We start from the raw sequence: 228,860 nt of genomic DNA, 5'->3' as shown, positions 1-228,860 counted from the left end.
AACAGCCAGTACCGCTTCCTTGCAAGAATTACAAAAAGTAAACTTTTAACATGATGAAAGTACGACGAATTCTGGTTTACATCTGTGTTATTACAAAAAAAGAGAGTATTTTTCGCCCTTTAAATGGGCATTTTCAAACGAGGATATCTTATAGAATAATAAAAATAATAAATTACAGCTACAATTGTACTCTGAAAACCAGCAAAACACAGCTCGAAGTAGTTACTTGCTAAATGTTACTGGACTGTGGAAAGACAGAAAAAGGGTCCTATGGCGAGATAAATCACATTGAACACATTTAAGTTTAAGATCGGTTTGATAGGACAACAATGAAGTTTTGATGAGGAGGAAATATAGTGTAAGGCCGATTTCGTGTTTTGGGCTGGGACTATTATTAGTAGTGCGAAGAACATTCAAAGCAGCAAAGCTTTTAGGTAGCACTGTGGATATGGAACAGTATTAGTATTAGTATTAAGGCCGCAAGATGCCAAGAAAATAAGCTTTTGCTGCATCAGTGCGAAAAAAAATCTCTTAAACCGCACCTAACTGTCACCATCGACCATCCAGGAAGGTAGTTTATTCCAGTGGTCAACAACACTTTGATCAAACGTAAACTTCTTGAGGACCAATCTATTACTCTTCCCCAACAGCTTATTGTTATGTCCTCTGGTTTTTATAACCCATTTCAGTATAAAAATTTCGTCATTCAGTTTTCTCCTTCCACTTTTCCTTAAACATCTCAATCAGATCCCCTCAAAGACGTTCTGTTTCCAAGTTCATGAACCTACACCAAACTTTCGTAATCTCTCATATGGACGCCCCCTTTGCCCTCCTCGCTAGACAGTCGCACGACTTTGGACTCTTTCGAGAAGCTCAATGTCTTTTCTCAAATGTTACCTCCAAACCTGAACAACATTCCAAATGTGGTCTCGCTATCGATTTTTATGATGGAATTGTAATGATTTACGCTAAATGATTGATAAAACACCGTGCGCCTTCATGGCCACCTGCTCACATTGTATACTGAACTTGATATTCTTGGGAAACGAGAATTTTCTCCAAATATCTTTGGGATGTGCTGATACGACTACGGTGTCCTTCTTTAACTGTGCAATTGCCAAACTCTTTGAAAGAACTGGAGCAAAATACATTAAAGACAAAGGTTAGCCCACAATAAATAAATACCGAATTTTTTAAAAGTATCATTGAAATATGATGAACTTCCACCTATAATGTGCCCGATATCTGTGATCTGAATAAGTGCATCAACACACTAAGACATGGGAATTACTATATTACGAAACAAATTCAGAGATATGGCATCCATGCCGCCTACAGAAATTCTTGCAATTGCTACACAGTAGTCGATGGTAAATCCACAACCAGTACCAGCCGTTCGACCTCGTCCTGCAACTAGGGATGCCTTGGTAAATCATGGAAGCGAGCGAAGCATACTATTTTGATTGTCCTTCAAGCTATACCTGCACGCGTCTGGTCCGATCGTATGGTCTGTCGAAATATGCTATGGCCGTTGGGGACAAAAAGACATATTGAAAGGTGTATCTGAATCGATGTTTAAAAAGTCCACAGACCTCAGATGTTGAACTTGTATAAGATAATCCAAAAAATATGAGCTACTTAATAAATGTACTATAAGATGTTTATAATATTTATAATATAAATAAATTACTTAATAAACTATGAGTTTTATTGCTTGCTACCTCATGCAGAAAAATTCTCCTTATCTACAAATGATAAATTGTAGACATTGAATAACCAAAGGAGTTTTATAATTGTCTAAACGAGCTGTTTAAGCCGGAATAACTTCCTAAACAAAATTCTTACTGCAAATTAGGTCTCCGTCGCCTTTTCTTCTGAATTAAATTTAATATCTGAGCAGATCTTGTTACTTTTGTGATCCTGTTTGGTCGTCTCCAAGCTTAAACTCAAAATGTATTTTATTTTCATAAGGATTTTAGACATTTATCGTCTGATTGTGCTAATCCTGTAGATCCTATAAAGAAAGCCACTGATCAGCACACCCAAGGACAGTGGGACAGAAAACGCTGCCTAGAATTCCTCTGCAGACAACTGTTTCGGAAAGCACAATGGTTATAATGAACTGGTCATCCTCCCACCCTAATGGAAATAACCCAATTCGATGTCACTGATGCGGTCGAGAGGAATTTTAATGGTCTTTTCTAACAACGTGGCTGAGTTAGTCGGTCTCAGGCGATGGCTGCGTGATTCTTCACCCAGCAAACATCAAACAACAGAAGAATATGCGCACTTACAAACAATATATTGACGCCTCACAGCCACAGTTTCTTTGGCGCTTAATACACAAACACACGGGAGGAAACCCTCGCTGTTCACACCTAAGACCAATTAACTCAGCCACGGAGTGAAAATAGCCCACAAAAATGCCTCACGTCATTGAGGGGATTCGAACCCGGCCTTTCGTATCCATTGTTGGGAAGATGGCGATCATAATAACTGTGCTACTGTGCGATTTCCTCATCTCGACAAAACCAAACCAAACTAAACTACACTGGTGTGCAAAATTTAAGGACCAGTAGGTTTTCACCTGTAGCCTCTCATAGGAGTGGCCTGGATATGGGAAAAGCATACCAAAGGAACCTCGTGAGGTACAGAAATGATGAAGGAAACAACTCCGACACAACATCAGAAACAAAATGGTACAGAGGGACTTTATTCAAAAATGGCAACATAGCACTGGCTGCCATGATACAGATGCATCACTGCCAAAGATGGAACAAAGGGAAGAGGTGGTCTTCGGTAGGAGATATGGCCACACCTGATGTCGATGCAGGCTTTGTACTGCCTGTCCATACTCAAAACAATGTTGTTCATAAGTTCTTGCGGTAACTTCGTCCATTCCTCCGTCAGCGCCGTCTTAAGCTGGTGAACATTTTCTGATGGGTGTGTACGTGCCGCTAGCCGTCTCCCCAGAGAGTCCCATATGTGTTCGATGGGATTTAGATCGCCAGAACGGGCAGGCCAATCCATACTAACAAGCACTTTCCTAAAGCACATCAACAGCTGCAGTGCGATGGGGTGTGGCGTTATCATACATAAACACGAACTCGGGGTCAATGGCACCTCGGAACAGACGCACATGGGGAAGGATTACCTCAGTACAGTAGCGTGCACCGGTTACAGTACCGGCTTCCAGTTCTGAAGTTGTGTACGTCCATCCAAGACAACGTGAGATTGAACTCAGGCTTCTTTCATACGGACCTTCAAGCTGTAGCCGAGTTAGTCGGTCTCGAAATTGCCGACTAACTAGTAGACAAATAAATCATAGAATACACACTATTTAAAAAAAAAAACAGATGATGCCTCTTGCAGGGCCGGATTTCCCATTAGGCACCATAAGCACAGTGCCTAGGGCCTAAGAAATTTTTGGACCTACGAAATAAGGCAAAAATTAAAAAAAAAAAAAAAATAGCAGTTCACTCTTTTCACTATGACTAACGAAAAACGAGCTGAGAAAACATGTGCGAAATTGGCTTTAAGAGCTTCAATTCAATACGCATATGCTACTAGTGACTGCTCTCAAAACTAGAAAAATCGAAGTGATGATCGCTCCATCAGTTGAGGTGGTTTATCATTTATTATACAAAGGGTACTAGGAAAGTTTTGCAATATGACGCAACAATGAATCACAGGAAGCTGCTTGTTGCTGCATGTTGAGACATGTTCATACGTGCATAGTAGCCGCCGCGCCAAGTCGATGGGCTCAGTTATTCATTAGTAGTGAGAGTGTAAAGTGCTTGCGATGGCATCGTGGTCACGAAATGAGATAAGGACAGTTTTGCGGTATAATTTCGTGCGTGGTTTAACCATAGACCAGTGCTTAGAAGAAATGACTCTTGCACTAGATGATGATTATCCACATCGTACAACGATATTCAGGTGGTATAGAGAATTCCAAAGGGGAAATTTCACTCTGGAGGATTCTGAGAGGCCGGGAAGGCCACGAACGTCAGTTACGGAGGAAAACGTTACTGCTGTGAGGAAAATGCTTGACGAAAACAGGCGAGTGACCTACCAACAGATAGAGGATACTTTGGGCCTAAATGCACCAGCAATTCGTTCGATTCTGCAAGATCATTTGCACGTGAAGAAACTTTGTTCTCTCTGGGTGCCGCATCAACTGACTGAAGAGCAGATGACACGACGTGTGACTTGGTGCCGGGAGATGTTAAAAAAGTTTGATAAGGGACAATCTCGGTATGTGAACAACATCATGACAGGTGACGAGACTTGGCTGTACTATTACGATCTGCCGACCAAGGCTCAAAACAAAGTTTGGGTCTTTGATGATGACGACACACCCGTAATTGTCAGAAAATCCCGATCTGTAAAGAAGAAAATGATAGCTGTATTTTTCAAATCGAGTGGAATTGTGGAACGTGTCGTTTTGGACACGCAGAAGACAGTCACAGCTAAGTGGTATACTGAACAATGCCTGCCTAAAGTCATTGGATCTATGAAGAACCTGTGGCCAAAGTCAAGAATGGACACCTGGTACCTCCATCACGATATGCTCCAGCTCACCGCGCCAAAGCCTGCACCGAATATTTGACCACGACAGGACTGAAACTTCTCGAGCACCCTCCCTACAGTCCAGACCTTGCTCCCTGTGACTTTGCACTGTTCCCGCATGTGAAAATGAAGCTAAAAGGGAGGCGGTTTTCCAGTGATGAGGACCTTCTACGGGATTGGGACAACGAGTGTGCTTTACTCCCTAGTGAAACTTGGCAGAACTGGTTTAAAGATTGGTTTCGGAGGATGGAGAGGTGTATTGAATGTAGAGGAAATTACTTTGAAAAAATTAAATAAACAAAGCTGTATTGCAAAACTTTCCTAGTACCCTTTGTAGTTTAAACTTGAGTCGCATTAATTGACATGATTCGCAGTCAAAGTGCTAAAATAGAAGAAACATTTTACCCCCCTCCCCTTAGCACATTTCGGAATACGAAATGTGCTAAAAGGGCCTACGAACACCAAAATCCAGCCCAGTCCTGGCCTCGTGGCCATGTTTGCTTTGGTATAAGCGCATTTCCTTTCCCCAAGTGAAGTCAGGTAATGCAAACAGTTTTGGCGCCTCCGTAGCCAGGTGGGCAGGAGCAGCAGTGCGTAGCATACGCTTCTTGATTAGACTGGGGTTCGACCCCGTCACCACCAAATACGGAGGATGCGGAAAGGTCAGGGAATGACCACGGCATATCCCGGAGCAATATGGCATTAGTTGATAATGCTCCTAAAAAAAAAAACAAAAAAAAAAAACAAATAATAATAATAGCAAACAGTTTTAAGATAATACCTAGAATCACAGGTTTGGCTGTTTAGAATTTATACAACTGTACAACAATTAACTCGGCTGTGCTGTGAAGATCCCCCCAAAAAAGTTTCGTCAGATGGAAGTATGCGCAATCGGTATAAATGTAACAAAAAATTAAAACGTCACCTAAAGCGTAACTGAAGATGAAGCCATAGTTTTAATTAAAAAAAAAATCGTTCTCCCTGTTCCCAAGCACACCTGTCATTTAAAGCACTTCAATTTAATTAAGTAAACGAAAACACAGATTCTATTTCTGGAATAAAAGATCTCGCATGATGAACTCGATCAATAAAACCTTCTGCACCTTTTATCCCATACAATTTGCTGGAGCGGTGTCTGATTACTCTTTGTTGATTCTGGGACAATGGAAAGAAATCTTTTGGACTGACCAGCTGCATTATACAATGTTTTGTCCTTCCAGTGGAGTTTGTTTCCGAGAACGTTACTTTCCATAGCTGTAGCGGATTGTCTCAGAAGGGAAGTTCGAAGTTAGGCACGTCATGGTACAGTACTGCCTCTCGAGGATCGGACTAGGGCCATTGATTGTATCTCCAAAAACATCCAATGCCGCTTCATATTTGACACACTGGATATTTGAATTACTATTTTCAGCTTTTATTCGAAATAGTTGTAATTGTAATAGCATAACGAATTACTATAATATTTATATTCCGCAACAAGGTTGGTTGCAGAAGCAGAAATGATCTGGATATTGCGTAAAATATTTAAAAATGTTTTCCTCGTGAAAATTCGGTGACTCTTTTTGGTGAGTTCAAACAGGCAATCAGCAATTTTAAAGTCTAACTGGAGACCGCTTATTCCACCGGAAAATCGAGTTGAGGTCTAAAAAGCGTGTGCACGATATTCAATATTTTCAATTCGATCGGTTTCACAGATGGCAGCACCTATGAAACCAACGATGCGAGTCCCCACTCGTGATTTCGAATAACAGATTTTTTTATTTGCAGTAATGCCACCGCAATATCCGTGTTATCTCTCGTTAATGGGACTCTTCTCCCCTCAGCCATTTTTCACCTGCTGACAACAGCAACTCCCGACCACGATAATTGGTTGCACAGTCGGTATGTATAAAATTACGAACAGAAAACGCCACGGAAGCGTTGGAGTTTCATTCATTCATAAATTCGCTGCTTCGCTAGCGAATCGCATCGCTGATAGAAACCATTCAAATAAATCGCATTCTTCCAACTGTTACAGATTCCCAACACGTTCGATTCATCCCCCACCACACACACACACAGACGAAAGGGGTCGATGATGGTGCGAGGGGGGGAAGTAATCGGTGAAGCGGCAAATTAGAGTGCATGGACCATAAACTTGGAGCCATGTGGGAGACTAAAAGAGAAAGGGTGGGGGTGAGGGGGTGGTGAGAAAGAACGGAAAGCAGGGGATGTGATCGGACTAAGATTTCTCATTATTCTTTGAAGTTGGCAAATGTGACAGGCCACCCGGCAACAGACTGTGTGAAACAGGTCGTTATGCGGTGTATCGAGTTTCGCTCCCGCTATTCAGATGACGTGTACGGGGGGTGAACTTAAGTGTGATGCGGAACTGACGGAAAGGAAGCATACAGTGGGGAGCAGTGTTTGGAAAACTCAATACAGACCTCATCTGCTCAATGTTTACTTTCATTTTTTCGCAATTTTTGACTTCTGTTTTCGAAATGATTTTCACATAAACTTTTGAAATAAACTGCGCAAGCAGCAGTTCAAAGAAATCGCAGAGATTGGCTTCTAAAGTAGTTCAGAAAAATACTGGAAGTTGGTTCTGGTTTTTAAAATTTTTCTCGGATTTTAGAGAGAGATGTAGCTAGTGGTTGAGCAGTTTTGGGGAAGAATATTTCAACGAATATTAAGCACCACCAACTGAACTTATTTACATCTGTAAATATTTATAATGACTGAGGTTGTGCTAGTGGTTACGAATGCAAATAACAGCGTAGTTTATTAAACGTAAACAAATAACAGTGAACAAAGTCACAGCAAATATTGTCACAGCATCCATTTTAAATGCATGCCCAGAACAGTATTAAACAGAATATCAATGAAAGTGCTTCGGATCAAAAATGCTTTTACATTGGAAGATAAAAAAAAAAAAAAAAAAAAAAAAAGTGTTCTTCTTAAGGAATAATTATAACGAGGTATGTGCAGTATTTATTACGCGGATGACTAGTTATAATGGTGGCAAAAACTTTTGTTGTGTGGAATTAAATTGTTGTTTGTGCGAGTCAATAAGTCTCTGTAAGATAACCATCGCTTTAATGCAGACCACATATTTTCAGCTTTACTCACACTGGGCGTTTTCTGTCTTTCTTCGCTCTCAACTGTTCTAAGGTGATGTCAAACTGGTCATCAGCTCACAGGAGTGCTGTATGACCAGCCACACAGCTGAAATTTGCAAGAGCAGTTTGCGCTAAGTTTAAGTTTACTTAATAAGCAATAGCACGAAAAGAGAGAAATGCAGCTATTTTTTTGGACGGATTCCTGAAAACAGATGCGATCTTTTATACGAGTGTCGGATTGCTCTCATTGATATTTTTGGATTGTAAGATGATGATGGTTGATTTTGAAGTACCAGATTTTACAGTTTCCTGTATTTCCTTATCTGTTTCAGGCAGTTATTACACGCAACTGTACATTAAGCAAGCACATCTGAAACAAGTTTCAGGAATCCAAGCTCAGACACTTTCCGATAAGAGGGGAAAGCGTTTTCTTTTCATTTTCTAGTGATCTGAATTAATGAAATTAGTGCGGCTAGGAATTTTCTACATACGTCAGATTTACATCTCATTTTATCTTATTAATCGGTTCTTTATCACTACATGTGTTAATATTTATAATCAAATACGCGAAATAGTCAAACTGCAACTATTTACCTGTTTAATTTGGGCAAATAGTTTCAATATTCTGACTGTATTGGGTCGTACTGTATTGGGTCAGAATACAGTACGTATTCTGACCCAAGCACAAAGTGTTTTCGTTCACAAAATATTTCGGATTATTTTAAATTGTTATATTAAATATCTCTTTCTACTACTAATGCGGCAAGACCACTGTCTTTCCTAATGCGCTGTAGACCTTAAATAATTCTTAAGGAATTTTGAAAAAGACCTTTCTCTTGTTGCAACAGAAACAGGAGGAAAAAATCTCAATGCAGTTACAATATTGTAAATATTGTAACTGCATATTGTAATGTAATGCATAACAAACACATATTTGGTACTGCATTTATTAAATTATTTTCACACATTGGTTTTAACAATTCTTTAAGATCAAAATGGCTACTCTCTGACGTTTTTAATCATTTCAACTCTTCGAAAAATATAAATTATAGAAAAGTACTTTTACTGTTGATAAGAATAAGAAAAGTTAGACATTAGCACGCGTCAAACTAATGATGAAATACAAGAAGCAGATTGTGAAAGATACTGTGGCGCCATCTCTTAAACGATAGTAGAAGCTCTATATGCAAGTATATATATTTAATGCAATTTAATATAAATTTTATTTTATTTAAAGCAAGTACATATATTTGCATTAAATATTAATATTAACGAAGGAAAAAATACATTTAAAATACACATTTCATTCATCATTAGATAGATTTCGGTTAAGTCAATTAAATGCATTTAAATTCAACTTAAAAAAAAAATAAAAATTTACACTATAATAACGAAAGTGTTATTTCTTTTTATTTATGTATTTCCACAGATTGTCATTCAACGGTACATTAAATGTTATTCAGATTCGCTTTCATTATTCCTAGAGAAAAACAGTATACAAAACTGAAAAAAGACTTCGGTAAAAGTTATTAAAATTATATTTAATATTTAATCTTTTTGTTTTGCACTTTACGCATACTGAATATTTCTCCCGATGACTTCAATAAAAATAACAGATCTCTCCAACAGAACTGCTACTGCAACAACAACAAAAACTTGTTTCGTAGTTTATGGTAAACGAAAAGGCACCTAAGGCTAGGAGACATCGGTATGCTGATGAACGAGGGGATCTGCAATGCTTCAGCCTCTCTCAACGCGACTCGATCAAAACGAAAAAAAATCTGAGTAATTTTCTTAACGTCAGAGCAGCTTCAAGATTTGGATTGTGTAAGTGGAAAGGAAGCTATAAATACGTTAAACCTGTCTGTCCAATTTACTGGACAATGATCTGATAAGGAATAGGATTTGATGATTGAACAATAAAGAAGAACTGGGTGAATTAAAGAGTAAACTAATGACTAGCATTTGCTGTATTAATATCTAGAACGAGGAAGAATAACATTCTCTTCTGAATTCATATTAATTCGCAGAGTGTCGAAATACAGAGGTAAAGAGGTTTTCAAGGATTAATAGTCAAGTTGAAAGAAAGAGGAAGAAGTCAAGGACTTTCATAGGGAATATTTAAAACTGTCCTATTTAAAAATGGGTAGAGAAGAAGAGGGAAAAGAGTCAGGGAAGGACCGCAGCTGTATGTCATCCGCATAGGGTAAACAGTTTGGAAGAGATTCTAGTGGAGTAGGTTGGAAGAAAACAGACTAGAAAAGTTTAGCGAAGAGAATGTCACTCTCTGAGACATCAACATTTCTTATAAGGGAGGAGGGAAAGGGTGGTAGTGTAGGTAAGTGTCTCCTGTGGATGTCACTATTTTCGATCATGTTATTGCAACATTAAGTTGTCCCATTAAGGGGACAACTTAATGTTGCAATACATCCAGGGGCTCAAATGCCCAAGAAGGCCCACTAGGTAACGAAAAAAAAAAGAACTTTAAGAGACATTGTTTTATTGGAACGATAGTCAAAGGAAATTGTGTGTCAGGAAATGCATCGAAATTCGGAATAACTGTCATATAGCACTTGTGTATGACAGTGATGACCAGTTTGGCGTTACTTTAGAAGAGTTGAGAGCGAAGACAGAAGGAAAATGAACAGTGTATATACAGCTGGAAAGACGGTTGCTCCATTAAATCTATAGTTGATATCTTCCATAAACAGTGAGTGAGCTGATGATTGTTGAAGGTTTGTGTTCTGTGGCAGGTTTGCTAGACGAAAAACCCGAGTTTCCGGGAGTAAAACCATAATACTCTCGCCTGAGAGAGGGACTAACTCAGCCACGCTAAAAATTTCTCTCGTCATCGACGGGATTCGAACCCAGGTCTTGTGGGTTCGTATCAATCATTTGGATTCGCATCCCGTACTAACGCTATGGAAGAGAATGTCCTCGGGTGTCCTCCCGTCCCTTTTTCTCCCTGTTATAGCCACGCTACTTTGTCAGCTGCATGATAATGTATAAATGCGGAAAAAAACAACCAGCGATCTTTGTTATTATGTGCGAGAAATTAAATTCATTTCATATCTCCAAAGTTCATTATTAAAATGATAAGCAAATTTAAAAAGATGTCTGGTTATAATTATTCCCTAAGAAGAATCTGTAGTTAATTTTTTATCCTGCAATGGAAAGTATTTTTTCTCTGATGCACATCTATTCATATTCTATTTATAATATACTATGCATGCATTTAAAATTTACACTACAGCACATAACATTTGCTTACTGTCGTTTGTTTACATTAAAAAAAATCAAACTGTTATTTGAATTTGAAACCACCTGCATACCTTTTAGTCATTATAAATGTTTACTCTCAGTCCCTTAAGGGGGCGGGATTTTAAAGCGTTCATCGTATTTATAGTTTTGAACTTTTTTTCAGTATGGTTAAATGAATAATCATTACGGTTTGGGGGATGGACAAGGGAATTTAAATCTTGAAAAGAATTTTGATTAAACGTTGTTTATTTATTTATTTTTGTAGATTTTAGATTAATTGATTATCATGTATCAATATAGAAATTTCAGTTCCTGTAATAAAATTTAATTACCCTACTGAACGTTTTCTACAAACTATGGTGGCGCCATCTCTTGATCAATATGAGAAGTATTATAAATTTAATCATCAACATCGCATTTCAGTCAAAAAAATTGGCTTTTGTGTCTTTTGTTTTCATAAACGTAATTCTGAAACTAATTATAATATAAAATTATTAATAATTTTATAATTATTAATAATTTTTACCCTTATAAAAATGATACTTTTTATATAAAGGCGAATACTTTTTATAATTGATTACAGAATTAATTATCATTGACAATCATTCTTATTAACGATTGTCATGTTTTATAAATAAATTAGAGATTCAGTAATTATCTTTAAACTTCGGCTCCTGTGGCCAGGCCACCCTCGACTATAGCTTAGTCGTACCCAAGGATTTCCCACTATTTATCTCTTTTGATACTTGGTGTTTCTTAATTACTTCTGTTGGAGAGAAATAATGCGTTTTTCCAAAAGATTCTGATAAAATGACATTTTGTTTAAACACTATCCATAATCATTAATAATTAAGAGATTACCGATTCTGGAGATCCTGCCAACCCTTCTAATCCTCTCTGGATGAAGAAGGGCGACATTTTTCCGTCTTCTTGCTCTCTGGTGGAATGGAGAATGAGGAAAAAGAGTTTGTCACTGATGGTGGTGTATCCCCAGTTCCTGGCTCTTTTAAAAAAATCCCCATTATAGATGACTGTAGGTTTGTGAAAACTATATTTTCGATGGACCTTAATTATTTTTTATTTAGTAATTTTAAAAATGAACAACGACTTCTAAACTACCCTGCATATATTATTAGAGTACTTGAGAGAGAGTCTTTGTGCACTTCTTATGGAAATTGGTGGGTCTTGCAAAAGTCTTTCACTGCATAAGGCCAGAGGATTACAAATATGGTGCTCACAATAGCGTAACACAAATTGTGTATTACTGTATAGATTGTTAAAATAAGACTTAAACTCAACAGAACATTTAAAATGACAGCGGGATTAAAAATCAAAAAAAAAAAAAATTATAACCCTTTCATATATAATTGGAAAAATACTGAAAATGGATACAAGGAGTTATCTACGCAGAACAGGAAAAAGACATCCGAGGGGAGCTGAACATGAAGATAAATCGCTCCTATAGAAAGAGTGGAATCGTAGCCGGAGTTTACGACATGTAGACACCGAAACTAAGAAAACCATCTCTAGGTTTGCATAGTAGTTTAGATCTTCGGTGATGCTATCCACATCGTTAGACAATCATGGTTTTGGCAGGACTTAGTAATCCATGTTGAAACATGGATTACTAAGTTCTACTTAGGTTCAGCCAGTCATGGTTAGAGTAGATGCATTCATCCACTGCCATTAATGAGTGACGTAGGGATCTGTGAGTCTGAAAATATTCTTTCTGTAAAGACGGTTAGTGGGAAATTTCCAGAAGTCAGCATTGATTTCTTGGACTCATTTCAGCAGCCGATGAGGGAAAACGTGGTCTAAAATGTGCAAGCAGGATTGGAGAGAGCAAATTGTTAATTTCTCTGAGCCGAGAAATGATTTCCTCCAATAGCAGAGATCCCAGCAAGGGATTACACTTGAGGAGCCAGTACTCCACTGGAAAAATTCCTTCTAATAATCGTCTCAGCAGCGTGAAGTAGCAGGAATACACAACGGTGATTACATATGGTGGCCTTGTAAGAGATAAAAAGAAGGCGCTGTTTTGCTTTCCATTTAGACGTGCATCGTGCTTGAGAAGTCTCTCAATATGATGGCTGAATCTCAGCTTGATATCGAAGACAGCCTCTAAGTCTGAGTGTATGCATACATTAGAATTGAGCTTCTATGAGCATGGGTGAGGTGGTTGTTGGAATAGACCATGCACTCTGATTTTGCTAGATTGATGTTGAGGTTGAACTGTTAGAGGTAAAGAGTTATAGGTAAGTAGTACAGCGTTCATTTCCTCTGTAGTTTTATTGGCGTTTGTGGTTTTGCAGGCGCCAACAAAACCACCGGATTTTCAAACCATCAGCAAACTAGCAGATCTCGCTTTTGTGTTACGAATGAGGCAATTATGCTGTGAAAAGGAAGTCGAGAGAATCTGTCTCCCCTTGTGGGACTCCTGTAGATATCGGGTTGGCATATAGTTTGCCATTGGCGTAGACTGAAATAGAATGGTAACGAAGGAGGGACAAAAAGAAGTACAGAGAATCTCAACAAATGTAGAAATGGTTTTCGTGCAGACATTGGAGAGTAAGTACTCAAACGGCACTGAATGTAACTTGAATATCGATGTAGCATATGGCGAGTTTTTTTTTATTTTTCTTTCTTTCTTTATGCTCAAATTATGCTGCGGGTGGTGGCCAGAAAGTTTGTGACAGTTGATCTGTTTTGGTGAGAAGTAAATTTAGGATGGAACTTTTGGGAGTATCTGCCTAGTTAACACAGGAAGGAGAATTCTCACGAATAATGTTAAAAGGCACGACAAATTGAATATTGGTTCCAACTACTTTTGTACTGTCAGTATTCGCACGCTCACCGATAAATCTTTAACTGGTAAAGTTAGGTCTATGTTAAGTGTCAAAGCAAATAAGTCTATGAGTCGTCAGTATATTTTCTCCGGGAATCTTGATTTTTCCAGGTTTTTAGGAGAAAACACCATGAATACCTCGCCTGAAAATGACTAACTCAGTCAAGTTGTGAATAAAACCATAAAAATTTCTGGCGTCACTGACGGATTCGAACTCTGACCTTTGTACCAGATGTAGGAGGACGGTGATTATAACCACTGGCTACTAGGCAGTCAGGGTTCCATTTTCAATGATGTATGGTCCAATGAATCTCCAACGTAAACTGAGATATTCAGTCGGCGCCAGCTGTTATAGTTGCTGGATTGAGTTCAAGGCTCTTATACTGTGTGACGTAATTTATCCATCTCTGTAGATCAAAGTGATCAGAGAATCTAGGGCACCCCTCAAAAATATCTTAATTTCCAGGGACTTCTCTCGTTTAAAATTAGCACGGGGCTATCTAAAAGGAAATTCGTTCACTGATGTTTCCAGATTTTTACCGTTTTAATTGAAAATGCTTGTTACAATGGCAGGGGATTTCACCATGTTTTGGAATGGTAGGTGACTGTGATCGAGACTGCACAATTGTGTAATTGTGAATATCTATTTTGTTAACAGGTTGACTGCTTTATGTACATGTTTAAAAATTCCTTATTTCATTCATCCAATTTTTTTACAGAAACGGCAAACAGCATTTGAACGATTGTTTTTTTTTTTTTTAAATTGAATTGTAATTGAATCTTCTTATAATATTCAAAATAAATTGTATTTAAAGTGACTTACATACACACGCTGCTCAAGTTTTTGAAAGACGACCTTTGTCTCTCCATATATATCAGTTCACAGCGTAGACCTAACGTATCTTCATTTCTTTTTTAAAGTACATATTTTGATTACAAAGGATGGACACCGTCTGCAGATATCTTCGTCAAATTCTCGGTCACTGTCGCTGATTTGGGATCCTAAGAGGTTAAAACGAGAACCGGGGCAATTTTACGTGCAATGTTATTTTATTTATCCCCGCATAGTGACTACACCGACATTTAATCTGGCAAATATTGCAACGGGGTACTAATTTTATTCTGCTTAGGGATTATACAGCGTAAAGTGACATTCGCAAATTAAAACCACGCTAAGCGCATCGCATAACATTGATTTAGGTTGCACACACGCGCAGATCAATTCAAAACTAGACTTTCTTCAGAACTGTTTATTTTGGCAAATGACTTCAATCGATTTCAAACCGAAATCAAGATAAGCATTCCGACCACAATAATGAACTCCAGTTTATGTTTGCCCGCAATTGTTATTTATTAATCTTTGTCTTATCTCGGGACGTGGTGCAGCCTATGAATGACAATCCACTAAACCACCTTTTTTCAAAGCGACTACATTAACATACAGATGAAACGCAACGCAGTAGGTAGCTGTGGCACCACCACCACTTACCCTGATAAATCGTCGTGTCATAGCTGGGAGAGCGGACAGGGAATTGATATATGGGATTCAATAGACACATTACACCACCCTGAATATCGCTTCGGTAGCTACTGGAAAAGTCAAATATTTGCACTCGGCGTCCGTTTTGTTTCTCGTAGCGACAGCGGGAGAAGGTGATGGATAGTGCGAGCCATGTGTGCCGACTACAGGTAGCCGCTAGTAATTGACGGATCGGACTATCGGAGATAAACAGAAGTGTGGCGTCTACGGCACTTTATTACTTAGACCACAAAGCCTACGAGGAGATACCGCAAGTAATATACGACACGCGCAGAAGGGAGGAAACGTCATAAACATCTACTGGAAAACAGAATGCAAGAAGGGACTGGATCTTCGATTTTAATCTTGCCACAATCAAAGAGATAAAAGATGTTTAATGTACTCAGAGAGAGGCTGACAAAAACTCTCGTAAGTGTACCATATTATAACAAATTTCAAGAATTCAATTATAGGTTTAGTAATTCTTAACGTAACGTTAATAATTACTAAACGTACACTCCCCACCATGACTTATGGAAGTGAAACTTGGGCACTCACCAAAAGAATGGAAGAGAAACTGAGAACTACACAGCGAAGAATGGAACGAATTATATTGGGAATCAGACTGTTAGATAAGAAGAGAAACACATGGATTAGTCAGCAAACTCAAGTAAAAGACATTCTTATCAAAACTAAAGAACTAAAATGGTCTTGGGCAGGACACATAGCTCGAAGACATGATGACAGATGGACTAAGAAAATAACAGAATGGTACCCAAGAGGAGCTAGAAGAAAACCTGGAAGACAACAACGGAGATGGACAGATGAAATTCATGAGTTTATGGGAGTAAATGGATGGCCATTGAACTAAACAGAAGGAACTGGAAAGTTGCTGGAGAGGCCTTCATCCTGCAGTGGATCGAAAATGGCTGATGATGATAACGGTCTGTTTCAAGGTCTCTCCACCACCAGTTTTGTTTCAAGTTCAGAAATTGCATTAAGTCTACTACACTAATAATAAAGTTCGTAAAAAAAAGTAATTTCATCCTAAACGCCATTCTTCTGAATAATTTTAAAGTAGTGTCAAATCAGAAAAAAAAGGAAGCAGGAAGAGAGTTCATGAAATGAAGTGTAGATGGTAGTCAGCACAGACAAATAATACTGTAAATGAATTTATTAAAATAAAAAACGCTCCTTTCGAAAAACAATGTTTTGTTTTTGATGTTCATTGATATTTATGATTCGGACGCATTTCGGCTGTTACTGGAGCCCCTTAGAGGCGAATTTTAGAATTCGACTTGGCATTTCAGCAAAGTTATGTGTAGAGGCCAGGTAGGGTAATGCGACAGGCAGCGCCTTCAGGGGCATTGATTTATTCACCACGTAGCAGACAGGCGCTACCGAAGGGAAATCGAATTTCCAGCAGAAAAACTTGGACCGAAAATAGAAAAGAAGGAGGTCAAACACTTGACCAATGCTTCTTACATGCACATCGTGATCGTAATTGCCGCTCTGCTGCAGGATGTTGTGTGTCACGTGCGAGAGGTACTCATTGTCCCATTTTCTGTAATGTCCTATTCCGTATCATTATCCGTTACTTAGAATCGGGGATTTCGCTTCAGACACACGAAGTATCCCCTCGTGCTGCGTTTCGCCGTCTCATTTACTCGCTTCCTTCCTTCGCGCACATGGTGACACGCTCGCAGAATGGTAGGCAAAGTGATCTGTCGCGTGAAGAACAATACGGCAGCAGTAAATGACACGGGAAGGACGGAGGCGCTGTCACCTGAGATACGACACAGTTACACTGAATCATTAGTCGGAGTTGGGCTTCCACCCAAGCCCCCCAACCCCGCTTAACTATGCTGAAGTGACACGTGAATTATTCACCTAATTTCTCACGCGGCATTCCCAACAGAAAATGGATCCACATTATCTGCAGACATTAATGACAGTCTCCAGTGCAGGATTTGTACAGTAATCTTCTCTTGCACTCTCTTTTTCTTTATCTATTTAAGACTTTTTTTTTTATCTTTTCTTTGTTTCCTCCCGATCTCTCTCTGTCTGTTATGTTTCGTTTTATCTTTCATTCTAACTGCCGCCTTCTTTCCTTTATTCTGTCTCTCTTTTCTATCTTGAAATATTAGCTATAACTAAGTTACACGAATATGTTGTTGGTAACTTATAGAAACATGGCATGGAGATAATAGGTCCACGAGCAATAATTTTATTTTTATTTCTGTTTCGTGTAGGATATAATGGAGCTGACGTTTGAGAAACAGAAATGATTATTAAGGACGTACTGGAAAACAAGAAATGTCAAGGTGATTTCAGGAGAATGGAGAACCGTGTTCGATACGACTGTAGCTATTAACAATTTATCACCTCTGTAATGACTTTGAGAAGGATGGCTCGATTGCAAATTCTGCTAAGAGTGGCAGACGAGTGAACTGCCACTCTTAATAGAATTCTTATGATCAAGGATCTAAACTATACTCACTGCTCGGCAAAATTAACAGAAAAATGTTTTTTATGAATATTTTATTGTGAGCAGTATCGTCGAAGGCGAGTATTTGATACAATAGGCATCCTCGCATGCAAATTCCGAGCATCCAATAGAAATCGATCTACCACCCTACAGAGCCGCACATTATGCAAATTATTCATGCCTATAAAAATACGGGTTGCGACCACATCACTCCATTCCCGTTTTTTGGCCAACTCAGTAGGATAGCCACATCACCAGTCCTCAGAATGGCAAGTCATCGTCGTTTAGACGATTCTTTGAGATGGCGGAACATTCGACGACTTGAAGCCGAGCAGTCGGAGACGGAGGTAGCACGTTGGCTTAATATGTCACTCAGTGTCATCTCGGCACGATGGTAGCAGTTTAGCAGAGATGGGGGAAACCCTTGGTGCCGTTAGACATCATTACACTATGGTAGCAGTTTCAGGAGACAGGAATCATTACAAGAAGAGCTGGCCGAGGGGGCTACGTCAACCACAACAGGTCGCCTTCTCGCTCTAACAGCTAGACCCTACGATGTCCTGTCATCAACACTCTCTCTCTCCTCTCTCTTGAGGTTACTGCTGCCACAGGTAAAAACCTTTCCAACCGGACTGTGTTAAGAAGCTCAATTCAAGTGGACTCTATGCAAGGAAGCCAGTGCTTTGTATCCCATTAACCCCAAACCACCATAGAGCTCGTCGTAACTAGTGCCATGAACATCTGACTTGAAGCCCTACAAATGGGGTACAGTTCTGTTCTCTGACGAGTCCCGTTTTAGCCTACAAACAAATTCTAGACGTTACTTTATCTGAAGGCGACTTCATCTGACGACAATGAGGAATGCGGTACCAACATCAGAGAAAGGGACACTTATGGTGGAGTCAGTGTTCTCGTGTTGGGAAGAATAATGATCAACAGCCGCACCCATCTTCATGTTTTTCATAGGGGTACCGTAACTGCGCAGAGGTACCGAGAACAGATCCTCAAAGCCTATGTGTGGCACTTTAAGGGGTGAGGTTGGTCCAGATTTTCTTTTCATGCACGACAATGCCACTGCACATAGAGCTCAAGTGGTGGAAGAATATCTTGAAGCTGAAGATATCCAACGACTGCCGTGGCCAGCACGATCACCTTGACTTAAATCTGATCGAACATGTGCGGGACGCCCTTGGGCGACGCACTGCACGCCGACAGCCATATCCTCGGTCACTTAGTGAGCTAAGTTCCGGGCTGGTGGAAGAATGAGATTTGTTGACACAGAATCTTATAGAGTCTGCGGCCACAAACTTAATCTTAATGCTATATGGTTAACCGCTGTCAAGCCTGTTTTGCCGTAGGAGGGAATCATACGCCGTACTGATGCCATGTGACCATATTTTTGAGCATCTTCTATAGACTTCTGTAATGTGACTTTTTGGTAATTCTTATACAACCCCTACAAATGTCCCTTATACCTATCCGAAATTTTTTCAGTCTCCTCATTTCGTCGTTATTCTGTGGTACACCACTATACCAAATTTTGTCCCGCTTCATCTCAAACTGCACAAGATACACCACGTTTTCTATGTGTTCTGTTAATTTTGTCGAGCAGTGTAATTCTTCTTCAGCTTTCACCTGAATGCACCTTTGTGTTCAGTGTCGTCATTTGTTTGAAACTGATTGAGCGGCACAACTACTCGGGCCGACCGGGCTAGTCGGGTGGGTAAAGTGCCTGCCTGGGAACCCAAAGGTCGCAGGTTCGAATCCCGCCTCGGGCTTGGATCAGAGTAGAAAATGCAAAAAAAAACCTTGGGAGGTGCAATATGGCCACAGAAGCCGATGCGCCAACAACTAACAAAGATAAAAAAAAAACTACTCGGATCTCTGAGTAACCCAGGCTAACGCATGGGCTACTCAGAGATAGGCTGTTCCAGGACTGCAGCGATTGGTCTGGACATCCTCTATAGACTGGAGTAGAGGATGTGAAAAGTCTGAATATGCTCTTTAAGCTTTCATCAAATCTAACAGTTTCAAATATTGGATGCCTTGATCACTGTTGTAAAACCAAGTCTGTTCTTCTTAATGAAGGACGCCTATATCTGTTTTCCGAGATGTCAAGGGATTCAGCTCAAAGAAGAACGGCATATTCAGCCCTGATAGTGTATTTCATAATACAGGTGCTCTGTTCTAGAGGTGATGCAGACGAGTTGAGGCTGCACAGGATCGACCATGGTCTAGCAAACATTGGAAGGTATTCGAAGTTATAGTTTTCACAACAAATAACTCTCAATTGTATGATGAGTGTATAAAGTTTTCATATAAACGAATTTCTTGTTTATTTGTCTGTACATTTGAGAAGGTACGCAGTTGTGTAATTTAAAGTGATTATTTAAGAATTTAACCTCACAATTGGGGTATATGAATGAAAGTTAAAAAAGTTTACATTATTATTCTAAACTAAATAAAATAAATTTCCTATTTTTATATATAAGAAGACTTTGACAGAATACCTGAAAGTAAACTTATTATAAGGAATCCTCGATCTACTCCATGACCCTAATGGAATTCTTTTCAATCTCTCCTCCACTTACTGCAACGCACCCTTTCCATATTTCTTCCTTTTTCTCATATTCTTCAAGAAGACCATTTCCTCCTTTTCTCATGTATTCGCGAAGACTATTTTCTCCTTACAGTAAGAGACATGTGGCTCGAAATATGTAATGACAGCAGTGTGAACCACAACATTATTATATTGCAAAATCCACCTGTCTGAGGTGTCGGGAATTTCTCCAGAATGAGTTATCGAAGAGAATTCATTCAGGCATGAATACCCAATGCTCAGTACTGTATGAGAATAATGGGCATGAATGAATTCATACTCAGTATTCCCATACATCATTGAGCATTAACAGTAGTTCCACAAGGGTCAGCATGCTGATAAATAGTTCCTTTTCAAAGATAAATAATTTCTCATCGAAGAAAATGATCAGAATAATCTTCCCGGATAATAGATGTCAGTCCTTTTTACAATTAATATCTGGGATTAATTAACTCTTTGGCCTCGGCAGTCTAAAAGATTGAAAGTAATCTTTCAATCTTTCCATAATCAGCTATTGACCAATATTTTCAGTTCATTCCATAGTTTTTTAACGTACATGAAAAATCTTAATTAGATATTAGGTTGAGATTAAAAAGATATATAAAGTTACAAAATAATAATTTCATTAAATTAAAAAAATAAACAGAGACGCTTCCTGCTCCTGGTCACTTCGGCATTTTGCCATCCTTCTCCTAGGTAATAGCAATTTTCCAGCTCTGGATTAAATAATCTTTAACCTTCAAACAAGCCTTCGTAAGACAGAACACCATCAGATCAGCAAGGGTTATCCCCCCCCCCCCCACTTCCAAGATTAAATTTACCCACCTTTCTTCTAAAAACAAATCTAATAGATTTTTCCATTCGAGCTGAAAAAAAAATTAAGAGAATTAAACTCAAGTATCTGAAAATTATGGGCATGTGTATGACGTCATCTATCACAGTTTATAGCCTGTCAGACACACCCATAAGCATATGGACAGAAGTGAAGGAAAATTTTCCTTCTTAGGAAATGACTTTTGAAAGAAGGGATGGAAATATAAGATGAGGAACGAGTAGTTGATCATTTTTATTGCCATTCCCCTGCACGGTAAAAAATGCGTCAAATGAAAGTCTGCTTCACCATTTCCATTTGTGAAAAGCAGAAATCTCCAGCCATACATATTTTATTCCGTTCTCCATGCAGTTGCTGGCCCACTAGTGGGTCATAAACGTGAAATAGGCTTTTTCAGGAATCGCACGGCAGGAGAAAATGTGGGATTTTCTTTCGTCTTTTAGTGATCTGCGAGGAAAATAAGTTCGAAGAATAAATGATTTTATGCAAGTATTTTTTACGACTTCTGGCACGGTAAGTGAGGCCAACGCACAATGATCTGTGGCGGCAAAAGTGTTCGTAAAATATCGGATAATGTGGAGCGATCCAGAGAGTTGTTTTCCTCTTTCTCATCGAAAATAAGAATGGTAATCAAATGAAAAATCCCAGGTTGCGCAGAGTGCCGAAATAACTTGATTCAGTATTCATTCATTCTACCCGATCCATCTTTGATGAATAGGGTAGAAGTTATAATATTTTGAGGAGTGTATGCTATTAGGAACTTAAAAGTATACCTTAAAGAAGGTCTTGCAAAAAAGACAGATCGAGCTCCTAGAGTGTCCTCATATCATTTTAATCCAACAGTATGATGATACTCCGTTACCAATCTGGTGAAAACAAATAGTTTCAGCGTAATTATGGCTTCTTAACTGAAATTATTAAAGCTTATTTTAAGATCGTACCATCTTCAATTATTTTACCACATTTTACCATCTTCAGTTATTAAAACTCTCCGCTCTTTTCCATGGTAGCCAAATTTTGTGAAAATGTTAAGTATTTGAAGTAACTGAGTCCTCACGACTAGAACACTGATTATAATCTCTGTCTTGTTGCCAATTCGGGAAAATAAAGTCTAGATTCGAATCCCATCTAAACTGGAGGAACTTTGGTGGACCCTTTCGTATCGTAGCCGAGTTAGTCGATATCAGACCCAATTTTCATAGTTCTCCACTGAAACTGGAACAACCCAACCACGGCATATACGCAGTTTACAGTCACAACGTACTGACCCCATTTGGCTTATTTGCCCACTTGTAACAAGCTGCACATACTCAACACTCAATTTCCGCTGTTGAATTACAATACTGAATGAAGAATAATTTAAATATTATTTAGTTAGGTCATACGATTTAATAAACTAATCCAAATCCTGCAAATTGATTTAACCTGATAAAATAAGGTTACTGAGTTATATTTTACCACTTGCTAAAACTTTTAAAAAATTTCTCTATTAAAGTCTAGTAATGCTAGATAACTTTAAATTAGAGTAGGAGGATGCCTTGTTGAAATGCTCAATGATGCAGTCGGTTAACATGCAATACCAGTTGCTGTGAAGCCTGGCATAGTTTAGGCTCGCTTCAGCTTAATATATACGCTCACGTTTGGCTGTTCATCACGTTTATCTTGAGACGTAAACACCTCACTCCACGCTCCATCACTTCTTAGTCCTCGTGCTATTTATAGGCTTTCCGTCCTTGTCCTCCGAGTCGATTAAGTTCGGGATTACTACCGACAGAGCCTGTTACTTTAGGCAGGATTACTTCGGCTGTAGCCATCGACAAGAGGTCGGGTTACAGAACTTATGCTTTCTTGTTCGTAACAAGTTAAGTGCAATTTCACACGTGGCATCAGCGACGGAACGAAGGAATTAGTCTAGAAGTGATTTGTTACCATCGGGTGTTCCTTATGGTTAATCTCCCACCAGATATTTATTGGATGCATGTTACCACGGATACAATGTAATCATCGTAATACGGGAGGAACATTTAGCCATGTTTTACTTGTAGCAGTCTCAAAGAGCCAAAAATATCACATTCTGCTTCTGAAAAAGGTCCAATGTTTAAAAGTTGCTCATCGTGTAATTTTTTAAAGATATTGTATGCTCACGATATTATATTGAATTAAGTTGAATAAAACTGGATTAAATTTAATTTATTAAGTTGAATTAAATAGAATAAAGTGCTCTCAAAAAGCATAAAAATGTCGTCGGAAAAATTTATGGAAAAGCGCGTGAACGTGAAATTTCTGGTTAAAATGAGGGAACTCCCATTTAAATTTATAAATTGTTATAAGAAGTTTATGGGCAGTGTGCAATGACTATAAAGGAAGAGAATTCAAGTGGCACAAGCGATTTTCTGAAGGAAGGAAAAAAGTCCACGGTGTTCTTGATAATATTGTAAATTGAGGGATTTGCACTAATCGAAGAATGTCCAACAGAATGGTAGAAGAACAATTGAGAATGAATTAACGAGTGGTTGTCAAATTTTAAATATCGGTCTTGAAATAAAGAAGACTATTCGAAGATTTTGCTAAAAGCTTGACTCGGAACCAACGACTGAGACGAGAACAGGTTTGCACTTTTCGACAAAATTCAAGAAGAACCAAACTTCCAGGCGATGAAACATCAGTATTACAGTATGAACCACAGACGAAAAGATAAAGCAAACTATTGAATACAGTGGCTTTTCCAAGACTGGAAGAAGCAAGGATGAGCAAATCAAAATTCCAAACTAAGGTCATCGTTTCTTAAATTTGTATTCGTTTTTTGATGATAAAAGGAATTGTACATTCAGGATTCGTTTTACAAGAACAAACTGTCAAACATTTTACATCCAAGTTCTGAAACGACTGAGAGAAAAGGCATGCCAAAAAAAAAAAAAAAAAAAAGAGCGAACTTCTATTGATTAAGTGGAAAGTACAAAAATGCGCCTGCTCGTATTTTGTTACTGGTGAAGTAATTTCTCAGAGAAACATGGATCCTTCGGGCGAAACATCTTCCCTGCCTGCCAGAACTGTCTTTATCTGACTTCTTTCTATTTCCAACTTTAAAACTTTGTGGTAAGTTTTGAAACTTGGGTATTGAAAATCATGAGGAAAATGAGAATGAAGTCTAACGCGTTACGTTGAGGGCACTAAATTCAATATCAGTAAACGATTTTGCTAAATGCTTTCAATTGTGGCAGAAGCGAATGGCTTCATGTAGTAGCCCTTTGTACTGGGCAAAGGCAGACTTACTGTTCTGCTCCAGTCATTTTTGGAACTTTCTAACCACCCATCGTAAATTTCTAGTTAATCACTCAGATGGCATAAGCCATCACAGGGCAACCTAAAATTTGTGTGGGGGACGACTTTCGCTTCTGTTCCCTTTGTCTAAACAACTTTTTTTTTTTTTTTTTGTTATAATAAGCTATTGTCCATAAAAATATTAACATTGTTTTGGACACGATAAAAGAATATAAATAACATTTTTTTAGCGAAATTTTAGTCCGAAATGTGATGAAATGGTTTCTGCAAGATCCAAAGTCCGGAAAAGAAATTTTGTTTAAAGACGTTTATTTTTAAACTTAGAATTAATATATGTTAATTAAAACAAGTTAATAGTTCCAAATAATCGAAATAATCTATACGGGAAGCTCTGCGCCCTCTTCTCAAGTAAATTAATTTTAAATTAATAAATAAAAATTTACAAAGCGTATTTCAAAACAAATTATTTCAGGTGAACCAAGAAAAGTAGTAGCGTTAACAGTACCATCTATTGACAAGGAATTGAACTTGTTATGGAAATCATTTTAGAATGCGTATGAAGTTTGGTAACCTGTGAAATCTCATTTTAAATCCTTAAAATATTTAATATACAATCACTTCTGGTGAAAAACCATTTCTGATGATATCGCAGACATCTGTATCGAATTTCAAGAAAAATGTTCACCTTATTGCTAAAGATAAATGATGTAAATTGAATTTTATCGAATGACATCTGGCTCTTTTTAACTCTTTCTTTTTCTGGAGAGCAGAAAACATTGTCCAGCACAAAGCGAATATTTTGAACATTGCATTGATTGGCTTAAAATCGGTTTTCTTCTACACTGAAGATTCTCCGAGGGTCGCTGTACTAGACAAATACTGAGGATTCTTCACACGACAGAAGATATAGAAACGTTTTAATTAACTTAATGATAGCTTGAGACACTTAATTTAAATTAACACCTTAAATTTAATTAGCCCAAGAGATCCATTTGCTAGACTGCAAAAAAAAAAAAAAAAAAATGTCAGATAGGAGCTTAAAGGTTTTAATTTGCTTCGAAACGTAAGAGTCAGGCCGAGACCCTTTTTTTTTTAGATTTAAATTTGTTTATTAATTTTTATAGCTCTGCCTTAAGATTCTTTAATGTACATTTTTTTCGATTCCTTTTTTTTTCTTTACGAACTCAGAATTTTCACATATGTACACGTGGGTACAACAGCGAAATATTTAACACACGTGTAATTAAACGCAAGTGTATTTTAATTCGTATTGTAATTTTTTATTCTCACTTTTTAATGTATTTGCTATTTGTCAATTGTGTTTTGTTTTATTATTTTTTAATAATAAAACACGCTTCTTTGCATCATTTAGCATTATAATATATTAATAATAATAATAATAATTTTTAATATGTGTATAATTTACAATTAGAATAATAATGTGTAGGTAGTAAATATTGTTTCGGTTACTGTATTCGATTTTCTGGAGACAAAATGTCCTCATACTCTCTGCCAAAGCTTTCATTTCTGTGGCTTCTTCCTCGCAGAGCTTACCGCTCTAATCTTGATGCGCTTGCGCATTAAAGTTGATCCTATTTTGAATTTTCCACAGAACAAACTTTCTGACTTTTCATCCGTTAAACGAAGAAGCATTATAAATCTTTGTTACAGCTATATTGAGACTTAAAGATAAAGAATAATTTTTATGAAAAACCTTATTTTAAAAAAATTAGAATCTCAAATAAGTATTTATGGGTATTTATTTCATTTATTATCGCCATATAATTTTTTTATCGACTATTTTTACTTTAATTGGTGAAAGTTATTTGCAGTTTTCTATTGATGATATTCCATTAAAGAGTTTTTTTTTTTTTTAACTTCTAATATAAAGAATAATCATGAAATCGTAAGTTATTTGATAATACTGTTAACAGTTCGCGTCACATCATTAGCGTATCTTGTAAAATGTTGCTATATTATCAGTTGAGGAGAAAATTTTAGCATTTGATGCGAAAAGTTTGACAGTGAAATATTTGCAAAGTTTGCCACAATATCTGATTTTGGAGAGACTTCTTTCGCTGCTGCTATGAACGACATCAAATCTGACATCCGGAACAGACAGTCCGACGACAGAAATGCGCCAATCATAGCCTTGAAGATAACTTAATATGAAGGAGAGGTGACATTGGAAATGGAAGTCACTTTAAGCGTAACCTTTGAAATTTCTGTTAGCAATCTCCTACCATTTTTATTGCTTTTAAATTATATGCAGATCAGCAAATTTTGGTAGCAAACGCAGGACCAGTTGAATATTTCCGAGACATTTTTTTACAATTTTGATGGATGCACTTAGAGTGTACACTAACATAAAGGACCTCTTCGGAAACGTTAAAATGTGATTACAATTAAAAACGAAATGAATTTATGTTAACAGCATCATTTTTCCTTTATTTTTGTTTAGAAAATTATACCCGAATTTTGAGAATTGATCTGAATTGTAGTAACAATAAAGCTTTTTCTGATAACACTTAAAAAACAGAATAAATTTAAAGAAAATTCGAAATGCGCATGACGTTCACAATTTTTTTTATTAATATATTGGGCTGCATTCCGGTGATTTTAAGAAGTGTGTATGCGCGCGTTAAGTGCCAAAGCAACTAAGGCTACGAGGCTTAAGTATATTTTGTTTATAAATTGTGTATATTCTGTGGCCGACTGCCTGTTTTCTGGACGAAATAATAGTAGTAGTAGTAGTAGTAGTGGCATGTGATGCAAGAAAGCAAGTGTATGAGCTTATGCAGCATCAGTCAAAAAAAAAAAAAAAAAATCACACCATTCCTTCCAAATGCCTGTCCAGTTCCTCCTTAAATTTATTCAACCTATCAACTTCCACAACGACAGATGGAAGTTTGTTCCAGCAATTAACCACCCGCTGGCTAAAGGCAAATTTCCGCACATCTATTCTACATCTGTCTTTTCTTAATTTGAATTTATGTCCCCTTAGGTTCGTAATCTGAACAAGTGGAAGGATCCCATCAGAATTCAGCGTGCTCAACCCATTCAAGGCCTTATACACCTCAATCAGATCACCGCGCAGGTGCCTAGTCTCCAGCCACTGCAATTTGCAGAACTTAAGCCTCTCTTGGTAAGAGGATCCCTTCATTCCCCTCACCAATCGTGTTGCTCTTCTCTGTACACGCTCAAGCAAATCTACATCCTTCCTAAAATGAGGCCTCCAGACCTGTACGCAGTACTCAAGGCGTGGCATAACCATTGTCTTATACAGAGGGATAATCACCTCCTTCTCCCCGCTAGCAAAATTCCTATATATTATTGACAAAACCGCATGACCTGCCCTGGCAGCCTGTCTGCATTGCTCAGAAAACTTCATATCTGACTGCACAATTACTCCCAGGTCTTTTTCATTTTCTACCACCTTAAGTGTAGTACCACACAGTTGGTACGTTTCTCTGGGGTTACTTCTACCCATATGCAGTACTTTGCATTTGTCAAGGTTAAACTTCAGTTGCCACTTCTTAGCCCATCTGCCCATATTTTCTAGATCCTGTTGCAGTAACACACTGCCATTACTGTCATTAACAACCTTGCCAACCTTTGTACCATCTGCAAACTTCAATACTAAGCCTGATATACCTTCATCAATATCATTGATAAATATACAAAACAGCAGTGGACCCAACACCGAACCCTGTTGGACTCCACTAATAACATTAATCCACGAAGAGCAGCACCCATTGATTACCACCCTCTGTCTTCTCACACTCAACCATCCTTTTATCCATTGTAGCAACTTACCCTTAATACCATTCTGCTCCAATTTGCACAACAGTCTTCCATGCACAACCGTGTCAAAAGCTTTCCTGAAATCCAAATATATGATATCAAAATTATTTTTTGCATCCAATTCCTTTGTAACCACATCATAATATCCTATCAAATTTGTCAGACAAGACTTTCCCTTAACAAACCCATGCTGTGTCTGAATTATTGCTGCAGTCTTGTCTAGATGATCCTGCAATGCATCTTTAACCAGCGACTCCATTATTTTACCCGGAACAGAAGTTAAATTAACTGCTCGGAACAGAAGTTAAACTAAATGCTCGGGTTTCCAGAAAATAAAACCATGCAGCCATCGCCAAAGCCGACTAAATTGGCCATGTTGAGAAAACAAAACTATAAGGACTGTGCTATCACTGAGAGCTCGTAAATTTGAGAAGGAAGAAAGTAAAATTCAAAATCTCAGATTCAGGCAGTCAAAATTGAAAAAAATCTTTTCGTTAATGTTTTGTAGTAGAGTTTTCGGAGCATCAGCGACTGAGCTCATATTTCTCAGTGTAGATTGTCTGTAAATTTCGATTTTCTGTTTGCTGGACGAAAAATCATAGTTTCCGGGAGAAAAAGCCATGCTGCCCTCGCCTGAGATCGACTAATTCAGCCACGTTGTGAAAAAGGCCCGTAAAAATTCCTCCCGGGACTAGGACTCAGGTCTTTTCCACCCAGCGTCCGAAGGACGGCGATCCTACTAACTGTGCTACGCAAGAGGGCTCTTTTCGTTAAGAAATTTTCAAAGATTCAAATATGTGGGGTGTGGTGGGGAGGGGGTCTGCGCGGTAGCACAGTGGTATCGTCACTGTCCTCCCCACACCGGTTGGAAAAGGCCCGGGTTCAAATCCCGTCGATGACGCGAGGAACTTTAATGGGCTTTTTTCACTCAGTGGCTGAGTTAGTCGGTCTCAGGCGTAGACAGCAAGGTTTTTCTCCAGAAACGGAGTTTTTCGTCCCGCAAACAGGCAAATCGACCAGAGAACACACGCAATTTACAGACAAAATACATATATGGGTATATATTAGAAATAATGGGTGGCCCTAATATAATAATTTGAATACCACTTCTAGAAGACACTAAAATTTATGCATATATTCGTACATTGTTCGGCATTGAAATTTCACTATCTGAGCAATCTTGAAAATATGCATAAATGTTGGTCAGTGATGTCTTTCTTATCTCGTTAGGTATTAGTTCTCGTCTTGCAGACGTTTGTGCAAAGAAAGGGAATGTGTGTGTTTCTTACAAAGATAATGCAATATCTTTGGCGCTGATTCGGAGAACCTGAGGAACTGGTGCGAGGATAGGATTATTAAGATGGTTGTGATGCTACAAGATTCAATCCGAATTTCTTTCACATTGTGGAATAGCTTTTATCAATAAGCATCACCCATAAATGACAAAAAATCACTTAAATTTCTAACAGTCCATTGCTCCTTGTGTGTGTGTCTCTCTCTCCATACTGCTGTGGACGGCTTCTGCAATTGTGTCAGGAAAGAGCCGGTTTATTTAAATAGTGTTATATTGTATTCCTCCACCGAGAAACAGGCCACCCCTTTTCCAAATTGTGGGGAAGAACAACACTCTTAGATAAAGTGCTAGTTCCGAAAGAAAGGATAAATGGAACTGGTGGTCTTTTCATCTGTAAATCAATGCATCTGGCAGCAGACCTGTAATCAGATTCCCATCACCTTTGGACGACCCTGGTACATGCTGTTTGGGTCGTAAGGGTAATTATGACGATTTTCTAGTTATTTAGAATTAGCAACAAGACTGTGAAGAGTCAATGTATTGTGCCTGTAACTTCTGTACATAAGGGCACTGCTTCTTTGGTGGGATGAAAAATCGGAGTTCCCAAAGGGAAGATGTAACACGCAACCGCCACTAGAGACCGACTAATTCAGCCACGGTATGTAAAAAGCCCATAAAAGTTTCTCCTTTAGTGAATATATTTAAACATAATCTTTTTCCACACGGTGTGGAAGAACAGTGATTGTAACTACTCGCTAACTGCTTGCGCTAATTATGAGGGATTGTATTATTAGTTCTCTAAAGATTTCACCCTCGACAGTCAGACGATCGCTGTCTTCCTTCCTCGCTTTGTGAAAAAGCCACGGTTCGAATCCCGTAAAGGAGGAATTTATACAGGCTTTTTTCACACTGTGACTGAGTTAATCGATGTCGGGTGACGTTGCATGATTTATATCATCTCCTGAAATTCGGGTTTTCCTTCCAGTCAAACCGATCGAAACGTTACCGACACAATTTCCTCACAATTGCGGTTGACTACAAGCTTCAGTTGCATTATTGGTTGCTTTTATGCATAAAACACTAGAGATTTCCAGATTTTCGGCTAAAATATAACTGTTCAGTAGTACCCGTACAGGGTGATTTTATTCATCATTCTATTTCTTTTCTTTGCAGTTTTACACGTTTCAAATTTTTCTTAGCAGCAACATTATTCCTCTGGAGAGAAAGTTTTGCAGATTTTGTTGGCAATATTGAATACTGCAGGAGTTATCTTGGAGTATATCCGAATGAAATATTTGACAACTGTGTGGTTTCTAACCACTTTCCTAAGGTGTATGCTAAAGGACTGGTCTGATCTCCAAAGTCACTGATTTAAACCCATCTTTAAATTAGTTGATATTGGATGTATATTCGGAAGAATCCGCGAACCATTTTATTTACTTTTATTTGTTTATTTTATTATTTTCTCTTATCTTTTGAGGGGACAGGGGAAATGAACAGGACAAATGAAATGAAAAACGATCACCTGGAAGTCGGCAAGCCTTCCAGGTGATCGCTTGCCTGGTGGCAAAGTAGCCAGAAACAACTAACCAACACACACACACACACACACACACACACTGCACAAACTTAACGAATGAATACATTCGTTTAATACATGTGTAATTGCCAATCTCTTAAAGGCCACTCTTTTTTTCTCAAAAGTGTGTCAGTGGAACTAACAGGACTTTTGGGGGAGGGGAAGAGGTCAAGATGCTACACGAAACACTGCGATATTTCTGGTAATTTTTATCGAGTTCAACAATCATTATTGGACCTCTCTAATCGTTGGTTGGTTGTTGGAGGGTTTTAGGCGCATCAGCAACTTAGGCAATATTGTACCGTGTATAATATGTCTCCAAATTGTGCGTTTTCTATAGTCGATTTTCTATTTGCTGAACGAAAAATCTGAGTTTCCGAAATAAAAAAACCGTACTATCTGCACCTCAAGACCAACCAACTGAACCATGTCGTGAAAAAGACACAAAATTCCTCGCATCATTGACGGGATTCGAACTCAAATCTTTTCCACCCAGTGTAGGGAGGACGGTGAGTATACTCATTGTGATACTCACACGACGAGGTCTCTCGGATCGTATATTCATGCTAGTTGCAATTTAAAGGAAAATAACTAAAATTTGTACCCATATTTGAAGCTGCTTCATCTGAGCCGCGAAAGACATAGGGATCCGAATTAATCAAGTCCTCTTGATTGTGATAGTCAATTAGGAAAATTCAGGGAGAGATTCTTTGTATAATTTGCGACAATTAGATATGAATGAATAAATAATTCATTCATATCTAATTGTTCTTTCGATCGTTATATATCATGCTTAGCTATTGAATAAGTACAACCTCTCCTCTCCATTGCTTGAATGTGGGCGTGCATTATCCTCTTCACCCACGAGGATAATGATCAATAGAATGGCCAATATGATACATTCTCATAATGTTTCATTTCGATGTAAACATTTGTGTTGTAATTGCCCCAAGCGCGTTTTCTGTTTGAGCGTACTGTTTTGACCACGAAGTTCGTTAGAGATATCTGATGGTATGGGCTGTTTCAGTTAGTTCTGTCTTTGTTCTCTGCTGCTAATCGCTGAAACCACAAACTGCATGATTTACTTGGACGTTTCGGGCAATTATTCACTGCCTACATCATGGCGTTTTAATGGAAACGGGCCTTGTCAGCATCAGCATAAAAGAGGTACATACCAACCGGAAGGAATCATACACAGTAGGAGTGGTTGGTTGGGAAATAACGTCTAAAACTTGGACTCGTTGAACATCTGTGCGACAAATTGGAACGCTGAGCTATGCTCCAACCAAATTGACTCTGGAAGCTACTTGCACGTGAAAAACCGAAGGCCGAATCCCTGCTGACCCTATCGGAAACTGGTAGAAAGTAAGCCCAAGAGGAGTGGGATGGCCATACTGGCCTGGACTTATTACGAACATTAGATTTTTAATTAACGTCCTTTTGAAACAACCTTTGTGCCCGTGTGTCCAAATACTTTTGATCAGAAAGTGCATTTTTAGATATTATGGCCTTGAAACAATTCTACGATTTTCATATTTTTTTACTATTTATAGCTTTACTTTCTCGTGCATAAACTAAAGTTGTTTTTGGAAGTCGGTTATATCATTGGCGAGTTTTGATTATTTAAGGAGTCACGGTTGGAATGGCAATCATAGGAGGGACCCACGATATGAAAAATTTCATTCATTCGTGAGTCACTCATTTGAATGCATATCCTTTGCACCATATCATTGTAAATAAGTTAGAGCTGTTAATATTTTGGCCGGGCAGCGTATATAAACTTTTGTCACTGTGTTTTATATGATACAGTCTCAACCTTGCTGTCTATCAAACCTGCTAATCGAGAGCAGACTGAAAATTTTAAAATAAACACACAGGACACAGTTGTGAAAACAAAGTATCACTGAACATTTATTGTACACTTATCAAAACAGATAAACAAAATATTTACTTCAAAATATTAACAAAACAGTTATCCAAAAGGTGGCGCTAACACAAAGTTACAAATGGCGAAAAGTCTTCGAAGGTTGACTGGCGGAACACCATTATGTGGGGCCACATTTACATTTAGTAGAGTCCTTGTGATGTCTGTTAGTCACTCGAAGAGTTTTATCCTCCTGCCAAATTCTTTACAAACTAAGGATGTCACATGACCTTAAGGAACAACGTTAACGTATTTAATTAAAAATAATTATGGGCGAGTGCGGTGGACTTACAACCGATGTCAAATACTGCTTCAAGTATTAATAATAAGGAAAACAAAATGAATTACAAGTCATTTTTTACCGGCAAACCTCCCATTTGCATAAAATTAATTTAATGTTTATTTATTAAATAAAAATTTAACAAAATTAAAAATTTCGTTTATAAACTAATGTTATAAGAGCTGGAAAATAATCCATTAAAAAAAACATTTTCGTAACGATTTAGAAAAGATAACAATTTCGATACTTTTGAGCAAAATGGCATGAGTTTACTATCGGGAAACCAGCACAGAATATTAATGGGCATTCATTATTACCCTTTTGCATTTTTGATTAGCTTTTTGATATTCATACAGCACCTAATAAAAAATGAAACAGTTCACGCAGACTTAAGCTCTTTCATTTCCATTATATAAAACTGAAGCTGTGTATTTCTAATTAATTTTAATGGAAATTAAGCTCTAAATATGTTAAAATAAAATTATAGTGTACTTGCAATAATGAATATTGCGACATCAAAAGTTTAAGTTTTAAAACAGCAGCACAGGGAAAAAAATAAAAAATAAAATAAACATCATTATAACTGGCTGACAAATGATTCTATATTAGAAAGCTCTAACAATGCCTAAACTCGTTTCCCGACAGTAAATACTGGATAATCAAAATAAAGAATACCGAAATTTTCAACTTCATTAACTCTTTAAATGCAAACCGAGAAAAAAATAAAATAATCGAGTACAATTTTTGGAATAGCGAGAAACTGAAAACTTAATGTGATTGCTCAAGAGGTAAACGCATGAGCAGTTATAGTCGCATTATGTGATTAACTCAATAAGCAAAAAGACATCCAGAAGAAAGCAAGTGCGCCATCTGGTGCGCATACAGAGAAGCTCCCACTGAGAAAGCAACAGACAGCGTTTTAAGTTTCTTTAGACAGATACTAAAATGCGCTAGAAATTGTTTTTCGATTGGAGGGGCACAGCCACATTTCAGTTATCAGGACCCTGAATGCTAGGCTTTCATACTCCAAAGTTTTGATGTCCTACCACTGGAATTTTTTCTTGTTGGGATACGCGAGAATCATTTCTACAACTGTAGCAATAATCAATCCAGACATGTTCCATTGTGTATACGTGGAATTTGATTGCCACCAATTTGATTGACTGCAGGGATAAAAGAGTTCATATTGAGGTCATTAACCTTCAAGAATTTCCCAGACGTTTAGCAAAATAGTAGTTTATCGCTTTGGATTTAAAGAGTTAATGAAGTCTGAATTTCCAGCAACTTTCAATCGTTCTGAATATTCCAACAAAAATAAAAAAACACTCTAGTGTTAAAAAAAAAAAGGAAACAGATCTTCACACGACTCTTGCAACAGAACAACATTTTAAGACAACTGATTATGGCCGTTTCTGGCATTTATACCCGTCCAACAAATTTTACTGAAAAATTTGTTGAAAAATCACTGTTATTTGGAGCATTGCAATTCGTGCAGAACATTCCACGCAGCTATAGCTAGATGACGACTGCTAGAAATTTACGTTAACAAAGGCGCCACCTACTGGGAGGATTATTCATACCGGTAATATCGAAAACTATCGTTAGCACAATTCTGACTTCTTGCTTCGATAACTACCAGTAGCAAAGTTGTTAGTACGCGTAATACCGGTATCAAATAACTGCTTCACAACATACGTTTCATTTGTAAAAAGAAACTTCTTTTTCTGGCTAATATAGCAAAAATGGACATTACATCGATTTTATCTTTTCTCAAAATATACAAAGCTCGCAGAAGTTAAGAATGTTAATTGAAACGAAACGGGAGATACTTTGGGATGAAAAATTGTTTTAGGCGCTACTAATCAAATACGCCTGCTGTACTAAATGGTTTTTGAGATTCTTCTAAACGATATACACAATTATCATTATTTTTATACGCTTGAAACAAGAAGTTGCCAAATGGGGAAAATCATTATCAGTTCGTGAATTATTATTTATTTATTATTTCTTATAACAAATACGATTTGATCATGTTTTTACTGCATTTCAAATCAATAATCTATTAGTCAAAAACTGTTGCCGAATTGAATGAAAATAAGGGGCATGAGGAAACTTAAGACGCTACGCTAACAAAGGGATTATCTGTATTTTGGTTCCTGGAGCTAAAATCCGAAGGACAGTAATGAATATTTGTGGATAGCAGAAGTAGTGATGACTTCTTACTAAGCCTAACCATTATATGATTGAATGCTAATAAGCAAGCTTTTCGGTGGACAGTTGGTGAGCATCCACACACACATACACATCTAATATTGTATTTCTACCAAGACAATGGTGTATTTTACGTGTGCACTCGTACAAACAAGTAGTGTGGCGCTACAGGTACCGCTCAATTCCTTAAAAGGACCCGTTTATTATTCATTTATTCTACACGAGTACCGGTTGACTGCAAAGCGTATTTGCCAAAGGAGTTGCCCCTCCCTTGGGGGAGGGTGGTTGTGTGGACAAAAAACACACCTAGGAAAGTTCTACTGAAGATGCATTCAAATAGGGAGTGGTAAGGAAGTGCACATAAGCCCATTCTACCTACGGACAATTTAAGAATTTGTACTTATCGAAAGATAGCAGACGCGCCACCTAGTCACTTGGTGTCCACACACAGATTACCTACGTTTAGTGGCTTGTAGGGTGGTGTTGTTAGAGCGTCGCTTGGCTAGTTTCATCCTCTGCTAGTAGCAGGATACGTAAATATATGTTCCCATAGGAAATCAACTGAAAATAAGACAGGATACAGTACGTTAGTGTTCATTCTTCCACAACATATGGAAAATAAGGGGTCATATACAGTTCTGGGAACATTTTTTTTTCTTCTTTTATATGATGAGGAGATACCAAAAAGTTCCTCTTATGAATTAAATAGCGGGATGTCACAGATTTTCTACAACATAACGCATTTTTATCTTTTCTTCATTGTATATTGCCGAACCATTCTTCCAGGCTTTGAGTCGCATTCCATTTTGGCAATGAAATAGTCCACCGGTCCATCTGGATGACTCACTTTTCCGTTCGCATTTAGCAAACACAGAGTTCATGCACTGAAGAAACACGCACGGATACAGGGATGTTTTTTATATTCATTATCACTGAAGTCTTCCAGAAGTTGGGGGGAAAAAAGCGTCTTCTACAGACCACAGCTAATTCCATCTAGTGGCAGATTCAATTACTATCCGCTGGCGAAATGAACCATACATTGACATACAGGTCTAGGAAGCGAAAAGAAAAAAATAAAATAAAAACAGAAACACGGTCACCGTGTACAACTGTCAACACTTCTGTACGCATTTACACTTTCGGATCACTTCCAACTGTGTCGTATATTTAGAACCATCTTGACAGATCATCCGGACACTTCTTCTTTTGATTCGTTGAGGGCGGCAACAATGATCTCCACAAGAACCAATGCAGTTGGCCATTTTTACCATCTTGTTAGATCGACAGCCATCCTCTTCGTAGTACTCCCGGTATTGCTCCTTCTGACACGTTGGCGCTGCTGAGACAAAGAAAATCAGGTTAGAGAGAGTGATTTAAAATGAATTTGGCGCGCGCCCGTGTGTGTTGTTTAAGTTCACTTGTCTATTCCGGAAAGGACTGTCTGAAAGTGAGCCGTTTTTAAACAGTTACTTCTGCGCATTAAAGTCAAAATGAAACGCCATTCACTTAAGTATTATAAGCATAATTTGCAGTAATAGGGCATAGTTTAAATCATTACCTTCATCACAATAGGTTCCAGTCCAACCTTTCCGACACTGACATTCGTAGCTCTGGCGATCCAACGGTACACATCGGCCTTTTTGGCACAAGTTTTCTTTACACGGTTTAGGATCGTCGAAGTCAGCGCATCCTGGTGTCACCCGTTGTTGTTTCCTGGCGATCATTATGTCCAACGATTTCCCATTGAGATAAATATTTTTCACGCAACCTAATGGGACGAACAAATAGTAAATCTTCTATTAGTTCAGTATAACTGCATGAGCGTTGGTAGCAGTGTTTTATGAACCGAAAATAAGCAAATAAATAACAGGTCAAGAAGAAATTAAGTTTAAAACAAGGTAAGATAGGGTGAGTAAGAGAGAGAGGATTCACTTCTATAGCGCAAGAAATCGGCGCATTCATCTCCCTTACCATCTACGAGAATAAATTTATAAATATTAGACAATATTTAACTGTTTATGTATTTAGTAATGGACCCAGCAGTGGAATTGCGCGGTGACAAATAAGCAGATTGCAGGTCAAATCCCATACACTGCCACAAAAAATGCAGGGCCATTTGACTGTGGGCAATAATCCGGTTGCAATTTATAATTCAATATTTACCCTATTAAATATTTAAAATAAATTTATTTATTTTAATTATTACTATGGTATCATATTTTACTTGAGTTTTTACTTTTATGTATATATAATAAATCTCATTCGGTTACATTCCACTTACAAGTAAGCACACGTTCACCCACTCACAGACCCCTTAAAAACTTACCATCAAAACTCGAGGAATTACGAAGGTGCCACTGCCTTAATGCGCTGCTCGCTACATCTTCTGGTATCCCACCTATAAACAGAGGATTCGATACCTCTAGATATTCTTTGCCGCCTTCATTCACAATAGTTCTAGGAGGCCCTGTGTCCACCCTCATTGTGAAATTCTTCTTCACGAGTACCAGTTCCACGGTGTGATAATCGCCGTCACTCACGGTCTCGTAACTGAACATGTTCGACACGGGATAGTTGCCGACGTCATAACTGACTCGAATTCTACCCCGAAAAAGTTCCACCGCTAAATGTTGAGACTCGCCGTTATAAGCAATCACTCCATAGTCCTGCTTGGTCGCAAAAGTCATTGTAACGTTAACGTATGGCTTTGTTTGTAATGGGTCAAGTTCCATGAATGACCCATCGCGGAAGCTGACACTCGATAGGCTTTCGCACCTCTTTCCAGAGAACCCGGGAGAACACTTGCAGATGTAGTCTTTGGATCCGCTGGGAAGGAAGCACACTCCATGTTTACAGTCGTGTTGTTGACAGGGGCTCGTTTGTGGGTACAATATGTCCACCATATTTTCCAGTTCACAGAAGGTCCCCGAGAAACCATCATCACACTTGCAACGGTAGCTGTTGATTCCATCCACACAGGTTCCCCCGTTCTGACACAGATGTTCGGCGCAGTCATCGATGTTGCTGGTGCAATTTTCTCCAGAAAACCCAAGTGAACAAGAGCAGCTAAAAAAGACCAAAGAGTTGTGCAGTGTTATTTGTAAAAGAATAGAAAATCATGCTTTTGATTCGTGTCAATGCTAAAAGACGAATTCAGTTATTCAAGTCATGCCTTTCACTATTGAATAATTTTTATCATTGACGTGCATGAAAAGCATGTCTGAGTCATGCTATTCATGCACGTCAACGCTAGAAAGTAAATTTTGAATAACTTTTTGTCTCTTAAGTTTTTTAGCAAAATATTTCTTTCATGAAATTCGTTTTCAACTTTGTCATGCCCATTTTAGAGTTTAGCGTATTCCATGTAAACTGACGTGTCTAGAAAAAAATGGATTTTAAAAGAAATCAATGAATGAAATTAGGGCAGACTTTATATGTCCAAGAGTTGCGCAAAATAAAAAAAAAAATCATTGCTCGAAAGGACCATTGAATTGTTTAAGAAATCATTGCGGTTGGTTAGCTATATTAACAAATCTTACCTATATGAGTAGGTGTGGTCAATACAGGTAGCACCATTTTTGCAAGGATTGAACTCCTTAGAACAAAAGTTGATCTTCTTCTCACAGTAGTCACCTATGAAGGTTACGAAAATTATTTTAGACATAATAATTTCAGATGAGTAATTATTGTCACTGAAAATAGCTGTAACCTTTCTAAATTGATGATTTTACAGGAAACAAGTTAGTTATTGTATGCAGCGCGTCAGCAAATAAGAATAACTCATATTTATGTATAAAAAAGCAAAAGGAGAAGAGTCTCATTATGCCTTTTCGATAAAGCTCCTGACAATGCACAATCCGTACAGCCAATAAGCAGCAATTAAAACTAGTCCATCTTCAAAATTTTGACAAATTCCAAATTGTTCCAATCCATGGTTGCTTCATTAGCAAGCAATGCATTTCTAACATCACACCGAGATTTTAATATCATGGCTGTTGAATCTTTAATTTCAATATGGTGTGAAGTTATTTAGAGAGAAAAAAAGGCACTATACATAAAAATAATTATATAAGGGCTAATTTAAAATACATTACAACATTACCACTCGGAACCAGATGGCTTATTGAAAATAGGTGGAAGCCATGCCCATCTCTCCAACTGATCAAAAAAAAAAAAAAATATGATGGTAACGTTAACTTTAGTTCACAGAAGTTGAGCACCTTTGGTATAAAACGCTCTCAATAAATTTAGTATTATTATGCTTTTTTAATATTTATTTTATTTTTTATTCTTTTTCTTTTATAGATTTATTTAGTGTAATGATCAAGCAGTGGATTTGTGACAAAGTACCCCGAGTTTGTTTGGATTCAAAGTTTATTTTAATGCCAGAATATTGGGCATTATAATAAACTTGGTTCACCACAAAAACACTTCTCTTTATGCTGCTATCGATGCAGTTGTTTCAAACTTTTATAGTAAATTGTAACAAAACAATGTAAATCAAAAACAAATTTTGTGTGGCACAGTTCAACGATATCAACTCAGGAATACCCAATTATATTTAATAAAATGTGGCGAGAGATATAATAATTATATTTAATTATTTAAAATTACATTTAATATAATTAAATATTTAATTAAAATAATTGAAAAATATATACCATAATTAAAACAATTTTTTTATTAAATCTGATTATTTTAGTTAAAGTTAATAATAAACTGGATATTAAAAGTAAAATATGTTTAAAAAACATAACTGTTGAACTACATATAGAATAGCATCTGCCATTAGGAGTAAAGAATAAATAGATAAAATCAAAGGATGCTTTACAAAATAAAAATATACCATGTAGGAGGAAACGCAATGAACGAAGAGGCCAATACTCGTAATTAAAGTAAATGATATGCAATTAATAGCTAAATAAATTTTACTTCTTTCAGTAATTGCATTGGTACAGGACACTGCTACCTTGGGACTCACTCGGAGCAACTTGGTAAATCTAGCCTTGACAAATACGCTATAGGACCGCTGGATGCTATGCAGTATATCGAGGAGATCGAGCCCATGGCATGGCTGGTTTTGGGCTTCCCTTTCTTTTGTTATGGCTATAACATAACCATTTAAGGAACGTTTTAGGGAACTCTTCTCTGTCGGAGCCCAATGCATTGCATCCAGCGCACCCTGTATTTTCACGGCCCTGTTATCTACTACTATTAGAATTAAATGCTCCTGGACTGTGATATAAGTAAGAAAGGTCCAAATTTAGTAGGAGGAACACGATGAGTGATAGAATTCAGTAGAAGCAGAATTTAATCCAGATGTAACACTGAACGAGGGTGATTCAAAACGTTCGTATTCTAAACACATACCATTATTGATTCCCTTTTTATTTTTCGATATATTCCCCTGCAATGCACGTCCACCACCGAATCTCTAGTGCCTTGACCTCATTGGGAAAAAAATAAATAAATGAAAAATTCTTGGTCCTCCAACCACGCACTCTTAGGTACGATCACCTCTGAGTCGGGGGCATGCCTCTTCACACAGATGTAATCTTTCAGCTTGGGGAACAATTAAACATCACTAGGGACAAGATCTGAAGAATACGGTTGGGTGCTGAAGCAACTGAAATCTTGCAGTCTCTATGGTAATGTGGGATGTGTGACTGGGTGCATTGTGTGAAACAGCAAGACACCTTTTCCAAACCGCTTTTCCTTGATAGCTTCACGAAGTTGCCCCATGAGGTTGACGTACTATTGCACCAGTGACAGAGGTGCCCTTTTCCAGCTGGTCAATCATGATGATGCCTTCTACATCCCCCAAAACTGATACCATCACCTTGCCAGCCGAGGGGAGCAACACAGAACATCTTGGAGGGGAAGAACGTGGGTGCCTCTACATTAGACTTTGTTTTTAGTCTCTGGGTCAAAGTGTTTCATCCATTGTAACGATCTGGTATCAGAAATTTAGTGAATTCTCACAAAGCATGATCAAGTTGGTGATGCATATTTGTTTGCAGCATTTCTTTTGCTCATCTGTCAATATTCGCGGTACCCATCGAGCACCGACCTTTTTCACCTTCCAATATTCCTTTAGGATTGAATCAATACTGCCGATTGAAATTCCGACAGACTCAGCTATACACCTAATAGTCATTTGTTCGTCGTGTATCGCTAGGTCATGCACGCGGTTAATGTTCTCAGTTGTGGAGGGTCTTCCAGAACAATCTGCATCATGGCACGATTCCCTGCCACGAAGAAATTCTGTGTGCCACTTTACAACTGTGGAATATGCAGGAGTCTTATTCCCCATGTCTGCACGTCATTAGCATGAACCTTCTGTGGGACATTCTTTTCAAAGACAGGTATTTTATCGCCGCCCAGGTTTTTTTTTTTTTCTTTTAAAAAATTTTTCTAATCACTTGCAAAAAAAAGAAATTAAACTGAGGTTTGGTACGGTGATGTACAAGAAGGCGTGCTACCTGCTGAAAAATACTACATAATTATACTGACTAGAAGTAGGTTAGAATATGAACTTTTTGAACGCCCCAAGTACGTGTGGATAAATCTCGGGAGCGAAAGTTACTAAACGCTGGGGTATAAAATAGCGTTCTTTTCTAACGTGCATAGAACTTTTATGTACACTAGTGTGGAAATCATTTTTATTTTTGGGGAAATTTTCCTCCACGAACTCCGGATTTAATACCAAGTAGAAGGAAGAGAATAATCTTAACGAGGGATAAAAAATTGTTTTTTTAACCACAAATATACAACTTGTTCTGATAAGAGATCCAAATGGGGGAGGGGGAAGAATTATATTGAGCCTCTTAAATTAATATGTAAAGATATAAAAGTAGGTCAGTGGCAGAGAATCCCCCGAAACGAGGGGAAGCGATAATCACCATTACTGTCATTTTATTTTTAATTCAAACTATCGAGGAGTTGTTGTTCCACTCTTACGATTTCTAATAATAAATTTGATTTTAAAAATCTCTATTTTACTGACCAACGTCAGATCACAACCCAAAACAGCCTCGCAAACCTCCAGCTGGCACTGACACGTGCATGCAAATAATACGTGATCTTGCCGGCACGATGAACTGTGCAAACATTCCCTTTAAACACACCCTACTTACCTGTATATCCGGGGTTACATTGGCACACGTAACTCTCGATCAGATCAATACAGGTGGAGTTGTTCTCGCACTTGTTATCCGCACAGTCGTCTATATTCGTCTCGCAGCGGTCCCCTTCGTAGCCAGCTGGACAATGGCAGCTGAAGAAAGAAACGATCCATTACAGCATCTAAATTGAAAGTGTTTTCTTGTCACAAACATCTGACTACGAACAAAACATAGCACTAAATGAATGAGAAACAGACGTTCTTTACTCATTTATTTTACCAAAACGTCTGATTGGATTTCGATGATTTTCCTCTTGACAAATGAAGGTTGCCAATGACTCGTTACACTTTTTAAATTATTTAAGATTAAATCAGTTAGACTAGACTTCGACTAAAGTGTGTTACTGTTTAAACTTACTCAGAAATACGTATATTTTAAGAACTCTGAATGATGTCATCATCAAAGTGTTTGAAAAACTCCCTTGACTATACAGTATTTCGGTAAGGACGATATAGCATACACTTTTAGACCTTCAGCTTATGATCTGTATGGGTGCGTGCGGATGGAATTAAACGTTGTTTGACACTTGGAAGAAATGAAACTTCAAGGTTATGCATTTCAAGTTTTAATTCCAAACTGCTCACATAATATATATATATATATACTCTTCTTAAAAAATAATTGATTCCTTGAAAAGGGCCACATCTGCCCTATTCTCGATACTTGAAACTGGATGACTATTTCATCAAGTATATGTGACATAGATTCACAAGCAGCAATTATAATCAAGAGGCCTAAACTATTGTCTAAAATTATTTTGTACACGATGGGCATCATCGTCTACAATCCATTCAACTGTTGAGAAGCGTTAAACAAATACATCATTAATGATTCCAAGTGAAATGCCGAATGTTATTGGCTGGCGCTCTTGAGAATAAATTAGCGGATTCTATCAAGAAATGGTAGATGAAGACAACGTATTCAGTGTGGTCAGCAATTTATCTCTGGTAGATCGGATAGATGCTTGGATTTCATGTTCGGACCATTCCAGGAAGTTGGTTGGATCAACGCTTGATGGAAAGGAAGTTTGTTAGCTTGTGGCTGTGATGCGATCTTTTGGATTTGCAGGGGTCTTCCAGGTTAATGACAAATACACTATAGGACCACTGGATGCCATGCTGTATATCTGGGAGCTTGAGCGCATGGCTGATTTTGGGCCCCCCTTTCCTTTGTTATCGCTGTAACATAACCATTTAAGAAACGTTTTAGGACCCTCTTCTATGTTGGGGCCCAGGTGCATTGCATCCAGCGCACCCCTATTTGCACGGCTCTACAATCCACTATTATTTGTATTAATATTTATATTAAAGTATTAATATTTAAATAAATAATTTCAAAATTCGTAAAAGTATAAATTAGTTATAATTAAAAGTTTTATAATGTAAGAGTAAATGTTTTCTTAACAGGCCATTTAAATCATGTATACATTTCATTCGTAAGTTTCAATTTTACAAAATAAAGGCGATTTGTACATTATTCAGATTGTGTACGCGATTAGAAACTTTACCGTACAGAACTGAGGGAAGTTCAGTTACTACATTAGTTTTTAAGGAACTTTCGATAAAGAACTATAATTTCAAATTCTATGTGATGATTATAAAAATACAAATATACAGAGTTATTATAAATTCTACAGAATAAAATGCTTTTATAAAATATTTTTATCCAAACATATAATATTTTACCCACGTTAAAGTTTAATTTAGTTTTATAATGTTTTTAAACTGTGTACTTTTTTCCTTTTTTTGGCTTCTCCTTCCTATGCTAAGTTAAATTTAATTGAAATTTTCAATCATTGGCAAAAACCTTTTAATTGGCACTGAAAGCCATTACACTTTATGAATGGATAGTTTATAGCAGCCTAATTAGGAGAGTATACTTTCCATATTTTGTCTGAAATTACAGGTTTAACGGTTTTCAGATCAAACAGGAATATGACGAAATTAGCGTAGTATTTCAGCCATTAATATGTATTTATTATTTTGTAAATAAATCTGAAACCATTTGGTATTTTAATGAATTAATCTGTCTACTATAGTAAAGTATTTCATTATTCAGTATTGCATTTTTGCCATGAAGCGTTGAGCAATGAAAGATCCACATCGGAGTCAAAAAATCCAGTCGGAAGAATTGATGATGTAACACGACTCGTGTATTTGAAGTACGGTCAACTCAAACGCGTGTGCTACTGTATTTTGAGTTAACTCTACTCGTCGGTTAGGGGGGAAAACGGGAAATATGTTATGCAAGAAGCACAGGTGGAAAAGGGCCAGGGTACGTCTGCCATGGGCAAAAGTAGATGACGTTGTAGAGTAGATATCTTATTTTAAGGTCACAAAAGGTGATATCGTTGTACACGTTGGCACTAATATTAAGAGTAGGAGATCTGAGGTCTTACTTAACAAGTACAGGGTAATGTTGGGAAAAAGTCGAGAGTTAGGATTGAATTTGAAAGTGTCTGAAATTCTGCGCAGACACGATAGGAGGCAGTACACGTTGAAAGCCTTGTCAATCAATTCAGCTGTACAGAGCACATGCAAGACTCATGAGGTAGATTTTTTCCCGGCATGGTCTGTGCTTGTTAACAGGAGAGACTGCTTCTACAGGGATGGGATACACTTAAATAGAAACGGTGCAAGAATATTTGCTGATGCTATCGAAACAGTGATAGGTGGGTCGGAAAACTGCTATCTTGTGGGGTCATCATCATATGAATTACTGTATCTGTGCATTAGCCACATTACTCTTCACATTACTGTGATGCATGCTCCTCGACTTCCTCGCGATTCTGCTATGGCCTAACTACTGATCTTAGTATCAAGAAGAAGGTACCTTCCACATAAAACTTCCATTTTTGAATGCAAAGTGGAATAGCAATGAACAGATTTCCTCGCAACCCTTGCTCTTTCTCAGACATCGCTTGCAGCCTGATTCAGTTCAGATAGTCCGTACCGAATCGCTATCTTGTGGGGTGGAGAAAATACACAGGCTAATAGATTAACCTGAATTCGAAAACTACCTATTTACATATATGCACTTATAGCGACCCTCCCTTCCTTCTTTTTTGTTCAAGTTCATTCCTCTTGATATATTATGCATTGCTACAGGTATCTTCCATCTCACCACCTCTACAGAGGATATTATTCTCAACATCCGACATCACTTGCGCTGCTTTTATTGGAAAATGCAGCAGCCTGAAAAGCAAGGTGTCGGAGAATTCAAGCCCTACTGTGAGTCATCGTGCAACAAGTGAATACATGAACCATTTAAAAATATCTAAGAATAAGAACATGTGCATGAAGGCCAATGCTAGGAGTATAGTAAATAAATTTGATGAATTTGAAGTACTGATTAAGTCATCAAATGCAGACATTGTAGAGATTGCGGGATGTGGTGTCACTCAGATATAAGTGATGCTGAATTCGAATATGGGGAGTACAATGTATACAGGAAGGGCAGACAGGGTTGGAGGGGTTATGCTCTTAGTTAAGGAGCATATTAAATCTAAGACAGTGCATCCAATCGATATGGGTGACCAGTGCAATGTTCAGCCGGTTTGGTGTGACGTAAGCACTGGGAAAACAAAAATTGAGAGCAGGAGTGTGTTATAGGCTTAATGACTGTGATGAGTACATCAAACGGCTATATACAGCAATAGAATGAGCCAGTAAATCAGAATGTCTCATAATGGGAGATTTTAAGTTTCCAGATGTTGACTGGAATTTGTGAGTTGATCACTCACACACTAGCAAGACTTTTGTGGATTTCTTACTATTTCCTAAAACAACACGTTAGAGAGGCAACAAGAGGAAGCAGTACTCTTGATTTGGCTATCAGCAGTGATTCTTCATGCATAAGAACCTGCATGTAAAAGACACACTGGGTGGCATTGATCACAGTGTACTAATGTGGAATTTAATTAAAGACATAGCTACTGTCAACGGTAAAAGGAAGAGCTTTTGCTTTCCTAAGGTTGATTACATTGGTCTCAGACAGTTTTTAAATTCTATGCAGTGGGACCAACTCATGATGTTACCAACAGCAAATTCTAGGCTTTTCATACCAACTAAGAAATACTGTTCAAAGGCTGACCTAAAATGAATGTCAAATGAGCTATTGAGAGAGGTGGCAGAGAAGAAAAGTGCATGGGATGCATATAAATAATCAGGCGATTCAGAAGCCTATGGTAGAAATAAATTAGTCTGTAATCAAGTCACAAAGGAGATTAGGCTGGCAAAGTCAGATTATGAGAAACCCTCTGGCAAAGAAAAGCAGCGAAGACTTTTGTGCTTATATTAATAGTAGAAGGAAGGGACTGAATCACATTGGGCACTTGATGTCAATGGGTTAACTGGTGATGATCCTGCTCAGCTGCTGACAAATTGAATAGGTATTCTGCATCTACATCCACACATGAAGAATTCATGGGCAGTGTTGACATGCCGCCAGAACAGCTCATGGGGTTCTGTCAACGATATACAGAAACGTTGCCAGCAGGGATAAAGAGGTGATTATCCCTTTGTACAAGACCATGGCTGTGCCGTACCTTGAGTATTGCATACAGGTTTGGAAGCCTCACTTTAGGAAGGATGTAGATCTGTTGGAATGGGTGCAGAGAAGGGCAACCAGATAGGTGAAGGGAACAAAAGTGTGCTCTTACCTACAAAGGCTTCAGTTCTGCAAACTGTAGTTTCTGCAGAGTGATTTGATCGAGGCATCTGCAGAGTGATTTGATCGAGGTGTTTAAGGCCTTGAATGGATTGAGTAAGTTGATGAATAGCATTCTTCCTCTTGTTGAGACAATACACATGAAGGGGAATAAATTTAAGTTCAGGAAGGTTGGTTGCAGGATAGATGTGCGGAAGTTTACCTTCAGCCAGTGGGTAGTTGATTGAACAGGCTTCCATCTATTGTTGTGTAAGTGGATGGTTTGAACAAATTCTAGGAAGAACTATCTTGGAAGATATGGTTGAGAGAAGTTTTTTTTTTTTTTTTTTTGATTTGGTAGTTGTTGGCGCATCGGCGTCTGTGGCCATATTGCACCTCCCAAGGTTTTTGTAGTACTTTGATCCAAGCCCGAGGCGAGAATCGAACCCGCGACCTTTGGGTTGCCGGGCAGGTACTTTACCCACTCGGCTAGCCCGGTCGGCCGTTGAGAGAAGTGTGTAGTAGTGCTTTTTTTTTTTTTTTTTGGCTAATGCTATATAAGCTTGCTTTCTTGCATCATTTTCCATTACTACTATGACAGGAGTTATTGTTATTATTTATTTTTTGCATTAGAAACCGACAGAGGTCTAAGTTTCAGCCATTTTTCAACATTTGGGAGGACAAGGAATACTTTCACCACTGGTGGGAGTCAAACCCATAATCGCTGGTTTATGATGCCCCTGCTTTATCCATTAGACTACAGAGACTCACACCACACATGGGCGTTGAAGTTGCTTTCAGTAGATGAGCCCCCTGAGGGTAATGACGAAGATTAAAGCTAGTATTACAATCAAAGGCATACAGTAGTAAGAGTGGAGTAAGGGGCTCGAAACTTCTTCTTCGAGCCCCTTAAAGTAAGGGGCTCGAAACTTCTACCCAAAATTTGCAAATTAAGGCGAAAAACACTTTAGGTAAGGAAATTGTGTAACGTTCCAAATGACATGCAAGTTACATTATATAATATTACGTAACTTCACATAATATCAGTGCGCTTCTTGGAATTCCAAATGCAGCTATACTCCCAAAACTTGGTTTTGAATCCGGCAATTTCATCAAAGATTCCTGTCTAGGTCTGCCTCTCCCCATTCGCCAGATGGGAGGGGCATTAAATATACACGAAACCGACGGTTACATGTATATTTAAATGTTATGTGCAACGTCATAGTTCCTGTACATTTTGTATGTTCTGCTATGGAATAGCTTAGTTTATTATGTCCTACTAGAGTTCTGACTGACTGAATGTTGAGCACTGTTAGAGCATAGGTTGAAGTTAGGTTTGTATATTGGGTGATAAAAATCAAACCTTTGGTCGACTCTCACAGAAACCAATTTGATGTCCTCAGTCATAGTTAAAAAAAAATGTATATGCATAAGGAAAACAAAACAGGGTACAAAAAATAAACTAAAACATACATTCCAATTTTCATAACTGAGTGGAAATGCTCCAATTATCGAGGAAGAAAAACTATTTGAAAACCTATGTGGGGACCAGGCCAAATGGCCGTCATGCGAACCCCCTCTCACCTCTAATTGACCTTGGTAATGCCTGTATTCGGCAATGAATGGGATAACTCACATAGCTTATTAACATATTGGATTATTTAAAAAGTTAATTTCTTTTCATTTCTGTTAGCCTTTTTTCCTTTCGATTCCATAATTTTTATTACTGTTTCTTGATAAGCACTTTACATAATATTAATTTTTCTTTCTTTATCCATAAAATCTCATTTTATCAAGGAAGAGGCGATTTGTCTAAGTAACCCTTAGCCCTATGACTGTGACGGGAAATTAAGAGTGCACAACAGAAACCATTACTCAAATATGTACTAACTTATATTTGCACGTGTACTCTTCGATTCTCGTGGTCCCTGATCTTATTTAGTTATTATCGATCATTTAGATGTTTTAAAATGGCGTTTCTATAAGAATAAGAAGCCTTTAACTTGACCTAGCGGTTCTCATTAGCCTTGTGTTCGTGGTCCCCATCTTTGAAGGAGGTATTCTCCGCATGGCTTAACTTAAGTGTCATCTCGACAACCGCGCTGTTGTTACACTCACACAGCCGAGATATTCTCTCCCTCTTCCTCCCAACACCTTTGCTATCACTAATGAAGTCTTCCCCTGCCACTCACCTGAACCTTCCTGCTTCCAGCACCTTGCAAGTTCCTCCGTTCTCACATGGATTTCCGTAGCACGCGTCTATCACGTACTCGCAGTCCCGTCCGTGGTAACCTGGAGAACAAACGCACTCATAGTCACGAAGAGGGCGTGGTTTGCAGGTGGCCCCGTGCTGACATGGGAAGGTGAAACAGGCGTCGCACTTGGCCAGCACATCGGGCTCCACTTTCCCTGTGGAAAGACAACAGCGCTATACACTTGTCGGAACTCTTTGAATATATTTATAGACATAAACATTTGCAATTATTTAAAATTTTCGGGAGTGGTGGTAAATGCCTGACCTCTGTACTCCTCCGCCCTACTTGGGGAAGCCCTTAGTATCGATATCTTGCCATTGGTTCTTCGGGATTCAGTACTGGATCTAGACATGAGTCGCAGAATGGAGGAGATTTAAACTTCTGCCGATGCAGTTATTTATTTAATACGCAGATTTCTTTGGTGAACTAGTTAATCAAGCGGGATACTTCTCAGAGGTGATTCACATCCATGGAAGTGTATTCAGGTCTCGTAACAATGTCATTCAGTAAACTGAGACGCTTTGACCCGATTGCAATTGGTTTGTTTGGGTATTTGCAAATGCGATCAAACAAATTCATGCGTTTGTAATGCTCTTTTCAAGTGTTTCTCAGCCTGACGATTTTTATAAACATTGAACGTGTTATTCACACATCCGCCAAGAATTTACTAATAAGAGCAAACCATTTTTCGAGCGGGACAATAAAACACTCCATCCTGTGATTAAGAAATTTCTGTTTGTACGCTGTTATGCAAAATATATATACTTAGCTTTTTTTCACAGACACGTTCATTAGTTTTTATTTTTCATGTCTTATTCTTTAAAATTTTATTTGCATAAGACCCTCGATTTAACTTTGCATAAACGGAGTTTTCTTTATTCATTTGGGACATTTTAGCATCAGTTGACAAAACTTGACAAAGCATTAAATGCGCATTAGATTATATTCCCTAATAATCCAGAATAATAAATCTTTTGACGGATGAGGAAATAGTTTGATTATTAAATATTATTTCTAATTAGAGAAAAATTTAAAACGAAAAGGGTGCATAATGCTGGTGAAGCGTTCAAAGCCCTTCCGATCGCTACTAGATGGACCGAATCGCGAGAAGAATTAAATAAGAACCAATGGGCGCGTGCGATAAAGATGCGGAATCCTTTTATATTGATGTATGTGGACATGTACGTACGTATGTATGCAGTTATCGGTTTAACTCGCTACAATTATGTTTAGTACAAAACTGTATGGTGTATCCTAAATACAGTTATGTAAATAAGAAGGCATACATTTTAAATAGCTTCATAGTCTTAAAATATTTAGTGAAAAATGAATCTAGAATAGTCATAATTACCTGTACAAATAAAGCTGTTGGAGGGCGCTGTTAACACCAATTTATCTTTCATAGATCGGGGTTCAGCGCATCGAGCAATTCCAGGTTCAATGTAGTCTTTCTTGATCCACTCCGAAAGCCAACGAAGATTGCAATCACAGTAGAGAGGATTCGCACCAAGCGCTCTGTAAAATAGTAACTGGTATTAGTATATGGTCCACGTATAAAGTCCAATGAGGAGAAACCACTGTTTCTCCAGTTGCATCGGGGTACTGTATTTATAATTAACTGAAAGAAATTTCATGATAGGTTCCAGTCCCATAGATGACCGGAATCGAACTCTTACTCCATCGGCTAAATATATTATATCGCAATTAGTCGATTTCTGGCAGAGGGAGTAGGATTCCCCTTAGAGTTATTCGTGGATGTGTAGCCCACCCAACATGCAATCAGCCCTTGAATACACATTTCTGTAGACATAACACACAAGGAGCAATATGACCTAAATACCAGCAATCACACCAAAGATGAGAGGGATTTGCTTAGAGATTGTATGGCAACAAAAAGCTGACTTTTATCAGCTTTGCATTGCATGTGAACTTTCTTTGGACCAGGTCCGGCATTTTATAATTCAAAATGCCAAAATTAAACCCGTTTCATGCGCGGTATCTGCGTGCATTTTATAACGAAGTATTAGTTTTGCAGAGCTTTTCATTTGAAGATTTCTTTTAAAAGTACTCACCACAGAACGGAATAATCGCCATGGTGAATAATCCGTTACCATGGTGATTATTTGGTGGATTATTTAGTTTCTTTCCCCAAACCAGCAACAAGTTGTATTAACCTGCAGACACCCAAGAAAGACACGAAACGGGCATCAAGAATCTCTCGTTCTTCGGTACGCCATTAAAGGGATTAGCATACTACACTCAAAGCACTTGAAAAGTTGGTTGGACAGAGAGTTCACTTACCTCTTTTGGTAATGCGAGAGCCTCGTTTTTATGAAGTCGATCACATTCCCAGCGACTCCTGGGTAAAATATTGTTTAGCTAACGGAAATACGGACAGAAAAGCTGACGACCAGCAAATATAGGAAGAGGGAACGAATTCCATAAATCACAGATAAGTGGATACGCTTGTTATTTTTCTCGAATATCCGGTCTACTGGGATTTGACGAATGTATTGACTGAAACACTGCAAGGACGGTCTGAACAAAAGGTTGTTGTAATACAATGATTTTTCTTCTTCTGTCTTTCATACCACCAAGAGAAGAACTAAAAATTCATGAGAGGCAGCCGAAAACGCTTCGTAAATATCTGTCGAAGTCCATTCTTTCGGAACTTTTCTCTTTGTTTGCCAAAGTTATCAGTGAAAATACAACTGGAAGGGTAGGGACAAAACGCTTTGAGGTGTTTCTTTTTTTGATCACTGTGCGCAGTGTAATCCGCTTTTTGGATCTCTTCGGATTACTTGAAGAGGGAAAAATAGCAAGATGAGAGGGATTTGCTTAGAGAATGTATGGCAACAAAAAGTTTAATATTTTCAACCATATAACTGTAGTATTTAGCAAATTACTTCATGCCAAGACGCGTTCTTTAGAGGAATGCGATAATTTTCGATCGTCAGCGTACATCACATTTTTCTCGGGTATGTTGAACTTCCGAATTTAAAATGTAAGGTTTTTAACTCTCTTTTTTGACACAGTTTTAAAAAAATAATAATTTTGCAGTCAAATAATAAATGATTTAGTGTAACTTAAAAGTACGCCTTTGTCTTTTTAATAAATATACACAGTGAGGATCCAAAATTCATTATTCATAAGAAAAATTGTAGTTTATTTGGTTATCATTATATGGTTGTTTTCTATTATTGCAAATAATTGAGTTAAATACTTGTCTTCCCAATAATACAGCGATTGGTGCATGTAGGGAGAATGCAGATGTGGTTCCTTCTCTGTGACTGGTAGATATCAGTGGGAGGAATTATGGGGGATAATAGAAATGCCTCCCACTGAGAGACTTCCACTATCCCCTCCTAAATCACACAGAGCAGAGTCCCTCTGACTTGATGTAGACAACCTACCTTCTCTCTGAATTCAAGATTATTTATACAAGAATAATATTTATTCTCTCTGAATTCAATATTATTTATAACCCGAGTTCAGTCTTGAAACTGATTCTCTATGTGTTATAAGGGAACTGCTACATTAATAGTCTGGGGAGACTGTCTTGGTGACGGTTGCCAACATTTTGAAAAGACTTTCCAAGACTGACTACTGCAGATTGGGCAGTGGCAATGTTAGAATAATCAAGCAACATATCACAGTTGTTCTAGTTAAGATTGAGGTTAGTCGAGGACGGTGTTTCAGATAGAACAACTTTATATCGGACAAGGTGCTGTTGAAGGCAAATTCAGTACTGGATTCAGAATTAGCGCTTCAGAGTTCTTACACATATTTTAACAATATCCAGCGAGCCTCTGCGGTAGAACCCCCCCCCCCATGCACAACATGGCTTCTAATTTAAATTTGAAATTTTCAGTGTCCAAGGACTCTTGAAACATGCTGTGTAACAAAGCATAACTTCAGCTACGAATATCGTGCATTAGTATAAACCAATGACCTTTCTTTTCTTCTTTCTTTTAATGTTTGAAAGTTAACTGGGTAAATTTTTGCATGAAATTTGACATCCCGGCGTAATTTAAGGTGATAAATCGAATTACGACTCCAAAATATTATTTTAATAAGAGAACATACGAATTAGGCGTGGTATAAAGCGCACGTTATAATGGTACCACTCATTTCTAATCCAACGGGTCACACACTGCATCTGACTAGGTTTTATTTTTGTGTATAATGCAATGTAGACGTTTGGAAGATTTGGAGCATTTAATGATTATTGGCAAGATGATGGCAGGATAATCGCAAGCTGAGAAATGGAGAGAGAGAGTTATAAGTTTCAAGAATGATAATTTCAAGGCTATAGAAATTAGGTGATGTTTCCCCTAAGAGCGAGACACCACAGAGACAACAAGCTGACAGCTCTCTTTTGAGTTTTCAGCAATCGCAGGAATGAATGTTACAAGCCGAACTGCACACACTTCAGTAAATGGACTAAGCGAAACTACAAAATGATTTCAAGAAACTGATTCTCGACTTGTTTTCATCTGGAGAGAGAATGAGCAACACGTTCCCACTCTTCTAACATTAGCGAAAGGAATCGCTATCGACGTGGTGATCTTGAAAGTCTCGGGGAGACAGCCGGGCGAACGATCGCGCCGATATCCACATCTCCGAGGGAGGTACTTTAATTATCCAAAAACTAGCTCCTTGGGGTTTACGTGACAATTTTTGACAGGGCCATGAGCTCCAAATTAAGTTTTCTTGATAATAATGCTCTTCCACATAGGGCTCAGCTGGTCGACAAATTCCTTCAAAAGGAGAGTATTTTTAGGATGGACTAACCAGTCAGATTTCCGGACCTGAATTCCCTTATGTCTATGATATTAAAGGAGATGAATTGGAGCACGTCAGCCCCTTCTTATAATTCCCCCTATGGAGCAATCCATTCTTTTATAGGAGTCGGATTTATAAACACGAAGCTTTGTTATCGCCTTGCAACCAGCGCGGGGATTCCTTGGGATAGTTGGTTTGGCTGTCAGGAGTATTCCTCATTAAATGCCTAAATTATGAGTTTTGGGTATAACTTAAGATCTTGATAGCAGTGTGTGTGTGTGTGTGTGTGTGTGTGTGTGAAGTAATGCAAAACAATTTTTATTCTGTACATTTTATATATTTAATTGTTTCTTAAAGAACAAGACAGTTTAATAAGACAGCTCTTAGTTTAATCTGTGATACCTACATATGAGTTATGGAAACCAGTTCTCTGAAAGCGCCATCTGGTATCATGGAGATGTCATTTCCTTGCAAAGACCTGGAACAGAATGACGTGCAAATTTAGTGTGACTAGTTTAACGCGCGGTAAAGAAATCATAAATTTAAAGTTCTTACCAGGTAAGGTACGTAAATATTTAATCAAAACAGTAAGGAATAAGGTTAAGTAAATTCTTTAAGAAGCATGCCCATACAGTGAGAACAAATCATGATTTAGCATAACGAAGTCCACCACCAACTTAATCTTAGGGAAAAGTAAAAAGCCTAGAAATATTTTCCAACTCCATGCATTAAAATGCCAATACCAATCTTAAAACTTGTTGGAGCTCATTATAAATTTCTTCATGACCCGATGGTCGACAAGCACTGATTTAGAGAATTCTGTCTACACAAAGAGAGTGGTTTACATGTGCTGACAACAGAATGCCATTTTCTATAAAAATAAAGCAGAATTATAAACTTTTAAACAAAGTACTGTTTGTGTGGGTACAATACCCGAGTAACGTTTAACCATTTAATATTTATCCACCCCTTGCATCACAGGGGTCCCTCATAAATTGATAAGCAATGTACACCAGAGGATGAAAGAACGATGAATAGTTCGCCTTTGGTCCTGTGTACATAGATAAGAATTCTTCTGCCAAAGCTTGTAGTCCACGGGGTGTATCTTGTAGTTAATTATAGTGTAGGCCGAATAACCTCTTTACAGTGCAGCTCTAATAAATCAAGCCTTAATCCTGCTCCGTGTAAGTGTTACAACGCTCTAAATTATAAACCCTTGGACACCCATTACAGGGGTGATTTAGGCTTCTCTATGATACACATTCCTCTGGGTGTCCTAATACGTTATTGATGGTTCCCATCTATTTACATCCCACTCTGGTTTACAGCTCTATCTTGGCACCACTACAAGCATGCACGATTTACTACCGAACTAGTCAGCGATGTCTTATACAAAAAATAAGAAAAAAAACATAACTAGGATAAATACTTACAGGATCCTTAACGACTTCAGGCCTCTTAGACTGTCTACTTGTATGCACTGCAGCTTATTATAACTTAGGATCCTGCGAAAAGAAAGCAAAATAACTGACCAAATTCAGCTAATATTAAATTATAATTCATAATTTAAAATACTGGACTCTTCTTGGAAGAGATGGTGGATATGGCTCTTGTTGAAACATAATTTTAGTACAATATTAGCAAATAACATTCAACCTTATTAAAAGTATACTCACAGAGTGGAAAGTTTGGTCAAGTTGATAAAGATATTGTTGGTCAGGATGGTAATCTGGTTGTTGCTTAGGTCCCTACGGATAAAAACAATAAGAGCTTAGTATAAAAGAAAGATGATGCCTTTATGTGCACACAGTACTGAATGTAAATGTTAATAAGGCAGACTTAGGTATTCAGAACCATACTTAACAAGTCACTATTTGCATATTTCCAGCCCATTTTTAGAACTGACACTAATAATTTCTGAGCTGTTTCTTGTAGTGGTTAGCTTCAACTAGAATTTACTCTGACTGCGCACCTTTGTGAACAGCTATTGAGACTTAAATACATGGTTGTTTATTGGATTAGATCGTCTTTTCTTGATTTCTGAATTTTGGTTATAACTGCAGCATATGTAGCAAGGGGAAACAAAAAAGGGTTTATGGATTGTTTCCTCTTGGGAAAACGGAGGGCCCATAATTTTTTTACAAGTTAACAACAGTCGAACGGTAATAGAGAAATTTAAATTATTTAACTTATACTTTATTTCTCTTCACGCATCGTAACTGAGAACTTTCCTTTATTGTATGAAATAAATTTAAAATAAAAATATAATAAATAAGTAATATAATAGAGAATTCACTCATTAACTGTTACACACTGCTCATGTTGAAGAAGACTACAGAAAAGTGAGGTATGTGTTAGATCAAGTATTATGAGTATAAATGGGATGTCTGGGGACTTAAAAATGCTAGCGTTCCTTCTGGGCTTGCAAGGTGGTTTCACTAAGTTCCCTGCTTTCTCTGGTCCCAGACCACAGGGCAGTAAAAACCAGTACTACAGAAAAAGAGAATGGTCTGTTAGAATTGAGTTGCAGCCAAATGCACACAATTTAGTAAACAATCCCTTAGTTCCAAAAAAAGAAAAAAAAAGCTTACTTTCACTACTTCATATCAAGCTGGGACTGGTCAAACTGTCAAAGCATGGAATCTGAAGGTAATTCCTTCCTATATTTCCAAAATGTAGGATGCAAAAGTGAAAGATAGCATATTTATTGGTCCACGACACTGGCTTTGAAATAGCTGGAACACAAAATGACTGATGCCCAGCCAGACGCCTTGTAGCGAATGGCTTTCTTAGTAACATTAAGAGTAAAAACTGCGAAGACATGGGATGAAGAATGTCAATCACACTCCACTGCTTGCAATCTCACCTGAGTTTTTTTCCGAACCAGAAATGTCTCTCATCTATCCGTACGATGTCCCAAGGCTGCATGTCACCCACTTCCATCCTAGCCAGAAGCCACAAGGTAAAGTCGATGCTTAACTGGGGCAGCAAGTGAATCTCGTAAGGAAACCACTTACAGGAGGCTCCAAAACACTTTGCAGATTGTTCCTCAAGGAATAAAATCTGTCATAATTTGACTTGAGTTCTATGCTGGGAACCGGTCGAAGCACCTATTTCTTCGAATTTCGTTATTTTGCGCAATATGTTTTGAGAAAGGGTTCCTCTTTTAAGTTTGTTAAAGGAGAGTACAATCTTTCATTTGCAGCGCCAAGTTGACTTTCGTTTCCTTATTCCAAATTTCATCTGAGGCTATTCATGGTTTGCGCCAGTTTAAAAATTCTTTCTGAGGTGAAAAATATTAACTGGTGGGGAATATATTAACTTTAATGGGATATTTTTTTAGAAATTTAACGAAGTATCTAAAACAGAGGAATTTCCATTAAAAGTAATGATTTTTAATTCCATTAAAAGGAATTAAATTAGCGATATAATTTTTGACAACTATTACTGTTTTATTGTTTTTCTAGTCTTTCTGGCGCCTGATTGACAGACCTATTTTCATCCCCTCCCCCATTCCCCCAACTTTTTCCATTGAGAAAAAAGGTAAAAAAAAAAAAAAAGGTGTAACTTACAGACGTTGTAAATCTTTGGCCGTATTGATCTCTTGAGGGATCTCTGCAATGTCATTCACATCCAGGTACCTACAAAAACACGTGTGCATTCTTAATTAAATATAGTTAATGATATACATTTATGCACAATTAAATAAAAACAACTATAAAATGAAACGGGTTTCAAATGGCATTTCGACATCTTTGTAGTCGAAATGTCAAAAGCGACTTTTATATTAATGCATTAAAATGTTAAAAAAAGTTTCACTCACTAATGGACATTTGGTAGTTTGCTAGTGATCAAAAGATAATTTAAAAGCTTTCATGAAGTCGTTGAAGATTCTTGAGAGCAGTAAACCGTGAACAAAAGTTTTATGCTAATATTACAGTGACGTACAAAATCCCAACGGTCAACGATACTTATTTATTTTTAATAATACTTATTATAATTATAGTTTATTATTATTATCATCCTTTTAGTACAGTTGGATAAAAGTTTCATAAATTTTAAAAAAGATAAACTTATGTCAACAGCACGTTTGCGTACTAAGTGTTTTCCAAGCTATTCCTTAGTTTCAAGTAATACACCAATTAGCACCAAGAAACTACTTTAAGCAATTTAGAAAAATCAAAGAAAGGCAACCCACTGAAGGTCGAAAAAACCGTTCTGAGAAAGATATCACCTTAAAAAACAAAAGAAAATAAATTTGCATAGAAGAGCTTTGAAAATCCGCTGGGTTTCATCTCCACTTATGGGAAAATTTCATTTTTTAAAAATCCTAGCCATATTATCAAGAAAATAAGGAAGAAAGCCATCTTGAGTTCTATTTTTCCTTCAACTTTTGAAAGCTCAGCTGTCGCATTTTCTTCACATTGGACCATCACTGGATACCCACCATCGACTACAACTCGTGACAGAGAGTTGACGGAATGCTGTAGGACAACTCGATCCCATTCACACGGATCATCTCTTTGGAGATGATCCGTGTGAATGGGATCGAGTCTCTTCAAAGGATCATCTCTTTGGAGATGATCCTTTGAAGATGTTACCGTGAATATCATCAAAGACATTAACGGTCACTACTGTAGAGAGGATCGAGGTCACGTCGACCAAATGGAAATATATGTAATAACAAATGTAATTGATAAATGGGAGAGCCTTGAATGAAATATTTTAGAAGAAAATTATAGGTTAATCACTATGCGAATCACTCAGGAAGTAGAAATGCTCCCTTAATTCTGCGTCTGTATTTGAAGTTCTGCTAAGTTCGGTTAAGGACTAAGGTTGAGCCTGATTACCATCCCACTGGGATTGGAGGAAGCTTTTTATGGGCTTTTTTTCCACTCTTTTTCTGGGCGGAGACTGACTTACACTCAATCCACACAGTTTTCTTTTATTATTGCTTAGTAGTTCGGTGGGCGTCCTACTTCAACTGAATTTAGTAAGAAGGGCAATGTATCAAAAGAGTTAATATTTGTTGAAGTTGTAAATCCCGTAAGGCAAAATTGTTACTTTAATATTTATGTCGTATTTCATCAGTTACAAAAAACGGCAAGAATAACTTTAATTTACTGAAAAATTCAAGCTGGAATCTGCTTTTAAGCTGAAATTAAGAATATCCATCACAGGAAGACTAAGCATTTCGCCAACCCCAACTTATTACGCTAAAAATAGTTTTAAAAATTACTTAACTTGCAGCGTTTTCAGTATAGATAAGCTCGATGGTTATTTGGTTTCAATAGCTTCTATTAGTGAGCGATCGATCCGTACTGTATTCTATGAAATCAGGCGAACTGATTGTAAATGAAAACCGAATCCAAAATCGAAAGCTGCTTCTGCAAGAAATGAATGAACATTTGATGAATTAACGAACAGCGATACTTACAATTCTGTTGTGGGACTCGGGATGGCTTTAGACACTGCTTTCAGCTTTTTCCGACTACAATGGACAACCGTTCCGGTACAGACGCATCCTGGAGGGCAGGGCAACTCGGCATTACACCCTCCATGCAATTCGTGTTCTGAAAAGAGGGTGGAAACAAGTGAAGAATGACAAGTGTTGTGTTCAGTGTCATTCAGCGTAACTCTTACAGCTAATTAAGCACCATCTATCAAACACTGCTACTATTAAAACATTACCTAATAACGGGCCAGTCTGGGCACTCGAGGGGCCAGCGAAGGTGCGCATTCCACGACCCGAGTGTGGCCATGCCATAACGACAATAAAACATCGACAAGATGCAGCAGATACAATGGAGCGCGCTGCTAACACCTTCAATAGCCCCTTAATGAGGATTATTTGCACGCAAGCTTCAGTATTTCGTACACGCCTTTGGCCATGTTAAAAAAAAAAAAAAAGACAAGGGCATCAGAAAATGAAAGGGAATCTGTCCATTAATGGCTTCTTTTACCTCTGTAGATAACAGTAATGGAGTCGTAGAAACAGCCGTTTGCCCTTAGCTACGCAAATGTTATCTTGTGTTTATGGGCGTAATAAAAGAGTTCTCCATTAGGCCTGTAGATGCAGTTGGCTAGATCGGTACTTTTTTCTTTTTTATCAGAGCCATTACGGGCGCAATAGATCAAACACTGGACACAATAAATCACACGTAAGAATATCTGAAACTATCTTTATCTAAACCTCCATTTAATTTACAGTGATATTTATTTGACGGTGATGTTTAGCTAATATTTATGTGAGAACACACATGAGAGTGCTCTCACGATCAGAATATTATCATCGTCCTCTTAGGAATAATTCTCGGCAGAACCGACAACTGAATCTTCAAAAGCGTAGTTGCTGTTTGTAGGGATAACCAACACGATTTTGGCCAAAAAATAACTCCTAATGAGCAGTTTAATTGGCGAATATAATAAAGATAACTCTGCGTTATCATTAAACTAATTGAGAAGAGGAGTGCTCCAAAAACTCGCCTCCACGTGACGCAATTGCAAAAGACCATTTTTCATCCCTTAGGATCATTCGATCAAATGAGGCTACTCCGAAAAGTGGGTTTATAATGAGAATAACATTCAACAGTCGTACTTTTTTCAGAAAGCTTCACTGTGAAAGGACTTTGAAAAACAATCATCGATTTGAAATGCTCAGAGCCACTCTCTCCTAAGGGAGTGTCTAACATGATCATCGGAGGTTTCAGCTGGATATGGTCGAAAGAAAATAATGTCGCTACCGAAAAACTTAAGTAGCACGCGATGACTAATGCACCTGACAGCTGGGTTGCAATAATTTATTATTATTATCATCAGTTTATTCAACAAACACCCCTGTACAGAAGTTAGGAGGGTGGCGCATACATACATCCAACTAACGTATTAGAGTGTAACATAGGATAAAATATATCAGCAAATACATAAGATATACAAATATAGAGGACAAATTACATTCATAGAAAAATTACAAAACGTTATACATACATAGAAAAATGACATCGTCATTTGCACTATGAACTGATCCTGATTGTCATTCTCTGAACAAAAACGAATACCCTCAGTCCTATAAGAGTCTTTTGGAAACACTATAAATCATTCATTTAAGATTTTTATGAGTTAGAGGGCACTTGAAGTCTTTCTTGAATTACATTCTTCATCATATTTGTAGTTTCGTATACAGATCCGCTGCAATGAGTTTCCTGTAAGTTTTCTCATGGCAGTACCTGTCCGTGTCTATTTTGAGGTCTCTAAACAGCTCCAGAGTATTGGCAGGAAACATCCGCCTTAATCCGTCCGTGTTATTGAGAGCGCTTCGGAGACTGAGGGTTGCGGGCTCCAGGGCGGGACCTTACAAGATTTTCAATTTGAGTAGCATCAGTCAGAAGTTGTGCCAGAGTGCAGATGCTACGTATTCTGATCATCTGAATCCACGGAGCCGTGTTCAAGCTTGCATACAGTATATTGTCGAAGCATACAAGGGTACAAGAACGATACATCTTTGGATATATTGGGTCACTAGATGCTGGTTTCGAATCCCAGTTATTTCCTGTCTTACAGCCCATATGGCAGCAAGAATTTTTAATCTCGTGTTCTGAAAGTGCCTTTCTTAACCTGTGCTCCATTAATAGATAATTTGATTTTATTTTTTATCTTCTTATTAGTTATTGTCAGTTGTGTTGACTTGTCTGAAATTAGCCATAAACCGATTTTACGTAGGTATGTCTCCAGTTCACACAACTTAGCGTTGGCATGAAAATTGACGTCGGACACCAGAGATCCTTCGTCAGAGACAACAAAATATTTTATATCATCGGCGTAGGAAATAAAATTCTGATTCCGCGCCAGAAAAAAATGTCTTTCGATATTATTTTTCTTTTGTACTGCCACGCTCCCAGAGCACAATGAGCAAATAGACTTGCCGTTTATATCTGCGAAGAAAAATTACTCCTCCCAGTCGGAGTATTAAAAACACGTTCTTTTCCTCTTTGCCACGATTATAATCCCTAATTTAAAATAAAAAACGCAGTGAAATTATAAAAAAAATCGTTAAATTAAAAAAAAAAAGTAAACTACAATAAAACGAAGCGGAAGGAATTCATAGTTGAAATTCAAAAGCATATTTCATAACTACATTTACCAATTATTTCTAAATGAGAGTGGGTTAAATTATCGTCTTTGTAGTATAAGATTAGCGAGCAAGAGTCTCCTTTTCCAAAACTTGGTGAACTCAACACAGTACATATAACAAAGAAATACTGAACACAAAATATTACGACGTTTCTTTACTCTCTTAACAGTGTTAAATATTGAGCTTTCCTTTCGCATATAATTGGCTACTTTGTATCGAATTACCAAAGTGAGCCCAAAACGAAATCCCTATAAAAAGTTATCCGATCGTATCTTACTGCACCTCCCCAATAATGACTTGCCATAGCCTCAGCAGGAGGAGCCAAGGATTTCTATTAAGGGCGCCGGTTTGGTGGGCCATACTATAATTCATAACGCATTCAACTTAAAATGGATATTCGCTGGATCAGTAAAAATTGTTACGGATGAGACTGCTTGGCTTCTCTTCTGGATGCCTTCGTTCAAAGAGCGAACTTCTCAAAATCCAAGGACCTATCTTTTAAAATACTTTTAGGACTTTAAAAACTTTCATGTATCAAAATGCACAGATTTAAAATGAGAGGAATTTCTTTACCTTCGCATTTGAAGTCTTTGGCTTCGACATCTTGAATGGGAATGTCTTTCAAGGAAGTAGGAGAATGACATCGAGGATTTCCAGTAACCACGTTCTTTTTCTTAAGCCATTCAGAAAGCCATCGAAGATGACAGTTACACCTCAGAGGATTAGCCATTATGTTCCTGGAAATAATAGCGCCGACATTAATAAAAGTATGATGAGCACAAGCATAAATTAAAACGACAAAAGTATGACATGCGCTGATATTCAAGTTTAACGGGGCCAGAAATAAACATGCTAACACTATATATGCCATTCTACTAGTTCATGGCTATATCTATGCTAACAATCGTGTACGCTTTCTTTTAAGAATTCTGGCTCAGAAATTCACGGGCTTCTTTCAACAAAAGCAATGTAACAGAACGGATAGAACTCACATTCTGCATAGTCATCACAGCCAAACCATTAATCCTAATGCAGATACGTAATCCCCAAAAGTATTCGGACATCACCTTCCATGTAACGTATGGTGCGAATGAGATGTATGCAAAGCGGGAACAGGTTTAGGCGGGCAATAGCAGAGAAGTCGCATAAATTGTAACCTATGGAAGAATTTTTGACACAGTTGTACACAAATGATCAAGAAGGCCAAAACAAATGATGGATGGAAATCAGCAATCCCTGAATAAAGCAGTGAAAGCAAAACGAGCGCTGTCCTTGGTAAATGTCAATTCGAAGCTCGATATGTCTACAAGAGTATATTAATTGTATCCATGGTGTAGCAAATTGCATGCTCTGGGTGTTCACAGCAGAGCCGCTACTCACAAGCTCCACATCACACCAACAGACGTTAGATGTGGTGCAGAGCCCATAGTTCTTGACCATGGAACGGTCCAGACAGGTTCTCAGCGGTGACGAGTCTCTTCATGTCATATAGTGGACTGTGGATAAAGGGAATACCTTGGGAACATCTTCCACAGAGTAAGTCATAGTGTGGGACTGGTTCTCTTGTTTGAGACTTGGACCGTTGTTTGTAGTGCCATTTGAATTCGGGAAGAAACACCAAACACCGCGCTAGTTGATATCAGAATGCACTGTTTTAATTCATTTTGCACAATTGCAATATTCAAAATATTAACACGAGATTAATTCTTAAAATAAGTAAAGTATAATATATAAAAAACTAATACAACGCCGTAACGTTTTGGCTATTATGCCACAGTTCTTGTTAAACGGGGACAACGTGTGAAGTCACTGGTGTCTATGAAAGGAATGATTCCTTTCGATGTCTGCGAAGGAACACGTCGTTTCCGTTTGTTAAGAATTGTAGCATAATAGCCGAAATATCACGGTATTTTACTTATTTCCCAAAGCTGATTACAAATCATATATAACCAGTTGTTTTAGTGCCAAAAAATCATCAAAGCCGAGTCGCACACTGACATCTTGGACAATTCCACGGGAATAAGCCCCTTCATATTTCGGCACAATAATGTTCCATCCGCTACAGCGAGCAATGAAAGTCTGGTGTGAGGAAAACGAAGTTAAGCAGCTCTTCTAGTCCGTTCAGAATCCAGAAAGAACCCTGATGGGGACGTAGATTCTAAGCTGAAGGAAGCGAGAATGAACGCAAATTTCTACTAACCTGCAAAGGACTGATCAAAAATATTCCGTGATGTAATTGGGAATAAAGGTGGACTTACACCTGATGAATCTATTCATTAATTTTTTTTTATTTTTCTGGCGTAATATTGTCCAAACTACCTTTGGTGTTTAACCTGCTTTTTGGATGCTTCCTTATTTATAAGAGTATCAAAACATCTCCAGGCACAACGTGTTAACTCACCATAACGGGGGATTACTGAGGATAACGCAATCGAAAAATCCACCAATGAGTTTGACCTTTCTGTAATATTTAAGTTTCCTGAAGGTTGAATAGTTTGGAATGGTATGGGGGAAAATAAATCATAATGAAGAGAAGAGAACTTACTTTGGTAGTATCAACTCGTAATGTACTGTTACGCAAGAGAATACAGACAGATCATCATCCAGTAATGGCTTATAAATGTTGACCAAGTGTACGCAGATGTAGTCATCGTGCGTTAAAGAGTGACAGAATGGAATAACAAAGATTCGTATCATTGTCATCGCTCCAAAAACCTTTATATATGCTGGGAATCGGTGGAATCATTCTGTTAATTAAGCTGTTAACCATTGTAATGATACGCAAAGAACACCAGCCATATACTTGCACTAGTTCATGATCTAGTACACTCTCTCGCTTCTGACTCCACAGGACAGAACATGCACTACGAGGAAAGCAAAAGATAATGGCCAAAAACATGGGAAGGGAATCTCAGAGAGAATCATGTTTTAGTAGATTAAATTGGACATAAGGAGACTTATCATAGAAATACGGGCCATGTGGTAAAATCATCGCATTTACTTTTCTCGCTCTGGCATGACATTAATAATAATAATACCACAAAATAGCAGCGTTACTTACAGCGTTGTAAGTGATGTCATGGGTTCAAATGCCCCTTCCATAATGCAGGCAACCTTGTTATCATACAGGGACCTGAAATTAAACGAAAACCTTTTAATGCAAACATTTTCTTCAAAATATGTTTGAGATATTACAAGTGTTAAAAAGGCATCGGTTTTTATCACACTTTGAAAGCAATCTGTATCTGTAGTAATAGGTCAAAGCATCCTTTGTGATCAACAATATCCGTTAGTCGTATGCAGCCAAGAAGTATGCATTTGCTAAACAAATTATTTTTTCAGTTTTAACTAGATGCCTCCGATGGCCAGTGTAAGACCCTTCCAGTTGAAACATCAACCGATACTTTGCAAAAAACCCATCTCGTTGGGAGCTCTTCATAAGAGTTGATAACGCAGGATTCTGCTCAGTCAGTCTGGGATAGAAATCCAAGGATCTGGCAACACTTCTTTGTTTTCGTTACAAAACGGCTAGCACAGCAATCGTGGTCACCTTACTCATGGATGGCGAAGACAGGAAATTCTGCTCGTCAACTTTGTGCTCTGGTAAAGAATACGACACCTAGAGAAGGGTTTCATATTCACTGACCAAGACCAGTTCTAATGTGATTTTAGCAGACCTCATCAATTATATAAAAGGGCATGTTCTTAGAAGCAATGCGTTCATGACTGTAAGTAGAGGATCATTACTATTATTGAATATTCTCGAGTGGTTTTGTTTTCTTTGAATTTTGTAGTTTAATAATGATCACAAAAGAGACTTTTTTCTGGCTGATCTCCTTTCTCAGATGTACGATTTACGAATTGGCAATTATACAACATGAATGATTTGTTATAGACGAAAACTTTAAAATAGAATACCTGGGATGAAAAGAGCAAGTTCAAAAATCATAGTAATTAGTAAAGAATTAATATTTATTGCCAATAGAAAGAAAATTAAGAAATTAGTAAATTAACTGAGATATTTATAAAAGCGAACTCTTTGTCTGCTTGCCTATTTAAATTAATAACTGCCTGGACAAACTATTTGGATCCATGAATAATATTTTACTTTTATTTTTTTCGAAAAGACAGAAGAACAGACTTTAGTAAAGTTAACAGGAGAATCCAGATCTCATTTCGATTATGATGGAAGATCGTATTTCAATGTTTGCTGTTGGAAAGGTAAGAAGGTTTGGTAAATTTATTGCCACAAACCTTCCCTCTGGATATTATTCAATAAAGTTGGAGTTAACACCCACGTATTTAAATCACAGGGATCCTAATACCTTGTCTAGGTAGTACACTTATAGTGACAAGAAGGCGAAGTGAACTCACAGTAACTGAACCGAGCCCAGTCCGCTAAACGTGTCATTGGGAATGCACGTTAGTTGGTTAGTGCGTAGCATTCTGCAATGGGAAAGAACAAACCATTGAGAACACAAAGGGATGTTCGCAGGCAGGAGATGATCAAAAGGTTAATGAAAAACAATCAAGAGGACAATATTTGCGTTAGCGTTATCAAGAAGAAGCATTTTTACTTACAGGGTCTTCAGGTTCGCTAATCCAGCAAACATCTTCGGCCTTACATCTTGCAGTTTGTTTTCTGTGAGAATCCTGAAAGGGAATTTACACTTCGTAGTGGCATTTCGAATTCGTTAGAGACAGAGAGAGAGAGAGAGAGAAAGGTTTTATTAGAAATTAAAATTTATCGTGAGAAGTATAAACACTTTTCACAATAGTCTGGATAAGTGCGCAAATAGACATTCAAAGAAGTGCATTTATACTTACAGATCTCCCAGCTGAACAGCTCCCAGGAAGGAGTTGTCTTCAACGTCAGTGATTTCATTGTTTCGAAGATCCCTGCAACGGACGACATATTCAGTGTTGCGCCAACGAGCCCAGAAGGGGTGCAACAAGAATAGTAAGGCAGGGAAGGGATAAGCGAGGGTAAGGCAGGGAAGGGATAAGAAAGAAAGCGAGGGAAAGGCAGAGAAAAGAAAGAAAGCGAGCGAGAGAGAGAGAGAACAGTGAATTTTATATTTTGAGGATGTTTCTCTCCCTTCAGACTGACTTAACCGTATACGCCTTTGATTTATATTTCAATTTAGCAGGTGCTCGCCTTCTCTCTCTCACTTTCTTTCTCTCTGGTAATTTAAACCGCGATTATTGACATGTGTTTTTAGAAAGAGCGCATTCGCTGCCAGTAATCGCCATTTCACCGAACAAGACGATGCCAACTGATGATACGGAAAACAATATCAAGTTTTTCGCCAGCCAGCACCACCTCGTAATTACGAGGTAAACGAGCTGAGACGCATTATGTCACCTGGCGAGGGCACGCCGGTTTCCTCGCCGTACTTAAAATACAGCGCCAAAGAGACATCTGTTGGCGAAACAACAACACGACACGACGAAACAGGTGATGCGGACGGGGTGGGGTGGGGTGGGGTTGGGGGGGCGAGCACGCACAAAGGGAGAAAAGAGAGACAACGAAAGAAAAGGGGGGGGGGAGGCGAGATGTTTACAGATCGATGAAATTGTACGCCGTGAAAGCGCTATTAATGAGAAAACAATTAAGCGGCGCGCGCCGAAGTGCTCTACTCGAAATGTTTACGAGAAGGTGGCCAAAGACCGGTTTCCAAGGCAACGAAAGGATAATGTACTTACAGTCTCTTGAGGTTGGAGAGCCGCTTGAACAATCCGCTGTTCTTTATCTTCGTAATCACGTTGTCGTTGAGCCGCCTGAAGAGAAAAAGAAAGAAAGAAACAGCGCGTGAGTTCCTCTCCAGATGTTTACGCTACTTTTTAGTAGTGGGATTGCGCGAAACGATATCTTAACCACTATTTTTAGTCACGAGACACATGGGATTCCTGCATGGCACGAGCACTATGAATATGCGAGGAATTCTTTCGTGTTAGCGGCCAAAGACATCCGATGAGACCACCTCAGAAAAACTCGAAAGGCCCGAATCTCTCGTGCAATGCCGAATTACGCGTGATTTTGCGAGATCGTGGGTCAACTTTCAATGGACATTGAGTTTTTGTCATTACTGGAGGTTCTTCGTTTGGGTGCTCTTAAGTTACCAACAACCGCACGTTAACTTCCCTCAGGCTTCAACTTGCGCAAACTCTTGTTTTTGAGAATTCTTTGTCTGTCAGTTCTAACGTCCATCACCAGAGGGCATTTCAAGCCGGCATGTTTTCCTTGCATTCTTCTCATCATAGGAATTTACCACAATCGTTATCTGACCAACTCGTATTTCGAGCTTATTATAACTACGATCCTCTTTGGAGGTCAGTGGGCGTTGGATTTATTGGTATCCTTCCCACTATTTTCTTAAATCAATAATTAATTTATCCGGAAAACAATAAAAATAGCAACTATCAACATTTATTAGGCAAACAGTGAAAAATGGGACCAATGAACCTTATCGCAATGCATGATGGTAAAAAGTTTCAAAAAAAAAGAATTCCAAACAAACATCAACAAAAAGTTCTTGGTCCTAAATAAATTACAGCATAACAGTGGTCTTAAAAGAGAATTAAATACTTCCCGATTGGATTCTGCCCACCTGATACTGATAAACGAGTTGGTAAGTTCAACATCCTCATTAACTGTAGGTTAAATTTGTTTTATTGGTCGCATATTTTGATTGGTTAAAATAAACTGATATACCCATAAATACACGCAGGTGGCGCTAAGAACTGATTGAGCGCCTGGCATAACCGAGTGGTCAACGCAATGGTACAATAGCACACGCGTTTCAGCTGATCGCGGTTCGAGCCCATGTGATCGCTAAATATTTTAGCTATTAATGCTCTTGTATTCCAAAGAGGGTTGGATGAATTTATAACCCTATCTGGCCATCTCAGAGTATAAAGAGAAAATTTATTTATTTATAATCGACTTTTTGGAATAATCAATGCATTTAAATACGTTGATTATTCGAAATAGTTCAAAACATTTCAATAAAATTGGTAAAACAAAACTTGATTTTAAAATTAAATTAGAATTAAAAATTACAGACTTACAGCAATGCAATTAATTAAAAGGTGGGATTTAATTTAATTCAATTTAATTCAATGAAACGCTAGTTAGTAGGTATTATCATAACCTGATTCAATTCTGAATAAAAATATTATTAATTAATTAATTTATTCAAGATACATGCCTGTGTGCACGAAATGAATTGAATGAATTTATGAGTATTGCGTTCAGAAAGGACTTACAGTTCTGTTGTGAACATAGGCATGTTAGCTGGAATTTCCCTGAGTCTACGGTTGGAGCAGTCAACCACGGTTCCCTCACAAGTACAGTGTTCTGGACACTCCCTGTCCACGATACATTCTCCGGCCAACTTGGTCCGATACGCCTCCGAACCTGAAACAATAAACGCAGATACAGAACCACCCTGCAAAAAAAGCGACAATTTTATACTCATTCCTCATTAATTTATATGACATTTTCTTTTATTAAAAAAATAATTTACATAATGTACAAATTAAATTATTTTGAATCTTCCAGCAATAGCCGCTGGATGAAAAACCTCGAGTTTCGGGATTAAAAGACACCATTGAATTCAAGAATAATGGATGTGAAGGGAAAATTTTTTTTAATGTCCGAAGGGGCTTCAACCCGTGTAGTTTCTGGACGACGCGAAAATACAGCGACCTTAGCCACTGTACTAATTGCGAAAGTAAAAAATTAGACTGCTTTCTTTCTGTATGGTTCGGGCATGTTTGTGTTCCTTTGACCATGAGCCTATCACTATTACCTCAAGTTCACTGGTTATCTCAATTTAGCCATTGTAAAATGCATGTTAGAATCCCCTCCACAGATGTGCAGACTCATCTGAAACAAGTACTGTATTGTGCTAGTGATGAAATGTTGTTTTTTTTCCTTTCTTTGCTTGGAAACTCGAGTTTTTATCCAGCAAAAGGCCAAACTCAGCCTAGAAATCGCACAACTTATAGTAGATACTGATGCCTTTCCACTCCACTCTACTTGCCTCAGTGCATATTCTACATACAACCAACCAACCATCACTGGAACTATTCCCACCTTTCCAAATGGATGGCGAATGACAAGATACCCAGATGAATGGTGGAGTGGATTTACACACCGCTCATTCGTATTAAATCAATAGATAACGCTTTACAGAAGTTATTTTAAATAAAGTTTAAACGCTTTTTCTTTCATTTAGGATTACAATGGTGATCAAATAAGATGAATTTAAAATTTCATGAACATAAGTATCCATAATTTGTATTTTTCGTGATTAGTTTAAAATCACGGATCCTAAATATCAGCGGACGAAACATCGACGTGGTACAGCAGTCGGAGCAGAAGAATCTGATGACAAAACACATGGACCAACGTCAATTTATGAAATGTGTGATAAATTCAATGTTATTTTGCAAGTAGGTCAAGAGTGGTTGCTAACAACAGCAGTCTTCATCAACAGGTCAATACCACTGGAATGCATCCAGGAGTCAATTTCAGACTCTACCACACCTGTCAAACACTTTATTCTTTGTACGTTCGGATTTTAACTGTTTAGACCATTTAAAGATGCAATTTACTCTTTTACTAAAATTCACCTCGTTTGACGCTTCCGTGTAGAACACGAAGGACATTCAAAATAAATTCAAATGAATCTAAGCGATCCAGTCACTTAGAATTATCTTATCTTTATAATGCAAACCAATCCAGTTGAAGTAGTTACGCTTTTGTATTAATACTAAACAAAACTGTTAAAGTAGGGTTAAAATTTGTTGATAAAGCTTCTTTGTCCACCTCATTTTGGATGTCAGCAAAACCAATATAACAACTTTGGAAACTTTTGCAATTCTCATAGAAGTCTTTATACAATATACACAAATATACGTAATGAAAAAGATTTTCGCAAATTCAGTCTCTTTTTCTCTCTCTCGCATACAAATGGTAAAAATAACGACTGTATGTATTAGAATTTGATGGAACGTTCGGAGAAACGTACCACCAATCATTAAGCATGCAAAAATCATTTGGTTTCAATTAGCATGCAAGAAAGATGAAGACTGAAGGAGAAGACAGGAAGAAGAAAACATGCCAAGAGACACTTAACTGAAACAGACATCAAGCTTAGAGATCGGGATAAGGGAATGGCATGCGAAGGATGAAGAGATCAGTTAATAATCCGATCATTATCTAAATTAAGGTTAGAAACCAACAACCCTCTCAACTGTCCCCGTCCTCCACCCCCAAGTACAAATCTACCTTTACATTTATATTTCGTCTCTCTCATCTGGCTGATGCGGCGTCGGTGCATGCGTCGGGGGCTCTCGCATCTCGCTCCACTTGTCTCGATAGGGTTACTATGGAGATACTCAGCCAGCCATCGAAGATTGCAGTCGCAGATGAAGGGGTTACGGGCGAGGTGCCTGTAATTAAAGGGACACACATTAGTGGTGAACTGGAGTGAGTACTCAGTTGAGATACATGCAAAACAGGGTCAGCTGTCTGCGACCAGTGCACAATACGGCCCCTTATAAAGAGGTCAGCAGGCAACAGAACTTGATTAATGATCTCAAGAAATTAATTCAGATTTTCCATCGGTTTTAAACTGTCGATTAACAAAAGCACAGACATTTATGCAGCGCCACATGTATGCCATAAAAGTGGGATAGATATGACGCTGTGCACAAAATGAAGAATAATTTTCTATAGAGCTTATAAATCATGCTTTTATGCTCGTGTTGAAATATCGCACAAACAAACAAAACGTGATGTATGTGGAGTGACGAGTTGTTTACTGCAAAATATACAGAGCATATCTAGCGAGAAAAACACTTTGATAAATCAGATTTAAATGCTAAATTAGCATTTGAAGCGTCGACGGAGAATGTACAACTCCGACCTCGCTGCTTCCAGGCAGTGTTAGAGTGGCTGGAACACGCTAATGCATTATTTATACGCGGTTGGAAGAACTTCTTTTCATTTAAGCAGAGAGGCGTCCCCGAGAGTTCCATTACCAAGTCGATTACCCAAATAAACGAGTTGAGTCGGATGGGGAAAATACTTTTTGCCTCAAACGTACACGAGGAGATGGACAAAATGAGGGTAGTCATAAATCTACAACTCCCAAGCTGCTTTCTCCTGCCTGTCAGAATCAGCAATAATGTCCAATAATCGCCAAAGCGTACCTTGCGATACGTATTACGGTGTGGTGTGTTTCCCAGCTTGTCATTTTGAGAAGACATTAAAGGTCCATTTATTATATCTAGCATCTCGTTCGGCCTGTCACTGTCAGCTCCTTCATTCACAACCCTCCCACTTTGCTCGTCTTCCTCTTACCTCGGATGAGAACCTCTCCTAAAAGTCCCAATTAAATCGCAAATTAATTGAAACAAGGTCCGTAATCCATTCCTAAATGGTGGACAAACCGGAAAAGGAAGTCATAACTCGAAATGGCATCAGGATGCGTTGTGTGATGTAATAACTGTATTTTACTGGCTGCCACAACATGTTGGAAACACTAATGGGCTATTCACAGGTAGTGTTGTTTTTTTATTATTTCATTCGAGTACACTTCTTGCGTTATTATTGGAAGACCTCTACTTATACCTTTGTAATAACCACGAGGTGTTTCGAAATTTCTATTTAAACATATTCCAAATAAGATATAAAGCACTTAACCTTTGGTTGAATGCAAGAGAATATGTTGCCCTTCTTACCACACGGTTTTTTTAACTTAGTTTTAATTTTACCACTAGTGGAACGCTAATTATTAACCCTTTTAACGGTACTTTATTTTTTAAATGAATATTCAAGTGGCATCCTAACTTGGCGGATTGTTTATGAGCAATAATAAAAGAGTGAGGGGTTATACGTAAACGTTGGCAAACTGCGTGTGTTCAGAAGGTCGGCTTATCTGTTTTGCGTAATTAAAAAAAAAGAAAGAAGGAACAAGAGGAAATAAATATTTTCAATCTTCAAGAAGTATTTACGTTCTACATGAATCGCATTGTGAATTAAGCATGAGAGAGAGAGAGAGAATTGTTTGTTCGAGTAGATAACTTAAAAATAAGATAAACCGATACCCATCTGTAATGAAAGAAAGAAGGGAAAAAGATAGACAGTATTATGAAATAAATAGATAGAAAGATAGCATTATCAGCGAGCGCGGCAGCTTCTTCGTTTCTATAACTTCCACGCATTGGCCTTCCAGCTAATCTAGTTCGTGCACACAGACAGGAGTTCGCTGACGCTGATCACGTTCGTCCGTCCCACCCTCTCCATTTGTAGTTGCTCGCCGAGTGTTCATTGAGATAGACGCTTAGATTGTCTGCTTGCTTCAATTCCAGTTAAGCCCTGCCACGTCCTTGAGGATGCCCGAGCGCAGAAAACTCCCTACAACAACTGGTTTATCGGAGATGTGCCTGCGGTCTGGATTTATCTGCGAACTAGCTTTCCGTTCACACATTATGAGCAGGTGTCACGGCACCGCGGAGTTTCATTTGTGAAAGGAAGTTGTACCCAATTGCCTCAGCTCTCTCTCTCTCTCTCTCTGGGTGATCGAATCAATAGCGGTGGATTTTAGTTTGTTCAACTACTGGGTTTCAGCAGAAGAAATTCGGGGTCACGGAGATATTTTCCGCCTCTTGCTTGGGCGACTGATGTAGCATATTGTTAGAGAGAGAGAGAGAGAGAGTTTTGTTCTTGAATACTAGTAGTGTCTTTCCCAAGAGGAAATTATCTTTGGCCCTCACCCTCGCTTTTTTACATGTCCAGTACGCAATGGCAGTCTGTTGCTTTAAGACTTTTTTCACAACATCATTTTCCCAGATGGCGATTCATACGATAGAAACCACTGATCCAATGCATCCTCTCCTAATTGATGTTTAACAGAGGGTGGGTGGTTAAATTGGCCTGAGATGTACTATCACATGTGAAAGGGAAAGAATATTTTAAGGACAGAAACAATCCCTGTAACATACGTGACATGGAGAAGATTCAAAATGGCTTCATATTGAAATTTAAGACTATTGGTCGTGTTATCATAGAAATATTATTCATCAAGATATTTCTCAAATAGAAAAAGATACCAGGGAAAATGGAGTCCAAATATGTTGGCAGATTGCTGTTGGAATCTCGGATGGGAGACATCAAAGGACGATTATAAAAGGCAAAACACAAAATAAGTGTTTTGTTATTAGATAAAAAAATTTTGTAAATAGAATAAGGTTAACAGACCCATTGTTCAATTTTTAAGACTATGTAACATTCTTAAAATACATGAGATTTTTTTTAACTAGAAACTTAGGTGCATTTAATTCTTTCTCTCTTAAAATTGGTGGGCGTCACAGCAATGTGGTTGCCATATTTGAATTCAGCAACGTCAAATCTACAAGAATAACCGTCAATTTTAACAGAGAGCCACAAAAAAAAAAAAAATAACAAAACAAAACGTTTTTTGCCTATTCACTTTAATGTGTGCATTAATACAAGCGAAATTAAATGGAAAAGCGATGGAGTCTTCTGGTATTTCATAAAATAATGCGTTGTTTCTATTTTCTGCACTTCCTGGCTGCATTTTCTATAGCGTTTCTAGACCAAACGATCCCATTGTTGCTGGCTCCAAAGTTCTCTGTGGTTGTGGCACGTTCTTCATTGTGGCTGTTTTAGCGGTTCTGTTTATTGTTAGTGGCACGTTTTCTATTAGGTTTAGCGTTGTCCATTGTTAGTTCTGAACAGGGACAAATTCTCCATTGTTAACTTGTTCAACTGTTGGTTCCACGTTCTCTGCTGTTATTGAGGGTTCTCTGTTGTATTCCGCAGTCGCACAGTTCGATGCGAATATTGATTTATTTACTTTTTTCTTTTCTCTCTCTTTTTTTGCTTCTATTCAGGAAAAAAAATTACACCGATTTGGTTTCTTTTTGTCCCATTTTGATATGAGTAACTTTTCAGCAGTATTATTACCTGTTCAGGTATTTTGTATTTTATGAAAATCTAAGAATGTGGTCAAACCATGATTAGGATCAGCATCGTCATATTCAACGTGCCATCAGAGAGCAATAATGCCCATATGCACTTTTTTAATACTTGAACTATGGTTGATGTAAGTTCATTTTCATTTGAAGCTTATTTTAATCGATAATATCTGGTCGGTCCTCGTAAATGATTCCGCCCTTCCTCACCCAAATCCGGGGAAGGACAACAGATATAATTTCAATACATCTTAATCTCTTGTAAGCTGCGTGTTATCCTACAGAAATTCCACTTGTAGTAGATGACGTCACACCACATTACTTTCAGATGATTTTTTTCTCTGCATCAGAAAATCACATAATGAGTCTCATTTTATTCAGTTTTATTAGATTTGAAGCTGTAAGAGTAATTTGTGAAACGCCCTATAGATTACAACTTGTAGCGTCACTGCTGGTGACTAAACTCCCCCCCCCCCATATACCGATTTCTTTCTCTTTCATCAGTAACTTGGACTCAGAGTGGTTCTTAGGCTGATAAGGTAGATGTCTGGGGATGTTTAACAAGAAACGGTTTCCTGTTTTTGCACGCAATCGGACCTGCCAGTACGTGTACATAATATCGGCGAGTATGAGCGAAAGTTTGTTGCGGGAAAGCGAACTTTACAGGATGAAGCGATCACTTGGATATTCTCCAGCATGCGTGCTATCTCTAATGTAATCTAAGCTCTATATAACGACCCTCTTTTCAACACGTTATAACGTACAATGCGGTTGGTCCCGGCCAATACCTCATTAACCTAATGCTCTTTTATGAACAATTGATATAACGCCCTTCTGATATAACGACCGCTTTATCATTTTTCCTGAGGGGTCGTTATATAGAGCTTCGACTGTGTACACGCAACTTACAGAAGATATATAATGATACTCTTTCCAATCCCCCTCCTCTCTCTCTCTGAGCAATTACATTAGAATCTATTCCATATTCCCACTGTGGCTAACTAAGCCTAAAGCTACAATTCCGGGACTTCAATTAACCCCCTTTACCTATCCCTTTCTGGGTACGGCGTGTTTTTATATTTAACAATCGCTTGTAACGACGAGTGTGGTTTATGTATATTGGATGAGGAAAGAGTTGATGCGCTCACCAGGTAATACGAACTGATCGCAGGTGATGGGAGCGCTGTAGGCTAAGCAATTACAACCAAACCACACATTTAAGTTGTCCACTGTCGAGCGGAAAGTGCCAATTAAATGAAACTACGGGAAAATAGGTAATCCCCAATGGCACGGAATCTGTGTGTGTGTGTTCTTTCTGCGCGAGACAATAAGAAAATCTCTCAACCCGCTAAGCCTAACTTCGGAAAATATCCAAAAGGTGCACACGTGCTTTCCTTTTTCTCTTTTTGAAGAACTCTTCGGGGTCTGCGGGAGAAAAGGGGGAGTTAACAACCCTTACGTTTCAGCTGCTTCCTTTGTGATTTCGTCTTAGAAGTTGAGAAGGGTGTTGGCGCCTTTTTCTATTTGATTTATTTCCTTACTTTCTTTTTTTAAGTCTTTCTCTTTTGAGCGGATTAAAACGCATTCAGTCCATCTCGGGTCTCGTGAGCTGTTGTCAAGGTTACCAGCCAGTTATGCGGAGAATTTAGATCACACAAACATACGCGCGCGCGAAGCAAAAGCTGTACTAAGAGGGCGGACTGCGAGATTCTTAGAAACGATGCAAGACGCCTGTAATGCGAAAGGTTGAACAAAGCTGCTCGCAGATGCGTCGTGTAATTCCTTCCCCCCAGCCCCCCCTTTGCACTCCTGCCTTAGCGGGAGGCATTATGTGATTTGTTATCTTCTAGTGCGCGTGCACTCTCTCTCTCTCGATCTAACAGAAATACCTGGCAAGATCAATGAACTGTCGAATGTGTGAAAAAAAATAAGACTTCTTAACGAAAGAAGATAGTAGAGAAAATAAAACTTCTTAACTAAGGACGATAATACAACTGGAATTGGAGATTAAATGATTCTTCCCCCAAGCCCCCCCTTTCCTCAATCATAAGGCCACGCTTACCTGGTCAGAGTTTGCACTATTCGCAGTTGAAGCGCGGTACTGGTATTTCACTCAGTGACGTCACTGGAGTTGGTTGTCATGGTTTCACACAACGGTGTGATTTCGATGTTTGCTTTTCCCAAATGCAAATAAAGAAATTTCTTTTTCTTTTTAACCACCCACAGGAATCTAAAAGGGCCAACGAAAGTTTTAAACTGTACATTTCGGGGTCTCTTTGGTCTTGCTAGTTATCACTTTCCTCGACGCTTTCCCTTTCCTCCCCCCCCCTTCTATTTGTGGGTGTGTTTAACCCTCTGCGCATGCTCATTATGAATGATATTTAGTTTTCTTTAACGCACCTAGGAGATTATGAATTGCTGATGTAAATAGTTATATTTCAATGCTGGATGTTAAGAAACGAGGTGTGGTTCGCGAGAACAGCCCTCGACTTGTTTACTTTGAAAATAAATGAATGAATGAATACGGAAAGATTAGAGTGAAGCCGGTTTGGCCGTATGTTTTTTGGCACACGTAGAAAGGACGCAAATATGGAGGCAGACAAACACTGGATAAGAAAACACGCACGTGTTTGTGTAACCTTGTCACACAGGAAAGTGGCCTACAGCACAAACTGCAAATATTGGATTTGAAGAAGGGTAGAGTGGGACTTTTAAACACCGTATCCAATCAGACTCGTTTCCTGTCTCATACAATCACACTCATTTAGGTGCTGCTTAGTAAGACCGGGCTTTGGCATCGCAACAGTTCCACCAGCCTTCCAGGATTGATCGATTTAGGAAGGAGGTAGAGCCGACAAAGAGGTCAATGTCATAGTGGTTAATTAGTCTCAAAAGTACTTGGGAAAGTCTTCCATATTCAGTTCTGAAGTTTATTTTAAATGAGGTGCGCATACTTCGGGTTATTAACTGTTATATAAGATAAGAGAGATTAAGATGTGCGCTATTGATTATGCTTATATACCAGTTTAAGTCCCTGGGTGGTTTGTTTCTTAGTTGATAAGGTTTGAGGTGATATTTATTTAAATACGTTAGGTATAAACTTCTGCAGGTAAAGATGAAATCCTGTTTTAATATATATATTTAATTACTACTCTGGTTTGTATTTTTCTAGAGAGGAAACGTCTAAAATTCACAACCGCAGTTCAGAAAGGTTTTCAATAAACAGCAAGTATGGCACGGAGTACCATTAGGGACTTCATCAACTGCAGTTTCTATCGCGGCTTTGTTCTGGCTGCAGTTTGCGTGCAACTCTATTGCTCATAACTCCTCTGTAAGTGGCAGACATCACGTAAGAGTCTAATCTGTAAGTTAGTAGCAGGCACTTTCAAATCAGCTAAACATCTGCTTCTTTTTAGCCACTGGATTTAGCGTTTTCGTAGTGGGACAAAATTAAATTTCCGAATATTTTCAACGAAAATGTCAACCAATGGTTATTAGGTACACTTACCTAATAGAGAGTAAATCACCCGTTAGATACTCATACAGGTGCATCTTGTGGCGACTACCATGCTATATTCAGTCACTTAAATCTTTCTCTTTGCTTATTATCTCTCTCTCTGAACTGCACACACAAAGCAATGCTATTTATCTGCCCACCTGCTTTATATCGCATGGTACGAATATTCTATGCTCTTACTGAAGGAATTAGCTCTTACTCTTTCCCAGCATTGACTAACTTGGTGTGAAGAAATCCCATAAAAGTCCTCCCATCTCAATGGAAAATTCTTCAACTTCAGCCATCTATGGGAATCGATCTCAGAACTTTTCCACATGGTGTGACAATGGGCAAAGCTTCACTTCTGGCGAAGGCGTTAACTTTCCAGAAATTAAATTACCTTTAATTGACGATAAATTATGGATTTATACTGCATCATGCCTTTCACAAGAATCAAGTTAACGTTAGATCAATTTTTGGTGTTGTCAAATTGCCGGTATTTAATTACAGTACATTGACGTGGACGACCAGTTTCTTGGACAAAAGATGTGTGATCATGTCGCATGTATGTATATCATAAACCCCCGTGGTAGAATGAGGTGTGGTGGAGGAGGAATGTCTCTGACTTGCACACTAATCCACCCGAACTGCTTCCCAAGCTGAGTGGATCCTTGCGGGTGTTTCTGTTCACCACGACGCACTCATGCAATGCACATCTTGAGTTTGTTTCTTTCGGCTATCAGAGATGCACGTAGAACGGCCCGATCTTTACTCTCACACCCATCTGCGTTCTTAGACACACCCCAATTATACCCAGGGGTGTAAAAGCATTATAAGGCTAACAAAATTGTTCTAGAGAAGGGTGGGATCAACTTTGACATCAGCTTTACCGTGCTTGCACTTAAATATAGTGGTGGGGATAGAAACCTTTAAGCGTTCACTTCTCTCTTTCATCCCCCACCCCCCACCTCCTTCCCGTTATTTATTTATTACGTTCAACGCAGCAGACTCTGGATCTTTCTTAGAACACGAGAGGAAAAACAAGATAACCTAATAGCAGGAAGTTGCCAGATTCATCAGATAATATTTGACCAGATTTATTGCTCCCTTGCCTCTCTCCTTATCAAAAGTTCCTTTTCTTTCTATCTTTTAAATGAATCAATTAAATTTTTCTTTTTGCTTTTTTCCCCACATCTGGCATTCATTATTTTCAACTTTTGCTTTTGTCTTATTTTATTAATTTTTCTATTTCATTTCAATTTGAAACTATCCGGTCCTCACACTTTTTTTTTTTTTTTACTTTATTTACCTATTAAACAGAATCTTGAGGTAGGTTTTATTCTTATTAGAATGCAATTAAGAAATATTGAATGATATTTTTATAAGCAGGAAAAGTAAAGATGTGGAAATTGTTGAGAGGGGAATATAGATAAACAAATAACTAACAGAGAACCTGCTGTAGACCTAATATGAAGAGAAAGGATTACTGGAGGAGGAAACCGGTGCAATTGATGGGAGCGAAGGAGGAAGACCAACCAAGAGGCCTTACAGAAACATAGGAGACATGATGCAGTGCAGAAGGAAGCAGGGAGGAGAAGAAAAAGAGGGAAGAGGTATTTGATAAATAAGAGGATTAGGATGGACGAGAAGCATATTCTGAATAGCAAAAGGGAGAACTGCAGGAAACAAATATCTAAAGAGCAGGCCAGCTCTTCCGGTCGAAAGTCAGGAGCAAGTTGATCATGTTTTATGGCCACGATGAGATCGCGTCAAGAATTTAATCCATTGACCCAAACTGTCAATGAGAAGTACTGAAAGATGTGCTACGATGCTACGAAAAATCTGGAAACTCGCACGCTGGAGATTTGGTTAAATAATAAAGAATGCCTGTGATTTCAAATCCAGTCTATTCTTCAGATCCAGCTGCCGGAGGCTCTTGTTCCAAAAACTAAACGAAATGCTTCTAACAAAATCACTGACTCGCCGAATAAAGTCCCAAGGGATCTACTTCGGTGGTGATGGCAGCAAGTGATTTTTTTTTTTAATGTAACCCAGGAACTTTTTTGATCGCACCTTGTAATGGTATTGAATTCACAGAGCGCTTATTAAATACGTAATAAAGCAAATCAGAAAGTGAGCAATACAAGCATTCATTATACCTACCTATTGGCTTATTTTTCATTTAAATACAGCAAGTTTAATAGAAACCCGATTAAAATGAGCGCGATGTAAAATTAAAAAAATATGTACGCGTAAAATTAATTAAAACCCAATTTATGGGAGCAATTGTGGTTGTGTACACACTCCGGCCTGAAAATGTGGAATAATGTTTCATTTTTTATTAATTTTCAAAGTTTTTTATTAAAATAAGCCTAAATTTTTTACCAATTTTAAATTAAAATATTTTCTATTATGTATAAAAATAACAAAAAATTCAATAATATTTATACAATATTCCAGAAAAGTGTAGAAGACCCCTGTAGATGATTCTATAATATTCTAGAAACTGGGAGTACTGTTTCAATATTATAGAAGATTGTATATTATGGAAGATTGTATTGCATGTTTTGCAATAATATAAATAGAGGAGTAAGAGCTTATAAAATCAAACACCCGTCATTCAGAAAGTGTTTCGTGACAAACATGGCAAGAAATAAGGAACTGAGTGCTGAAAAAAAGAAGTGCTGTTATAACTCTGCATAAAAAAGTTATTCCATGAGGAGTATTGGCAAAATACCAAGTGTTTCATTTAAACGCGTACAAACTACCATTAAGCGATTCAAGGAGAGTGGCAGTTAAAGGACAAACCACGATCAGGATGACTGCGCGTAACCACAGAAGCACAAGATAAGACCATAACATTGATATCTAAACGCAATCGATGACTTACTACACCTGAAATCTGAGTTGAGTCCAGTAGGAACAGAGAAGCTCCCGTGTCTACATCCACTGTAAACCTTCGTCCTAAACAAACAGGACTTTATGGTCGCGTAGCGGTTACGGTTGGCTTGAGCTAAGAGTCGCCAACGTTGGACAAAATAAGGGTGGGAAAAAACGTACTGTGCGCGGATGAATCCAAATTTGAAATTTTTGGATCCAACTGAATGAAAAAAAAAAAAAAAAAAAAGGTGCCACATTGTTTAGTGACTACAGGCAAACACGGTGGTGGTTCCATCATGACCTGGAGTTGCTTCTGTTTTTTTTTTTTTTTTGGAGAGGGTGACATTCGTTAAAAATCGAAGGAATTAAGAAAAGAATGCTATAAAAACATTCTTAAACGTAATGCAAATATAAAGCATAATGCTCTGGAACTTCGATTTTGTGGAAGGAATTTTATATTACAACAAGACAATGACCCCCAAGCACAGTTCTAAGCAGGGACTTTCTAGCAACTAGACAACAGGAGGAGGTATTGCAAATTATGGTGTGGCCACCCCAATCCTCTGACTTAACCCCAATAGCTTTTATGATCATCTAGGCCGTTAAGTCTGCCCATCTTCACAAAATTTATGAGGACTTTACAGATCGCTAGGAATAATGTTAGTCAAGACAGATAAAATTAATCGCCCGAATGCCACGCCTGTGTAAGGTAGTGTTGAAATCTCGTGGAAGATATTTTTGTGGAAAACCATCAGAGTTGTTAATATTAATGATTTTAGGTGTTTTTTGTTGTAAATTTTTCCAATGCTTAATAAATAATCTTAAAATACTTTGTGGTGTGTTGTTTTTATATTTAATCTTGCATTGTCATAGCTAATATAAAAAAAAATTAAAAAAAACTGTTGTCATATGCCGCGTATAAAAAAAAAATTCATAAACAAAGAGAAATATTTATTGACTAGGCATAGAAAACATTTTTCTGTTTCCATTATATATCTATTCTATCCAGCTATTTCAAAAAGAACATTTGGAATTGCAGATAAATAAATGACCGACAATAAGTCAGAATTTGAAAAACAAGAATTATGAATATTGTGATATCGATCTTGTATCAAACTAAAGGTAGAAAAGAAATACTGAATTTACATAATGCAGAAGAGAAATGCAATTCTGAATAAATAAAATTTAAAAACGCACATTTATGTAGGTGTGGAAGTCTGTACATTGTAAATATGTTCTACACCAAAAGCATTTATTATAAATAGTTTCACCATCTAGAATATAAAGTAATTCTCACCAGCAACCCTTGTTCAGGAACAAAACCATTTGGTAGAAAAAGCGGAATAAATAAATAACACTAATGTGCTCTCCGAATTGAAGAATGGTTCACTTGTACTCAGTGAATTCTTAATAAACCAAATATACTAAAATAGTTTTAAAAACGAAAAAATAAACCTCCTGAGTAGCAACTTCAAAATACGAGTTTGTTTTTTGGCTGGACAACAAACTCATCTAGAATAAGCTTGGTTTCAATCCTTTTCCACACCGTAGGTGAGTTAGTCGATCTCGGGCGAGTGTAGTAACATTTCTTTCCACCGGAAAAAAAATTTTCCAGCAAACCAATCAAGGACTAAAAGCAATTTGCATACTATACACTGACTTCTTATGGCCTTGGAGCAAAATCGAAACTAGTGATAGCCAGTTTTGCTATAGCAGTTACACCCGTTTGCTGTTCCAACAATCGATGGACTGCTGGAACAACAAACACGAATGAGGTGCTCTTGACTCGTCTTTGAGCGATAGTCCACAGAAAAGACTTGTTCAGTATCTTGCAGTCTCATCAGACTTACTGACACGGGTTTACTTTACGAGTTCCCAAATGCTAGCCTACTACTTTAGAGGATCGTTGGTTGGGATGAAAATCACCCACTTTAATCAGTTCTCATCCCTAGTGTCTCGTTTCAACGTGCACTGACTGATTATATCACACTAGATGGCGCTATTCGCAAACAGGTAGCACCGTTGCCATGTATCCTTCCCACGCGATTCATTACAGCAATTCTTGATGCAGTCTATCCTGGAACCAGTTGCCTTCACGCAACCCTACAGAACCCCGAAGGAATCGTGACTATGTCTTGATAAGAAACACCGAACCTACTTCTGTCATTTCTTTCCCCCTCCCCAGGAGGCCGATAGCAACAATCTCACGAGACTGGCAAGCGCACCTTGCAAAGAAACGGTCCCGTTGGGAGAGGTTGGAAAGTTGCTATGCGCGCGTGGCATTAAGTCTCGATTGAAGTTTTAATTTGAGACGGCCATGATTTATAGAGTTACGTGTAATATTTTACACCTGTACCTGTTTGCCCAAATAACGGCCCAGGGCAGCTCACTTTCTTAAATCAATATAATTACCGGTCATTTAGATCCGCTACGGCAGAAGAGAAATGTGAAGACGAAAATACCTTTCGTATTACGAGTGGACTGGTTCGTGGTTGTGTAAATTAACTCGGCGACCTTTTAAAGGGGTTGTATCGGGGGAGGTCGTGTGCAGTAAGTAGGTACGCTGACCCGAGATCCCTGTTTAAGTGGATTTCCAAAGTGGCACTTTATTTTTTTATCATGTTGTATCTATTGCAGGAAAATGCGATTTAGAATTTTGAATTTAGAGATGAAAACAGCAGAAACCATTCTCTATTCAGATTCCCCTTTACCTTGATCAGTTGTTCCTGATCCTCATCTCTCTCTCAATGTTAGATCAGCACTAGCAAAAACGAAAGAATCAGGGTATTCGAGCACCTTTCTTGAGATCTGATGGGAATACTACCAATCATAACTGCGAATAATTTTAATTTGTAGTGGACAGTGGCAGCCTCCAAAAATACAGTAATAGAAGACATGTTTAAAAATATTTCTATCATCAAAGTTCTATTTATGAACATTCCATATGTACGAATGCAGTTGAGTGTTGTTATAGGGTTTTAGGAGTATCAGCGACTAAGCCATATATTGTTCCGTGTATATTATCTGTGAATTGCATGTGTTCTGAGGTCGATTTTCTGTTTTCTGGACGAAAAACCCCGAGTTTCCAGAAGAACAAACCATGTTACATCGCCTGAGACCGACTAACTCAGCCACGTTGTGAAAAAGACCTATAAAAGTTCCTCATGTCATCGACGGGACTCGAACTTGGGTCTTTTCCACCCGGTGTGGATTCTACCAACTGTGCTAACCACGAAGGCACAGTTGAGTGTCACAGGCGAATTGTTACTGCTCTGACCACACAAGAATTTTGAAATTATTACATAGCTTATTGCAGAATACGTTTAAAAGTATTTTATGGAAAACACTTATGTCGGATATCTTTCCAATTCCCTTTACTGAAGGAACCACTTTTCTTTCTTTTTTTTAACTGAAATAATTTCACTTCGTGAAAGAATACCGGAAAGGTAAGGCAAATAAGGATTTCGTATACGTTTGATATAAAAATGGATGACAAATGCAACCGAAATATTAGCCAAACCACAAGAGGAATTGATTTCGTTGTGGTTGAGTGTTCTAGTCACATGGCCAAGCCGAGATAGACATGGTTGTATATGATTTAGTGTTAAATCGAATAACTTGTGGAGCATGTGACCAGTACGCTCACATGGAGAGTCTCAGAAAGGATGGAACTCTCCATATAATTTGTTTCGTTATCTCGAAACAAATATTGATGTGCAATATTTGTTTCGAGGCAGCGAGAAAATAGATCCGTTTGACATTTTGGGTTATCAGAGGTTAAGGGGCTGTTTGGATACCGCTGGTGTACATGGAGTAGCTCGCACACTATTTACAAAACTCCGGAATGGTTTCAAGTTGCTTCCTCGAAGGAGGTTGAGTTCAGTTGATTTAATATAGGACGTGTACTGCGAGCGAGTCTGAAGTTCGAAATTCTTATGAGCCTCGCAGGAACCTGTCATAACCTTCCTGGTTTCTAGTTTTAATATACGCCTTGTAAAGAACATTTTTCTTTTTAATTATGGAGACAGTTTCCTCGTTAAGCCGGTTTGGAAATTTCTCAGGTTTGGGAGAGGAAAGATAGGAAGGTTTTAATTGCTAACGTTATGTTTTCGAAGTATCCCTCGCTTTTAATCAGCCCTTGCGGGAGAGCCGTGGGCAGGGCTATTCCCCCACACCGTGCGGAAAATACTCGGGTTCGAGTCTCGTCTCTGGCCAAAACTGAGAAATGCTTTCCTTAGGGACGGAAGGAACTTATGCGCTTCTCCCGAGATGGACTGGCTTAATACTAGTCGAGTTAACCCACCTCAGGAGAAGATGACCCTTCCCACAATCCCCTAAAAACTCGATTTCTTCATCCACCAGATAGACAACATACTCATTTTGTTTACAAAAAGGAATTCTGGTCAATTGGTTTTATGAATATTAAAAATTAAATTTAATAAACGAGTTCCAATATTTTATATTTCCTCATTTTCATTATTTTTGCAATGTAACTAGGCATATACAATTACAAGTGGTGTTACATCTGAAGGGAAAGCGATATCAGCTCTCCAATGTTTAATATTCACAAAAGAACAATTTTGGGGGTGAATGGTCCTGCGTGTTCTCAATATTAATGGTCACAAGTCTCTCTATGTTTCTGAGGGCAGTACATTGAGCACTCAACGACATAATGATGAAATCTTAGAGCTGTACTGAAGTTGTTTTAGGATGCAATTGGCCCTCAGTTCCTTTCTATGAATGATAACGCGCTTTCCCCAAAGGACTCAGTCCGTTGAGGAATTTCTGGAAATTCCTTGGACGATCAATAGGGCGATGAACTTCTGAAAATTCATCAACCGATTATGTCCTTTTGCTTCATAAGTCCACGATAAGGAACTATAATGTAGCAGATCTCGCTTTATAAAAGGAGATATGATGTTTGAAGTGATGCTATTATTTTCTTAAGGAATCGCCCTATCAAAGTATAGTCAACTTAGTCATACAAGCAGTTGTCACTTGACATCCTCTTGGAAAAGCTTCGGTTTAAATCCCGTCACTGAAACGAGGAACCCATGAGACCATTTCTTCCAGAGTGCAATAAGCAGATTCTGAAGGAGATGCAGGATTTTTTCAAGGTTTTCTTTACATTTCAAAACACACAGGAAGTACATTAATAATTTTGTTACAACAACAACAACAACAACAAGCACGCTTTCTTCACCATTACGCACAACTAACCGCTCTTTAAGTGCCCTTTAAAGATGACGCACGAGGATTACTAAGTTTGGCTCTTCAGTGAGGAAGATGTACATCACTGCCCTCTCGGGAATTTATCTTTAACGAGTGTTATGTTTAATATTTTGCATCTCCTCACGGGGCCCGGCCACTGGGGGAGAGTGTCCGTTTACAGAATTATTTCGGTGTCTCTTGGTGGTAGAGATAAGGAGAAAGCCGAGATGAGCAGCTCTTTGTGTATACACCCAACAACCAGACTCCGTGCGCTGACATCCGCATGGGAGGATCCGTCTCCTTATTTGGCTAAATTTACGACATCATTCCACACCGTGCATTCCACGGTGAAGCCGTAATTTTGTTGTTCCTGCTTCTTAACGTCCAGCATCACTTCTAGCCCTGACCTAGGGGGCGTGGCAGAATGACAATTTAAAATATCAGAAGTGACTTTTATGGGCACAAGGAAAGTTAAAGCACTTTTTTTTCTTCTTTTTACTGGATGAACGTTAAGATTCAGTGCTGGAGTATATCTGTTGCTCTGGTAACCTAGCACCGAATTTTCTTTTCCGATATCGTCACAATATATCCCATGTGCAAAAATTAAGAAAATTAAAGTTACCCTCCCCCCCTGGAATATCTCAGCACTACTTGTTAATATTTCAACATTTTTTTTTTCGTAGAACAATAAGCGTGATGTTATGCAAGTTAATAATCATGAAAATGATACATTTCACCAAATGAAGATTGCACAAGGTTTCATTGGGAAGCGATTTCTTCCCCCCCCCTCCCTGCAACTGAGCCCTCATGATACCAACAAGGTTATTCCGGAGGGCAGCATGAGGCAATAACCCCTGTTACTCTTTTTTTTTTTTTAGCTCATGAAGGGTTCTTGTAGAAGGTAGTTCGCCTTCCCAAAGCATCCCAATCTTGTTATTTGAATTAAAGGTACTTCATTTTCTGCATAGGACTGAAGTGGTTGATGAATTTTAAGAAATTCATCAACGGACTGAGTCCTATAGAAAAACTGGTTATCATCAAAATGAATTAAGGGATAATAGCCAATGGCATGCCTTAAACAGCTTCAATACTGCTCTAAGATTTCATCTCTTTCTTAGCGAACGTTCAAGGTTCTGCTTGGACGCAATGACAATTGATATTGAGGACACTCCGCACCATTAAATTTTTCACCGTAAAATTGTTCTTTTGCCATATGTTGGAGAGATGATAGTAATAAAAATTACTCCCTGTTCAATGACCCAATTGTGATGCGTTCTCTTGGAGTTGGACTACAGGAAGGCAATCGCAGGTTTCTTAGCACAGACTCGCTTCTGTTTAAGCCAGAAGACACTGTATACCTGCGGCCGATGAGAACTCCAATGCAATTTCGTTGATGCTCGTGGACGGCCTTCATGTGATTACATGCTTCTGTCTCTTGGAGTTGTTTCAGTAGCCTTGAGATTTCAGTAAGCGTCGTGCACTTTTCTGGATGATATAACAAGGGAAGTGACTTAGAACGTTAACACCCCTAAACATCTGTTCATTCCATGTTATTATACCGACAGCCAGGTTTTATTCTTTCAGATGTCACCAAATTGGAATTGCTATAACTGTTTATAATAGCTATATTTAAACTGCCTAATTTCTTTCTACTTTCTGTACTTTTCTATACACCGAAGTATTAAAATATGACAATAGATGGCGCCTGTTAAAACAAGGTTCCTTTCGTTCCCATGTTTTGATGTTTCTTGTTAAAGGATTCCTGCGGTCTGTGCAATCCACAAAGGAGCTCATCGCACTCCTCCTGCAATTCGAGTGTATTCCATAGTCGGTTTAATCATCGTGGCTGCAAGATGAAAAGCCTGATTTTTCAGAGATAAAACTCAGAGCCCTCTCCTGTAACTAACTTGACCAGAGCAACATAATACCTGCACCTCAAACTCACTAGATAAGCAATTCCCTCTCCCACACCCAGCAAACGATATGCAAATGAAGTGCCAAAGAAAAACAAATTATTATAGAAACTGTAGGTCGACAAACTAAGTTTACAGAAGGCTTCTCATCAAAGACTGATTTCGATCTACCGCGCAATCTTTCATGGACCTACGGCGATTTATGAAGCAATTTGCCGTCACGAACACCCCCCTTCCCTTATCAGAAGGGACACACTGGTCATTTAATACACACAGAGCTGTCAGTCACCCTCAAGGAAATGTCGTACGCACTGCCATTAAAAGTTATTGGCCTTGGAAGCCATATTGTTGTGTTGAGAGAGAGAGAAACGGGTCAAGGCAACAATATTTTTGGCACTCGTATATAACAGGGAAGGGCGAATCACACGAGGACAGAACGGAAAAATAAATGATACTTACAGTGTCTGGATGTTCCTCAGAGAGTCGAAGGTCCCGTTGGCTAACGACTGAATGTTGTTATCGTACAGAGACCTGCAAAAGAGAGAAAGAGCGCCATCATGAGCTTTTCAAACAAAGCGTTATAAAAAGGGATGGAAAAACAAACGAGAGATAAATGCAATAAATTAGACACTGGAATGGCAAGAGGTTCAACACCACCCCCCACCTCACCACACACGGTAAATCCACAAAAAAAAGCCAATTTAACACTGTCACGTGCCTTAAAAAAAAAGGCGTGAGACATACGCGTCCCCTACACATGTACGCGAACGAGTGTATCTGTGGTGAATCTCTGATTTCCGCCCCCCCACCCAGGCCGTACCCACCAGACCTTCATTGATTTTCCCGCCTTTGTATTTACGTAACCAAATCACCTAGACAACACGCAGCACGTGATTAATAAGTCTATTTCTTCCGTCACGAAACGCACCGAGTTGACAGGTGGTCCCGCGCTGTATGGAAACAGACAGAAGGGAGTTCACGAGCTTCGTGCGTTTTCCGACAACTCCGGGGGTGGATTGGGGTATAAATCACCGGGCAGGGTGAAAGACACATTGTTTGGCTACAGAGGTCATAAATCACAACTGGCCGACCACAGAGCTGTGTGTGTGTGAAGATTGCCAGTCCGATAGAGTTCTGCAAGTCTCAAGCAATTAAAGTGTTCATTACAACTAACGCTGATGGAGCGTACTGAACCTTTTGTTGGTTATTAAAGTAACCCCCCCCCCCCCCCGATAGCAATCGCTCGCTTTGCTTGTTAATGAAACGCTGCTAAGAATAAACGAGACATGGCAAATGAAAGTGGTTCGAGCAAGGATGGGACTTCCTCCCAGGTACGCCAATCCCAGTTGAAAAAGCATGACTTCCAGCGAAGGTGTTCCTTCAAATTTGGAAACAAATAGAAGTCGCGGTGAGAAATATCTTACGACATAGGAAGGCTCGCACCTCACATGGAAGTCATCACCAGTAAAGGTTTATGGATGGGCACGTTTAGCTCCCCACCCCCATGTTGTCCATGATTTCCTGAGCATTTTTCTTTTTCTAATTTATCGCGCTTAACAGTGTTTCCTTGACAGTAGTAATTGGCTATAAATATTGCATTGAAGGAACTGAGAAATAAATTAGTAAAATTCAACTTTCTTTAAATAACAGAATAGAAAACTTACAACAAATTCAGGTTGTGAAGGTCCGCAAAGGTATCTCTACGGATGCAGGAGATTTTATTAGCATTCAGCAATCTGAAATGGAAATGAAACTGCGAATTACTACAAAAACAAAAGTAACAGGAATATTTACATAAAATCTTTCTTAGATGAAGCGTGGGAAAAAGTGAATGAGAATCAGATTAATATTTAAGTGGAACAGCAGTTCACAGTTATTACAATATTTATAATCTCCATCGGATAAAAATGCTATTTAAACGTACATTGTAACCGTTTAGTTCTTTTCTTTGCTGTTATTTTGTTCTTTTCCCTACTTCTCTCTCTCTCTCTCTCTCTCTCTCTCTCACACACACACACACACACAAGACAGTCCCTTCCTCTGTAGTTTGTTTTATTTTCTTTCCTTTGCTGTATCTTAAAAGGAATCTTTTAAAATTCCAGCTTACAATCAGCTAGTGAAAGACCAAATTAAACAAAAGAATGAACCGTGACATTCTGATCGTGGTTAAAAGCATAGTTCTTAAGCTACATCTGTTATGTAGTTGCCTTTGGAAGAGATAGAATCTTGAGGATGTGGCAAAAGGAGGAAGATTAATCTTTCATTTGTCTTCTCGAAATTTAAGATTTTTCGGACCTATTCATTTAATAAAGAGTCATTATTTTCTTAAGATATCTTCAAAAAGTCAGTAATTGAACTCATCTTATTTCGTGATAATAATAATAATAATGAAGAGTATTTTCTGGGCAAAGAAGACACTCCATGGTAGAAACTATAATGATCCCCCATCAAGACCACAAAGATAAACACCTTACAATGCATGGCGCACGAGCGGGACGCTCTTCCCCGAGACTGGAGGATTCATGCTCGCCATCCAAGACCAGGTAATCAACACCAGGAATTATAGAAGATAATTGCAAGGGAACCCAGAGTTTCAAATGACACATGTCGACGATGCCACTTGGCTTCAGAAACGATCCAACAAATCACCGCAGGATGCAATGTGATCACCCACACATGACCAGGTAGCCAGGATAATACATCAGAAACTAGCGAGGAAATACCAGTTGATCAAAGAAAGGGTACCGTATTACAAGCACGAACCCCAGGTCGCAGTACAGACCCCAACCTTCAAGCTTTACTGGGACCGCGCCATAATAACGGATAAGATCATCCCGCAAAACAGACCGGACATAACCCTTGTGGACAAGACGGAAAAGGCTACCTACCTGAATGACATAGCGGTGCCGAACACTGGCAACCTCCAGAAAACCCACGAGGAAAAGATCAGGAAGTACACGAACCTAAGGCTGGTGGTGGTGGTTGTTGTTGTTATTTGGTTTTTAGGAGCATTAGCAACTAAGGCCATATTGCTCCGAGGATATATGGTGGTCATTCCCTGACCTTTCTTCATCCTTCATAATTGGTGGCTCACGGGCTCGAACCCCGGTCTAATCAAGAAGCGTCTGCTACGCACTGCTGCTCCTTCCCACCTGGCTACGGAGGCGCCCCTAAGGCTGGAGATCAAAGAGATGTGGCATATGCAACAAGTAGCGACCATCATATCGATCACCGGTATGGTGCCAAAGACCTGACATAAGAGACTCGCAGCAATATGTCTACCAGAGAACACCTACAAGGAACTTCAAAAAGTTGCAAACCTGAACATCCGTAAGATAATCAGATTTTTTTTTTTTTATTTCGTTCTGGGAGCAGGAATCAGGAACACTTAGTTATGGCTTTGCTGTTTTGTGTTGACAATCCTTGTCGAAACAACCATGAAGGTTCCAAAAACTTGGGTTCAAGCGATTTAGGATAGTTTTGATACTGTCCATACTGTTACTGATAGCAGAAGAGACTGATTGACCCTGACCCACTCAGCAGCTCAGATAAGCACTCTAGTGACATTTTCCATCACCTGTTTGTCCGAGTTCACTTTATTGTCAAGCACTTAATCCCAAGCATTCTATTTCGCAAGATTAAATCTGTTTTTTCTTGTAAACTGTTTAAAACATTAACACACTAAGTTTGTGACTGGCTATAATGATCGCAAAATGTGGGATATGCTTTTAATAACTACAAAAAAAAGTTTCTCATATCAGATCATTCGTTAATTGGCAGAGCTTCTTAAAAGAAAACGAGCAACTCAAATGGTTGATGCAGAATATGAACTCTAAATAACAATTACTTTGACATCGGCGGAATTAAGATTATTTATTCATAGAATATCAAATTTTATATATGAGAAGAACAGTTGAGTCTTCTTGAAATTTGTCGAATGTCTAGGATTATATGATCCTGTTTTGAAAGAACACCTTCGTTGAATAAAATGTAAGGAAACAAACGTTCATTACTCGGGCCAAGAAATTCAAAATAATTAGAGTTAGTTGCTCAAAAGAAAAGAGACAAAATTACTGAAATGGCAAAAAAAGAAGCAGAATTCTTTTCTTTTATAATGGATTCCACGACTGATGTCAGTCAAAGCATTTGGATTTTAATCATTCGATTTGTAAATACACATTCAAAAAAAGCTAATTTTGTAAAGGAGTATTTTGTATACGATTCCTAGAAGTAGATGACAAGTCAGGATCTCGGCTTGCGACTCAGATTTTTGGAAGAGGTAAAAAATTTAGGACATTAAAAATTGCAGAAGCCAAGGATACGACAATGGGGCGAATATAAAGGCCTTCAAAAACAAATTTTGAATATAAACCCAAGAGCGTTTTTCGTTCCTTGTGATGCAAGTGATGCAAGAAAGTAAGCGCATAAGCTTATGCAGCATCAGCCCAAAAAAAAAAAAAAAAAATTCACACCATTCCCTCCAAATGCCTGTCCAGTTCCTTCTTAAATTTATTCAACCTATCAACTTCCACAACGACAGATGGAAGTTTGTTCCAGCAATTAACCACCCGCTGGCTAAAGGCAAATTTCCGCACATCTATTCTACATCTGTCCTTTCTTAATTTGAATTTATGCCCCCTTAGTTTCGTAATCTGAACAAGTGGAAGAATCCCATCAGAATTCAGCGTGCTCAACCCATTGAAGGCCTTATACACCTCAATCAGATCACCTCGTAGGTGCCTAGTCTCCAGCCACTGCAATTTGCAGAACTTAAGCTTCTCTTGGTAAGAGGATCCCTTCATTCCCCTCACCAATCTTGTTGCCCTTCTCTGTACACGCTCAAGTAAATCTACATCCTTCCTAAAATGAGGCCTCCAAACCTGTACGCAGTATTCAAGGCGTGGCCTAACCATTGCCTTATACAGAGGGACAATCACCTCCTTTTCCCTGCTAGCAAAATTCCTGTATATCATTGATAAAACCCCATGATCTGCCCTGGCAGTCTGTCTGCATTGCTCAGAAAACTTCATATCTGACTGAACAATTACTCCCAGGTCTTTTTTTATTTTCTACAACCTTAAGTGTAGTACCACACAGTTGGTACGTTTCTCTGGGGTTACTTCTACCCATATACTTCTTCAATGGGTGCTGCTCTTCTTGGACTAATGTTATTAGTGGAGTCCCACAGGGTTTGGTGTTGGGTCCACTGTTGTTTTGTATATTTATCAATGATATTGATGAAGGTGTATTAGGCTTAGTGTCGAAGTTTGCAGATGATACAAAGGTTGGCAGGGTTGTTAATGACAGTAATGGCAGTGTGCTACTGCAACAGGATCTAGATAATTTTTGGCAGATGGGCTAAGAAGTGGCAACTGAAGTTTAACCTTGACAAACTTCAGGTTATTGTATATAACTTGCACTTTGGTATAGTGCAAGTTATATACAATTTCTTCTCTGCATCGCCTTATTGATGGTCAATACTACTAAAAACGTATCTGGTTTAACAGCAAAGCCTGTTTGTACTACCAGATGGGAAAACAGAATCAATGCAGTTAGGCCAATTAGGAGAAATTTACGATGCTCTTACTGATCTCTTAGAGGATCAGGCATTAACAGGTGCTCACAGAAATAAAACAAAGGCCGCTGGTCAAATTTTTAATACAAAAATTAAAAAAACTACAAATTCATTTTGGTATAATGCGTTGTCAGAAGTTAACCGAGCAAATCTTGTAATGCAAAGTCCAGCAGTCGAAACAATGATGAAGGGTTTCAGAATCTTTTTATTACAGCTCATGAGTTAGCTTATTTTAGAGTCACAATTAAGAGCCTTATTTTTCATAAATATACATTTTTACTTTCGTTGTGGTTAAGATTAGATGATTCATCAACTGAACCACTCTTCAAATCTGGCAGTAGAGTGGTGGCTTTCAGTTATATTCGGTATGGACCTCGGACAGTGTTGGAAGGTTGTCATATGACACAAGATATGCTGCTGGAAGAACTCGTACGAATTAGTCCTGGAAATGAGCTCTGGAGTGAGCCTTAATTAATAAACAGAAAATTAAGAATAACTGTATGATTGATTCTGTAATTCTGACACTCGATTAGTGACAAGCAAATAATATCAGTGAATAAGTTATTTGCTTGCGATAATCAATCCCAACATTAAATATTTATTAATAATACATTTTTGATAATTATTAAATATCTCCAACAATCTTTTCTTTAGCTGTTAGGGAAGATCTATATAGCAACAGCGCTTCTATCAGTTAAGAGAAAACATCTCCGGACCAAGAAACTCTCCATTAATTACATCTCCAGGGTTTATTTCTACGCCAACAACATTTCTAGGAAAGCTCTCTTTAATGTTTAATGTTCTCTTACGGCGAATGCATCACCTGTTATTGAAAGAGTGGTGGTACGTGTTGCTGCTAAGACAATAATCTCTTCTTCTTTGTGTGCGTGTTATCTGTAACCTTGCACTGACGCGCATTGTATTTGTTCTCTTCCTCGCTGCAAGTCGCGACTGTCAGCTGACCCCGTAGAAACTACATTAGCACCCTCTGCTCTCTCCTCGCATTTTGTTCATCCCTCGCAATCGATGCGGGAGCTGGTAAAGAGCAAATAACTTCTTTCCTCGCCTTATTGGATTCTGGGGGATTGTCAGCGGATGGCGAGGCACCTTGATAAGCCGCCAATGTGTCCCTGGGTTGTAGGTAGCGGGCCAGAATATACTTGTAATTGTCCTTTTGGTTCGTTAGGTGGCAATCATCATTCCGACCGTATCCGCGTGGGTAGAAACAATTCTATCGACCAGAAAAATTTCCTCTGGGTAGCGGGGGAACCGACGAAACACAATAAGACATTATGTCCTCAATAAATCACGTAAATGACGTTTTAAAGATTTCATGACAGCACTCGAGCCATTATTTTTGCCTGGAAAACATCTCTGCTTCTGTGTAAGAATAGCTAATGGCGGTGGTCTTTAATAGTTAATACCCCCACAGCAGCCTCCGGGACCTTGTCACGCATCGAACATCTTATTAATGCCATGGAATGACGTTCGTGATCTAAATTATTAACGATGCTCGCGTACCCAACTATGGAAAAACAACCATGCATACCGCCGCTATTCAATCCCAGTCACAAAGAAATATCCACCTTATAAATACATTATTCACGTCTTTATTTGCCCGTGAGGTCACCTGGAGCTTCCACGTTTGTGTGGCCCATGTTAAGTGCATTACAAAAATACTGAAGGTAATGAAATGTGCCCGGTTATTACCTAAAGTGAATTCTCAGAGTCTCAGTTATAATTTATATATTCGTCGTTGTAAATTAGTCATCCGGGCGTGGAGGTACTTACAGTAGCTGGAGAGAGGTCAGGCCTTTGAAAACACCAGCAGGAAGGTCTGTGATCTTGTTTCCATACAGCACCCTGGATTGAGAAGAAGAAAATTCTATTAATTTCGACATAAACAATGAAATATTTAAAGATTCAATCAAGAATGAATATATTTTAGTCATCAGTATTCGGAGTGAGCCAGTACTGAAGAGAACAGTTTGTTAATGGAGGATTTACTCGATTAACACGAACACTTAAGAAAATAAAATATTCAGTTAGTAAAAATATTTCAACGAAACTGTAATTATAAATTACACGATGAGCGGCGAGATGACTATAGAAATATCTGTTTTCTTCCACAAGTACAGTAATTTCACAAACTATTTAAAAATAATTCGAGTGCATTGCCCTACTAATTTATTATAGAATCCAGAGTTTCCATATCTGCAGGACTCCTGTCGTAGTTAACTGACATAACTAGTTACGTGCTATGACCGACCAATAAGAAGAGAAGCAGTGCCTTTCTGCATCTCTTCTTCTAGGTCATTTAAGGTGTACTATAGGAAATAGAATGAGACATTGACAACCTCACGAGTCATAACTATAGCTTCAATGGCAGCGGATCATCATTATTGCAGGCATTAACAGAGCTGATCCTTGTATCGATACAGAGTTTAGGGTTTTCAATCAGTGGCTTTTGTGCGACAAAACCAGCAAAAAGAATAAAAAGCACAGCTAGAAGAAGATACTTTATGGCTGGTACTATAGATGACTAACTGACTAACCATTATGCGAAAATGAAGGCAGCATTGCGAACAAAACCCATTTCCTCAAGCAAATAGGAGGTCAGGACAATGAGCATTTAGTTATATTGCCATTTTTAAGCCTCTCATTTACTGCAACGTCGTCAACGGTGAAATTTTCAGTGGAATAGTGGACATATGTAATGTGGTAAGAGGGTTCATATCATTTAATATTTATGGACGAGCGAGGATTCGGTGGAAGCAATATACAAAGCAATGGACTGATAAAGCATCCAGCTCTCTCTATGCGGGTCGTTGCTGGTGTCCTCCTGCAGGAAGTGTTTTCGTGGTACAACATGTATCTTCACTACTTTGGAGGCCCTGTCACCTGGAAAGTATATCTGGACATCTTTGCTGGCTAACTCCATCTCACAATGCTCACATTGTACCCGTACAGCGATGCACTGTTCCAAGGCAATAATACCACACTTCTCAGCGTCGAGTTGTACACAAATTACATACAAAACACTCCAGTGATATGGAGTAGTGTCATGACCTGCACAATTGGAAGAGGTGAATCCCATTGAGAATTTTACCTCAGGACCAACCAATCAGACGGACCTTAAGTTCAGTCTCGAACAGGAAGGAAATCACATCACCAGGGACACACACCAGAGAGAATGTAGTGGTAGTCCATCGTGGTAGTCCATCTACACACGTTTTCACGATGGACTACCACTACATTCTCTCATATTTTGTTAGGGCAACGTAATTAAAACAAACGTGACTTATACACAATGTACTGCTGATGTTGGAACTTGTCCCATGAGGATGCCGCAGCTAGAATAAGATAGTATTTTAAAAAAATGACATTTTTTACTACCTGCTATTGTGTTTGCCGTTAGCATGGTCACTTACTAAAACACTGCATGGAACGAAGGTCTGCAACAACACTCAAGAGAATACCTTAATAAAACGAACACGTTTATGTTATTATTTAAGTTACATCAAAACACAGAAATAATTATGTCAACTGATAGATCTACACATTATAAAAGAAAAACGCAAATTCACTAACCCTGCTTGTTAGATAGAAGAGCCACACCCCTCACCCTTAACCATTCAAAGCACTTTACATTTCTTGGACTCTGGCCAAAACAGACACCACTGTCAAGGTATTATCTCTCTCTCAAATGGCCCAATTGTAATAATTTTGCTCTGTTTTATTACTTCCTGAATTGAACAGAGTTTTTACAGACAAATTCTAAAAGGAAGTACTATAAATTATTTGCTAAAATGCAATAGACGATCAACGTTTAAAAAGTACTCATACAGCAATGCTTACAGTGACGTTAGAACTTTTAATCCACTGAAGGCGTCCCCATATATTTGCGTGATCTCGTTGTTGCTGAGGTCTCTGTAAAGGAAAATAGCGTATCACCAACACAAGATGGTTCTAATTATTTATTTTTATTTATTAAAGGGAAATCACAGTGGATTCAAGCTTGAACGTGTTCAAACGTGTATCCAATGCAAATATTCTAAGAAGATACTTTTTATTTCACTTATGTTTGCTTACATAATAAAGATAGATAATCTTATTACAAACAACCCGAACTCAGTTCAATTTTGGCAAACGGCAACAGGATATTGTTTGAAATTCAAAACAGCAATGTGTTAGCCCAATGCGATCCACAACGCAGCTGTCATCAAGACGTGACATCTCCTAAGGGCTCGCATCGCACTTGGATGCTGAACTAGTTATACGAATGTACTGTATTAAATCTTCGATGATTACTCTGAATTATTATATTTGTTATTTTCTCCAGGTTGCAAGCGTGGATTAAAGGAACAGACGGCTTGTAACCAATTACTCAATCCCTTTATTTGCACAATTCCTAAGATACGCGAGGAATCTTATAGAAATATCTTGATGGCCAAGGAGATTAATTATTGATATGTTATAAACATAATTACTGGGAGTGACTAAACGCAGTTAGAAGACTTGGTCTGCCCTCTGCTAGTCCGCGTTATCACTCGAACTCTTCAAGTCACGATCCGAGTGAACCCCACATCTCATCTATTCGACAGATCACAACAGCAAATAAAGAATCTTTTATTCATTGCACTGTTCACCAAGGGGGATATGCGAGGGGGAGGTAATCGTGTAGACAAAATAATGAAGGACCATTTCGAAACACTTTAAACTTTATTGTATAACGGATTTTGGATCAACCATAGAATCATTAATTATTCCAAAGTTGAAATAAAAACCATTAGAAATTTTAAAATTAAAAATTACTTCAAAATTTAAAGAATGATCAAATCCTTTTTCTGCTTCACTGTTCAAGTTTTTATAAATCTCAGATTTACGCTTTTCCTGAAAACATAAAACTTCACATGGACTTGTCCACAATGCCTCATTAAGCAGCCATCGTGGCTAGCGCAGTAACTAAGATGTTCTTTAACAGCATGTGGAAAAGGCTTGGTTCCAAAATGAGGAAGATAAACTATTATGGGCTTTATTTTTATCTTGGAACTGGAGTTTAAAAAAATAGAGCGTTAATCTTCAGAGGTGTAGGTTTTTCGATAAAAATGGGATTTTGGAAATACAGTAGGATCTCGATTATTCCAGTGTGGATTAACAGAAATCTCTCTACGACCCAAAGAAGTCTGAGAGCTGGATAACAAAAAGAAATACCTTATAGATTTTTTCTTCTTTTTTTTTTTTCATTTTGTAATATTCCCGTATACCAGATCCTTGAATTTCTTAGGAACTGCACTCCCAACCTTTGCTTTCTGCTACTATAATATTCTTCTCCACAAATTTTACGCAATATCACTCGCAGAAAAGCAAACCAAGAAAAGAAAACAACCTCCTTTATTTCAAAAAGTAATAGTTAGATATTAAACTTTATTATCAAATCTTCTCAAGCTACAGTAACTTTTATAAATATGAATACAGTATATAAACACAAATTATAGTACATAAACACATTTATATTTATAAACTGTATATATATGCAGTTTATAAATATACAGTATTTAAATACGATTACATTTCTGAGTATTTCTTTCATTTTACGGGTGCGAATTTATTTCTCATCCATCCCCAGATAATCAGGAGCCTACTGTACTATTTATGGTGTGGTTTCACAATAGAAAGAGCCAAACATTACTGAACAATGCCAATGGGTAAACAAAATCAAGAATGCTCTGGAGCTGTCCTTATGTGGAGTGCTTTATCTGGCACCACACTGTCGGGGACTCGTAACGCGAGGTGCTGGTGATTGATAACTGAACATGCCACAAGGTGATGCTGACTCCCTGAAACCAGGCAACTGTACACCAAAGACACCGGATGTGAATGTGCCGGATTTGCGTTTTTCACAGAATCGCTTCAGAGCAGCAGTCATTCACTCTCTGGCCATCAAATACAGGTAAAGATCTGTTAACACGCCATTTAACAATTGTCATAGTCCGTTTACATCAATGCCCAAATGAACGAAGCTTCTGATAGACGAGACCACGTGCCATTTGTTATTGGGCGAGAGGTAATCCACCACATGGCGCTCTCTCCCGCACAACCCTCATCCCCGACCACCCACATTTGGAAACCATTGCTTAACGTGTAGATCGATATCTCATCTATCAATAGAACGCTAAAGAGACAGGAACTCAACTTACATCCGTCGCAGACGTTTGAACGAGGCAAATGCTTTACTGGGAACTTCTCGGATCTGGTTCTGCTCCAGCCTTCTAAATGGAGAGAAAAAACAGCCATCGTTAAGAAAGAGGGGGCAACTTGTCAAGGAGATTACAGCGTAACAGGATAGTTTAAAAGCTCATAGAGATTGAGTTAGTAACACGATCTTAGAGTCGAATTTCACCGTGGCAGCAGCCCGACCTATTTATTTTTATATACTCGTCATTTCAATAATTGTTGGCGATAAGTGGCAAATACAGAGTGGCACTCTTAGAATACTGTTAGTCATAGATGAGAAAAACAAATGAGTAAAATTCTATTTATTTATGTTTTAAAGAAATTGCTTAAAAATCAAAATACATGACCATCCAACTTCCAGTTTACAGATATAATGGCTAAGAAGTTAGTGGAAGACTCTTAAATAACACTATGCAACACTGATTTTCTCTTTAATGTAAAATTGGGTTAATTTTAGTGTATTTTATGCCAAATATATATATATATATTTATTTAATTTGTGATAGTATTAATCTCATGATAATTTTTTTTTTTTTTTATATAGATCAGTCTTTCTTTGACTTCAGAAAAACTTCAAACAAGGCTAAAAGTAAACTTTAGTTCTGATTGATGTAACGCATCAATACAAGTACCTCATACATTGGAAAAAAATTCAAATAACACTTGACAATCAGAACAGCAGTATTATACAAGGCGCATTCACATAGAACATGTTTTCTTAACCTATTTCTACAGGCATTGAATAAAATTCATGGTTGCAACATTCAACTTTGAGATCCTCAATCCTCTCACTCCTCTAGAGACGTGGGCCTCCTTGATTACCCACTGACCTAGAGGGGCACTGTCTGCAGTGCATGACTGTTTCTTGAAAAATCCTGCAGACATTCCACTAGTTACCATGGAAGAATATGCAAAAAGGTGATTAATTATTGGCGAAATATTGTTAATTGTTATTGATGCTTTCGGCCACCCCAAAACCTAGGAAACAGAAATGCAAGGGAGACCCATATGGGCGTTTTGATTAGCACATGCCCCAAAAGCATGAAATTTTTTTTCAATGAGATGTTCCGGTTTAAGAAATGGTGACAAGAGTTTGCCCAGATCCAATACACAGATTCAGGATATTGCAAGACATTCAGGTAAGAGAAACTAACTCCACCATTAGCTGATTAAGTCGTATGAGGTACCTTCAGGGGATGCAGTTATCAAACCTTCCAACACATATAACGGCAAACACTCGCCATCAGAGCATCCATCTGCAACTCATGTGGGTTCATGACTGCTTTCATCAAGGTCACAGGGATGGAACAGAAAGAAGGGTACTTGACCTTTAGCTAATTACCATGGTATTTACTAGCAGCTATGCCCTGGTGGTAAGGTATGCGTGACGCCACCTCAACGGGAGGATCTTGTATAGTTGAGATTTCAACATGAGATAAGCTGTAGCGCGGCAACCTCATGTACCTATCGATAGCTATGACATAACGTGTCAATAGCTGAGAAGGAATGTCAATATCATTTTAAAAGGGCCGAGTATTCCTCGTTGGTACACAGGTGCTGCCATCTGACGAGTACAACTGAAATTAATTAGATTAGTGGATTTAAAGGATTCGAACCACATGGATTCATAATTACCACCTGTAAAGTTTTGCAACATTTAAAACTCAAAGAAGTGCAGATCAGTCTGCGATAATATTTTTAATTCTCACAGAAACACGACATGCTACTGCACAAACTGTTTGTATAGACCATGGGCGTGTTTCTGTGAGAATTAAAAACAATGCCATCTGGTGGCGTTATGAAACTTAACGGGTATGAAACGCAGGATCATTTGCTCGTCTTGCACTTAGAGCGATGGTCCTGCAGTTGAGTAAACATAGTAAATTTTGGTCCAAGCATATTATTATGAGTATCGTGGGTCACACGATATGTGGTATAACGCCACCTGGCATGTTCCAGCAACAACTCTCTTGAATTTGGGGGACAACCATTGGTAACGCAAGGAAGTTTGAGGTTTCGAGAGAGTTAATTTGAAAATAATGACCTAATATGAACTAGCGATTATTATTATTATTTTTTTAAATGATAAGTGCTATAACGCCACCTGACGATGTTTTTATTAACAAAAAAAAACCCAACTTAATTTCAAGAAATCCACATGTCTAACTGGTCAATTTATTTTCAGTTTTTGCTCTTGGAAATATTTCAAAACTTTATAACAGTTATTTTATATGCAAATCACCTTAATTATTGCGATACCAACCTGAAGAAATGGTACACGGATATGCAAATGACTTCAATACTTACGAAGGAAGGACAATACTAACAATTCGGCCGCAGTCTCTGGGATGTGGTCAGGTATTCGACTGAGTCCCTTGTCCCGACAGTCCACAACACCATCATAACACGAACACGGATGAGGGCACATGGGTTCTGTCGTGCATCCTGTCTGGGGAGTCTCTTCCACGCCTAAAGGAACCCAAGGATAGGTTAAAAGTTACTGCGTAATACAAGTGTAAGAAAGCAAAGAAATATGTAGAAATCTTCAAAAAAAAAAAAAAAAACAAAAATTCGTGCCAAAGAGAACATTTTTCCGCACGAATTAAAAAGGAGTGAAATGTTACGACAAGCAATATCAACATCTGAAGGGGTCCTCAGCTCAGTTTCGCGTTTCCATGTGACCGGAGAAATCGGACGCAGGGATCAACATCCTTGGACCGCGTTCCGCCATCCCTGTTAGCGCTGAGAGGAGCAGCTTCTTCCGGCTGTCACGCTCCTGTCAGTGGTCGGATTAATAGCGGAGTTTTTTAATCACGGAGTCGTGCTGGCCCGTCTGTCAACGGGCTACGGCAAATGTGTACTGCAACGACAGCGTAGCGTCATTAGTACATAACAAGTTGACACTTGCAGCCATCCGTGTGCTGAAATATGGAGGCAAACACGGAAGTCTCCAGTGATGGCGTTGGTAAACGTAGATGAAGAACTGGCGAAAGAAACTGGTTCGTTGGTTTTCTGTTCTGTTTTAACTTAAAATTAAAAACTAATCTTTCTTATTGCATGTACTTCAATGATTTTACGTGAAAGCATTTATTTTTTTACTCCCCGAAAGATGACCTTTAGGAACATCTTCAAGAAAGTTACTGCACTACGCCTTCAACTTAAGAAAGGGAAAATAATAACAAAGACTAAGAAAAGTTTTAAGAAGTTTGTTCAATGTAATTCCGCCTCCAGCAAGGCGTTACTCACCGTTACAACGGAAGTCAAAATCGTGCAGCTCAGCAATGGCTTTATTCCTCAAGTAGAAGGGCAGCGTGCACTTTGAGAACAAACCAAGGCGTGGATTCCGTCGAAGCCATCCTGCCAACCAAGACAGATGACAATCGCAGGTGAATGGGTTGTCTGATATTCGTCTAACAGAAAAATGAGAAAACAGCAATAATTAAAAAGAAATATTCCACCGCTAATATTAACATGAATTGAATTTCATATGCGATACTCAAAATTCCCGTTAGAGACAAAGAAACTTCCAGGCACGGTGAAGACCTTGACCTTTATGTATAAAGTCAGAAAGAGAAACGTGAAAGTAATAGCACACTTATTATTTGTTAATTTGATGCTTATTTATTTTTAATACAGAATTAGCTCGTTTATTAACGGACTTCCTGTTATCTTAAACACAATAGGATTTCAAGAGGAGTGAATTCAAGGTGAAAGTATCCGGCTGTTTTAATGTAAACGCTAAGCCAATAATATGTAAATTAGATACTTAAATTGTACTAATGGATCGAGGTTTGTAGTGGACTCAAGGAACATACCTTACTTAAGGTAAACTATTTTTACTTCGCTAAAAGAATTATAATGAGGACTGCAGTTTCATTGAAGATGCGCGGCCATCATTCAACATTGTATCATCGGTTACAACTTTATCATAACTAATTTATTGCAGCCAATATACCAGCGTAAGAGTTAACAATGAGTTGTGCATATTTTGGACAGCGAACAGGGTCGATCAAACTCAGTATGTGCCATGTCCATGAACATTATCCCAGGAGTTAAACTCATTCACGTTTGCCACGACAGGGGAAGTTTTCAAATCTTTAGATGAAACTTGTATTTTTAATATTCAAATTGCCTATTAATATACTGATTTATGCTTTGACTATTAAAGTCCCCCACGCCAGAAATTTTTTTTTGCCTTCACAACTCCATATTTACCCTGGCAAGCCTGATCTCCTCCCAAACAAGCTACTTTGAGGCCCGATAGGTTGCTCCTATGTACCCTCAAGATCTGTAGACTCATATCATTGACCTGCTCTTTCAAGCATTCAACAACGTCCTGCAAACCGGTAACGTGACGCCAATGTGAAACTTTACTTCACAAAACCTGAGCCTAAAAATGCCCACGCCAGAATTTCGAGATACATCGGCCTATAATGGGTCTACATCAATAATTTCTCACACCTCGAAAATTTTCGAAAAAGCGCTCTTAAATTCGCGGCTTCAACACTTAAGGGAAGATTCACAATCACCATCAACCTTCTTGAGATCTTTGACCGAATACGACGCTCACTGAATAGTGGCGTGAAATAGATGTATTTCAGTTTTACCATCAGGCTTTGAAAAACGCTATCTCTCTAGGCATCCTGCTAAAAACACCCCATGATTACTGTCTATCTGACCAGGCAATCTTTCTTCAGAGAACTGAAGCTCTCTTAATAAAACGGCAAACAAGTAACTCAGGAAAAGACAGTTTTATAAAAGTTTTATTTTTGAAAATATAGTTAACAGGCAAGTGAACGGAGGAGTTTCAGGGTGGAGGAAACTAATTTTTCTTTCTTCTTGTCTATTCGCTGCTGTGATAACCCTTTTCTATGCAGACCACAATAAGATGGCCAATCCTCTGGTGACAATCTAAATGCCCGGTTGATTTCCAAGGATGCCTAAAGCATCTCGAAGACAAACATATATCTCAACAACATTGGTCCCCCCCCCCTAGCACGAACAAGATCGCTGAAATGTGTGAAAAGACCAAATACGGTCATTATTTTTGAACTTAAAAGGGCAAAGGGAATTCTGTTCAGAGAGTATACGAACAAAACAAGAATCTAGGTATGGTATGAAACTAAACTTAGTCCCTCATTTTGCGGATGCAAAAAAAAAAAAAAAAAAAACCCGGGCCACAGGATCTAACACAGAGATGCCAAATTGCAAGCACGTAACGCGCAATGCAATAAGATGTACTCTCCAGTAACCCTCTATGCTTTCCAGTTTGGGCATCTACCACAGACGTCAATTCCTGGGATTCCTCTCCGTTGAATGCTGGATTCTGAGGCGGCCGAACTGTTACTTTGGGAAGCCCATCTCAAGCCAATCTAAATCGTATTCTTTAGGAACTCGCCGTCATCGAACTCAAGATTTCTCTCGTGTCGAAGCTCTTCACTGGAAGAATAAAAACTTTGTCTCGCCGAGATTGTCCTCTGCTAACCGACCACCAGCAAACTCGGTCGTCACAGTCCAACGTCATTGCAGCACCAGGAACAGGATTAAGAACCTTGAGAGGACGTGCCCTTCGAAAATTGTTAGAATGTTCCTCACCTTGGAAACAGACCGTGACTGCTTTGCAGAGAAGCGGGCTACCAATCTGAGGTAAAGATTTGCTCCCCCCATCCCAAGTGCTGCGTCTTAAGCAAACGTGTACATTTTCTTTTGCTAAATATAATAATTATTAATATATTTTAAGTATTCCTTATACTTATATTTATTGTTTTTTTATTATATTTCATTATCTAAACAAAAAAGCGAAGCAGGAATTTAAGAATACACTTTCCATCAGTTCCTAACCACTCGTCGAAAGGAACGCTTCCATAGAATAAACAAGTATTATTTAAAATGAAAATATAGCGACAGACATGACACTTACAAGACACGTAGCTTCTTCATATTTTCAAACAGGTCTTTCCCAAGAGTTGTGATATTGTTTTTATTTAAGGTCCTGTGGAGAGGAAAAAAAATAATAAAATAAATAAAAACACAGCAAAAAGTTTATTTGATCTAACTTGACGTTTGAATACTAATAATTCTGCCTAAATGGTAACATTAAATTCTTTTAACAAAAGAATTTAATGTATTATAAAAAAAGATTGTATTATTATAAATATTATTATAAAAAAAATACTGATTTCACAACGTTACCCAAAGAGCAATATCAGTGTTCTCTCTCTCTCTCTCTCGAAAACAATGCACCTATCAAATTGTGCTGCCACTGGTGGAGTATGGCTCGGCATCGACCCTCCACTGGTGGGCGGAGGTCAGACGGTGGAAGTGACGCGAACTGTCTAAACAAGTTGCGCCAAAAAAATAAAGAAACGCTGCAGGTGGAGCGGATAAACGCGAAGTTGCATCGGAGTGTCGGAGGGACTCCCAGCTGTGAGGCACACCGATAGTTCAGAACCCGCACGTCTAAAAAGATGTTATCTGGTGCCCGTGACCTGCAACCAGCGAGCATTTCCGTGAACATCGAGCAAGTGAGCACGGCGTTGCGAAATCAGAAGGCCAAGAAGAGGACCTCAAACTGACAAACGAAATCGAAGAAGCCGAGTGAAATATTGGCGGCGATCAGCTGCTGGAACTTTTTATAAGTGGGTTCATTAAGGTTTTTATGGTTCGGTTGGTGGGTGAACACAGACGGGATCAGAGGAGGAGATCAAAAGTAGTGGTATTGCCACGGTAGCATTGCCGAAGTACCATCTATTTCTAAATAATTTTGTTCGGTTCCTTGATATCGCCTGAAACATCGATTCTTGATTATTGAAGTTCTTTTGGTTTTCTGAACTGCATGGCAATACATCAGGAAAAAGTGGAGAGTTCCAGAAAAAAAAAAGCATATAAAAACATATATGGAAGGTGTGTAAGATCAAATATAAATGGAAAGCTTAAGGATGACTAAAGAAATGGTTATATCTTCCTTTTATAGGCCTTTAGAAAAACTGATGAGTCGAGCCAAACAGTGGCGTATCCAGGTATCATCGTAACGGGGGGGGGGTGGGCGCATGGAGACCAAGTCCAGTTGTCATCGTAAGGGGGGGAGGGGGCATGGCGACTAGTAAGTTTTTTTTAGAAAGCAGGAGGCGTTCAAAAAAAATTTAGGGTTAAGGAGGGGCATATTCCCCTTCTGCCCACCCCTGGAGCCAAAACGCTCATATTTGTATCCAATTATTTGGATACAAATAATTCCAAGACCAAAATTCTGAAAATATTAGGTCCTATATAGTTTTTACTATAATCAAAGAGGACTGAGAGGAGGCTGAATTAGATTAGAATTAGGCCACTCAGACTGGCCTAATTCTAGCGTACTGCATCTGAAACTTGAGCGTGTTCTAAAGATCAGTTGTTTTCTCGTCAAGGGAGAAAATCTGGAAATTCCTAATTGGGAAAAAATAAACATTGAATTAGTTTGATTCCGCTTGAGAGAGTACAACTCACTGCTTGGAAAAAGAAAAAGAAAATCGCAGAAAACGTCCATCCAGTCATGACGCAATTCGACTTCTTGGAAGACAATGAACGTGGATTGCATTTAATGAAGGTAATGATGACTTATAGAAAGTATTCCCATAACTGAATCCAACAGTATTAGAATTAAATCTGGCCGAGAGTCCAATAATCTGAAGTTGTGATGACGTCATTTACCTCCAAGAGCCAGAGAGGGGAAGGGAAGATAATAACTTCATTTGTAAACGGAAAATGTTTTCTGCCAGAGCCTCGAGGCCATCAACTAACAATTGCTCATTCAATCCAAGAACCATGCTGGGAAGTAAATCATTCTTCAGATAATATATAACCTCACAGCCAACTGATACTGACAGCAAATTTAAGTTCACCGAAACAGCCCGTGGGACAAAACGTCTGATGTAATGAAGCCACAACAGATTATTTACATTTATAGTGATCGATTGCATTAGTATCTATTAGATCAAGTGGCCAGGGTGCTCCCAACCCATTGCATATGGCGGATGAACACAGGTGCGCAGAACTTCGATTAGAATTCTACGCATGAACCAAAAGGACGAGTTCTGAAGTCTTCTTTTATATAGCCATTGTGACCTTTTACATACCCCTGGCTTGTAGCTGTGAAGGGTATTGTGTATCGCGTGTGTCTTTTGTATGCAATAAAAAGTTCTTCTTCTATATATTAATAGAAGTATCAAGATTCGGTTATACATTTTGATTGCCAGGATTTGAATCAATTTCACCACCTTTTAAAATCTTAGCGATGACCGCCTACTAGTCTTAGTAAATATTCATACCTCTTCGGTAAATAGAAGAAAAGTTCTCGCACTGTGCATTACCATTCGAGGAATAAAAGGGTTAAAAGCGCCGGGGTAGCCAAGAGCATGAGGCGCCAGTATATCGTGTATTTAAATCCTCGCCCGAGCTAACTTATTCTCAATTAATGTATTTTCGCTCATTTTTAACAAATAAATATGTTACTTGGTAATATTTAGAAATAGATACTTACAGTATTTCCATATCTTTAAGTCCTCGGATGGCAGCATCGTCCACACAGGTGATTTCATTATTATCCATTTGCCTGCAAGAGATTACCAATTAGCAAAATAAAACGTTTGAATAAAAATTTCCACTTAATATTCACGCGTTCACTTCGATGATGAAGAAACTTCCTGTTCTCAATGACAGCGGCAGAATTCATCATTCTTCTGAAGACCGAGCGCTGAGTACTATGCGCTAAGGATTGGACTCGTGTTCCACAAATATCATTATCCACAGTTTATACCCAAGTTCCTAATATTTTTTTAAAATTGTACCGAATCACTAGAATAGGTAAATCCGCTATACATTTAAAAATCTGAGACACCGCCTGGACAGCTGCTTCGAAGCTGTCCAGGCTTGTCATCAGCTGACGGGTGATCTCCACCGAGAGAATTTTAAATGTATAAAGTATTCACCTATTCTGGTGATGATATACACAATTTAAAAAGTGGAAAAATAACTTTGTTTCTAAGTTGAGCATTTGAGCAACCTCAGCGCCATGTACTCGGCCTTCAATGAGAGCAGGAAGTCTCTCTATGATCGAAAGCGTATGAAGTTTGATTTGAACTACTGCTGATTAAAATACCCCTTCAATCCTATAATAATAAAAATTACGACTACCCTAGTAATTTTCTAGACTTTAATTTAGATTATTACACATTGCCAAAACATATTTCTCTACCATCACTAAGTTATTTGTGTCTTTGGTATTCGTTGCTCTTTGGCGTATGCAGTTCCGCCCCTTCACTGCCAACCTCCAGTAGTTTCCAGATATACGAAGTTCGTTCACAAAGTTGGTATTTTGATTAATTGAATCATCAACTAACAATTGCTCATTCAATCCAAGAACCACGTTGGGAAGAGTAATGAAACACGTATATGATCCTTACATCCTTTTTTTGTGGGAGGTGGAATTTGATCCGTCAGAGAGATAGCAAATCTTACTCCCAAGATCGGGGACCAACTAGATCATAACTGAAAGAAAAATACAGTAACACCATTCGGACATAACGCTCAGCAATCAATAGTCTGGTGAAAGTATGCTAAACACTAGTTCAACTGTGGCCTTCTCCTCTCTATCAATGAGATTAAAGAACTATTCAACCAATAACATTTTCAAGGGGTACCAGTAGAAAATTGTCTTAAGCCCTTCTGATTCTGAAGACAAGAAATAGTTCAAAGTTCGCCTGGCATCAGAGTAATCATACTTTGTCCATATCAGAGTAAAATTTATTCGAAAGTACGAAAAGTGTTCACTTTGAGCACACTGGAAGAGAAATGTGACTTCTCTCCCCAAACTCCTATTGCGAAAGGTTCCAAACCGCATCTTTCTCCCACAAAATCAGTGTCCACTAATGATCCTCCATTGCAAACCATAATTACACGGGTGATGTCTATTACAAGATACACCACGATAACGACGTTGTCAAAGAGCACGTGATCGCATAATTAAAACTGGATATTAAATAAAAATAATAGCTGGCAAGCAATGACAATGATTAATAATAATTAAATGAAATTAGATATCGGAAAATTCGTGATTAAGGAAAACTTTGTTCCGGGCGAAAATTTCCTCGAAGGAACAGCTCTTTAAGATCGTGGCCCGAGCACGGAAACCTTCAGCAGTCCCAGAGGACATTGGGCAGTGTTCTACCGCACGGTGCCATTAAACATTTGTTGGAACGCCTCTCCTCGTGCTGGCCGGATGGGTTCCGTTATCCGAAGCCAAATACAATAGCATCAATTACAGCAATTAACCCAGGTAATTGGCCACGAGGGATTCGCAGCCAACCGGATGTACACCGTTGCTAGGATTTCAGCTAAGTCAACACAACCCCTCCCAATTGGCGTTCTCCACAATCCCAGGTAGTTGTTAGCGGCCCGAAACACATCATCAACAACTTACAGATTCTTCAGCAGGGGTGCTCCACGCAGGGTCTTCCTACCAATCACAGTCAGCCGGTTGTTACTGAGGTCTCTGTAAATAAAAGAAAATAATTACTTGCCACGAAACCACGTGACGAGTTGACAGTTTATCACATGCTTCAAATTTTATTAGAAGGTACATTCGTTAGAAAGAGAAAGCGCTCTTTCGGTTGACAGTTAGGGCACCGTTCATTCGTGTCATTGCATCTCCTTCTTTTATAATAATTATAATTATTGGTTGAAGGTTTTACACTATAATCACACACACACAAATTCTATGAATAATAAAATGACTGGAGATGGGTATCTTCACAAAGAATGGAGGAGGGAAAGAGAGACAGAGAGAAAGATAACAGAGAGAGAAATAAATAAATGAAACAGTGAAAGAGAGAAAGAAAAGCAAAGAGAGAGAGAGAAATGATAGAGGAAAAGAAAGAAAGAGAGAAATAAAACAGAAAAAGACAAAAGAAAAAATGAGAAGGTGGAGAAAAAAATGAAAGAAATGAGAGAGAAAAAGAAAGAAAGAACGAGAAATAAAGGAGAGAAAAACAGAAATGAGGGGAAAATAAAAGGAGAGAGAAAAGAAAGAAATGAGAGAGAAATAAAGGAGATAAAATGAAATAGGATAGAAAAAGAGAGAAATAAAGAAAAATGAAAGAAGAGAGAAAAAGAAAGAAATGAGAGAGAAATAAAAGGAGAGAAAAATGAAATAAGGGAGAACAGGAAATGCGTGTGTGTGTGTGAGAGAGAGACAGAGAGAGATATTGTGAATAAATATAGGTAGTCGAAATATTAAGCTATTATACTCACAAAGAAATATTTCAGTGAAATCCACCTATCTGACCTATAAGCTTTAGACTACATACGTCAAGTAATCTCTCTCTCTCTCTCTCTCTCTCGATGTGATATGTAAGAAATTACAGCAGAACTCTACTAACCCGTTTGGAAACGAAAGTCCAAAGTGCTCATCAGGAACTGTGTAATGGAAACCCAAAAATAAACCGGCACTTCATAAAGCTAAAATGGAATTTGAATGCAGCCAAGAAAAGAAAGAAAGACCACATTTAGGAAATTCTTGCGGCCGGCGTTCGCAATATTAAGGAGCGAGTCTCGGCGCAGCAAGACGAATGACGAGGGAGGAATTCAGCGTTTCACGTGTAATAAAGCAGCCAGGTAATTTACTTCTTACGTTTGTCATACTTAAAACATTCCTCGCACTCGGACGCATTTCTGTTCCCGAGGTGAACGCTCCCAGTTATCATCCGCCACGGCACAGCTCGGACATCCATCCGTACAGCGTCTCCAATCTGGACGGGAGCCAAGAAGTTCCTGAGGAATCTATAACTTTATCTTTCAAACTTTCCCAAACACGGCGATGCGAAGGCACCTCCGAAGACACAAAAAGAGTGATCCGCATCGCTCGGAGCTACTATAACGTTTGGGGGGGAGGAGAAGGGGCCACACGCGTGTGTCGTTTGTTCCGAGGTCGTGATAGGCTGGCGAAGCACCCCTTCAAACTTATTTAGTCAAGTAAGTTTGTGTATGACGACGATGATTAATGCGAGCTGCGAAAATGGGGTTCTTGCCTCCAACGCCGCACTTTTTTCCCATCGTCTTCAGTAATCGTGATGTATCGGAGATATCTCCGTAATCTGGACCCTTTCCAAGTTTCCTCCACCGACTTTAAAGCGCCCTCAAAGACATACACGCAGTTAGCCCCGCGCACACCGAGATTAATGGCCGATCTTGTTTGTTTGTTAGTTTTCGGATTGGCGAGTCTAAATCATCGTTGACACGGCGCAGCCCGAAGGAGCGGCTCGGTACACCCCGCTTACAAATTACACGCGCCGAAATGAAGTCTTACTTCGCTCGGTTAACAACCGAACTTAGTAAGTTTTGGAGCAGTTCATTAAATTAAACAAACTGGTTCACATTCTTTACACTCTCTCAATTTATAACAAATCTGTCCCAACTGAACTCGCATTTTTTGTTCGCTGAAATCACAGTGAGAAATCGATCTGCAGTGAGAAAGAACAATTTGTCTTAAGAAGGGTACAATTTATCTTAAGTGGCGTATACATCCTTGCACATTACAAGTAAACAACCCTCCTTACACGTCACTCAAATATACACCCACCCGCTTAAAACGCGAGAAGTATTTTTATTTATTTATTATTATTTTTTTTTAATGAAGTACTCTCGATTGACTCGTTCTTTCGAATGAAAATTTCAATGTTGAGAAGCTTGGTTTTGTGGCTTAGGTATAACAATTTCGGGTGGAGGGAGGCGCTACATAAGTTCTAGGGCCACAATCGGCCTCTTATCTCGTTTATGCTCAAATCCGCACTGCTCATACCCTAAATTAACATACAGTAATAATAATAAACTGCCTCGAAGTTAATTAAAAAGAACTTCGAACCCTTACAAACATGCGAAGTGCAATTTAGGAGTAATATTCTCATTCCCTGTAGCAAATGAGAGAACAGTAAGCCATTACCCCACTTTCGCAGTTTTATTACGTCATGCAAGTTGCACTGCCATTTAACAGTTAGTTGTTGACATTTTTTTCCCTGTTTATTGAGTTTGTCGAATCGCCATTAGTTTCGTCGTTGATTGTGGAGGAATGAATATAATTCAAAGTAAAGTACATTACAAAAATGCTGGTTGAATATTAAGTTGTCAGATAAGCGTTGCATTTGAATTTTTATTAAAATTCGAGGGGAAATAAGTAAAGTACGTTGCAAAAAATTTTATTGATGGTAGTGAATTCGCAATAATCGACAGCACTGTTAGAAAATGGATTCCTAAATTCAAAATCAACTGAAAATAAGCCGAAGTCTAGTAAGACCTATAACACCCGAGCATTATCCCTGAAAACACGCTCCCACGAAAGAAATAATAGTGAACCACAGAGAAATATGTGTTGCCGATATCTGTGAACGTTGGATGGAGGGGAAGGGATCATTCAATAGACTTCATCGGATAACTAGCGAAAATTACGCATGAAAAAAATAGTTCGAATTCTGAATCTTGGATATTTTTTAATCCGTATTAAAATGTTCTCACAGAAAACTCTGGTTCTGCGGAATCCAGTTCAAAAACCTATGACTTGAACGTGACTAAGTTCTGGACTGCTGGAAACCGCGAGTCCAAAAACTAGTGAAAGATCCCCTCCCAAACCGTAATCCACGAAAGGATCAATCAGTGGCAGCCCCATGATCATCAGAGACTGGAACACCCAGCGCGTGTACAATACACGGGTTGTTGTTTACCAAGAAGCAATTTTACAAAGAAGATATTAAGGAACTGTCCATATTGGCGTCTTAGCCACAGCGTTACTAAATCTTCAAAATCTGTCCCCTTCATTATAGGATGTTATTTGCAGAAATGACTCCAATAAATTATCACAACCCTTGAGGTCCTTACTCGAGTGGGACTTTGTGCTGACTACTATTACCAAAACATGTATAAAATAACAGCGTTGGATGATAAGATTTGATGTAATCTCGATCACAATCAGATATTTTCCCGCAACAAACAACGATCCAGGGAGTTACCCCGGGAGTCGACAGTACGCCTGAATAGTAAAGAAGCCCGTATGTTGTCTCAGAAGTTCTCTGTAAATGGCACGTGCAGCGTCTTACCTTTGTTCTCTCCACGGCAACCCAGCCCTTGCCTACCACAGGGATGTTGCTATTAGCGACTGTTAACGTGCCATACCTCGCCCGTGGGTGCGCAATTAAGGAGACCGGGACCGAGGAGATGGGTGGGAGAAGGAAGTGGAAAGGGAGGGGGGGGATATGGCTGGAACAACGGTGATGAAATGGTCGGTCACATGACGGGTGATGAATTACAACTCAGTAATTGGGCGGAGAATGCCGATCACAGCAAGAAACCACGAACTGTGCATTAAAAGCGCTACCGTTCCTTCCCCCTCCCAAACCGTAATCCACGAAAGGATCAATCAGTGGCAGCCCCATGATCATCAGAGACTGGAACACCCAGCGCGTGTACAATACACGCGTTGTTGTTTACCAAGAAGCAATTTTACAAAGAAGATATTAAGGAGCTGTCCATATATATTGGCGTCTTTGCCACAGTGTTACTAAATCGAAGTGTTCCTTCCCCTGTCCCTGCAGATGACAAAATTCCTTTCTGCTTCTCCATAATATTAAAATGGAAGTTGCAAGCGTCTAAAATGTTGCCGATCAACCAAAGCACACAGGCCTCTTTAAGACACCTTTTATCGAAAACTTTGTGTAGGAAGGCCAGCTTATTGAAAGAGGCCACCACACGTATTCCAGAATTATCTACAAGTCCTGAACACGCTCTCATCTTAACACGCAACCACTCGCCTTCATTCATCCAGCGAGAAGCCATAGCAGAAGCATCAAAAGCAGTTAAATCTTCACAAAGCGGACATTCAATGGGATAATCTGATAATTAAATAGACTGTAAGAAACGCAAAAGGCAGAAACCGGCGGCCCTTTTGAGAAAGCACGTGCTAATGATATAATGGGATGAATGCAGCCCCAAAATGCAATTGGCTTCCTCTCCCCCTCCTTATTTGCCCCACGGTGCCCTTTATGACGCTACTGTGTACCATCTGCTGTTTGTAAATTCAATAGCCACCCCGATGGGAGCGTTCCTGGTAAAGTTACCTTAAACACCCTTTATGACGTCATAGGTAAAGGCTCCCCTCCCATAGTTGCCGCTGCGGAGAGATTTGATTTAATTAAACCATAGTCACGTGTCACCCCACTACGATAACATAAAAGTGAAGGGGGTTGCTGGTGGTGATGCTGCCGGGCAAAATGTTTGGATGGAGAATGTTAGGATGGAGATTATCATGCGTGTGGGGTTCAACGCATCGAATACGGTGTTGGAATAGTCTTTCATGATCGCTTAAGTGCAGGGATTTATTTTTGAATTTCGTCCATTGTGAACTTTAACAAGGTACACTCAGTTTCCTTTATGTTTTTTCAAACAGTTTATTGGATTAGACCTATAGCTTTAGTCCCCGATTTCGCTTCAGCCATGCTGAAGAGGAAGAAGAATTGGGCGGATTCTTCTCTTTTAAATCGCATGGTTTCTTGAAGTTTATTAACCTGTCAAAACCCTCCCAGAGTTGAAATTAGTGAAAGAAATCGGTAACACAGAATATCGATCAAATTTCTCTTTATGGGCCATTTATCATTGTCGGTTGGGTAGTTTGGCCCATTGAGGACCTACTTCACGCCAGGCGAGCTAAAAGGGGAGGTTAATAAGGAGCGAGCAACCTTTCATTATCTTACCTGGCACACCGATAGTGGCCTGTACAAGACAGCGGGGGTTAGCGACAATTACAAGAACAAGGCTCAGCATCGGACGTTTTGGTGAAATTATTGGGATGGGAGTGACGGGTACTTGGTGTCGTCATCAATCTTCGCACCACGCGTGAGCCCGTCCCTTCGCTGAATGGGGGAAAGGAGACAAAGTGATCACTAAAAAACGGCTGTGATAGCCTCCCGAGAAACCCTACGAACAGACAGGATGTTTAGACGCGTCGCAAATCATTTTGAATCGACTCAGCACCGTAAGTCTCTTGGTCTATTTGTAGCATTCGAGTCGTGCGTATCAAATTACTTCGCACTTCTTTAAAATTCAAGTGCGTGAAAGATGCTCTGATCAAAGTTTCAGGAATGGCCCATTATACAACGTAGACGCGGTTAATTCAAGTGGATAGAAAAGAAACGTGAAAGGGATCGGGAAGGAACAATGAATTATGGTAAGCATTAGTCGTAGAAGTCAATAACGCATTACGCCAGTTGGGATGACCACTTGGACATAAAATATATATTGCATGGGCGAGGCGCATTATAGCCTTAGTAGCTAATGCGCCAATAAAACCAAAACCAAACCAAGCATGGGCGAGTCAAACGAAAATGAGATTTCTAGTTGGAAGATAAATTGGTACTACCAAGGATTAAGTGCGAGAACGGGTACCATTGCATGGAATTTTAACGGAGCAGGTGTCGCTGCTTCAGAAGGTCGCAAATAGATCCAGCATAACTCTCAGCGAGTGAAATACAGTTTCATACAACGGGACATCATCCCTGACAGGTCCAGTACCGAAAGATTTACATAAACCCAAATGTCTCGATGACCAGAAACAACTCTTCACGAGTGACAGTTTTATAATCACCTCCTCCCCACACCGAATGGAAAAGGCCCGGGTTCAAATCACGACAGGGTTAGTTGGTCTCAGGGAAGGATAACAAGGTTCCCCTGGACACTCGCATTGGCAAAAGAGACAAACAGATCGGAGAACACACGCAATTTACAAACATGATATAGTCGGATTTATGAGGTAATGTAAAATGCATTCTTAGATTGCCTGATGACCATGGGTAAGACATGGTTCAACCACAATTGAACTTGAACTTAACTACAATCGATGCCGTATTCAGTGAAAATGCCATGGCTGAAAAACTCAAAAATTTGTTCAACCTGCAAGGTATATTACTGTGTCGGTTTGGTACTGGAACGTTCACCAAGGTAATCTGCCACGTGCCATCAAAAACAAGAGAACCAAATGTTTGAAGTTATGATGGTTTTACAGGGCAATGGCCTACTGTAACGCACTATAACAACTCCCAGAGACTTCTGTAGGAAGGACTCGACCATCTTCTGTATTAATCGCTTAGCGTCTTATTCTCTTTTCGTTATTTTTGAGACATCAAAAAAGTCATCGACAGAAAGTTGATTCCAGATGGTAACATGTAACAATGGTGACTGATCTACAGCGGTTCCAGCATCAATCAAAATAACTGAAATATTAATAAAAAATTAATGTATCTCCTCGAAGCATCACCATTTATCATAATTTTCATATAAGTTTAATACTCTGAAAAGTTGTCAGTAATTAGGAGACACAACGAACGCTTTAAGGTCATAGTCCTAAGGGTTGTCGTTTATATTGATTTTATAGCGATTATAGTTTTTCTATAGTTATAGATTCGAAGTGTGTCAAAGTTATTAATCGTATTGAACTTCCAAATGCAGGAGGAACATTGAGTACGGATTTCCAGCATAACATTAAAGATTAAAAAAATTAATTCAAATTTTAATGCCTTTTTAAAGGCAAAAAATCGGTTCACTTTGCACTGATGAATTCAAACGACATCTCGTTCTTGGCGAGCTGGTTACTGCAGTGAGTACAGAGGAACAGACAGAATTAATGTATGGTACCAATAACTCTGCGTGTGTCTTACGTAGAAATGAGAAAGAAAAAAAAAAAAAAACACCGAGTGCCTTGAACTAATTATACTGATACACGAGATTCTTCAGGTTTTATGAGCAGTCCGTGGCGTGTTTTTGACAAATGTTTCTTGCTTGTGGTCACGATAGGGTGGGAAAAGGACATTTGGAAAGATGCCAACAGACATCCAACTTCAGCAAGAAATAACGACAAATGTAATCAGAACTTCAGTTGAACGCTCCAGAAACCACTCCCTTCTAAGCACAAAGATTTTCAGAGCTCACAACATTCAACGGATAAAGATTACCCCCACACTATGGAAATTGCATAAGTCCATTGTTTAGATTCGTTGCAAGCTACCGAAGACCAAAGGAAGGCAAAAGCAGTAATTTCAACAGCTTTAGTAATTACAACTATAATAATTATCGCAATTAAATCCTCTGGGAATATACAGGACACCAGCTCTACTTGAAGTTCCTTACATTGGACTGTAGAAGTATAACAGAGAGGTACAACAAAATGCTTGGCCAGAACAGCTTTGGGGATTCTAACGATAGCTGCCTCTCGCGGCTCGAGATGGCTCCCACTTGGTTTTCAGTACTCGGGGGTGTTGTATGTCTGCCTTCTGCTCAACGCACTTTTATCAAGCGGAAGCCGGCTTCACCTTCTTTTTGCTGTAACCCAAGGCTTACAAATCGACATTCAAACCCGCCGAGACATCGTCTCTATCTTAGCTCGTGCTGCTTTCTAAATCCGACGCAACGTGACCCTTAATTTCCACTTCCGTTCTCCGCTCTTCCGCTCTGCTGATTATCCTGAGACCGTTCCTTTATCTTCGGAGCCGTTCTGCCAAGGGACCGTTGCAAACGGCAACTTTCCTCCCGGTTATTGAGAAAAGTTGTTGGAGGGATTAGAAGGTCGGAAGTTGTTTCACGCAAGGGTAAAGTGATGCTGATCGCCGTGCGAGATTTCACCAGATATTTTCACTTCTGTCTCGTAAATAATCCTCCATCGTAAGACTTTGGCAACGGGGATTTTCTTCTTGTTCTTTCCAACACTTCGTTTCCACTTATTGTGCAAGGTTTACCTTCGTTTGACGCATTTGCACGACAGAATGTCTCTCGCATCTACTCGAATTCAAAATTAGCGCGGGGATAAACGCTTTAGGATGAGAACAGTAAATTTGTTGATACTAATTGGAATAGATGCAGAGGAAGAAAACGTATTCAAGATTTTAAGCCTAAGTTTTATCAACGCCAATTTAAACGTTCTGTTATCGCAAACGAAAAATATGAACTTAAGCTGGTAAATTTAGTTTAATAAAAACAAAAATAATAGTATAATAATTTTCATTTGTTGTTTTATAAATTTCTTGCTTGTAAAAATTCATAAAAATAGCATATTATCGTAATTAATAGTCACTTCCGTCTGCATTAAGTATAGCCGGAAGTGACACAACAGTAAGGATCTGTTGGCACTGTTAAAAACATTAATAAAAGACTAGCGTTAAATACAAAATAATTATTGAATAAATTAAAAACTAAACGCTACGCAAATACAATATTATTAGATATAAATAAATGATTCGATAATTAAAATTCTGAAAGAAAACTTACAAAATTTAGGTGCATAATCGGTTATAAAAATTAAAAATAAAACGTGTTTATTATGCGTGAAGATCTAACGATGCTATTGATTCGAATCAGCATTTATTTGCAATTTTCAACTATAGGTTTATCCTACATACATATTTTTTTATAGAGAAATACTGAGTGAAAGAAGAATGTTTTAAAAGAGTCGCAAATGCAAAATTGAAAGAACGCAACTTTTTTTTTTTCCCCCTTGAATAAATGAACTACCAGAACGTTGTGAAATTTCAGTGCCAAATCTCTTGGGGAGGTCCGTTTTATTGGGTTTCAGTGGGAAACTAAATTCAAAGAGGTGGAGGTTTGAGTTATTTTCTCGGAGGGTGGGTTGCCCTTCTCCAATATTCGTTAGAGAAGGGAAAGAAATGAAATTCTGTATTAAAGATTTCGGTGAAGTGGATCAAGAAAATAAGATGGAAGGGAAAATGTACCAGGGGAAACGTTGGTAGGGTTTGGTTGCGGAGGGGAAGGAATAGACATCTAGAAACTATAGCAATAATCCCTCCCTGCAGGGTGAAATAACGAATTCAACACGTCACAGTCTTATAAATATCTAAACACCACCACGATGGAGGTTTTACAGCCTTTTCTCTACCAGAAATTCAACCTCTCTAAGTCATGAATGTTAAATTCTTCAGATGCCGCAGTTTGGAATTCGCACTCGTCGGACTCTCATTAAAATAAAAATAAAATAAAATAAAAATGCACGCATTTTCTCCAAACCATACTGTAACATAATTAAAGAACCCGCTCTCTACTTGACTCCATCCCTCCCCATCTGCAGTTCGAGGAGAAGTTCCCATTTATTGTAACCCCGTGGCAGGTGGTTTTGCTGAGCTCGTGGCGAAAACACCTGCGCTGAAAGGGAAAGCCAGTCGATGAACGCTACGGCGTCAAGACACTGAACGGAGATGTCAGAAATCTTGAACTCCCAAACAACCTCTTCGCCATTAACTTTGGTATAGGATGGCAAGCAGCTGATGACGAAGAAACAGTTAATGAAGACAGGTGCACATTCCAGACTCTTCTCCGGTTGCTTCTTTGCATACCGCACTTGGTACATCGAGCAGGTTAACCAAGGAGAATTATTGAAGGCCAATGTTAGCAGTGCAGTATCCTCCACTCTGGTACATCAATATATAGAGTGATATTCGAATTTTATGTAATTGTGGGGCTACAGAAACAATGATCGATACATCGAAGTACTGAGATAATGAATTGGATGAGAAAAAAAAAAAATTAGATATTTCTTATTTCTAGACTTTATTTTAAACGATACCTTTGTTAAATGGTATCGTTTACAAGCTAAAAGAAAAATACAAACGCAAGCAAATTGGTCCAAGGAGAGTACCACTTTGTAATCGCTGACAATGCACAAAAGACTAACGTGACATTAGAAGTATAAAATGTTCATTACTAGCGATACTTCTCTCTCTTTCTTGTGTACACGCGCACAAAACAACCTTTGAAATGCATCAAGAAGTCTTTTATTACCTTCGTTTTAACCTCCCACGAGAACACGTCGTAGAACATCGTAGTCGCGATTCATAATGAGCAATTTTTTTGCGCTGTTTACAATAAAAAAAAAAAAAAAATTACAGAGTTTATTCAAGAAATATCGAGAGGGACGTCGCCTGCAAAAAGAGCTCCCTTCTTGGAACCTCTCGAGTATTTCTTCGCTGTGCGAAGCCCGCCGCTCTAATGAGGAGCCAATCAGTCTAGCCTGTCCTGTCAACACCCCACAAACAAGACGACTAGGAGAAGTCGCCGCCGTCAACAGTTAGTTGTTAACGTATGTAGGAATCTGGTGTAATTAGGGCGACAGGAACCCTATATTTCGCAAGCGGGCAACAATTAGCGCCACCAACAGTTCATTTTTGTTAGGAAACGTAAAGAACACACACCACTCCATAAAATACTGCTTGTGAGGAAACCAACTGCGCATTAACTCACGCTTATCCTTATTATTCAGACTGGTTAGCGAATAACTGACACATAACTAACATCGGATTAAAATAATAATGAGCTAAGTTTGTTTATAGCGCAATAGAAGCGTGCGTTGAAGGATATGCGTTATGGATGTTCGCTTGTATTTGTTGCGAATCTCTCGGTGGTGTCCTTGTCATCGTGCATCAGCTGTCCGTGTTGTGTGCAGATTCTGTGAGGAGATAACAAAAGATGGATCTGCAAAGCCTCTCTTGGCCGCGCCCGTGTGTATAAAATCTCTCATTTCATTTAAACTGGGATGAGAAGAGATAGAATGGTGTCTGACCTCCGCGAGATCTGCATGAACTTGTCTAGCTTAGTATGGTCGGACTGTAATTGAAGGCGCAATCAGTTTCGAACTTATCTTAGATTTTACGAAATAATTTAATTTTTTTTAGGAGCGTTAGCATATATGCGTCCGTCCGTCCACATGTAATAAACCCTCGTGGGTAGTATGCGTGATATAATCATAGTCTTCCCTGCGCAGGGTGGAAAAGACTAGAGTTCGAATCCTGTCAATGACGCGAAGAACTTTTATGGGTCATTTTCACAACCTGGCTGAGTTATTCGTCTCAGGCGTGGCTTTTTCTCCCAGCAAACAGAAAATCGACCATAGAACATAACTCGCCTCTCAGCTCAGATTTTCATGAAATTTTTTATTTGGTTCTTTTTAGAAAGTTTTGTGGAGCCATCCCAAGTTTCATTAAAATCAGGTCAATAAAAATTCTACAATTATTATTTCTTTTCTTTATTTCTTTTTTCTTTATACATATCGCATAGACTATCCATATATTGTAGTTGAAGCAGTGTATATCATGTTTCTTGCCATGTGCTCACTAGAGGAATAAATGGGCAACATGGCGACGGATGCTAAGAAGAAAAAAAATGTTTTCAGTTCTCGCATACGAAACTTGAAGAGCTTGTTTTTATGTTTTGTTATCAGTTTATTAAATATATAAATCATCAAGTATTGCTATTTTTTTATTATATTGACAAGAGCAAAAACTCGAAATACGTGTTATCTTTCAATTGTCATTAAAATACAGGATGTAACGTATTACAAAAAAGGTGAATGAATATTAAGTTGTGAGGTATGGGCAGTGATGTGAAAGGAATTCCTAGCGGTTTACAGTGTTGCATGAAGAATGTTTGGAATTAACAAAATTCTCTTTTAAATCAGTTTGGTGATTAAGAAGTGAATCGAAATATTGATTCGTATAAAATTATAAATCATTAATTAACGATAATAACCTGGAAGATCTTCACAACCAAAATGGTCGTTTTTCCAATTAATTAACAAGTGTATCTTTATAAATAATAATAAAAAAATAGAGATAAAAGAAAAGTAATATTGGCTTCTCAAAATCAGAAAATGAGAAAAGAGCACACAAGAGACATCCGTAGTAGTGTGATTAAGAAATCGATTAAATTAATTTATTGGCCATACGAACCATATCGTTGGGCCATATTGTCAACAACCCAACTCCAGTCTATTGATGCTACACAAATACGTGCAATTTAACGACACAAATTTTATTGAGCCCTACGGAGAACTTTAGGTCAGTACCATCATCGGTCTAACAAATTGCACTCATCCTAAATCACCGACCAAAGTTAGGTTTGTTGCCAATATTGTCGAAAAATGCGGTCCATCTTCTACCGGTGATGGTAGAAGCTAGTAGATGAACCGCATCTTCCTCCTTAAGGATAGAAAATTCTGGAAAGGATTAATGACTTTTTGAGGAAGAAAGATCTGCTTTTGTTTATTTCGGAAAAAAAAAATTGAAGATTATTTGCTTATGTGAGAAGAAATTCCTCGCAGATGATCCCCTTTTCTGTGGGAATCCCAAAACTGTATTTCCAGATACAATGATAATAGATAAGCAGGATTTCGTATGAGATGGCATCACACTCTGAGTTTTTTGGTTCTTTATGCCAGTAATATCACAAATGATCTAATCTAAGAAAAGAAATGAATTGATGATCTTGATATTGCCTGTTCAAGTAACACAGTTACCACATGAACACACAATTTTCACTTGAACATACATTACGTTAAGTTAGAGGAACAATAGCATCACGTTAGCACGCAGCAAACTCCTAAAGTGGCTGAAAACGGGATCGTTTAAATATATCTCATATTGTGCTCTTCCTTCACGAGTAGCCATGATATTGCACTACTTCGAATAAGCAACGCTTCGCCAGTGGAGAAGACTATTGTTACTTATTCTCGGTGGATGAGTAACCACCGAGAATAAGTATTCCCACCCACCAAGGAGAGGCCAAATAGCCTCGAAACGGTGCCGTCTGGGTGGTGGCATCCTCCGAGAATAAGTAACAATAGTCTTCTCCATTGGTGAAGCGTTACTTATTCGATAGTGCAATATAATGGCAACTCGTTGTGAAGGTATTCAAACGATGCCATTTTCAGCCATTTTAGGAGTTTTCTGCGTACTAACATGATGCTTTTGCACTAACTTGTACGTTAGTTAAACTTTCACGCAGAATGAGGCTTTAGCCATAAAATGCGTTTAGTTTAGTTAGAGGAACAATAAAAGAAAATACGATAGTTCGCAGATAAAATTTTAATAAGATGTGAAGTCTCTTTCAGCCTGGAAAAACAGCAGGTAGTCCTCCATGGAATAATTTCTGACAAAGGACGACACATGTAGACAGAAACATTCTTCAAGAAGACCAATTTTAATTCAGCAAGTGAAATTTTCTTCCATGGATAAATCCTCGAAAGTCTTTCCAGTTCGCCCAACAACGGTTCTGTTGGGCTCAGCTCGAAATTTAGGCAAGCCAGTCCACCAGTACCATTATTTTTGTTATTTCAAAGCGACAGGAGCATTACATTTGAAAATTCCTCGAGCAAGTAGCTCTGTAGATGGTGTCCCGCATGGTCCATACCAAGCCTTAATTGTCTTCTGTCAGATATTTTATTTCAGAAAATAACTAACTGACAGCAGAATACATGAAAGTTATAGACACAATACCTAAAGTACACGCCACGTTGAAAAACGATTGGCCGCCATAAAATTGCATCAGTGTTGAATGAACGGATTTGCGAGAATTATAAATCTTTCTCTTTTCATAAGCGACTGTCTCAGAAAACCATAGTTCCAACATCGCACCACACAAAAAAAAGCTTGAACAGTTAGTATGGCGCACCGCTTCTAAAATTCTCGTGCTTGGTATCGCACCCAAGTTCCACCTATTACAAAAAGAATTTGTTGAAGATTGGGTTTTCCAGAGACTGCTTCGTCTGAGCATACTCCATTACACCCATCACAGCGGAGTAACGTTTGTAATGAAAAGTTTGTGGGCTGAAGTTCTTTTGTGGAATCCCTGTTGGTGCAACACCCTGCTTTATGTAAGGGGTGTTTTTGTAATGGGCGGCTCCTAGAACGTCTGTTCAACTCCACTTCATATCTCTGTGAAGAACAGAACCACTGTACGAGAGCCAGAAATGTGAGTAGTGTAGGTTTGTGTGTATTGTGTGATGTGTTCTGTTGTTATGTTCTGCCGCTTGGCTACCCAAAAGCAACAGTCACCTGGAGAGATGATTCCAGGTACTCGTCCACGGTGGGCCAGTCCCAGTAAAACGTACCGTCTCAAAAGAAACTGACTCACCTGATGTTTTCAAAAGGTGGGCCACATTCCTCTGCGGGCCCATTCCAGAGGGTAAAGAAGAGAAAAAAAATCCCGTGGTGTAATAAAAAAAAAAAAGGAGCTACACTGGTGCAGAGCGGGAAGAAAAAAAAAAAAAAGTACACTAGTGTAGGGCGCGAAGAGAAAATGAGAAAAAGAAAAATAAATTAAAAAAAAAATTAAAATTAATAAAATAAAATTGTAAGCTGCTATCTGGGAATCCTCATTTGCAGCCTGTATTATTCTGTAGGAGGTTTTTCTGCGCGTGAATATTTGCGTCGAGAAGTTCTGGAAGGCAGTCAGGTTCTCTGGTGTCTGTAGCAGAATGTCTAGTTGGTTTTCAGTGAGAGGGATGGAATTTGCTAGGTCTTGCCGCAGGTCCTCGTAGAGAGGATGTGAAGTCAATTCTCCTTTGCGCAGCAGTAGCAAACGTCTATGGGTATTAGACCAAATTGGGAGAGTTCTCGTTCAGTAAGCCATTCCCCGTGACTAGGTATGTCTCAAGAGTTAGAGAGAGCCACTTCTGCGCTGACTTTGAGAAGGGAAAAGTCACATCCGGCAGGAATCTCCTTTTAACTGCTCCCTTGGCGGAAGTGTCCCATCTTGTCTGCCAGATATTTATCATCTCATTATAACAGCGCGTTCTCTCTGCCTTAGGATTAGTTTCTGGTTTAGTTCAATGTCCAAAATCTTGGTCGGAAATTTCTTGTGGATTCTAAAGGTCAGGCCACGGAAAGTTACATACAGGTCTAGTGGAAGGGTCCCGCTAAGGCCTGGATAGCAGCAGTGGATACTGTCCTGCATACCCCATGGGTAGCCAGGGGCATTGTCCGTTTTATAGAGCCTAATTTGCCTATCATTTTTGCCAATCTAGCTCGGTGGAGCCAAGCACCCGCAGCATACGACACAATCGGAAGGAAGACTGCTTTACAGTATAACTGGAGCGACCGCTTGGACAGGCCCCATTCGTTCCTGGTGATTTTGATGATTGAGCTTGAAAATTTTTTTCACCTTGGAGCTGATACGGACGAGGTGGGGTTAAAGCTTAATTTATGATCAAAAACCACCCATAGCACAGTGGTCTGTGTGACAATGGGGAGTTGTACCTCAGAGACTTTAACTTGCGTAGGCCGCTTGAGATCCAGCTTATTTTTTTTAAAGAGCATCATTTTGGTCTTGCTTGGATTTATCCGTAGTTTATTTAGTGCAGCCCAGGAAGAGAGGCCATCAAGAATCCGATTAGTTTTGTCTTCTATGGCTTTGCGAGAGTGGCCGGACACCACGATCGTGAAGTCGTCCCCAAAAGCGACAATCTTGGTATTAGCAAAGGAGCGGGAAAGCCAGTCTTGTAGGATTATATTCCACACCAGAGGTCCCAGGACTGAGCCATGAGGTCACCCCCGGTGATTGGCCTAGAGACATGGTGTTTTGACTTCAGAATTACTGTTCTATCTGAAAAGTACCTTTGGAAAAGTTTATAGAGATGGCTGGAACAGGAGGCTGTCCGGAGGTACGCCAGAGCACTGTCCCACCAGACAGTGTCAAACGCGCCCTCGAAGTCAATGGAATGCAAGCTCAAATTTTGCTTCAGAGTTTTCTATGTGCAGGACTAGATCGAAGAGAGCCTCCTCACAGGATCGATAGAATGAATCCATACTGGCAGGGAGAGAGAGCAGATTCCGTGCTTGAAAGAGAGCCGTGGTCCTAAGTACCATTAGCAGCTCCAGTATTTTGCCAAAGTTTGCAAGTAGCGTAATTGGACCGTGAGAGTGCAGGTCAGTAGGGTTTTTGTGCAACTTCTTAATGAGTCTCAGTAGCGCTATCTTCCAGTACACAGGAAAACATCCCTCCTGAAGACATTTGTTGTACAGTAAGAGTATATATTCCGGCCGAAGCTTGTGGAGGCGGAGGATGAGATCTAATCCCGGATATTTTTGTATGATAATATTTTGGAGAACTGCTGATAATTCTTCCAAGGTGAAAGGTTCTATGGTTTCATCTGATTCATAACTGTTGTTTGCTGTACGAATAGCGGTATGTTCAGGCAAGTCTTCAGCAGTGTCGTCTGGTGGAAATAGCTTATCAAGGATGAGATTGACTGAGTCCTGCCAGTTGGAAGTCTCTAGGGAGTCTACAATCAGTGCTCAAGATGTCCGGGGTATAGGTCTTGTCCCGCATGATCTTGTAGACGGATTCGACCTACCAGACTCTGACAAAGTCAGACCATGTTGTCTTCTGCCTCGCTGCAATGGCCTTTGTGTATTCATTTTTCTTAGCGATGTAGTCGCGCTACTTCTGGGGCTGCCAGTCACGGTGTCACTGGTAAAATCGGTCAGCTCGGTGGACGGACCGTCTAAGAAAGGTGAGTTTTCGAGTCCATCAGGGGCATACAGTGAGACGGAAGACTATAAGAGCACTAGCAGATTTACAAGAGGCCTTCAGGATCGCGTGCTGCAGGGTGGTAACTAATTCGTCTGCAGTGCAGACGCTGTATTGGGCTGGATCCTTGAGAGGGACATCTGAGACAATAGATCTTTCGAAAGCTTCCCAATCAATATTTCTGATGGAAAATCTGAAAGTCCAGAATCCTAGTTATATTTGTGCTTATGGTTGTAGTTAAGGTTATGGAGAACAGGATAACTCTGTAATCGCTAATTGTCCAGTTGGGGATAACTTCATAATATACAAACACGACAATAAGAATTTCCCTGGAACATGTGAGCCTACGTAAGAACATTGGCTCCCATTCTCGAGGTGCGCGATACATTCGATCTACAGTATATTAGAATAAAATTTGATTTACAGATTCTCTTGAACTACTGGCGCAACATCTGCGTGAGGTAATTGAACAACTTAGTTAAGATTTCCATCTTCTCTGGTGTGGACGAGTACCCAGAATCATCTGTCCAGGTGACTGATGCTTCTGGGTAGCCAAGGGGCCAGACACAACAGAACAACATATAATACACACAAACCTACGTCACACATATCTGGCCCATTTGTAGTGATACTGTTCTTCACAGAGATACGAGACAGAGTTGAACTGACGTTTTAGGGGCTGCCCTATGCAAAAACACATATCCATGTTCAATCTACTTAAGACGCCATACACAGAACAGTGTAGCAGCAGTGTTTTTCACTACGTAAAACAATCCAATTGTATTATGAAACGTCTCCTCTAAAAGTATAATATGCATCACGATGCAAGACTTGGGTTGTTGGCAATACAACTCAACGATATGGTTCGTATTGTCAATAAATTAGCTTAATCGATTTCTTAATTATCCATAGTATCGCATAGATCTCAGCTTAATTGCCATGCTGCCATAATACGACAAGGAGTTTTATGAATTAAAAACATAGTAAAATTTGATATTTCGCTTAGCACCAGAAAATTTACCCCACCCTAAAAGAGCAAACGAAACTGACTAAAAATTTGCATGACAGTGGATCATCATGACATGCAAAAATGATCAAACATCCCATTAAGTTCGATGGGAAAATAAAAGTGGCGTAGAGGCCATCATCACAGTGGTTAATGCACATATACTGCTATCTGTTGCAAAAGAAGCTATTATGGGTGGGCCAGTTTTGCGGAAAGGTTTATTGAGATGCCTAGAATATGTGTACAAACATCGTGCAACGATTGAATAGATTTAAATGTGATCATATAGTTCGATCTAATTAGGCTGGATGGTCCAACCAAAAAAATTTGTCCTTCAAAGAGGCTGTAGGACAAGGTGTCGATGCTTCATCAATGAACAGCAAAGCACACCTGCAGCCAGTCGGGTGGATAAATTGCCTGCCTGGCAACCCAAAGGTCGCGGATTCGAATCCCGCCTCGGGCTTAGATCAGAGTAGAAAATGCAAAAACTTTGGGAGGTGAATTATGGCCACAGAAGCCGATGCGCCAACAACAAAAAAAAAAAACCTGCGGCCAATGGCGGTCCCAGGATTTTCTAAAGGGTGGAGGGGTGGATTAAAGCAATGTTTGGAAAATCATTAAGCTTTAATCGTCATGCAGCACTAAAATATCCACATTATTTAAATCATGGGGGGGCCTATAGCCCCTTGAGTCCCTACCTTGGGACCGCCACTGCTTGCAGCCATTCATCCAGATTCTGAAGCACGCAGACAAATATCAAAGGATAAGGAATGGATAATTAGCCAACTGGGAGCTTGCAGATATGCCTTTTTGACAAGGATTAGAGATGATTACTCATGTTTGGGCATCCATTACCAAGAAGCGCCATTAGTAGGCAAATTTCAGTCAGATTGCTTTTACGTGTGTGTGTGTGTGTGTGTGTGTGTGTGTGTGTGTGTGTGTGTGTGTGTTGCCTCCCTTTAATGCATCCCATTGTGCAGGACTTCAGTGATTTTGAAGAGAGTCAGCTGGGATTAAGAACGGCTACCTTTAGCGAAGATTCAAGATTCTGTTTGGGGAGTGGTGACAGAAGGATTCATGAATGACGATGCCCTGGTTAAATAGGCATAGAAATTGAACACCATGACAACACTTTGACATTGGTTCAGGTAATATTCCATAATTTTACGTAAAGTTTAAACTGTATCTTTCTACCATTTTTCCAATAGTGCACAACCTCTTATTACAAAAGGACACTGTTCGGTCAGATACAACTATTGGCCAGGAAAGAATGTCGATATTGCAGTTTCTCTGCAATGTCGACATGCGTTCCTGGTCTGCTAGATCTCTTGATTTATCTCCTGTTGAGCATGGCTCCGTTATTTTTGGACAGCATTTTAGAGCCGATTAGCCTAAATCCCAGTAGTGGCAAGTTAACCCAAAGCTAGAGAGACATTACTCAAAAGAATATCAACTGCCTTTTAGATTCAACGCAAAGATGAAAATGGCTTGCATCCCTAAGTAGAGGAGTTTTCATACCCCATAATAATGTTCGCTGGTTTTCAGCATTAAATAAATATATTTTGTTCTGACATTTGATCACTTCTTGCGTTTATTCAGTATCCTTACTGAATAAAACAAGATGCAACCAGAAAACTGAGAATGGTGAATAGTAACAAACCTAAGTACCAAATAATACATACTTGCCATTTCTTCTTTTTTTTTTTCGGGACAATAAAGAAATTTAAGTAAATTATTCAAAACACGCAAATAATAGAAAATATTGAATAAATTCCAGCAAATGAACTTACAGTCGTAATAAACTGGGCATTGTAGCGAACAACATGTCTGGCAGGTTCCTCAGTTGATTATTATTCAGCCTCCTGAAATAAAAAAAAAAAAATAATAATAATTAAAATAATTCTGCAAACATCATCAATTACAATCATCTAATTACTATGCACTTCAGGAAATCGATTTCACACAATTAACTCGATCTAATAACCTAAATGACTGTTCCTACTGTGTTATTAATGAATGAATTATAAAGATTGGTTGGCTGACAAGACATGGCTACAAAAAATATAATAAAATAACTTCTCTTTTTTTAAAGGCTGAGTTTTTTAAACTCAGTTCTTTTTTTCTCACCGTGCCAACAGAAATACCTTAAATTCTCACTTAATAGCACTTGCTGGTTAAATTACTTCAGTGCACGTAGCTACACGCAATAACAATCGCTCTGCACGCAAACATCTCGAGATGTCACACCAAAAAAGATTGATGAAATCAGAACCAATTGCGATTGATAAACTACGCCAAAATGGATATTTTAGGTCATAAATGGATTCTGCACAGATTGTCTAATAAAATATTTAGATATGGAATCTTTTATCCCATTATTTAGCATAAAAAATTGAGTTGGGCTGTGAAAAGAGCAAGATAGGGATGAAATGGGGATCAAAACTATAAATTTTGACACTTATCCTGGTAGAAGGAGATATATTTAATCCATATTTGCAAATAACCGTAAAAGGGACGAAAATAAAGTCACATTACCGAGCAGTATAAATACAGCAATAACTTTTTAGATCGTTATCGTGCTAGATAACACTAGGAGCGTGTTTGTTTAAAAATATAGTATTATTTGCCAAAAACTAGTGGATTTTAATAATAAAAAAACCAATCTTAGGAATGGACCATTATACCATTCTCTCGCCCACCTTTAATTCCATTACGATCGAAGGTGGGAGGGAATTTTAATCCTCCACTATTGTCATCTAATCAGTATTCATATCTCACCACCCGGGATAGTCGGCATGACATGGGAAAGAGGGGATGCTAACAGAAAGGCTACGTGTGTAGGAAGAAGGTCAGTGTACGTACCGGACGAAAAAGAACTCGATTTCTTGTTGTATATTTATCATGAACCGGCCTTGGATGCCGTCAGTGGTAAAACACGGGCGTTCCTCCATGTTTGCGTGGGTAGACAAACGGAAATAGGCACTTCTTGATTCATTGTGGTCCACCCTGATGGTGCCTTGCGGTAAACTGCTCTCACGACAAAGAGCCGCAAGAGTGTTTCTTTTTATTTATTTATTTATTTTTAAATCGAACACTTTCTTTGATCATCTTGTAAAGAACCCCACGGGGAGATGGACTACTTGGAAAATAACCAAGTCGATTAACAGAATAACGAATATACACTTCCGGATAATCGGTTTGTTCGTCCCCTAAAAAAGACAAAAAAAAGTAATTTACAGACAATGTAATGATTCCTCATGGCCTTATTATAAACGACCCACCCGATGTGGTATGAATTACATTGTACTGTTTGTGGACAACTCTGCTGTAGATGACATTAAAGAACGTTTTAGGTGATCATATTACACGTGCTTGTTCTGTCTAAACGTACATACCGAAGCTGATCACGTGGAAGCCCCACCTGATCGGCAGAAAGAAAGGAAGGAAACCTATTAATCAACAACAACCGGGCTAAACAAAAGGATTGATTTGCAACTCCCACATGACCTGAATAGTAAAGGGAAGTCAGCTGTCTGCAAGTTACTTCAAAACTTGCGGGCAAACGTATTTGGAACAGGGATCGTGTTACTTAATTACCATATTAACTCCATCTTTCAGGATGCAAAATATAAAAACTAAATACGTCGCGCAGTTGTTATTTGCTGTGAGCCGGAGGACAAGGAGATGGTCGAAACACCTTAATACATTTAACCTTCTGTAGACTATGCAAGAGTCCGTTTCATTGATATTGTATTTTGCATTTCATTACGTTGGTGTCGAAATTTTTTAAAATATAGGAAAAGTTTTTCTGTTGAGGGAGTTAGGCCTTTATTGCAGCAAAACTGGTGCTGTGATGCTAAAAAATTTTAAATCAGAAGAAATTTCTCTCCAACTACAAACATTTATCTGGCGAATTTCCAGCTCGTGACAGATACGCCACAGAAGCCGAAAACGTACAAGGGAACCGTGGATCCAATTGCCACCAGATTCTAGTTTTGTTATTCCAGCTTTCTGCGATTTGAATTCTCCAAGTTGGTGTCGGTGGGTAAGAGATTTTAGCGGTTGGCGGTAATTATTAGAAACGTAGACTTAGAAAAAAGGATTCCGGTGACATTTTAGAAGGCAGGAATTACGGTTGCTGGCTATGGGCCAAAATGGTTCATCTCTTCACCCGCTGTTGTCCTGTGGGAATGTCTCCACACAGGTGCATAATATGGGGAGTGTATTCGGAGTTCATTTTGCATTTCGTGACTGCCCGTTTTTTCTTAACTCGCTGCTGGCTATCTCATCTAGTGATAAGATCGACTTATTAAAATCCAGGGTCAAAGACTCCCCATAATCCTGACCAGCCCAATTGAAGCACGCTAGTAAATATAATTATTTCTTATCGCTGATTAACATTGAGGAACATAGTTGAGTGTAGGTAATCACAGTAACTTGCGTTTTATATTTTTTTTATGAGCTCTCTCTTAATTAAGACTATTCTTAATCCTCTCCGCCGTGAGAATCAACTTAATTCTATCTTACTGGATGAGAGAACATGATGTGGGCAGAAGAGAGTGGTTAACAAAAGAAAAAAAAATGAGAGCCATTAATTTTCCGTTGCTTGTTAGACTGGCATCCAACAAAGATCCGCCAATCAGCAATGAATATCGCTTAGAGGGACTTTTTAGTTGTCTTTGATATTTTAATACATTCTTCGTAAATTTCCACCTCTAAAACTACATAAGCTGCCAACCGGATTTCTCGTCTTCATTAATTTCGTTCATTTCCAGGAGTGGTTCTGATGGGGAAAGAGGTTTGCCAGTAGCCTCTGTATAAAATTATTTCTATGGAAAATTACCCACAATACCCATAATCCTTAAAGTAATTTTCGCGATCCCAAAGGGATAAAGATTCTACTAAAGTCATCACTTTACTGTAACTTCCAGGCTACTTCTAAAAGTCACAGGAATACCCGGTAACAAATTATACTTCTGGCTCTGTAGAATATTGAAAGGATTTTTTAAGCGAGTTTCAAAAAGGTTCTCTTGGTCTTTAAGTATTGTAGAACAACCGTTGCTATGGTAATACCGATCGGTGTGAATACCTCTAAATGGAAGAAGTTTTTGAGACAGTCCCAAGAGTTCAGGGATTCCGATTATAATCCTAATAAATCCATTCGGTAGACAAGCCGCATTCTTTTATTTTTTATTGATTACTTTTCATCTCATTTTAACTTCTTGGACTTGCCGTTTTTCCATCGTATGGTAATCAATATCAGCAGTTAATCTCAATGATGAATAGATTCGTTGACAACCCAACCGTGCAATTGGCAGCCCGGTTGGACCCAAGAGATGGAGTGAATGTCCTCTAAAAGCCAAGGCACGGGGAAAGCGATCCATCAGAATAATTCCCGAAACAAGAGATTTGAAAAGGAGTAAACTGACGCGAAGGAAAATTAAAACTCTTTATTCTTTCCAGAGAGCGCCTATTGTCACCTCCAGAACTATAAAGTATTCAGTTATTTTCCCTTCACTCTTTCTTTGAGCTATGGTGGTTTGTTGTAGAACTCAGATGTATCATTAGAGATGTGGCGGTCTTTCTTAATGCTGCCGTGCATGATTACCTTTTGACGAAAGCGATCTGCCTTTAATTGCATCCGCCTTCTTAAACGCCAACTTCTTTCGTGGTAATAATCTCGGGGGGCGCGTGCACTTTTCAAAACATTGTAATTCGACTACCCGGAAAGTTTTGTTCACTGCAGGCCTTTTAACGCGCCTGTTTATCGAGAAGAGTGCATACAATCATGTGGAAGCCGTGATTATTCCCCTGTAAAAGTAGCCGGCGAGAACCTGAAGGCCCTGCATATTTTCAGCGCAAACAGCCAACGTAAAAGCTAAATATAGCCATATTTAAGTGGAGCAAAAGATGTCTTTTATGCCCCTGGGAGGACGGGGCTGGTTTGGATGAGAAAGTAATCCAAATAATATATTCATGGAGAAAATAATATGGAAAACTGTCGCCTGCACACCATACTTACTCGGGCATATTTCGAAATGGAAGGAGGAAATCCTATACACCATCTGGATAATTAAAACAATCCGTTGTTTAATATTGATCTTTGTATCAATTATCACAGACGTCTTTTATATTTCCTCAGTACAGCTGAGAAGCACAATGCCCTAACTTCTCTCCACCTCACAATTAATATTCAAATACACGATCGCATATTTAATTCTGTTCAAGTTTCAATTTCGAAATGGTCTTCCCTCTCTGTGCATCGAAGTGAATATTCACTGAGTAGGCCTAATCGTTTTACTACATTGATTCCACAATGGAAACCATTGCCAAATATTTAGCTACATTCCAGTCTGGTAAATAAAGTGGATTCAGATACTGGTTACTGAGGAAGTTGACCTTTTTGATAGAGTTAAACTTTACTTTCAAGAATCTTCGCTAAGCTTTCTCCGCAAATATCTGCTCTGCGAAAAAGTCTGCAGTCTGTTTCTTTCCTGTGTTATTGGTTATCTACACAACACCATTGGGACCCATGATTGATGGCCGACTACGCTCGGCTATACAATCATTTAGAAATCTATTTTCTAAATTCTCGGAATCCGTATCCCCTTGTGTGACGTCTGACCTACGATGAAGGATTTATGGGTGTCGTAGGCACAGATAAATGACTTTGATGTCGAACACGCGGGTCGTACGTGCGGTTCCTTTACGAAATGGGATTTGTAAGAAGCACTAAATCAAATATCTCTTAAAATATTCATTCGTATTACTCTACGAGTGGGGAATTTTAAAGTTTCTTTTGCGATTCTTTTCCGAAAATAGATAAACCAAAATCAGTTCACTAATACAACGAAATTTCCGTTTATTTCAAGGCTTATTCTTCCAGGTAGTAGCCGTAGACTACTACCTGTTTAGATCAGACGGTTGAAAGATAGGGTGCCGAGACTGCCTGGAAAATTTAGTCTATCGTGGTGTTCGTGATTCCCCAGTGAATCCCGAAGGAGGTGGGTGTCAGGGTATGTGGCTGCTTTTCGTAGTTTGGATTCGGGCCATTGCTCGCAGTGCGAAAAAACTATCAATGCCCAGTCTACACTGATATCTTGGGTAATTCCGTGCAGCCCATAATCTGGTGATTCTGTGGAAATGGGTCCTCCATTCTCCATACCATACCACGAGCAGTGTGAAAACCTGGTTTAAGGAAAACGAAGTTGAACAACTGGCCTGGCTAACACAGAATGCAGTCCTAAATATGATCGAACACCTTTAAGATAAACTGATATAACGGATCAGAGCGCCGCCAACACGTTCCTCTCTTACACTTGAACTGACGACTATGGAGGAATGGACAAAAATTCCTGTTGCCTGCTACAAGGAACTGGTTGAAAATGCTCCACAACGGATCGATGCTTCATGCTGTCATTCGGACGAAAATGTGGTCCTACGCCTGATTAATGTTTTCATTAAACTCCTGTTTTTCAAAGTTGGTATCCGAATACTCTTGGTTGGGTAGCGTACGAAACCAAATCACTCTGTGGTTAAAGAGAAACAAGAAAGCAGTACGAAAAACACAAAGAGCCAAATAAGTATTAAGGTACACACGGATGTTCAGTCCCCCTTTTGCATTAAAAAGCACCATGCTTTGCGTGTTTGTTAAGAATCTGGCCAATGAAGTAGCAACTATATTTGTTGCTTATTTCTTACCCAGTGCGCGGAGAAATAGTAATAATGGAGCGAAACTCTTAGGAAAGAAGGTCTGAATTTGTATCAAACCTCTAACATCTCATTCAGCTTGTGAATGAGAAAAAAAATCAAATTATTTTTTCCACTTGATACATCTGTGTGGCTTTTCACCTTTGAAATTATGGAATGTTTTTTTTATCTGATAGGATCCAAAAATAATTAATAATAAATAAAACAAACCACAAAATTACATCACAAAAAATATTCACAACCGGTTCGGTTTAGGTCAAAATGCCCACTTCTCTTGATATTTGAATTCTGAAGTTTCCAGCATGCCTTTAAAGCCTCTCAGTTGTCGAACGTGATAATAAAAGACACGTGGACACGCGTATGCATATACAATAGCCTTTAAACTGTTTACGATAACTCGGTCATCTACCCTATGGGAATGGGTTCAAGTTCTACATTTGCAACAAGAAACAAAACAACTGCTTAAAAAGATGCGTAACTCTTTATAAACTGCTTGTTGTTTCTCTTACCCCCTATATAGAAATCAGCGCTATCAGGCGTTTCCCAAAAACCCCGCTGACAGCTAAACGCGGGAATGTGACGATAAAAGTTGCGAAGAGCTTCTGCGACCCCTTAACGTCAAAGTACTTGACCTTGTGCGTCTCGTGGGAACTAAATGATAGCTTTGTGTGCCGCAGATCGCTAACTTTGAATAGCCGACGCATGATTAGAACAACGACATAGTGTGTGCGGACACGTTTACTGTTGTTTTTCGATAATAATGACCTTTTATGTTGGGTCTTTCAACCTTTTATGTTGGGTCTTTCATCCTGGTACATGATGCATAGGCTTATATAGCTGATATCATATTGTAAAGTTATCTCGATTAAACCATGGCAGTCATATTGTCATACATACGAGTTTAAGAGACTGTTGGAAATGGAAATGTTGTAGGTTGGAAATGGTAAAGCACTCTGCATCTTCGAAGACTATATACAGTACTTAAATGTTCGACACAGACACACACAATTATAATAATTCTTACAGCCTCTCCATTCCTACGAGATCTTGGAAGGCTCCTCTTTCAATATGGTGAATCTGGTTGTCCATCAACTGCCTGAAAGTGAAACAAAAAAAAAAGTAAATAAATATCATAAACAACAGTTATCTTGCTAAAGAAAATAACAACAAATTTTGACACGAACGTAGATCATACAATTGAGTTGTTGGGAAATTTTTATTCAAAAATGAATAAAAGAAAAAGAAAAGTAAAGAAAAAGTGGGTACATCGATAAAAACATGTTTTAACTTGACAAAAGGTTGTTGAGATAGCGAAGTAACAACATCGATGGCCCATAGAGGTTAACAAAACTCGATGACCTCTTATTCCGCCAAAAGTTCCGTAAAACAACGTTGAAGGAGCGTTGTTGTTCTGAAAACGTGGTCCTTGCGTATGCATTCACATCTATAAATAGAGCAGCAAAAGGAGAAACCACGGTAATGACAGAGTGGAGTTGGGCTCCTTGTCTTGTCTGCGGTCCTGAGATCACTTCTATATCTGGAGATGTTGTTATCAAACAATGCCCGCTACCGAGGTTGCCGCTCTGGAAATACGACCTCACGTTCTCCGGGTGAAGTCGTGACAAGTGGTTTTGCTACTCGGGGAAGGTCGTCGATAAGAGACACTAACTTATTCCCGAAGCTCGAAAGAATGGAACAGACAAAGAAGAGTAATCGACGGTAGTTTTATGAGTTGGTTTATCGCCCGCGCTGATAACGCGGAAGGGTTACACAGTTTAGGGAAGAACGCTTCGTGCAGTTTGTTCGCTGCATTAATAAGACCGCGACAAAAGCGACCTCTCGTGAACCCTTTTGAACACTGCCCCCAGATGTCTCCGTGTCGTTCATATATTGCTCGTAAGGTGACGATGTACTTGTGTTCTCTCTCTCTCTTCCAAGCCCAATTACAATGTCCTCTGTATTGTAGCGTCTCTTTATGGCGCTGGCTTCCAATTGCGTTTTTAATTAATATTTTCCACAGCATTTCTGGTTTCCATTTGTTGACAAACTAGAGTTCTTACTGGGAGCCATTTTGTAACCTTGATCAGAGATTAAGGTCTGTGGACGTTGCTGATGGGATTAATGAAAGTCTTTAGACTGTTTTTTTGTTAAGGGATGAACAGAACAACAACTCTTCGACCCTCCCAACCATCCATTTACTCCATGACAACTGCAGTTGCATCGCAACTAGCACTTATTGAATTATTGTCATGATTTGGTAGTGGAGTTGTTCCCAGTGTGGAATGCGTGGCTTTCTTTCCTATTGTCAAAAGTGATGGAGTTTTACAAGAACACTGCTTCAGATTTCGGAAAGGAGTACACCCTTTCGTGGACAGATTAAGTTGCATTTTTGAAATGTAGAAGTATTTTATGACCTATAGGCCATGTCGTGTCTCTATCCCCCACCTCCAGTTTTCTATTAGGAAAACGTCCACGAAAACAAAGATCCTGGATTCTCTAGATTTTTAAATTTCAAAGGGGATTTTCTAATTTTCGAAGAAAATTTCTCCTTTTCTGTGTACCTTTTATTTATTTCTATTTCTGCCCAATTCTCTCATCTTTAAAGACAGTTCTCCAGAATATTTTGGAACATCACCATGGTTATTACTTTCAAAGGTTAAAGGCGAAATCAGTTACGCAAATTTCTATCTCATAATAACAAAGTATTCATAAAGGTCAAATGATAACAAATGATAATTTGGGAGAGGGAGGGAGGAGGAGGAAGAGTAAGCAGAGTACGAGAGAGAATAATATGGTTACTCACATGATTTGTAGCATTTTCATCCCTGCGAATGCATCCCCACTGATGACGCTAATGTTGTTTCCCTCAAGATTGCTGAAAAACAAAGAGAATAGATGTCTTTTGATATGAAATAAACCAATCTTATTTAGACGCAACACATTTCTCTATCATTTGTCTTACACAGGCTATTATTACTGCAGATTAACAACACTTCGTTTCACCCCAGGTACAGTGGGAGGAACTACCAGTAATAGTTTTTATGACCGTCATGCGAAGGCCCTTCCAATACATTATCTTCCAAAATATCATTTTCTAAATACGACCTATTCAATACGATGATCTACGTTAAGAAATCTCTTTAAGCGACAGCGTGATATTAATTTTACAGCATCTTATCACGCAAAGCGTCTTTTTAAGAGAACGATAAACGCTTCTTCTTTTTTTTTTTTCTTTTTTTGCATGTAAGGCTGTCCCGAAGACAGTAAGATTACAACGGTTTATTTTTTTCAGTTGCCATTCATCCGAGATGGGTATTGATTGTTAGCGGTGCCAGTGGGGTGGTCGCTTACTTGGCGAGACACAGTCAAGAGGAGAAACAATTACAAGCGAAATATATGTTGCAGAAGGAGATCGATCAGCCATACTTACTTATTTAGTTTAATGATACAAGGGAAAGGAGCCTGTTTCTTGCAAATATGCGCTGTCCTACTGCATTCGAAAACAGAAACTCCCTTAACGTGAGCAGCAGCTATAACTACCCCACGTTTCCTGCTCAATTTCGCTCGGGGAATTTTGCAGCTGTTCCCCTCTGGCTGTACAAAACTGAGTGGGATTAATATCAAAAATAACGAAACCCAACAGGAGGTAGTCAGCAGTGTTTGCTGATACTGGATAGGACATAGCAACCTTTGAAATTACACGATCCACCTAAACTTTTGGAAGCTTCTCTCGCTACCATCTATCTTTATATGATAGAACACCATTGGGTGAAAAAGGTTGATGGTTTTTTTTAACTTTTCACAGTTGAAACTCTACCTTTGACTTTTTTTTTTTTTTTTTTTGTGGTTATCAATCAAAATTGAACAATTAGTGCTGCTAATTTCTAAGATTGGAGAACTACAGTCCAGCTTATCGTTCAACTCACAGGATTTGGCCCATAAACACTGTCATCCCTATACATGTATCATTACGGTTCCCAAGATTTCTTCCCAGACAGGAACTTTGTACCTACTATTCTACGTATATTGAGAGCTGAAATAGATGCTCCAGTCGAAGAGTTTGGAATCACAGCGTGACAACAGTTTCCGTTATTATTTTTTGATGAGTAAACATCTTTGATGGCACCTACTAAATTTTGAACGGTAGTAAAATCAATTTGTCACGATTTTGCGACGCGGACATGACGTCAATTGACGTCATTTTCGTTTCATAAAGAAAAACGGCGTCGGGAGGGGAGATCGTGCAAAGGATCATAGGAGATGTTCTTGGATGTGCTCAGAGCCGAGGCATACCACTTAGGTGGCTTTAACCATTGCCACCCGTGGCAGAAACATTTTGATAATGGGAGAAATGGATATCCTGAGAGCAATGATCTTGGATGTGCTCAGAGCTGGCAAAAACCAGCTCTGAGCACATCCAAGATCATTACATTACATGCGCTTCAGCCTTACCAGTTGTAGCGTATGTAACGCATGCATTACAGTACCCGTCTGTATTACTGAAGCAGTTGTATATTTCAACCAGCTGGGCCGGTCAAGAATATTTGAATCGGTTCGTGATTGGGAGATAACAGACTCCAAATTACATGTATGAGTAGAATCGTTTGCTTGTCATTGGTCATTAAGTTGCAGAAGTCCTCGTTGGGCATCAAGTTTTCGCGTTTTTTTTTAAATTGCGCTGAGTCGGTTGGGCGTGGCGAGCTTTAGATCCTCATTCATCTCGCTGTTTGGATGACTGTAAAAGTTTCAAAAGGGGTCTTCTCGCCTTGTAACGCAGTCTCGCGTTACAAGGCTATGCTGGTCATTACCGCATGCTTCATCAAGGTCAATGTCGTCATTGTCTTGACACATCGCCTGACATATTTCAATTGTTTTGCGAATGTCCAAGTCTGATTCATACACTTTACGATCTAGTATGAGATTGACTCTTAATTGTCGGCGTAGATCTTGATATATTTCTTCTCTGACAGTATCTCTGTTTTCTCATTGCGAAATCGAATGAGCAGCGTTACCATCTCGCGCTTGTACTCGTTGAGATCCTGAGCCAAGTCATAGTTTCCATAGCGTATTAGGGATGGATACTGTCGTTTCTTGCAGATCTCGTAGCGCTACATGTCTAATTTGCGAAAAAGCATGACAGAGTAACATGATCCAACATGACAGTACGATTATAACAATACAAATACTTGTATTGTTGCAATAATACTATTCAACAAATGGCTACAATGGCTATTGACCTAACCACTTCCAAACATTGATTCATTAGAGTAAGCAGCGGGCGTGTGTATCCTATTTATCATTGACATTGATTGGGCAGAGTAAGTAGCAGGCGTGAGCATAAATTACATCGTCCACGATTTCGGTTCTAACCGTTTGAAATTTAGTAGATGTCTTCAAAGATTACACATAAAACATTTTTCGTGATTACAGGGTACATACGCGATTTTTCCCCCCTCCCTTATGAAAACCGCAAACACGAGAGGTATTAGAACTTATAGCATTAGTACCGTGCATGGGTTGAAGGTTGAGAAGATGAAAGAAGATATTTATTGACATTAGACTTGAACTTCTGTAGATTTTAATTTTCAGGAAATACTTATGAAGGAAGGTTGTTCCAGAAAGCAGAAGTTGAATGATTAATGGGGAAGAAAAGTTGGTTCTGTGAGTTTGAAATTAGACAGTAGAAGGATGCTGACCAGTTGCGGCATGTGTTCGGACTTCTCTGTAATTGAGAGCGGGAATTATAGAAGCCAATTCAGAAGAACTGTGCCCATGGAAGTATAGAAAAGACATGCAGCAGAAACAGAACGTCCAATGAGTGGAGAGAGACTGTTTAGAGATGATGAGTCATTAATGAACCTGACTGCCCTTTTTTGAATGGAATCTTGGAGCCTGAGAGAGGTTTTGGAGCTCTCCGCCAGATGCGGGAACAATGTTATTATTAAAATCAGTTTATTTCCCAAGAAACCTTGGGTCACCCCTGGACGGTGATGTGCCAGAAGGGTGTGAATATTTGCCAGACTAAGGTGCGAGGAACACATGTACAATAAACAAGAGTACATGCGTGCTCGACCCGAGACATTTACAGGATTAAATATACAAAATATACAACTGCATGAAGACAAAACAAAGTATTTGTCAAATACAAATAGGCAAGTTAAAAAACAAAAAAAAAAGTCAGTCAAGTTCAGGAGCAGGTGAATATCAGAGGTTCATTATCTGGTAGCAATTCTTGACGATTTCCTTCCTGTAGAGCTTCTCTTCATAGAACCTATCAGGGTGGATCCTAAATTTATTGAAGATCCGAAGACAATTGGCTGGAAACACGTTCCTCGGGGAATCAATGCTTGACAGCGTAAGACGCAGAGGGAGACAGGAGTCGGGGTGTTCCCCTCTTGCTCCCCTCGGGCGGAGATTAATGTGGATACCGATGGAGCATCAATTCGCCCAGTTATAAGCCGTGCAAGCGTGTTGTTGTTATTTGGTTTTTAGGAGCATTAGCAACTAAGGCCATATCGCTCCAGGGATATACAGTGGTCATTCCCTGACCTTTCTGCATCCTCCGTATTTGGTGGTCACGGGCTCGAGCCCCGGTCTAATCAACAAGCGTGTGCTACGCACTGCTGCTCTTGCCCACCTGGCTACGGAGGCGCCGTGCAAGCTTGACATCTTTTGTTATGGTGATGTCTCCAAGGAGTGGTGCCCAGATTTGCCTGTAGGATCGATCTGGAGATAGGAGTAGCCTACCACCCTGTTCATCCATCTAAGCAACCAGTACTCTAAACTAGGATACTTATGAAGGTATGAGGCAGGGGCAGTTGCATAGAGAGGGATCGGGGTAATACACCTCAGGATGTGCCGAACAAGCAACGTCGGCTGATGCACACCAACGAGCTACTGACGCACTGCCCAAAGCCTTCTGCGCAAGTCTTCTGCCTCATCCTGACAAAGTGAGGTTGAAAGGTGAGCTCAACATCCCAGGTGAAGCCAAGATCAGTATGGGAGATCACTTTTTGCACCGGCTCCCCATTAACAAAGATTTGGATATCATTTTGACTCTCTTCTTGGTTATCGGCAGTTGCGCTGATTTGGAAGGGCTCAAGATGCAGCCCTATTGTGGCAAGATAATTTTCCAAGCTGAATATCTGCCTAAATTTGTTGGTTGATATCATGAATCTGATGATTATGATCTGAACTCACGTAGAACTTCAGATCGTCGGCGTAAGAGACAAAATTAGGATTCTGAGCAAGGAAAGGCTCCAAAACTGCTGCAAATGGGATAGCTGACAGCACACTTCCTTGCAGGATGCCTCTTGAGATGCAAATAGTTACCTGGAAGTCGCTGTGGTTCATAGACAGGTGTCTAGGAAGTAAAATTGACTTCAAAATTTGAAGTAAGGTATCTGCCAGGCCGAAGTAGTGTTTCAGAATGGTAAAAAGAGCTGGGAGGTGTATTTTGTCATAAGCCGATTTAATATCCAGGAATATGATATCAATCTGTGATTTGCTGTTAAGGGTCACTGAATTCTGAAGAGGGTATCAAGAAGATTGGTAGTTGTCGATCTCCTGCGCAGAATGGTATGCAGGTACTCGGGCCTGTGTCCAAAGCAATGCTGGGCAATTGTTGGCTGAATTACTTTTTCAAAAATTTTGAGTAAAGAGCAACTGATGGAGATTGGGCGCAGGTCTTTAAGAGATTTATGTTTCTTGATCTTTGGAATGGACTTAACATGGTAAGTTCTCCAAATTGAAGGAACTATTCCAGATTGCAGGATTTGTCTGAAGGTCAGAATGCGAGAAGGTCAACTATATATGGGCTGCAAATTTTGATAATAAAGAGTGGGAAACCATCCGGACCCACAGTAGCTTTTTGGGTAGTTTATTAATGACATCAATTGGCGTCTCTCTAGTTATTTCAATGTCAGTCAAGTGTGTCCTGGATATCCAGTCCTCCTGTGTGAGAGAGAGGAACCAGAATCAGGAAAATCTGCCTGAAGAAAGCTGAACTGTGCCCATTCCTGGACAAGCTTTTGGTCAATGGCTAGATGATGATGATGCGAAAGGATCCATCTATCCCTCTTCAACCTATCCAGAACAGGTAGGTTAAGAACTTGCCTTTTCTTTTTCAAGAAGCATGCTCTTTCTTTCTTAAAGATGGAAAGGTCTGAGGGAAGTTGGGTTTTCTGCCATTTCCAGTAGGCCTTGCTGCTTCCTGATGAACACCGTCTTTGTTTCCTTATTATAACTCCGATTTGACCTGTTACTAATCCTGGTGATTCTGGCTGCACCATATAGTGCAATTAACTTCAGTTGTTCGGGCAAGAGCATAATGGCATCCTCCAACGGCTCAGAATAGAGACTTCCCCACTAAAACCCAATCAAGCATTGGAGAATGATCTCTGGCTTCAGATATTTAGTAGAGAAGGCTACCCTAGGCAAGTCAGTGAAGTATTCGTCAGGGAACCAAGGGGAATTGCTCTGTAAGGATAGTTTACATGCAATTGGCGAGTGATCGGATTGGAATCGAAAGTTGCTAGATAGGAGTTTGATGTCTTGAAAGTTGTGGAAGATTAGGTCCAGCGCTTGACTCGCTCTAGTTGGTTGCGTCGCTAACTGTGTAAGATTAAAGGCCCGAAGAGTAGCCTTAAGGCCCACAAGAGCATCCCCATGCCTGGGCAGTGGCAAGTTAAAATCACCTGCTACAACAGTTGGAATTTTAGGCACTAAGTTGGTTGCTAACCACACGAGCAGCTCAGCTGTAGTCTTCATTGTGGGCTGGGGGAATGTAAACCAGGCAGCATTGGATTTGGTGAAGGGCCTCCTCAGCGTCGTGCAGACTGCCTCAAAGTTGTTGGACTGGCTCACTCGTGTCCTTATTGGCTGAAATCGATCGTTAAATAGGATTCCAACACCTCCGCCCCGCCCGTTAATCCTATGATTCTCTTTGTACAAATATTTATAAGGGATGTTAAAAGGGGTAAGATCACTATCCGCAATTAACCATGTTTCTGTAAGGCAGACGACATCAAACTCATTAAGAAATAGAAGAGTCTGGAGACAATGAAACTTGTTTTTTAGGCTGCGTACATTCTGCATAAACCAAAGAATCTCTCCTTCGTGTGAACCTGGTAGCATATTATCCTTTTGTAGTTATGGCTGTTTATCTCAGCTGGGTCCGTTGTAGGCGATCGATCTGCTCCTCTCTTGGAACAGCTTTATGAGGGTGCCTACGGGCCAGCAGCTAGAATCCAAGACGATATGCTTTGCATTCGCAGGGCAGGATATGATAAAGGAAGAATAGGTCGGATGTCTAGTTTTGCTAGCCTTTGCGTCTAAGTTGATCCCATGCTCTTGGGCAAAGAGTATTCTGATACTTTCCGCTTTTGTTGCTGGTCCCGGTCTGGAAACAAAAATTCTCTCTTGGGTCTGGACAGCTGAAATATATATCTCCTCAAGTCTCCTCGACAGAGAGACCGAGGTAGGTTCAGTTGAAACCGACCTATCCTATTAGGCTCCTGGGATAGAATTTTGTTCCCCTATGTTTTCACATTCAAAATGCTTTCGGCGAAAGCCATTTGTGGGTTATGCCTGGGAAATTGTGCATGGGAGTTAAATTGATCAGAGAGACAGAAGGCATCTGCTTGAGCGTAGATCCGCTCCTCCATGGTAGGATGAATTTGTGTTTTGTGCAGAATGAACAGCTGTTTGAAAAAAGCGTAACGCCGAGGGCGAAAGGGAAAAACAAGTTTTTTAGATGCAGACGAAGCAATATTTCTAATGTGCTTGTGCCAAGAGAGATGAAGTCAAGGTGATCCCCAATAGAGATATATGATTTTACCTAGAAATCGGAGTGTAATCGAAGATGGACATAGGAGCAGAAGAATCTTTTTCGAGAGATATAAGACAGGACTGAGTTTTAGAAGGATTGAAATCAACTAAATTATCATTACCCCACTGGAGATCAGCATTTAAGGAATTGGTAGTGGATATTCGAGAAGTTGAAGCTGTTTTAGCAGGGCAAGATTTCTCAAACTGGAAGGTGGAATGCAATGTGTTATCATCAGCAAAACTATGGATAGGATTTTCGGTAAATATTATCGAAATCTTGTGTGTCCTCCTCTTTCATTCAGTGAGTGTTTGCTCGGTTTTGATTTAAAACTTTGACTTTGTGTTATTTCTCTTTATTGAATGATTACAGAAGGCAGCAATCCAAGATGAAAAGAGTGGGAGAAAGAACTGAACCTTGGGGAACACCAGCATTAGTGAAGTTAGAAGACAGAGAGCCATCTACCATTACTCTCATTGAGCAGTCAGAGAGAGAAAACTGGATACCCGATTACAGAAAACGGTTGGCAAACCATAAGATGCAACTTTATTTAGAAGACCTTTATGCCAAACTCGAACAAAAGCCTTTGAAATGTCAAGAGCGACTTCTTCAGTTTCGCCAAACTTTTCCATTGAATTTGTCCATAGATGGGTAAAATAAGCCAGTATATCACCAGTAGATCAACACTGACGGAATCCATACTGGTCAGATTGATCAGATCAAAGGTTTCTAGAATCTAGATAGTTAAGAGTTGGCGGTTAATTGATTTCTCCATTACTTTAGAAAGACTATCGAAAATGTAATGGGACGATAATTTGATCGGAGGGATTTGTCGCCTTTTTTATGAACTGGCTGAATATGAGAAAATTTCCAAGCGGAAGGAAAAACAACTTTGGAATGAAAAAGTGAAAAAAGGCGATGCAGAAAAGGAGCACAGGTCTTAAGAATTAGTGGAGAAATACCATCAGGACATGGAGCTTTCTTAGCATCGAGATTTGTCAAAATCTTTCTAACATCCTTCTGACGGAAGATCACAGAAGGCATTGAATGGAGTGTACTGGGAATGGTGGGCGGCAATTTGCTAAGATCATCAATATCCTAGTTAGAAGAAAAATATGATGCTAGCAGGTCAGCTGTATCATTGGCTGAAGTGGCAATAGAAACAACTGGTTTTGACAAAGGCGGGAACAAGATGGGCAAAAGTGGAGGTCAAGAAGCGAGTTTTCTGCTCTTAGTCTGTTCGAAATGTAGTTTGGACTGATTAATAACTGCTTTACAATTGTTGTAAGCTTTGTTGTAGGCAGAAAAATGAAACTGGAGATTTGTAAACAAACCAATTACGATATGCAACATTCTTCTCGTGAACAGCCTTAGCACATTCATTGGAAAACCATGGCTTAGATAAAGGACGACATTAATCTAGAGTGTGGATTAAAGGATTCCATCCCTACAAGAATAATTTCATTGACACGATCTGAGCAAACGGTGACATCAGAAGATTAGAAACAGTAGTCCAACCACGGAAAATAAGAAAAGAAATCTCGAAGATCGTCCCATTTTGCATTCTTGTAATGCCAAACACAAGGTTGTGAATGACCACAAGATTTCTTCTCCAATGAGAAAGTTTCTATTGGAGAAGCGACCAACACCAAGTTGTGATCTGAAGTGTCTAGAGGACCACTTAACTCGACCGTTTACTTAGAAGGGTTGTTTGTGAGAAAAAGATCAAGCGTGTTGGCTGCGTGGTTGTGATTGTCTTGTATTCTAGTAGGTAAACGAACAATCTGTGCGAAGTCATTAGTAATTGCAAAAGCCTCAGCATCTCGACCAGCTGGGTCCATGTGGCTAAAAAACGGAAGACAGCTAGAGTTGTGAACATTAAAATCGCCAAGGATAATTACCTCAACGTTAGGAAAGTTGGACTGGAGAAAGTCAAGTTTCAAAGAGAAGGAGTCAATGAGTTCCAAGTGATTAATGGAGTTGGAAGAACAACAGAGGCAACAGATGAATTTGACAGAATGTGTTTTCCGTTTTCTAAGCCAGAGAATATCGAAAAAAGGAGATTCCCAATTACTGTCTCTGACAGAGATATCAGAACGGACATATGCACAAGTACCACCTGTGAAGCGAATGGAATCATACAACGAATATTTCGGGCAACTAATATGAACAGTGGTTGAATCAACCCGATAACTGGGATTCTGTCAGAAAAAGTACATGGGGTTTGGCAGACTGCAAGTGGAAATGAACATCGTTGAGATTAGAACCGAGACACGTATATTTGTGAAATTAACGAGGAACTGTCTGGGAGGTTTAGATCTTTTCGCAGATAAGTTTGCTCTATTAGTTGGACAGTTTGTGGTGTATTCAGGAAGTGAGTTCGATTTGAGTTTTTGTGGCGCAAAAACAACAAGGTCATAGCAGAAGTGAGAAAAGATTGCAAGGACAAGGAACCTGCAGTGTGCTAGGTGCCCTATTTCAGGGCTTGCACATAGGGGTTATACCTAGAGTTACTAACAGTCCCACCATCGTGAAGTTGCAAGCAGAGCATTTGGCAGTCACATACCGAGCGAACCCCATCAAAATTAGGTCCACTTGAGTTGAGTGTCACCCGAATATCAACTCCATCAGATTTTTAGAGTCCCAGGTAGCAAGTATAGCTTGGCATATCTGAGAGAATGTCTGCGACGGCCTCAAGGAACAAAAATATATGACAATATTCTTTATAAGTACTACTTGTAACCTCCTAGGTCCCAACGTGGCCGTCCCAGAATACAAACCGAAAATGTATTTTATTTATAAAGAATAAAATTTTCTTATTACTTTATTCATGGGGACTCGCCAGAAGACAGCTCAAATATTATCGAACTCTTGTGTGTCCTCCTCTTTCATTCAGCGAGTGTGGGCTCGGTTTTGATTTAAAACTTTGACTGTGTTATTTCCCCTTATTGAATCATTACAGAAGGCAGCAATCCAGCTTTTTTCGAAAATATTTTATCATTAAGATGTAACTCTAAAGTAATTTGAAAACCATTCGCGGGTGTTCCTCAAAATAATTTACCAGCATAAAGCGAAAAATTATTTTTTTAAAATAAAAGTTCGTCTTTAATGTGAAAGTAATAAAGCGAAAAGGAGTCTGAGCACAATTTCCAAAAGAAACCCGAGCTCGGTAGCTTACTGGAACCTATAAGGCTAACGTTCCCCAATTTGTCACGCATGAAATATTGAATTTCTGGAGGCAACGCCTGTTGTGGCAGCCAGTTCTACGTATAATCATATTTCTCGCTTCCCAAGTACAATAGTGGAAGCAAGAGGTGTTGATTCACAGGTGCACTTCAGTACACGGATGCTTGAGTGCAAAAAATGTCTTTCAGAAATATTATCGATACGATAATAACCATTTTTTTCGTTGGATGAGAAAGGGAAATCGTACTGTTACTGTCACTGATCGGCTGACATCCTTCCGGTCGGTGGTTCACAGACTTTAAGGGTTTATGACCTGGCTATTGTGATCTAAATTACCGGTGGTTGTTAAACAATAAACCTTTCAAAGTACCAGATCTATCGTGGAGGTTTCCTACGCGTTTTTGAACCACACTTTCAGGTGTTAATATGCGACGAGCACATCCCATGGGTTCCACACTCTCCAAATTTATTTCCTTTCGCACTGCGGGATGACTCGGAATCAGCTTTCTGGCTGTGAGAGCAGCGGTATTAAAGCAAATTCATCTTAGCGAGTCTTTCATTTCAGCGTTGTAATTGGAGGAGGTCCAATAAGTTGTAATTGTCTTCCGGCGTCTACGTACGAGTGAGATTTGGAATTAATTACGAAGGGACGGACGTAATTCAGGCGAGGACGCCATTGAAATTTATTAGCGAGGATGTGAGCGTCAGACGAAACACAAACCCCAGAACTGCATTCACTCCTTTCCCTCTTTGGTTCTGTAATTACTCGATGTTTAGCTTCTTATCCTTCCTGGGGAGCGTGACACTAATTTATGAAAGAAGAAGAAGGGGATGGCGGAAAGATGGAAGCCAAGCTGGACACCGAGACAAATTAATTAAGTCCCGAACCGCAGCGAGACTTGCGCTGCGCAAACATAAGATTCGTCACGACTCATTTAACCCGGCGAATATAAAGCGTTCATTAACGTCACACGCGGAGACCGGGTACGAGTATCACTGTGACAATTTAAACAGTGCGTCTTAATGTCCCCCGCTGCTTAATATTCGGCCGCAGTTGCATCAAGGTAATAAACGTGGGAGTGGTTTACTGCGAATGCACGAGCACACACGAGCTCACAGTCGCGCATTCGTGAGGAGGAAGGAGACAACACCTTATTTGTGATGTCACATCTTTTGTAACTCGATCGAGTCCGTAAAGCTCCGCAAAATGTGCGACAAGGAACCGCTCTCTACTTTCCAGACACGTCCACTCGAACACGCACACAACCCGTCCTTTGTGAAAGCTGCTTTATTGTGAGGCATGCCGCGTTCCCGTGGCGTCCCGTTAAACAACAGTTTACCTCATCGCGATCGCTGGAAGTCGCGCAGAAACAGGAGTGGCGTCTAACTTAAGCCCTGTTTACGTTGTCGTAATGGACTGCTACACTTAGTGTAAGATTACACCGTACAAGACCCGCAAACAGTCCCCTTGGACAAACTTTGAGAAGAGCGGGTGACACATCCTTCGTATAGAATTCGGGCGATGCGTTCTTTTAGAAGCCACCAATTACCTTCTGCACTCGGGATTTAGACTTCCCTTTAGGCCTACTGCGTCGGTTTCAAGAACCTCTTCCCTCCCCCCTCACTTCGTTGATGGCTTATTTCACCCCTGCACGCGTTACGGTGACCTTGTTGCAACGAGCGCAGCCATTAGCATATCCAGATGTAAATATCGCTGAAGGGATTGCAATTAATCTTTTCCTCGTGTGGCTGGAGATGCGCCCGCAAATTACTCTACTCTTGAACGACACACTTAACCCCTACTGACTAGGTGCCGCGCAGCGAATATCCCACTATGATGACGTAGTTATTTAGCGCTTGAAAGGTTACAACAGCGTTTGTTCCCCTCTGGCATACAGGGACCGTAACAGATATTGTACAGAAGTTACAATGTGTGTTGAAATACTCATTGAGATAGTTTAATGAAATTTAGATTCATCTGGGTTTGTTCAACACGGATTACGTGAATATAATCAATAATTTAATAACTAAAAATCGTTTTATATTCTTGTTTATACTCTGGCACGACCACCAGGTCAGTGAAGTTCACAATAAATCATCAATGCAAACGTTAATCGTATTTAGTAGTCAAGAGCTTGAACCCCAGTCCACTCAAGGAGGGCGTGGTACTGCATCACGCTCCTGGCCACTCGGCTACATCAGGCCTATTTGTTCCCCCTCCCTTTTTTTTTTTTTTTTTTTATTCAACCTACGGTTTCTGTGAGTATATAAAATAAACTTGGACGATTCTCAGAAACAATCTTTACATTTTCTATTGATGTCTTGAGACGTTTTGTTGTGGGTCACACCAAGAAAGAAAAAGGAAACAAACCAAGAGAATACGCAACCCAGTAGATGAAGGAAATTGTAGAAAATAGAGGAAGAATAGAATATAGAGGAGAAGAAGAAGGGGGGAAAATAGGGAAGAGGAGGAGGATCATTTATAAAAATACAATCCGATCATTCGCTTTCCTGTTCGCAAAAGGCTTTCCAATTAGCTGCTTAATCTGACATTTTACTTTAAATTCTTTTGCGGACAGAGTTTGTTTTCCAAGTAGGCTAATTGCCCCTTTAAACATAACTCTACCGACGAAATGAAATTCATTGCATTTTACCAGTGGTTTGATGAAGTTGCCTTGGCGACGGTTGTTACCAGTTGTTAGAATTAACGGCGTCCCACCTTCCAGAATTGAAGGATGGAAGGAATAATATGGATAGAAATAAAGTTTAAAAATCAGAGTTCCAGCAGTCAAAAGAAGGACATGCAAATATGCATCCCTAATTCAAATATCAGGCAGATTAAAGAGTTTTTCCATGTCCTTCTTTAAAAAGATGCAACACTCGAAGGAAACGCAATTCGCTTACGATCTTCCAGCACACATTAACAACGACTTGGTAAATATTTCGAAATAAAGCAAAATTAACTCATGAATATACAGTTTGTTTGTACACTTTTCTTTCGAGTTTAACCGAAAACTACTACTAGTTTACTATTGTTTCTTCAGTTTGCCTTCAAATAGAGAGATATTTGCACAAATATCAGGCAAGTTTGTGTGCATCATGTCTGTAGGAGCGTTTGTGTGTTGAATTGCCGGTTTACGTACAGTACATTGCGAGATAAAAGAACTCTGAATACTTCACCGAGAAAGACCTACACCTCTATCTGAGAAGAGTTGACTGCAGCCCAGAGTGAAAAGTCCTTTTTTTCTCTAGAATTAACGGAATTTGAACCAGTACATTTGAAACTGAAAGAGTGAAAAGAGGCGAAACCACTGTACCACCAAGAACGACACCAGGAGGTATTAAAATAATTTTTTAGTTTCAAAATTAAAGTGCGAGTGGAGAATAACTGTCACTGATCAAAATATAAATGATGAAGCCCATTTTAAAGTAGAAATCATTACGGTAAACTTTGAGCTCGGTTTTGGAATCATGTTCTGAATTTAGTAAAAAAGGACACTGTTGGTAATTTCGAAAACAAAACTAGCGAGATAAACATAACTTTTACTTAAGAAAAAGAAAGAAACGGGACGGACAGACAGAAAGAAAGAAAGAAAGGAAGGAAGGAAGGAAGACTGACAACAAATATGTAGAAATAGTTGAGAAAAAGACTAGGAAGCAGAGCAGAAGATGTTGAGGAATGAAGGAATTGTGGATTAGAGCCAAACGCGAGGAGCAATTATTAGCGGTGACCATCCCAAATGAAGCAAAGCGCGTGCGACGGAAGTACGATGTTTGTTTAATTAGTGGCAGCGTCTGGACATTTTTAAGATTTCTCTTGAGCAAGGTGATTGACTCATACGAAGGGCGCAGCATTAAGTTGAGTCACACGAAAGGGAAGCTGAACCAAAAAGAGGAAGTCGTTAACCTGGGCAACAGAAAAGCGGAGCCTTGAACATCCGGAGGGAGCTTTTCGGAGACGAGTGAGATACGGCATGGAACATTACGGTTTGGTTAATTAGCGAGGCCTGGAATGTTCGGATTTCAGATGTAGGCGAAGAAAGACAGCTAATAGCTGGAAGACAGCACGAAGCTCACCCCCTTCCCCACAAGGTTTATACCCTGTGTGCTATGCTGCACTGCATAAATCGCGTTATGCAGCGTAACATAGCAAACATTATTTCGACATATCGCATCTCGAATGCCCAAACTTGTGATGGCAGTGGAAGAATCCAGACGAAGTAAAATCCCCTCTTTTTTGGGAAGGGCGAGAAAAACATTGAAAATGCTTACTTTAAAACAGATGGGTTTCTGATCTGTTTATTCCGGAAGTCTGTTTCTTTTAAACGATCTTTTTATAAACAGTTTCGATGTCCGAAAATTAACCGAGGGTTGAATCTCATATGCAATTGTGCTTTGGGACAAATTACACTTTCCCAGAAGTATTTCACCAATTGTTCTTTCACCAACCTTTTCTTTAATCGGCTTTTCCATATCAAGAGTTTTTCAGTAATATGAAATGTGGGCTACTCTGAAGTAATCGAATATCTTTGCAACGCTGATGAAGAACTGCAAGTGAATTTTAGTAAAATAATTGCGAGATGTATCGTTGGACGATTCACAATTGCTGCTAACAGCAGGCTGTTCATGAAGTAACCAATCTACTACAAACTGTACGTCGAAGTGCAACAAGTCTCGGCGTTTCTTTTCAAAGTTTTTTAAGGTTATCTGTACGTTCCAGAAGTTTCCTGTATGTAACTCCACTACGCAGTGATTTGCGCTGGTATACCCCACCCCTTCTTAGTAGCAGCATAGTATCGACCGTCCATTAGGGAAAACATTGGTTCATTCAGCACTCATTTAGGGATCATGAAAAGCGTGAGTTTCAAGCGAATGCCACAACCCGTTGAAGGAAAGCTCAGGAACTTTGTTTCAATTACCACAGAAGAAGAACTTGCATGACTTAATCAGAACTCTCAGAAAGTGGTACTGTATATACCTGTCAGGGACTTGATGGACCATGCCGTGACACCGTTAAAGACGCATACGACCATGGTTTTACCGTGATAAGTTGTGATCTGCATATCATCAAAAGCAGATCGCAACCACCGCCATCAGGTTGGTCAATAACTGCTGCAGATCTGGAGTTGCCCCTACACTCTTCCTATCATCCTAGTCTATCCTTACCGATTACTTTTTGGAAGAGCCACTTCAGTGACACCGATTAGAATCTGCAGATTCCATAAATACGGCCGTTAGAAGATCATTATATTGCCCGAAGAGGGTCCGTTACAGCATTACAATGATTGCTTGCCTCATTGGTAGAAGTTCGTCCCTCTTGGTGGTGATTATATGTTGTTGAATAGGGAGTAGATGCAAGTTGTGGCGTATCGTTCCGATTGATTGCTTATGTCTGCATCTTGCATTAATCACATACAGGAGATCTTGGGACTTTAATACATCAATTATTGAGTCGCGCGTATCAATTATATAAATCAATTATCGAGACACTCATGACTGAATTCGCCACGGCTTCTATGAAAATATATCTTGGAATTATTTTTCCCTTGCACCGAACAAAGGATACATAAGGCAGCAAAAAATATGTTTACAGAAAATGTTACTTTTTCTTTGCTGGAGAGGCTTCGAGACGCGGAATCATGAAAAAATGTAGGATGTCCCGACAAATAACAGAATGCTGGCAACCTTGTGCCACCCGTGGCCTATTTTGAAAGATATCAGGATCCTCTTAGATAACATCACTTTCTTTAACTAGATATAAAGATAGTTAAAGAAAGCGAAAAACAGGTCTAATCTGCACTATTAAGCAAAGGAACTGGCAGACAGATCCAAACATTTATTAGGTCCAGTTATTTTGCATCTCAAAAGATATTTGCTGAACATTCAGGAAGTTTCACTATTTATCTTTAATAGCACGGATTTCAACTTTTTTAACAAATGCTTCTGTGCATACTATGCGTAATAATAAAGTTGTATGCATTTCTGGACAGTATTTCTTTTTTTTTGGTTCGTCTGAATAACCCTACGACCTTTTCGAATATCTCTACGCGTGGCACCGGTCGACAATTGCTGCCCTAGAGGAACTCCGGGACCAGCACCTGCATCTGCCCACACATCACACCGAAGCAGAGCTGCTATCCCCGTCACGTGTTTGATTACACAACGCCAAATGAGGCAGTTCTCTTTAACTAACAAAAAACGAATTCGGTACGAAGATTTTTGGACTGGAGATAAACATTCATTCTAACCGGACATCCTCTCCTCAAAGCAGGTTCGGAACCCATCTGGTATATCTTTGTGAACCCGGATTATTGTTTGAATTGCGATTATGGGGTGGGGAAAAGGAAGAGCCGCTTCCTGCAGACAGAATGTCGACGAGTAGCAAACGTAGCTTTGTGAACTTCGCATTGAAATAACCCGCCCAAAAGTCGCGCAGCGAAATAAACTCGAGGGGATGCCGACATTGTACGAGTCGGTGAACGAGGAAGGAGCTGATAATTCTTATTCACTTATTTAAAAGCAGCCATTCACGTGGATGAATAGCTTTTAGTCTCAAACGCACACACACACACACCGGCAGACGAAGCAGAAAGGATGAATGCGGCTTGCCTGAGGCACAGTCTGTCTGAGGAGTAGGCAACGAGATACGGTCCCTATTTAACTCTGCGCTCGGGTCATGAAATTCCATTCTTAGTGGCTGACCCCACATTCTAAACACATCAACACAAAAACCGGTCCTTTCCTGGTTCGCCAAGGCCATTTTTTTGTGTTTTAATTTCTTAAGAGAGATGAAATGGATGCTGATGTTGGAGTACCATGAATCATGCAATCTGCCGCGCTTCATCATTCCTCGAGCAACGAACATAAAGGAGCGGAACGGAGTTGCATTACATCAAGCCAGGTTCAGAGGGCAGGGTGGACAATCTGGCGGATAAACGACCGGAACAGTACAAATCTGAGATAAATAAAAAAGGAAATCCTTCCCGTCTTGGGTTAAAGCCCTGTTTTATCGTAACTACCTTAGCGACGTGTTTCGCTTCCACCGCACTTCGCCCTCGCCGCTTCTTATCCACTGCTCACTTTGTCACGTGGTTGCAGGGCAAGTACGAGCAATTCGGGAAAAACGTTGCATGATTTGAGCGAATTTACCTTTCTGTCTTTTCTCTGCTTCAATCCCATTTCTCCATCCAGCCGCTTTTCTCTCATCGCGCTGCCAGAACAGGTCCGGGCATGGCGAACACACCCTTGTAAATGTGGTCTCTAATTAATAAGGCAAGGCCGTGTACATTTTATCTATCTCCACATCTGATTTCGTTCGTCTTATCTCGATACGAACAAGACGGCGATTTGCATTTAGATAACGAATGCAATGCGAAGCAATTTGGAGACTCATTCTTTGACGATATAAATCGTGTCGTCAACCTTCGTGAAATAATAGCCGATTTTCAGTTTCATTAACTTGGGAGAGTGTACGCAAAAATGTCTGAAAAAAAATGGCCTGTTGGAGATTGGTCAGAGAATGAGGATCGGATTGGAGATTGAATACAGTTTTAACCGATTTATTCCAAAACTATTAGGTGAGAATTCTATCCAATGTTTTGGATGTCTAATAAAATAGAATCAATGACCTCTACAGATGGACACAGACAGTTATACAGCTTGGCAATCCTTTTGGTTTATTGATAAAAATAGGCTTTGAGGGCAGAGCCTTTTTTCTTAATTCATAATTTTCTTTCCCAGGTTATCCGTTTATACGCGTGGATATTACAATGGCGCAGCAGCACACCTCATTATTTGAATGGCAGAAACAGCAAAGATGATTCGTCAGCTGAAGATTAAGTCGGCGCTTTTATTTCTCTAGGTTATATGTTCAATACTCCACCATTGGGATACAAATGATGACTAGGCAGGCGCCAAAATCACTACGCCATTCCTTCCCATAACTGGCAAATCCGAAGGACAAAAAATAATAATAATAATGACGAGGGACGGGAACGAAAAGAAACTTGGGGTCTATACTTTTCACGAACACTTGGCGCCAAGAGACGGCAGGTATACAATGAGCCACCGATGGAGTCTCCACACCAATATGCGAAGCTGGCGTCTGGACGACTGGCTGACACTTGACCCGTGGAATAGCAGCCGAAAGTTCCGATAACATCGCCCAATAAGTCCCACCATTTTCCTCCTTCTCTTTGGTTTCCGCATCGCTGACGACATTCACAGACACTAGCCATAAGCCGTCACCATTTAACAGAAGGGAAAAAAATGAAGAGCTAAAAAATGAAAGGAAAGCCAACCACAGAGTGTAGTAAACCTGATATATCAGTAGCGATACCGAATACAGGGGGCGTTGCTTGTTAGTTTCCAGTACCCTTACTCATAAAATACCATTCTGCCTTTATGTTGCGGTTCCTTCCGCAATCCTGGGCCCCTGATTGTGAACGATTGATGGGAAAGTTTACTTAGGGGGTTGTTAAGGAGAAAGAAAAAAAAAAGGTAAAGCTTTTAAGTTGGTAATACGAATGGATAGGTTTATCCTCATTTCCTCAACTGAAATCATTATCCTTTAGAGAGTATTTAGACGATTAACTTCGTTCAGATATAAAAATATCCAACTCAGTTTTTTTTTTTTTTCTGTTCTAGTCTTCTTAAAGGGAATCCCCCCCCACCCTCCCACTTCTCATGGAATGCTTTTCGACGACCCCACCTTCTCTCCACTTGATATGATTTTTTTGTTTTCCTTAAGAGAAAAAAAACACTTCTTTTTCACCAGTGACACTTAATTAAATTGACGATTCAATTTAAAATTTTAATTGGGAATCATCATATTTTCTAAGATGATGTGATGTGACTTTAAATATCCCATTGTAATGGCTTCGCAACGTTTGTCTCCATGTATACCGTCCGATTTGAGCTGATGTTCCAAAACATTTTACTGTACCTTTGTACAAGTAGATGTATCTACTTCTCTTAAAATGTCTTCCGAAAGTTGCATCGTATCTGCTTAGAATTCGTAGGAACCTTGGTATGCAGGAGTTGCAACCATAAAATCTATTTGAAATATCCAATAAAATATGAACGGAGTCCTGTCAAACATTTTGTAGAAGAGTTTTATTATAAGACTTGGTTACACTGAGATTGAATAGAAATATGCTACAAGTTTCATGGATCGTAATCACAAGATCGTGACCATCCAGAAGTGGAGGAAAGTCCTACAGAATTCAGAGGTTTCGTAGTGGTCAAATAAACTTTGGCAACCAGAATACTCTTACAACGAACTGTCGTGCTGTTCACAAGACCGATAATGCGGTTTATGACATCGGATCTTAATGAATCGACAGATTGCGGTCTCTCGAAACATCCCACACCTAAATCCAATTGCGCACAAAATGTTCATGGGATTCAGATCAGGAGATTTGGCGGACCACTCTATTTGAAGAATATCTCACTCTGAAGGAACTCTTCAGCCAACTAAGTCATGAAAATGAGTTCCGAATCCACGTCATCGTTGAAAAACTTCACTAAGTGGTACAAGTAGAGTAAGCGGTCGCTTAAGGCCCCAAGAAATAAGTGCAAAATAGACTTAATAAAATAATAAATTCTCTGTTTATACTCTGGGAAGACCACATGGTCAGAAGAGGTCACAAGATATAGAGAATACAAGAAACAGCACCGTATTTAGCAGCCACAGCTTGACCCCGGTCACTCAAAGCACGTCGCGAGGGTGCATATGTATGCACCCTCGCGACGTGCTTTGAGTGACCGTGATTGCATAAGTATGCATCCTCACCTGACCACTCGGCTACGGCAGCCTTAATACTTGACATTGAGACACTCGTTTGAAAAATATTCTGAACGGTTTCAAAGTTAATTTAGTAAAAACATACACATCTCTTGGTATTTTCAAATTGTTGTATATTGGTGTGTATAATCAAGTATTTTTATGCAATATAAGCCCCAAAACTAGTCCCGCTTTAGGGTCCCGAAACTGCTGAAATTTACTGCGTACAGGACGCAAGGACCTTGTTCCAATATCATTGAGCAGTCATGCTGACTCCTCAAATACTGTATATGGAAATCGGTGGGGGCCGTTCATCATGAAGCTTCCCCAAGATCACGACCACGGTAGTGATTCTTTTCACTGATGTTAGAAGGCGGCTCAGCACATGTTCCAAGTCTCTCTCCAGATGTGCTGTTGTCGAGAATGAGTTCCAAGATTGAAACTCAACTGACATGTAAAGAAAACACTGTCCCATTGGTCTTGGCTCTAAATATGACATTACTTCATCAAGTCAGACAGACTCCCTGGTGTAGGGAAAACAAACCAGGGCCGTTTTAGAGTTCCCCTTTCTTGCGGGTTATATATATTTGTCTTGAAAATGTTGTTGTCGACGCTGAGTGCTGTCTGACTGGCATCTCGCTATTAATGCCAGATAGCAGCCACCCTGGGATGTTATTAATCTTGGTCACCTTGAACTTTTTCTTCGAGAGATGACTCTCCTACCTCACCTTAAAATTAACACGATACGTGGCCCTTGTCAACTCTGTTTGCCACCTTCTTTCCAATAATCAACCACTGCTCCATCTACGGTGCATTGTATAGAAAGAAAAACCAAATAAGATGCGTTTTGTACCGCATCAGATTATAAACGAATGATGCTGTTTTCACGGAAGCCAAATTTCATGAAAAAAATTTACCTGGTTACATTAAAATAAAAAAAAAAGAGAGAAAGTAATCCTAGCTGAACAGATAATTCTTTTCTTTGCTCCCGATGTAAATAAAGAGTATGCCGATCTTAAATTACAAGACTAGACTTGTTGCATTACTAGATGAAATTCAGTCACTGAGGACGCGGGTGGATGCCCTAGAGATAAATAAAACTGGAGACCCGTCAGAGACCGAGGTATCTAGTGGCCTGCCAGTGATACATCCCCGATTTGGGCCTCAGAACAGAGTAGACAAGTGCACATTGCTCTGGTTCCAGAGGATTTAGTTTTATTGGGAGATTCCACTGTCAAGGAAACAGGTAACTTTTTTGCAATAAGAATAGTTGGACTAGAGCCAGGGATGTCAGCCGATGGGGACAGTTGATATTGTAACCAGCAGACTGTCAGCTTTTAAAGGGGCAGGTGATGATTATTCATATAAGGGGGACTAATGTTTAAGTGAACACGAAATGACGATGTTTTGAATAAACAGGGTCATTCTGAAAACATTCCGTGGGCTATAACAGAATACGTGTGTCTCTACAATTCTGTCCAAGCCCCATATGAGGGACTACGTGCCGAAAGTCCCGTGGGTTAACTCCTGATGAAGGAATTCCGATAAAAGAAGAAGCAGCTGTTAAAGGCAAAGGAATGAGTTGTAATTTCAGGAAAGGGGATTATGAAGTTTAAGATGCTACAGCGCCTCTATCAATGGAGGGGAAATACATTGCAATTATGGAACACCTTTAAAGCAACTGTAACAGAAGCCTTAAATGCGTTTATACCATTAATAAAATATAGCGCCAGAAGAATATGCCGAGATGGATGAATAATGATGAGCTAGCCAGTTTAACAGAGTTTAAAAGGTGGAAAAGCTAAGGAGCAATGAAAAGGGCCGACTGTTCTAACAGCTGCAATCTGATCTTTGGTAGTACCACAGAAAAGGATAGGCTGGCGAAGGCCGATTATGAGAAATCGCTGGCTAAGAGAGCAAAGAAAGCGGACAAAGGAGTTTAAGAATGTGGATAAAAAGTGCGGGAAAGTCTCAGATAACCCAGTTAAAGTTGGGAATGAATCGAAACAAGTTCTTCGCATCGACATTTACAGACGAAAGACCCTTCATGGTGAGAAGAAACTGCGCGAAGTGAGGGCTCAGGAGCATGAAGCTGGCGATGTTGAAATTTCTGATTATTTATTAGAGACACTTTTGAGCCTAAAGGCGTATAAGGTTCTTGGCGTTGATGACATATATCCAGTAATTTTGAGGGAGGGTAGCAAGAGATTGCAATGAACCATTAAGATTAATTAAGGAGAGAATTCTTTGGATTGGAAAAATGTCAAAGTATCCACAAAACAAAAGCAGTTTAAGAGCGAAGTTGGTAACTATATAAGAATCAGTCTAGCTTGAATGGCATGGAAAATCACTGGGGATAATAATCAAGAGTGTAATACAGGTAGGTTCCTTTAGATAAAAATGGAATTCTCAAGGAAAAACACAATACGGTTTTGTAAATGGAAAAATAGTTTAACAGTATTGTGTAACCAATCCAGCCCCTCGATGGTATCTCCACCTTGTCGTGGTAATGGGGCTTGCGTGCTCTGACAACCTCAAGAGCCATGCCGAAAGTAGCGTAGCGACTAGTAGAGTCACCCAAGCTGGACGGGTCTTCGTGAGGTAGGAGCCAGACTAGGAGAAGGAAACTCCGATTCAAACCATGGTAGGTGTGACTCTTGAGCCCAGTAAAGCGATATACTTAGGAGAAAGTGCTCTAAATAACACCTCTGGACGAGGGCAGCAGCATCTACAGTACAGGCAATGAATGGGTATAGAAGCTATCTGAACAGTCACTGTCCAGACAGCTTAGTGATATTAAATAAATAAATAAATTTTCTGTTTATACTCCGGGACAATCAAACGATCAGAGGAGTTCACAAGATAGACAGAATACAAGAAACAGCACCGTATTTAGTATACACACGCTTGAGCCCCGTTCACTCAAACCACGTGTACTTATGCACATGCGCATCACCACTCGGCTACAGCGATTAGCATTCTATGTCATTACAGCACTGCGATGCAGAAAGCCAGGAGAGACTCTACAGCATTACTGTATTCCTAGAAAAATCACCATGGCAAGAAAACTACAACGACCGGCCCCGAGTTCCCGGCGTCCCTTTAATGGAACAGGGATGCTAAGAATCTCCGGGCTCAAAATGGAGAATCTTTTGCGAACTGGAACATGGAACGTCAGAACGCTGTTTGCTGCTTGAAAACTTAAGAGTGCGATCCAGAAGATAAAAAGACAACGTACAGGTGATGGGGCTATGTGAAACTAGATGGCTTAGTTCAGACACATGTGTTTCCGAAGACACGACCTTGTACTACTCTGGAAATGACAACAATATACACCAGCATGGAGTGGGGATCCTAGTCACCAAGGATGTCTCCAAAAGCGTACTCAACTTTGTGCCACACTTCGAGCGAATAATGTTACTTCAACTGAAGGGACAACCTTTAAATGTCAACATAATTCAAGTATATGCTCCGAAGGCTGATAAGGAAGATGTGGAAATTGAACATTTCTATATAGATCTGAAATAAGTAGTCAAACTAACAAAGAAACAAAACCTAAATATTGTTATGGGAGATCTGAATGCCAAGATTGGAAAAGGCAGATCTGGTGAAACTGTAAGAGAATTTGGTCTTGGAGCAAGGAATGAAAGAGGGGATGGCTGATACAATTTTGCCAAGAAGAGAATTTGATGATTTCTAGCACCTGGTTTCAACTGCAGATAAGGCTCTATACATGGAAGTCTTGCCTAGACAGCACACAAAAACGTGGTCAGAAACCAAATTGACTATATCATGATCAGAGTTTCCGGAGCAGTATTAAAAGCACCAAGACATACCCCAGTGCAGATATTGGTTCAGATCACAATCCAGTCATAACCGAGATTGAACTGAGATCGAAGACTACTAGGAGAAAGCAACCGATGAAGAAAGTTGACTTAGAGCAGTCAAAGAAAATCCAGAGACATATTAGTTAATGAAGACATGGTTTAACGAAAGATTGTGACACATTCATGGGTAGGAGGAGAAGGGTGTGAAAGATGTTTGGAAAAGTTTTATATCTGTTCTAACCAAAACGAGCTCAGAAGTTCTACGTTATGGAAAAGGTCTGAAGAAGGACTGGATGATAGATGAAATTTTGGCACTCATGGAAAAGTGCAGAACATTTAAGAACTTCAATGTCCTAAGGTACAAGGAGGTGAATAGCCTGATTAAGAACAAAATTAAAGGAGCTAAAAAGAGCTGGATCACAGAAAAATGCAGAGAAATAGAAGCTCTGCAGGAAAAAACATGATGATTTCAATTTTCACAAAAAGATTAAAAAGGTTTCAGGAATTTATAGCAGGAAACACTCAACTTCAATTTGAAATGACAAAGTAAGATTATCACATAAGAATCGTAAAAACTGGACATGTGGACTAAATACATAAGAGACCTCTTCGCCAAAGTGAACGTGAGCTAGATGACAACAACGATGCAGTGGTAGGACCAGTCATCCTAAGATCCCAGTGAAGAGCAGTGCCGGATTAAGGCATAGGCTAGTAGGGCCCTCACCCGGGGCGCCATTCTTTAAGAGGCACCAAAAACAGAAGAAAAATGAGGCAAGAAATATATATATCCTTAGTAAGAGGGCGCCGAAAAACCTTTCTGCCCGGGTCGCAGAAATACCGTGGTCTGGCTCTGGTGGAGAGGGTGATTAAATCAATGAAGGGAAAAGCCAAAGGACCTGATGAAATCACAGTGGAAATAGTCAAATTGCTTGAGTACAAAAACAGAGATATTCTTGTTGAATTATTTAACAGAATTTAGGACACCGGCAACATCCCTCGGGACTGGGACTGGCTGACATCAACGTTCATCACTGTTCCCAAAAAACTAAACACCAGGACTTGGAGACTTCAGACTAATCAGCTTGATGAGCCAAGTCCTCAAAATGTTCCTAAAATTAATTCAAAATTAGATTTTCAGGAATTGTGAGGAGTCGATGGACAATGAGCAGTTTGATTTTAGTAAAGGACTGAGTACAAGAGAAGCACTATTTTGTGCCCAGGCCATAATGCAAAGGTGAAGAGAACGACAGATTGATGCCCATATTTGTTTTATTGACTTTGAAAAGGCCTTTGATCGAATCCGACACACCAAACGCATCAAGATCCTTGAGGAGTTCGTCATCGATGAAAAGGATATCTGAATAATCAAACACCTCTACAGTAACCAAACGGCATCTGTTGTAGTTGATGGAAGAAAGACAAAAAAAAAAAAAAAGAAAAAGAAAAAAATTAACAGTGAGGCAAGTATGTGTACTCTCCCCCCCCTCCTGTTTAACATTTATTCGGACATCATCTTCAAGATAGCATTAGATGGAAGAAATTAAGGAATATCTGTCAATGGTAGAGTAATTAACAACCTTCGCAATGCAGATGACACTGTACTTTGTACAACTAATATGCAGAACTTGCAGATACTCCTCAATCATGAGTGAAGAAAGTGAATAATGGGTCTGGGGATTAATATCAACAAGACTAAGCTCATGGTCCTTAATGGGGCAATGCCAAAACGCTTCCCCTTATGTTAAATGTAAGGCTGATAGAGAGAGAGAGTCGACAAAATCAAATATCTAGCTGCTGGATCAATAACAAAAACGAACCGGATATCGAAATAAAAGCAAATATTGAAATGGCCGGGCAGTATTTTCTTAAAATGAGACCTGCATTGTGCAATGGAAACCTGGATCTCCACCTTAGAATCCGGATGATGAGATGGTACATTTGGTCAGTTTTGTTGTATGGTGCCGAGATATGGACACTGAAAACTAACACCTTGAAAAAACTAGAAGCATTTGAAATGTGGGCATACAGAAGAATGCTAAAGATATCCTGAACAACAAGAGTCCTGCAGAGAATTGGAAAAAGCCGGGAATTGCTGAAGGACATAAAGAAAAGAAAAACGGCGTATCTTGGACACCTGATGAGGAACAACAAATACGTAGTTCCACGGATAATTATTGAGGGGGACAATGGAAGGAAAAAGAAGAAAGCCTGGGAGAAGACGTAGATCGTGACGATAACATTAAGAATTAGACAGGACTGAACACCGAAGAGCTGTTCAGAGCTACCAGAGACAGAGAGACATTTGCCGTGGTGGTCGCCGACCTCCGTTAGGAGATGGCACACAGCGAAGAACCAATCTGATTAGCTATTTTAACAGAGAAAATCATGGGCTGCACGGAGGAAATAATTTTGATATTGTCCGTTAAAGATTTCAGCAAAACATTTGACTCAGTCCCTTACGCGAGATTACTGCATAAGCTGGAACACGTTGGGATCACGGGTAAGATTCTAAGATAGAACGCAGGGCAGAAAGCAGAAGGTTGCGAGTAATGGTTGCTCTTAAAAGTGGGGTACCCCAAGAGCGGTATTTTGACCACTATTGTTTATGACTTTCTTAAAGAACATTTCTGAACGGATAAAGGCTTTGATATCAAAATTAGCAGATGGTGCCGACATCTCGAGAGTAATGATCAGCGTTCCTTCACGATGACTCTGGCCGCCGTAGCCGGTGGTCAAACGCGAGAGAGTTCAGAAATATGTGTTTGAGTTACCGTGGTGGTTCAAGCTCGCTTGAATATTAAATACGGCGATGTTCTTCTGTTCTCTCTCTCTGTATATTGTGAACTCGCACGACCTTATGTATTCTTCGCAGTATAAGCAGAAATTGCATTTATTATTTATTTAGAAATGCTTCATGGATGGTTAGAGAAGTGGCAGCAATGTTTTAATGCAGCAAAATGCAAGGTGGGGGAACAGCTAACTCAAATAACTTATATACTAACTCAAATAACTTATATACTTACTGAAGTTGAATTAGAAGCAATAGAGGGTGAAAATGATTTTGGAGTAATGGTCAGACCCGAAGTTCGTGTATTGCAGTCAGGCAGGCAAGTTCATAGTACCCTATTGACGATTTATCGAACATTTGCTTGTAGAGATAGGGAGATCACAATCCCACTGTATAAGGTAATTGTAAGATAGCGCTTGTTATACTGTATCCTCAAGTAAGGACACCAAGCCTGATAAAAGACATAGAGCTTCTTTAAAGGGTCCAAAGACGGGCAACGCTTCTGGTAAGAGCAACAAAAGGGGTGTCCATATGAAGAAAAAGATTTCGAAATGTGAGCAACGGGGCTTGGTAAGTTGGCATGTCAGAGGGGATCTAATTGAGGTCTGTAGGGCCACCATAAGAGGAGAAAGTCAAATAATTGAGAGCGACATTTTCACTCTCATACATGATTCCAAAACTGGGGACCATAAATTGAAATTGCGAAAGAGATTTACAGTGGACTGTAGGCAGTTTTCTTTTAGCCAGCGAGTTGTTAATTATTGAAATAAATTGTTCCACGGGTGATTGAGGCTGACAGCTTGGGGAAATCGAAACGTCGGCCAGATAGGAACCTGCGTGAGCACAAGCCTGGGGCTTCCTTGCACCATATGGCTAATATTAATACAGCACGATTCTAATTCTGCTCAAAAAAGCAAAGTGCCGTGTCTGAGGGAAGCCATTCAGTACTAAATTTTTGTAAAATTAGGAGAAAGAAGCCACCAATAATACGCTTCATGTTACTGACTCAATAGAGTGAGCAGTAGTAGAAGCGATCTCCATTTTAATAAAATAAAATGGTCTTTTATTGTAATGCTAATTAGCTTAATCATTTACTGTTTCTCTCAGTTACGTTGCGATTCATAATTTTTGAATTTACTTCTAGTGCCACTTTAAGGAGTTTTTTTACGGGGTGAAACTGCCGATCCCCAAGTATTTTACTAATGAATAAATAAGCTTTTAAAAATTAGTGAGTTATTTTAATATATTCTATATGCCTGTCGTGTACGCGGTTGATGTCACTGTCTAAAAAACGCAGAAAATTCTTACAACACCGTTAGCTTCTTTGAAAAATGGCAAATTTCCATTAAAGAGAAGTCAAAGCAACCGACTACAAATGTCACGTGATTTCGAGTGTAGCCGGCTACGGGTAACGCATGAAATGTCCGAACTCACGAAATTACATAAACGTCACTCAACGTGTTATGGATGGCCTCGTACAGACGCCACTGAGGGGGGACCACCAATTAAGATGACACCCGAAACAATAGGAGCGATAAGGAGACGATAGTTTCGCCGAAGTCACGCTACCAAGGCCACCGACATGGGGGGACTCACTTGGAATGCTGGAGGGAGCAGTTCAGGGACCAGGGGGTAACACGCGACGAAGTAATTTCCGAAGAAGAAATAAACCAGGTGTCGGGGGGTACTCGAATTCCAATAATGAGAGCCAAAACAGAGTCCTTAAAAGGGTTAGTGTGCTCCAAAGTTTCCCTCGCGATCTAAAATTAGATCCAATTTTCTTATTTCAATTTGAAGAGATTTTTTTTTAATTTTAAATATTTATTCTGAGTATAATTACCAACTTTATAATGGATAATAAAGCAGTACTTGAATTAAATTGAGGCAACCGTATAACAAAACAGGAAAATTCTGCGTATATTGAGTGCCCTATGCAGATGACGCGCACGCATTGCTCGTTTGACGAGAGCGTAACTGTTACGTCTGCTGTCAAGCCACTTTTTTTTTTTTTTTTAAAATCTTTTTCCCGTTCTTCGGTTGAAATGTGCGCGAGACACCTGAGGTCAAAAGCGGCCTATTTATCTAGTGGCTGCCATGTTTTCTTGACGGTAATTTGAGAAACTCTAAAAAGATAAGACCACGGGGTGTTTACATTTTGACGTCCCTGAGACACTGCGGTGACACACATTTACTAAATATGCAGAAATCCAATTATTACCTTGGCGACCCTTGGCATCTCGTTCGATGAGAAAAAAGCGAGTAAGCTGTCACGCAGGAAATGAAGTGGGGCATATGTTCGCACGTTTCTGACATAACCCCTTGCCACAACGAGTTATACTTTGCACATCGTGACCTCGTACTGCATAATCGAAGCTGGGCGTTGTTTGAAATTTACGTTTGGACAATTTCACGAACGCAACGTGGAGGCACCGGGTCAGAAAACATCCGAGTGGATTCAACATCGAAATCCTTTTAAAATCATAATCCAAACATCATAAAAGGGATTGATTAATTAAATTTACAAACGATAGAAAACCGGATAAAGAAGTAGCGATAAGATTGTCTTTTGTGGCATCCATTAACATTTGCTTGTCTTTTAGCTTTAAGAATCCACACGGAAACCTTGGAGAAACATTCTGGGATACCCATTTGAACTCGGCTATCTCGTATGACGTCACTCTTTTATATGACGTTGACATGACGTAAGACACTTCCGTCAATAACAACACCGATTGCACGCATTGAACTAACATTGAAGGATGGTCCTGTGGTAGAGCGCTTGTTCGAAGATGAGCATGTTATGAGTCTGATCAGTAACTCTGCTCCACACAAAAAAACGTTGGCTATCGTTATTTTAGCGCCCTCAGTGGCTGCTGTAACAACGAAATTGTTAATTATATGGCTCTCCAGGAGTGTACAGAAAGCATAAAGTGGGCGTTTTAGAAATGATTTTTCCTCCTTCAATAATAACAACGTAATAGAATGAACAGAATTACAATGCTACATACGCTTTGCATTGAATTTTTCTTCCTCTACTGCAAAAGTAACTCTAGAGGATGGTTAGCCTAGGTTTTGTTGATTTAAAATACCGAAATGGTTAAGACAACTAAGGACCTGTTAGTCGGTCTTGAGCGAGGGTTGCGCGGTTTCTCACTTCTGGAACTCAGGATTTTCATCAAACAAAAGGCGAAAAGGCGCCTCCGTAGCCAGGTGGGAAGGAGCAGCAGTGCGTAGCACACGCTTCTTGATTAGACCGGGGTTCGAGCCCGTCACCACCAAATACAGAGGATGCGGAAAGGTCAGGGAAGGACCACCGCATATCCCGGAGCAATATGGCCTTAGTTGCTAATGCTCCTAAAAAAAAAAAAAAACCAAACCAAAAAAAAGGCGAAAGAACCACAGAATACATGCAGTTTACAGACCATTTTCTCTGATGCCTCATGGCTTTAGCTGCTTTTGCAAAAAACCCCCAAAAATAACCACCTGAGTTTCTTGAAAACCTTTTGAGAGAGGAGTATAAATTTGCTATCTAGAAATTGTAAGGATTTCTTATATTCTTTTTCAAGCATAAATTGGATGTCATTATGCTGCACGTCCATGAAGTCCAGGAGAGACAAGACTTTCTTCGCGATATCAGACAAAGAATACACCATCTCAACGTAATCCAGTCACATTTTGGGTTTCTTCAGTGCTGCCCCTAGGCTCGCGATTCCACACGTGTCATGAATAATTCTACTGGGTGAAAGATGGAGTTCCGGCGTCCTGAGACCTCTTGTTTGTAGGAAAAATCTTCCTTGAATTTGAAGTATGCCAACTCTACAGATAAGTTGATTAACACGTCCCTTTTGAATAAGATGAGAACGGCAATGGGAATGTGAACTTTATCTTTCAGGAAATTGCTCACGATTTCGATCGCTTCCGGGTTATAGGTGAACGCAAAAATGTGACGCCAGAACTAACCAAAATATCCCCGTGTTATTGAGAAATAAGTGATAGATCCTATCATAGATCATTCGTGTTCTGAGGTCATTTGTTATCGTCTTTACTCTGAGCACTCAGAATTATAGTTTATAACGTATATTAGTTTATTACGCGTGGTCAGTGTTTTTTTTTCTGCTAACTGAAGAAGATGAGTATTTTAACAGAAAGATTATATACGAGGAAATCGAGAAAAGTAATTATGAGAGACACCCGCCAAATGGATGGGTATGTAATCTAGATTAGTGCTTCCTAGACTTTTTTTTTAGATATGGGTCACTTTTACATTTGAAGTAGAAACCACGGACCACAAAAATATTAGAAATATACCAGATTGGGACAAACAGGCGCTGGAACTCATCCCATAGCATGGACCTGCTTTCTGGGAAGATATTTTATAGCATGGACACAAGTCTGAAGGTGACATGCTAGTAAATCTATCGAAGTGAACCACGCTTCGGGTGTCTCATCACTGGTGATTGCCTTACTTGGAGTCTGATGCTGAGCTTAATAACGCAATTATGGGGTTTCCTAATGAGGATCTCCAAAGTTAACCTTCGAATCAATGAACATCAATTCGAAGGCGTCTTTGGAGACGTAAAACTGCGTCATACAAAATTTTCTCTTGCAAAGCTGTGATGCAAAATTTCCAACAGGATAAATTCCATGGAAGTAAGACAAGTACCTTTTCATTAAATAAAATTATGAACATAGTTCAACTTCAGAGTTTTAAAACTTGATTACTTGGATCAAGTAATCATGAACTAGCAAACTGTGGTGATTGTTAGCAGGGGTAGACTGGCGGGGAGGAAGGGGTCGGGAGGATCGCTCGAGCCCTTGTTAAAAAATTAGTTTGACTATTTTAACCACCCTACGATGATATTTCTCTCGAGCACCATGTTAACAAAGAAAGAACGCACTCCCCCTACTTGATAGGATCTATTTAACAAGCAGGAATGAATTTGTGCAAGAAATGTGAAAAGCTAAAAAAACCGAAATGGAAAACTATTGTGAAGCATCGGAAGTAGAAGACAATGTGGCAAAGTTGCATCTCCGGATAAGGGAGATCACCTTCAGGCAGCTTTAAAATGATGGAAGAGGCAATCATCAAAAAGATCACTTTCAATATCTCAGCTGCATCTCTTTAAAGAACGACGAATTTCTCAACCATTCTCTTTTAATCTTTTGCCAAATTCAGTTTTCGTCCACTCGTGAAAACCCATTATGTGTGTCCACCTACACAAGGAGAGATTAACATCTCGACTTGCACAGCCTGCAGTACGCAGGTAAAGTTGTCACATTGCCATATAAACATATCAAAGTGTTAGGTGAAGTACTTGCTGAAAGACAGAGAACTTTCTGAGTACACCCTCGTAAAGCTGTGGTTTATTTATATAATGTCCTGCATAACGAACACAGTTATTCATTCGTGACAGTTTGATCTCGGCTGTGGATTAATGAGACTGACAAAAGGACTATTATCACAACTATTTGCAGAGGAGACAACCTTCAGATTGCATAAAGATAAACCACTTCAGGACTAGAGAACTGTCTTCGCCAGCATCCCCTGCTAACAGCAAATCACCAGTAGAAGTCTGTAAACGTATCCTTGAATTAAAGGATCACTGAAACATAGCTGTGGTTTATTATTGATGGCCGCTGTGTTTAAGCAAACAGGCTTTGTATTATTGCGCATCACGTGGTCACTTTTCTCTACTGATGTCCAGTCCATTGAACAAAACTGCCCTCGGTATTATTAAACGGCAATTCTCTGTGAAAAGAAAAGCAGCCCCCATTCTTTATCCAGATGGTCCAGTGACATCATTAATGACGTCATTAACTGTCCAAGATATTATGTAAGCTGGTTCCGCAACATCATTAAGGTAACTAATTAATCTAAACAGCGAGTCATTTGCGGATAATTTATTATATATTATTCGAACCATTCTTGAATATATGTTTGTTTACGATATTGGCCTGGAATTTTGCATCTACGAAGATAAATCACGTATCATTCGCAAATTCTCAACCAGGATTTTGTTTAGGTTATTAACCAGATTTCAAGGGGTTAATTTTTAACTACGAAATTGGTACACTTGCGCAGATGACTGACACCGTAAATCGGGATATTACAAGTAAAGCGAACAGAGTTGAACCAGTAGTGCAATAAGAGTTTTGTATATGTTGTTATTAATTCTGGTATATGTGATCAAATATACACTGCCCTATCATTAATACCCGGACACCCCTCCATGGATGGGGAAACAGATCCTATGCGTTCAACACGTTACAGAACCTGCTATAAATACGCACACTGGGCTTCGAACAGACAATTGCAAAAGTGGGCATCAAGATGACACGTTCAACAGAATTAACAGGCTTCCAACGTGGAATGATAGTAGGATGGCACATAAGCAAGCGTTCTGTACGAGACAATCGCAGTCACTCTGGGAATTCCTAGGTCAACGGTTAGTGACGTCATATGAAAATGGAGGAGGAATGGGACTGAATCTGCTAAAAAACGGCCTGGTAAACCCAGCAAACTAAGAGAACTGGACAAGAGAATTCTGCGAAGAACTGTGCGCGTAAATGGTTATTTGACATTGTCTCAAGTCACACAAACTCTCTGTGAGAGTATTGGGACTAATGCCAGCACTAATACAATACGAAGGACACTCCATGATATGGGTTACAATGGTCGTGCAGCCGTTAACAAGCCATTGATCACTTCAGCAAATGCTAGACGCTGATTAACATGGTGTAAGGAGCGCGAACCCTGGACTGTAGAGCAGTGGAAAACAGTCCTATGGACAGACGAGTCGAGGTTCGCACTCTACCAGTCTGATGGCCGTTCCTGAGTGTGACTAATGCCAGGGGAACAGTTCCTTCCTGATTGAATCCTCCCAGCAATGAATTTGGTGTCATGGTATGGGGCTGCTTTTCATGCTGCTCTTGGATTGGGCCCATTAGTCGTTATCGATAAAACCATGAATGCTGTGCAATACCAGGACAGCCTGGACAATTATGCACTTCCAACATTATGGCAATACTTCGGGGAAGGTCCATACCTGTATTAGCAAGACAACGTGCCATGCCATACTGTTCGCGTCGTAACAGAGTAGTTTCAGGACATGGGTGTGGAAAAGTTGGTGCTGATCTGAATCCTGTCGAGCATCTTTGGGATGTATTGGATCGTCGGATACGTGCACGTCGAGATCGCCCAAAGAACAAGGCCAAATTGGTGGCTGCGTTAAAGGCGGAGTGGAGGAACATATCACCTGACATTTGTAAAAAGCTGGTTGGGAGTATGCCGCGAAGATTGAAGGCCGTCATAAAAGCAAAAGTTTCAAGCACAAAATATTAAATGAAACAATACAAGCACATGTCTTTGTCTAAAGGCACGTGTCCGGATATTAATGATAGGGCAGTGTAGACTTTAGCGGTTATCGTTATCAAGAGATTTTATAAAATAATGCATTCCATGGAAAGATCTTGATAATAACACAAATCAACAAAACTTTTTCATAGTAAAACACTATGTACTATACAGGGATCTTTGGACGTCAATTATAACTATGTTTTCGTCTAGTTCTTGCAATGAGAACGATTACATAAACAAGATGAGACTAATTACAGCACTGAAATACCCATTCGTCCATCCTGTATGAATATAATTATTAATTTTTTATTCATTCATGTTTATATAATTGTTTGATTATATCTTTATTATTTCAAAATCTCTTCCATCATGCAGTAGGACTGATAATTTTTGAGGTTATGATGAACACCCTGGCGAGATCCAATATTCCTTACATTTCGAGAGTACAGCTCTAAAACGATGTTCGCAGGCCGGCTGCTAGTTAGCACACCGGACCGAACCTATTGGTAACTCTCTAGGAGGATTCTGGATCAGCTAGTGTATAATCTTTCTACCTCTACTCTGCCAGATAGTGATTGGAGGAAGTCCGAGTAGTGTGTATGCGGGGGCATTGTCGAAGCCACGTTATGTCAAGGATCTGAATATATTCTTATCACGTGTACGCCATATCCAAAAAATTTCATTACTGCATGCAGCATGCCCCACCCACTTTTTCTTATTATTGAATACACCACGAATTGTCAAACTAATAGAGCAAGCTTATCTGCGAAAAGATCTAAACCTCCCAAGGACTTCCTAATTCATTTCACAATTATACGTGGTCTGAATTCTAATCTCAACGATGTCCATTTACACTTGCAGTCTTTCAAACTCCATGTACTTTTTCTGACAGAATCTCAGTTATCGGTTGATTCAACTACTGCTCATCTCAGTTGCCAAAATTATTCACTATGATGTCCGTTCTGATATTCCCTGTCAGAGACTTGTTAATTTGGAATCTCCTCTTTTCGATCTTCTCTGCCTTAAAATCTCTCTACCTCATTGTGTCAAATTCATCTGTTGTCTCTACCATTCTCCCAACTCCACTAATCACTTGGAGCTCTTTGACTTCCTCTCTTTGCAACTTGACTTTCTCCAGTCCAACTTTCCTAACAGTGAGGTAATTTTCCTTGGTGATTTTAATGTTCACAACTGCAGCCGGGTTCCGCTTTCTAGTCACACCGACCCACCTGGTCGAAATGTTGTTGTTGTCATTTGGTTTTTAGGAGCATTAGCAACTAAGGCCATATTGCTCCGGGATATGCGGTGGTCATTCCCTGACCTTTCCGCATCCTCCGTATTTGGTGGTCATGGGTTCGAACCCCGGTCTAATAAAGAAGCGTGTGCTACGCACTGCTGCTCCTGCCCACGGAGACGCGCCCTAGTCGAGAGGCTGAGGTTTTTGCAATTACTAATGACCTCGCACAGATTGTTCATTTAGAGAGAGAGAGAGAGAGAGAGAGAGAGAGAGAGAGAGAGATAATCTTTAATGCCCTTCACGGCCAAAAAGCCAGGGGTTTACATTTGTACAACTTCCCGAAACTTCCGGGAAAATCGAACAATTAATTTACAAAAACAGGTAATTTTACAAAAGAAAACATATTTTATACAAAGCAGAGAACTCCTTACGAGAGTTAAGTCTGATTGAGCTGACTTAACATCGAGATAAGAGCACCAGCTCAATCAGACAGGAACAGATGCAAGGTACACATGTCAATGCAGATTAGTCCTACTAGACATAATTTTTTTCCTGTAAGTCCGGTCAATAGCGAATTTGTTCAGGTCGGCGTCAAGTGCCTGGGTTTGCTTGAACATCTGCTGAGGAAGGAACCTGTCCGAGAGATGGAGTCGCGCTGAATGCGAGTAGAGCTCGGGATTGGCCCTAAGGGCAGCAGGGGGGATCCTCCAGCCACAGGTATCCCAGAATGAAGGTGTTGCGATTATGCCTGTTATCATCTTGACTGTTGCTAGGAGGCGTTGGTCTTCGACTAAGGTGGGAAGCCGTGGAATCCCGAGAGAGTTGGCAAGCTGCGTGGTGTGAATCAGAGCTGGAAGGTTGTGCTTCCTGTTGGCCCACTTTAGGAGCCAGAATTCTGTGGCAAAGAGTGGTTTCTTTATTGATGGTGCCGCTGACGCCCAAATTTCAGCAGCATAGAGTAAAGGTGGAAAGATGATTGCTCTTATGTACCTTACGGTTGTCTTTTTATCTCTGATATGAAGGAGATGCTGTTTTGCTATCCACCGGAGTCTTGAAGCACGTGTGAGGAGCATGTCTATGTGGGCGTTGAATCGAAGTTTGGAGTCGAATACAACGCCCAGATCACGATGGCTGGATGCAATTGGGATGAGGATGTTGCCGACCGAAGGCTGGACAGAAGAAGGAGTTTGCTTCAATGAATACACCATGAATTCGGACTTAGCAGGATTGATCTTGAGCCCGAACTGGCAGAGGTAAGATGTGACTGCAGTGAGAGTGTTGTTAATTTCCGTTTTTACCAGATCAAGGTCTTGACCAGGGATGATGGGAGTCAGTATCTTGATATCATCTGCATAGCTCAGTAGACATCGAGAATGTGCAACCAGTGGGAAGATAATAGATGAGAACAGAAGGCCGGAAAGGACCCCTCCTTGTGGGACTCCTGCGGTGACGGATCTAGTAAGGGTGCGATCTCCTGTATGAAGCTTTATAACTCTGTTATTCAGAAGAGAGGAGAGAAAGCATAATATGTTCCCTGTGATCTGGAAGTGGCATTCCAGGAGAGTGAGTAGTTGGTTTACTTGGACGGCATCAAATGCAGCCTCAATGTCTAAGTAAGTTACAGCTAGTTCGTGCCTTTTCTCGAATGCTGACAAGATAGTATTCGTTGTGGCTAGCAGATTTGTGATCGTTGATCTGTTTGGAAGGGAGTAGTGAATTTGGGCTGGATTACTGGGCATGATCTGCTTGGTGAGGATCGGGAGTAAGGTCTTCTCCAGGAGCTTCAGCAGGCTGGAGGAGTTGGAGATTTACCTACAAGAATACTGGACAATCCTAACCATACAGCGAACACGCTTGATCTTTTTATCACAATCAACCCTTCGAAATACACGGTCGAAGTGAGTGGTCCTTTAGGCACCTCAGATCACAACTTGGTGATTGGCTGTTCTCCAATGAAGCCTTTATCTCATGGCTATTCCTAACCTCGTATTGTTTGGCATTACAAGAATGCAAAATGGGATGACCTGCAAAATTTCTTTCCTTCTTTTCCTTGGTCGGATTACTGTTTCAAAACTTCTGATGTCAGTGAAATTATTCTTGCAGGAATGGAATCCTTTATTCCACACTTCACTTTAAAATCTCGTCCTTTATCTAAACCTTGATTTTTCACTAAATGTGCTAAGGCTGTTCAAGAGAAGAACGTTGCATATCGTAATTGGCTTGTTTCCAATTCTTCAGTTTCATTTTCTGCCTACACTAAAGCTTCCAACGATTGTAAAGCAGTCATTAATCAGTCCAAACTAGATTTTAAACAGGCTAAGAGTAGAAAGCTTGCTTCTTGCCCTAATGGTAGCCGAGCATTCTGGTCTCTTGCCAAAGCTATTGGCGGAAACCTATGCCCATCTCTACTCCCACCTCTGTCAAAACCAGATGGTTCTGTTGTCATTTCGGCTAAGGATAAAGGTAACCTGTTAGCATCCCATTTTTCTTCCTGCTCATGTATTAATGATCTTGATAAAACACCTCCCACCATTCCCAACAAGCTTCATTCAATGCCTCCTGTGGTCTTCCAGCAAAAGGATGTCAGAAGGATTTTGACGAATCTTGATGCTAAGACAGCTCCAGGTCTTGATGGTATTTTTCCACTTGTTCTCAAAACCTGTGCTCCTGAATTTACTCCTGTTCTTTGTCGCCTTTTTTCACTTTCTTATTCCAAAGGTGTTTTTCCTTCTGCTTGGAAATCTGCTCATATCCAGCTAGTTCCCAAAAAGGGTGACAAATCCCTCCCGTCTAATTATCGTCCCATTGTAATTACTTCTACTGTTTCTAAAGTAATGGAGAAATTAATTAATCGCCAACTCTTAAACTACCTAGAAACCTTCCGTCTGATCAACGATCGCCAGTATGGATTTCGTCAGTGTCGATCCATTGGTGATATTCTGGCTTATGTTACTCATTTATGGACTAATTCAATGGAAAAGTTTGGTGAAACACTAGTAGTTGCTCTTGACATCTCAAAGGCTTTTGATCGTATTTGGCATAAAGGTCTTCTAAACAAGCTTCCATCTTATGGTTTGCCAACTGTTTTTTGTAATTGGTTATCCAATTTTCTCTCTGATCGCTCACTGAGGGTGAGGGTAGATGGCTCTCTGTCTTCTAACTCTCCACCAATGCCGGTGTCCCCCAAGGTTCAGTTCTTTTCCCCACTCTTTTCCTCTTCTATATTAATGACCTTCTTGCATTCACTGGAAATTCTATCCGTAGTTTTGCCGATGATAGCACATTGCATCCCACTTTCCATTTTGAGAAACCTTGTCCTGCTCAATCAGCTTCAACTTCTCGAATGGCGCTACCGATTCCTGAAATGCCGATCTTCAGGTAATTCTCCAGTGGGGAAAAGGCAACTTAGTTGATTTCAATAATTCTAAAACTCAGTCTTGTCTTATATCTCGAAAAAAGGATTCTTCTGCTCCTATGCTTATCATTGGTGACACTCCGATTTCTAGGCAAAATGATATATCTCTTTTGGGGATTACCGTGACTTCTAATCTGTCTTGGCACAAGCACATTGTAAATATTGCTTCCTCTGAATCGAAAAAATTTGGTTTTCTCTTTCGCTCTCGGCTGTTCACTCTGTACAAATCGCAAATCCGCCCTCCCATGGAATATTGTTCCCACATCTTGCAGAGGGCAGTTAGGCTAATTAACGACTCATCTCTAACAGTCTCTCTACTCTCATAGACGTACTGTTTCTGCTGCATTCCTCTTCTACAGATACTTCCATGGGCACTGTTCTTCTGAATTGGCTTCTGTAATTCCCGCTCTCTCTTTCAAAACAGTCCGAACACGTGCCGCCACCAGCCAACATCCATTTACTGTCCAACTTCAAACCCACAGAACCAACTTTTCATCTTCCTCATTTATTCATTCAACTGCCGTTTTCTGGAACAACCTTCCTTCATACGTATTTCCTGAAAACTACAGTCTACAGAAGTTCAAGTCTAATGTCAACAAATATCTTCTTTCGTCTTCTCAATCTCCAACCCAAGCAGGGTATAAGTGCTATAGTTTCTAATACCTCTCGTGTTTGGGGTTTTCATAAAAAAATGAAATTATTTCAGGTAGGATCCGTGGATTATTAAAAAAAATTGAAACGCATGATTATTGAAACGCATTCATCGGTACCACGAAAGTGATTTCACACTTTGGAGGCACCAACAAACTCTGCTATCGGTGCAGCTCTTTCCAAACTAAATCACAACTGCATATCATTACAATAGATATTCGGAAAATATAATTTACCAGTTATACTTTGGCTGTCTTCTAGGTGACCATAATTAGGCGTGGATACCACAGACTGTTTGCACCGCTTGTTTTAATGAATTACGTGACTGGTTGAACGAAAGGAAAATATCGATGGCATTTGCCATGTACTCATGATATGGAGGGAGACTAAATCAAAAAAACTTCGTTAAAAGAAGAACGTCGCTATCGAAAAAGAAACCAAGTTCTTACGACATTCTTCTCAATAAACAGTCTACTCTGCTACTGCCGTGATATCAATGGAATTTTTATGAAATTGCACAAGTACACATTAAACCTGAATACCACATCTTCATCAACTCCTCACAGCAAAGTCTGAAAGCTGCTCTCTTTCATAATGGGATCTTAAAGACATCCATCCCCATTGCTTACTCTGTTCATCTGACGACGACATATTATAAGACGAAAACAATACTCGAACCAATTCAACACAGCGCGCGCTCATCAGTGGAATATCTAGAGTGATGTCAAAGTCATTGGCAATCAACCGTGGCATCAACGAAGCACATAATAAAGGACAGGAATGAATAGAGCGTAGTGTGATGAGAATTTTCCGTCCACCTCTCCACATCAAACTTGGCTTTATGAAGAGCTTGGTGAAAGCGATGGATAAGACGAATTCCAAAGGAGTTCATTACTTCAGCGAGAAATTTCCAAATACAGTATCACTGTCGCGAAATTAAAAGGAATCTTTGTGGGACCTTGAATCAGAGAGTTTCTGCAGCAGGATGCAAGCTTTCCAGAACGCCTTAATGTTTTTAGAACTTAAAAGCATAACATGCTTTCAAATGGCTTTGAGGAAACCTTTTGGGTAACGACAGGCCTCTCGCATACAAAGTTGGAGTTCAGAAATGGTTCGATATACGTATATATATATATATATATATAAAGGGATTGAACTTCCATTTCTTGCGTTCGAATTTAGACTTCTTTCCGAAAACCTTGAAAGTGATAAGCAGGGAAACGATTCCAACACGACATTAACTCAATGGAAAATCGCCACAAAAGTTTCCAGAACGAACGCGCGATGACAGAATACTGCTGGATGTCATATTGGATAACATCCAGCAGTATTCTGTACATCTCTTTATTACAATAGTGTATTGCATTATTTTAACTGGTTTATAAAAGTGTTTTTATATCTTTCATGAAAAAAAAAAAGTTTAAAATGTTTTCATGAATTTTATTGAAAGATATTTGAGAACGCGTGCTTGTTAAACATTGGGTTAACATTATAGTTACATAAGTATGAACATTCTTTAAAAAATCGATATGCAAAGCAGTACATTAAATCTTACCGTCAGTAAGCCGAGTCAAGTCAATTTGTCTCTGACTATTACAGTTGACCTAACGAATACTTCAGGGTCAGTTCCCGAGTACTGCGGTCGTTACCAAGTAACTAAATAAATTCCGAGGAGCCGTGTGGCGCTGCCATGTGTGGCTAAGAGTGAATGACTCCCCGCTATTACACACGAAGACCTTAATAACATCCTCCGGTAACTCTTTAGCGATTATGACAAGCACTTAGCTTACGCTGAAAAGTGTTCTGGATAACTTCTGCCCAGTTCCGGATGTAACTCATTGAACAGACGACCTACGCAGAGGTCTGCACAAATCTTGGCAATTAATACGAGACACTTAAGTTACGATTGCTGACTCCAACTAGTGAGGGGAGCGCTCCTATGGTTTAAGGTAGAGATGTCCATCGACTGTAGATCTTTGAGATTTAAAAATAAAATAGGAGAAATGAATCCCTGCGACTCTCCTTTCTCTTATAATCATGGACCCTCGATACAAATAGTGGAGCCTGCTGGGTTTGTGATTTAAGAAGCCACCGAGTCTCGCCTCTTATGTTTATATACGGACACGCGCTTTTTTCACGAGGTTATTCCAAACAGGTCATAAACAATCCCTTCTCAGGTTCTCTAAGCGCTTGGAGAATATTAAGTGTATACGTACATAGCGCGTGTATGTGCATTCTGATCTGACGTAATATTCATGGGCGTTTCAGCGGATGTCCAGATGAGCGGCATCGTAGATAAGAGTCACCTCTGATGCCGACATGTTTGTGGAGGAAAAGTCCGCAAGTGGTGATTGATTTTTGAAGAGAATAATAAATCAAGTAATACACCCTGCAGCAGTGCTCCTGAACCTGTCTTCCGTGGCACTTACACACGTGACCCATGCATTGATCAAAGATCGATAAACGAATCCTGTGTGTGTGTGTGTTAATAGAATTTGTTCTATTTGGAGGGCGAGATTTAAAAAAAGTAAAATTCGTTCAATTTGAAAGATGGCCCGTAGCATCTTAATGATTAAGACGCACTGTTCCACAACAGCGGCCCGCGGACTTATGAGGGTTTTGTAGGGGTGACTCAGAGAGTCCGCGCATAACAGCCAAAATTTCATTTAAAGCCTGAGAACATTTTTATACATAGAAACAATTTTAAGCTTGGGAATCCCAAAAAAATTTGAATAGCTAAATAAAGGTGGAAGGGAGGAATCCTTACATCACTAAAGTCTGAGAAGATGGTTCACAGACAATATTTTGCTATGACCAGGATGTCGTGGCAGGGTTTCGAAAAAGATATTTGGATTTTGGAATGAAAATAGAAAACGGTTTAATACGATAAAATAACAACAAATTGATGTCCGCAAAACCCTTTTATTGCATCAGTGAGAAGCAAAGAGAAGTTATAAAATAAAAATGAAAGGGTCTCTTGGATCTAAAACAATTTGTTAAAGAAAATCGATCTACAATTCTTTCTTCCAAGAAAACTCGAGCAAAAAAAAGAACCATTGATTACTTTTTTTTTTTTTTTTTGCATCGAGGTAATCTGATGCCAGGAGATTTCAGTAAATTGTTGATGTACCACGGTCAGTTTGCTTGTCTCTCTGGATGAAAAACCAGAGTTTGTGGGGTAGCCCATGCAACCTTCACCAGAAATCGACTGTTAAAACAATATTTAAAACAATATTAAAAAATATTTATACCATTCAAAGCTGCTTTTAGGAAAGTGAGACACCAGGTCCTTACCACGAGTGAGAGAGGCACTAGCTTTTTACTCATACCTTCCAAAAAAAATGTGTCAGCTGAACTTCTAAATATCGAGAATATATTTAGAAAATGAGACATTGTACAGAAACGTCTGATACATTGAAATATTGTACAATTTTTCTTAAGACCCTGCTTTCATTCATGTATAAGCTTAGAAAAGGAGTTTCACTCAGCATTGAGAAATTTCGTTACCTTTGATGACGATTAGATCTTCTTTGTTGTAGGTGTCTCTGCCAAGATTCATATCGCTAAACTCACACTGTCCTTGATACCTGCTCTTCATAAAAAAGTTCTAGGTTCTGTCCAATGACTCAACCCACTCTTTTCACTAATGCCAAATATAACTCACTTCCCGTCACAGGCTTCAACCCGATAGTAACTAGAACCTGAGCTTCGTACTATGGAATCCCTGTGGATGATATCATCAAAAACTTGATGTTCATCAAAGATAAACTATGGCACATCTAAGGATGCTTTGTCTATCTACGAAGAAAGAGCCGACGGTGTACGAGTAAATTCATTGTAGCAGGATGCGGGCATATTGCAGTTCAAACCTATTCGCTAATCAACAAAATAGTTCCGATCAGGTGAAATTAGAAAACAGTAAAACGTACGAATTTTATTTGATATCAAATACCGCGTTGAAATACCCCCCCCCCCTGCAATCGTACAGTAATATAAATCCGACGAATGAAATCTTGCCAAGGAATTTAGCTAAAATTTTAAGAACAACCTCCGTTGACTCAGTATTACCTCAGTACAATTTTACGTTGGACACAGGAGGAGGAGATGGATTGGGTGGATGAAAACCACGAATTTGTAGGTGACTGGAGTAAAATAATTCGACAGAGAGCTAAGATGAGTAGCGACCATTGGCTTAATTGCCTTCGTTCCAGCATTAACTTCAGAACTGGCAGTAAACTCGCCACTGTTGAAACCATGGCCAGTCACAACGCTCCTTAAAGAACTCACTAGCTATAAAAGTTTACAGCTGCGGACAGGAAGCGAGAGTTAGTTTATCGTCTTTTCGCGTGCATCGGCATCGGTTTGATTATAATTATTAGCGGCTCTCTCCATCTCCATTAAGTCCTAAGACTCACGGTCATAACTGGCCACGCTGCACCTTTCACGGCAGTGCATAATGGGTTCTCATATTTCTTCATCTGAGCATCGCAGTCGACGTTTTCTGCACACGGATTCCTTAGCGGTTCTTCACACGAGCTACTGAGTTAATTAGCTTGTTATAAAACGATTACGGATTCAGTTCTTATTTTAAAAAAGAGTCCATCAAGGATTTAACTACGTAGTTAACCAAAGCCTACTAAACATTAACTGAATCGACTCAATGCTCAACAGCTCGTAATTCATTACACTCGGTTATCATCCCTGTGGGAAATTAATATTTAACTGCACTGTTATACTAACAAGTATTTGCTTTCGCTCAGTGCAAAATGCACGTTTAACCATACGCCCTTTATATGACAGGCACTATTTAAACCCACCCGCTGCCCAAACAAATCAACACTTATTCCACCCAGCAATTAATAATTAACTCCACCCATTTATTTAACGTCACACAGCACTGTTTAACTTGGCCCAACATTTCTATTTAGCTTCACCTATGAGACAAGTTAAAACTTACTGTAACTCCATTCACTGCGACAGTAAAAGTGATTCGAATGAGTCAACAAATATTCAGTCGTCACAATGTTTGCACTGTGATTTAGCTTATTCGTGCGAAAATGAAACTTTCCCCACTTTAAAAGTGATTAAAAGTTAACTAGAAAAGGGAAAACTAACTTCTAACACCAAATTCTTGACGTAATTTCGTTGTAGAAAATAAATTAAAGTAGTCGTTGTATTAGCTAATCTATTGCAGCTAATGGTTGGGTTACTCAGGTGGGCAGTAATCTTCCTGAAATGATTTTTATTAATTAACATTTCTTCTTTACGCGCTCCAAAGAGGGAACGCTCATTAATTCGTTGTCAACTGGTATGACTTCAGGTGACGATAGGTTTTTGTCCCCATAGAGGCAACAAAAGGACAATCTTCCCAGACAGGTCTCTGCTACACGTTGAATGATAAGATGATATCTTCGTTTCAGTGAGAGGTGAAGGTTGAAAACTGATAACTTACGCAGCTCAGTCTACCTTTCTCTACGGAACAAGAAGAAAAATTATAGGAAGGACAAAAGTCTGGCATCAAGTTAATTAAACTTTTGTGCCTTCGTGTCCGAGTGTCAGAAAAAAACCGATGAAGATGTCACCATCCGAAACTCTAATTAGTGATGTCTTTGGACTAACCTCTGCAGCAATTATCTCCCAGGATTCCGTCTGTCGTCAGTTATGTTTCTTGGTCATCGCAGTGGAATAAACAAGGACAAGTTAAGTCTAGTCTCATACTAGACTTAACTAGATTGAGGGGTCACAGCCAATAAGATTCGTCCATCTCCAACGTTTAGATCTTTAAAATCTACAGACACTCTTTCAGTGCGTACATTTTAAAGGATCTTATGGAGAATATTCTTAAAAAAAAAAAAAAAAAAGAAGAGGACAAAGAGTGTATATATTGCAGAGCGATATGAGGTGAAATTTATCTTTGGAATGCAGAAGCAATTGCCAGCTTTTCCTTAACTGTGAAATATGAATAATACCGTTGAAGATATCAACAGAAGGAAAAAAAACTGGATCAGCAGATCCATATTTACTCTGTTGATCAGCTAAGTAACAGACCGAACAGAATGGTACATATTGAGGGGTTTGGGAGAAAGCTATTGAATAATCTTTCTGCCTCTTCTGTCAACCTGGTACCGTATTCTGTCAAAATTCATCTGTCCTGTCTATCGTTCTCTCCACTCGAGATAAGTTTCTTGAACCGCTTTACTTTCTATCTTCAAATTTCGACCTTATCCACTCTACCTTCCCTCAGAATGCAGTCATTATCAGTGGCTTAACTTCATAATTTCAGCTGCCACCCCCACGTATTTCCAATTATAATAACTCAGGATGCCAAGCCTTTTTCCAACACTAACGACCTTGCACAACTTGTTCATTTACCTACTAGAATACCAGACAATCCTAAAAACACACACCTAACACCCTTGTTGACGCTTTCGATGATAATAAACCATGAAAGTTTATTTTATTTTTTATATACTTAATAGGACAAAACATGAATCAGTATAAAAGAAATATCAAAAATGGATACAAAGATAACCAAATTTCCAGATGACCCGAAGAAGGCATTTACCAGTTCGTGATTTTTAGAGATTGGTGTTGATCTAACACAATCTTCGTTTTTAATTGATTTCTCATCCTGTGAATATTCTGAAAGTCGAAATATCCTGGAGAATTTCGACCATTTCGCACCTTCCCCTTCGCTAGGAATTCGTTGTCACAGTGACATTCGCAACAGTGGGCAGGAAATATTTTTCTCCGAACAGCTCGATCGATATGTGTAGATCAAGCGCACGTGGGGAGTTCAGGAGTGTTTTTCCAGTTCATGTCGCTTTCATCAGAGAGTGCAGTGGGTGTGACGGACAGGAATTGTAGGGACGACCACTTTCCGGGAAGATCGACATGAATCTACACTTCATGTAAGTATGGTGATAGCGGGGGAGAAATGAATGCAACACAGAAAAAGAAAATATAAAAGCAAACCTAAATTTTCTATGAATCCGAGTCTGTATGAAGACTCAAGTAGTACATCAAGTACGGACATATATATACACACGCCAGCCGACTCGCGAATGCGAAAAATGATTGTAATCGATTCGAATTAAAAACTAATATGCAGTGTCTGAAAAGGCCAATTGTATATAGAGCATGGGCCAAAAGTCTAGGCACCCCCCTGACATAAGGGTTATTCTTTTTTCCCCGTGATAATTATGATACCTTTTTCTGAGAATAATGAAATCAAAGATGGTGGATTCTAGTACTTTTTCTTTCGAAGATGAACCATTTCATGCGTCTTGGCTCATGAGAGGCAAATTACAGTCTTAGATCTTTTAAAATCCGACTTTCTGGAAAAAGAATCCTCCCCCAAATAAAAGATCACCCCTCGGCTGAAAAAGATTTTTGAAAAGCAGAATAACCTACCAACAGCAATTAAAAGTGCTGTAATCGAAGAATTCATCTAAAGATAACTATTAAAACGAACTGGTAAAAGTTTATTTGAACCTTCGGATACTACGATCAATAATCAGAAGACCTGAAACATTCACACTATCGCTTTATTGACAATAATTGATTCAAAATTATCAGATAATATGGCACGTGAGAGTCGAGAAAACGGTCAATATGGTAAGAACTTTTGACACCATACCGAGGTGCGTGGTGAAGCGATCTTCAGTGACGAATGTGTCATCGGGGTGTTGGGTCACGCAACGCTTTTACTGGACCAAATCAAACCAACGCTATTGTGAAGTTATACACATTTTCCCCCTACTCACGGTATAAATCAAAATTATTTGTTCCAGAAAGATTGGGCCCCTCTCCACTGCGCAATATCATTTAGAGAACATCTGAAAAGTTTTTTTCCTCCTGACAGATGGAAAAATCCCTGCGGTTGGAGACCCCACTCACGTTTCGAAAAAGTAGCGCCTCAATACGGTTACACACGATGTCAACTTGAACAAGAAAAATGATTCTATCTTGAAAATGAATCCCAGGAGACGTAATTTAAGCTAATTGTATTACACAGAGTTGCTCAGACTTTTTTCCAAATCGTGTAGAAACAATGTGTTGTTTAAAGCACATATACCCCCATTCATTTCATTCCTTTGCCTTGTCTAGCGCAGACCCCGATTGTAAACAAACTCCCCCGCATTTAACCAGGGTCAGTAAAGAATCTCGTACACAACTTCCAGCCAAAGGTACTGGAAAAACAAATCTACTGCAGCGCCACTAATAAGCAGATAATGCCCCACTTGAGGCGGTGCATTTTTTACAGCTCCCTCTGCTGTCTCTAAATGTTACGATAAAAGTTAAGAGGTACAGACTGGGCAGGAAACGACGCTTAGTTGCCAAGGAATGAGTTCTGCAATCCCCCATCCCCTCCTTTACTTCCCACCCATCTCCTTTCCCTTGCCAGCGGCTTATATTTCAGAAGTAGTTAACCAGGGGTGATCGATGGGCACACATGGGTGAGAAATGCTCCGAACAAATTTGTTCTTCTTGTTTACGAAGTCTTACCTTTAAAGCCGCGCTTGTGTTGGAAGGAAAAATTCACGTAGCCAGTCTTAAGGCTAACCCTTCTATCAAATTCAGAAAAACGACACCACGACGTTGATGATAAACGGTTACCATTTAAGCAAGGGCCCGCGTCTCCATAAAAGTTCAATTAATGTTTGGGTACGTTAAATATATTTTAAAATAAATAAAATTTTTCTTTATGTTCCGGGATGACCATAGGAGTTTCCAAGATGGAAACTACAAGAATTACCTCAATATTATATTCGGTTTCTCGTACATTGGAACACGCGTGTGCATAACTCTTCGGGTGGACCAGAGGGTTAAGGTTCTGGAACCAACGTATAAAATGTTGTGTGAACCCGTCACTGTAAAATGTGTATCGTGCTTATTTTGGAGAGAAACTCGGTGACCAAGATAAACAAGAGATCCACATTTTCCAAACCTATTTTGAAGCATTGAGATTGGGAGAAAATGGTAAAAAGAAGGCTATGCTATTTGTAATTCCCATGATTTGACAGAGGCCTATAAACCACTGTGATGACCGTTACTTTTGCTTAGTTAATGTAGAGGGATACAATGCAAAGAGTAAGATACAGTGCCAGTATACTAATATTCCATCTGCCATTAGACCAGTCTCACATGGAGATAATCTTAACTCTTAACCACACTTCCTTTTTTAATAGTATTTTCAACGTTTATTTAAATATAAAAGTCTAATAAAAGTAGATTTTTGATGGAAACAAACGGAAGTCGGTTTTGAATTCAGCAATAGAAAATGATTCAGAAACATCCTTTTCCGAGAAAACGTCAATGAATTTTTGTTTTCAATCGTCCAATTTTTCGCTGTGTGACGGCAGCTTTGAAGATCCCGTAACATTTCAACCTCCATGCATAAAAGAGGGGACAGAGAGCTTCGAAAAAAGAGCCCACTTTGAGAGCTAACTGTACCGCTATAAACAGATGCACTAATAGATTACAACTGGCCTGGTATGAACGCAGATGAATCCAACCAAGAATCTGCAAACCTATTTGTGCAGGCCCTCTACCAGCGTGAGGGTTCTTTTTTTGTACTCATTCTTGTGTACAGTAAGTAGCACAGTCCTGTCTATGCAAAGACAACATTCACAGGGTATACTTTCGAATCCGATGTAGTTTAGCAACTACAAGTACAGCTTATGGTTGCCAAAGTTGCTTATTTCTTTATTATGACATTTTATTAGCCTTCTACTCTACAGAATTTCAATTCACAATTAAAATACTACTTTTATTTTATCTTCTTTTTAAGTTTTACTTAATACTAAAAGATAGAACAATACGTAGATAATTCTGCCATCTGTCGGAATTATGTAAGTATCGTTCTACATCTGAAAATGCAATTTCCTTTCTTTCTCTTTTTTCCCCCTCCTCTCCAACCAAGTGAAAAGCCGGCTACTCGTTTCTGGGGGGGGGGGGAATGTATACAAATAAAGTAGAAAAATGAGCAAACTCGGAACATGTCTGATTAACCGCATCTCTGACAGGGGTCGTGAATCTTTGTACGAAAGAACGAAGTCGTCTCCACGCTGGTTAAGACCGCACTGTTTACCCCTGTGAAACTCCCGATAAGAAGATTGACGCACTCTATCAGCGACTGTGTTTTTACAACGGCTCACTAAAGTTTCTCTTATCTAAACTATCCCGACTTGGTAAGCTGGAGATACCGCAGATCCGTTTTACAACCTCCGCTCCCACTGTCTTACACTTAAGATAGGAAAAATTGATTCGATATTCCTTCTTTCCCCATCCACCCTCCCCCTTTGTGGAAAGTACCGGTCAGGCACGAGAGCTGTATTTTAGAGCGAGGGCTTTCTGCAATAAAACACATCCAAAGCTGTGAGAGTTGATGTTGGAAACAGTACCCGTAGATTTCAACTTCATGTGGTTGAAAGAAGGAACCACAAGAACTGCAGTAAGAGAGGGAAAGTGGCATTAATAAAGAAATGAATGCAGATAATAAACAACAATCAACAAAACTCAATTAACGAGTTGAATCAGGAATCGATTTCAAAAAGCTAAATTGTTTTCAATGCACTTATTGGCGTATTTTGGAGATTGGATTTGTTCTTTGGTGAGCTTGGTGTCTTTTCCGACGTATTTAAAAGCAACTGTTAACGAATCTCGAGTTCTTCTTAGTCCCATTATTTCCATAACCATATAAAGATGATAAGGCGTCACTCCACGCCGATCTGAAAGACGAAGTTCACTCGATGTCATCATAAATGGTATAACTTTTAAATTACATGTAAACTCTCGATAGTGACCGAGGTAAATGCTAGGAAAGGACAATTCGGAATGTTCGTCAAAAAGTAAACTTTTCGGAACATTTCGTTCACCACGAGTTATTCGTAAATATTTGTCATCTTTTTTGGATGATGCAATCGAAGCTGGTTGTTGCAGAATACTCTGTCTAGTCGGATCACGAGTCAATTGCAAATCCTCAGGTAATTCATTTGAAGTCAAATCTGGATCGAAATCTTGAGGAAGTTCTTGAATATAATTTCCTGATCTTGAGGTCCAGCTTCTTGACAAGAAGTCGATGTAGATCACAATCTAGAGAAGCAGATTTCATTAAACTCTGCATTATTTTTTTTTTTTTTCTTTTCGTTCTCTATGGTTTTGAACTTCTTTTGTCGGCACGAGAGGCTTCTTCGATAGCTTTGAAGCTTTTATTCTTGCATAATATTACTACACGCTTCTTGCGTTAGTGACTGAGTTAGCGTCATTTAGGAAGTGACGTCATTTCAGCCTTGTAGTATGAACGATGCAAGGTTTTATTCTCCCGCCTGCTATTTACTATACGGAATCAACGTTAGTAACTGAATTAGCATCGTTAGCGCCATTTAGGAAGTGACGTCGTTTAAAATTTAACAGACACTTAATAGGAAGTGACGTTATTTCGTTACTTCAGTCCGAAAATGCAGTAAGCGCCGTCATAGATGTTTTCACATCAAAAAGAGAGAAAAACACACAGAATAAGAAACGTCATTTCGATAATTATGAAGATGTGAACACACTCACTTAATTCTAACTTTGTTTTTACGGCCACTTCCTGGGGTATCCAAGAGAGCATCACGGTTCCATCACTGGGCGAATTTGTGTTGGGACACAATAATAAGGTACGGGAGATCGCCAGGCGTGTCCAGCAATTTATAATTTATTTATCTCTATTTCGAAGATATGAGACAGGGAGGCGCAGGAATCGCGTTTTTTTTTGTCCCATAGAATTTTCAGCCTTTTGTTTTTCTAGTACTTTAGCGCAATTTTCTTCTGGAGGTCCCCTGGTAACTACGGGGGATTGCAATACCCCCTTCCCTTTAGCCAAACCCCACATTTTTCTGTACGCTTTACACTTGCAAATTTATAAGTGGGGGGGGAACTTTCTCGGGGAATGTACCCGAGAGGAGGTAAATAAAGACTGGAATTTCTGTGTTCGCTGAAGGACGAGATCTGTCACCACAGTACGATGACTTGTAATTATGGGTTGTCAACGGCCATTAGCATTTTTCTTATATCTCCAAGAACTAAGACAAAAGATCCCCTCTGTAGTGAGGAGGGCGGCTGGAGAAATTAGATGGTCACTGCATTCATTTTCATCAATTAGTAGTTTGGTGTTAGCGGGGACAAACTTTAAGTGACCTTTATTGGGCAATTCTGTATTGAGTCTTCAGTCGGCAAATTGCGAAAGACAACAACTGGTATTTGGTGTAAGTGGCAATGACACCAGATGACCCCAACAATAACACCCCCCGAGTGTAACCCGGCCTCTGATAGTCAGACACCACACCGTTACACTGTATTTTTGTTCCTTTTGTTTGTTTTGCCATTTATAGCACCTCTCCAACTATTTGGGATTTCAATCTCTTTTCGCGCCATCGCTTGCTTAACCAGCAGGAGTTCAGTTAAAGACGACTCTCAACAAATAGAAAACAATGCAAATGATGGGCGAAATACAGCAAAACAAAGGAAGTGCAACCTATTATTAAGGGAGGATAGTAATAAGGAGGCACGTGCTCACTTTACTTTCTCCTATTGCTCCTTCCTCGCCCAACGAAAAAAAGTGCGTATTGCCGGATGAGGGGTGGTGCTGCCGAGTAGTATCGAACTATCGTAAATACACTTCGCACCAACGAAGACCCTTTCCAAGAAAAACTTCCTGTTCGGCTGGGCCCGCTCTAGATTTTGTTCAGCTCCACTTCTTGGCATTATCCGGGTCATTGTATCTTGAACCCTGAGCGTCGTCTGAATCTTAATACACCGAAAGTGTCTTAAGAAACCATTTAAAGTGATCGTACGAGGACGCAACTGTGGTCGTCCTCGAGCAAAAACTCGTTCTTCTTCATTTCCTCGCGCAGTTTTTAATACGGGTAATAGGCACCGGGGCAAAGATTAAATGCCGCTCTCTATCTTCTCTACACTCTTGCCAGTCATCACGTGCATCACCAGCGCTGTCCCCTTTCTCCAAGGGCGTCAAAATTCGCGAGTCGCGGGCTCTCATACATGCCCCGTCATTTACCTACTCGCTCGCCGTTATCGAGAGTAAGTGATGATGTCACAGATCTGCGAGGTCAGAATTAAAATAATCTTTTCCTCCTCCTTTCCGTATACCCCACCCTGAAAAACTTCGTTCTCGCCATCCCAGTCTCTTCTGGTAATAAAGATGTACTGCCTTCCGGTTTGCTTTTTATTCGTGTTCATAGTTTCGGCCATTACAATGAGTTTAAACGTCTGACTGCTTTATCTCAAGAAAGAGAGGCTATCATAGCGCAATTTATAGGGGCACTTTAGATAAATAATGGAGGCATTGTGCTCGTTTGACGTCTGACTCCAATTCAAGTTGTTATTTTATTTTTTTCCCTTCTATTTCCTGGAAATTGGCGCATTCGTGCGTCATCCTCAAAGGGTTCGCAACGTTCACCATCTCCACACGATAACATTGTGAAGAGTTTCTATTGATTTCTATTCGTGGAAGATAGCGTACAAAAAGAAGCGTTAATTAAAGGGCTGCCCCTTCCCTAACCACGCCCCCCCTCTCCGTTCGATAAAGTATAAAAGATTTATAATCGTGCTAAGTTAAAATTAAATGCGGCCTAGAAAGTAGTTTTGATTTCCATATCTTTTTGACGTACTTCCTGTTTCATCAAAGTCTTTATGACCTACTTCCTGTCCCCGTTTTTGTAGCGGCTTGTCCATTATAAAGGCAATACCAGGTGAGCCCGAAATAGAGCTGTACGAAACGGATACCTGTATACATTTCACGCTCCAAGAACCACCCACAATGCAATATTTATGCGCGTGCCATACTGACAGCAGCGCAGAAGCAAATCCAGATGATCCTCGGAGTTGTTTTACTCATCGCTAGATGCGAGGATTGATAATTAATTCTTTGATGACGACAACGCCCAAGAACGCAAGGCTGACAGACAAGATCGCAATGACAAAGGGGCGGCAACACAACATGCAAGTAAACGACAGTTGTTAAGGTGTGCGTGAGTAATTAGTGATTTCGTAATTAAGGTAATTGGAGGCCGGAAACACGATTTAACTGAGTCAAGGCTAGTACACAAGATAAACACTTCATGTTATGGTTAGTGACTGACTGAACCGACAATGCTTCCATTAGCAACATTAATCTATCAAACCTATCAAGGGACTGATATTTTTTTATTTATTTTCCCTTTTGCGCTTCAACCGTATCACATTTTATTAAAGACAAAACTAATTTTTAACATTAACTACTAATTGCTCAATTTATGTTGACACGAAATCAGCAATACAATTGTTGAATGAACATTTAATAGCTAACAATCGGGTGCAGCTAATTGTTAATGAACATTTAATAGCTAACAATCAAATGCAGGTATTGTTAATGTTAACAATTATAATTGCGTGCAGCTAATTGTTACGTTAACAATTCTCTGCACGCAATGAGTTCTGCCAGACAAGTGAATGTATTTAGTGACTCAGTTGGCCGAATGAGAAAGAGGGAGACTTGTTCCTCGTATAATGCCACACACAAGTGACACTGAAGACTTCGAAAGTCAGCAGATACTTTTATCGACTCCCTCCCCATCGCCCCTTACACAACGATGGTTACTATTTTTGAACCTCGTGTTTTTGAACTGTAGGTCTTTTTAGAGTTCGGTCTGAAAGAGATTTTTTGGTTGTTCACACGTTGTCCGGCTATTTCAGCAAGCGCTGAGGTAATATTTATGGTACATACACAATATTTATGGTACATATACAATAAAATACAGAGAAAGGAAGGTTAAATCGAAGGGTAAAATTATGCAAACAAGGTCAAAAACAATGAAATAAGAAATTATACAAGAGAAGGCGCATTTTGTATTACCAAGATAGAAAAAAATATAAAATTAGTCCAATGATTGGTATGTCACAAGGGTTTACAAGTAATAAATAATTTTTCTGTTTATACTCCGGCACGACAACCAAGTCAGTAGAGTTTACAATAAATCGTCAATACAAATATTCATCGTATTTAGCAGTCACGGGGTTGAACCCCGGTCCACTCAAGGAACACGTGCTATGCACAGTCGCTCCTGACCACTGGGCTACGTCAGGCCAAACATTTTGACAATGAATGCGAGTCTACTTTGCGTTTCCATGGTACACAACAGCGTACAGTTCAAAAGCAAATTTACTACCGAATGTAATACAATTAATAATGAAATATGTAGATAAAATTTTTAATAATACCACTTTTTTACAGTGGAGTTTCCTCTCCCAGTTATGAAAACAACTGGTACAGCACAGTTGTTTTCATAAGTAATCTCATCGGTGGCGCACAACTGAAACTTTGACTACATGGCTAGCGGTGCGTGAAAATTTATAGAGAAAATGTGCAGATGGACGCATCTGCGAAGGAATCCTTATCAAATCAACTCACGAGGCTACTTTGTAGCTTTGGTAACAGAACACGGAGCATGTAATCATTAATTAATTACTTTTGAAGTGAAACTTTAGGCACGCTCCAGGCAGTTCCCACATGGGAGTAACCTGCATCTGTAGATTGACCTAAATCGCAACGAAAATGCGACACGAAATTATTCATCTCCTTCCACCATTGTACCATTCCCAGACATCAGGGACGGCGACTCAGCGCCGTAGTAATTACCTCTACAGCGCGACCACGGTGTAACTCGCACGCGTGTCGCATTTACGTTTTAAATCGCTATATCTCAGCTTCTAGCAGTCCGATTTTAAAGATTGTAAAACCAAAATATTTCTTTCATCATTACCTACATTATTTCATAAAAAATTTCGAAGGGAAAAAAATTTTATTCAACATGCTGACGACTAATAGTGAGCGTTGTAAGGCGTGTAGAGCATGTACGTGCAATGAGACCACCGAAACCACCTCCATTGAGTACAAAGGAGAGAACCGTAAAAACTTTGTAATAAACTTGTGAAACAATTGTAAAATATTAATGTAACCACTGTAACATTGAAATAATAAAACGTTTCAAAAGATTCTAAAGAAGTTTCACTTAACTTCCGCTATGCGTGCTCGGGGCGCGTACAATTTTTATTTAAGAACCGGTCACCCAGTTACAAATATCAGGAAAATTGAGACAGCTCACCTTTGGTGCTTTTATGAGGAAGATCCACCTCCCTGATGATTTTAATCTCACATTTAATTCATTTGGTTAATTATGGGGGCTAAGAATGAATGATTTTTCCGTAACAGATTTTCAAGAAATTCAATTTCAGAGATTGATTTTTTTAATGGAAAATAATTCCTCTGTTCGCATTGTTAATTCACTGCACTCAGTAGTAGTCTCTTCTCATTGTATTAACTTTGTTTTCAAGTCGCTTTCCAAATTCGTTGTGGACTTGAAACACAAACAAAGTTGTGAAATTTTACATGCCACTGATGAAAATCGAGAAAGAAGGATTTTTCAAGAGGATTATGGCGATCAAATATTGCCACAATCGACTGCTTTTTGCTATTTTGAAAAGTTTAAAAGGGCAACAATTGTTTGAGAAAAGTGGAAGGCATGGATTGCAAAAACGCGTTTATAACAGATTATCCATTAAACAAAGAAACAAATTGCGGACAATGATGGGTTTCAGAAAGAAACACAAAGTTTATTTTTATTACTCGTATTTATATAGCCTTGTCCCATGCGATTTCTTGTTTCCAATACTGTAATGAGGAAGAGGCTTCGCAGACCCTCTAGAGGCCAGTAGGTCAAAGAGTAGCGGTCAAAGGCACATTTGTCTTTACCATGACTGTTCGTCTCTTTGTCCGTCCTTCGCATGTCCTCTGGTTTCCTCTGGATTTCCACTGGAAAGATTTTGATGAAATTTTACACTTGGCTTTTTAGAAATACTCCTCAAGCATTTTAAATTTCATTAAATTGTGACCAACAGAAATCCAGCAATTATTATTTATTTTTTCTTAAATATTACATGCAGGTTATCCCTATACTGTACCTTGTAACAAAAGTAAAGTGGATATTTTTTGTTGCCGTGCGTGAATTGATGGAATGAATGGAAATATGGTGGACGCGCAGAAAAATGTTTTCGCATATGAAGTGATTGCTTTCTGATGAGTTTTTTTTTTTTTTTTTTTGTCATCGGTTTACTAAATATATATAAATCATGAATGATTACTAATTGCTCATTATATTAATCGCAACAGAATTCGAGTGGCATTAAAATCCAGGAGGAAATAAGTAAACTACATTACAAAAATGTTGAGTGGTGGCCATTACGTTGTGTGGGCTACACAGTGAAGTGGAAACAGCTACTTTTATATATTATTAGTTAATTAGTAATTAACTGGTAAGAAAATAACTAATTATTTACTTTTAACTTCTATTAATCTTAGAAAAAGAAAAAATCATTTAAATTAAGAAATAAAAATCTAAAGGACGAGAAATGTAATTAAACGTACATTATCTAACTTTTTTTTATTTTTTAATAACAATCAGCCTGACTGGTCAAAACTTTCAGTTTTCTTTAGCAGAAATTTCTTATACACATTAATGTACTGTATATAAGAAATACAGACATTACAGAGTTCAGGGCTACATCCAGTGCTTTCTTCGTGTCCCCAAACGACCATCTACTTGCAGTAAGAACTGCCGTCAACCATAAATGGCCTCCATAAACGCAGGGAGAAAAAAAGTATGATCTCAATCTCAACTCGAATAATAGTTACATCGAGTCTTTTGCGGACGGCTACAAAAGGAACAGACAGACTGACTTATGAATACAGTCTGGGTCACAAGACATTACAGAGGGCGAGGAAGATGAAGGATCTGGGCGTTATCTCTCAAGAGGATGGCTCATTCAGAAACGTGTCAAAATCACCGCAACCTCAGATTACCATGCATTGGGTTTCATTGTACATAACGTTTGTTATTCCTCTAAATATTCTGCCACAGTGAAAATACCAGGAGTATTTCCGCGTCTGGGTTCTAAACAAGTGTGTAACAAAATGAACAACATTTGAGGTGAGTGCTAAGAAAGGTTCCAGAGATTACAAAAACAATCTATAGAGAGGCAAATAAGGAAGTAGCCCACTCCGAATTTAGTGAGTGTATTAGTGGGGGAACAGAGAGAAGGGGGTGATGTTAGGTCTCATTTAGTAGAGCAGGAAGTGAGGGGCACCGCTAGGATGCTAAAGGAAAATGTCATTTCACTAGGCAACAAGCGGAGGTTAATAGGTCAAGTGTACGTTTCTCAAAGCCGTGTTGGAATAGATGGCATAGATTTAAAAACAAAAAATGCTCTTTTTTTTTTTTTTTTTTTTTTTGTAAATAAACGTTTAATATTTATCACTTTTACATTTTCAAAATGTCAATGCAATCCAACAGCATTCCTGTTAATGACACATTAATATCAGTCCGAGTACGTAAAAACAAACCCACCTTGTCTTTATTAAAAAGAAAAAGAAAACTGGTTCACCAGACGAGTGTTAATAAAGAGTTCAACAATGCGTCACGAGACTACCACACTCAACAATAAAGATGTCTAACAATGGATGCCAAGAGCGCGAGGACGAAATAACAGAAGATAAGTTTGACATTGTTACGTAGGTAATGAGCTAACAATCCATTTGCATTTCTGTAAATAGCGATGAAAGCCATTTAACCGCTGAAAGGACACTTGGAAAAAAAGACGAAGAAATAAAAAAAATTGACGATATAAACAGCACGTCATCCGGATTCTCAGAACGACTCGGGACAAGACCTCTGTTTCATTAATCTTTTCTCTTTGTTGTAGTTCTGCGACATCGCCATTTAAAACTTCGCCAAGCCAGTCACGTTTGCTCACTGCCGTTGTCTGGTCGTGTTGCGGGAAAGAAAACTTGCGTAGCGTTGAATAACGTGTAATTTGAACGTAATTATATTCCATCTGCAAATTATTTCCAGGTCCCGTCACGATATGGAAGTCTCGAATAATCGTTTGTGTCATTTGATTTTCAACAGCATTTTTTCCTTCCTCAACTGGATGTCGTTTTATTTGGGAAAAAACTATTGGAGGCTCCGTTTCATGAAATCGCTTTCCTTCCCAGGCACTTGAAAAAAATAAATTAAAAAATCAGCACGCCCAAAAGGAAAAGATATAAAGTCGATGACCTTAGGCCTAATTAGAAACAGATTTTGGTCGGCCAATCACACGAGCATAGTGTCACGAAATTGAACCAAACGATCCCATCAACGGAACTTTGCAGGACTGCAGTGAAGATGAACTTTGGAATGTTACTGTTAGTTTCCAGTTCTACTGGAAAGCCTTCTTAGGTGAAGTAGCTTTCAAAGCCTTCGTAGCGTCCATCCCCCCCCCCCTTTTTTTTTGATCCCGCAGACAGATAAACCGGACTTAGAACTCACACATACAAGTGACAAATATAATACATTGCATACACTGATGTTTCGTGGCGCTAATCGAAATCCAGTAGTATGTGGCACGCTCTGCACCTTTATTTGGACTGCAATGACTCTGAACAACGAAAATCAAAAAGAGCCATGTCACATAAACATGGGAACTCACGCGAGGACCCATAAGATGATTTGCATAAGCTCACATCGGCTACTGCTTCACTAATATAGGTAGTACTACCCCTTAAACCTATGCAGGGTCAAGGTGATAGTTCATACTTGGTTCCCCATTCCCTCTTGCACAGTTTTAGAGCCAGCTGAAGAGGTCCTAATAATAAATGCTGCCACCAATGGCAGAGTTGTCCGCATATTAAAAACATCTTAATTACTAACGATCGATTTATATGATTTCATAAAATGCGAAGCTTCTGGATGAGTAGTCGGGCTCAAGTGAGGGATTTCTTGGTTTTCTCCTGGAAACTCAAATTTTACGTCCAGCAAACCGACCGAAGAAATACAGTCAAATACTGTGGACTTTTCAAAAACAGTTATTGCCAAAATCATCACTCGCTACAAGGCCCGATATCCATACCTCACGTGTAGGCCTTTATTACCAAATTAAAGATATTATTGACCAATTAGAGAATATGAACAGTTAATTTAGAAATATGTATTACAAGACAGACTCCGACTTCCATCAAGGAAAGTTTACACCAAATATTGCCAATGAAAAGAGGTTTCATTGAGTAATGCATTCTAACTAAACCTATTGGCCAAACTAAATTAAATTCGAGCATTGGATATAAAAGGTATTGTTTATCTTTAAGTTTAAATAACAGTTTGCTTTTATTGATTAAAAATTACCCTTATCTTCATTCATTTTTATCGAAAATGATGTTTGAGAATGTGTGCTGGTAAATGTTAAATATTTAGTTCAGTTATTTATTTTTTTAATGTCCGTATCGGTGACTGAAGTAAATCACGAGACACCATATTTGTTGAAAATGGAAGACAATGGGTTAATGGAAGAAAATCTCTCGCATTTGATGTACCTGCGGTGTGGCACGAGTTCAGAAATTACACGTTGGACTGCGCATGTGCAGTATTTCAGGATACAACTCCAAGAACAAAGCTGCGTACGAAAACTAGCTCTGCTATCAGCTATTCGTTCTTTCCTGCTGCGGTGAAGATGTACGAATTTCACATCATTGGATTTTAGGGATGATTTCCAGCAAACGCAGCAGACAATACAGCACTCGATGCACATTGTTGATCCATCTTAATTGTTCCCTGAAACGTTGGACAGTTGCTACGGGGTGACGAATCACGGTACACGGTTTTCTGATCTGATTTTAGCGTTCGGGTCTGGTGAATGTCCGCAGAACATTGTTTCTCAGAAGCGCTTTTTGCATCTGCAATTTCTCGTAATCTCGACCTGAGCCATTTGTAATCTTTCTCGAAATAACGAATGTCATGCTGTGCATTGCCATTCTCTGTGGCCAAGTTAGTCGGTTTCAAGAGTGGACAACAAGGTTCCCCTGCCTGCCCAGAAACGCGGATATTTCGATCGGCAAATTGGGTGAAAAAACGCACACGATTTAAGGACCTAATACAATGGACAGATGAGATAATTCTAAGGTGGTTTTAATACGAGAGGTTTTGTATACACTGTTATTAGCAATACTTTGTTTTCAGCCTTATGACACACTGATGTGAAATTTTCTTGACTTAAACTCCCATATCTTTACCTGGTGCTGTAAAGTCCTTTCTGTATGGATTCTTTGATGTCATGAAATATCCTCAGCTTTTGATTCTATTCATTCGAACTACCTGGCTTGGATCTCTTTTACTGGCTAGACTTTTATTGCTCTTGACTCATCTGATTAATGGACTGGCAATGACGTACTGTATTCACTCTTGAGCCTGACCTGTTGTACCTTTAAATGACTTGTAGAAAAAAATTGTTTCCCGCATGTGACCTGACTTCTTCTGAATTTGACCACTTGAATACGGTGATTATCTGAAAGTTGCAGTAGACCTTTTCCAGGCTGCTAGACCTGACCATTTGGATACTGTGACCACGTGACAATTGTGTCCTTCCCCTTTTTGCTGTCTACTTTACACAGCTTTCGCTCTCTGGTGGATGCAGGATCCTTTTCCGCCTTATCCATCCGGATAGGATGGAACGTGCCGTAGACGGCTTGCTTCCTCGTGTCAGGGACGGATACGACCTTTCCAGATGATTGCAGCGTCCTGGTAGTTAAATGGTCAGACAACGCTTAAAACAGAACCAACACGCACTACAGAAACACATCTGGTCTTTCTACAGTTCTTGTATCATCACAGTGAATCGAGGAGAATATACTGTCCCCACACGTACGTTGCCATTCTGGACAAGTCCGCTCTTCGTACATCGTGGAAGCAGTAGAGCCAGGAACAGCCCCTTTCTATTCCAGCATAAAAATGCCATCAAATTGTACTGTCTGTATTATCTCGGATTCGGACCAGGACAACTCACCTACAATCAGTAGCTGAATTGACCGCTGTATTAAAGGAGAAATTAACTGAAATATCGCCTTCCTGTTTTCAAAAATCAGTTTTAAATCTAAGACGATGAAGGATACGGCGTGTAATTAAAGCCAAAAGTGAGCCAACACGTTACACATTTGGTGAATAAAAGATTCTTTGAAACATGGTGTCCAGTTACTTTAGGCAGCAGTGTAGTGCAACATATCTCTCCTGGGACCCCAAATCTCCTGGGACACGCTGCATAGCGATTGGGTCAAACATGATCCAATAAATAAGTTCCAGTCCCGTCGATGACTGGAGGAATTTTTACGGGTCTTTTTCACGACGTGGCTGAGTTAGTCGGTCTCAGGCGAGTGTAGCATGGTTTTCCCAGGAAACTCGGGTTTTTCATCCAGCCAACAAAAAATCTACCTGAGAACACGTGCAATTTACAGATGCATCGTATACTACGCAATAGGGCCTTACTCCTCGATGCTCGCAAAAACCTACAACAACAGGATCCAATACTGATTTAAATAAATAAATATTCATTTTTACAGAATTTATGAAACATGGAGTTGATAAAAACACGAGTGCACTTTCCGTGAATTAGAACGAAAACTGTCAAAGCAAGGGAAGGGACACGCTGAATAAAACCGGATGTCTTAAATATTTTAATCGTAATTAAATAATCTCCACGTTCCCAAACCCCCATGTGGGCCGCCAGCTATCTCAGATCCCCCCAACAGATATGTCAGTTAAAGTTTGCTCCATTCTTATTCATAAGGACATCCGCCACCATTAGCGTGCCCTAACCTGGGGAAGGGGTGTACATCTTGCCCACTTTTAGAAACGCCGTTTAATTTAATATATGTGTGCACAGTAAACATACCAACCGGTATCTGTACCGTCGACCTTGACAGCCCCTCCCACCTGGGTGGTTACCGATAGATTAATTTTGCCTTCTTGCTTCGTTCCCGAAATAAGCGATGGTTGTTAATTGACCCTCCCTCCTCCCAACAGTCCCCCCTCCAACTACCAAATACGGTTTCAACTAAACGAGAAGTCCGCGGGGTGCGCAGAGAAGATTTGAGTGGTTCCAGTACACCAGCGAACAACTCTACGCAAGTCTGTGGCGAGATAATTGCATCTCGGATAATTCTCCGTGTAAGACAACGGTAAAAGATAACCAGTGACCATCCCTTTCAAGGGGGAGGGAATGCTCGAGTACAATAAATACGCATAACAGCAAAAATTAGGAAATCCTTCGTTCCTTAATTGCACAGTTTTATCTCATCGCCTTTAATTAACATTCCCTAGCCGACTGCCACCTAATGGAGTCATCAGTCGATCTGACATCAAACCTTCCACCTGCAATACGTAACGTGTCACACGGATAATTTAACTGTCTTGTCCTACTCCCTAATATAGTAAATTAGCTTTAATTTCACCTCGGTTCCCCTAAATACGGACCTCAAAGATACGAATTATGGACAATTTGTAACCGTAATGGTTTCCCAACGTACTGCACTCTTCCCGGCACCATTTTAATAGAAGCAACATAAATCTGAACTGTCGCCGGGTTACCTGCTTCGCTTACATCAGTCAGTGTGGTTCGAAGCCAGCGAATGGACTGGACGCAATTATTTAAAATGGTAACCATCGCATTAATAATGCAATGATTGGTTCTCGCAGTTGCGATTACTGAAGATTTCTCTTCCCATTTGAAAGACGTCATCTCAACGTTCCCAACTGTTTGGTAAGTTTTATGATTGCGCGATAAATACAAGGATTCGTCCAGTGAGTGCGTGGTACTGTTTGCTTCTATCAGAGACCAACTCATACCGTACACCAACGATACTCGAGGATATGGTCCGGGAGCGTGAGGCATGCCTCATTGCCTCTATCTCAGCGGCCCCGCGCACATTCCTTTCCCTCCCCTGGAGTCTAATTTGCGAGGGACACAGTTCTAAACGAACGTATGGGTGCAAATAGAGCCGGGAAGAAATGGCGAAGGAACAATTAATCTGACGAAGAAGACAATGGATGTCTCGGAACGTTCGTTACTATCTTTAAGTGGGTTAATGGGTTCGCTTTAAACCCAGACTTCTATCACCCTCAAGGGAAGGGGACTGAGGAATAATAAGAGAATACTTGAGTGATACGACGAGCTGGATTCCTGACCGTAAGAGCGGGAGTCGCTGCTGCAAACACCACCGGGGTTGAATTCCTGCGCTTAGCCAACACACCACAAATAAAACATCTTTTCGTCTGCGTCTGGCTGTCTTGTTGCTGCCCTTCCCCTCACGTTCTCGTCCGCCCCGAGTAAATATAGTGCGGTTTTATGCGCGTTATGGAGAAAGCGATTCATCATGGCGTTGGTTGTATTCGCGCACTCAGCCGGGGATGGCTGAGCAACACATTAATGCTAATCTATCCACGCATGTAACCGCACTTCATGACTTGTTTGCGCACCCAGTTTCCTTCAATAGCTCAACTATTTCCTTATGCAGCCCTGAGCTCTTCTCAACGTACAGAAGTTTTGAACTTCTATCTCGTGGAAATATTCTCTGGCAATCCGCCGTTGAATAGAAATGGTGACAAACAGATGAACATTCATTCCCCTGCTTCTTCATTAGATTTTCCACAAACTGCCGAAGCACTGGATATTACCAATATCAAAACAAATTCTCCCTTCGTTCACCCCGATTTGAATTTACTTTGAAACATTTGAAGAATTAAATTCGTACGTGCAGACATCAGCCTAAGTCTGCAGAGGTTAACGAAATTAGGGGCGTACCCATACCTCAAAATGGGGCTGCATAGAGCGCGGCGAATATGATTTCAAACAGCGTTACATCTTTTGGATCTGATAGGCAGCTTTAGCAGGTGGAATGTAATTTTATTCTGGTCTATTTTTGTTTTTTTATGCCAAAGCAGCTAAGGCCGTGAGGTGTTAGTACATTGCGTCTAACATCGTGTATTTCACTTGTCGGCTGGTCTCTTTGCTGGATGAAAAACCATGCAGCACTCGACGGACTATCTCAGCCACTAGAAAAACACCCGAAAAAGGTTTCTTCCATCTAGGAGGGATTTGAACCAAGCCTATTCAGGGATAGTAAGTATTGCGCTACCACGAGGATATTTATGTATTCCAACATAAATGAGATTGGCTCATAATATTATTTAATTAGTAGACTGTGGTTGTTTAATTAAAGGAGGTTTGGGTTTCATTAATTTCGAAGTTGAACCAGCGTGTGGTTCAACTTCGAACTTTCACTAATTATCTTTCAAAGACAGAACTTTGTTTTCTGTCTTTGGAAGATAATTAGTGAAACGAAGAGAATTAGTTTCTTCAAGACAAAAGCTAAATAATTATCGAGGCCTTTTTAGATTTCGAGGTGTCCATGATCCCCGGAAAGCGAGGATTCTTCATCTGTGCTTAAAGTTTTCTTTGCACCAACAGATGCTCACGGATTTAGGACATTAGCAAAAATACAGGAAGTTTCGCAATTGAATGGTTCGTGACTAACTCCGAAAAAAAGACACGGGTCGTTTCATCCCCTTTGGTATTTTTCAGTAAAAAATTGTATCAAAGTCAGGATTAAGAAGTTACACAGCAACCATCTTAAAAATCGCATCTTTTATGTGCGTGGAAATAACGTACAGAGAGAATTAACGCTTGGTCGCTAGATGGCGTGCGAGTTTCGACTACAGTAGTGATCGAGGATAGCCGGAGGAAGTTTTCAATTTCTACAGGAGCGAATCTGTATACTTAAGGGAATGGTAGGGAAGAAGACTCGTTTCCTAGACCTTACTGAAAATTAAAAGGATGGAAGCGCAGGAGATGTCGCTGGTGTCGAGAGGATATGTCACTAACGCAGTGTGACAGCAAAAATAACATTGCAACGCCACTGTAATCTTGTTGGAGATCGCAACGTTCCAGGCGTGCGTGTGTGCGTTGAGGGGAGGGGAGGAGGAAGTTGTGGGAATGCAAGCAATCACCCACATTTAATTAAAAGGAAGGGAAGGAAAGGACCGTCGTTGTCAATAAAAATAGATGGAAAAATTAAGGAAAACAATGTGGTGGGGGTGCTATTCTCAGTGATTGTAGCACGCTGAAAGACAGGGTCGGGAACGTGTGTGCTTAAGCAGAGTCGAAATTGCCTACCGATCTGCTATGATAGCGTGAAACCAACGATGGAAGTGAAGCTAATCCTGTGGGATTCTGGGATACGACTGATCGGGCATGGCCCGATTTGCTTAACCTAAAGTTTTAAACACTTTTTGACGTTCATTGCAGACATCTTTGAAGGTTCCCCAATATCTCCAGGGGACAATCTCCCGCTGCCTGCCCTAAACGAAATTATCGGTGAAAAAGTATTTCGAGTAGAATCTGCCAAAAGAATAAATGAAATGGCTTCACAATGTTCACGTAATATCGCTGACAGAATCCTTTTCGTTGAGAAACACTTTAAATGGCATTCGGCAAATACAATATGTAAATATTACCGACAAATTCTTTCAACAACTGCTTTATCCACCACTAGACGGCGCACCGGTAGAGGTATACCGATTATGTTTGAGCGATGTTAACTGCCAATGCGATCCTCGATTGAATGGCGCAACGTAAAAGCTTCAGGGAATCTTTTTTCATGGCGAGGGGGAGGGCAACGTGTTTGTTGTGTTGCAACGGTTTCTTGAAAGAGGAAACAAACACCCCTTTCACACAACATCACCGACGCTCGTAAACTTTGAACGTCAAAACATTCTTTTCCAACGTCCTCAACGCAGAGGAAGCACACGAGCTTATTCTTTGGAAATTCATTTGAAATACCCAACAGGGACTCGTTTAAGAAGCAGATTCATGGTATGAGGTGGGAAAAGGACAAAATATTTCTGCTCTTCCAAAATACAGTTCCGATATGAATAATATCGATAAATATGCTGCTTCTTCGTCACTGACTGATCGGTTAGAGACAGTGTGGGGGGGGGATGTCACTAGATAACACTATGCTAATCTTAATACCCTCCTTGTCCCAGTGTTATGACTTGTTCCAAAACACAAGCTGCTGGATTTACGCCTGCAGCCAGAGGTCAAAATGTAGGGAAGAATACGAGGGACTCCACCTTCTTGGAAAACCCTCCCACCGGCCCAATTAAAGCGACACAGAAAGGGAATGTCATTCCTCGCGCAAGGGTGTCCTTGCGCGTGCTACCTCTAACGCGGGAACAGTAACATGAACGCTTGGTACTTACATTCGTTTGGCATCCGTAGGTAGGTTCCGGGGAACGGACTTCAATCCGCGATTACCACAATCCACAGTAAGCCCCTTACATTCGCACTCCACGGGACATCCGAACAGGCGAGAGGCACAGCTGGGAGTCAGCCACAGAAACAGAGGGGCGACGACGACCACGTGCAAAACCGAGAACAGCTGCCTTTTGGACATCTCGAAGATTAAGCGGCTCTGCTGACGACACACAAAACGCGCACACAACGACGACGACACAGACGGCGGAATAAAAGGATCTCGCACGTGCAAGGGGGATTTGCCCTTTATCCCCCCTCTAGTGTGTCTGTACCACGAGCCACAAAACGCTCAGGTTGTTTATCTGGCGGGGAAAGTGGCCGTCGGTGCAGTTGTCATGGTTGCCGAGTAGCCTAAGTTTCCATTGTTCCAACATCCGATGCGTGCACTCGAAGGACCCTCGCAGCAAAATCTCAGACAGCGGACTTCAGTGCCGTCCACTGACCACGTACAACATCCAGTTCCGTAGATTAACCTCGACGGAAGAGAGACGAAAAAGAGAAAAACTCCGCGTGACTTATTCGCCGCCGACACTATCTGTTCGGAACAGCACCATCCTCATCACTCACTGGCGGACATCTGAATAACACGAGCGTAACTTCGCCACAAAACTCGACTGACCTTTCCGTAAGCAGACGAAAGAATAGCCGTGCACGGTGGTGCGACTATTGAGGAAGGTTCTTACCGAGCTCCCGCAGCGACTGGTTGCTCCGACGACAGTCACTCGATTGGCTAACCCTGGACGTGCAGCAGCAGCAGCAACCGCCGTACCGGTTACTCGGGAGAGTCACGTATGGGAAACTACGACTCGACTATTACGGGAGAGGAGGGGGGAGGTTAACCTCCGACGAGCATCTCGTGGTCGACGAATAAATCGGGGCAGGGGGAAGACGGTTTTCCCATCTCTTTTTTTGAGACTTCGTCCCGATACGTAAGAGCTTTGACTTACCGCCGTCCATTACGGATCAACAAGAGGCTGACGACAAGAACGCACCGTCAGTTTGTGCAGCCGTCTTCGTAGTAGGGGGTCCATTATCTAATGGTGTGTGTGTGTGTAAGGAGGACAACTCCCTTGATCGGAAAGCCAAAGGGGTCGTGTAAACGATAGTTACATTCCGCTAATGACGTACGCGAGTTGAAACCGACTTCTTCTAAAGAGCAAAGTGATAGCCAACGCTCTTACTGGCCCCACGTGCAGTTCTTTCTTCCTTAAGGAAATATGAAGCTAATCGCGCAGTCGGGCACAAACCAACACACGACCCACAGATGGAAGGATCAAAGGATAACCGATGTTAACTCATTCCTGCTGAGAGCCTGTTTCTATCACGAATGACCTGCGTTTCACACTGACCCGCCGTGTGTACAGCGTTCAAGTACAGTCGTCCTTTGGATAAGGGTAATAGTCTGGAAAAGAGGAGAGAGAGAGAAGAAGAAGAAGAAATGTAATTGATCCTGATTATATCAATCAATGCTAATATAATAGGACTAACGAAGACGTGGTGCCATCCAGAGATCGCACGAAGAATTACTACATTATGGTGAGTACACAGTGTGTTCAAGAGGGATGATGAAGATCGAAGTCTGTAAGTGCAAGAGACGTGCAGTAAAGGGAAGGTGACAATTAGAGTATGTTACAGACCAAATGATTCTGAGAACTATTAAAAAAAAAAAAAAACTGTCATGTTAGAGCCACTCTACAATGAGCTCAATCTGCCCATCTCTAATATATCCTAACCCTCGTGGGTAGCACAGTTGATAGGATCGCCGTCCTCCCCACACCGGGTGGAAAACACCTGAGTCCGAATCCCATCGGTGACGTGAGGAATTTTTATGGGTTTTTTTTCACAACGTGGCTGAGTTAGTCCGTCTCAGGCGAAGTAGCACGGTTTTTTCTCCGGAAACTCGGGTTTTTTCTTCCGGCAAACAAAAAATCGACCAATCCACCAGAGAACACACTTAATTGGCTGACAATATACACGGAAAAACATGGCCTTAGTCGCCGATGCTCCTAAAATCCAACAATGACAACAACTGGACGAAAAACCAAGTTTACGGGTGGTGGGGAGGAAATTTGCTTTCTACATCCGAGACCGACAAATTCAGCCACGAAGCGGAAAAAGACATTAAAGTTCCCCTCGTCATTAACGGAATTCGAACCTGGGCCTTCTCTATTCAGTGTGCTACACGTACAAACTCTGAAGAATACAACAAAAATTTCTATAAGCAATTCGAATGAGCAGCTGAGTGTCAAGGTGGACGGGCAATATTCCACGGGGGAAGAGAGAGGAATGTTTTTTTGAGCCAGCTAGATAATTGTTATTAATTCCAACATGTCAGAGAAAGTACAAGGGACTCTAATACCCACCGACTTGGTTCTCAGCAAGGATCCCAAACTGCATCTAAAAGAAATTTGACGGTACAAATTTCTTTTGGATGCAGTATAGCAACAGGTAGTGACTACAATGTCATCAAATGCGAAGCGTCCAAAAAGATTTCTGTGATCAAGGGAAAAGGGAAGGACTTCAATTTTAGGACTATAATGGATTGAGATATTTCCTAGGTGCTACAGTATTAACTGGAGAGAAAATTGTATGCTGTCGGATACGAGAGTTCATTATAGGAAGTATTCAAGGGATTTATTTCAAAGTCAACAATGCATTTGTTCCAGTAGAAAAGTTTCGTAAGCCAAAGATGCCCAAGTGGATAACCGGAGATGTCAAGGGTTAATTGAGCAAAAGAAAAAAGCATGGGACAGTTACAGACTATCGCGAGATCCTGATTTATATAAGTATTATAAACTTATTCATAACAAAACCATTCATGAGTTAAAACAGGCGAGAAATCACTAGCAAAGATTGCTGAAAATGGAGACAAACAGTTATTTTCGTAAATACACAAAAGAAAGAAAGTGAATCTGATTGGTCCCTTACTTTATCGAACTGAAAAAGTCATCGGAAGCCATATTCAAATCCTCTCAGAAGTGTCAGAGGAGTTGAAGGTATTTTGTAAAGATCGTTACAGTTGAAATACCATTCGAACCATAATGGCTCAGTGAAAAAGGAGAGAAGAAATTAAGTAACATATCAATCTCAGAGAAGGGTATGAAGTTGAGCGAAGGGAGACACCAGAAGTGGAGCATCCTGTTGTACTTAAAAAGCTACATGGAGTGCATCATCCCGTTTAGGATGTTAATGAGATCATTATTAGATTCCGAGGAGATTCTTCTGGAGAAGCGCCAACGTCTCCACAGTCCACCAAGGAGGTGTGAAAGATGTGATGGGAAACTGTAGACCAGTGAGTTTAACTTCAATGATACATTAGATTGTGGACTCTAATTAAGGACATAGCACAGGACCGTCTCGATAGGAATGGTATCCTTAATGGATCACAGCATTGAATGAATGCAAGAAACAACAAGATCACAGCATTGAATGAATGCAAGAAACAACAACCTTGACATTATTTTCATTGACTTCAATAATACTTTTGACACGGTTTCCAATGAAAGGCTATTATATAAACTGGAGCATATTGGGATTAATGGCAAGGTCCTTCGTTGGATCAAGATCTGACTAAAATTTAAAAAAAACAGAGAACATGCATAAATGGACATAATCCAGGATAGGCCAGCGACACTGATCCACAGCGTGGAGCAGTGTCGGAGCCGTTTCAGTTTTGTATCTTCTAACTTAATGACATTGATGATGGAATTCAGGAGAAGTTGTCAGAGCTTGCTAATTTAAAGGTCGAAAGTATGGTTAACGACCAGAATCAGGCCATTCTGCTTCAAAATGATTTAAATAGGTTGACAAATGATTTGAAAAATGCACGAAGTTTATGATTGAGTCAAATATGAAATTTTTCATTCAACGTAAACAGGACCTTTACAAATAGGGAAAAGAACATCATAAGCCTTTTAAGATTAAAGATTAATGGGATTATGGCATTCTGTAAGACGACGGTGCGATCTCATTTAGCACTGCGTTCAGTTCTGGAGACGGTATCTAAAAATAACACATTTAACTTTTGGAGAGGGATGAGAAGGGCAACAGATTAGCGATGAATGCAAATCGAGTCACATATGAAGAATGGCTTTGAAGGAGCGGACAGCAAAGCTCGGGGACTAGATATCTTAGGGAAACCTTAAGGCCCTGGAGGGAATCAGTAAAATGAGCGAGGGAGGTATATTTTCACTGGTGGAAGAGAGACGAACATGAGACATAAATACAAAATTTTGGGGAGTAATTCATGGCTGAATCCCGTGACGTTTACTTTCGGGTAGCGTGCTGTAGATCGTTGGAATGAATTTCCTGCAACAGTGGTCGAGGTTGATAGTTTGGTTAAATTGAAATTGGAATTAGATATGCACTTTTTGGAGAAAGGAAAGGTATGAATGATAGATTTGTTTGTTTGTTTTTTGGAAGATGCAGAAAAAGCTTACATACTTGTATTATAATACTAATATTAATACTAAAAAACTCCAGTTCACTTACTAATGTGAGGTATTGTGTCGTGTCTCGTGCAAAAGTCTCAGGGCGCCACACAATGAGAATTTGATTTTCACAAGGCAACCAGTGTCCCTGGAAAGCAACAACTCTTCACCTGTGCTTAAAATTTTCTCTGCATTATGTACGAAGGCTGTTCAATAAAGAATGATCATAATTTTTTTTCGCAACATATCTTTATTAATCATTCACATTTTGATGGTTCTTTTCAAAGTCCCCATTTGAACAAATGGGTTTACTCCAACGTTTCTGCCATTCTTCAAAAACATGGTGGAAGGCATTTTTTGAAATGCGTTTGAGAATCGCCTTCGACGTCTTTACAACTTTTTCTGACTACTTGAAACGTTTTTCTCGCAACTTCTTCTTTAACCTTGGAAAGGGAAAAAATCCCCAGGGTGCAAAGTCAGGGCTGTAGGGCGGACGAGGAACACATTTGACATTAACGCTTGCTAAGTACTCGATGATCAATGGGAGGTTCCGCATTGTCGTGATGTAGCATCCACCCACCTGCGTGCGTGCAGTTGTGGTCATTTTCAACGAATGTGATCCCTCAAAGTGTGCAGTACAGTTCGGTGGTGAGGTCCCATAACATTCGTATGACGTAGCTCAACATGCTGGTAAACCATCCCTTGAATGTGAAAAAAGAGATGGCCATAACCTTTCCTGCAGAAGCCGCAACTTTTGCTGTTTTCGGTGTTGGCGATGGCGTAGACTCTAAACAGGGCTTTGTCGCTTACTGCCTGGGTCAAAATGATGAAGCAAGGTCCGCCGTTTTCACCTTATGCAGAACCTCACTATCTTCAGTAGCCGTCCATTGCAGCTCCTGACAAACTTCCATGCGAACTTTCTGTTGCTCAAGTGTAAGTAGTCTTGGAACCCAGCGTACAGAAACAAGTGTCATATGCAAAAGGTCATGGAGAATACTGCGCGTGCTTCCTACTGATATTCTCAACGTCTCTGCCAGTTGCCTTACTGTTATTCGACTATCTTCCCTCACGACCATAAACACTACAGAAGCAGTGTTTATGGTTTCTGTGGTGACAACAGTGGAGCTCCAGGACTGCCGATTTTTACGATTGAATCACGTCCATCTTTTAAACATTCTAAACCACCTGCGAGCTGTGCTATATGGAAGCATAGATTCACCATAAGCCTCTTTTAACATTTCTTACGCTTCAGCTATTTTCTAGAGACGGAAACAAAATTTGAGAGCAGCATACTGTTCCTCGCGTGTCACCTCCATTTTTACGCAAGCGAAACTGAACAGGCAAAAACTTGACCAACCACTAAGGTTACACAGTGCGCACGAGTAAACTGCGCAGTTATTATATGATGCAGCTTAGTTTAGCGTTAAATTCCGCGGCTCAAATAGAAATGGCAAGCAGTACGGTTGTTCATGAAAAATTATGATCATTCTTTATTGAACAGCCCTCATAGGGCTGTTCAATTTAGGTTGAAGAAATGTGAGGTAATCAATCCTATTTCAACGTCTTATGTATTTTTAGCTCATTTATTGTAGCTTATTTTATTATTTATTATTATATTTTTTGAAAGTTACAAATAGCAAACATGAAGCAAGTATAAATTCATACCCCACACACGCTGCATGACCGAATCACTATACGCATGCTCCATCACCTACTTACTGTGTTCGTGTATTACACAGAGATATCGTAGAAAGATTTTTCAAATAAAGTTCGTGACTCCTGTGCAGTCGAAGACGATTATAGTCATAAATACTCCGGATAATTTATTTCAAAAAATAAATATTTTGTAATTTATTACATTTTATTGGATAACATATCCAATGGCTGCTTCTACCTAGGATAAAATAACACTGCATTATACGCTGGAATGGGTGAAAAACCATGCAATCATTGATAGAGAGGAACTATCGATCATACACTGAGTGATCACTGAATTATGACCACCTATATGAAAACTGAATGCGACCCGTTGACCACGTGAGGTACGAGAGTGCACAGTTAGTCGACTACGCAGCATAGATAAGGTGTCAGTGGTTCAGTAGGTAGTCAAATTCTAGCGTAATCGGTAAAAGGAAGGATTTATCGAACTTTGATAAAGGACAGATTGCGGGTGCTCGACGAGCTGGCTTCTCGATTTCCCAAACGGCTGAACTGGTGGGATGTTCGAGAGCCGCCGTTGTTAAAGTGTACCAGGGCTGGCGTCAAAATGGTCAAACAACGACCGGACGGCAAAACTGCAAAGGTCAGCGAAAGGTTAATGTTAGAGGTGAGCGCCGGGTCCGACGACTCGTACAGGCGAACAGGCGCAGCACTGTTCAAGAGTTGACTACCCAATACAACATGGGCCAACCCGGAACAATATCTGGCTTGACCATGCGTCACAGGCTCGCACGTATGGGCTATACCAGCAGACGACCCCTACGGCATCCCTCCTAACATGCTCTTTGCACTCGCCCGGTGCAAAGAGCGTGCAAGTTGGACGCTAGAAGACTGGAAGAAGGCGTGCTGGTCTGATGAGTCACGTTATTTGCTCCACATCGTGGATGATCGTGTACGGATTTGGCGTCAACAACATGAGGCTCTTGATCCATTGTGCGTAGTATCAAAAGTGCAGGCCGGTGGAGGCAGTTGTATATGGTGTGGGGCGTGTTTCACTGGCAAGAACTTGGACTCCTGGTGCATGTGGAACAATGTATCAATGGTCTCCGCTATCGTCAACTGCTTGCTGACTGTGTACACCCCACTATGTTACACTTTTTTTCCCGAATAGTGTCTTCCAAGATGACAATGCGCCGAGCCATGGGGCACTTGTTGTGCAGGAATGGTTTGAGGAACACAGTTCTGACTTCCAGCATATCGATTGGCCTCCGAACTCCGCCGATATCAATCCCATAGAGCACTTGTGGGACACTATGGAAAGGTATATCAGGCGTCTGGATACACCAATCACCTCCATATCTGCATTGCACACAGCTTGGTTGGCCATACCTCCCGAACGCTTCCGACATCCTGTTGAACCAATGCCATGTCGGATAGCTGCTGTACTGAGGGCAAAAGGAGGACCTACGAAGTATTGGGTAGGTGGTCATAATTTAGTGATCACTCAGTGTATCTATCAAATGTAATACTCAGTTGTGGAGATATCTGCAGGAGACGGCGTTCCTTTTTCCTGACAGCTGTATAGAACAAATCTGGGGTTACAACACATCATCTGGCTCTGACTGACAGAACACATTGGAAGATGATGGAACAGAAACTCTCTTCAGAGTGTGCAGTCACTTGATGACCGAATATCGCTTGCTGCATCTCATAGGCTGAGGAGATAAGCCTGTATGCAAACGACCCATGATTTTGGGTCTCCCACCTCATCGTCCACTTCAGTTTTCATCATACGAGTGTTTGTTGGATTCAAAAGCAATGATCTCATATCTGGGCATTCTATCTGGACTCATCCATGAGACCAGATAGAATCTACAGTCTGATTTTCGTAACAGGAGAGAGAGGGAGGGGGAGAGATGAGGGAACTCAAAGTCATGCTTTCCAACTGTGTTGTTTGAAGATTAATAAATCACTCAAACCAAGTTGGTATAATTATGTTTACTTCCGAATTGGAAATATGTATATAATGGAGTCAACCTTTCGTGGCATTTTCTTACCACTTCTTCAGTAGCTGCGAAGTAACTAAAGGTTATTATCATGGAATTCTCAAAATGTTTAGTAAAATGAAAAATTTTAGTAGAATAGGATTTAGGGCTAAAAATCCTAAAAAACCGCAGATGGGAGGAGTTTACTGTCTTATAAATTAATGCAATAGCATCATTTCTATACACAGTTAGCAACCGACGTTGCGCAGTGGCATCATTACATAACATCTCATATTTTGAATTCCTTCACAACGAGTTGCCTGTCTCCCTATACATACCTCGAATAAGTAGCGTTTCCCTGTAGAGAAGCCTACTGTTACTTATTCTCAGTGGGAACCACAACCGAAACCCAGATAGCCGTTTCAGGGATATTTGGCCAATCATCGATGAGTGGGTGGGTGGGTACCTCGATGGTATAGCAGCTGACAACACAGTTCTGAATTTATTTTACAAAATAATGGTGCAGTTTCAGAACCAAGATTTTGAAACTGCACCATTATAAAGGTCATAAAGGATTCAAGAGTTGCCCTCCGACCTCAGGAGAGATTCTGGAGAAACTGAGTGAAATTCAGGAGAGAAGTCCTCCTGAATTTCACTCATCCTTGTATCGCCCAGCTTGAATATGGCTAACAATGGCTAAAATGTGCTTTATGGGACAACGAAATCTGCTTTTAACTTCACGGAGCTGTTAATAGAATAACTGTGTTGTGAGGGCTTCCACAAGCAATAATCGGCAAACAAACGTGATGAGAAAGTCACAGTGTGATGCAATTTCGCATCCACTGTCTTAACTGGACCATATTTTTTAAAGAAATTGTTAGTGGATGCTTATTTACTGTATCCGCGAGAGGAGAGAGCCGACCGGGCTAGCCAGGTGGGTAAAGTGCCGTCCTGCCAACCCAAAGGCCGCGGGTTCGAATCCCGTCTCGGGCTTGGATCAGTGTAAAATGCAAAAACTTTGGGATGTGCATTATGGCAGAGAGATTCCCGAGGATGTTAGAAAATGTTGTCGTTCCGAACTTGAACCAGAAAAAGAGTGTCGAACCATGCAATCATTCAACAAGATGGAGTAGCCAATACATTCACCGAAGAATTATTAAGAGAAGATTTTGGCGGAAGAAACATCGGTAGAGGGTTTGAAATAAATTGATGACTTTGCAGTGCCCAGATTCGAACCCCGCTGATTACTGGTTGTGACATAATGAGTGTTACAAGATCAGCTTTCGTCAGCTGTTCATGACTCTAAATGAAGCTGGTACTGTTTCGGAAGGACGACATTTCGTCCAACATAAATCTTGGTTTTGATGATTTCTTAAATGCGAATTAAAATGGTTACGTCAAAGCATTTATATATTTTTATGTGAATTTACTTTTTGAGCACCCTGGATTTGAGCATTCCTCAGTGAACTTTTCCTTTTACCCCATAAAAATGGATTCGTTGCCCTTGCTTGCAGTGTCCAGTGACGCCAGTGAAGACTCCATTTTCTGCCGAGAACTGTCTCAAAATATCCTCCTTTCACGTCTCCATGCACAATTAATAAACCATGACAAGGGATAGATAACGGCGTCAGGCACACCCATCGGAGTGACAGTACTCCTCCCTCACTGCGTCCCTCTGTTTAACACTTTCCTCCCACTCCAGCTCTCTCTCTCTCTCTCTCTCTCTCTCTTAACCCTCGAACGAAATTAATGAAGACATAACTGATTAACCAGTTATTTACAATAAGAATGTCATAATTTTTTGGAAAAAAAAAAGAAAACAAAAAATAGTAATGTATTGGACAAAATTCACCTTTTAAAATTCATTTCTTATATGAAAATCCTAAACGCCTTCTAGTAGTAGTTCATAACAACATGCTCGAAGAATTAGGGTACTGGTGCCTTCTAACGAAAATTTCTTAAATTTCTGCAGCTATTTTGATTATGGTAAATTGTTTCAATGCGTAACTTATTTAAGGCAATCGTTTGAATGATCGCTTTCCCTGGCACAAGAGGAATAAATACTAAATGTCGGAAAATTCTGAAATTCAGCTGGAAATTTTTTTTTAAAAATGGTTGCGCTAACATGGAATGACTCAAAGATTTATTTGGGAGATATCAGCCCATAGATCGGAGTAATAACACACACCTTATGAGCAGTGGCGAAACTACCATACCACCAGATTGCTGTCTCAGTTCACTATCCATCCACTCTTGAAATACCTTAACTCCAACACTCTGTGAACATCCACAAGATAATCAGTTTCAGTAATACTGCCACTCCTCAACCGGTACCCAATAATCATCCCTTTTTAAAATTCTACCAGATCACTTCCCTTGCCCATGTTGATCAAGTGTTTCGTATGAACCGCATGCCACGAACCTGCAGTATCACATTTACCGGTTCTCACCACAAATGTGTGCCACCAGGCGGAGAACTTGCTAAAACGCGAGAGTGGTCATAATATTTTGATTGGCCAGTGTATTTTATTATACATTCATCAATAGTTATTGTTTAACATTATCGTATTTTAACTGGCCATCATGAAGTGTTCGTTCAAAAGTCTTAAAATCATTCAGCGACTGAGAGGATTTTATGTGAAGAGGAAGACTGTTAAAATTTTGTCCCTGGAAATTCGAAGCCTTTCTCTCAAGAACAGTTACGACGATTTGCTATCGAAAATTCAAAGTGGAATAGGTTTGACGAATATATTCATGTCCGACTTGGGAATCTGGGTATTTGGGCATTCAGTCAGATGTCTGGAGAGAGTGCAGTGGAGTTACTTCAGCGCTCTCTCTTTGAGGCTTCCAGCACATCTATAAAGCAAAAGAACTGTAATGGGATTCCAGTTGGCATGTTGGTCATGGTGGTCTGGTGAGTTAAGCCAACTTCGGAAGCAGGTTCATAAAGCGCGGAAAAGGTACCAAAGAAGTAAGCGTAACAATGGGGAGGAGGAAGTTAATGTACTTGAAGTAGAGTATCAGAGGATACGGAGTGCATACGTGCGTATGATATCTAAATCAAAATTAACTACCTGGAGAACGTTGGTTAGAACAGTGGGCAATGAGAACCCATGGAGAATTGTATATAAGCTATGTACTGGCAAGACTAAAATATATAATGGAGATACAGTATACTCTATTGGAGGTGTTGACCAGGAAAGTACGAGTTGGAGAGAAAGTATGTCTGCGATTTTGGATCATCTGATTGGAGATACTATCTCTGAGCAAGACGATGAGGAACAGATGTTGATGAAATGGCTTAATCATGTTTACTCTGGGGTACATGACGAGGATCCTTTTAGCCTGATTGAACTCTGTGATGCAGTACAACGCATAAGGAACAATATATGCCCAGGGATGGACCTCATTGAAGGAGAGGTCATTAAACGGGCTCATCGACTGATACCAGGGATCCTGCTTGAAGTTTTTAATAGCTGTCTGTGTGACGGGGGCCTTTCCATCACCATGGAAGGATGCCCTATTAAAGCTGATACTGATGGGACCATCTAGGCCAAATAATGATCCACGATCTTATCGACCTATTGCCTTCCTCCCTGGATTAGGAAAGGTGTTTGAAAGGATGCTGGCGAGATGGATTACTGACTATACTGAAAAAAAACTTAGGCTGGTCTGGCACACAATATGGTTTTACTCCAGGTCGTGGAACAGAAGATGCGCTTCGGGCATTGTGAAACTATATATTAGGCTCGAACAATAAATATGTCCTTGGAATCTTTATTGACTTTGAGGGATGTTGTTGTTTGATTTTTAGGCGCATAAGCAACTAAGGCCATATTGCTCCGGGGATATGCGGTGGTCATTCCCTGACCTTTCCACATCCTCCGTATTTGGTGGTCACGGGCTCGAACCCCGGTCTAATCAAGAAGAGTGTGCTACGCACTGCTGCTCCTGCCCACCCGTCTACGGAGGCGCCGACTTTGAGGGAACTTTTCACTCCATTCAATGGAGCAGCGTTCTTATGATGTTGAGACTTGCAGGCTGTTCAACTAAGATCTTTAGGGTGGTAAAGGACTACTTCACGCACCGTACAGTGACAGTTAAGTCGTCGGTTGATTCTATTGTATTAGAGGTGACCAGGGGATGCCCACAAGGATCGGTTTTTGGACCACTAATGTGGAACCTAGTTTTGGAGGACTGGTTGCGTAGGGACTTCGAGCATACAGAGATGGTGGCATATGCCGATGATCGTGTGTTGCTTATTGAATGAAATACACAGATGCAACTAGAAACCAGGTCACAGCAGGTTTTGTTTGAACTTAATAACTGGTGTAGGTTACATAAACTGACTGTATCGGGAACCAAAACAAGGACAATGGTCTTCAAGGATCAATTTTCGAATAGAAGCGCCCCGGTTGTGAGAATGAATGGGTCGAGCCTAAAATCGGCAAGGCAATTAAAATATCTAGGCATTATGTTTGACGGATCTTTGACTTTCAACTCACATGTTACTTATCTATCAGACAAGGTGAGGAAATTTATTGGGATGATTACTCCAATCACTAGAATTGGCTGGGGAATAAAAGATAAGGCGCTGAACTTGCTATATGAATGTGTATTTATCCCCATGGTAACGTATGGTGCACCAATTTGGTTTGAATGTGTAAGTGGAAAAGTATTTACTAGAAAGCTCAGTTCCATTCAAAGAGTAATGCTCCTTAGTATGTGCATGGCATGCAGAACTGTGTCGACCCCAGCTTTGCAGATTGTGACTGGAAAATTGTCTATTGATCTGCACTTATTGTATTGTGCATTGGCTTACTTCATCCGCCGTGTAATTCCCTGTTCTTTTCTGAATATACATTTTGGCAGATCCCAGGAAGGAAAGGACAAGAATCTGGGATGCTTTGGTAAAAGTTTGGCAAGAGCGTTGGAGTTTTTGTGATAAAGGGCAGATTACACAAAAATTTTTCCCAGATTTAAGAAATGCAGCCTCGATAAAATTCAAATGACTTGCCCCAAACTTACAAGCTATGTTCTTATTAACTGGTCATGGTTCGATTAATGCAAAGTTGCATGATTTAGGAATTAATGAAAGATCTAGTTGCCATTGTGGCGAAAGAGAATCATGAGAACATATTATGTACAACTGTGAGGAGTACTGCGATCTATGAATTGAATTGGTATCTCGGGTTAGTAATCTCAATTTTATGGCAGAAGGCTGCGAGACAATTCTAGTTGAGAAACAGGAGAACTTCTTGGCTTTCCAAGCCTTTGCAACTGCAATATTTCTTAGGCGGAAGACTCTTCTGCATCTGGAAGCCTTGGATTTGTAATGCGGTATGGTGTATGCCGAATTACCTAAAGTTCTGTGAAATCGTGGAGGCTTGAGTCTGCTATATCCACTGCAACTCCAGCTCCTTGTGCTGGAATTTCTGCTCTCGGTAGCTCCTGGCGCTGGCATTTCTCTTATCGGCAGCTCCTAGTGCTGCTAGATTTCCAACAGACTGTGAAGAGATGCAGATCTTTCCAATGAAGTTTGGACTTTGTCTGAAATTTAATTATATGTATATTTATTTTTTATGTAATTTGATTATTTTTCAATTTGTTCATATCAATCTTTTCCGGTCATGGCAGGTTTTTTTTGCTCTCCCTGTACTTGGGCAAACTGGAGAGGGAGTATATAAGAGTACTGCTAAATTATGTATAACTGACAGCGGGGTTGCCATTGGTTGGCTGGGACCGCCTTAAGTAATAAATATCAATCAATATCAATGTACAAAGGTTTCTTCAAGTTGGATTTCACCCTCAAATTGTAAGTTAAATCTCCTTCCACGGTGAGAAAAGAATTCCTAAAAAAGCATTACACAAATTTGAATGTCCTTAACTAGATGTACACTTACTAAACTGCGCGGTCTAATGGCAGACACGCTGGAACATATTAAACTGTCAATTTATACTCAAGTAAGATAAGCTGGGAAAAATCTCAAAGACAAGCAAATGCACACGGAAGAAAATGTGATTCAGTTGGATTCTTTCCAAAGTCTGGCCATTCGTGTACATGCTTAAGATGACATACTTTTTCTGCCACCAATCTACGTTTTTCACTTCACCGCATTAGCGAGTTTATCCATTAAAGAAAGAATATGCATTTCTTTGTCTATTTCTTAATGTAACGAATAAGTTCATTAAAAATCAAATTAAATACTCCCTCCTGCGGTTGCTTCTCTCGAGGAGAGCATAAAGCTGAGTTGGGCTGTCTGGAATAAGTGACGCGGAAGCTCAGGTCATGTGGCATCGGTTACATTATGTTTGCAAATTACGAGTGTTGTATGATTAGTTTCCTTATTTTGCGGAATGAAAGAGTCGAGGGAAAGCATTCAACCACTCTTTTGTTGATGCCATTTAACGCGCTCTCACTCCCAAGAATCTTTTTTACCCTGTTCAGAAAGAAATCGAATGCGGGATTCCCACAAGGCAGTGGTGCAAGTTAATATGCGAGCACTGCGCAATGGGTCATGCTGTAACCCACGACTTGGACAATTCCTTCAGCACATTTTTGGGAGGGGGAGGGGAGAGAAGAGGATAATACTACAAAAAAATTTGAGGTATGCAAGAAATAGATCTGGCTAAGATATTCGATTTCGTAAAGGATGGTGGTAAAGGTTGAGGTGGATTCTAAAAAATCCACCTCAACTTAACTTTATGCCGGCTTTTCAAATCCCGATTGCAAGACTGCTTTGGAAGGCAGGGTGGGGTATACCCTTGAGAATAATCTTAATCGCTTTATTAAGCTCAGCATCGAATGCAAAGCGACGTCACAGATATTATTTTTCATCTGGAAGGACGAACAGAAGTTGAGCGACGGTAGGGTTTTTCAGGTGCATCAGCGGCTCAGATCTTATTGCTCCGTATATATTGTGTGTGAATTGCGTGTGTTCTGTGGTCGATTTTCTGTTTGCTGTAGGAAAAGCCCCGAGTTTCCTGTAGAAAAAACCGCGCTATCCTCTCCGGAGATCGACTAACTCAGCTACATTTTGATGAGAGTAATGCCCATAAAGATTCCTCACATCATCGATGGTATTTGAACTCGGGTCTTTTCCACGAGGGTATGGGGAGGACGGCGATTCTGCCAACTGTGCTACGGCAAGGACGAAGTTGAATGAAGTCGTCAGATCAGCATTCATTTCTTCAATGTTGTCCAATGAAATCTGCAAGAAAAGGCATTGGAAGTACGTTGGTAGTTGAGGGCTGCTCTCATAGAAACCTCCTCTCATACGCTACAATAGAACTTCAAACAAATCGTACGCTACAATATTACATTTTTTTTCTTCTCCTGGAAAATTTCCTGTACATCATAGAGTTCCCTCATCCCCACCCCGCACCCATGTTCTGGCAGACTGTCTACAACGTTGAACGAACTGCAACTCAGATGGTACCATTACCCGGAATTATATTCATCCTCAACTGCTTTAAGTTCGTTCTCTTCTTCCGAATTGATAAGAGTACTTAGCATTACTGTTGCACAACGCAACTTTCCATCGTTCGGTGTTACCCTTCAGCAATTATGAGAGAACTTAATAGACACACTGAATGAAGTTGCTTCTTCATGGAACCTGTCAGTTAACAGAAGAAATTTAGGTTTTTATGTGCTGTGGCAGAGAGTTCATTATTGCAAAAATAAAATATAAATTCGAAAAAGTTAGTCCAGGACGATAGTACACAGGGGCTTACAAACTAAATAAAATATAATCAATAAAAATCTTAACCAAGGCACAAAGATCTACACAAGCATTTTCCTTTTCAGTGAAGTCTTATAATCCAAGTGACATTTCCATAAGTCAGGATCAATCTCAACTATTAATCCTTAATGGATCGAAACAGTAGCGTAGTTACCCTTTTTCGGGCCCGGAGGCAAAGAATATGTTCGTACCCCTACTTAATTAATGAAAATTGCAGAAACAGAAGACAGCCAATGGCGCTGGGCCCCTAAAGGGCCGGGGCATGGAGGCAATTGCCTTGCCTGTCTACATGGTAGCTACGCCACTGGGTCGAAACATAGCACAGGATTGCTCCTTGTTTGTAAAGTAAGCCTTGGAATCCTCCATTGAATAAATGTCCAAGGTTCATGGAGTCATGATCTAACAAAGTTTAACACAGAATTCACCGTTTGAAACAAATCATACGCCACAATATGACATTTTTTGAATGAAATATATTCCAATATTAACCAATAAACTGATAATGGTGTGCACTACTGATCAAAATCATACACCCCAGTCTAAAAATTGTCTGAAGGTTAGGTAGAGCAGCAAAAGACCACACAATCAATCTGTGCAAATAGTCGACTGCATAATGCAAAATATTTCAGGATATTCTTGCAATCAGAAATCTTAGCGATCCAATTTAAAATTTCAAAAATACTTTTAGGGATTTGATTCTAATTGAAGCAAAGATCGCCCTCGTGGGTAGCACAGTTGGTAGGATCACCATCCTCCCCACACCAGGTGGAAAGGACCCAGGTTCGAATCCCGTCGATGACGGGAGGAATTTTTATGGACGTTTTTCACAACGTTCTTGAAAACTCAATTTGAAAACTCAAGTTTTCGCCCAGCACCCAGAAAATCGACTCCAGAACACACGCAATTTACAGACAATATACACAGAGCAACATGGCCTTAGTCGCCGAAGCTCCGAAAAACCCAACAACAACCAAGCAAAGATTGTATAGTTTGATTCAGAAGAAATGAAATCGATAGGCTAAAGAAACGGAAGTATGCCACTTAGTCATTGATGCTCTTTTGAATTTAGCGAATTACAGCCTGTGGGCTTCTAGTTATCTAAGAACAATCGCAAATGAAATAAAGACTTCTTTACAAAAACTCTCACCCCGGAGGAGAGTCATCTTTGTAAAGAATTTTTCTTTTATTTCATTTGTGCTCTTTTTGAATAGAAGATTTCCAGTGATCACGAGCCGAGTTGTATGTCTTTTCAACTTCCAACATCGTCCACATATGAAATAAATCCTTCTTTGTCTCAGAGAAAAGGAGTAAGCGCCGTAGAAAATCATAATGCTGACAAAACACTGCCCCGCGAGTTCCAGCAGATGTAATCCATAAAATATCCGAGGTGCTTTGAGAAAAATACAAAACCTTCTCCGGCAACAAATCACTTAAAACAATACCAGCAACGACAAGGTAATACTTTAAAACCCCCAACAGGGAAGAAATGCGAACGGAATGAAAAGCTGAGGACATGTCAAAAAACGCAGCATGTAAATAAGACTTGGAATTCCACGCAGAATAAATTCAACCGACAAACTGTTGTAAACGCGTAACTGTCAACAATCTATATACGCCATAGTGAATATACGACACCTGTCCGGGTAGAAAAGTGGAAATTGTAATTCTAGTTCTTCCAGCTGCAACTATACTGATGCTCAAAAGTTAAAGAATAAAAAAAACGTAAACGCAAGAAAACGTTTTATTAGATAATAACAAAAACGTTAATGAGACATTCGCTTTGACGTGTCTTAATAAAACACAAAAGTGGACAAATTTAGATTCCAAATTACAGTTGCGCAAATGGGTTCATGGGCTATCAAAACGATACATCGATAAACCATGGAAACAGACCATAATAAGTGGTGTGTGATTTCCGTGGTTGCAATACAAGCAGGGCATCAACTGCTCATACTGAGAACGAGATTGCAATCAATTCCGATTCTTGCTGATGGAGATACCTTCAGTGGAGATATCCTCACAGAGCTGCATGTGTGCATGTGTTGTGAGGGCATGCATTGTAGTCCATTAAAAAAAAAAGATTAAAACTCTTTGCTCTTCGGTTACAGAGCTTGGAAACTAGCCACCCCAAGAGTGGGGATATGATTGGGTTGTATAAAGGTACTAAGAGAACAAAGGGTTTGGATAAATTGAACGATGATGGAATTTTCACATTGAAATAGGACACAAAAACTGGAGGGCTTAAATATAAACTGTTGGAGAAAACAAATCGGCTGGACCAAAGGAATTTTATGTTTGCTCAGCGTGTTGGCGATCACTGGAATAAATTTCCCTCGTGGGTGGTTGAGGTTGACAGTCGGGCGAAATTTAAGTAACAGTTGGATCGGTACGCTCTGGTGGTTCGATGTAGGTTTGCATAGGTTTTTTTTTTTTTTGGCTGATGACTTAATCTGGACTCATCAGTGGATGGCATCAGGGTCTATTATGCCTGGGTTGAATCGATATGATGTCAGCATAAATCCAAAACGCTCTTTTGAGAGAAGGGTTAAGAGAACACAGATATCTGGTAATCATACATAAAGGGCTCTCTCATGAAGCTTTCTATTAGACTTATGCCTAGATACAAATCTTCCTGTAGATCCAAGATCTTCAGTAAAACATTTTAACGAATTCATGGGGTTTGTTGGGGTTTTTTTTTGGTTTTCTTCCAGTATACGATACTACCACACTATAACAATTGGTTGCGCGTTTTTTTGTGGGCAGCGTACTGGTTCGATCTCGCTCCATGCGTACTTGCGGCCACGTAAATTACCACAGGAGTACTGGAAGTCACCGTCTTCCAAAGTCTCTTTGACACCTTGCAATAAGGTTAGGACTCATCTTGGGTATCAAAGTATCAAAGTATTTTTTTTTTGTAGTTTACTGGCGGTTTCCAGGGTGTCCCCTATGTCCGCCGTTCGTTAAGCTTAATTGTGTGCCAGCAGAATCGTTTTTTTTTGGTTCATCTAATTAAAATTTAAGTTTAAAGTTAAGTTTAAAGTTGAAGTTTAGATCAAATCGTTTGAATGTGTTTTAGTTAATTTAAGTTAATGTTTAGTGTTTAGTTTTAGGTTAGGGTTAAGTTAAGTTTGAGCAAAGTTTAAGTTCTGTTGTGTGTTTAAGTTGAGTGTTAGTTAATTTAGTGGGCAAGTTTGGGTTTGAGTTAAGTAATTATGAAGCTGGTTTTGACATTAGTGTAGGTTCGGTTTAGGTTTAAATTTAAGTTATAGATGAGTTTAAGTTTAGGTTGTAGTTTAGGTTTAAGTTTAAGCTTAGATTTGAGTTACTGTTTAATTAAAGTTATAAGTTTAATTTATGGTTGACGTTTCCTAATTTAATTTAGTTTTAAGTTAAGCTGAAGTTAAGTCGGGTTTGAGGTAGAGTTAGGTTTAATTTAATTTTAGTTTAAGTTTAGGTTGAATGTAAGATTTAAGATTTGAGTGTGATTTATAATTATAGTAAGTATTTAGTGAGTGATAAGTACGCGAGCCTTTACGGAATTTAAGTTATCTATCGCGGTTACTATTTATAATTGTCATTAGTGTGTGTAATGTGTTGTGTATGTTGTTTGTGGCTGGCATCTGGCATTTAGCAGCAGGGGGCCGCGGAGAACTAGTCCCGACCCCCTGCTCCCGTACCGCGCCACGAGGAGGCAGCCAGATTCTCTTTTTTTTTTTTTTTTTTTTCCTCCTTTCTCCCTTCCTTTAACATGGTTATAAGCTTAGTATTACGTGGTAAGCCATCCCACACTTGCAGGGCCCAATCCTGACCTAGTGTGAGGGATATCTAGGTATGTCACTTAGTCATTACGTGTTTATGGACCGTCCAAATGTAGTAGATCCCACACTTGCAGGGCCCAATCCTGACCTAGTGAGGAAGATACTAGTGTTGACACATGATTTGGACTGTTCAATTGTGATGGATCCACTCTCGCAGGGCTCAATCCTGACCTAGTGCGGTGCCTCATGGTGAGTGAAAGTCTGTATTTACATGGTTTAATATCCATTTTGGCAAAGGCCCTGGCATTTTCGAGCCCATGCTGGTCTGGTGAGTTGATGGTAGTTTAGGGCACATATTGAAGACACATATTGATGACACTTAAGCGTGTCATCTTGGGTAGAGGGGACACGAGAACAACCTCGGAAGTAAGTTCTTGAGAGACAGTGCGCATGTTTAGTAATTCATTCCGCTTAAATTTAACCACGCGGATACTTAGACTTCAATTTGTCTTCTCTATTCTTCTTCTTGCTTCCATCTCAAACAATCGTTCACAAGGTGTCTTGGCAACATTTCCATGATGATGATGGCATGGATAGTGCAAATGATAAACTCTAAATACAGAGGTCCGGAAGACAGACTTTTTTTTTTTTTTTTTTCGTTTGGTTACTTTGTTTTCACATAGTAACATATTGTGCGCAACTTATTTGATTTTCTTTTTATTTGTATTATAAACACGAATATATTTTTATTTGGTTTTTAATGTAAACACAAATAGAGCTTTTGAAGACTAGTGTAGTTGTAATAAATAAAAAAAAAAAATCGCACGGTTGTTTTGTTCACAACTCCTATCCCAGTTGATGTTATAATGATAAATAAATAATTTTCTGTTTGTATTCCGGGACGACCATACGGTCAGAGGAGTTGACAAGATCCAGAGAATACAAGAAACAGCATCGTATTTAGCAATCACGGGTTTGAACCCCGATCACTCAAAGCACGTGTACTTATGTACTCTCGCACTGACCACTCGGCTTCTACCGCTTTCCAAGTCCCTCTCCTCGGAAAGGAGAACTTGAGAAGCTTGAGACTTGAGTCAATATAGTCAAAATATTAATTTCTGCTTTCAAGAAACAGTGTCAAGATATCAATTTATTGCTGAAAACGATTCTCTTAATTAATTTCTTCAGTACCTATCTCAAAAACATATTTTAGCGTATGATTTTACATTAAGTCTATGGGACTAAGGCATCCGTAGCTGAGTGGTCAGTAGCGAGAGTGCAGTACCACACGCTCTTTGAGTAGACCGGGGTTCAAGCCCCTGACTGCTAAATACGGTTGATCTGCCACCCTGCACTGGACCAGCGTGGCAGATATGGTCCATTTCCCTCAACGTGGATCGTTGAGGAGGCTTCCAACCTGCAGTGGGTTGATAATGGCTGCTGCTTACTTTTATGGGACATGCTCGTACGTTTAGAAATGTATTTCTCAAGGACATTAGTAAATGTAAGTTTCAGAATCGATTGTCTTCAGTACTGCTTCGTTATGAAATTAGATTTTTAAAGCCGTTGTGGGAACTACGCAATAAGTGGGATAAATTGCGATGATCTTTATCATATCAGTAAGTGGAGTCAGCAACATTGCTCCCTAATCGGTTAGTCTGTGTGACGATTTTTGGCTCTAGTTACAGTATTGCTTACTGAAAGTGTTAGTGAGCATCTAATGAACCCGAGAAGACAGGTACTTAAATATTAACAGGCAATCGGCATTTCTGAAGGGATGGAAGGGGTGGGGGTGATGTTAGACCGTGATTAGCGACTTCAATTCGGTCACACCAAAGACTAGGTGAAGTGAACAAATAGGAATTACGAAGGTGGTCTTTTGTTGCTGTTGTCACTGCCGAGGGTTCCATTTATATGACCCCCTCCCCACCCTCGCCTGTACGGCGGGCATAGATCATGGTTTGGAATGCTGCGACCTGACAAGCGGCGTCAGACGGTACGAAACCAATGGACGGATACCGTCGACTACAATTTGTAACCCTTGACTCCTGGGACGCTGCCGGATCGATTCGCAACACCCGAGGATCACATTTATCTAGCATCAAGCAGAAAACTGGGCTATTTAGCGATCAATTATTCACGCATTGCTACAGGCGGTTGGCTGAAGAGAGGAACTGTTCCAGCAACATGTGCAGAGTTCAATCAAGCGACGACATTTGCACCCCTAGGAAGCAATCGTTAGTCATGCCAGACATCGCTCTCCTTTCTCAATGCAGCTCATGAATACTGCAGCCAGGCCTTTGAATCGGACTCCTCCATAACCTAATTACACGTATTGTTTGGGTGTTTGGTGGCGGAGAGGAATTTATTTAGAAACGGAAGGGTTTGTTAAGGGTGGGAAGTCACGGACGCATGGCTACTCACTTCTCTAATATATCGGTCGGCACTTATTTAAGCGAGATTCACACCAAAGATAGTTTCTTATTGATGGAGTGTGCTTTTCTTAGGATCAAAGGCCGAGCGATGTGTCCAATGAATCTGCGATTATCGCGATTTCCATCTGCTTCCATCTTCGTTTATTTACAGTAAATGAAAGACGTGATGATATTTTCATCCCCAACTTTCTAAGCCTTTGATTTTTCTTCATAAACACGATGGCAGTGCATTGCAAGAAGGACCATGCTTTCCAATCGGACAGCCATCGAAGTAATTGTATATTGATTGGCATTCTTATGGCGTCGTATCCAATTTCTTACAGCAAGAATTCAAATAACTTCAATTAAAAAAAATAGGAAGACAGAAAAAAATATCCGGGTGGGAATTAATGGAATTACCAGGAAGAGAGAGAGAAAGAGAGACGAAGCCATTAGTTCTCCCCCTTTTTTTTGGTAAAACTCTCTACTTAATTACTGCAATTTTTCTATATTTCGCTTTTATCGCAATGAAATCTATTTGGTTGTGTTTTTGTGTGTGAGAAGAGAGTGACAGCCAT

The 228,860-nt window shown here is 39.6% G+C and overlaps 1 protein-coding gene across 4 annotated transcripts; it reads right to left on the bottom strand.

The window, feature by feature from the left end:
* Positions 1-34,727: 34,727 nt before the first annotated feature.
* Positions 34,728-207,010, bottom strand: LOC150089589 (protein slit-like). Of its 4 annotated transcripts, none has more exons than XM_090389558.1 (34): positions 206,240-207,010; positions 139,811-139,882; positions 138,032-138,103; positions 131,088-131,159; positions 111,370-111,441; positions 109,432-109,503; positions 106,837-106,908; positions 104,163-104,326; positions 103,244-103,385; positions 100,880-100,951; positions 98,538-98,609; positions 96,471-96,542; positions 90,769-90,840; positions 89,564-89,635; positions 71,892-72,055; positions 69,863-70,013; positions 68,300-68,374; positions 67,421-67,492; positions 67,175-67,246; positions 66,968-67,039; positions 65,655-65,726; positions 63,167-63,330; positions 59,900-60,035; positions 58,035-58,103; positions 56,139-56,210; positions 55,896-55,967; positions 54,869-54,940; positions 51,029-51,192; positions 49,615-49,831; positions 42,728-42,867; positions 39,131-39,224; positions 37,918-38,657; positions 37,150-37,359; positions 34,728-36,930 (listed from the first exon to the last, which is right to left on the bottom strand). In XM_090389558.1, exons 1-34 carry the CDS (start codon positions 206,431-206,433, stop codon positions 36,704-36,706), a joined length of 4,347 nt encoding a protein of 1,448 aa, XP_090245684.1. In that variant the 5' UTR covers positions 206,434-207,010; the 3' UTR covers positions 34,728-36,703. The 4 variants fall into 4 exon arrangements, with proteins under 4 accessions (XP_090245684.1, XP_090245685.1, XP_090245686.1 ...); XM_090389559.1 differs by having other exon boundaries at positions 34,728-36,927; XM_090389560.1 differs by having other exon boundaries at positions 71,898-72,055.
* Between the last annotated feature and the right edge of the window lie 21,850 nt (positions 207,011-228,860).

Source organism: Mastigoproctus giganteus, chromosome 2 (assembly GCF_048544385.1).
Source record: "Mastigoproctus giganteus isolate SK-2022 chromosome 2, ASM4854438v1, whole genome shotgun sequence".
Classification (NCBI taxonomy): Eukaryota; Metazoa; Arthropoda; class Arachnida; order Uropygi; family Thelyphonidae; genus Mastigoproctus; species Mastigoproctus giganteus.
The sequence above is the reverse complement of the archived record's forward strand: the minus strand, read 5'-3'. Positions and strand labels throughout refer to the sequence as shown.

Bases quoted from the DNA above. Each gene is read 5' to 3' on its own strand.
- LOC150089589 (XM_090389558.1), bottom strand. From the start codon at position 206,433: ATGTCCAAAAGGCAGCTGTTCTCGGTTTTGCACGTGGTCGTCGTCGCC. The intron at 37,360-37,917 runs GTAAGTTTTTAA...TCGTCCCATTAG, and splicing joins TAATTCCTCGAGTTTTGATG to GTTGCGTGAAAAATATTTAT. The intron at 36,931-37,149 runs GTAATGATTTAA...TCTTTGTCTCAG, and splicing joins TGGAACCTATTGTGATGAAG to CAGCGCCAACGTGTCAGAAG.